Source organism: Andrena cerasifolii, chromosome 9 (assembly GCF_050908995.1).
Source record: "Andrena cerasifolii isolate SP2316 chromosome 9, iyAndCera1_principal, whole genome shotgun sequence".
NCBI lineage: Eukaryota > Metazoa > Arthropoda > Insecta > Hymenoptera > Andrenidae > Andrena > Andrena cerasifolii.
Genome location: NC_135126.1, coordinates 369,602 through 657,959, shown reverse-complemented (window position 1 = coordinate 657,959; position 288,358 = coordinate 369,602). Strand labels below are relative to the sequence as shown.

Genomic DNA, 288,358 nt, shown 5'->3' with positions numbered 1-288,358 from the left:
ATTCGAATTCCAAAGCCGTAGCCCGGCGTGAGAGGAACTGGGGGGTCCTCGCCATTGGCGAAAGGTGGCCGCGGGGGTGGAGGGTGATATACCCAGAGAATAGTAACCGTGGGGCGAGGGGGGAGGACTGGCAGGTCACCCCCACGCGGATATCACAGGCTTTCTACCCGTTCGGCATCCTGGAATTGTAATCGCAGCTCCATTGGAACCCGGACACGCGACCACCTGTCTCCATCCCCCTCCCTCTCTCCCTTCCTCCTTTTGTCACCCTCTGTACGCACGTAAGCCATTACGAAGGGAGAATTCTGTTTTAATTAATAATTCCCTCGCACCGCGTCCTCAAAAGGCGTGCCGATCGAGGCTGCTACTCATGGCAACACTTTATCGTTGTGCACGCGTCGACGATACTTCGTGTGCGGCTTTCTGGGCCTTTGAGGAGGTGAGTTTCTGAGTGGGGTGGTTGAGACTGGCATGATTACCAGGATGGACAGAAATATGTGAGAGAATTGCAAAGGGTTGGTGTTCAATGCGAGGGTGTTGATAGACGAGGTGTTCCGTTACTGTTGAGTAAACGACACGATGCGAGTAATGGTGACTGTGAGGATGTGTGTTGTATTAAGACAGCTGAAAATTGTGGAGATGGATGATTTAGAAGTCTATAATGCAGTGTTTCCCAAATTTTTTTGAGTCGCGACCAGGCCCGGATTAAGATTTTTGGGGCCCGGGACTATCAAACCTTCGAGGGGCCCCCGTGGTTGAACAGGGGGGGGGGGGGTAAAAAAAGATATTGTACAATTAACTTTTAGTTAAAATGTTTTTTTCTTATCTTTAATTTTGCAAATTCTTGTATCAAGTCTTCACAATCACTTTGCAACCCCCAGAGGATAAGGTGACCTCAAGTGAGACTACTCATGGTGGAAAATTGAGAGTGAGAGAAAATTGAACTTCTCGCATCTCGTTAGGAAGCGAAGTGTATGAGGGTAAAGCGAGATATAGGTTAGGGCGGAGCGGAAAATTTATATTTGAATTTTCAGTTGGCCTGGGTGCGGGATAGTTGTCTATTGATTAACCAACCACAACTGTAAACAAATTTTGGAAAAAAATTCATATCTGCAGGTTCCTTTTTTTTCCAAAAATGATTATATGATTATATAATTATTTAGGAGAAAAAGGAACAATAATTATATGATTATATGATTATTTAGGAGAAAAACGAACCTGCAGACATGAATATTTTCCAAAAAATTTTTACACTTGTGTTTGGTTAATCAGAAGACAACTATCCCGTACCCAGGTCAACTGAAAATTAAAATTTAAATTTTCACCTATATAGTATCGCTCCGCCCTTATATAGGTACTTTTAGCGTTTCCAGCTGACAAACAGCACCATGGATTCTGAGCGGAAAAATTGTAATTCTCGGGTCTATTTTTCTCCCGCGGTGTATAAAAAGCGTAAAAAGCCGGCCGATTGTACCTCCGTACTCGCAGGATCGTGCCACTCGCAGTTTAATAATCAATCAACAATACGTGTATCCCTCGTGGGTTGATAGAATCGAAAAACGAACTGCCTGTCCGACGGACACGTTCCCAGCCGGAAGAGATTCGTCGGTCCGCGAAACAGTCCACTTCATTTCCAGGGCAGGTGGGTAGCAAACATTTCCAGGAGTCTAGATGAAAATCCCGCGGAACTGTTACATCGAAATAGCCGTTATTTGTACACAGATCCCTGAATCGTGTTCGCGATCCAAGGGAACGAGGGAGTAGCCGTGATAACGCGAGCAGACCCGCGGGTAGTGTGCGATAATCACCATATAGGAAACAGCGAATCCTTCGTGCCTGCGGTTGACTGTACCTACTCGAACAAGCGCGGAGGGCATTTAATGCATATTTTACCATTTTGTCAGTAGAACATGAGTAGATCTCTTTGAATTTATTCGCGTGGTTTCGGTTTACAGAATGAAATAAATTAGACGTTTCGAAAGTTTAAGGTGTAGGTGTAAGATATAGGTATGAAAAATATTAGTGATGTTACTATGTAAAATGAATGATACATGTAGTGGTACATTGCATTCTAAATTCCAGTCACAACTGTACTACCAATTCTTAAGGGTAGGTGCCACCACAGACCAGGTATAGAATAGACCTTTCAACCTATTGTCTTCAGTGTCACTTGATTTTGGGGCTCTATAGCCCCATTACCATTTCCGTGTCGCATCCAACGTTAACGCCTAAGCATGAAATACGAGTGCAGCACTGCAAGCGGTAGAAATGAAAGTTATAATAATAATGGTGAGAATTTAGATGTATCTAAACCTAAACCTACCCTGTAGGGTGTCCCGATGCCAAATTATATAATACAGTTGCTCGTGTTCAAGAAGCAAATAATTGAAAAGTTCATATCGAAATAAAAATCTCTTCATTTGTTTTATCAATCAGCAACTCTACAGACCCATACAACGGAGAAGCATTGTACACCTTCGCTTACGATGTAACGAATCTCTGCTATCTTATAATTCCTTAATAAATTATTTGCGGACATGGGTTTATATTAACTTCTTTTCAACTATTTGACCACCTAAATACACTTTATCAAATTATATATGATACCCTGTATACCCGGGTTACTCTGCGTACAGAGATACACTTTCATTTATCATTTTGAACACTTCCTATAATAACTAATTAAAAAAGGATTAATAAATTATGGTAATCTTGTGATGTGTCTCGTACCAAGCAGCAGAGTAGTGGTGGGCCCATGCCTATACGTTAGGGTGTTTCATATTATAGGGTTACAATTCAAATTTTACATTTTTTTTACTTTGCTCGTGTCCTAATTCCTATTAATATAAAAAGAATATCTGACAAATTTTAGGAAGATTGAGTAATATTTTGAGTAATATTTAGAGTAATATTTGCACACTTTGCTCACTAAATGATAGGTAAGTACCTATTATTTGTAGTAGGCTAAGGAAACACGATTTCCAATGATAATTATTTTTATTCTCAAGTCCTTAAAAAAGAAACTAAACTTCAAAGAAGACTTAAACTTAGACAAATTTATATTTTATTATTATTGTTCAAGTCTATAAAAATTCTGTACCTTATTATTTTACCCACATTTTTAAAACCTGAAAAAGCGAAAATAAGTAGCGCAAACCGGGGACGGTAGTAACAGGGGGAGGGGGGGGGGGGCGAATGTAACACGCTAATATCTCAAAATATATAATGGATATTAACACGAATTTTAGATATATGATAAACAATGACATTTGGAATACACACATCCATGTCCTAGCAGTATAGATACGCAATGGATAGGGGTAGTGAACAAAATAACTTTTCGATACCCTAAAGTAACTTTTTCTTACTGACTTATAATTGCAATGTAAACATTCCCTTTGCAAGTATGTGCTTTTTTAAATCTGTAATTTGACCGTTTTTAATGTAATACTGATCGTAACTTAGCACTTTTAAGTGTCTCGTTAGCCACAATTTATAATTAAAGTTCAAAAGCATGGTCGGGGGCGATTGTAACATCGGCAGTCAGGGTCAGTTATACCGCAACAGAACCGAATAGTGTCAAAGAAGGTGAATAATACTGTCGTGTTTGCATAGAATTCATGCAGTGTTACAACCGACCCGGGGTCAGAGACGGTTGTAACACTTTACACTGTAACGTTAGGGATATAACACTCCGCTTCTCATTTTTTATTAATAACTCGGATATTACTTGATATACAGAGAAACTGTTGTGACTCAATGACGTCAGATAAGTAAGTAACATTTCCGTATAAAAGTTTTTGTTGTAAATGTAATAGTTCCTGCGTAATCGTATTCCAAAGTCAAAGTATTACTACCGCTCCAGGTCTATCCTAATGATAAAAATGTGCAACCCCTAAATATTATTAAATTTGTCTAAAATTTGGCATACAGATCACTTAGATGAATAGGACCAAGGGGGTGAACAAAATTACATGAAAATAGCAACTTTGGAACATTGAAACACCCTACTATACGTGTAACTACACAATCAAGTCGTTCCGAAATCTTTAACAATTTTTCCTGACCAAAGGGTTCCTTTGCGTCACATGGCTTCTTTCAAACATTTTTTCATCTCAACGCGCAGAATAAGTTGATGTAAAAGAAAATTAACATTAATTTTCAATGTTATAAACAATTTCGCGGAACCTTTTTTTACAAATGTCCACCGATTCAAAGGTGTAGATTCACCCCCTAAGAGCCAAGACCAATAATTTTTCTACACACTATACAATGAATGTGGAGAATGAACAGGTACTGTCTGAAAGAGTGACGTGTGACGTGATTTCGGTGTGACTGAATTTTGGGGTGTGTGATTGTGACAGAAGCCAGTTGTCAGGTATCGCGCAAAGAATGGTTGAGGGGGTCGCGGCAACAATAAGTAATCTGGGTAGACGGTCATCGGGTAAGGGGTCGTCCTTAAATTACGTAAAGCTTTTTCGGGGGGGGGGGGTCGTGAATTTCTTTCGTTTTCTTACAGAGGGGGAGGGGAGTCAGGTAGCGTCTTACGTAATATTTTTCAACCTAATTTTCAATAAATACAAATTCTATCATTAATGTTCCAGAAACGTAGATTTAGTTTAAATTTCATGAAACCGAGTTAAATGAATTATATAAACCTTTAACAGAATTTTAATAACTGAAAATATTAAATGTAACAAATATTACGTAAGGAGGGAGTTGCAATATCAAATCTTACGAATTCTTATACTGGGGGAGGGAGGGAGTACGAAATCGCTAAAATTACCCTTACGTAATTTAAGGACAGCCCCTAAGTGGTTGGGGAAAACCCAAGTGCTATAAACGATACTCCTGCAGGACAGGATACTAAATGTGATTTTCGCTTCTCATATTGGAACCATTTTTGCTTCCGACCTTTCTTCCTCCAGCCTGTCTTCTAGCATCTAGACATCGAGAAATGGTTTGGAACGGTTTCAAGAAAAAATAACTCATTGTCAGACAAAAGTTGCTTGTTTTCAAAAGTGGATTACAGAAATAACTGATTTCACCCCCGCTTTAAATACAAGGAGGGTTGATAATATAGGGGTGATATATACAGATTTAAAAGCCCTTGGGATGCATAGAACTCGAGACCAGACCGATTAAAATTGAACTTTTATGGAGTTTTCGATATATTAAATTAAGGTATTAAAACTTACGCGGGTTACCCTGCATAATTAGGTGAAACATAATCGAAATACAGATCATTAAACCTTGATCTTAAACCATAATTCGAACGTACTATATTATTGGAAAAGGGGTGCAGAAATTGACTATTTTTAGTACTTTTTTAGTTATTTTTAGGACTTAAAACAGTCTGATTAATATCGTATTTGGACTCATCTTCATTGGAGGAACCTCGTCAAGCAATTCGAATTATTTTCATTAAGGTAGGATGAGCAATGTGGAAAGTGAAATTTGAAACGCGCGGCTTTCGTTTCAAGTATGTATTATACCGAACCGCCAGCACTCAAAATGTTAAAGGACGGATAGCGTTTAGAGTAGTGCAGACCGACAGTTTGACTGTGACGTGGCATCGTGGAAGGAACTGCGGGAGTCGGGATCCTCGAGTCCCGACATACCTAAAGCCGGGTCCAGACTAGAGCTGATCAAGTACCCGGAAAAAGCAAGCCGAGCCTGGCTCGGCTTGAAAAACCGAGCCGAACCGGGTACCCGGAAGAACCGAGCGGCTCGGACAGAACCAAGTACTTGAATTTTTTTCAAGCGGCCCGAAAGAAACCGGGCGGATTGGATGGAACCGACCGGATTGAATTTTTCCAAGCGGCCCGAAAGAAACCGGGCGGATTGAATGGAACCGAGCGGATTGAATTTTTCCAAGCGGCCCGAGAGAAACCGAGCGGCTTGGAAAGTAAGCGGGCGGGCCCTAAGAAACCGGGTGGCTTGGAAAGAAACGAACGGTCCGAATGAAGGTCGAGCGGACCGCTTGTTTCTTTCCAAGCCACCCGGTTTCTTTTGGGCCGCTTGGAAGAATTCAATCCTCTTCGTTCTATCCAATCCGCCTGGTTTCTTTCGGGCCGCTTGGAAAACATCAAGTACTTGGTTCTATCCGAGCCGCTCGGTTTCATCCAATCTGCCCGGTTCTTTCGGACCGCTTGAAAAACATTCAAGTACTTGGTTCTATCCGAGTCGCTCGGTTCTTTCGGGTACCTGGCTCGACTTGGAAACCGAGTGCCGGATTGGTTCGGATTTCAAGCTACCCGAATATTCAAGTACTCGTACAGCTCTAGTCCAGACCTGAATGCGTATACGCTGAGCAGGCTGAGCGCGCACGAATGACGCATGCGGAGGGGTCGAAAATGCCATTGTATCTTTCTTTGCCAACTTCTGTGCTTAGCTTAGCCCACTCCGCAGTCGTAAAGATGGTGTGATTAGCTAAATAAACATACAGCTCAACCCTCCGAGTCATCCTGTTTACCAATACAGGGTGATTATCCAGCGACGCCTATCAAAGAGGTGCCGCCTAGTACCCCGTGGCGAGGACAACCCCCCGCAGTGCTTCACCGAATTTTATGGGTTTCGACACTCGAAACGGTTGGAATACCATTAAAAAGTCAGAAATGTCCAAGAGTTCCGCATTTCTCATCAGATCTTTGCGAAAACGACGTCAACGGATTTCCTTATGTTTCGCCGATGAAACTAACACCAGGAACAACGCAATTCGAACCATAATGAAGGAAATTTCATGAAAATTTTATTTATATCATTTCAAGCTGAATTCGTTAAAAATAGTCTCGTGTGACTTTTTAACACAACAGCGAGTCGGTCAGGCTGTATGAATTATGAACAATGCAGGGTGTAGTGAAGAAAAGAAAGACAAATTATTTAGTAAAATAGAGCTTTAAAGTCTATCATATGGTAATTGCAATATATTGTTGAAAATGTCATTTTAGATTTTTGATTAACTGTTTATGACAATATTAGCAATGGATTAATTTCATTCACATAGATCCATCCTTCATGATTAAAAACAAAAAGACGCAAGTCCGTACCTTCAATAATTTAGGTCGTTAAAATTAATTTCTGTAGGCGGGTTTCGTAAAAATCGCCGAAAGCAGGTAACTTTGAAGATTTGTATTTTTTAAACAATTTCGAATCTGCAAAAATGAGGACTTAACCCTCCCTAATTTCGTATGGACTACCATATATTTCAATATCGTGAAAATCCGAGACATCGCGGATTTTAGAAAAGTATCACATCTGCTTCTATCTTTTTCGCTGAACGCAATGCACTCCAAACTCCCTTTGATGTGCGGAAGAAAACCGACAACGGTCGGCTCAGGCCATGTGCCTTCACCGGCATTCGCGGGTCGGGTCGCATGCGCCGAGTCACCACGAATGACACGTCCACAGTAGCACATGCGTTCACGCTCACCCTTTCTGACGTAGAAGCATGCGGTCCTGGCTACCGTTTCACCCGTCCACATCAGAATATTCGTGCGCGCTCAGCCTGCTCAGCGTATACTCATTCGGGTCTGGACCCGGCTTAAGAAAATGTGCATATAGGCTGGCTGCGAAGGTCGGGCTAGTTGGATTCGATGTTGCACTTTAACCGTCCCATTAAAAGGATGGCGCCACTGTAGTGGCGCATCCCTATCACTTACACTACTATGACTTGCTATAGCTCTTCCCCTTGAGGGTGTCAAATAGTTAAAAGAGGCAAGACAGGTAGCTGGAAAACAAAGTCGCATCAAGTTCGACATAATATCGACGCGCGTTACGAAGAGTAGCACGTTTCATTCTTTTCTTACGGACAACTGCATGTAGAAGAAATGAAACGTGCTACTTTTCGTAACGCGCGTCGATATGTACTCGACGAATGCTTCAAATACTTGCAAATAATTGGTTGAACTGGTTGGAATATTCATTATATTCTGATGCGTGATAAATTGAATTATTTGTTTAATTTCTGTATCACGTTTTAATATTAATAAATATATCAATATGTTTGAATTTATATTAAGTATCGTACATTTGGTTTATTACACAAGTCTCACATGGCATGTTTATACTTTCAAGAGTAAAAAAACGCCCTTTCACGTCGGTATTAATTTTTTATTTTATTATTTCCGCATTCAACGGCCAGCTATCCGAAATGAGCTGAGTACAGCTTCGAATATGTTTCGTAATCAAAGTAATAGGATGGATAATGTTGAATATCTCAGAAACTTTAAGTTTTAGGCTTAATGCACTTTAGTATTTTCGTACTCAGAATTCGCTATTCTATTGAATTTGACGATAAAAAATTTGACAGTACATTTGAAAAAATAAAATTGACCTTCACATGCGCTCTATCCCACCACCTATAAAGAAACTATTTAGTTTCACCGTGTTTTGTGTGTCTTACAACCATACAATTTTTATAAATAATATTTTCGCTTATTACTTGAAATAATAGATATTTGAAGTGAACCGAGTTAGTGGAACACCCTGTATAACACAGCTTCCATACTTTTTTCGGCGATACCGGCAGCTTTACCTGTGTCAATGCTAGAACCACATTATATTCCCCGCATCCACCGCTCGAAAAACGGAGAGGGCGCTCGAAAACCAGTGGTTGTTTCAGAATATCGGTACTTCAGAACGGTGACACTGATGACAATAGGTTAAGAGGTCTATTCCATACCTGGTCTGTGGTGCCACCTTGGATGCATGGGAATCATAGGTTTATTTAGCAATTTTCTTCTTTTAACTAATGAACACAAGAGAAAATTTGATTAACGGCATTTATTATTAGGGTTTATACAAAAATCGACTTTTGAAAAAGCCAGTTTTCGAATTCCACTATTCCAAAAAAAAAACAGTTGAACCGGTTTTCGAATGTTCACAAAAAATATAATTAAAATAGAAAATAAATATTTGTACTTATTTTAAAAATTTTCAATTTTTTTCATGAAGATCAGTTTTATATTAAACTGTTACCTACTAAGTACAATACCTACATATGCGTGTGTCCGAGGCTATTTCAAGTAAGAATGTTAACGTTTTTTATTATTATTATTATTATTATTATTATTATTATTTAATTAAATAATTAATTCATTTCTACATATTAATTCCAGTATATAAAACCGGGTTTTTTTTTAAATTTAAAAAACGCTTTTCGAATGTTGCAAATTTATATAAAAACCCCGGTTTTTAAACCCGATTTTTAAAAACCGACAAACCCTATTTATTATAGATACATCTCTTGAGGATTAAAAAAAAAAGTTTAATCGCGTAGTGGCTCTAGCACCGCCATTTTGATGAAAAAAAAAATTTTTTTAATCTTCAAAAGATGTATAACAAATGTCATTAATCAGATTTTCTATTGAGTTCATTATTTAAAAGAAAAGTTTTGCTAAACAAAACCTGAAGATCTTAGTGTCACATAAAATACCTAAAAGCTCGTGTTCCTTTCCAGATATACGACTTTAACTCTCGGTTGTCACACTGGGTAAAATTGACCCGGAGTTCGACTTTACGATCAAATATCTGTGAGGCATTATTAAGAATGTTTAATACCCGTAGTTGATCATTCAGATCGTTCGGGTGTTGTTAGATATTGCACGTGATGTGCCGACTATAGGGCTTCACTCGAAGGACCCTCTTGTTGGATAAGGGAAAATAATTGTATACCAGTCTAACTCTGGTGAACGTGTTGCGTTCATTGGGACCTGACATGGGGGCGGGGCCTAACCAAGATGACACCGATATGGGTACAAGATACATGTGTTGTATATGCGGTATTGTAGTCATTTGCGAAAATGTTCCTTTCTCTGCAAAGTATATGTGATTGGGCAGATTCAAATCCTGCCCAGTGGAATTTTATGCAACGGCACGAGAACGGGCAGGGATTGATGTGTACCCAACCAGCGCTTCTACTTTCGCCACCAGATGTCATGGTGACGGATGTCAGATCCCAATAGTGAAAGCTAGTTTCTAACTGCCTGCAAGGCGTACATACTTTACCCAAGAAAACTACAAAGCCCAATCATTGGCTGTTAACGAAAACCGGGGTGAGAAAATCACGGTTGCTATTGGTCGCCTGAAAACAGTGGGTGAAGTAAGACCGTGGTGGGAAAACGTCGCCGTTGAAGACAAGTCGACTTTCCCCAAACGTGCACCTGGCAATACTCAAGGTCAAGTCCCATCTAATAGTTGACGAAAATTTGGGCCTAACCCTGAGATGTAAACATCTGCAACGCATACGACCAGGCTAGACCTCAATTACTACCTGCCGTAATAAATTTGATAGCCCTGTCCCTGTTAGGCCGCGTCCAGATCTGAACCGAACGTCACTTGAGACTCCCTAATGCCGCGTTCCTACGTGTGGAACGCATAGTTCTAGCGATTTTCGCCAGTTTAGACAGAGTCCCGTGGCTCGCGACAGCTAAAGATTGAAGGACAGAGAGCGTTTAGAGTAGTGTAAACCAAAGGTCTGTTTCTGTCTGTTTTTTTTTTTTATAAATGTAATTGTTACGTATGTGGAATTTTTCCATACGCCGCTCTCAACCGTTTTTCGAGCTCGCGTCTGCGAAGTGAAAACGCCCTAAAATCCTTTCGCTTATCACACACCACTAATGGGGGTCGTGATCTCGACCAGCTGGATGATTACCAAGGGAACGGGAGTGACACGACGACGACCCCGAAGGATTTCCTTATATGGAGATTTCTAACGAATCCCCACTCAGTTTTGGGACTATATAAACCCTTTAGTTTCTACCCACTTTGGTTCAAAGCTATGCAGTCACGCGTAGAGTCACGTCGTGTCACGCTCGTACAGAGTAGGTTAAATCTAGTAAGATCGGGCTCGAGTCCCCGTCAGAATCAATAATTAACCCTGTAGAATCCGCAAGTTTGGTTGATATTCTATTTAGCACATTGAAATAGCCACTCTTACGCCCCGCATCGCCAGTGCGTCAACACCGTGCAAACTATTGGTAACTCACACATTTTATTTAATTAATTAATCGCGACACTTACATTTGTACAATAACTGATTATTGAATATACGAATGGTGTTCACTTGTAAATCTAGTAGATTCGTTAAACGCATCTTTTACCCAGCGATCCTTATAATATTAGTAGCACATACCCACCGATACAACTTTACCGCTCGAGTTGTATCACTTTAATTAAGAGTTACGTGGCAATATTAACATTTCCCGCGACTCCCTGATTTCGCACCAGGTTCGTTCGCATCCAACACCAAAACAAAGGAATCTTCTCCAACCCAATGGCTCCCCGATTTCGCATCAGGTTCGTCCACGTTTAACCCTCCTGCGGCTCCCTGATTTCGCATCAGGTTCGTCTGTGAATAATCCAACCTCGTAACAGCTCCTCAACTACGCGTCGAGTTCGTCTGTGGACATCATCCCAGTGACTCCTCTATTTCGCATCGGGTTCGTTCACGACTAATCACCCTCCTACGGCTCCCTGATTATTAAAGTCAGGTTCGTCCGTGTTTGACTCCATTCCTAGAGGCTCCCAGATTTTGCATCAGGTTCGTCCTCCCTTCCGATAATCCTAGCGGCTCCCTGATTTCGCATCAGGTTCGTCCACGTTTAACCCTCCTGCGGCTCCCTGATTTCGCATCAGGTTCGTCCGTATCCAACAGCTCCCTGATTTCGCATCAGGTTCGTCTGTAAGACAACCACCTTCCGAGCAGCTCCCTGGTTACGCACCAGATTCGTCTGTGAATAATCCAACCTCCTAACAGCTCCTCCATTACGCGTCGAGTTCGTCTGTGGACATCATCCCAGTGACTCCTGTATTTCGCATCGGGTTCGTTCACGACTAATCACCCTCCTACGGCTCCCTGATTATTAAAGTCAGGTTCGTCCGGGTTTGACTCCATTCCTAGAGGCTCCCAGATTTCGCATCAGGTTCGTCCTCGCTTCCGATAATCCTAGCGGCTCCCTGATTTCGCATCAGGTTCGTCCGCTCTCTAACTAACAAACTCATAAACCGTATTCCTTGGGAAATACTCTTCTCGCCGGCCTCTCGCGTTGTCGCAGCCCCGGCTCGTAACATAATACATGCAGATATACGCAGCGGTTGCTTGATCTGCCGACATGGTGCTCGTGCGAACGGTGAAACTATTCGGAGAGACCCGTAGACATTTCGAACCGTAGGCGTAGGTACGCTTGGGAAGGTCTGTGGGACACTCTTCGTTTATCACCAACTTGTCTCGCTTCTTCAAACTACTTGACAGCCTCAATGGCAAGGACGACAAAAAGTCATGGTGGTGTGAGGAACCGGGATGCACCACTACAGTTGTTTACCCTATGTGGTGAGCCATTCCTTTGATGGTTCGGGACTTTACCGACATCGGCTGGGAACAGCCCGAACATCTCGGCAAGCCTGACTTTCCTTTGGTCGAGGGTCCCTTTCTCGGTGTCATACAGCAGGCAAACCTTTGGTCTGCACTACTCTACACACTCTCTGTCCTTCAATCTGTAGCTGTCGCGAGCCACGAGACTCTGTCTAAACTGGCGAAAATCGCTAGAACTATGCGTTCCACACGTAGGAACGCGGCATTAGGGAGTGGCGATCGGTTCGCCGTTCGGTTCAGATCTGGGCGCGGCCTTAAGGAGGTTCGATACCTCACTTGCGGGGCAGGCGGCGAGAGGGGTAAACCTATGCTTATGCATGGGAGCTCTGCAGTGATACCAATTTTAGATAAAAAAAAATTATGTAGACAAAAATGTTATTTACATGTCCATTCCTAATAAAATTATTACTACATATTTTGTTTTGGAATTCAATTAAACAAAAAGTATGTTTAATGCAGTTAGAAATATAATATTTTCATTAAAAATAACGTAAAATATGCGAGCGAAATGCGGCAACGTCGCTTTGCGTCCATCTTTTTTTCTCCTTCCACTTTACACAAATTACTAAATACATGTTTACAGCTTGGTAGTGTTTTTACAAATTTTTACTGTTTCCTTTGTACAAGTATACACTGTATAGATGACTACCTGGCGTACAGCGTTGCCACGTTTCAAACAGTTCCTTCAGGCAGTTTCAAAAATACGAGCAAATTGCTGTCTATTTATTCAATTATCTAATAAACCGTACGGTAAATGTCCATTTTTTTTTTAGAATTTCATAGGAATACTTAAGCTTTTCATTGCAACATTTTTTAGGACTTTCTCACTATTTTTAAGGACTCTGTGTAACATTTTATAGAAATTTTATCGCTTCTCCCATAACAGCCTGTGTATAAGAGCGCAACTTTGATTTCAATTTTTTCATAAACCGTGCTGTCAATCGACTTGAAATTTTAACACAATGCGGACTACACTTTGGACATTAGATCAAAACACTTTTCAAAGATTTCTCATGTAGGGCCTCGCCCTTTTAGGCAAGCGTCTTCGACGTCCCTGAGCGAGCGATCCGCCGAGAGCGCCCGATAGCGCCCGATAGCGTCCGAGCGGGTGAGCGAGCCCACACGAACAGCGCGATCCCGATCGCTTCAATTATCGTCCGTCGAACGTGTAACACGTGTTTATTCAATCATTAAAGGAAACCGTTATTAAGAACGCGAATTGTGTTACCAGTGGTTAGCCATCCACGCTCCCACAATCACGCTCTCTTTTCTGGGACTTTCTTGGAAATAATTTGAAACTCCTACACTCATTATTTTTGCTCCGGTATCGAACCTCCTTAAGCTGGGATTTCCAATCTCGGCTCAGGCGAGCCGCGCATTGGGAATCCCAGCTTTACAGGGTGTCCCGGCATAGAGTGACCAATTAACGCATCGACAAAGAATTATGCTACTGGCGCCATGTAGTATATAGTATTTTTATGTATCCTCTACAAGTAGAGATACTTCCCGACTGAGTGGAAGCGTCAGTGCGTGTTTGAAAGCCGTCGTTTGAGGTGAGGTCAAATTGAGCCATGTGTGACAATGGCGTCGTTTCTACTCCAAATCGGATACAGACATTTTTGTGTGTGAGAGCAATCAAAAAAGAAAAAATAGAAGTATTTTCATACCAATTGTTTTTTCTTTTACTGAAGCGACAATCAGGACACAGTTGTTATTATATTACGGGACACAAATGCAGTTTCCCAAATGCTTGCGCTCGATGTGCGACCGGCGCCGTACTTATTTATGCAATGACTGTGGCGATCTGCAATAGACTTGTTTTTAATTTAACATACTTTGTTATTGCTAAAATTAAATTTTGTATTCTTGGAATAATAATAAGTGTTTTTTTTTCCTATACAAATGCATGAGTTTTTCAACCCACATAATGTATGCATCCACCATTCAGTATGCAAAATAAATACCTTTTTTGAAAGCTGTTGTGCAGGGGTAACCAATACTCGAGGACTGGAATTTAATAAGACTGGGACCAAAGAGGAGATATAATAAGAGGCGTCACTCCGGGCGGAACCTTTGAAGTCCTTACTTGACCTTGGCATTTAATTGGTTGTCTATTCGAGCGGGATATTCAAATCGACTAAATGTACCTTACCGCAATTTTCTGATTATTGCCGAAGTTTACCGTGGTTTACCGATCATTGCCGAATGGGCATTTAAATCGGTTGTCTAGTGATTTCCCTAGTTTATGTCTGTCCTTGTCGAGTGACGCCTCTTATTATATCTCCTCTTTGCTGGAACGTCCCGGCCCCACCACATGGGTCACGCCGGTTAGTCTCCGCCGGCGCCGCTAGAGGTCTATTCTTCTTGCAAGTCCTAGTGATCCTCTAGGGAGTGATCGGTATAACCGCAGCCATCTTGGAGGAAAACCGGTAATAAACATATCTATTTCTTTATATCAGTTTCTCTCTCTCTCTTTCCGTCAGTATTTCTGTCTCTTTCTATCAGTATTTCTGTCTTTTTCCTTTTTACAGTTTCTTTCTCTGTACTTCCGCGTTTGCTCCAAAAACGCGGCAACCAATCAGCGACAACACACGTTGTTCCACTCTCGTTCGTATATATACCAGTTCCAAGCTTATTTCCTCTTAGTCCCCGTGTGTCTAGGGCAGGGCCCGTCAGCTATAGCCCTACTGATGAGTCTCGCTGACGGTCCCAAAGACGAAACACTCACATCTTCTTTTCCTCCTCGATCTTTAATGCCAATCCACCTGCCCCGCGCAATACTCCAAAAAGAAGCATGACCGGCCCGAGAGATTACGGTTACGCCGGATGCGACGGGGCAAGGTCCCTCTTTACGTTCCGGAATCAATCACCAATCACCATCTCGGTTTCGGACGTAACAAGACACTTAAATGCGATTCTTTATTCAGCACGTGGTGGCTTCTATGGCGATTACGCACAGACTGAGTTCCACTTGAAAAATCGCCAGCACCGCCTGACCCCTCCTTGCTCTATCAGTATTTACAATATTTACATTCATACACGTACATACTTGTCGGCGCGAGCTCGACTGCTTCGTATCCTCAACATAAGCTCTGATATAGGACTATTTTTTTTTTACCAAAGCAGCATATCTTAAGAGTATAACTATAAATTTTTAGCTAAAAATGTTAAGAATTAAAAAAGTTATGATTTTTTAAGCAAAAAAACTTTTTGTCGGCACTCTTATTCCTTCAAGAATTTTTTTAAGCACGATGATACTTTAAATGTTAACTTCCAACGATGGGCATATATTCTACAATGTTCAAACTTTATCTCAGAATTATTGCGATTTAATTTAACAAATAGTTTTTAAATACCAATTCATTGAAAATTGGCTGAATCAAATGGACCAAGTGGGACAGCTACGTTTGAAAAAGGAGGTGTGACAACCGAGGGTTAATAATCACCCTGTGCTCACATTTCACATACAAGAGATCAAACTAGACAAATCTATCTGGTTGATTGTTCCATTTTAGCGAATTATTCTTAAGATAAATCATCGGCAGAACAGAAAAAGGGTGTCTATTCAGCATTCTAATTCGGTTGCACAGTCTTCCCCCAGGAAAATTTCAATTCACCTTGCGCAACCGTCCTTCATTCCTTTTAATCCTGTATCCTGATTACTGTTATTGCTGGCCGCCGGAGGGCGGGAGGAAGAAAGGAGAGAGAAATAGTTCGTCGGGTTTAAATTCCGGGAATTGCATCTTCCGTAGGAAATCCCGTAGGCTGTGGACGTTGGGCAATTACTCGTGACCGAGCAAAGTAAACTGACGGACGCAGAAATAGATTTGCATTTTTACCCTAGGCACTCCGGAGAGTTGCGGCTTACGCGCACGTCGCGCTTCCCTACTTCTCGCTTCGTTAGATAAATTCCTACTGACTGGATGCTCTTCAAGGTTGATAGCTGGCTCTCGCATTATTTAACACCGTCTAATACGCATAACAATTCCACCTAGCCTAAACCATTGAAGCATGCACCCCTCATTCATTGTTCATTGTCCCCAAGAATCGTATTCGAAAATGTGTCTGGAATGGCTATTTCCAGACTAGTGTCATAATTTAGAACTGTTTCCTAAATTGAGCAGCAGATCTATCGTGTGAAAGATTCAACGAAAAATATTCGACGGTTATTAAAATTTTATGATTGAAAAGAGAAGTCGAGAAAGGAGATTCAAAAGTTGAAGATAGAATTGAGATAAAAGAATGAATGGTGGAATTATGGGATAAAAGAGGATACGAACATGGGTGTTAGGTGTAATTCGAGTAGCGAGGGGAAAATCGATGCAATTCGTGTCGCGTGAAAATAAAGCTCCGATTTTTACAGGGCCATAGGTGAGTTGATACACGCTCGAGTATAAATTTTATCGAGGGACAAAAAAAATTCATAACGGCCACGTGTCTGCACACGCTTTTACCGAATATCACTTGCCGTAATATCAGTGATTGCGTGGGAACATCGCAATATGGAAAATTCATGAAAATCGCGGCGACCGTTCCCGCCAGTGACATTTGCAAAAATTTCGCGCGAATACTTTCGAACGAACCATGGCTCGCGTATTATCTACGGGGCGGGCATTCTGCCGGCCGCATACGAGCGATTTCAATTAAATCAAATTCCAATTAAATTAAATTCCAATTAAATTATGGGCCACCCTGCCTGATGTCGACACACGGAACATGTGTATACGCTTGTGTATTTCAAATGTTCTTCCGATAGCAACAGAATTTCCAGGCTTTGAATATAATAACCATCTGCCAGCTGACTTCATCAATACTCGATTGCTCTATGATATTTATGTGTTAAATGCTAGGTGTCCCATTTTTGGAATATTTCTAGCAACGCATTTACCTATAAATGGATTGCTTAGAACGTTTTGAAAATATAGAAAGTGTGTTCCTATGTCACGTCCTAGGTGGCGGAGGTTAGGACAATGACAATGTGGGGTTGTATGGGAACATTAGGCACGAAGGCAAGCTTCGTAGCACAAGGGGTGATGGGAGTTTTAGGCACAAAAGCAAGCTTCGTAGCACAAGGGATGATGAGAGTTTTAGGCACAAAGGCAAGCTTCGTAGCACAAGGGGTGATGGGAGTTTCAGGCACAAAGGCAAGCTTCGTAGCACAAGGGATGATGAGAGTTTTAGGCACAAAGGCAAACTTCGTAGCACAAGGGGTGATGGGAGTTTTAGGCACAAAGGCAAGCTTCGTAGCACAAGGGATGATGAGAGTTTTAGGCACAAAGGCAAGCTTCGTAGCACAAGGGATGATGGGAGTTTCAGGCACAAAGGCAGGCTTCGTAGCACAAGGTGTGATGGGAAGTTTAGGCACAAAGGCAAACTTCGTAGCACAAGGGGTGATGGGAAGTTTAGGCACAAAGGCAAGCTTCGTACCACAAGGGGTGATGGGAGTTTTAGGCCCAAAGGCAAGCTTCGTAGCACAAGGCAACCATGGAAGGTTCATGCAATAATCGCGCACCAGGGTGACACCCGTTACAGCACAGGTGATTGTATTTAAATGCTTGGTAATTGGATTTACCGCTGCATTAATATAAGAAGCAGGCCGTAATATTTCTTTGAAATAAATGTAGCCGTATGGTCGTACAAGACCTATGCGAAAGTACGCCTTGTAAACACTATAAGAAATCCCGGCGTTCGCGAACCGAGATCAGTTGTTGCATTGGCTTGTTATGATTTGGAGTCTTCGTAACCGAAGGATCCTTACGATAATTTGAAACGTTATTTAACATAAGAGCGTTTATCTATTTGAACGCACAATAATATACCATGCACTGTTAATGCGATATCGGTAGTATTATAATAATGCGTGGGACGTTAAGCATTAGCACATAAATATGTACATTCTGTGAAAAAAGTACCGGGAATTGGTCAATGAAACACAAAATATGTATTATTCATCCAAGTTTATTGTATCGCCTTCAAAGTAGGCCCCTTTCGAAATAATACACTTATGCCAACGAAGAACCCAATCATCAAAACATTTTTTGGAATCAACTTCAGTACTCGCCGCGAATTCTCTTTTATGTCATCTACCGACTAAAAACGGGTGCCTCGAAGTGGTAATTTCAGTTTTGGAAAAAGAAAAAAGTCGGCCGGAGCCATATCAGGGGAATACGGTGGCTGCCCGATAAGATTTCTTGAGTTTTTGGCCAGAAATTCGTTCGCAATAATAGCCTTGTGAGATGGTGCGTTATCGTGGTGCAAAATCCATGAGTTTTCTTTCCACAAATCTGGTCTTTTTCGACGAATTTGCTCTCTCAAACGCCGCATAACGCTCAGATAATATTCTTTATTTACTGTCTTACCTTGTAACAAGAATTCCGAGTGCGCAGCACCGCGGTAATCGAAAAACACTGTCAACATCACCTTCACTTTTGATCGACTTTGACGTACTTTTTTCGGTTTCGGCTCAATTGGAAGGCGCCATTCTGAAGCTTGTTGCCTGGTTTGCATGTCAAACTCGTAAACCCATGTCTCATCACCAGTTACAATGCGTTTTATGAATGTGGGGTCGGAATTGACTCGTTCTAACATGTCTTCAGCGACCTTAACGCGATTGAGTTTTTGCAGAAAGTTCAGGTCTTTCGGCACTAATCGAGTGGCAACGCGTTTCATGCCCAAACAATCGTTTGAAATGGTACGAATTGATTCGCGAGACACAGAAATTTCGGTGGCTATCTCTCTCAGACTTAAACGACGATTTCCAGCCACCATTTCCTTTACTTTAACGATGCGAAGTTCAGTCGAAGACGTTGATGGCCGACCAGTGCGAGGCAAATCTTCCACCACATCTCGACCGCTTTTAAACGCACTGTACCACTCATACGCGCGTGTTTTTGACAAAGTCGATTCACCGTAAGCCTTATGTAACATTTTCAGCGCTTCGGCACACGAAATTCCATTTGCAATGCAAAATTTCAGACAGATTCTTTGCTCGATATTTTTATCCATTGTAAAAATCGCAAAACTCACTTGAGATGAACTGACGCAATGGCGCACTGTAAACAAACTAAATGACAAGTGACGCTCAAACTCCGCGTGAGTATAGAGGACAGTTGTGCCAACTTAGCGACAAAAAGAATTTCAACAATCCCTTTAAGCGAGCTTTTTAAATGATCGATTCCCGGTACTTTTTTGACAGAATGTATATAAACGATGATTAATAGTAATATATATGTATGAACATGAAATATGTGAATATTAGCAATAGACAAGAATATGAAAAGCGATAAGTATTAGCAATAGACAATAATATGAAATGCGATAAGCATTAGCAATGAAAATAATATAAAGCAATACGATAAGCAATAATATGAAATAGGAAAAGCGTAAGCAATAAAATATAATATAAATGACGATGATATACATATTGGAAATGGGTTATGAAATAAACTGTAAAACAGTATATTCTTTATAAACTCTAGTTTATTTTACTCAGCTCGGAAGGACGTCGTATCGTGCTAAAGGCAAGACTCGAAGTGAAGAGAAAACGCAAAGGCAATTCGAAAAGTCCGTTGTCCACTTGAAAAGGGACAGGCCTGCGTTCTGTCTCTTACCCTTGCAGTTAGAATAAGGATTCCCTAACAGACCCATGGGCCCGCTGGCCTCTGGTTTATTTCTTCTGTCAGCGGTTCTGATACGTAACCAAATTCATTTTTGTGTTACCAACAATCCAACAATACACTGGTACAGTTGATGTTAAAGAGATCAATAATTCCTTTGAGAGGATTGGCACTGATAAAATATACTTGTTGTTCACTGAAATTATTCTACAAGAGAGTTTCCGTAGAAGAGCGCTACGGCCTCTGGGGCCCTTGTATTTATACGGTATTTAAGTATGAGGGGTATGCGCGGTATGCACCGTGACTCGTGCACGAAATATGCGTCGCAATAGGATTTTCGGTGTTTTTATATGGAGCGTTCGAAAAGGGCATACTCAACTTTTGGGTGTTTTAATTGGAAAGGGGTGAGAGTGGCTTGTACTCGATGGGTCGTAGAGAGGGGATAAGACGTGGTCTCGATTTAAGAGGGTTTTTGGGACGAGGGACTTATTTAGATTTAAATGCGAGGGTGGAGATCGTGCCTCGTAGGGCGAAGAAGGGATGGGGATTTCGTACTTGACCATCGCGAGATGGGGACCGCTAAAGTACATCGTCTAGATGGTCCAGTAGTTGGGGAGAAGGGGTAAGAGTTAAGTTTTAGAGATTTTAGTGGAGATGCGGAGTGATTTATAGGGAAGACTCTACGTGGGACGTTACACCTAATTGTAAGTTTCATTGCGACAATCGCATGACATTTAAAGCCTTCCGGTCTAAAGTCCCCAAAAATAGGCGATCTTTAGGAATTAATTAAGGGAAAACTACTACATATAATTTAATGGGACTTATTGCACTGTATTAAGGCAGTCTTATATTATAGACATATATTTTTTGTTTTATAATTAATCATTGCAGACGGCACTGGGGAATCGTTAAATTCAAGGCGTCAAAAAATTGATCCAAATCGGTGGGATCTGTATCTCCAAAAGTTATTATCGGATTCGACTGAAACTTTTTTATTTTGAAGAATATACTTCTAACTAGGGGAGAAACCAGAAAAATTACAAAAATGATATTTTTTTTAGAAAATAACGACACGAAGTTTGAAATCACTTTTTCCCTATATTTTCGTCCTTCCAACGCCTTTAAAAATTATAAATTTTCAATTTTTTGTAATTTTCTGATTTCCCCCCTAGCCAGATGTATATTCTCCAAAATAAAAAAAAGATTCAATCGAATCGGATAATAACTTTTGGAGATACAGGTCCCACCGTTTTGAGAACACTGTTTCGAGAAAAACGAGTTTAAAGTTTTACGTGGGAGCCGAGTGGCCGGTTGTTGCCCATGCATTTACCGCTACTCAAATGCCTATAACTTCGTGTATTTTACAAATTTCAACAAATCCTTTTAAACACGTATTCCTAAAAGGTTGAACATTCGAAAAAAAGAAATAAAAAAAAATCGATTTTTAGACCGGAACCTCCCCTTAATTTAGGTAACAATATCTTAGTTTCGTTTCGTAACTTGGGAAGAGCAAGCAATTGAAGGCTATCGAGCCAGTCAGATCTGCAAGTCGAAATAGACTTGCGTGTTTATCCTAGACTTGGCGAGCTACGAACAGTAAATACAGTTTGTGTACACAGTGTTTTCGAGGAGGCTGAGCCTGCTTCAATTTACCATGGAACTTTGCCCTATGCCACTTGTATCTATTTCGAGTAGAAGTAAAAGAAAGTGAAGCGCAATTACTCGTGAATGTTTGACCCCCCCCCCCCCCATAAACATGATTCATGTATGAAAGAAGCTAATTCCCTTTAATTCACGAAAAAAGTTCTCACGCAAAGATTGTGAAATCATCTTTGCTAATTCCAATTGTACCTTTAATTCACGAAAAACATTAAAAACATTCTCAGGCAAAGATTGTGAAATCAACTTTGCTAATTCCAATTGTATTCTCGTTCTCCGTTCGAACACTGATTCCTCTGTCACTTTTTATACTTGACATTCCTTTATTGGCCACAAATCAATTCAGTGCTCAGATTTTCAGCTTCGGTTTTAAGGAATTAGCGGGCGTTGTATAAGAAAAAACTATCAAGTCGACTTAAAACAAAATGTTTCATATCACTAGTGCAGGCTGGCGAATGTGCTATTAATCTATTACCGACTTTCATTCGTTTAAATTAGTCTCTACCAAGTTTTTATTATTTTCCATCGTAAAACGATTTTCATATGACATTTTTAACAGAAGATGTCCCTCTTATAAAAGTTTTTGTGTCAACTACAGGCCTCGCCCGCTAATTCCTTAAAACCGAAGCTGAAAATCTGAGCACTGAATTGATTTGTGGCCAATAAAGGAATGTCAAGTATAAAAAGTGACAGAGGAATCAGTGTTCGAACGGAGAACGAGAATACAATTGGAATTAGCAAAGTTGATTTCACAATCTTTGCCTGAGAATGTTTTTAATGTTTTTCGTGAATTAAAGGTACAATTGGAATTAGCAAAGATGATTTCACAATCTTTGCGTGAGAACTTTTCGTGAATTAAAGGGAAATAGCTTCTTTCATACATGAATCATGTTTATGGGGGGGGGGGGGATTTCATCACTTTTTTCATATTAAATATTTTCTAAATAATCCTACCTTTAACCTTGATTAAATATCTTCTTTACCATCGTGACGTTTCAAAAATGTTAACAACTAGCAGGTTATTATGATTGAATGACAGCCAAGTGACATTTATAAATTATGCTTTCGAGGCGACACCTACTGGCGTCAAGTGGAGGAGGAAAACGTGACGTCATACCTCGTAATCGTAAAAGTATCATTTTTATAACTATTAATTCAGAATAAATCTTATATCTTTTAGACAAATAGCTTGATACATTAAGTAAAACGACATATAGGTTCGAAAAAAAAAATGATTCGCTTAATCATGTAAAAACACCCGGACTATGTCATAAAATAAGGTAATAAGGCTAAAATAGCTCCGACGACCTGTCAATTTCGCTATCTTTCGTGTATAGAGACATGGTCGCTCAGTGTGCCTATGGGTAGAGGGGAAGGGGGAATTAGCCTCCAGACGCGACCGCGTCTGTTGATGGACGCCAACTCTATTAACCCTAACGTTCTGTTTGTAAAAACGAAACAATCGCCACTTGGACAGAAACGTGACAGAAATCAGCCGGCAATGTGACATAAGCATACTGCGATAATTAAATAAAGAAATATGTTTCTTTGTCATATATAGTACGTTTATTTCTATTCTCCGTCCTGACAAATCTACAGGGTGTTCTACGTGACGAAATAAGACGAAAAGCAAGAGTAACGAAATTGCGACTGAGGTTTCGTTTCTGATTTATTAACGTTTGAACATTTGAGTCGCGAGCGCCTGAAAAACGCAACTCGGTGATCAGAGCTGCACGTTACGTACGATAAAGTCCACTCAAGTCTCGAAGTCAGCGTCTACCGAACGCGTGCCGCTGGTCGCCGGATTGCCATGCTTCAGGCGTTCCCGACTCGAATTTTCAAACATTAATAACTAAAAAACGAAGCCCCCGTCGCAATTCCATTCGCCTTGATTTTCCTCTTATTTTCTCACGTAGAATCACCCATTTCATTTTCTACTATCTGCCGCAGAACACCCCGTAGATGTAGGAATGCGATCTAATTTTGGAGCACTGCGTTGCAAGAAAGTCCTAAAATTCAGGGTATCAACTCGCTTTCTAAATTATTCGTTATATATTTATATTTATTCCGATGTTAAGGATCAGTAGAGTCGAGAAGGTCTTTCTCGAGTCCCAGTTTGTAATCGACTGACTTTCCGTCCCGTGGAAAATCCCCTCTTGTCCTTTTGGGAAACTCCTAAGGACCCCGATGCCAATTTATGGTGTTTATGGCGTCGCACTGGTCGGGCCCATCGTCGCTGTACGCGTCACGCTGGCGGCATCTGCTTAAGCTCAACCTTGCAGCCCCTTTTACAAGGTGGTGCTTCAATATTGCTAACACCATTTTATACTTTACGAGAAAAATCCAAGCTTGTGATACGATGCAGTGCTTTAGGTTTATAAATAATGCGGAAGGAAACGAGAGGAATTGAATCCTCTCTCCCAAACTGGCGACTGTTTCTTTCGCCTTGTAAGAATAAAGTGCACATATCTTGCGTGTGGATTCTTCGTTCTAAAGTAAAAGGCATCGTTTATTATTGTGGAAAAATTGTCTTGGTAATAAGAAAGGGCAACTCGAATTGATAACGTGCTTGACGCATCCGTATCAGGCTTTTATGCACGCTGCGACGGGGTGTATTTAGTGAAAATCTTTCAGAGCTCTCGAGCAAGACCTTATCCACTGTTCACAGTTCAGTGATAACACATAAACGCCACAAATAAGTATCTTAGAAAGATTGATGTCGTGACCTCCTCGTATACATTTCAGACATGCATCGATGCACCGTATTCAAAATTTAGAGCGTTTCGTCGCAGGAACTTCGTAGCAAAAATGATTTCCCTGGTAAGATTGATGTCGAGGTGTCTCGTACACTGTGGATCTCGTATATTAAACAGGTGCACGAGTGTGAGCAAAGTTACGAAAATTATTAATGAACGAATTCCTTGAGTTTTACGTCAATCTAAAGGTGAGAACAAGTCGTGAAAATCTTCTTCCTTCTGAATTCTATCTTGTTTTAATATTGCTGCTAATAATTTATTCTGTCAGAATGCATCAGAATAACATCTATACTTTAGTATTATCCATCAACTGATCGTTGCCCAAAAGCCCATTTGCATGTACCTGCTTTCATAAGCAGATTAATATTAAAGCTTTTCATTGTTTAGGATGGACAGTCGGCTTATACGTGGCAAAGACAATAGGGCAATATTTTCATTGCGAATACATTCCCAGAGCGCGAATATAATTACGTAGACAACTGCTTTGCGCTCCAATCGCAACCGACCGTCGAAAGCACAAATAAATTGTTGCAGTGCGTTGTACGTAGAGAGTGCTCCTTTAAAATTCAATTTGCGATTTCAACGTCACGGAATGGAAAGATATTTTTTGCCACTTAACTTTAAAGCTACAACGAAAAAATGTAGTTGCATTACGCGAAGACCATGCATACCTTAATTCGTGTAAACGCATTTGCATAAAATTTGCAACGCGAAAATGTATTTGAAAGTTAATTAACTTCTGCGGTATGCATACGAGTATCCTCCATTGTACAATAAAAATAGCGCGATAAGACGGTATTACGTCCAAGACGAAGAAACTTGTATTAAGTGCAAGAATTTTCTATTACGCTGCAGCGTGTCTTATCAGAGCTCTGATTAAACTATCGCTCTCATTAGAGACGAATTGCAGCGAATCTGTCAATTGCCTTTGAGCTCTTGAATCACCCCCTGCCAGGAAAAAATTTCTCAATTTACACTCACAAGGGAAGATCGCGAGCCCGGATAATCAAAAAATTCTGAAACTTTGTGAATATGTAGAGGATTTCCTCCTGATTGCAACGCAATTTTTGTTTGCTGACCAAATTCACTCGAAGGGGGTGAAATTAACCCCCAAAAATTCGGCCGATTTTGTGTTATAACTCGCGAAATGTAAGAGAGAGAAAAAAAGTTTCGAGACAAAAGTTACTTCTTGTAATTAGATCTATCATTTGGTAAATAAATTATTTTGCGGTTCACGAGTTATAACAGAAAATCGGACAATAACCGGATTTTCAGGTGTCAATTACACCCCCTTAGAGTAAATTTGGGCAGTAAATAAAAATTGCGTTGTAATCAGGGGGAAATTCCCTACATATTCATGAAGTTTCAGAATTTTTTTAATTTCCGGGTTCGGGTGTTCCCTTGTCAGCTGCACCCCAGTAACCTATCTGCCTTAGTTCATAATTCTTTTTCTAATTAACTCACAGAATACAGTTGTAACCGGACAAAGAAATTAAAATAAAAAGGCACGTCAGCTTTTAGGTTTGTGTAATTTGTTGGCTTAACAACCACGAAGCATACGTGTCAACTTTGAAAAGATACCACATTTTCTATATTACCTTTCACCTCTACCATCGCTATTTACGATATTTCATTTAATATACAAAATAATCAACATCAGAGATGCGACTGCTCGATTATCTAACCACCGATCATTCAAATATTAATCCAGACAAGCAAGTGAACTTCCCCGCAGTTCCTTCCCTGGGAAAAGTGAACGAGAGGGAATCGAAATAAGTTCCCCCAACAAACACGATTAACATCGCCCAGCGATGCCTTTCCTCAAAAAGATTTCGGCCCGGCACGCCGTCAGCCTCGTCTTGTTTATTAAAGATTATCTCTGGAAACGGCGTCCTTCAGGGCGAGGGCAGGGTGAAACGGAGAGGGGTCGTGCTTTCGGAAACCAGATGCCCATACGATCCGGAAAGTTAAGTTCGTTAAGTGTCCCCGCGGGTCGTGTCTTATCGTGTAGACGTGGCTCTGATCCTCTACCTACCGTGCCGTAGCATAACAATTACCCTATTATTTCGCACAGAGCCCCGCGTCAGTTGGCGAGCCTATGCGCCACGCGTATTCGTAGCGCGATATCCTTTCCAGCTTCCGCTATACCCTGCGCATTTTTACCCCCGTACGCTGCGCGTAATTAGCGGAAAAATGGCTAACTGCGCCCTCCAGGGCGCTATCTACTAATTGGCTACACCGTTCGGATTAAGTGCACGGCTCGGACCTTTCAGGGCGACTCGACACCACGGAATTGTCGCACTGTTTGCCACGACACATTTATCGGGCCCCGCGAAAGGGCCACGCGTCGCGATTCACGCGACGGGGCCATGCAATCGGGATCTATTTAAATTCTAACACACTGACCCCATCGTTCTCGCGCTTAGTGGATTCTCGCGTATCCTTGGGCATTTACGAGGCCCGCGAGCTTTTTACTGTTACAGTCACTCTTATCTTATTTTGTAAAGGCAGCCGACGGTTTTATGGCTTGCATTCGTGCGGTCAGTTCGCGAGGGGGTAGCTCAATTCGAGGGAATGTTGCTGGGGGTGTTCGGCAGCTGTGTAGATGCTTGGGTGCCGTGGATATTAAGCCTCGATTCGTAGAATTTCTAGTGTGAATGGTTTTTTTATAATTAGTGATCTAATATTAGCTTTTTGTTGTTAGTGCTCTAGTAATGCTTGCAAAAGTCTGGCACAGTACATATTTACTAGGGATGGGATTAAGTTCAATATGTGCTCACAAATTCCATTCAATTTCAATACAAAAGTTTCACTTCATGGGATTCGAATCCTACTCATGAGAGGTGACGTTTCTTTCTATGTACTTCCAATGTACTTGGGTTATACAAGCAGCTTTCGAACCTCAGAAAGTGTACCTGCAGGGTTCGAGAATGTACTTGTAAGTACTCTGACGTTTGAAAGAATCGAATCTCGTAAAAGTACAGTGGGTGGCCAAATTATTATACTCGAACAAAAGGGTTTGAGATTTTGTAAGTTTAAGGGGTTATACCTAGTCAGGCGGTCGAAAAGAGGCGAATGTTTGGGAATTTTTTTTTAAAAGGCGGAAGCATATATTCTTCCAGAATTTTTTGCGCTTAAAAGAGCAACATTTAAAGAACATTTGCTAATTTTTTCGTAGAAAAATATTTACGTTTATAGTACAGTAACAACCGACATCCAAGAAGCCTTTTTAAAAATTTACTTCTGCGGTGAGCACTACCATTCGGAATCACATTATCTAAAATCAAAATACGAAAAAGATTTCGTTCTTCGTATATTAATGTATCCTGAGATTGACGGAGGGAATTTTTCGAAATATTAATTTAAAACAACATGGCGGCTATTTAAAGTTGAAATCCTGATTTTTCGTGCAAAAAAAATCAGGATTTCAACATTAAATAGCCGTCATGTTGTTTTAAATTAATATTTCGAAAAATTCCCTCCGTCAATTTCAGGATATTGCACAGAATAGAAAACTTCTGGTTAAAATAGCCATAAAAGGATCAAATCTACTTGACCAGGGTTCAATTATACTTGAAAGTCCCACTAACGATTCTCAAAGTACTTATAGAGAGTTCGAACCTATCTCGTCAAGGTTCGAGTCTACTCACTTAAAAGTATTGCTTTTCTTTTTCGAAGTACTCGTGGACTATTCGAAAATCGAAACTATCCAGACAAAATTGAACCTACGTCCAATATGCTTCATCCCAGCCCTAATATTAACTATGTATTTTAATTTGGGAATTATTTGTGGAAGACTTAATTTTTATTATACGAAACGTCTATTTTACTATTCGCCATAAACCACAAATGATGGAACGCGATAGCTCGACTTTATGGTCTTCAATGGCAAATGTGGTTTCTATTTGCTCTAACCAAGGGGTCATATCTAGTTGGCAGGCGAAAAAGAACCTCATTTTCAGGAATTTTTTGTGAAAAATGTGATGTATGTTTCTTACAACTATTTTCTTAGTTTAGAAGTACATATATTCAGCAACTCTCAGTAATTTTGTTATAGGAAAATATCATCTGAAATCAGAAAGTGAAGAAGATTCTCTTAATATAAAAATGTACCTGCTGCGTGGACAAAGGATTTTTCAAAAAAATGATTTCAGACAAAATGGCGGCCGTTTAACGCAAAATCGTGATTTTTTTATGTCCGAACTGTTCGTTTTTCGATACTTTAAAAAAGAGTTTTCATAAAAAACAGAATCTTCTTCATTTTTCGATTTCAGATGATTCAGCTCGGAGAAATCGTGCTCACCGCTAAAGAAAGTAGCATCTGGAGGGTGGCTGCTATTAATTCTGTTTTAAGGGGTCATTCTGGTTAGAAGGTTTGAAAAAATCGATTTTTTTAAAACATTTTTCGAAAGTACGTATCCTCAAGAATGCACTGTTAAATTTTCATTGAAAAATTCCAATTATTTTAGCTTCTACATAAGGTGAATGTCCCAATTTCTGCTCAAGTCCCCATTTCTGCTCATTTCGTATTTTTCTTATTCTTATAAGCGTTACGTTTGTACTATAGTTGCAACAAAATAATTCTAAATTATTTGAAAATTTATGCGAGTGTTCACGAGGTTGGGGCTAATCAAAGTGCAGCATAAGCAACGAAAAACTTTTAAAATGAAAGACACATGATTTTTCGACCGTGTTTTAGCTGGTTCTGGTAAGAAACAGGATCACTATTGGTATTCGATAATTGGGCAGAAAATAGTTTTTACAGTAAAAGTTCTTATTTAATAATAAAAACAGATACCGTATTGTGCTCTGGATGTAGATTTTTGAACTATTTTTAATTTTTTTAAGCAGAAAACGCGATTAGGTTTAGTGTCAAGTGAATCACCGTCATGTCCGCATTTCTACTCACCAAAATTTTAGTAACATAACCTCACAATTCAATATATGCTGCAACCTCTATTTCTATTCGAAAGCATTTTATTTTTTGTTTATCATTATTTTATGCTTCACTGCTGTGTTATAAAACATTTCCATAAAAGGTGTAACTTATTTTACCCTGAAAAGGCAACATATTTTGTGAGCAGAAATTAGTACAAATGGTGAGTAGAAATACGTACATCGCTATTTCTCGCGAGCAAAAATACGGAAATTTAGAGCATTATATTTAATTATAAATTACTAGTAGTTAAACATCTTGAAATATCTTTCTTAAATAGTTTTTGACTGGTTGATTTATTATTAAAGAATTATTCAATTACTCTGCAAATTTTGATCGCAAACAAATTTTTTACACCTCCTTTCTGACGAGTAACCTCTTAAATGAGCAGAAATTGGGACATTCCTAAGAGGCTGCGCCTCTATAGATGAAAACTTTGAACACGTTTTTCTCGAAACGTCAATTTTTCACATGGCGCAGGTAAAATCTGAAAATCTATCGAACCGATCGCTTTATAAATTGAACTGCTTATTCTACACACCTATGCCTCTGGCCGGTACTACAACCAAGTATTTCTGTAGAGTCTAACCTACTTTTAAAATCGAAAATAGCACATAAAACACAGCCGAAATACATTGATTCTTGTATTTTGCCCGCCATTTGGTTAATTTTAAGGATAAATCATTTATTCTAGTTCGGGCGATAGCGACAGTCATACTGATCAAGAATCTGTTTGTATTTTTGGATTCCGATAAGTCCAACTGCTGAAATCACCTGCACGAGCGAAGCATGAATTTTTAAGCATGCTATCAAAATCGTCTGCAAAATTATTTTAAATCAATAATTTTATTACTTTTATATTTTTTATTTGTTGTAGAAATGTAGTTTAATAAATAGAAAAATAGTTTTATTCCATTACTATAATTCCTGTCTTCGCGATAAATTCCTGAAAATCGCTGAATTTATCGGCGCGCTAACCAGAATCACCCCTTAATATTTTTCTATAACAAAGTCACCGAGAGTTGTCGAATATATGCAGTTCTAAAATACGCAAAGAGTTGCAAAAAATATTCATTAGATTTTCCACAAAAAATTCCCGAAAATAACGTTCATCCTCGCCTGCTAACTGGGCATGACCCATTAAATCGTTACGAGTAATTTTATAACTGTTCCTCGTTCGTCAAGACTCACCTGTGCTGACAAACTTGTCGCGTGAGAATCGCTAGTGTGAAACTGTTCTTAGAAATGCGACCCCCAAAGGCGGGTTTAATTTGGCGGAATTAGGAGTGCGGAACCGGCTCTTCCCCGCAAGAGAAACTCCGGAAATTTCGAGAGTTCGTCTCGACGTCTTGAGGAAGCGAGACGAGGGGAAAAAAAGGGGTCGAACGGTTGGGGGGAGGGGGGTGGTGCAGGGAGTCGAAAGAAAAAGGAAAGAGAGCGAGACAAACGTCCAAGTTCTAAAGAATCGACGGAAGAGCGAGTCGTTCAGAGAATTGCTAAGGCCGACCGCCACGTTTGGGAATTCCAAGATACGGCGAGCTCGCATAATCCTTTCGCGGAGTACCTCGGGAATGATCGTAAGGCTGCAAGACAACCGAGACGATTGAAAAAAGTTCGTCCGCCGAATGAGATCGGCTCTAAATGAACTCGACTCTTCCCCTCTGGACTGAAATTTGGCAATGCGCATTTTCTTACGTGCTAAAACTTCGTTGCGCCATTTTTTGTGCCTTTTGTGACCTGGACAGTGGATCGATGGGTAATTATTATTTAATGCTGTATTACTCTTTACGGTGCGTGCAATTTGGTTTATTAATTTAAATACTTACGGAGCGACAGTAATTACATTTTATGAGGCAATCAAAATCTGTAATTGCATTTAGGTATTGACTATTTGTAATCGATGTTAAATTAGTATTTGTTAGAATATAATGTTTATTTATTTAAGAAAATAAAAGTTACACAGTCGCTCGTCAGTATAATAATAATAAGAACTGCGTAATACTTAAACTAAAAGTAATGGAAAGAATAGTCTTTAGCGCGATGCAAGTTAACCGTTTGGAGGGTTTTCTCGGACTGAGAAGCGCAGGGGTCGAGAAGACCGTTTTCCCCTCTTTTGGGTCTCCTGTAGCGACTGAAAGGAAAACTCACAAGTCACCGGGTCCCCAAAGTCCCTGACACTTCAACTCCAGGAACAGTCCATCGTTGTACACATTCCAACAGTATTAATTAGTGGGATCGCACTTGCTGCATTAACCCTCTAGTGCATACGCCTGCCTTAAGGTGGGCACCTGTTTAATCCAGGAGTTGGGCGCCTATAATTTTTTATCAGAATTCTCAGTTGCCAGCCTTAAAAGTATTGCCACTATCTAGTTTAATTTTTTTAATCTAGTTCGAAGAGCATTTTTGAGCTAAGCATGCTGCGAAAATTATTTGTGAAAGTAAAAAAATCGAATAAAATATTTCCCGACACCGTGCAGCTAAAAAAAAATATTGGTAAGTAGTTTGTGTAGTGATCTATCGAATGGAATAAAGATTTGAAAGCAAAAAATAATTTACACCTGTGAAGTGAGGCTTGGCCGGTAGCCGCCTTAAGGCGGTATCCTGTTAGTGGATCATCCTAAGTTAGTCAGGGTGTTAGTTTATCACCCTAATAATTGATGCTTGAAAATTTTACTTGTGCACCTTTTCGCTCTTTGTTCATGAAATTTGGCACCTATATACACACATATATCATATCATACTATTATAATAAAGCCACAGCCTTTATTTGTATGCTCACAAAAATCTCAAAAAGTACTGAAAAAAATTATTACGAAATATTAACTACTTTGTTAAATTTCACAATACACAATAAAATAATTCTCTATTATATCATAAATTTATATTTTTTTAAACATTTTTTCATAGTTTTTCATTAAAAATAAAGTATTTATTTTATAAAAAAAAAAACTACATTTTTTGTACTTGCTACATGATCCCGCCTTAAGGCGGTGACCCAGAAGGCTGCCCTGGGGCGCCCAGACGACCTCAAGATTGAAAACAGACACCGGATTCGGTCTTTTCATCCCCGAATTAGACTAGTCTAATTTTTCCAACTGAATTAAAAATTTATGCACTAGAGGGTTAAGTTCTTGCACGGGCCTCCGAGTGTACGTGGCTTTTTCACCAAGAACGTTCTGAATAACCGATGGCCCGTCGTATTGTTTCAAAGAAAGTAATTTCTCTCGTTTAAATACTAGGAAAAAGTTATCGCCGGTTCTTTCAGCCTGAATACCGTTTGCGTTTCTTCCTAGGCTGGGCCAAGTTTGTTTCAATCTTACGGTATCCAAAGGATTTTTGATTGTAGAAGGTAGGAAGTTTAGAAAGTGGAGGAAAGAAATAATAACACAGGCATCATTAACGTCGGTGTTAAGCGAATAATTAAAAGAAATAAAGGTGTTTCGTGTTCCTGATTGGATGTTCAATTACACTAGTTTACACTGAAAATGTACATTTGATGAGAGGTGCCTTCTCTTATGGATTTTCTCCCGCTGAATTCGAAAATCAAGGTTAAAATTTTTTCTATGGAACAGTTTTTAAGATATTGTGATTTTTTCAATTTTTTGACCTCTTTTCACTTTAAAAACCATATCTGGAGCTAGATGTGCCCGATTTGGTCGTGCTTGGTACCAAATGAAAGTCATTGAAATGATGAACAAATATGTATAATGGAATCTTTAATTGATTGAGCGGTTCAAAAGATATTAATGAAAATAGTCCACATTTAAAAGAAAATTAAATTTTTCAGCTTATTCTGTGGCCACGGAAAAATAGAAACCGATAAAAAAACGTCCGGCTTTTACGCAAAAAATAACACCAACCAGAAGTAAATCGACCGAAAAATGACAAAGTTATTAGCGATTGAGTGAATAAATCAAAATCCCACATTTTGACAAGTGGCCATGCCGGCAACGTTTTTTTTTTTGTTCTCACGTTGAACGCCACTGCTACAGCGAAAACTGAATTTCGTTTTGAATAAAACAACAGAATTTTGATTGTAAAAAAACATACGAAAGAACCGAACTTTATTCTTTAGATTATTTTATAAATAGTTTTGGCTCTTGCTCTTGCTACTGCCGCATAAACCCATTTGGTATTTCTACCAAAACCAGTCGAGTTGCTCAGGCAAAAGTAACAATCTATCGTATCGCAGAGCGGCTCTCTCCATATCATCGGTACACCGAATTTTATGTATCGTATAATTTGGAATAAAAATTCACGTTATTCATGACATGTTCATATGAAACCATCAACAATTGTATATTTAAACTTACTTTGAACCAGAACCCCACGCGGTAAGAGTTATATGACACGATAAACACACTTTATTTCGTGCCCACCTCTTATAAAAAGTTGCAGGTGCTATTCCAAAATATTGCAGATAATTTTATTGTAGACCACCGGCCGTAGCCGTGATGGAAAACACCGGTTCTCGTTAGATCACCGAAGTTTAAGCATCACGGGTGGTGTACTGGGGAAAGATGGGTGACCACCTTTTCCCGGTGCGCTGCTGCTGCTGGGACCCGAAGGAGAGAGGAGAGAGAGAAAAAAAAATGGGACTATAGTTCGTTGGGCAATATAAGCAAAAATGCTTGAAACGCCATCCTGTGTACAAACACAGGAAAAACAAAAATGCAAAATGCAATGTAATTTTGTTGTAATGAATCCGTGAAACCACGTCTATTTGCCCCGGGAACAAAATTACCACACACGTAACAGAAATTGTTCGGATCGTTTACGCACTGGAATTCTCGTATTCTTTTAGCCATTTCGGCGAAAGCAATGAAATAATTTCACTCAATGTTATAGAGATGTAGCAGTGGCGTTCAACGTGAGAACAAAAAAAAACGTTGCCGGCATGGCCACATGTCAAAATGTGGGATTTGGATTTATTCACTCAATCGCTAATAACTTTGTCATTTTTCGGTCGATTTACTTCTGGTTGGTGTTATTTTTTGCGTAAAAGTATCAGCTTTACGCGTATGAAGAGAAACCGGACGTTTTCTTTATTGGTTTCTATTTTTCCGTGGCCACAGAATAAGCTCAAAAATTTAATTTTTTTTTTAAATGTGGACTATTTTCATCAGTATCTTTTGAACCACTTAATCAATTAAAGATCCCATTATACATATTTGTTCATCATTTCAATGTCTTTCATTTGGTACCAAGAACGACCAAATCGGGCACATTTAACTCCGGATATGGTTTTTAAAGTGAAAAGAGGTAAAAAAAAATTGAAAAAATCACAATATTTTAAAAACTGTTCCATAGAAAAAATTTAACCTTGCTTTGCGAATTCAGCGACAAAAAATCCAAAAGAAAAATTACCTCTCATCAAATGTACATGAAATCTATTTCATTTTGTAAACTAGTGTTATTTTCCTAATGGAGTCATGAAGTTATTTCTGGAGTTGCTATTAAATATTATGGTTCGACATTGTCATAATGGAAAGTGAACCCCTTCCTATTTGTAGATTACAAACTTTCCAATTTTATAAATGTATAGAGAATTCAGAAGTCAATCAGTGTAAGTCCATTAGCATTAAAACCGAAATCTACGCTGTTTGTCCTCTGAATAATAAAATTTTGCCTAGAATTTCCGTGATCAATATAAGTACCGCCATTTATGGCTTACGCATGAATGTAGTGACTTAATTTATCAAGTTTTAACAATAAAGAGTTTTTTTAAACTGGCGTAACTTATTTTCAGGGAAAATTAAACTGATTAGCTTCTGAACCCTCCACATGTAAGTATTACTCAATTACTTCAATTGCTAACAATATCTGTTGGCATCAACAGTTATATCTTCCCTTCAAAGTTCTTATTCCTGTTTTGCAATACTCTGTTCCCATTGACATCTTATAACACCATCCACCTTTTCCTATAGCACACTTTGTTGCAGGAATGTCTCAGTTACGTTGCGGTGCAACATTTGAAACGTTGCACGGAATGTTCCCGAAACGTTACAAGTAAATTGCTATGTCCACCCCTGTGCAACATTGCAGGAGATATTTCTGCAACATTGTTTCGGAATTTTACAGCACTGGACACGCAACGTTTCGGAGATTTTACAGCAACGGTCCCGCAACGTTTGGGGCAGTAGGGCTAAAAATAAAAATAACTGTATATACCGGCTTTTTCTCATAGAAAATTCTTTTACCCCAGGGAGATTGAAACCTATGCGACCTGTAGCACCGTAGACGAACACTTTACCGCCGCAGCTACAACCGCTGATTAAGAAGATTGCTTACGTATTCGAACTTATACTCCTAACGTGCAAAACTTTAAACTCAAATTATTAAAAAACGATGGCTCGTTTTGACAAACAGCATTACGACGTGCGTTACGAAAAGTAGCACGTTTCAATTTTTTTACGAAGAACACCACGTTTGTCTTCGTTGTCGCGAGAACTATTACGCTTCGGTTTTCGCTGCGAAAACTAGCATGTTTGAGCGGTTTGCCACGAAAAGTAGCATGTTCCGTTTCTAGCGACGAAAAACAGCACATTTGGATGGATGGGTACGAAAAATAGCATGTTTGGTTTTTCACTACGAAAACTAACACGTTTGAGTCACCGACGGGATTTTTATTTAGTACTAGGTCGGTAATTTATTAAACATTAAAATACAGTACTTAAATTATGTAGATTAAAATTTTCATATGTATTGTCTTTTGGAGACTAGATGGAATTATTATTTATTAAACACTATTTTCAACAATTGAATTCTTTTAGGATAATCTTCCGAATGGCCCCAGTGGCCAATCGAGATGAGGTTTGGAGGAAGGAGTGGGGAGGGGGTGTGAACCCTAAATCTAAAATTGTAGCTTCGGGTATTTATTAGTTTCCAAAATATTAATAAAAAATTATTGTTATTTTTTTTTTTAAATTTGTTTTGATCGTAGGTGCAGGCACCCCTACCCGGCGACCCTCCCGTCCCCTCAAACTGTTTTACGATCTGCTAGACGCGTTTCGCTTACCTCAGCGTGCTCCTCAGGCGCCGGAAAGGCACGCGTATTTAGCTGAAATTTAAAATCAATTTTCTCGAAAACGAAGCGCGATATTAAAAAATTGTATTCTATATTTTCGTCTTATTTTGGCCTGTAGAATCACCCCCTAGAATATTGACTACCAGTGGAATAACAACCTTATATAGTAGGATGGGTCGCATGCGCAAGTTGCTGGTTCAAATCTCCAAACTCACATCGGTACGCTACTATGCTTTACGCGCCCGCAAGCGGGCGCGCACCCCCTGCACTGATTTAGCCCCAACCAATACTAATACCCGCGACAAGGTGGAAAGTGGAATGCGTTATGTCGGAATAAGTCGACAGATATACTAAAAGTTTTTTATTAATATCTCGGAAACTAATAAATTCCCGAAGCAACAATTTTAGATTTAGGGTTCATACACCCTCCCCACCCCTTCCCTCAAACCTCGTGTCGATCGGCTACTGGGGCCATTCGGAAGTATAGCCTTCTTTTAAACTGACCACGCGCTGAAACGCGATAGTTTCTGCAGTCTGCAATATAATCCAAAACGTGCTATTCTGCGTGGCCAAACTGGATAATGTGTTCATTTTTGCCACAAATTCTCAAATGTGCTATTCTTCGTGGCGAAGCAGTCAAATGTGTTAGTCTTCGCGGCGGAAGACCAAACGTACTAATATTCGTCAAAAACGATGGAATGTGCTTCTTTTCGTGGCAAACTGAAACGTGCTACTTTTCGTAACGCACGTCGATTACATCAAATTGATTCATATTTTGTTATGAAATATCCTGCGTAGTACAAGAAAAGATTTTTTTAGTTTTTAGTGCATTTTTAATGCAATCGTTTAACATAATTTTGTTTTATTTTCTAGTTGTTAGAGTTTGTGGATTTACATTTCACAGCTCGGACTTCTTTACAAATCTCTTTTATTGCTGTATACAGTTTAAGAGTTTGCTTAAACAATATAGTGCTAATTAGTGTTCCTGATTTCTCCATATTTTTTGTTTCTCGAGAAATCAGAAATCAGATCATATTTCTTGAGAATTCTCGAGAATTCTCGAGAAATTGAAAAAAAATATTGCAAAAATTATATTTTTGGCGTAATGTTGATAATATTTATCAAAAACACAAGAAAACTTTAACTAAACGATTATTCCTGTCTAATTTATGCAAAACTTGCGCAAATGAAAAAATAGATATTAAATGTAATTGGTAAATTTATTTAGTTAATACAAAATTTGTACAAAGCAAAACATTGTTGTTTGGTTTTAAAAATTATTTTTAAATAGCACAATGCGTCTAATGTAGCGTCAGCGAATCTGTTTCTTTTTTGTGGCATAATCTGTTACTGTTATATTTTCACGTTTTATGTATATTTATCTTGGCTGTTAAATGAAAAATATTATACGGGATACAATAGTCTTATCTCCTCTTTTCTATATTTCTTCTTTAATAGGCACAAGAAAATCATTAGGTACTTAATTCAGTATACAATTTTTCTAAATTGCTAAATAAGAATTTAAGAGCACCTTCAGCAGTTAATAATATCGAATCTTCTGTACTGCGATTTTCTAATGTTATTAATAAGATGTATTATAAATTTTAGTTGTGTTTATACGTTCGTGATTAACTAGTAATATATTCATTTACGAAAATAAATGAGATTTATAATATTATTATAAATAATAGTATTAATAATAGTATTTCTCGAGAAATAAGAAATAAGGAATTATAAAATTTCTCGAGAAATTCTCGAGAAAGCATTCTCGGGAAGGAACACTAGTGCTAATTCAGTAATTGTATTAATTACTTATATCACATATTGTCCATGTTCGCATATAATCCATCGGAGGTTGCCTGTGGAACTAAAGACTGTATTCTGTGTGTCGACATTTCAGGAACGCAAGCGTAGAATGCGAGTAAAAATATATAAGTCCGTATTCTGTGATCGTCGTTGCAGGAATGACCCGCATAGCTTGCGACTTGCAACTTTGCACCGTATTTTGTCGTGGTCGTTGCAGGAACGCTCCGCGTAGGCTGTACCGAAGTATCTGCGCAATATTCCACGGCAATGTGTGCGCAATATTCCCCAAACATTGCACAAACGTGGCCATTGCAGTATTGCACGGCAATGTGTGCGCAATATTCCAGGAACATTGCACAAACGTGGCCATTGCAGTATTGCACGGCAATGTATGCGCAATATTCCACAATGTTGCAGTAAAATTGCAATGCAACCTACAACATTGTAATGTACAGCAACGGTTCTGCAATGTTCCTGCAACAAAGTGTGCTGTAGGGGTTATTACATTATCCTTCATCTTTAATAATCTATCCAAAACAACCCAACTCCTAATAACCAGAGTAATCAATTGATGCATTGAGAGCAAAAACGGACTATCCCGCATTGAAAATTTTTTTTCTCTATTTTATATGATTAGTATTAACCGAATTTAGCAAACAATATGGGTTAGTCCGTTTTTGCTCTCAGTGCCTCAATTACAACCCTGCTGTCTGCCTAGCCTCGCCTCGCCTCGGCGCAACTTCTTTTCGCACTCATATCTGGGCTCGCGCGGCCTCGGAGTTTCCTTACCTGAAGATATCTGAGCTTGCGTCGACTCATGTATTTGGTCAGTTGCTCAGAGAACCTCTTCCTCTGCAGCCGTCAATTCAGTAGGCTCACACTGCGCCTCGACTCTCTTCCTCGAGAATCTTTTGAGGAAGAGAGGCGAGGCGAGCCGAGGCGAGGCGTGGTGTGAGCCTACTGAATTGACGGCTGCACAGGAAGAGGTTCTCTGAGCAACTGACCGAATACATGAGCCGACGCAAGCTCAGATAACTTCAGGTAAGGGAAACCCTAGTAAGGTAACACCTATTATATTTCCTCTTGCCACCGCGTTCTCCATATGAAGCCGATTAATGTAGTAGAACGTCGCAACCAGCGTCACCGTCGGAACACCGTAAATACATGGGGCCAGATGGCTGGCAGTAATTTCGGAAATGAACAGCGGAAAACGACAAGGATAATCGTGTTACAACGCGGACTGACGGTCAGTTAGCAAAGTGAAGCACGTTCCTCGCGGCGGTACATATACAAACGTCCCCAGAAATACACGCGAACGGAACTTCTCAGAAGAACATTAAACCCGGAAGAAAGGACGCGCTTAATTGGCTTAAAAATAATGGGTTGCCATTGTGTAACTGATTGCTACAAACTCGCAAGAGGACAAAAAAGCCCGCGAAGAGCGGTTGAATTTAAAGAAAGGAATGTTCGCGGTATAAAGAATGATGAAGCCTTGGCAATCCATTGCATCGGAAGGAATTGTGATAAACTAGCTCGGATAAAAAAGATCGTAGACTATAATGACATTCGATGTAGGAAGAAGAATTCCTCCTGCTTTGAATACTCAGTGAGCAATATTTGCGGAATCAGATCACGAATGACGGAAGCAGGAGGACATCTTCGAGGTTCCCCTCCGTTTAAATAAAATATTAATTAATTTAAACAAGTTCCCTGACGTTTCCCGGGACTGCATCACGTCCAGGCGGAAATTCGGACCGACTACAAGAGAATGTAAATGATAGGAGCCGCGAGTTCATTATAAGGCGTAGTGAGGCTGCAAAATTGTTCGCGGAACTTTCGGTGAATGACAGTTAATTATAATTAATTCCATATTGTCTGGCCGACAGCTCGTGCTGATTCTTCGCTCGAGGGATGGATCATTCAAAGCCTGCCCCTAAAGTTTCAGTCATAGCCGGAATTAATATGAATACGAAATCAGTATGTATATCATACCCCGAGGTAACTTTTCACGGTTACTTTTCGTCTCTCTTTTACTATTATTCCCTGTGAGCCGTGAGGTTCCAGTTTGACAGGAATCTATCCAATCCACTGCTGAACATAAATTTAACCATGTCGCGAATTAGGTGAGCAGCCTTGCACACGAAGGAGACATTAGTTTCTCTATTTTCGCCTGAACTGAGTAGAAATGCCACTCGGGATATTGTACATAAATGGATATCGATGCTAGGTACCTAGTCGGATAAAATAAAATCGAAGGAATACTTTGGATCGGTAAACTTGAGTGCCATTGATATTGTAGAAATTTAAGCGTGCCCGTGCATATTTGAAAGCGCACTTCCAACTTTAATACGTCAGAGAATGCGAGACAAGCCGCTCAGGAGCATATTATCAGTTCGTTCTGCGTTCATAGGAAACCGCAATTTCCACGGACTACACGGACGAAAACTGACTCCAGCGACTGTACACGGTCGACCACGGCTAGTGGAATTCATGGGTCGCGGGTTATGCCGCATTCAGTGGTATGTAGTAATTAGCAACATTGCTCCCAAAGGTGGTAGGAGGACGAGGCTGGTAGAATCGAGCTATCGCCAGCGGAGATTTCATTCGAAGGAATACAGCGCGCGACCGCGATGCTATCTTGCAAATTATTGCCACTGTGCGGCTTATCCACTGACCCATCGGCGATCAGCTATCGCCTTGGACAGGATCCTTCTTTCGAATCTGCGTAACGAGGGCACGGGAACAATGAATTCGCAGCGACGAAGTGTTGAATTAGAAGTAGAACCTAAAAGAGCTTCGTCACTTCTGCGAAATTACTAAATTCACATCATTTCCCGTTGAGAGGCAATGAATTTCAGAAGAAAAGTCTAACTCTGCGTGATACTCTGGAAGTAAAATTTGACTAAGTGAAATCTAGAGTATTTGCGAAGAGTAAACGCTCCAGTTACGAACTTAGGAAATAATAAAGGCTTCAAGGGAATTGGTAATGTTTTTGCAAAGTTACGAAGCCACTGGTGATGCACCCCGTACTTGAAATGCGAATGCGATTCTCTCAACGTCGCTTCTTGACATCGAATTTAATAAAGTCTGAAACACCTGTAGCTGAATTATCGCCTTAGTTTGTTTCCAAGGGAGGGGGGGCGGACAAAAACCGCGCCGAACACGAGAGGACGAAATAATTCGAGCCCCTTCGCCGGCGTCTTTTTAGGCACCAGATTCCTACCTGTCGACTGAACTTCGACAAAACTGCCGGCGCAACTGGCGCTAATGCAAGTTCGTAGGTTGTTACAGAAGAGCTTAAAATGCAGATCCACGTGTAACCGCTGTAAGAAGAAACATAGAGGAGCGACGAGGACAACGATGGGGATCCTAATGAAGATCTTTGTTAAACTCTTGAAGCTATACTTAGAGAATCATGGAACAATTTAAATTTCCATGGAAATATTATAATATAATCACACGAGAAGTAGTATTCTATCTACCTCTTGCTTCAAATTGGCATGTGTAAAAAGAAATATCTGTTTGAATAGTTACACAATGAAACAGTGTACCAGATAATGAAAGAATTTGTAAAGAACTAGTTTTTTAGCCTGTCTTCGCCAGGCACCACTATCCTATATGTATAATAAGACGCCTAAGGTAAGCACAATTTTTGTTGGAAACACCCCCTAAAAACAATTTTCCCTACGAAATACCGATTTTCTAACTTTCGGGTACTTTTCCGGTACATATGCCTCTCTCGTCTTGGGTGATGCCATGTTATTTGCAAAGAAAAGAAAAAAAACTTACCAATTTTAAGCAACGCTAAAACAGGCCGATTTTTGGGAATTTTTTCTCGAAAAATTATGAAGCAAATCATTTTGAACTTTTGTATGGCTTTATATTTAACTTCTGAAAATACGAAAATAAAAATTTTTATGTTAAAAATATGCATTGTAGATGTCGCTATCGACGCATCTTACTACAGTGTCGTCGCCGATGTTGCAAAACGGTGGGGGTAAATAGAGAAAACTATTCAACCATTCGACTTTCCCTTACAACGGTGTTCATATCACTTTAAATAATTCAATAGAATCGTGGGGCACGATATTTCATAACAGGATATGAATCACTTTAATACTTCAACTTCTCGTTGCACATGGTGCCCCACGATTTTATTAAAAGTGAATTATTTAAAGTGATACTAACACCATCAAAATTGTAGTACAAGAAAATAATTATTTTTTAGTTTTTCGTGCATTTTTAATAATATCGTTTAACATAAATTTTTTTTTATATATTTTTTATTTTCTAGTTTTTATTGTTTGTGGATTTACATTTCACAGCTCAGACTTTTTTAGAAATATATTTTATTGCTGTGTATAGTGAGTCACTAAAAAATAATTCTGTGTAATTTTTTCACCCCCTCGGGTTAATTTTTTTTTTAAATATTGTATTGTCATCCAAACTACGCACGCCTGCAAAGTTTCAGGACAATTGGATAGTTGGAAGTGGGTTAGGATTCATTTCAGTTGGGTCATTCCATGCCAAGCGGATCACTTTGAACACCAATGTCTGAGACAGATATGGGCATTATCTAGATAAAAAATTATTTAAATAACGTGTCGAATAAAAGATGTTTTATCTTTATTCGTTATTCGAATCTTCGAATAACACGGTTTATCTTTATTCGAAACACCACGGATAAATACATTTATTCGAAGTGAATTTATTCGACGGTGGAAGATAATTTTTTTATTCGAAAGCGAAAGATAATTTCTTTCTTCGCGGAACTTCTTATTCGAACCGTCGAATAAGGTTTTTATTTTTATGCGTAGTTTATTCGACTTTTATTCGAAGGCTTCGAATAACTTTCGACAGCGGGTTTATCCCAACCGGCGCGATCTCGCCGCGAGCTGAGAACTTGGGCTGTTCGGCGGCGGCTTCTGATCTGGGTTCGAGCCTCGGCTGGAGAGCCTTACATTGTTGCTTGCGGTGGATTATATTTATATTAATAGAATGTATGTAAAACTTCCACACTTTCTATCGTATCGGCACGATTTTACATTTACGATAATCCGCATACAGTTATCGTGGGTAATATGGGTATATTAAACTGAATAGAATTTGTTATGATAATAATTACAAGAATCACAAGAACAAATTTTGTTTCACAAAAGATTTGGTGATTTTGTGTTCCCGTTTATTTGCATTTTCTAGTAAACAAATGTAAGAAACATAAAATAAACAAAAATAAAGTAAAAAATAAAATATATTTAAATTTGTTTTCATTGAAGACAAATACATAATTCGCCAAGAAACAGGAAGAAATACAAAAATAGGGAAAAATATGAAAATAGGCACTCCCGCTCTATCGTCCATAACTTTCTTATTTGTGTATGGATTTTGCTCAGGTTGAGCTTGTTTTCTTCGTGAAGGTGCGCTCTCTGCGTACAAAAAAATAAGAAACTGGACGTCACATGATAATTTCTATATCTTCCAGGCTATGTAGTAAATTTTCGATTTCAATTTCGGCCCCAAAACATTACATTTTTCTTAAGTTTCGCTCGATTCCGCTTAAACTATTGGTGCGATTGGAAAATACTGTAGGAAAGAGTTGTATGCAATTTAATTACCTTTTATTTAAGAGTCGTCGCGATCAAATCAGTCAACTCTAAAGCGAGATATGGCAAAAAACGTCGGGTCTTCTTCTTAAAAAATTACCAAAATATTCATCGGATGATATCTCGAAAACGTCTCCATACGATTTCGTCTCATGTCGATTTTTGAGTTTAGGTGACCACCTTACATAAGAATTTCATAGTGGAGTCTCAATCAAAAATATTTTTTTGGATTTTATAAACTAGTGTTATAGATTTCTTTGTGGGGTGCTATCTGGAGATGGAAATATTTTTTTTAACGTAGAACTACATCTTTCCCCGCAATATAGGTATGTAACGGCTATGGGGGCCCAAATTAAGACTTGGATGTCACGAAATATGCAACCCCGTAGCACCGTTATTGCTGGCAAACGGGAAGAGGTTGAGAGATGATTTTTATAGCGTTAGATAGAGGAAAGAACACTGCATCTAAAACTATAAGAACTGTTACTATCAGTTGACTCTGAGCGAGCTGACATCGTCGCGAAAATTAACGAGATTTGGTGTGATTTCAGCTGGACGCAGTATTTCTCGTTCGACCGCGTGGTGTTTCATTTTCGACGGGTTTAGCCGGTCGCTCACGCGATGATTCACAGCTCATTTGAAAAATGAAATTCTTTATTTTCTTATGTTTTCCGATGAAAATCATACCAAATTTTATGTAAATCGGACTATTTTTAACGAAGTTAATTTTACATTATGCAAATCAATTTTTCACGTGATTTCCTTAATTATGTTCTGAATTATGTCGTTCTTGGGGTCAATTTCATCGGCAACACATAAGGAATCGACTGACGTCACTTTTGCAAAGATCTGATTAGAAATGCAAAATTCGAGATTCCTCGCTGCTTAGTGCGCAATAGGGCGGAGCGGAAAATTTAAATTTGAATTTTCAGTTGGCCTGGGTGCGGGATAGTCTTTTGATTAACCAACCACAACTGTAAAACAAAAATTGGAAAAATATTCATGTCTGCAGGTTCCTGTTTCTCCTAAAAATGATTATATGATTATATGATTACTTAGGAGAAAAAGGAAGCTGCAGACATGAATATTTTCCAAATTTTTTTTTACAGTTGTGTTTGGTTAATCAAAAGACAACCTCCATCCAGGCCAACTGAAAATTCAAATTTAAATTTTTGCCTATATAGTATCGCTCCGCCCTAGTGCGCAAAATTGTTTGGCCCCGCTGATTCGTGTATCGAAGACCACGGAACTCAGCGTGGCGCGTGATTGGGGGCGGCATGTTACCAACCCTACGGATTTTTCCGTAGATCTACGGATTTTTTACTTTATCTACGGATCTACAGATTGTAAACTGAAATCTACGGATTTTTTACCTTTTTTATGAGAGAATAACCTATGGGCTAGGTAAGCACCGCGGTGGGCGCCGCCTCGCGGTCACTTTTTTGAAAAGTGGGATGATTAATCGAATGTATGACATGGTTGAATATAGTAGGGAATGGAAAGAGGGTGAAATTAGCGGAGTTTTAAATGTTTGAAATTAGTTAAAGGATAAACTCCGTACGAAATTCACTGGACGGACACTCAACAAGGCGATGTCAATAACTTTATAAAATATTCGTAATAAAATCTTTCAATTTTAGGTATAACGTCCACTAAGAAGTCTTCATTTCTGTGTATCAGTATGTGCACATAGTCCTGACTGAAATAATAGGGTTTATTATAGCTAGTACATAATTAAACAATTGTACAGAAATTGGAAAACCCTATGTAATGTTTGCAGTGTACTTATTTATAATAGTTTTGAATTTTAAACAGTACGTAATTACCTCAACATTAACTTTATATATATTTACATTATACCCATAACCACGTACAACCCGTTAAACAACAATTTACAAAACGCATATTTCACGTTTGAATCTTAAACAGTTGCCGCCCATATACTCCCAAAATATTTAATAAAAAATCCGAGAGACAGCGCGAGCGCTCCGCACCGAAGATACTTACCTAGCCCATAATCAGCAAAAGAATCTCTTTGTTGTAACGACTAAGAGCGACATCTGTTACCATTGATTTTACGATCCAAACCGCCGATTTACTGCGGGTCGCTACATTCCACTCCACTACAAGAGCTTTTCATCACAGTTAATCGGTAGAATTCAAGCTATTATTTTCTAGTTCTACTACCCTGCATTTTGAACGAGTACAATAGGAATTAGCAAAGTGGATTTCACAACTTTTGCACGTGAACTTTTTTCGTAATTTGTGAATTTTTGTTGTGACAATAATTTTTTTGAGGATGTTAGGGGAGGGTCGGAATATAAGATTTCTAGAAAGGATTTGCGAAAGAACGGTTTTCATGAGCAAGGGACTTAGCTTCTTTCATACATGTAATAATTAACACTTATGAAGAAAATCCGTTGATCAACGGATTTTTCGAAGGGGGATCTACGGAATTCTACGGAATGTTGAACTTTTCTCTACGGATTTTCAAAAATCTGAGTTGGCAACACTGACTGGCGGTATCGCCTTTGACGACGCTTGCTACAGAATCACCCTGCATTTTGCATCGTGTATTTTTTTACATTTTGCAAATGATTGTACTCAAGAACTGTTATCAAGCCCTATAACAAAATTTGTATTTACTTACAACATATTTTGTATATCGTTTCCAAGCTATGTATACTGAAAAATAGGAACACACTCATTAACTTTTAGGGGGTGTTTTCACCCTGAAAACCCGAAAATGGGCACAAACAAAAAATTTCCTGATACCTCTATCGAGATCCTCTACAAATCTGCGCAGTTTAAAAAAAATCGGAATGTTCGGATAACCGGACTTCCCTTGTTAGATGGCGTCAGAGCCACAACCGTAGTAGTGACAAAGAGGAGATATAATAAGAGGCGTCACTCTGGGCGGAACCTTTGAAGTCCTTACTTGACCTTGGCATTTAAATTGGTTGTCAATTCAAGCGGGATATTCAAATCGACTAAATGTACCTTACCGCAAGTTGCTGATTATTGCCGAAGTTTACCGTGGTTTACCGATCATTGCCGAATGGGCATTTAAATTGGTTGTCTAGTGATTTCCCTAGTTTATGTCTGTCCTTATTGAGTGACGCCTCTTATTATATCTCCTCTTTGGTAGTGATCCTCTAGGGAGTGATCGGAACAACGTGTATCGTCGCTGATTGGTTGCCGCGATTTTGGAGCAACAGCGGAAGTAGACAGGGAAAGAAACTGTAAAAAAGAAAGAGACAGAAATACTGACGGAAAGAGAGAGAGAGAAATACTGATAGAAAGAGATAGATATGTTTATTTCCGGTTTTGCTCCAAGATGGCTGCGGTTATACCGATCACTCCCTAGAGGATCACTGAACCGTAGTTCTACGTGAAATATGCAGCAAGATACATTTATGCTTGAGACTTTTTTATTTCCAATATTAGACAACTTAGCCCCGTTTCGCACTTGCGACAAATTGCCGGGGACCAGGTCGTCGACGACCACGAGGTATACAGAAACATACAAGTTCGTACGCACTTGGTCGCGACGAACAACAAAGGTTTCTGGTCTCTTGGCGACTAAGTTGCCGGCGACTGGTCGCAAGTGCGTAACGGGCCTTACCCTAGGTCTTAGTATATAATAATAAAAGTTATATGGCATTGTCGACTGTGCATAAGAAACATAGAAATTACAACATAATTATTATTTACCCTGATAGCCAGATCTGGGCAGCAGAATCTGACGTCAGAACTGCAGCAGTCTGTGTCCGCATTTGGCTGCGTTCTGATGTGCAGAGCCTGAGGTGCAGTGCCTGATGTCAGATGGACAGCAGATCGACAGCAGATCGACAGCAGATTTCGCCGTCTGCTAGGCACAGCAACGGCGCCATCTGAGATACAGAATTACCAAGCAATTGCCTACAGATGGCGCTGTTGCTGTGCCTAGCAGACGGCGAAATCTGCTGTCGATCTGCTGTCCATCTGACATCAGGCACTGCACTTCAGGCTCTGCACATCAGAACGCAGCCAAATGCGGACACAGACTGCTGCAGTTCTGACGTCAGATTCTGCTGCCCATATCTGGCTATCAGGGATATACTTTAACAGTTTCAAATTTAAAATATTTTTTCAAATATAACTATAGTATATTCACATGAGATAAGGCTGATACCTGGAAATAAATTATAACTTAACACCAATTGGCACAGAAAATTTATAAGGACACTTGTTAAAAGCATAAATATAAGAGATTATGAGAAAATATATTTATTCCCTACAACACTCGTCTGAATCTTCAGCTAAGATTATATCATATCCAGGCAACGTTCTCGGATCAAATGTTCTTTGGAAACATTTCTGAAATACTAGACGTGCTCTTTTTTTGGCTGGTGGTGAATTTGGTACTGAATCATAATCGGGATTTTGTTGCCTATCTGTTTCATTATTATTAGACTTCCTTTTTGTTATTGAGGAAAATACAGAGTTCACTATCTTCTTTCTATTTGTAGATGTTTTACTAAGTTTTGGAGTTACATCACGACTAGATCAGGGATAATTAGGAAATTCCTCTCGCGTATCGCGTTCTACTGGCAGAACACTGACTTCATTTATATTGAGATCAACCCTTAGACTTCTGCTAGGTACATTTCGTAATGAATTAGCTTTTTTTAGAAGAATTTAGGTTTGTTTCTTTCATTTTTTCCGTTAAAGCTGGATGCGTATTTTCAGAAATTGTATTCCCCAATGTTTTATTAATCGTGGCTGACTTATTGTCTGTTTTACTTATAGATCTACTAGGTCTCTTTGAGATTCGCTTGCCTCCTACCCTCCTTTTTGTCGTCTTTTCGTTTGTTCCTATTAGCGTTGTTTCAGTCTGACTATCAGCATCAGAATTTAACGTAGACAGCACTAAATTTGCCTCAAAAGCTGGGTTTTTCAATGCAAATATAACTGGCCTGCAAAATATTAGTGAATAATTAGTCACGTATAAGCCCCGTTGCGCACTTGCGACCAGTCGCCGGCAACTTAGTCGCCGAGAGACCAAAATTCGGGCAACCAAACGAAGCGACCAGCAGACTGAGCAACTCGATACCTATCTGTTTCGTAGAGAGCGCCAACCAGAATGGACGTCAAGAAGATTGTTGTAATTATGATGTACATTGAAAAAAAAAAGAAAAAGATGAGGCGATATTGGGTGCATCCTATATTGTAAGAACGCCGTAAGAAAGGATATGTTTCCTGGCTTTCTCATTCTCAAATAAATGCACCATTTCTTCTTATTATTTTTTTAATGTCACGATTGGAGTATTCGTTATATGACAAGTCCCAAATTGCCTTTCGAGATTCAATTTGCAAAATAAATTTCTGCGTATCGAAATTCATTTCGTTGCTTGCAGGTGTCTGGTCGCCAACAAAGTCGCTCGTCGTGTGAACGCGTGCACTGGAATCAAGGCACCTCGTTGGTCGCCGCGACCAAGTGCGTACGAACTCATGTCCCCGTGCACCTCGTGGTCGTCGGCGACCTGGTCGCCGGCGACTGGTCACAAGTGCGCAACGGGGCTAAGTGAAAGAATATATGTATTTATATTAACTAACTCTTACTTTCCTGCTTCTTCGAAATATATACTAGCTGGTATTCTTACAGTTTCTGCAAAACTTAAAATAGCTTTGAATTCTTTCATACAAAATGTAATCGATACGTCGCTACTAATATCATATCTATCGAACTCCCCTCTGCCAAGTGCAACCTGCGTTCGTGTTGTATTTGATAAACCTGAGAAAGGTAAGTAGTTTCATTCAATGAGATAAACAAGCTATAATTATATTGCTTGAACTATATCATTTACCTGAAGTGTCATCGACATAATTCCTTAACAACAGCTTTTGCGATGAAACTTCTAATGTTATCTCGAATAAATGTTGATGGAAATTTTGCAACGCATCTCCTAATACTCGTGATTGAGATGAGAATTGATTTGACGCAAGATCTTTATTATATGCGATCTGCACAGTATGGATAGCAATAAAAAAAAGCAGAGGCTACACAGAGGCTATTGAGAATACGGATAACATACTTGTAACATTTCGCAGTCTAATATGGGCAATAAATGAGTCTTGGTAATACTGTTCTTATATTTTAAGATAAATAAAATTTCAGATGCGTTTGGTTCTAATCTTATGTGACAGGTTTCCACTTGTTTATCTATTAAATTGGCAGCTTTGAATACAGCCATCGCGCTCTGTAAAATATATTATATATGAAATCATTTGTAATATTATATGAAAATATAGTAATTCAGTATTACCCTCATTGAAATTTTACATTTCAATGCATCGTTTTCCTGTAGATCTCCATAAACATAATATGAGAAGTAGTTTTCAAAGAATGTGAAGTCAGCATACGCTGAACTGTTCATGTTGACGGTACGAAACAACATGGTACTCTTTTGTGGTTCTATGTACATTTCATCTCCAATTCTCGCCAATGCATGTATAGCTTTTGCTAAAACTAATACACGAATATTATATATAAATATTCATTTCCTGTAAGCGTACACACCCTTTGGCATGGAAGCCACTAAAATATAACCTAAATGAATTTCAACGTACTTTTTACACTTGCTCCTGGCACAGCGCATTTCATGTTGCCTTTATTTTCTTACGCTACTTATCATTGACTAACCATCAAGTATTATTTAATTTAGTAAGTAACTGGAAAAGGCGTTCAAAAGAATTCATAATATTGCGCGCGATTGAAAGCCAACGCACTAATGAATCAAGTGAATTCGTTACGCGCAGTTAACTATGAATTGAAAATGTATACGCACACATTTCGAACTTATACCTGAAAATGATTATTACAAATGAATAATAATTATAAATGTTAGTCGCAAGAATACGATCTGTGTTGCGAATAAATGCGAACTAAGTGTAAGAAGAAACGTAAACCTGTAATTCGTATTTTAGCGCATTGCAAGAAACAACTTATCGATAAAATCACGTATCTCGAAACTCGAAATTGTAGATGTCAATTTTCCAGGGTTGCCAAATTGGACGGTATTTCGCCATTTGGGCTACTTTTCAAGACCAACTGGCGCTCAAACATTGAAATCCAACGCTATTCTACGAAGTGTTCATCACCCACATATCACAGACGTCTTAAAAGACGTCAAATATACGTCCGTTATAGGTCTGGACATAGGAATATAGGGACGGAGGAATAGTTGCGACTATAGGGTAGATGTCCCAATTACCGTGCCCTGTCCCTATTACCGTGCCTTTATGCTTAAAAAAGCCGTGCAAAAAACTCGCATAAATAAATAAGGAAAGAAATTTGTTTAATTAAGTTAATCTATTAATGTATGTGTTACAAACGAGAAGGTTGCATTTTTAAACAATTTAAGCATAGTACAAAAATTTTCAAAAATGCATATGAAGATTTCGATGGATTTACCTAAACACGTACTTTACAGAAGTGAATAAATTGATAATTATCATGATTTGCACTTATGTAAAGTATTTATTATATTATAAAAGGTTCAAATTTTATGTAAAAATAGCAAAATGAGTACTTTTGAAAAGTTTTCGTATTTTTGAAGTGAATCCGGTAATTGGGACAGGAATTTAATGCTTGTCCCTATTACCGTGCCCCTCGAAGCCCACTGGCTCCCTCTGTAACTGCTAAACCTAACCTTACTTTCGTTTCTCAGAACGGGTGAACAGAAATTTGTATTTGCATATTTTGCGTTTGTAATGAAAAGGTCATATTAAAATTACATAAAAGCACCTCTCGTAGAGCAAAAAAATGTTTTGAACAGTTCAAAGTTCAAAGACAACCTAACCGCCGGAACGCTATTCAAAAAAGGGGACGGTAATTGGGGACACAGGAATAGGGACAACGCATTTTTCCGGGCACGGTAATTGGCACAAAAACATGTATTTTTATTTCAATTAAAAAAATATGAAAAATTAACATTTTCAACCCGAATAAATGCCGGAATAAAGAGAAAAGTTCAAAACACCGATATAAATTTTCACCAAGCAAAATTAAAGTAAGAGAAGTCAGTAATTAATTCCTTCGCGGGTAAGTCGGCGTCAAAGCACGGTAATTGGGACATCTACCCTAGTAAAGTGACTAGATATTTTCTGTTCCAATGCGGGACAAGCATAGAATAAATTCACCTCGAATAAAAAAATTATCTTTCACCGTCGAATAAATTCACTTCGAGTAAAAAAATTATCTTTCGCTGTCGAATAAATTCACTTCGAATAAATTTATTTATCCGTGGTGTTTCGAATAAAGATAAACCGTGTTATTCGAATTTTCGTAAAGAATAAACGTAAAATATCTTTTATTCGAGTTTATCTAGATATTATCTTTGCCCATCTCTGGTCTGAGATTTTGTTCAAATTGAAACACGTTATAGTGCATGTGAAAATAAGAGAGGTTCAAGTTGTCACATTTTGCCACGTTCCAAATTGTTTTATAAATACAGACCTTCAAAGTACACAAGTTTCATCAATTTTTTGAAAATTACATTTCGAATTTGGCAAAATGATTATTTAAATCCTCCTTATTTTCAGATGGACTCTACTTACTTCAATTTCAACAAAATCCCCAAGGACGACGGGGAGGAATTTTCAAAAATCCTTCCTTAGTGGTCGCCTACGTCATCAAAACAATGTACTTTTGAAATTTCACGTTCTTAGGTTAAAACGGTTTGAGCTTGGGCGTTGATGAATCATCCAGTCACTCACAAGGGAAGGACACCATGTGGTAGACACCGATTTTTATGAGCCATGGCACGATGGATCTATGTCGAAAATAAGTAAATAGGTGTCCGAGCGTTTCTGGCAATGGGGCTTAAGGGGGTAGACACGGGTAATGCAGCGCGCTGTATACCGACACAATCTGGCCCGAAACATGGGTCGGGATTTTTCGTTTTTCGTCCTTATATGAGCAGATTTGGGGTTGGGCGAGGTCTCATTCGAAAGAGGAAGGTTCAATGCGGAGCGCTCTGCTCATGGTTCAACGAGATTGTGTTGATATGTAATAATATCAGTGTCCAAAGTAAAGCAAAAGTCGACAAAATATACCCGCAGAATCCAAGCATTTTTAGGTCACTAAAAGAGTTTTGTGACTCAAACGGTGAGCAGAGCGCTCCGCATTGAATCTTCTTCTTTCGAATGAGACCTCTCCGAGGCCACAATCTGCTCATATAAGAACGAAAAACAAAAAATCGTGACTACATTCCCCAATCAGAGTTCCGCCACATTGGCGATAATACATAGCAAGTCACGTGACAAATTTAGTTGAGGTAGTAGATACGAGATGGCGCCTACTCGGGAGGACTGTGAGGTACTTTCCTACGGAGGCACTGGTGCCGGGGCAGGTCCACAAAAAATGAAATATTCGATGAGTAATAAAATGAACAATAAAAGTTTAATATATCAACTCAGGTACAGAGAGAAACCTCGTGGCAGCCTTGCACGTGGAAAAAGCTGACTGCCACGAGGAGAGATCCAATGCTTAAAACTAAAGTTCCGAGCGACACTAACACGGTGTCGCCGTTCCCGCCGCTGATTGACTTGTCAGCTTACAATCCCCTAGCGTGGCGAACACGCGTTCTTTCAGCGCGTTTGTGCTAAATGGCGCGCTTGCGGCGCCACAGGACTGCCAACGTGGATTCATAGCAAAACTGAAGCGATAGCTGGATATACGAGCCACAATAAAAGCATGATGGAGTCAATGTATGCATTTTCGGACGATTGTAGGTTAGGTTATATTCATTTTAGGCATACATTGACATAGGAACTGCTGGGAATTGTATACATTTACTAAATTAACGCTTTTATCGTTACATATACATCACTTGAAATCGCTGTCGTATTTATGCCACAGTAATTCAGGCAGTTAGAACAACAACGGACTAACCTACATTAAAAACAAATTTCCTATTGTACATCGATGGCTTACAATTAGTGCACACATATTGTATGTCCACTTTTAGCGTTTTTGAGAAAAACAGGTTCAAACATTCAATGGTACTTTATAATTACATAAATACTTTTTGCATTATTGTAATATAGGTATCACTGAAAGTATGTAATTAGTAGTATAAGTTAGAATCTGCAAAATTATAATAATAACTCGACAATAATGCTTGGAAGTTGGACATGCTATTGTAACCAAGAACAGAGGAGGACATACTATACTGAATGCTATTATATAAAAATGAATGAAAGGAATAATACTGGAAATAATCTCACTTCAATATTATATTTATTTTTAAAGTAACAGGAATAAAAAAGTAATTCGCGGTAGATATAGGAAGACTTTAAAATTTTTTTATTTATTGTCACATTTTTCCAAGACTATTTTCATCCTCTGGCATGGACACACAGCATTTGTGCACTCAGCATAATAAATTCAGGGACATACAATAAACAAAAATATAATTTTTGATGAATTTATAAAAAAGATAAAAATGTAATTTTTACGCAGCATAAACAGTCAAGCACTATTTCTTGCATATAAAAACTCAAATTTCATAAAAAGTAGACATACAATATGTGTGCACTAAGCCATCCCAATATTTTTGAGTACCTTTTTTATATTATTTGTTAATAGCCAACGGTTATATGGACAGGATCATTAAAGGAATTGAAGCATCATAAAATAGTAATAAACCCCGTAAACATTGTGTTTCATAATTATTCCAGTTCAGAATTCGTTCATGAAATCCGCTACTGAAAATGCGCAGGCTGGATGCGCGATATTATTATGTGGTCGGCTCCTCGAAGTGACAGAAAATATAACCTATATGCTATACCCGATTTCCTACAGATACTGTTGGAGCGTAATAATAATGTTTTGAAAGGATGCTAAAAAGTTCACAAATGTTTCGTAAAAGAACGAAATAGCCACTAAACATTTGTTGTCATATAGGATATATTTAGGTTATATTTTCTGTCACTTCGAGGAGCCGACCACATAATAATCACGCGCATCCAGTCTGCGCATTTTCACTAGCCCAATTCAAGATTCAATACAATTTTGTATATATAATGTTTGTTGATAACTGCTTTCTGCAGAGGACGTGTAATAAGTGTATTTCATGTTCTGTTTCGGTGCTTTGCTAGTAAAAAAATGTCTAACCTAACAAATTTCATTTTCTGGGGACATTTCCTCATCTACTTTCCCTTTTCACTTAGAATTCCTTACTGCTAACGTAGAATATTGTAGCATAAGCACATTTCAAGTAATTAAAATGTACAATGAATTTTCTACGTTTACAGTACCAGCCGACTTTCCGTTTAAATTTTTATAAGTATAACGAAACAGCTGAGAATTTCTTTCCTTATTCAGAATAGAATACAGAAATAGCAAACAACTCCCTCTCGGGTTCACCGGGTAATCGTCGATCTATCGGTATTACCATTTCTGTGCATAAAAAATGCTGTAATACCGACCTGCCGAATCGGCCTGGTCACGTGACGTGTCTACCCCCTTAAGCAAATGCTGAGAATACCGCCCTACATGGCGCGAATATACCACTAGCGCTGGTGACGGAGAATTCTTGAAGCCTCATTCTGTCATTTCTCGAGTCTGTCTCGGTACACGATTCATAAACTCATTATTATTTCAACGTACGATGCTTATTAGCGTTCAAACACACCAGACCACTATGCACAGATGTCTACTGGAGGCCACTATATCCGCAAAAATTCCCTTCTTGCCGATTCCAGGATGAAAGTTGTAATTTACGGTTTGTTTACTACAGGCCTTCCCAAGTAGGGGAAATGCACTCCTAAAACAGATGTTTCGGTTCTCCCTCCACCGGTGCGCCTTCAGCTAAGGTGGGACGACTCTTACAACCCTCTCTCCGAGGAGACAGTAACGTCGCTGGGAAGCATGTTGGGCGCTTTAGGGCGAAAGTACCAAATGTGTCAAATTTTTATAGGAAATTTCATAGTGACTTAAAAATAGTAGGAAAAATTAAAATTTAACAATGTATGTAATCAATTTTTTGTAATTCTTTTTACATCATTTTGAAATGCTAGTTTAAATTTTAATTTTTCCTACTATTTTTAAGTCATTATGAAATTTGTTATAAAAATTTGACACATTTGGTACTTTCACCCTAAAGCGCCCAACATGCTTCCCAGCGACGTTACTGTCTCCTTGGAGAGAGGGTTGTAGGAGTCGTCCCACCTTAGCTGAAGGCTTACCGGTGGAGGGAGAACCAAAACATCTGTTTTACGAGTGCATTTCCCCTACTTGGGAAGGCCTGGTTTACTACACACGTATACGTACATGCTTTTCGTAGCTTGGGAGCATATGCACACATTTAAGGCCCAGCGAGACGGCAGCCATACATATGTACATATAGGATTGCTCAAAGTGTGAGGTTTATTTGAAGACGAAGCAGCTGGACCGCGTATGTCTGACCACGCGTTGACCTACTCTACTTGCGTGTAATTTCAGTAACCATAACAGTAGCAGCTACGTACTTTCTGGAACTCAATGGATAAACCATGATATTAATGTGGTATATTTTCCATAATACTCACGTATCATATTACATCGATAATTTTTAATGTATGTACCAAGTCTCGACACCTTTCCAGAAAATCTCGATAATGCTCATTTGCATGAGCATCGCATTCATATCCTATCTTATCATTCTATACTTTTTCGCTTCACATCGAGAAATCTCCACGCTATTGGATGCTACTACGTGAAATACGTATATTCATGAATTTTAAAGTAGTAATTTATATTCCGCCGTTTTTCAATTCCCGCGCAAAGCTACATGCGCGTCAGGGAAATAAAATATCATTGAATCACTTACCTGTTCGATTGTTCATTACTGAAATTGTCTGCAACTAATTGAAATCGCCTTCGAAAATATGTAGTAAAGTTGTACAGTTCTAATTTGAGCTTTTACCGATAAGAAACTACAATTTATCGGTCCTTAATTTTAATTTTCAGCCAGAAACTATTCTTCTATCTTATAGCACTGGTAATATATCACGCTGATATATAGCCTGTGCTCTATTGATACTGATAGACAGTTTTACACACCTAGGTATATAGTTTACTATGCGGAAGTGTAGTAAGAATTTGTAAGGCTTGAATGACGTTGGAAAACAAAAATACTTACGCACGCGCGGCGCACGTGGTTGCCATCATATCGCTGACTTCACCGCTGAGTCTTGCTTCCGCGGAATATTCCCAAAAAAGCGATTCCAATATCAGAGATTAACATAGCACAGTAAATAACCAAAATTTACAATTCGTTACATAACCGAAAACCCGGACGTAATATGCGACATTATCATTGTCTAACCATTGCAGATTTCAAGCTACATGCACAGCTGACTGTGATCTACTGTAGTCTAGCTGTGGTAACGAGCATAGATACGAAGACCATGTTGATGCTCCAGAGATCGGGTTCGATAGACATACAAGGCTTGCAGGATATATGGACACCTTTTGGGGTACCTTTGGCGGGGGTCTACAAACGGTAAAACACTCATCATTTCTCTTTAACCTAGTAATCACAAAGCAGATCCATCGAAAAATACTACCGTATTCAGTAATCTGATAGCATTTGCAGCATGCTTCTAATAAAGTTTTTGCGTAATCCCATTATGGTTTTTATAGGAGCTTTGCTTATGTAACGATCAAGGATAGATTGCCAGTAATTTTAACCAAAATAGTTGATACTCTGAGCCGTAACAAGGATAATATCGCACAGCAATATGGGGAGGTAAAGTGTACACGTCCAGATGTGATCTCGTAATATGAAATAAGAATGAGAATACAATGTCCATAACTCCTTAGAATGCCTCTGAAGATATTAAGCAGATAGTAGGATTTATTAGTAAACTGAAAAATGAAATGGTTACAAATAAAACTTTAAAGCCTCTGAGATTACTGCCCAATGCAATAGACAATGATGCCGAAGAGTGGAACAAGTATCTAATGAAAAGGAGCCAAATAGAAGCCGGCACGCCAACATGGTTTAACACAGCCTGGCTGTACTGCGAATGTTACTTGTATCGGGCACTTGTACAGGAGTTTGTTCTCACGTATGTTTCAGAAGTCAGTGACGAAGCCGTAGCGTGTGAAAATGCACAGGGAATTATTCAAATGTTTTCATTTTCAGGAAATGTCTGCACGACTATGATCCTTTCGAGGAACAGAAGCGAAGCGCATTTACCAATTCACAGATCAGTATAAAAGCCCTTTGTACTTATACGACGAATCTCGCGCAAAGAGCAGAGGCTTTATCAGTGGCTGAGACTAAGGAAGAACTGTTTAAGTTTCTAAAACTAACTCTCTGGGGCAACAAGTATGCTTTATTGTTAATACCTTCTTGCATAATTCTATCACGAAATTTACCAGCTGATACTTTTACAGGTGTGATTTATCACTAAGTGCAGGAGCAGAAGTTAGTCAAAGTGGCAATCCTGTAGAAGTTTTGAAGTCATTAGACAAAGATATTCTTGTAAATAACTCGGAATTTGTTTGGAATCTACTAAGAACGAGAGACGCGAATAATACAGTTGTTGTAGATATAATACTCGACAATGCAGGTTACGAGCTTTTCACTGATCTATGTTTAGCAACGTTTCTAGTGGCTCAGAAACTTGCTGGGAAAGTCAGGTTTTACGTGAAACATTATCCGTGGTATGTCAGTGATACAATGACAAAGGACTTCCATTGGACTATAGACTATATGAACAATTCATCGAACAAAGACTTACAAGAATTAGGGAAACTAGCAAGGAATCACTTGAAGAACAATGTCTGGACTGTTGAGGTATAATGTATTCTATTTTTTATAATTGGAGTGAGATATTTGCGGCATAAATTTTACCCTCTGCGCTTGCTTTATTTAGGAAGAGTCCTATTGGACAGGACCTTACGATTTTGCAGGGATGAAAGAACATGATCCAGCATTGTATGCAAAGTTATCGGAAGCTAAACTAGCAATATTTAAGGGCGATTTAAATTATAGGAAATTAGTTGGTGATATAAACTGGGAATATACAACAGAATTTACTACAGCACTAAGAGGCTTCCAACCAACAAATGTTCTTAGCTTGAGGACAGTCAAATCAGATGTTTGTGCTGGTTTGCCATCTGGTGTAGCAGATGATTTATTTAGGGCAGACGAAAGTTGGATGTTTACTGGACAATACGGACTCATCCAAACAACTATGGCTGAAACTTGCCAGTGTCCTAATCGAACGTGTTAAAAATATCGGAAACTTGGAATTATTAAGAACATTGAAATCTAAAGAAACTTTAGCGTGCCATTGCTAGTGATGGGATTTGAAGCGCTTCGAATCTATACAGGTATATGACGAAAACTTCGAAGCTCTTCAAAAGTCTTGGTCGGCTTCGAGGTCTCGAAACTCTTGGTTCGAAACCGTGGTCGGTTTCGGACCCGTATGTATATACAGAACATCGTCTGGTACCCCGTGGCGAGGACAACACTCCCCAGTAAATCCTCAACAAATTTTATGGCTTTCGACCCTCGAAGGGGTTTGAATCCATTAAAAAGTGAGAAATGTCTAAGATTTTCGAATTTCTGATCAGATCTTTGCGAAAACGACGCCAATCGATTCCTTATGTTTCGCCGATGAAAATCATATCAAATTTCTTGTAAATTGGACTATTTTTAACGAAGGCAGCTTCAAATGATATCATTCGAATTTTCATGGAATTTCCTTCATAATGGTCCGAATTACGTCATTCTTGGTGTTAGTTTCATCGGCGAAACATAAGGAATCGATTGGCGTCGTTTTCGCAAAGATCTGATCATAAATTTCAAAATCTTAGACGTTTCTCACTTTTTAATGGATTCAAACCCCTTCGAGGGTCGAAAGCCATAAAATTTGGTGAGGTACTGGGGAGTGTTATCCTCGCCACGGAGTACCAGGCCGTCGAAACCTACCAACGTTTCAAACCAAGAGTTTCGAGACTTCTAAACCGGTCAAGCCAGCCGACCAAGACTTTTCAAGAGTTTTAAGCTTCGAAGTAGTCGCCTGACATTCAAGACCGATTCGAAGCGCTTGGAACCGCTTCGAAGTCCCATCACTAGCCATTGCATATACTTACTTTTCCGCTGTATTTCAGCCATCATGTTCAATGTACATAATTGACTGTATATATAGCTTGAACATCACTTTTAGAATCTGATCGTTACTATGGTTCGTGTGTTCCCATTTTTTAAGTACGCACAAAGTTTCACTTTTCGAATTATCTGCCAATGTAATTCAGGTTTTAAAAGCTAATATGAAAAGCTAGTCTTCAGATGTTTCTTACGAATTTCTAGGTACATATGTTTTCTATCTTTAAATAATAATATATGTGATACTACGTATTTACACGCGGAACTTTCATACTGTAAACTATTTCTCTGAAACGGGTCGTTCAATCGCAATATAGAGGTACATAATATAAAATTTTACGAATTCTAATCCAGAGATCTGAAACCCTTCCTACCTGAACTATAACTCAAACTATCGATAAGTAAAAATATCTTCTTGTTACTATTAATTTCTATCGTACATGATAGCAATAATAACAATACGTCTCGATAGTGTGCGAGTCTAACATTATCATGTTTATTAACTATTCGTCATATTACAAGAAAGTTAACAATAGTTTATACTTCTTAGACCCCTTGTAATAAATATATTACTTCAGATGCAATATAATAATATGTACTTCGATACGAATGTATTGATATAACAATATGATAAGTGTAATCTCATAATACTAAGGCAGCAGTAGTAAGGGAGTTCAGAATACCTATTTCTTTATCTCTCGTTTATTATTTTCAAGTTATATATATGTATATATATGGACAAAAATAAATTTACCGTTTTATAGTACACAATTATTTAAAACGAATTAATTCTATACAGTTTATGAACTTATATACGTATTCCCTCAACAGCATGAATAATACATTGATTAAAATATCTTCGTGTTATTGGACATTCTATTTAATAGATACAAAATGTCCAAAGAAATATTAATCACGTAAAGATATTTAATGTTAAATGTTATTGCAAATTAAGGACTATACTAACAGATTAATTAAATTAGAATGAAAATTCTAATCCTAACAATACAGAATTTTTAGCTAATACTATGCCAATAAGAGGTGCAAATATATATAGAGTTCTTCAATCTTTTCCAATTTAAGTGTTAAAGATGATGCTCGTATGTGTCTATGCATAACATATGGCTATAAAATTCATTGTTCAAAGAAAAAGTGACCATAGAAAATCTATATTCCAATCAATACGATCAGGAGGAATACTTTTTAAAAATAACAACGATAAACCTACCGCGTAGGTATATATATCTTTACAAATATAATTTGTGAGTTAAGAACTCAGAAATGCCACTATTAAATAAATACAACTAAGAGAATATTAAAAATATTTAATATTCACAATATACATGACTCTAAAATCAATTTTCAAGTTGTCGCGTAAATTTACTACGGATTTTATTATTTCAAAATATTCTTTCTAGTAATATGCGTAAAAACTTTTACAGCATAAAATTGAATTAACTGTTACACGAGAAATATACGTAGACATACAAGGTGGTTCGTAATTCGTGGCACCACCGAAAAGCATACAATTCTTCGTGTAAAATCAAACTGAAAATACGTCGTTCAAGATTTTCGATTTACTTTTACACGAAGACTCATCCCCCCTCAGCTCTACCAGACGTACGCGCCACCTTACGTGTACTTGAAAATAAGGACGATAAATTATTTGGTCGCGACTAAACGGATTAAGAAAGAAGATTAAATATTTCTTGATCATCCTATACATACTTGACAGATTTTCAAAACAATATCATATATATATTACTGACATTTACTTACATTTTTCCATTATATCAAAAGGGAAATAATAGCTATTCTTGAAAAGTCCAAGTACGTTTTAAATGGCGTCTGTCTTTTACCCTCACAAAATGATTCACTATTTATAACAGTCAAATCCCCAGTTGGCATATTTTCTACTTACATATCACATCACACACTGTCAATAATAGCAACATATACAGGATAAGTTAGTAACAGAACGCATCGAAAACGTATTTACACGTCGCGATTAATTAAAAAACCACATAGACTTTCGTTCGTAGCGCAATGTTCCCGCGGTACGCTTCATAATAAAGATTTAATTAGAAACTATGTTCATAAAGTAATTATATTTTTCCATATTCGAGTACTTCACTGCCACTTGGCGAAGCTCCGAGTTGTAACGTTCGTTTAAAAGGTAGTTTCGAAGTAAACCTAGTATAACCCGATTTGGTATAAAGATGGGCATCTAAAGTAATACTAAAAATTCGTCCTCCTTGTCGGAACTCTGCTGAAAGAATTACTTTCATCGGTTCAACATTCAGACAACCAGCAGACACGTGGCAGTTCATCCGACATTAAATGTTCACCACATAAATACCATGTCTATAAACATATTTGGAATCCATGTGCAGATATAACGGATACTGAGAAGATACGGGAGAATCGTCGGTGCTTTCTACCTTTCACGCCTGAACTGACATGGCACTACCCCACGCGCAAAGTTCTCATTCACACTTCGAATTTTGTTATTCCTTTTTCTTTTATAATATTTAAATACGAACATTCATAATTCCTGCTATCAAATGTATTAAATAACAATAATGGAAATTACTAATATTCTAAATCTGCTTTACACAGTCGGATTCAAGGTATTTGGTCTGAATTGTATGATCGTTAAAAATGATTGTAGTTACACGAACATAGCGATAACTGAAATTTTGGATGGTGTAGGACTAACGCATCCGTGGAACCGGAAGCAGGACATATTAAACGCTATTCAGACAGCATATTATAGAATGCCCACCACTGCAAGGACCAGGACCGACAATAATAAAATGCAAAATGGGAAGACTCTGTTGCGTTTTATTATTGATGGTCCTGGTTCTTCAGGTGGTGGGCATTCTATAATGCCCGGAGCTATTTCTATTTCGGATTGCAACTAAAATTCATGCAAAAATCGATAGTCCCGAGTATTCACTGGCTAGTACCCAGTGTTTGCGTGTTTTTATGTACTTGTAATTTGTAAGAGGACTGTTACTTAGTGAATGCAGCAAATACGGCCCAAAGAACCGGATTAGCGTTAGGTTTAGCGGCTTCTGCTTCGAAATCAAGATCCAGCAATGTCCGTACCCGTCGCATCGCTATTTCATAATCATCATCTGAAAGTGGTGCAAATGCATTTTCTAATACATCAGCTGCATGAGCTAAAATGACTAAAGCTAATGTTCGCCTGTCCATACGGCCAGCATCGTTAACCCAGCGGCTTAACACGGCTTCTTGAATCTGTAAGTTACAAAAGAAATAAGTTCTCGAAATTTTCCATTATATGTTTATGACTAGTATTCCATAACGAATGTACAAAGATGATAATGTCAGATCATAGCATTGATGACATAGGGTAAACGATACAGTTATTGACCAGGGTACAGTAGTTGACCACTTCAAATTTCTGCCGCCATAGTCTAATGAACATGCGCGCTTCCGCATCAATGATGCACTTTGATCAGAAAAGACAGTTCTACCTTTTGTTTTTAACCAAGAATCGACGATTTCAGTACAAGCATTCCGCTGTGAGATCGTCGGAAAGGAAAACGTGTAATTTCAACTCTCAAAGAAGGTAAAGGCTTAGCGGGCATCTTTAGAGCGGCAACTTGTTTAATGACTGTATAATCATTGTTCAATTTTGTTTGCCGTGAATGCTATTGATCACAATAAGTGACAAGGGCCCAATGTTAATATTCGTCTGTGTTTTGGAGGTGTTCAATAACTGGTTCGACGAATGCACAGGAATACAGTTATCGACCACTCGTAATTTTCATGCTGAAAAAGACCGCAATGAAAATTGATTTAGATCTTTGGAGGCACAGGGCAATGCGCCCTGTTTTTATACGATTTCGGGTATGACCTCCGATGATTTCTGATCTTTCATTGGTCCGGGGGTCGGTACGATAATTCGGAGGTCAAAGGCGCTTCACGAAAAAAAAAAGAAAAGCAAATGAAGAAAAAGAAAAATGCTAAGAGATGCAAAGAGAAGAAGAAGAAGAAAAGAAAGAGCAGGTGAGAGAGAAATCTAAGAATAAAAAAAAGCGAATGAGAAGCCAATGAGATCGCGGCAAAGTGCACGGCATACGTCGTGAAGGGTAGCACATGAAACTCATCCTGCCCCAAGAAAATATGTCTGTGATTTTGATATGGTGACAGATGGATTTAATCAAAATGATTTTACAGTAAAAAATATGCCATTTTCTTTTATATTCAGTAAGTGGTCAACAACTGTACCTAGACCGGTCAACAACTATGCCCCGACCGGTCAATAACTATACTTTTCAGTTATGTTTCTTTATAATAGCATAACATCGAAACTACTGATTTCTTCAAAGTTTCTTTGGTGTTATAATCATCTTCGATACTTTTCTTTTCGCCTGGTATAACAAAATTTCATTTATAAAATTCAAGTTACTTATTCCATAGCGTTTACCTAAATTGAAGCTCTTAGGTAGTCAACTACTTTATCGTTTACCCTAGTACAATAATAATGACAGTGTTAGGATCACACATACATCGCTAAGATAGTAAACAAGATTATTAAAACATAAAATTGTGCAGTACACGTGAAGCCTCAGAACCTCTGGAACTTAAGAGGACCTTCTGGTCTAGAGGCCCCAAAAATAGGCGATCTTTAGGAATTAATTAAAGGAAAACTACTACATATAATTTAATGCGACTTCTTGCATTGTATTAAGGATGTCTTAAATAATAGAAATATATTTTTTGTTTTATAATTAATCATTGGAGACAGCACTGGGGAGTCGTTAATGTCAAGGCGTCAAACAATTGATCCAAATTGGTGGGAACTGTATCTCCAAAAGTTATTATCCGATTCGACTGAAACATTTTTTATTTCGAGGAATATACTTCTGGCTGGGAGGGGGGGGGGGCAGAAAAAAATTTAAAAAATGATATTTTTTTAGAAAATAACGACACTGGAAGTTTGAAATCACTTTTTCCCTATATTTTTCGTCCTTTCACCGCCTTTAAAAATTATAAATTTTCATTTTTTTTGTAATTTTTTTATTTCCCCCCTAGCCATAAGTATATTCTCCAAAATAAAAAAAATTCAGTCGAATCGGATAATAACTTTTGGAGATACAGGTCTCACCGTTTTGAGAACACTGTTTCGAGAAAAACGCGTTTAAAGTTTTACGTGTGCGCCGAGTGTCCGGTTGTGTCCCATACAGTTGCCGCTACTTGAATGCCTATAACTTCGTGAATTTTACGAATTTCAACAAATCCTTTTAAACACGTATTCCTAAAAGGTCGAACATTCGAAAAATGAAATAAAAAAAGAATCGACTTTTAGACCGGAAGGCCCCTTAAACAATCTAATTGTCTCACATACATACACCCATAGCCACGTAAACAACGCAAGATAAGATACCATTTCCATGAATTAAAAGAGAACTAAATACGAAGTATAATATAACGATAAGCAAGTGATATACCTTCTTTACAACGCGGCTTTTGGCAAGGTTGTCAGTAAGAGGATGCGTTGTCATATCAAAGACTAAGAAATTCTGTTTTTCTGTCGTTAGAACTCCCTTTTCGACGAGATTCTTTGCTAATCTTTCTCTAACATTTTTCAACTGGTATCTCAATTTGAGCGGGTTCCATGTCTCCCCTGCACGAATATAAAGTAACATTGAAAATCTTCAGAAATGTACTAAACAACCGAGAACGTTCCCAAGTCGAGCAAGCGTCAACTAACCGCTGAGATACTCGATCCAACTAGGAACAGTTTCAGGCGGATCGGTTTCCTTTAAATGCTTGAGGGCTTCGTCTAACAATACATCTCCTGTCGGCGCATCATTCTTCAGTAACAGTTTCCTCACCAATAGACCCTTCTTACGCATGCCCGCCTTCTCTAATTCCACCCGACCACGGAATCCGAGTTCCGCCAAGATGCAACCACGTAACCCAGAACTTATGCAGTCGTTCCAAAACGAGGTGTATCCCTGGAAATGAATATTAAACAGAGTTAGATGTGACCTGAGGCCATCAGAAGACATACACCAATGGGGCAGAGGGCGATGATGTCAACAAACCTCCTTGTCCTTCAATCCGAGTAACAGAATTTCCTCCATGAGTGTCAACCGTGTCTCTTTGTCAGAGTCGTCGTCGATCGTGGAGTTTGAATTGAGATCCCTCTGCATGGAACGATCTGTGTCCGTCCCATGGCCCGACAGATTGTCGTTGTGGCCAGCATCGTTCGAGCCGTTCTGGCCTAGACTGCTGCTACTGCTGCTGTTAACCACACGTCGTCGTTGCACCAGCCCGTTAGTGCGATTCATTATTCGACGAGGAATGCAATCTTATTGCGATTACGTCCGCGTGTCAGATACGCCACCGTGTCGCCTTCACTTCCAGTCGATTAGGCGTGTAGTCAACTCGCAGTTAAAGCAAGCTGGCGGAATGTATCGAACAGTGCACACTATATTGTTGACGTTTCGCCCGATACGACATACCTTTCCAAGATGGCCAGTCCCTACGGACGTCGCTATTTTGTTCCGCCGACTTCTGTCCACCTATTTTATCCACCTGTTTTTATCCACTGTCTCGTCTCGCTACATGCGCTTGGCAAACGGTCCAGCGTACTACGTTTCGCGTAACACCTACACTGTACTCAACGTAGTTCGTTGTTTCGGCGATGCATTTACCTCGGCGCTAATGTTTTCGAGAAGAAATCTATCGCGGTTCAATCGAGGCCCTCTCGACAGCTCGCCGAGACAGGAACGCGATTTAGGCGCCGCGCATTGCGGTTCTTAAGAACGTTCACTCAGTCCACAGATGTCATCGTGCTCCGTCGACAATGTGGGGCGATTTTGTAGAATTTTACCATAGGATGGTTATAAACGGATTTGTGCTATAAGCACAGACGAGGTATAGAATAGACCTACCAAGCAATGTATTTTTGTGTCGCCGGTTTAGGGGGTCCTAGGACCCCCTTGCCATTTTAGTGTCGCATGCAACGTTACCGGTGAAGTCTTAAAACAGATTGTAACGCTACGCGTGGTAGGAACTAGAATTAAGCACGAGTAAAACTAGTTTATGTTTTGAGAGTCAATGCCCGCGATTTACAAATGTTTCTATTAGAGTAACAATTTAAAAATCGTCTTATGAACATATTTCGTTCAACGGAAAAGAACGGAGGAAGAAAATGAAACGATATCACATCGTCTTTTAACCTCGCTGTCCTATTCCGGTTTATTTAACGTAAAACAAATTTATTTAACATACAAATTTATATAAACAACAACATTATTTGTGGAAGACATGCTTTCATGATGTAACGTGGAATACCTCGCAAAGGAATTGTAACTTTGTATATTTCAATAAAATGCTGAAGCAGAGAGGACTTTAAAAATTGTGAAAAACTCAACAGTTATATTCCAACTTGCACTTATTCTTCCATCTTAACACTATATTCGTATTCTGGGGTTCGGTAGGAACAATCGAACAACATTTTAAGTTACATATTTTATTCTTACATTCTACCATAGTATTGCAAGTTAAAGAAATTCTTATATACGACTAGAATATTTGACAATCGCAGCCATCGGCTCGGTTCTCACCGATTACCAGGTCTCACCGCGAGGAGGTTGCTGCGCTTGGAGACCCGTAGAGAGATAGATGGAATCAAAGTTCCATCGATCTCCCTGTACATGAAGCCTACTAAACCAAAGAGATGGATGGAAACAAAGTTCCATCGATCCCTTCGGTGTAGATATAGAATCTAGGGAACTGCCAAGCAATCACTCGATTAAAAGAAATTCAGGAAAGAAGGAAAGGCGAAGGGTAAGCGTGAAACAAGTATTGGACGGCGCAGTTCCTACCACCCTGCTGTCCAAGTCGAAAGGGAAAAGCGCTCGGCGCCTCCCAGACGATTCCTGTTGCACCGATGCGACTCGTCAGGAGCAAACACTTGACCTGACTCAAGCCGTCTAACGCGGAGATTGGGTAATCGAACCCGGTGACTTACGCAGGCAGTGTACCAAAAGGTGCACCCCCTACGCCCGAAACTTTTCCCTTTGGACAAGAACACCAAGGGATGAAACTGATCCACCCATACCGATTCCATGCTCAGTCACTTGCTTCCGCAAACGGAAGCAGCGGTAACCTCCTCATCACAGATGAGGAGCCAATAAACGAACAACAAAGTTAATGATTTAGTGACTGCTTGGCAATTTTACATGGGACCTTAAATACTTCATACTATAATAAATTAGCCTAGGCTTCCTTAGGTGTCTTCTTTCACTGTCACTTTGCACGATCACTTTTCACTATCACTTTTCACTAGTTTCTTTTTAAATATATCGCGTTATTAACTCCATTCCCCGAGTAACGGTGAACCTGAAAAGCTGAAACAATCAACTACTATATGTTAGTAACGGTGTGGTCGGCCTGGAAAGAAATTAAGGAAAAGCTTATTGAGTTGGAGACGATTGAGATAATTTCGACCAACAGCAGAGCACGCACGAGCATGCAAAACCACCGCAGAGATAAGTACTTGAAGGAAAGAGCAGAGAATGTAGACCCATCGATGAGATGCATGACAGAGTGACAGAAGTCACAAAAAACCATCGAAGACATCGACGAGATGAAATGAATCAGAGAAAACCATCGAAGACATCGACGAGATGAAATAAATCAGGAAAAACCATCGAAGACATGAAATGAATCAGGGAAAACCATCGAAGACATCGACGAGATGAAATGAATCAGAGAAAACCATCGAAGAAATTCACGAAAATGAAATAAATCATTTAAACCCATCGAAGAAATGCATCAAATAAAATAAATCATGCAAACCTATCGAAGAAATACACAAAATAGAACGACTCGCGCAAAATTCTCGAAAGTATGCATGGAAATAGGACAGATGATGGAAAACGACCGAAGAAATCAGATTTGACATTCGCAAAACAATAAAACTTTAAATGACTTACCGAACCCCAAAATTTCATCAGCACCAAGCGAATAAACGAACCCAGGCCAGAGGGGCGAGAGGCTGGCGGAAGAACCAGGGTTGAAATCCTGACCAGGTCCCCAGCAAGTTCAGCAGCTCCGGGGGGAGGGGGAGGAAGAACCAGGTCCCCAGGAAGTCCAGTGGATCCAGGTGGCTCAGCAGCTCCGGGGGGAGGGGGAGGAAGAACCAGGTCCCCAGGAAGTCCAGTGGATCCACGTGGCTCGGCAGCTCCAGGGTTCCCGGAGGTCCTTCAAGTCCGGAGGACCGACGACGACTGAGTACATGAAGATCTGTGAGCTCCTTATGTAGACTTCGAGGAATGATGTCCCCCGATCAAAACAAGGCCGACGGTTAGTTACAATTGCGAAATCCAGCGAATTCTTCGGCAAAAATGGATTTTCGGCTAAAATATCCATTCCAGTGGCTATTGCTGTGACAAATAATGTTAACAACATTTACACTAACCGCCCAGTATAAATTATTATTAACTATAATCGATAGAACTCGAGATATCAAGCAATTTGTAACATTTGGCCTTGGATTTGCAAATGATTTTCTGCGCCGACTGAATTCTCTTTTATTCTCAATGTTTAATCGTTCGATACATTAATGTTAATGCTTATACATATCACGTAGTATTATTTATAATGTATAAATACGTTTTAGTTGAACTTAGTGTAAGTGAATAGTTGCAGGAATATTTGGAGAAATATGAGTGAGATACTTGTTTCTCCCCCTTAGTTACTAACATCGGCGAAGTATAGGCTAAAACGATAGACCTATCACCTTATGGGAATTCGCGTTCACATCACTAACACGTAGAGGCACGGTACTCTATGAAACACTTTTTGGCAGGCACAGGCACTGACTCTACAATCGCGTTGCACACGATTACAAAATCATTTTCTGTTTTTAAACATCCTTCAGTTTCTGAAAAAGTCTTCTAAGTAACGGGTATATCTGAATGGAATCCTGTTAAATTAAAAGGCCTCCCACATGGTCCAGTAATCGATGAAATTGATGCGCGAATTGAGAAATCACGAGATAATATGCACTATGCCATGCACACACTTCACTGAACCGATGAATTTCTCAGGGCTAGACAAACTTTTATTTCACAATGGGGGTTTCAAAAGTAACTCGATTTGCAGTTGCATCCATGCACCACAAGACACTCATGCATCATGCAACTTTCTGCGAGACTTTTAAATTAGATTTTACTGTAAATTTCAGTGTTGGCGGTAAACTAATATTAGGGGCAAACGGAATCCAATTATTATTACTTCACTGGAATGATTAAACAGTGCATTAGAAACTTGTGGGAATATCAGTAACAGCGTGAATTTTTAATACTTTTTTCGGCGCACGATACGTGAAAGGGTTCGCAAGGGTACGCAAAGTGCTAATAAACAATGTTATCTTGCAATTTATAGCTTGCACGGGCTTTGAAGAAATGCCATTTCTGAACGCCATAGTGTGTTGATCCACGAAATGGATTTTCGGAGAGAAATCCGCGTGAGTCGTTGACCAACCGAGCCAAAGCATACCGTAACAAAAGCCTACCTTCTTATGTCAAACTCTCTCTCTAAACAAGTCACACGTATACAAGTACGCACACCTTTCAGCATTTCAACACGTTTCAGAGTAGTTGCTGAGTTGGACGCTATTCATGAACAGAGGTCGCTAAATTCAGTCCTGAAATTATGGGTCGGTAACACAGATTGGGTGGCGACACGAAGTCCCATAAGGTGATGGGTCTATTCTATACCTCGTCTGTGCTATAAGCACAGTCATCGACGAAGTATAGGATAGACCATGATGTAAGGCATAGCCATAGGAATATAGGGACGGAAGAATAGTTGCGACTTTAGGCGCCGGGAGTAATATGCATTTGAGGGGGGAGAGCACCTACATCTGCCTGGATTTGATTGGTTGCATTCTACGCATGCTCCGTACCGCTAATTATGAAAAAGTGTTTGCTACAGATTAGTACTGTGCCCGGATGAAAAGAAGTCGGTTGAAATGTCACAGGAACAAGAGGGGTTCTTCGCTCGCATTGGCTCTCGCCGCCCGTGACCCGTTTGCTTACTTTGTATTCGTCGACGTTTTCGCACCGGCCAATAGGGATATACTATTCGGACCTGATATTCGAACCCTAGAGTTTCTCGACCGAATTCTTTCCATCCGGGCACAATACATACAGACATCTAATTGTAAGTATGTACTAACGGAGTGATTATTCACGAATATAAATTGTAAAAATAATGAAAATTGTAGAGAAATATGCATCTATAATTGAAGGGTCGGATGCAATAAGAGGACTAGCGCTCGAAAATGGGAAAAATTAATGTCCAACCGCTAAGAAAGATTGGAAAATTAAATGTTGTTAAACTGAATTTTAAAAAATATAATGTTGTAAAGCTCGTCACGACACATATTTTTTCTATTTGCAGTTTGTTTATCCAATCATTACTATTCGAGCTAAAAATTATAAACAAAAAATTTTTCATCGTCCAAAATCATTATTTCTTTAAACATGAATAGCGATAACTTGAGTAAATATTAACGGATCGTTATGAAACTTAAAACATAACTTCAGAAAACTCTAGCGAAGCCGTAAAATGTATGCACAAAACCCTTATGTTAACAAATATAATAATATTTATTTAAAAAGTAATACTGGACATAACCCATGTTTTTCAACGTTCACCGTTAAAAAGTATCGAGGTAATTTCGAGGTACATATAACTTGCAGCGAGAAAGTTTTTCCTTAATATACAAAGCAGATTTTCACCAATTTTCACACTGATTAATAAATAATTGTAGAAGACATGACGATATATATTAGTGATCCCCTAGGGAGTGATCGGTATAACCGCAGCCATTTTGGAGCAAAACCGGAAATAACATAACCTAAATGTTTATCTATCTCTTTCTATCATTATTTCTCTCTCTTTCTATTAGTATTTCTGTCTCTCTCTATCAGTATTTCTGTCTCTTTCTTTTTTTTATAGTTCCTTGCTCTCTCTACTTCCGGTTTAGACCCCAATTGCGTCAACTAATAGAAAACGCGGAACACATTTCCCGATTACTACCTAGAGGTTCACTAATATATATAAATCTCTCGCGCCACCAACAGTCAGCGGCCGCGTATAATGCGCTCCTTTGCCAAGCTTAGGCCGGTATTCATAGTCGCTACCAGTGAACGGCGAAAAATACAGGAATGATCAAACTATTTCGCGGAGGGGGAATAACCAATCAACGCCAAGGTGGGAAACGAACAGCGCCACCGTCGAGCCAAACCAAGCTAGCCAAGCGGGAAGCTGTTGTCGACGCTGGTTGTCTGCGGCCTCATTTCCCTTGGCTAGCTTGGTTTGGCTCGACGGTGGCGCTGTTCGTTTCCTACCTTGGCGTTGATTGGTTATTCCCCCTCCGTGAAATAGTTTGATCATTCCTGTATTATTCGCCGTTCACTGGTCGCTACTTATTCTTAAGCAAATGCTTAAGCATGCGGCGTCCTCTATTAACCTAGTAGCTAGTAAAGCATTTGCTTAAGAATAAGTAGCGACTATGAATACCGGCCTTACAATAGCACTAACGACTCAATTATAGGTTAGGTTAGGTTTATTTTTTCTTTGGTTTATTTCAAGAACCTTTCTTCTTATATTGCCCAACGAACTCTAGACCATCTGGGAAATATTAAATATATTATATATATATATATATATCAATATTATATATATCATTAATTGTAAACAAAGCGCTCGGAGAGATTATGTTTGCCTAAAAATTGTCAGATTATGTAAAACGTGTCATTCCGGGATATTCGCGAACAATATTCGAAGAATATTTTCGGTAGATAATAAGTATATAATTATACATTTGTATTAAAAAAACATGAGATGAAGTTTCTTCAAAATAATAACGTAGAAAAGTGGCAGTTGTAATCCTTAGAGAATTAATTGTTTTTATTACTTTTCATTAAATTGCATCAGCCGAATTTCTCTATTTCCAATAGAGAAATTCAAATAATCAAAGATTGTAGAAACAAATACGCATGCGCGCAGTGACTGCTTCACCTCTGAGGACGGTTTTCATAATCGTTTCTTACACTGATCTGCATATACTAGTATATAGAAATTAGTGGTTTCTTAGGATGGTATTCACAAACGTGTCAGTTTCTGCGATTGATGCACGCTCGATGCATCGGAAGTGAAAGGATTCTAGGGAATTCTATGCACCACCACTACGCGCAGTAACTAATAGCGAATTCGGTACCTCGCACTGACTCTGCACTGGTGCCAGAAAATGACTTTGATTGGTTCATTCTTATAGAGCTCTCTTAGTTTCTATCAGAAACAACCAATCCAAATCATTTTCTGGGACCAATGCAGTCAGTGCGAGGTACCTAATTCGCTATAAAACGGAACGGTTGTCTCTGCACTTCATGGGCAGTATGCGTGAATCGGAACGCAGCCATGCTGACGCGACTACGCGCCACCTTCATGCACAAGCGTACAATGCCGTTTCTGGCGCAACTCCTCACCATTCCGTTCCATTTTCTGGCACAATTACACACCGTGCAGTGTGGTGTCTGGCGCAACGAAAACCATCGAAATCCGTTCCGTTTCCTTACTGCGGTTCATGCGCTGTTGGAAACGGAACGCTATGAATGCACGCAGCGACTGCGCTGCGGTCTATGCAGTGCCAACGAAGCATATTGTAGCATAAGCACACTTTAAATAATTTAAATGTACAATGAATTTTCTTCGTTAGCACTATCAGCAGACTTTCCATTTAAATTTTTACAAGTACAACGCAACAGCTTAGGATTTCTTTCCACATTCAGATTAGAATATGGAAATAGCAAACAGGTCCCTCTCGTGTTCACCAGGCAGCCGCGTATCTATCGGTATTACCATATCTGTGCAGAAAAAACCTGCTATAATACCGACCTGACAAATCAAGTGACGTGTCTACCTCCTTAAGGGGAGGACTATATTTTAGACAATGCTAAAACAGGCCGGTTTTGGGGATTCTTTTCTGGAGAAATTATGATGCAAATCCTTTTGAACTTTTTATTGCTTTTATATTTAGCTTTTGAAAATACGAAAAAAAATTATGTTCAAAATATGCATGGTAGATGTCGCTATTGACGCTTTTTGCTAAAGCGTCGGGTTGCCGCCGAAGTTGTAAAACGGTGGGAGTAATTTAGAGAAAACTATTCAACCAATCGACTTGCCCTTACACCAGCGGTGACCAGCGGTGGGGCCCCTCACGCGCCTGCTTCCCCTTCCAATCTTTCTCTCGCACAGCGTGACTTCCGTTGTCAAGGAGACCGCGCGACGCTAAGAAGGCTACCATGACGGTCTAGCCGGGCTAGCGTCTTCACGGATAGCGTCGCTCGGTATCCCTGATAACGCGGACGAGAGTGGGAGAACCTCAATCTTCCGCGGGAGCGATCTTGAGCAGCGCTGCTTTATACATACAACTAGATAATTAAAAACTATTGTCGATGGATCTCTAATATTGTAAAAAAAATAATTTTAATACTTCACTGTTGCATAAATAGATTAAAAAAATTCCTGCAAAATCATACTTCTTTTCCTAAGCTCTACAATTTTGTCAATTTTCGACATTATTGGAGTTTTTGAGGTCCATCGACAATAGTTTGGAATTATCTAGTTGTATACGCAAGGGCAAGTCGATTGGTTGAATAGTTTTCTCTAAATTCCCCCCATCATTTTGCAACTTACAATGCATATTTTAACATAATTTTTTTTCATATCTTCAAAAATTAAATGTAATGCCATAAAAAAGTTCAAAATGACTTGCTTCATAATTTCTCCAGAAAAACGTTTTAGCGTTGCCTAAAGCCTAAAGTATAGTCCCCCCCATAAGCTCCCTTATCTACCAAATATCTCGACACCCGCAATACACATAAAATTCAGAGGATTGAAATTAAAATTCAATGGAGTACGATAATTGCTTGCTAATCCGTAAAGAAGTTTAGTGTCTGCTACATCTGTTCGTCTCGCGGATTAAAGATGTCGCCATATGCACGCTTATCTACTTATACATATCATATAAAGATATACGAATTATTCCAGCCATACGTAGGCACTTAATCCTCTTATAATCGGACTTTCGATATATTAACCAATCCACTACGATAAGAAAATACATACTCCTAAAAAAGCTCACTTTTTCAACGTGATAAAAAGCGCTGACTGTGTTTTCCACTCACAGCGATCGACCTCGTGAGTGACGGGAGGGATGTCTGGAAGGGGTAAAAGGAAGGGGAAATTATCTTTCCCCGTGGTGTGGGTAGTTAGATTCATCAGTTACGATCACTTAGCAGACCGGTCCAGAAATCACAGGCCTGTTGGGTGCACATTGCACAGCGAATCCACTGTTTAAATTTGCTGCTGCCGGAAGTCTTGCGCGAATTGTGTGTCATTCGTAGCCCTCTGGTGGCGAATTCGGGAGGCGACAGTGCAATAATTGGTCCTTCAGGTTTCACATAAACAGTATATACCGTGGACGTCGGTGTGTTCGAAGCAGTTCAATGCTCGAGTGCGCGCAAGTACGGGAGTAACCGACATAATAGTAAGATAATTTCTTCCAATCGCGGTTCAAAGTGACACGTTCGTTCGATTACGACAACTCGATTGGGAAGAAACAAACGTCGGGCACTGTGAACATGATTTAGAAGCCGTCCGTCCGTAAAATCCTTCACACAAGACAGCCCTGAGTGCGTTACCCGAGAAATGCACGTGCTCCGATAAATTCGCCATGCAATGAACAGAATCAAACCAGCGGGTCACGGAAAATGCTCAATGCAACGGAAGACCGTGCAAAGATAGATTGAACCCTGAAACAATCGGTATCGATGATCTTGAACGGAATATTTCGGGGCAACAGTTCGGAAAGCTCAAGCCAGGACGTCTATCCGCGGGGAGAAATGTCCGCTTCTCGTGTGCCTTAAATATGATAATGGCCTGTCGATGGTACGAATGTCGGTGTAATTCATGCTTCTTATCGAATGAAAGACGATCGTCAGCGTGCCATGGAGGACGGTGGTCAAGTACGCTCCAGCACTCTTCTGGAGGAAACGTTCTACGTGACGTCCAAGAAGAACACGTACTACAAGGTGAGGCTGACCGAGAAGGGTCTCAGCTTGGAGAAGGACAATAATGGTGCTACGAAGGTTGAAACGATCGCTTTGAGCGACATAATAGGATGCAGGTGTATGCGTTCGAAGCGGAAAAGCGCGGGAAGCTGCGTCTGTGGCCCTGGCACTTCGAAATCGCAAGTGAAGCTGGTCGAGTCCGCCGAGGCCTTCCAATGTTACGACGAGTTCGACACCTCGGCCTACCTCTACATTTATGCTTACACGTTGAAAAAGGCGCGCATGAAAGGGGCAAAGAGACGCGAGAGGACCACCATCACCCTACGCTTCCGCAGCTTCGACAAGTACGAGGATAATTTGCGGGAGGCTAGCAGGTGGCGATTGGCAATCAAATGCCTCATCGGTGGCGTGCCCGTGCCTAAAACTTTTATGAGCCCCACTCATGAGAATCTCGAGTCATTGATCAGCGGTAAGTTCAAGTCCTTGATGTTGCATTAGAGTCACGCGATAATTCGGTTACCTGCCGAAATGATCGCGAAAATATCTTCTGTGCTAGATGAACAGCGTAGATTAGTTGAGTAACTAGTGGTCGATGTTACGGATTAATTACGTTGCCCCGGAAGTTTCGTGCAAATTTTTTTTTCTACTCTCTTATGCCATTGAAATACTTAAAATCATATGGTAAAACGTAGTGTAATTTAAGTTTAAAATAGAGGGTCTTATTTAACGTTAAAAACCCTCATTAACGTGAAGTTCAGTTTTCTTTTTTAAGATAGATCAACTTTAATAGATAATTCAAATACTATCAGTTTATTGCTGAATGGTTGGGAAATATAGAATAGGAAGTTTAAAAAATGTTGTATTTACAGTATAAATGAGGATAGGGGCAGATTATATGGAATAGTAAGAATTTAATATTTACACAGTTTTATTTTCCTAATTAATAACCATTTCAATAAAACACGATGGATATATAGTCCCATAAATTTTCAATGAAATTTAAACATATGATTACATTGGTGGCTACTTTCAAACATAAATACAGAGCGAATGGAACTGCACACTAGAATGTGAAATACTTTCTATTAGATACCTCGCATATGCAGGCCAGGTGCCAACGTATCTTTGCTTGAGTAGATTTGAATGGGCGTATGTAATATATCTGTGTTTAATTCAACAACTGTTGTTTTAGAAGCTTCCCTTCTGCTTTTACCGAGGGAAGTAAATTTCCTTCGTTTCAGTTGCTTTATATTATTTCATGTTCGTTAGAGCCAAAATAGTTTGAGCAATATGCTTGAAAATTAATTGCACACAGTTTTTATTTTCTATAAATAATCGAATGGCAGGAAGTATCCATAGCGCATTCCAAATTATGTCAGTATTTTTAGTTACAGTATTCATTGCATAATGCTGGTGCAAAAAGTTGCAACAACCTAGCGGAATGTAACCATGCATGTAATTGATGGCAACGCAAAATATTTCCTCATCTGCACAGACAATTTTTACCTTCGCTTCCACAATTAAACTATTTACATATTTATGTGGAAGTTACATAAGTATTGCAGTCTTTATTGCAACACAGAAGATAGATATCGACAATTCTTTTTTGTTTCTACTGGTTATCCAACGTACCAAATATTCCGGAATATTTTTATAAATGAAGAGTCCAGTTTTCTTAATAATTTTTTTTTGTTCCTTGATTCAATAGTTATGACGATGTGTTTATTAAAACACTGAAACGATATAAATAATATATCGAAAGTTTCTAGTTCCGCAAAATTGCTGCAGAACATTTCTGCAGCATGCTTAGAGCATAGAAACATGGAGGAAGCATGCAATGGGCAAAAATGTAGATGGCGGTAGAAAGAGAAAAGCATACATGGGGACACCCTCTCTCTTTCTAGCACCAGGGGCGGCAACGTTTTTTTTTTTAAGTTAGAAAGAGAGAGGATGTCCCCAATGTATATGTCTCTCTTTCTACCGCCGTCTACATTTTCGCCGATTGCATGCTTCCTCCATGTTTATATGCCCTAAGGCTAGGAATGGAGTGCAAAATCACTAACAGTGATTTATCACAGTGATCGCAGAATCACGATCACGGTGCTTTTTTTAACTTGAGTGAATTGTTTACTGTAATCGTAATTCTTGATCTTGATCGAATTATTTTTTATAAAATACTTCAATATAGTTTATGTTACAGTCAAAGCGTGCTAATGCAGCGAATATATACTCAGTATGTACATTCATAAATAGTCAATGTGTGCACGCACTGATTTGATTGGCTAAAGTATTCACATGTACATTATACGTTTTAACTAAAGTGAATAAATATTCGTTAATTTAAATAAATCAAGAACGATTACATTGCTTCAAAATATACAACTGAGATTCTATAAGCACAGTGAGGACTTGTGAATGGTTCGAGAGAAATTAGAAATTGGGGTTATGTGGCGCGTGCAAAGAGCAGTTATGCTCTCCACCAATCAGATCACGAAAATCGCGCATCACTGTTCTGCCTGCACCAATCAGATCACAAAAATCGCGAATCACTATTCTGCCTGCACCAATCAGAAGCAATCACGAAAATCACCGATCACTGCTGAGAAATCACCGTGATTGGGAATGAACGTGATCGGATCTCTCGTGACTCACAAATCACGATTTTAGTCAACACTGTCTAAGGCAGCATGTGGTACTGTATGACGAATAATTCTCGGTTGTTGATATTGGCTTGAATTATTTCGCCAGCGGTATGTATTAAAATTAGACCCTGTTTGGTTGATGGAGAGTGCATGTATAGATTCTTCCGATTGGGTTCCTTTTCATTAGCGTAACCGCAGCGTAACATCCGCATTTGAGGAGCAGAAAAATCATTATTCACTGGTAGCAGAATTCCCTGTGAAATTTATTCGCGTTGCTTTTCTGTTTCCGGCATTTTAAACATTATTCCTGTTATTTACAACGCGAATAAGGTCTTCGTGAATTGATAAAATAGGAATAAGGTCGTCGGGATTTGGTAAAATGCAAATAGAGATGTTGGGAATTGATAATATAGGAGTAAGGTCGTTGGGAGTTGGTAAAATACGAACTAGAGTCCCTGAGCGCTGGTAAAATACGAATAAACTTCCAATCCTTCAGCTTTATCATAATTTTTTTACTTATGTATCACTGCTATTTAAGAATGAACGATGGTACAGCAGTAGTGATTGTGGACATGCAATAATTAAATATTCAAGGCAAACATACTGAAACGTCCTTCCTGTTAAGGTGCAAATTGGTATTGCGTAAGTTCTCGAAATTGAATCGGCAAGGAATTTGCCGCCAGGCAAAACTGCCATATTATTTAAACGTATCATTATACACGGAAAATATAATATACTAAATAATATAAAATCGCAGCAGTGAAATTGTATAGTTACCTTTTGCTGCTTCGCAATTTCTTAACCTTAAGTATTTGTAAACATCTCTTCCATTTGTTGTAATTTGTAATGTCTGATTCCTTTATATATTCAACACTTGAGCAGAGTTACGCGATGTTTGACCTGCTTTGTTCGGAATGTAAATCAGTCTCGGCTTTCTCAATGTCGCTCGCTTATAATTGTTAATTAAGAACGTAACGATTAAGAACCACTAAATATTGATATTTCGATAACTACTTTTATGACGATTTAACGAAACGTGTTTAGAAGAACGCAAAGAAGGAATAAACAATTTTTAATTGGAATTCAAATAAAAACAATCAAGTTCATAAGAAACCATTATAACATTAGCAAAAAAAAATTGCTTGCACAGGAAGAGGATAAAACGGAATCATGAAATTACGTCATTGTGTAATTTCATGTTTACCCTTCTTGCTTTAAATAATTGGAATGTAGGGGTAATTACACAAGTGCGTCTTACGCCTCATTATGGCGATAATTGTATTGTGGTCTGATGCGCGATCCACGTATTTTCAATTGCATAACACGACCGCAGGAGCCTAGCAGAGTCACGGCTATTGGAACGCAGTTCAATTTTAACGATGTTTTTTTTTAACAAAACGAACTGTAAAAGGGAAACTTGGACAATTTCGTAATCACAATTATTGCGCCCTTCTGTTCACAACGGTAATTAACTTTTGAGTTCACCAGTTCCGCGTCATACATTTTTCCAACAGTTCCGCGTTCTCTTTTCGTTATTCGATAATAAAACCAAAGATTCTAGTAATTTAATTTCGAATCCCACGGATTTTAATCGGCCAACTGGAGCAGACGAATTAATTCGTCATTTAGAAATCCTTCGTTAAAAATTCGCCCTAAATTGATTCTGCACGAAAATTTCAAAGCTGGATATATTCAAAAGGAATAAATAATGTGTTAGGTGAGTCGTCATAATTATCGTGGACAAATTTTGATTAATAAGTTCGCAACTATTTTTAAATGTATAATTTCAAACAGCCTGAGGCCGTTTCTGGCTCTGAAATGACCTAATTAATAAGTTAAACTTTATAATTGCTTCGTGTCGTGCATAACTTTAACTGGCTGTCGTACGTGCAGACCCTTAAATTTAAGAGCTGGATTTATCAACTCGCCGTAGGATCTTCATTACTCGGAATTTCGAAGGTAACCTATTCGAAGACTCCGCTGCACCGTTGCCAAACCTTTGTCTCTTTAATAACACCGACAACCTGTGGAATAGTGAGAATTATGTAGCTGATAAATCAGACAGCTTTTGTTATTGGAAGAGTCCGAGAATATATTTCTGATATTTATTAACACGTTCCGTGCCCACGTGGGCCACCGGTGGGAAAAAATAATTTTGATACCGGTTTTAATGACTGCCTTAGAAAAAGGCGTGGGGTATAAGTATTGAAAGTGCTTTTTATATAAATATTTATAAGGCTCTACGTATTTTGATACAAGAGTTCTCGCATTCAAGTCGATCAAATATGCGGAAGTGAATCATAATTAGCTTACAAGATTTCCCTAACAAACTAACTAACGAACTTACAAGTGAAGGTAAATAAAAGCTTGTAAGAAAGAAAAAGGTACATATTAGAAGAAAATAAACTGAATTTATGAAAAATGTAGCGCAACTAGTATTTTTCTTTGTACTTGAATATCGCAAACACAACTACTATGTTTCTACAAATAATAGAATATCACAATCTACTTTTTCCATCACTTTCTATAGTTTTACCAAAAATCTGATTTTCCAGCGTGGAAGGGAACGTGTTTACGGAATCTGATAAAGGCTTTGGCGATGAAATAATGCATAACATAATACGTTATATAGCAAAGTTATAAAAGCTTGTTAGAAAAAGAGAAAGAAAAATGTTACATACCTAACATTGTTAAATAAAATTTTTCGTGTTATACATATAGGAAGTTATATGTTATCCATCACGCATTGGTGAAGCTCAAAGAATGTTATAAAACATTGTTGTATGACACGTTGCCAGTCGGTCCAAAATCCAAACCAGTGTGTCACGGTTATAAAACATTTACCATCTACAATCTACATACTGTATGCAAGCGGTTCGTCACTTTCGTCACCTCGGTCTAGCTGTTACCTTTGACCGGAAAGCATTCATTTAGTGTTTGATATCGGTTTTTACAATTTGCTTTACGACAAGGGTCGAATGAAAGTGTTAACCTCCTAACTTTGAAATCATTTCCTTTCTGTTTTAAGTTAACTTTGTACATTAACATTTTCACTGTGTTGTAAGAGTTTAGTTTTTATAGTTACTTTATGTTCGATTAATAAAAGTTCTGGAGGATTATATACTTTTGAACAGATATTTAAGGGTAAGGTATAAAAGTTAGGATTTTATTTTTAATCTGTATTCTTTAAGGCAGGGTTGACTAAGTGGTGGCCCGCGAGCCACCGAGGGCACCTTCGCCCTTGTTGCCACGCTGAACGGCTCCCTCCGTACGTGCTGGATAGTGATCCCCTAGGGAGTGATCGGTATAACCGCAGCCATTTTGGAGCAAAACAGGAAATAACAGAACCGAAACGTCTCTCTCTCTCTCTCTCTCTCTCTCTCTCTCTCTCTCTCTCTCTCTATCTATCTCTATCTATCTCTATCTATCTCTCTCTATCTGTCAGTATTTCTGTCTCTTTCTTTTTTACAGTTTCTTTCTCTGTCTACTTCTGATCACTGCCTAGACTGCCTAGAGGATCACTACTACTACATTGCATTCCATATAAGAGCATACCGACGCCCCTACCGATTTGCGACCGATCTGCGCAGCTCCCACTATTACCCACGGTTTGAACCGCGCGCGATTGGTCGTGGTGGTTTCCAAGGAATAAGGGCCTATGCACACGGCGACTTCTTGCAGCGATACAGTGCGTGATACAAATGTGACGTAGTGTTCGGAACGATGGAGCTGCAGTGATGGAGGGGGAAACACCTCAAGAGCACATTACCACCGCTCCTGTAGGTGTTTCCCCCTCCATCGGAGCAGCCGAATCGGAGGACAGCAAGACGGAGGAGCCCCCGGTGACTCGCGGGCCTCCAGTTAGTCAACCCTGATTTAAGGGGTTGGAAGCAGGATAAATATAGAAGCGACAGCGCATCGTGATTTTTATATAATTATTTTCACCGAACGGTGTAAAGGTGTAAAGTTCGCCGCTTATACTAAACGGTGTTTCAACTTCAGATTTTACCCCACAACATTTTCAGGAAATCTGCTTGTCACAACTTTAACTTTTTCAGAGCAGAATAAATGCTGCTGTTTAACTAGAACTTTCTTCTACTTTCAAGAAAATAAAAGTTTCTTAGTTACACAAAAATGTATGGAATACAAGTTTCAGTTAATACATTGCATTTTATAACAATTTTTTTTTGAACTTGTCTTATAATTATTTGAAAATTTTAACAGTTCAATTCGACCCCTGCTTTATAAAGGTCTGTGACGTTGGCACCCCCGAATTCGAAATTTAAAAAAAAATATACGCCGTTCGTTTGTCCATCGTTTGTCCACGTTTGTCCAACAAAAATTTTCCTTTGTCCACCCTTCAAAAAAAAGTTATGAACAAAAAAAATATTCACCAGCACCCCCATGAAAACTTTTTTATAATTTGACGGTGGGAAATGTTTGTCCATCGTTTGTCCACGTTTTTCCACCCAAAAATTTCGTTTGTCCACCCTTAAAAAAAAAGTTATGAACAAATTAAGAAAATTTGTCATCAACACCATCCATGAACACTTTTCAACTTTTTGAATGGAATCGTTTAATTAGTAAAAAATCGAACTTATACGCGGTCGCTTCAACAGTATCCTTCATTTTTCGCGATTTTTATAAATAATTCGGTTCAGGAGGCTGGACAAACAAAATCTTGGGGTGGACAAACGATGCTAGATCGTGGACAATCGTATCCCTCTTTTAAAAAGTTGAAAAGTGTTCATGGATGGTGTTGATGACAAATTTTCTTAATTTGTTAAGAAAACTTAATTTTCTTAATTTGTTAAGAAAACTTAATTTTCTTAATTTGTTAAGAAAACTTAATTTTCTTAATTTGTTAAGAAAACTTAATTTTCTTAATTTGTTAAGAATAACTTTTTTTTTGAAGGGTGGACAAACGAAATTTTTGGGTGGACAAACGTGGACAAACGATGGACAATCATTTCCCACCGTCAAATTATAAAAAAGTTTTCATGGGGGTGCTAGTGAGAACATTTTTTTGTTCATAACTTTTTTTTGAAGGGTGGATAAACGAAAATTTTTGTTGGACAAACGTGGACAAACGAATGGCGTATAGTTTTTTTTAAATTTCGAATTCGGGGGTGCCAACTTCACAGACCTGCTTTATAACACTGTTTTGTTAGTGTAGACGCAGCTAGAAGCCGGAGATCCACCTGGAAACTGACAAAGCTGTGCTATGCTGTGCCTGGCTTTGCTATAAAACATAGCACAGCTTATCCTAGCTTTTGGTGGAAACCGCTCCATAAGGATGTATTCAAGCTAGTTTTTTAAAACTTAACATAGCATAGCTTAGCTTAGCTGTTAGGTGGGTTCCCGAGTTAATAAGTGGTACTATTAGCTACGTCCGCAGCGGGGGCAAGGGGGCAGTTGCCCCCCAACTTCAGAAAAAATCGCTTCTTTTTAAAAACCAATCTTTATTAAGTTTACGCTAACAAAGCGAATATTTTTAATTTAAAATTTTTCAATTGGCACTACAAAATGGGTTCAAACGAGCAACAGATCGTCGTTTGCCAACTTGACCATTTCTCAAAGTTGTCCCCTCTGGAAAAAAGTCTGCGGACGCCCTTGGCTGGCTGTGAGAGGCTTTCCATGATTGTAACTATTTCTGATGGCTTATAATGGCTATAAAAATAAATTATGAAATCACAGAAGATAAAGTTCTTCGAAAAATGGATGAGTAATATCTTCTACCTGCATCGACAGTGATTTCATGCGAATTTTAATCTGTGGTTTTAGAAGTAGGTATACTAGTTCCTTGGCAAAAGTGGAAACGATAAGGAGGATACTTATGAAGATAGTGATAAAGAAAACTGAAAGCAGCTGCTTTCTTGCAGATATATATCTAATGTAGATTGTATATCAATCCATGATCGATATAAGTAACTGTCGTTGCTGGCCAAAAATAGTATCCTCTCTGGTCAATGTGGACGTCATTTTTAACTTGTGCTAGTAGGAGGTTGATCAAATTTCTCCATGAATTTTTATATGATCAGACCGAAATATATTTGCTAGATGCAAGCTAGAATGGTTCTGTTATTTGGGGAAATGAAGTTACTTCTTTAACAAGTCCATATTTCAAATGCTCCATTACTCATTAAAGTAAACTCATTTTTTTTTGCTGCGAATTAACACAAAAGGACACGTGGGCGCTCGTATCATTTTCACTTAAGTACCTACTTGATAAAGCACTATTAATAGGTCCTAGGAAAAACTATAATAAAAGGAATTATTTTGCAAGGAAGAACTAACAATAAGTGATTCAGCTAAATGTAGGTGCATGCCGGTATTACCAATTTTACTTGCAAACTTGGCGGTTAATATAATCGTATTAACGCTGACAATTGTAGAAAATATAGCGCATTAATAAATTTACGACAGTTTTTTTTTGTTCGTCTGCGCACGCGCGTATACTTGGCGCACTTTTTTGTATAGGAAGTGCAGTATATTTGGAATACCAGTTTGTTTAAGACGAATAAAAAATTACAGCAGAGAATGGGAACAAATAAAACTGCATAATATCGTAGGAAAGCTAATAAACTTTTATATTTTAAACTCTCAGTAATAATAAAAAACAAAAAGTAACTGAAACTTTGATCTAAACGAAAAATGACAGGAAGTATCAATTTCGTTAAAGTGCAGGTAACTAGGAATACCGCTATTCCAATTTACGTTCACTTTATAAACTTAAAAAAAAATGTAGATGATAAAATTATTTTCCTTTATCATCTAATCAGGTTGAAAAATCACAATGTAGGAACAATCTCAGATAAATAAAATACATAAAAAGTAATATTTAAGTTAAACGATTTTATTTGAAAATCAGTAGAAACTAAAAAATCTAGTGTAGTTTAAATAAAATCGTTCAACTTAATTTTTTTAAATATATTTTTTTATTACCTACTTTTTAGTCGAAGTTTTATTTGTGTTTATAGGCTGATTTCAAGTCGTTTGGATTTGTGGTTATGGGTTATATTTATTGATGACTGGGTAATTTTTTAAACCACTTGGGGTTATTTTTCATAATTTTGTATTATCATCGTACTACGTACGCTTGCAAAGTTTCAAGTCTATTGGATAATTGAAAGTAGGTTAAAATCGAGTTTCTAGATTTGAACCAAACAAGCATACATATATACAAACAAACAGAGGATCGAAGCTGAATATAATCGTTTAATAAATGGCCAGCACTGGTCCAAACCGACGCGGCGGTAGCCGTTGCGCGTGAAAGAAAAGTACTTGTCGCTAAGCTTTGGAATATTCCAAATTACCTTCACCTTCGGTATTCCGAATTAGCAACATGGCATTGAAATCTAAAATTTCATGTCACACTTTGTATTCTGGAAATTATCGGAAAACTGACACGGAACCATAGAAGGAACATGCAGATGAGTAGATTAAGGGGGGAGCCTGGTGTAACTAAATGAAAATCGAGGCATTTTTCGGGAATTTTTTTTAAAGAAAGTATTTGATAGATCTTTCTGAAACTTTCAGGATATTGTATTAACAGGTTAAGGTATATAACAAAAAAATTTTATTAAAAAAGAGCGGCAAATAACAAAGTTATGCCCAGTCCGTTGGCGACGCAATTATTGCACTGCGGGCAACGTAGCGTCTTTTGGTTTCGTCTGAAACCAAAAATCGAACAATTTTCTTTTAGTTTATGAGTGCACGCACAGAATGAAGAAATTTGAAACTTAAAAGATGCAAAATGAACAAATGGCGGCCTCTTGAATAAAAAGTTCACTGTTTCCAACGAAATTTTGCCTTAAATGTCTAAAAAAAAGTTATTTATTTAAACAATATCATTATACTAATAACTTAGTACTATGAATAAAATGTTCACAAATATCCGTGCACAAGGCCAAGTCGATTGGTTGAGTATTTTTTTAGTTACATTGCCCGCAAAGTATAAAACTGTCGTTTCGAGAAAAACACATTTAAAGTTTTGTGGTAGCCTGGCGCTCCGTAGCAAAATCGGCTATATCCGCTTTAATTTTTCCAATTTCGTTTTGCTGCTTTGGGAGCATATTATCGTGATGTTTAACTATTGATTTATGCAAAAAAAAATCGATTTCTTCGACCCCCTACACTAGACTCCCCCCCTTAAATGTGTAAAAAAAGTTATGTATTTAAACAATATCATTATACCAATAACTTAGGTCTGTGAAGCATATGTTCACAAAAATCCGTGCACAAGGCCAAGTCGATTGGTTGAATATTTTTTGAGTTACATTGCCCGCAAAGTATAAAACTGTCGTTTCGAGAAAAGCACATTTCAAGTTTTGTGGTAGCCTGGCGCTCCGTAGCAAAACCGGCTATATCCGCTTTAATTTTTCGAATTTCGTTTTGCGGCTTTGGGAACATATTGTCGTGATGTTCAACTATTGATTTATGCAACAAAAAAAAAATCGATTTCTTCGATCCGCTACACCAGGCTCCCCCCTTAAGTGTTTAACTCTAAAGTTTCGACACATTCTAACCATGATTGGAACGATTGAATACTTGCTGAAAAAGTTTTGCAGATTCGCGTTTTCTTATTCTGCAGATTAAGTCGAAAATGTTAAAGTGGCGGTTCATCCACAAATGTAATTAGTTAACAGGTCGTTAGTCCCTATTATCTACGGTGTTACAAATTAGATAGCGTTAGTAGTTTATTAGATACTTCGGTATTCCAAATATGCTGCACTTCCTCTACCTTTTTTTAAAAAAAAAGGTAATTTTGTGGGGTTTGTAGATTACGTTAGACATCAAGTGGTCGAATTATACTATGTATAGAAAGTGACAAGTAAATAGTTCTCAACATAATAATAATGCAAAAAAAAAGAACTGCGCTTATTCTTCAGTTAACAGTACACCGCATAATATACTCGCAAAAATTTCGGCAGTTAGGTATTGGATTTTTAATGTAGGTACTAACAAGGGAACATTCCGCACACGGAAATTTAAAAAATTCCGAAACTTCATGAATATGTAGGGAATTTCCTCCTGATTACAACGCAACTTTTATTTGCTGCCCAAACTCACTCTAAGGGGGTGTAATTGACCCCTGAAAATCCGGTTATTTTCCGATTTTCTGTTATAACTCGTGAACTGTAAAATATATATTTTTATTAAATGATAGATCTAATTAAAAGAAGTAACTTTGGTCTCGAAACTTCTTTTCTATCTCTTACATTTCGCGAGTTATAACACAAAATCGGAAAATAGCCGAATTTTCGGGGGTTAATTTCACCCCCTCCGAGTGAATTTGGGCAGCAAAGAAAAATTGCGTTGTAATCAGGAGGAAATCCCCTACATATTCACAAAGTTTCAGAATTTTTTGAATTTTCGGCTTCGGGATCTTCCCTTGTAAGTGTTTCGTACGTGATGTCATCGTAAAGTTTTCAAATATCGCGACCTTTTAATCTGTTAATTAGGCAAGACCAGTTAACTCGCCACAAAATTTTAAAAATTACACTCGTCCAGAAAGAGTCGACATATCATATATTTTTTAATAAAATCGTTTTTTCATTTCCACTATGAAGATACTATATCTTCTCATGTTTTTTTTTACTTCATATAGGTAGATACCTATTTCGATTTTTTTGGTTCTTATTGCAATAACGAAGAACGTCTTTTTATTTTTGCTTTGTTCCCGTCATTTTCGCCATGCGAAGTAAAATAAAAATCTTTTTAATTATAATATTTTGCAAATAAATGACCATTTATTTATCTTTCTAATTAATATTCAAATAGTGTATTTCTTCTCTTCGTCTCGTTATCTAAATACCTACTAAACAGGCTTATTCTCTGGTTTCAATATGCAAGATTTAAAATGCAAAACCGATTCGAAATCCAAGAAATTTTTAATTCATCCCCGTCCTATTTACTCGAGATAAAACTTTTAATCGGGCTTTGGTATCTGGCGAGGCGTCGATAAACTCAAGTAAACATCCATAAATCTGGTATCTCAGAAAGATACATAAAAAAATGCGTTGTGTATTTGTACCAAATATGTAAAAAAATTCAAGCATTGTACGGACGAGTGGCACTTGAAATGTATTCAGTGCAAAAAGAAATATACACACTGCAGTATCTATGGACACGGTGCACGAGGATTATTGCGAAGTCCGAACTTTGTCTCGCTCTGATTCGCGATAATATCTTTCTCTCGCTGATAACTGCGCCGCATTTTTGGCAACCTTGAAACGACATCGTTGATAGAACTGTTCCATTCGATTCGAGTACAGCTCTTATTGCTAGAATTCAATGGCGAAATGGATTTCAAAAGCTATCCTCTTTGAAATATTGACTTCATACCTACCTTTTGTTACTGTGAATCAAAACTTTAATAAATTTTAGGTATCGCAGACTCAAGGTTTAATCAATTTCAACTATCGCAAGATTCAGATTTTGACAATTTCGATTATTGCGAACTCAAATTTTCGATGTATTAAAAGATGGGAAAGCGGCATAAAGCTGACTTTGTTCCTATGCGCCTATAGAATCCCTGCAAATCGTCGGTTGCAATCGATTATTTGTTTATTGCGGACATACTTGCCTGTATAAATTTCCATAGTTTTTGCGAGCCGTTTTTCTCGGTCGTAGGTGCTGGTGCATACGCCCAACTAGCTCCTAAAATAGTAAAGTTCAACTCTATGGTCGTGCGGCACAAGCTGTGACATGCTTACTGATACAAAGTTAGTAATGTATTAGATATTACACAGCCTTACGTAAAAGGAATATCGTGGAACGATTTAAATGTAATCAATAACATTATTTCTACTTATAGCATCATAAATGATGGAAGTGATTAAATACCCGAGTGAGATATTTAAGTAATCTTAAATTAATCATTTAAGAAGTCGATGGTAACGTTCACATCTCGCTAAAAAGACGAAACAGCAAAAAACTAAGTAATTCATTGTTTCCCGATGGATTAAAGTTTCCTGTAAAATATAAAAGAAAAAGTCTACCAATTATTTTAAAATGTCGACTTATTTAAATCACCCACCACAGTTTTCACGACAAATTAATATTTTCGCGCTTGCCGGTACAAAACTTTTCCTTTTTAAAGATTTTAAATTTAGTCCCTTTTAATGTGAACCAACCAAGGAAGTAATATCACATTTTTTTTCTTCCTTGTATACAAGAAAGTGTAACGAAAAATAAACTTTACTAAAAAATACCTTACAGAGGGATAAAAGCATATTAAACATCCAATATATTTCTATTATAAGTAAAAAGTAATAATGCTCTTCCGAGTAACTTTAACTCTCCATAACCATAATAATTCTTAGAACCCTAATAGACACAATTTAGCAGGAGCATTATAATGTCACCCACAAAAATTTGATTGTAAAATTCATTAACAGTAACTTTAACTCTCCATAACCATAAAATTCATTTTACAATAAAATTTTTGTGGAATGACATTATAATGCTCCTGCTAATTTGTGTCTATTAGGGTTCTAAGAATTATTATGGTGATGGAGAGTTAAAGTTACTCGGAAGAGCATTATTACTTTTACTTATAATAGAAATATATTGGATGTTTAATATGCTTTTACCATTCATGGTCGTGATTCCTGTATTACAATAGGGGAGACCGGGGCTAGTTGATACGATATTCTGTTTTCAATTTTTTCAATTTTTATTTGAATTAATTCCTTAACAACAAATATGCCAACATATACTTTGGCCCTTCCCTTTTAATATATAATAAGCGAAAACTTGAGAAAATACATACAAACTGAATGAAAAAATGTTACTTGGACGATCAATTTGGACGTATCAAAACTATTTACTGTTTCTCCATATAAACGAAAACAGTTAAAAAAATGATTGTTAACGTCAAGGTACATAGACGTACGCTGAATTGTACACTGCGTTCCACATTAGACCATACTCGTTTCGCGCTGGCATACACTGTTGATTGGTAGTAAACCCGCAGGGAAAGTGCTAAGACCAATCGCGTGTGTCAGATCCGTGGGAGCTGCGCAGAACCGTCGCAAATCGGTAGGGGCGTTGGTACACTCTTATATGGAACGCAGTGTAGTAAAGATTTGAACAACAAGCTTCACATATCTCGCTCAAATGGAGCTATATATATAAGATGTCGAGATAATTCGTCTGTATCAACCTGCCCTGGTCTCCCCTACTTGCATACAGAACTTTGGCAAATTAGCACGTGCAGTATAAAACACAAATAATCTGATGTGTCAAAGTCACACATTGTTATAGAGGGTTGAATTATTTTACCAACGTCAGATGCTTCACACTCTGCTAGCCAATGCTTCCTACCTCCACCCCAGAAAGCTCCAAAAGCGTCGAGACCCCTTTGGACACAGGCTGCAGCAGACGAACTGTGTAATTCGTGTGCCCACTCGATACGTGACCGTGGAAAGCGTGTGTGGGAGGACAATGGCAGCCTGATAGTAACTTAAACCTGACCGTCGTCGTTTCGACGATTGATCTAAACGCTGAAACTTTGACGCGAATCAGCTATCACGGGCACTCAAATCCTAAAGTGTCCCCATAACGTACGCTTTATAGCCGTACGTGTAGCAGCCACTGTATGTTCAATGAGTCACTGGAAAGCTTCCCGCTCGTGCTTTCCTACACGTATTTACACGATATTCCACCCAGGAGCTTCGAAAGTTTTATTTATGGCCTTATTAACGATACCGACGTGGATCGAATGTGCCAAACCGCGCGTAAGTCGCTAGACGGAGGAACAATTGGGTCGCGGGTGTCGTCGCGTCTCCCCGTCGCCAAAAGTGTCTCCACAGTTTTCTGAAACCACCACCACGGTGGACATCGGCCAGATTAATCCCATACGACCCACATAAAATTGCTGATTACATCTTCTTCCCTTTTGTTCGTACATATGTAAAGGGTGTCTCACGGTGTACGTTCGACAAACTTCTCCCACGTGTTCAGCAAGTCATGCACTACAGGCCTATTTTCTGTTATTTCATACTTATAAAAAAAATCATATGAACTTATTTTTAACAATTTTATTGCATTTGGTAGTTATATTATAAGATATTATATATTATAATTATAGTCGAATTAACGAAAGAAGGCACCTTGGGACCGGGGCCAGAATTTGCGACGTTGCCGCTACTCCAGGCTCGCGATTGGTGCTTCCCCTACGCGGCTCCCTACGCCTTGGCCAATGACTTTCGAGTACTTAGTTGTGGGCCTAGAGTAATCGTTGTCCTTGTCGGGTGTATATTGCTATCGTCTTCCAGAGGGCGCACCCAACGTCCTTCCCATGGAGATTTGCCAGAGTGTCGAATCTTATTGGCTATTGCGGCACGCGCCATGCAGAACGAATGGCGGACAAGTCGAGGAATACAGGCTCATAGGATTCTTATTCTATTTAGCGTCATTCCACCTCAAATCGATCACTTTTTACACTCGATGTCAGGGATTTTGTTCAAACTGAAATACTAGGTAGGGATTTCAGTCATCACTTTGCTGGTTTTGGATTTGTTCAATTTTTGCCTATTTTCACGAAACCGAGCTGTACTTGGGAATTTTTATCTCGGAAACTCTGTATCGCATTGACTTCATTCTTTTCTCATTTTAATTTAGAAAATGAGTGCTATTTTAATACGCTTTTTTTATATTGAAAAAATAATTTTATAATTTTGAAAATTATAACCAGAGTTTTATTTTGCAACATTCACGTACCAAATATTCTGTTTTCGAGCATGGAATTTTTAAAATTAACGTCAGCATGAGCTGTTATTAACCGATGCAGAGTTTCATTAACACACTTGACCCCGTTTCAGGTAAAAATATTTTTCTCTGTCGATATTGTTTGTAGACTTTATTGAAATAATATGGGACGCGAAATATAGGGTCAACTGCCCGCAATAACTGAGCAAGAGACGACTATATAACTGCGGCGTTAATGTTAATGGTGTTATCCTTGGGTAATATTTTTAAGCCATGTTTAAAGAAACGAATTACTTTTAAGCCATGTTTAAAGGAACGAATTCCTGTCGGGAATGAAATGAAAAATAGTTTTACAATTTCGAAACTTTATTCTGAAAGATTAATTCTTCTCGATTAAAATAAAAGAAAATTAACGCAATGCTGTTGGTAGTTTTCGAGATAGAAATTCGTAAGTACAGCATCTTTTCACGAACATAGGCAGAAATTGCACAATTCAAAATCCTACATTTTGTAACCAAGTTCAAAACCCGTTAAACAATGACTTAAACCTTTCCATAATTTCACGTGATTCACAAAATACATAATGCATTCTGACCAAAGTCTCTAAAAATGTGATTGATTTGGCGTGGAGTGACTTGTAGATGAAGGAATCTGTTTTATCGAGCGAGTGAGAGAGACACAGTTGCGCTTGAAGATAGAAAGAGACGTCCGATCTGCTGCACAACGTGGCAACGTCGCACGAAGTACGGAGCGGGCATTGGGTCTCTCATGAGCCACGCGCGCCGGCCTACGGGCCGCCCAGGCGCCTCCTTTCGTTAATTCGACTATATATGTATAATATATATTATAAAATATATACCCGAAAACCTTGAACAATATAAACTATATAAAAAAAATAGATTATACAAAATAAAAATCCGAAATCACAGAATGTATCTACTGTTCATATTCAGGCATAATTCAGGATGAAAATAAGCGGCAGGTTCAATTTAAATTTTTTAACATAAAGTATATCTCCAGAAAAACTTAAAAAAAGTAATAATAATTACGCGAAGTATATGAAAACGCCGAGAACGGAAAAGAATATTATCAAATAAATCACAAAAAATAGAAGATAATAATAATTACAAAATAAGAAAAAAGATGAGAAATCAAAATAAGCAAGTACATAAAGGTGCTTTCAGACAAATACTTGGCGTGGCCAAGTATTCTCGGATCTAGAGACGCGGTAGCGTCTCGACGCCCAGTACATGTTTCGACACCCTATATATGTCGACTGTCGCTGCCGTGTGCCAGCGGCGGTGGCCACGATGGAAACACCGGTTCTCGTTCGATTACCGAAGTTAAGCATCGTGGGGCGCGTACCGGGGAAAGATGGGTGACCGTTTTTCTCCTGGTGCGTCGCTTGCTGCTGGCAACTTTACGGGTAGGTTTCCCCGGTTGCGAACGTATATAATTCGTGACCATTACGGCCTGCCCAATAGCAAAATTTCCTTACGGTGATCCCATCGAGTCAAGTCGTGGTCTTTCAGACCTCACTCTGCTTTCCGTCTACCCTGTGGCCTGCACGGTGGTATCCTAGAAAGAGTTTAAATGCTCACTCCATCTTGCTTGGTTTCAATGCTGCTATAGAGGAAACTCTGAGGCGCAGCATGTCAGTCGGACCTTGAATAAACCGACACTATCTGTCGCTGCCGTGTATCTTTACTCGAAACCACGGGGTAATAGACAGGTGTTCCGACTCCTGTCCAGAATGTGTGACTTTTTCGTCCTAGTTCTTCTGGCGGCCGGCAGATTTCGTGGCTATTGTAAAGGAATTTACATATATATACAGGCCTGGTATGGAATTCCTACTCGTAGTGTAAGGGGAACACGCCACTCAAGCACGTGATGACCCCGCGACATCAAACCAATCGACGCCAAGGTAGGATTTTTCTGACAAACCCAGTAATACCATTAAAATCTCTACTACCACAATCTTATTAACACATATGTATATGCCTTCTAAGCCACGACGCCTCTCGCGGCGGCCAGGAGAACTAAACAGAAATCGGCACACAAAATCGATGGAGTAAAAGGTACAAAGTCGGAACACCTGTCTATTACACCGTGCTCCAAACACGGCTATTCCAACCTTACCTGAAACTTACTTCATTAATATCTCATCACGCTTGCAATATTTTCTAAATTTAAAGGCATTTTTCTTATGTAAACCGCATATAAGCTTTCGAATAAGACCAAATTCAATAAAATCGGTCCACGCATGACAGAGATATCGTAATATTGTCTCATGGATCAGTCGGAAACGGTAAGATTTTTCTTCTTCTCCGGTCAAAATTTTCGTCGACATATTACGTATACGCGTTATACACACACCTTCAGCCAAAGGAAACTAACACATGTTTCGTTCGTCAATCGCTATCTTCACTATGCAATATATTCCAAATATTGACAGCTTACCGTCAAGTTATAACCTGGGGAGTATCAAATAAGATACGTTATCAAAATTTGAGATGCCACGTGTTTTTATAAATATGTATCGTTGTACCATTGAATTGCAACCAAAATGCAGTCTCAAACACAATTTAAGTTGCCGAAATTTGAATTGCGACATGTTTGTGTATCATCAAATTGTTGTTTATTTGTAACTAAACTGAGGATTTTATGTATATGTAGATAATCGTAGCGTAAAATGATGCTGTCACCTGTGCCAGGCTATGTAACTATGTGCGCATCATTTTGCAGGAAGGATTTCGTATAGGGGAATTACGAACACCTAAGGGAAAAGTTAAATTGAAAGAAAAGTATTGACTCTAATCAGATTTACTTTATAGATAATTGAACTTTGGTTAATTATCTACAAAGGCAACACAACGAATTATACATAGATACTTTAATAAACAAATCATCTTCTGAAAGAAAAACAAAACTCTTTCTGTCCGCGATTACTCTTAGCTAGCGGGGTAAATGTGAACGGTTGCTTAAGGGGGGAGCCTGGTGTAGCGGATCGAAGAAATCGATTTTTTTTTGTTGCATAAATCAATAGTTGAACATCATGACAATATGTTCCCAAAGCCGCAAAACGGTTCCTTAAGGGGGGAGCCTGGTGTAACTAAATGAAAATCGAGGCATTTTTCGGGAATTTTTTTTAAAGAAAGTATTTGATAGACCTTTCTGAAACTTTCAGGATATTGTATTAACAGGTTAAGGTATATAACAAAAAAAAAATATTAAAAAAGAGCGGCAAATAACGAAGTTATGCCCAGTCCGTTGGCGACGCAATTATTGCACTGCGGGCAACGTAGCGTCTTTTGGTTTCATCTGAAACCAAAAATCGAACAATTTTCTTTCAGTTTATGAGTGTACGCACAGAATGAAGAAATTTGAAACTTAAAAGATGCAAAATGAACAAATGGCGGCCTCGTGAATAAAAAGTTCACTGTTTTCAACGAAATTTTGCCTTAAATGTCTAAAAAAAAGTTATTTATTTAAACAATATCATTATACTAATAACTTAGCTCTGTGAAGAAAATGTTCACAAATATCCGTGCACAAGGCCAAGTCGATTGGTTGAATATTTTTGGACTAATATTGCCCGCAAAGTGTGAAACTGTCGTTTCGAGAAAAACGCATTTAAAGTTTTGTGGTAGCCTGGCGCTCCGTATCAAAATCGGCTATATCCGCTTTAATTTTTCGAATTCCCTTTTGCTGCTTTGGGAACATATTGTCGTGATGTTCAACTATTGATTTATGCAAAAAGAAAAAAATCGATTTCTTCGATCCGCTACACCAGGCTCCCCCCTTAAAGTACTTTTGATCTTTACTGAACACTGGTTTTCTTCCATGCTGTGGGTCTGACACAGTCTTTCTTCTTGTTTGATCGAATTTTGGTTGCTCGTGGGATTGAATATTTATTTGCTGCCAGACCGATTGAAAGTCTTGTATCTTTAACCTCTTTCACGGGTATCTCAAGATCTTTCAACGAATATGTTCTACGTACAGGGCCGTTCCTGGCGGGGGTGCAGAAGGTGCTCCGCACCTGGGCGGGCAAACGTAGGGGCGGCCGCAGGCCGTTTATTATATGTAAAATTGTGATTAATAAGAATAATAATCGAAACTCTTTTGCATGATAACTATTTAAAATTATGAATGTATAGATATAAAAGAAAACACTGCATATTAAATTCTTAATTAAAGAATCTTTAATTAATAAGGGTGGCAATATTGTTTTTGCACCTGAGCGGCCAAAACCCAGGAACGGCCCTGTGTACGTATATTCGTCCTAATATAATTCCGGAGTACTGGATACATAAAAAGCTTCGAAGCGTTAAGAGAAAAGGGTAGATGACATCGTCCGTGATAACCCCAAACACGCTGTTCGCAATTACCCCAAATGGACAGAAGTTAAGAAATTTCAAATAAAACAAATACGAACATGTATATATACAAAGTGATCTCGTGATTTTATTTAGAATTAAGTAACTGAACTACGAAAAAATTATACTTTGTTGGGTAGTATAGTTTTAATGCACTATAGACTCAAAATACTCGAGCGTAAAATTATAAGAAAAGCTACGAAAAACATTTCGCGACCATTATCTCTGCAGTTGCGCGCAGCCTTCCGTCGTGACAGTTTCCTTAATTCTAAACATAGCTAATTACATCATGTAACGATATCGCGGGAGGACAGGACCGCGATGTTCGGGTTTACCCTGCGTCCGCAATTCCCCCACTCTCCCTTACATACTTATTCAGTTACTTTGATATATGGACCCTTTCGATAATGCATGAATTTAATCACTATTTCTTGAACTATTCATATAATACATATACTAGATCGACAATGCGGTGCGCATGGTTTGTTTTCGTAGTTGTTAAACTTGCGTAGAATTTCTCCTTAATTCTGACCCGTGATAAAACTCTTCATTGCTGTTGATGATGAACCTTTGTAATTTATAATACTAAAAATTATCTGACGTCATTCCCTATGCAAATTATCTTTCTAAAAAGAAGTGAGATCCCCATAAAAAAACTCCAAAAAAGTAAAAGAAATTACGCCAAGTACAGGAAAAAGTCGAGGACGGAAAAGAGTGTTATCAAATAAATCACAAAAAAATAAAAGATAATAATAATTACAATATAAAAAAAGATGTGAAATCAAAATAAGCTGGAAGTACATATAAAGGCGCTTTCCAGCAACGTACAAAGGCGACACTAAGAAGCGAGAAACGAACAGTCGGAATTAGGGCTCTGTTCACGATACGGGCTCAACGCCGGCCCCGACCAGCGAGCCGTTAACGAGGAAATACTGTATCACGCTATCTCTGTGATGCGTGAACCGATTTTATTGAATTTTGTCTTATTCGAAAGCTTATATGCGGTTTATATAAGAAAATGCCTTTAAATTTAGAAAATATTGCAGGCGCGATGAGATATTAATGAAATAAGTTTCAGGTAAGGTTGGATTAGCCGGTTTACGAGTGAAGATACACGGCAGCGACAGTCGACATATATACAGGGTGTCGAACATGTAGTTGGCGTCGAGACGCTACCGCGTCTCTAGATATCGAAAACAAAATAATAACGTTATTAACCGGAATTTTTATTTTGATTATATCGTTTTCACTCCCGCAATATCGATCCGTTTCGTTTCTACATAGAAATCGTTCTTTTCGTTTATCGTTTTCGTTCCGTTGCGAGTCCCTGGGTTTTAATGCTATAGCTTACATCGTAATGCCTATGCATCAGTTCTTGGCGTGTTTCTGGCTTATTTTATCGTTGCTGCAAATCTTTAATTTCATGTGTTTAAGTAGAAGTGAAGTTAAAGAAATTTCGACAGTCTTACCAGTATTTACCGGCTATATTTCATATTCTAGTTACTGGACCAGAGTGACCGTATTTCGAGTTATATAATTTTATATAATTTTGTTACGCCTTCTCCTCCTCTCACATTTCCGTACATTTCCCAGACGAACAGAGCGACCAAAAAATGAGGCCTTTTTTCGCCCCTTTTGGTCCCACGATTTTGGAACTGAATTCTATGCTAAACGATACCTTATGATGAGACATCAATCACACGAAAAGAAGTGAAAATTCGCTAGCGCGTCAGTCCACTCGCTTCGATGTACGGACTTTCATGGGAGTCCGATAATTTAAACAATTATTCCCAGGGGTTCTGCTGACTGTATCTCAGAAACTAATTGTCACCCCAACTTGAAAATTTCGTGTGATTGATGTCTCATCATAAGGTATCGTTCGGCATAAAATTCAGTTCCAAAATCGTGGGTCCAAAAAGAGGCGATGTCTTGGAACGACCTTACCTACTCCATTCGTTGTTCACAATCGTGTCATGTGCGTTTGATTGAAAAAAAGTATGAATACCGATAGAATTAATTAATTATCGACAGTCCACTGTAATTTTTATGGGTAAGGTGTTTGGGAAAGGTGGGACATTTTTTTGCAGAACAGGAATGTAGATATAGGCGAGATATTTAATCTCGGAGAACAGAACTGATATCTGTTGGCATTGACGATAACAGCTGCTTTTAATCTGTCGTGGCGGAAGAATGTTTCTTTTCGTCGCGCAGATGATAATGAAAGATATCGAAACGCGGAAGGTAAAGGATGATCGAACGTTTGAGTAAGATTTCTCTTGGTTACAGGGCCTCTCGTTGTCGGACACATTTTATCTGCACTTTCACTAGTTGCGCGTAACGATGCATAACCGCGGCGTTTACGTAAATACCACTGGAGCCAGTTCAAATTGTCCACCTGAAAATAGTTCGCTCGAAAGCGGCGTGTCGCCTTTTCCACGTCACATTCCGGTTACACAGTTTTCCTGGTTTTCTTCTGGACCTCTCAACAGGCATTGCACAGGATCAGGAGATTGGTCCTCCAGTGTTATAAATAAAAAGATATTTTTATAAATATTGTGGGATCAGGAACCCCCACAAGGGGGAGCCCCGAACTTACAATTAGTTTCTTAAGGGGGGATTCTCGTGTAACAGCCCCCGCAATTTATGTTTTTTTTTTTGAAAAAATATTGTTGATATTGCATTAAACTCTTTTGAGATATAAGGAGGCATCTTTAAACTCGTAAATTTTTTTTTTAATGACGATCCTTCTTATTATTTATTAATTATTGTGGAATCCTGTTAACCTCTTCGACGATGCTTGCGTCAGGTGTAGCACCTGTCACAGTCATCTGATTGCAAAAAGAAGAAAATGTTCTTAAAGTTAAAATAATTTACGCTGGAGCTGGACCTAAAATTTTAATTTTTATGTATAATACTTTCTTTCGTCGATATATAGAATAATATGAAAAATTTGTCTAAGGAAAAAACTTAATTTTTCTTTGAAACGCTATATGTACCTAACTCTTTCAATTTTTCATTTTTTCCCTTTAAAGTGCACCAATCCCAGCGTAAACTATCTAACTTTAAGAAACTTCTATTTTTAAACGATTTTATTCAGCTTTGATCCTCTGTTTGTTCGTTTGTTTAATGTATGTATGTAGCTATGGTTCAAATCTGGCAACTCAAATTTAACCCACTTCCAACTATCCAATTGTCTTGAAGCTTAGCAGGCGTGCGTAGTTTGGATGACAATATTTTTTTTTAAAAAATTAACCCGTGGGGATGAAAAAATTACCCACTCATCAATAAATATAACCCGTAACCACAAATCTAAACGACTTGAAATCAGCCACTCGCGTTCTTTACGAAAACGACAAAAAGCCGTTGCTGTTCGGGACGCCAGCCGCATCGCGATTACCGAAAATACACAATTTATCGAGAAATGATCCGTCACGTATGTACGAATAATGAAACTAAAACTTTGCAGGCTTGTAAAGAAGTCTGAGTTGTGAAAGGTGAGTCCACAAACACTGAAAACTAGAAAATAAAAAATATATAAAAAAATTATGTTAAACGATTTAATTAAAAATGCACTAAAAACTAAAAAATAATTCTTTTCTTGTACTACAACTTTGTAGATGTTAATATCACTTTAAATAAAATCGCGAGGCACGATATTTCATAACAGGATATGAATGAATTTTTATATTATATTTGAATTATTTAAACTGATATTAACACACAAGGATTATTTTTTAGTTTTTAGTGCATTTTTAATAAAATCATTTAACCCTCTATGAGTCCGTGTTACTTTCAAGTCACATGCTACTATTATACATTTTATTAAATAATTCAATTTCTTTTCTACCCTGTGGCGTATACATCTTGTTATATAATGTCTTCTTAGCAACCAATAACATTCTTGGCAACTGTTATCAGTTCTAACTTATAACTAACTAAATAAATAAATAAATAAATCTAATTCATTGTTAATCTGTATTTATAGGTTGGTATTTGTTGATTTTACATTACAAAAAATAATTCAGAGTCATGAAAAAAATTTGGCCCATAGAGGGTTAATATAAATTTTGTTTCTATATATTTTGCAGTCAGATGACTGTGATAGGTGCTAGACATCCCGCTAACAGGACATAAGAAAATATTTTCTTCAAATTTAATGATGCCTTCTTATATCCCAAAAGAGTTTAATCCAATATGACCAACAGTTTTAAAAAAAAATTCTTAAATAACAGTTATTTTGGGGGCTGTTTGACGAGAATCCCTCCTTAAGGGAGGTTCCGGTCTAAAAATCGACTTTTTTTATTTTATTTTTCAAATGTTCATCCTTTTAGGAATACGTGTTTAAAAGGATTTGTTGAAATTCATAACATTCCCGAAGTTATAGGCGTTTGAGTGGCGACAAATGTATGGGTAACAACAGGCCACTCGGCGCTCACGTAAAACTTTAAACGCGTTTTTCTTGAAACAGTGTTCTCAAAATCGGTGGGACTTGTATCTCCAACAGTTATTATCCGATTCGACTGATTTTTTTTTATTTTGGAGAATATACTTCTGGCTATGGGGGAAATCAGAAAAATTGAAAATTTATAATTTTTAAAAGCGTTGAAAGGACGAAAAATATTGGGAAAAAGTGATTTCAAACTTCGTGTCGTTATTTTCTAAAAAATGTAGTTTTTTATTTTTTTTCTGCCCCCCCCCCCGCCAGAAGTATATTCTTCAAAATAAAAAAAGTTTCAGTCGAATCGGATAATAACTTTTGGAGATACGGGTCCCACCGGTTTAGATGAATTTTTTGACGCCTCGACTTGAATGACTCCCCAGTGCCGTTTGCAATGATTAATTATAAAACGAAATAAATATTTTTATAATTTAAGACATGCTTAATATAATGCAAAAAGTTACGTTAAATTGTATATTGTAGTTTTCCTTTAATTAATTTCTAAAGATCACCTATTTTTATTGGCTCTAGACTGGAACATCCTCTTAAGGGTCCATTCTACTTGGCCGATCGAACAAGAGGCCTATGTTCATGATTTTTTTCCAGAAACTATTGTACGGATTTTAAAGTTTTCTTTCGTTAAATATTTATTATTCCTTGCAGGATAGAATTATATTTTTCATACACGAAAATCATTGAAATCGGTGAGGTAAACTCTCATCGGTATAATAACCAAGCATTTATATTAACGAACAGTTTTCATATTACAAAATAATTGCACATGTATGTAGAAATATGTACATAATATATATTTACTTAATTATAATAATTTTTAAACAATTTTGCTTATACACAATAATATGTTGTGATTTCATTTATCGTAAAATTCTGTACAATCGTTACAAGAATCGGTTCTATAACCGTTTTGGAACATATATAGAACCAAAAGAATAACGGTTATAGAACTGATATGGGAGCTGATATAGGAACCGTAACTTAAACATATACAGCCTGAGATTTAGGTTCTTTATAACAGTTATTCCGAATAAAGGTTCATCATAACTGTTATAAAGAACCTAAATCTCAGGCTGTTTATGTTTCAGTTACGGTTCCTATATCAGCTCCCATATCAGTTCTATAACGTTATTCTGTATAGAACCGATTCTTGTAACGATTGTACAGAATTTTACGATAAATGAAACCACAACATATTACTGTGTATAAGCAAAATTGTTAAAAAATTATTATAATTAAGTAAATATATATTGTACATATTTCTACATACATGTGCAATTATTTTGTAATATGAAAACTGTTCGTTAATATAAATGTTTGGTTATTATACCGATGAGAGTTTACCTCACCGATTTCAATGATTTTCGTATATGAAAAATATAATTCTATCCTGCAAGGAATAATAAATATTTAACGAAAGAAAACATTAAAATCCGTACAATAGTTTCAGAAAAAAAATCATGAACATAGGCCTCTTGTTCGACCGGCCAAGTAGAATGGACCCTTAAGAGGATTATAACAGTTATTCCGAATAAAGGTTCATCATAACTATTTCAAGAACCGAAATCGATATAATAACGGTTTCAAGCCCTGCTTGTGCCTGCTTTAAGGTGGCCTTAAAAAAGTTGGAAGGGCGATAAAGTTAAAAGCTCCAGGGACACATTACCGCACGAAACTTATTACACACGTCCATTTTTGTATGCATCGTATGCCCCATATACGATAAAATCCCCAGACTCGTTTAGGAGAAGCAAAGAAGAATTGCTCCAAATAAGCAGATGCGTCAGAGAGACAGACTGCAGCGAAAGCTCAGCGAAAGGGCTGCCGCAGCGCCCCTAGGGAAGATTAAACACGCGCGGTGCATTTCACGTCACGTAATCGTCGAGTGGCCCTCGAGTCGGGCGAATAACCATCCAGCGAAATCCACTTTTACACGTGTCCTTTTTCTTTAATACATAAAAGAAAACTGTGTTACAGCATGTCCCGGGGAGCAGCGAAAGCTTCTGGTGTTGCTTAATCCGAAGTCGGGGCCCGGGAGGGGCCGAGAAACGTTCCAGAAGAGAATCCATCCGATCCTGTCCGAAGCCGAGAGACCTTACGAGATTCACATCACCAAGTGTTCCAATTACGCTCGTGAGTTCGTGCGTACGAGGGATATTTATCAATGGAGCGGCCTGCTGATGGTTGGGGGAGACGGTATCGTGTTCGAGGTAGTGAATGGGCTTTTTCAAAGGCCCGATTGGGAAAAGGCGCTCAGGGAGCTGCCCCTTGGCGTGATACCGTGCGGCTCGGGCAACGGCTTGGCGAAATCCATCGCTTACGCTAAACAGTAAGTCCCATTCAGTTTGGTCCTTAGCTGCTAAACTATCGATGGTACTATCGATAGTTATCGATGGTCCTCAGTATCGGAAACTATCGATGGCTTATTTTCACTATCGATAGTTATCGGTATTGAAAATTGTGGGTTCATATCCGTGCAGTCCCACATAGCACAGACGTCTTAAAGACGTCAATTGTACGTCCGTTTTAGGTCTGGACGGCTTTAGGACGTCTTTAGAAGTCTGTGTGCTATCTGCGGTTCTGAGCGATTTGGTTAAGAACTGCTACTAAAGCTGATAAAGCATTAAACTGGAAAAAATCATTTTTATCCTAAAGAAATGATTTCTATTTAGCATAATAATAACCAAAGACATCTATAAACATTCGTTAGAAAAACATCGATGGTTTCGATGTAGATACTTACATATCGATCTTCAAATATCGATTATAAAAACATCAATGTATCGTTATCATCTCTGCTTCAAGTTTAAATTTTATTGTAAATTATTATTGGAACTCAAGGTTCGTAATACAGTTATTAAATTTTGCAAGATTAAAGAAAAGGATGTTAAATTCCATGTACATTCTTTTAAGTCAGTTAAAAAAAAGGAACAGCTCAAATTCAGAATCTAAAAATTAATTTATAATATTATTACTTGTATTAAAAATAAATTGTTTTACACATATTTGAAAAGTGGTAATATCACCGACCATATACATATATAGACGGAGCAGAAGCTGGGACTATATTATTACGTGTATTAAAAATAAATTGTTTTATACATATTTGAATTATACTCATTTGTGATAATAAATCATACAATCACTATCGATAACTATCGATGGTCGATGATCCAACTATCGGAAACTATCGATAGTCAGCACTATCGATAGTTCTCCACCACTTTAGCATGATGCTTGTTACCTGTATCTTTGCTTATAATTGGAAGAGCATATTCATTATTCGCACGTTCATACTGGACCATGGTGCCCCATCAGCATTATGGCTCGGGCTTACCCACCACCAGAGTTGGGCGAAATGTAATCTAATTACAAATTACGATTAAAATGTAATTGTGTAATTGATTACAAGTAGTTGACCATAATTTTGTCAACTACCTAAGTCCCAAATTAACGATTACAGAAAATAATGCGTAATCAATTACACAATTATATTTTAATCGTAATTTGTAATTAGATTACATTTTGTCCAACTTTGCCCACCGCGAAGAGTCAGGGAGGTAGAACTCGCGATGGGGATGTCTATCGTGTTGGGCATTAACTAAATGAAAAATTATTTAAATAAAGGATCGAATAAAAGTTACTTTAACTTCAGATTAGTCGACGAGTAAAGTTAACTTTATTCGACACATGACGAATAATTTTTTTAACTTTTATTCGTTATTGGAAATTTTTATTTAAATTAAAATGTTGGCCATCTCTGGACACCGCGCAGTTTATGAAGCACTACTGTATTTTCGCAGATACGGTTCCGAGGATGTCGTCAGTTTATTCTTCAGTCGCTCATACGCGAGTCTACATCACTGCTTGGAATTGATAGTGGCATAACTTAGAAAATGTAAATTTTACAGGAAAGACAGTTTAAAATTTGCATTTGACTCATAGCTGAATACTGATCACGTAATTTGTTTAAATTGACATTTCTTAAGTTATGCCAAACAGCGATATGCGGGTATTTCCCGTCGGCTCCTCGCGTAGATGATAGTGGTACAAGATAACTGCTGTGAATTGCATTGCTGTTTGATGGAATTATCGAAATATGGAATTGTTAACGTATCGTGGTTGGAGATGTAGAGGTTTGGACATGACAGTGATATATCCTTGTGTACTAGGATTCTCTATCAGTGCTCCCTATCATTTTTTGGAGGTGTGTATTCTTGTGAACCGTAGTACTGTTAGTTGGAATTACCAAATTGTGGAATTATTAAAATATTACAGCTAGGTATGTAGAAATTTCAAAAGCACTACGTCTTTTATAAATGTTTCCTTTCATTCTTTTGAGTTGTAGAGTTAACTATTCTGCACTACATTACTACTAGCTATCATTGCCAAAATGTGGAATTATTACAATATTTCAGTTATTATATAAATAATAGCGGCTTGAGATCTTGTAAGTACATTAGGATCCCCTATTAATATCCTCTTAAATTTTAATTAAATTCCGTTAGGTAAGAAGGTATCAACTCTTTCACTGTTTAGTCGATACGACGTGTGGACAAGTTTGGCTCTGAACTACGAAGGAAAAAGAAGGAAATAAGTACGAAACATAATCTCGAATTTGCATAGTAAATGAAGGTGATTCAGACTAGCGAAAAATGCAAACTTTTCTATCATACTTTGTCATTTTAATGAGCTGCGAAAGGGTTAAGTAGGCAACGTCAGGGGGGAGCCTGGTATAAGGTCGTAAAAATCGTTTTTTTTTTTTGCATAAAGGAATAGTTGAACATGACGTAAATTCGGTTTTTCTATGGAGCAGCAGGTGACTCATGTCTACCAGAAAACTTTAAACGAGTTTTTTCAAAACGGCAGCTTTACAATTAGCGGGGAATGTAACTAAACAAATATTCAACCGATCAATTTGGCCTTGTGCATAAATATTTATGAACATTTTCTTCGTAGATGCCAGCTTCTATTGACATAATGATATTGTTTAAATAAATATCTTTTTTGCACTTTTAAGGCAAATTTTCGTTCGTAAAAGTGGCTGCCATTTGTTTAATTTTGCATCTTTTAACTTAGAAATAGGTTCGTTTTGTGGGTGCACTCATTAACTATAGTTTGATTTACTAAAGAAGGCGCCTTGGGAGCGGGGCGAGAACTTGCGATGTTGCCGCTATTTGAGGCTTGTGATTGATGCTTCCCCTACGCCTTAGCCAATGACTTTCGACTACATACCTGTGGGCCTGGAGTAATCGTTGTCTTTGCCGGGTGTAGAGGGTCATCGTGTAATCTTGCAACCTGCGCTCGGGCGAACAGGTAATATGGCAACAGCGCCTCACGGACGTATTCCACTACAACCATGCACCAGCCTGGCATTCATGCCCGAGCTTCGAAAATTTTAGGATGGTCTCTTTCAAATTAACGTCGCAAGGAGCTACATTTTCGGAATTTTCCTCCCCGGGTTGCAGAATTTGGGGCCTTTTTCATATAACTTTTGAACTATAAAAGATATCGGAATGTAATTTGCGCCGAAAAATGAGGAAAAATTATTCCCTCTTAATGATGGGTAATTTAACACATTTTACGTTTACTTAATTTTTCTGTTATCACTTTTTTAACCATAATTGCTGTGAAAAACTTTTGCAAACTGTTTATTTGTTACTGTATTTAATGCTCTTTTTAAAATTCATGGTGTTGATAAACAATAGGCTAGCTGTTTCTGTACCATTACTTTGATAAATTGAGAAATTAAATTTCTATTCAATTATGTATCTATTAGTTCTGCAGACCTCAGAATTTATTGTTCTGGTCTTCTTTTTATGATCTTAACCTTAATGCAGTGCATGCACAGTTCGGACGTAAGGGGTAACTAATCGGACGTGTCTTTGATTGTAGTGGTGTTTGAATTTTTTTCTAGAATTTTTTAGCTTCTCCACGCCTATACCGGCTCCCGTTAATGCCTTGTAACGATGTGTCATTACTGTGGCTTTTACACGCAAGTGGCAAAAAATCTCTCCGTACAGGGGTATAGCACCGCGGTCAACATTGTCGTAGCTAAAATTTTTTAAATTGAGACGGGTACGAGACTAGTCGACATTGTTTTCAAACCTCGTTACAGTAATCTGGGGTGAGAGTGGTAAACCGATCATAAAAGCGGGTGGCTCGCTTATCTGAGCCGGGGAATTCCGAATAGCTCTTTGCGAAGTTAATTTGAAAGAGACCGTCCTAAAATTTTCGAAGCTCGGGCATCACTGCTGTCCAGCAGTCACTGGCAGCTCTCCGAACGCCAGGCCTGTGATGCCAGATCGGGGACGGGTTCCCTCGAGATTTTCCCCCACCTCGCGCACACTACGCCGGAGCTGCGTGTCCGTGAGCTCGGCGCTTCGGAGTCCAACTCACGGACACGCTGCTCCGGCGTAGTGTGCGCGAGGTGGGGGAAATTCTCGAGGGAACCCGTCCTCGATCTGGCATCACAGCGCCAGGCTGGTGCATGGTTGTAGTGGAATGCGTCCGTGAGGCGCTGTTGCCATATTACCTGTTCGCCCGAGCGCGGGTTGCAGGATAAAACGCTGACCCTGTATAGTCTAGTGAGACAGATATTTGTGTTCCTTGTCTGACCGTCCGCCATTGCTCTGTTCACACTCCAGTTAGGATAGAGCTGAATGGTTGCGCTTGAAGATAGAAAGAGACTTCCGATCTGCTACACAACGTGGCAACGTCGCACGAAGGACGGAGCGGGCATTGGGTCTCTCCCGAGCCACGCGTGCCGACCTACGGGCCGCTTAGGCGCCTTTTTTTTAGTAAATTCGACTATAAACAAAATTTTTTGATTTTTTGGATTCTGATGAATCACAACAAACACTAGGTACGTTGTCCACCGCGGAACAATTGCGTCGCCTACGGACTGGGCATAAGCCCTTATAACTCTGTTATTTGCCATTCTTTTTTAATATTTTTTTTATCTACCTCAATCTGACAATACAATATCCTGAAAGTTCCCGATTTTTTTTTTTGAAAATGCTTCGATTTTCAGCTGGCTACACAACGCCCCCTTAAATATTTTAGAGCAGTGATTCCCAACCGGTGGCTCGCAAAGTGTTTTCTGGGGGGTCGCCACGGTTTCTGTTTTTTTTAACCTTAAAAAAGAAAGAGGTTCTCAGTTCGATGTGTTTGTATGTACGTTAGTATGTATTATGTTTGTCCGCGAATTTCTCCGTAAGTACTGTACCGATTTTCGTGAAACTTCGTAGTGGTTTAGCTTCAATCAACTTAGGTCATGGAGAGAGAATTATCAAAATCGGTAAAGTAGTTTTGAAGTTACATCCAAAAATAAGAAATCTGATTCATTCACCAAATTCATTATTAATATTACGAGCAACTCTTTTTGTAGGCCTACCCATATTTTTTCAAAATAAATGTAGTTATATAATTTAAACAAATAAAAAATAAGAAATTTAAAAAACTTAAATCCGACTTCAAGAAAGTAAAAAAATGCACCAAAGTTACATCTTTCTAAGGCACATAGCATGCATAGATTTGTGTGATCGAAGAAGAACCAAATAAAATGAAAATGGTAAAATTGAACGATGGGAATAATCCTGTGACGATCTACAAAAGCAAATTGATTTTGTTCTGGCTACAATAAGATTCATAGGATTTGAAAGAGACCCTGGTTCCTGATTTATATTATCTTTCTATTATATTTTTTGTCTTGTTTTAAATAACGATGCAAATTGAATTTCAGTCGAATCATATTTTATATTTATACAGAGTGCAGCCGAAATAGTACCTACATTTCATCCGCAATTGTGTCACATTTACTGCTGCATTCTGCAAATTCTTGCCAGGTGCACGCGCACTCCAAAAAAAATTCAAACTCCATTTCCCCGACACCTGAGCCTGGCACGAAAAAATGTTAACCCGCACTTTTGACTTACTTTTGCACAAGGAAACACTTTCTCTTCGATGTCACCAGCATTTCGGACGCGCCCTGTATACAAAGCTGAGATAGGCAAAAGTTCTGTTTGAATAAAGATTTAGAGTGGCGATTAAAAGTTAAAACAATTATTCGAAATATATCGAATAAAGTTAGCACGGGTTAACGGGTGTATGACGAAACTTTCTCTTTTATTCGACATCGAAAATTTGTATTCAAATAAAATGTTTGCCGAATGAGGAAGAAATATTCATCGCCCTTTGTATTACAGCCTGAATAATATTATTCCGTCGCATTGAGCAGCATTGCAGTGCAGAAGGTTAATCATTCAAATGCAGGCGGCATAACATCGTTTAATAATCATCATTGTTGTCAATTCATCGTGCAGATTGGTACAAATTTCGTGATTGGCAATCTGTGGCGCTCGAACGCGTTATTTTGTTGCAAACGTGATGGCGCCGCTCGGTTCAATTTCACACGATGATTATCATCCCACGGATTTCGCAATACGCCAGGAGTTTCTATTATTTGCGAGACACTAAAGAAGAATAAAATGCACCGCGACGCGTGGAAACGGAATTATTATTTTCCGCGATTCATGGTAATAGCTTCGATTAGTAAGCTGCAAAAATTTCCATCCTCGGCGCTAGGAATGTCCAGGTTTACCTAAAGAATCATGCGGGTTTTCCGCGTAACTCGACTGGCAGCCGCTTGCTTCACCGAGTCCAACAAACAGTCGCAATTTCAAAAAGTTTAGCAGTAAAACTAACTAACGTATAAATATAACTGCTGCAAAAAATACGGTTCTTGTACTGAGACGCTGACACACATATAAGACGTATATCAGCATCGCGTTTATTTTCATGAAAGCATTGGAATTTAATAACAACGCGATTCAAATTATTGCTTCATATCAGCATATTATTCCTTAATAGATTTCTTAGTAAAATCTCAGATTAAAGCCGGGAATCCACCGTGAAACTATGCTATGCTATGCCGTGCTACGTTTTAAAAAGAATAGCTTCGATACATTCTTATAGAACCGTTTCCACCAAAAGCTACGTTAAAACATAGCATCGCATAAGCTCAGCTTAGCTTCCCGGTGGATCCCCGGTTTAATGGAGATGAAATAAGAGATGAGAAAGAGACTAATAAATTACTTTCATTGACCCGTACCACTGATAACAGAACACATTGCTTCGATGACTTACAATTGGCATCAAATAGCAGAACATGGGCAATGTAATGCAAAAGAAGATTGCGGTGGAAGAAATCTCTTAATTGAACACTCGTCAATCATTTTCAGAGTTAATGTCACTTATTATAGAATATCTTTCCGTTCTCTTAATTAAGTATATCAAACTGCAACAGGTCAGAAATAATGCGGGGAGGGGGGCGGATTGCTGTTTTCAATTGCTATCAAAGTAATTTGAAAACAATTCATTTCAGTGTCTCGATATCGACATATTTATCGCTCCCGGCGTGTTTGTCGCAAGATTAAGTATGATCGTGATGAGAAGATCAGATTCTTCACAGTCTCAAGTTGGTTATTACGACTTTAATGATACTTAAAGAAACGCGATAAAGTAGTTGTGAATGAAATGAGTCGTAATTAAGGTTACCAAATCCAAAAATGGAAAAGAAGGACAATCTAGTCTGAAATCGTTTGAAAAGGAGCACACTGTAAAATAAAGCCAAATTTTAGATATCAACTTTTATTATGTAAGAAAACATTAATGTTTACATTAGAAAATATTATATTTATAAAAATCCATGCAACTTGTCGAGCTTTTCTCAAAAATCGGCAGCTCTGAAAAGTATGCTTACATAACCATATACAGTGGCGGACGAAAGAAAGTTTACAACTTTTAAAATCGCATTACTTAGAATTGGACCAAACGATATGAAGTTTTTATGAGAAGCTAGAAGGATTAGTTTGCTAAGTGACGTGTTTCGTCGTTTTGAAAAAAAAATAGTAAAGGTCGTTTTTAAACTTTTTTTGATAGCCTGTAATGAAAATTCAAAAAACCCGTTTGTAGATTGAAGTAAGTTGTATACATGCCTAAAATTTCATCGAAATCGGTTAACGTTGCTCTGAGCTATAACCGATTAAAGATCGCAGAATAAGGCCGAAAATCGTTGATTTCGAAAATTTCGCGATTATTTCCTAATAAATGTTAGAAGAACATTGCTCGTCGCACAGCTTAAGGTACGTTACAATGGGATCCAAAAGTTATTTGATCGTCGAGTTCCGCAATACATCAAAAGTTGAAATTGTATGGAAAAAAGATGGATTATGCTGTTTCATAATTATGTAAACATCCAATTCAGATTTCACGTGAAAAACGAATTGTAGAAAACATTATTAATATTTTTGTTTATAACTTTTTTCTAATTGTTTAAACAATTGATAAAACTTTTACGCTTTGATATATCTAATTAAAAGAAGTATCTTTTGTCTTGAAACTTTTTTTCTATACCTCACAGATTGCGTGTTACAAAATAAAATAATAAAAAATAGCCCAATCTTTAGGGGTTAACCCTCTAGTGCATAAATTTTTAATTCAGTTGGAAAAATTAGACTAGTCTAATTCGGGGATGAATAGACCGAATCCGGTGTCTGTTTTCAATCTTGTGGTCGTCTGGGCTCTCCAGGGCAGCCTTCTGGGTCACCGCCTTAAGGCGGGATCATGTAGCAAGTACAAAAAATGTAGTGTTTTTTTTATAAAATAAATACTTTATTTTTAATGAAAAACTATGAAAAAATGTTTAAAAAAATATAAATTTATGATATAATAGAGAATTATTTTATTGTGTATTGTGAAATTTAACAAAGCACAGAAGAAGCGCGAGAAGCCATCGCGAGCCAGCCTAAGGTCGGTATCAGATATATTGGGCGGTGAGTTCATTTTAGCGAGCAACGATCGGGGAGAAATCAGCTACCACCATCTGACGACCGTGGATTTGTCAATTGGAGTTGCATGGTCCCCGAAGGGTATGGTGAAGTAACGGGAACGCTGCTCGGCTCCGCCTGAACGTAGCCGTATGGCTGTTATTTATTCTGAGCGTAATAGATGTGTGCCTTACGAAGCTATGCGTAAACCAATACGAGATGAAAATATCGAGAAAGAATCAATCTGCTGACCAATAAAACTCCTGAATTTTTTCGGAGCTAACGTACACCTATTCTGATGTGTGTATTTATACGCTAAGAACTCGGTTTGGCCTACACGCTGGAGCTTGGCGCTATCCCCACCACTTCTGATTCACTCTTGTTCTGCGAAGACGAGAGCGTGATGGAACGAGAGCGAGTGAGAAAAGGAGCACCGAGGCAGACAAACGGTGTGGTGGGAGAATACCCCTCACGAAACGCACCGGCCAATATATCTGATACCGACCTATAGTCATGACTTCTTTATGTACATACCATTTTTTATACAAATTAATTATATTTTACATCATAAAGCACAGCCTATATCCCTTCTTGTTGTTCAAGGATACTGTAGTTAAAATTTCGTAATAATTTTTTTCAGTACTTTTTGAGATTTTTGTGAGCATACAAACAAAAGCTGTGGCTTTATATTAATAGTATGATATGATATATGTGTGTATATAGGTGCCAAATTTCATGAACAAAGAGCGAAAAGGTGCACAAGTAAAATTTTCACGCATCAATTATTAGGGTGATAAACTAACACCCTGACTAACTTAGGATGATCCACTAACAGGATACCGCCTTAAGGCGGCTACCGGCCAAGCCTCACTTCACAGGTGTAAATTATTTTTTGCTTTCAAATCTTTATTCCATTCGATTGATCACTACACAAACTAGTTACCAATATTTTTTTTTTAGCTGCACGGTGTCGGGAAATATTTTATTCGATTTTTTTACTTTCACAAATAATTTTCGCAGCATGCTTAGCTAAAAAATGCACTTCAAACTAGATTTCTGTCAAATCGAAACGTCAGATTGGCATGTTTTTTAGGCTCATATGTGTAGCATGGCAATACTTTTAAGGCTGGCAACTGAGAATTCTGAAGAAAAAAAATTATAGGCGCCCAAGTCCTGGATTAAACAGGTGCCCGCTTTAAGACAGGCGTATGCACTAGAGGGTTAATTTCACCCCCTTGGAGTGAATTTGGCCAGCAAAGAAATTGCGTTGTAATGAGGAGGAAATCCGCTACATATCCACAATGTTTCAGAATTTTTTGAATTTTCAGGTTCGGGATCTTCCCTTGTGAGTAGGCCATGAGTCAGCCGTGAGTGTTGAGAGAGTCCGACCGCCGCACAGTGGGCCGGATTTGAAATTTGGCGCCTTTTGGATCTTTTCTTTTAGATATCGGAATAAAATTTGCACCAAAAAATAGGAAAAAATTATTCCTTTCTAACGATGTATAATTTCATATTTTTTACATTTATTTATTTTTCAATTTTTTTAAGTTACTTGTGATGGAAAATAATAATTCTGTTTATTTGGTACCTTATTTAATGCCCTTTTCAGTAATTTAAATGGAATGTTCGGGAAACTTTTCGTTTCCAAATTACAAGGAAAAGTCGAATAATAAATGAATGCAGCCAAATATCGTTTTGTTCAAATTAAAGACCAATTTTTTGCTCTATACATCATCTTCTATTAGTAAGTAATGTAAATGATGTGTTGAAAAATAATTCTGTATTAAATTCTGAATTTCCGATATTTTTTAAAATTGACAAGGAACATCTTTCAAGTCCCAACGAGTCCCAACTTCTAACCAATTGAGGGCTCGGATGCAATAAGGGGACTAGCGCTCGAAAATGGGAAAAATTATTGTCCAAACGTTAAGAAGTATTGGAAAATTAAATGTTGTTAAACCGAATTTTAAAAAATATAGTGTTGTAAAGCCCGCCACGACACACCATTTTTCTATTTACACCTTGTTTATCCAATCATTAGTATTCGAGATAAAAATTGTAAACAAAAAAAAATTCTTCGACCAAAATCATTATTTCTTTAAACATAAATTGCGATAACTTGAGTAAATATTAATGGATCGTTATGAGACTCGAAACATAAAACTCAGAAAACTCTAGCGAAGCCGTGAAATGTATGCACAAATCTCTTATGTTAAAAAATGTAATAATATTTAATTTAAAAGTAATACTGGACATAACCCATGTCTTTCAACGTTCCCCGTTAAAAAGTATCGAGGGAATTTTGAGGTACATGTAACTTGCAGCGACAAAGTTTTTTCTTAATGTACAAGGAAGTTTTTCACCAATTTTCACACTGATTAATAAATAATTATAGAAGATATGACGATATATATAAATCCCGCGCGGCACCAACAGTCAGTAACTGCGTACAATCGCGTCACACTGCAAAGACATGGCGTTCTCACTATTATATATTACAAAAAAATATTGCGATATTGTTTTCGAAATATTTAGTAACATTTTTGTTATAGTATTTACACGCAATACTTACAATATTTACACTGTTTTGTTTACAATATTCTGTTCTTTTATAAATTTTTCTTTTTCTCCTTTTTCCTATCTTTCCTTTATCATTTTCGTTTTGCTTATCTTTTCTTCTTTATACAATTTATTTTTGATTGACGTCGTACTTAAAAATTAAAAAGGAGAAAAAGAAAAATTTATAAAAGAACAGAATATTGTAAACAGAACAGTGTGTTTTTTAAAATTCAGTTTAACAACATTTAATTTTCCAATATTTCTTAACGTTTAGACAATAATTTTTCCCATTTTCGAGCGCTAGTCCCCTTATTGCATCCGAGCCCTCAATTGTAATATTTTCAGTACACCCTCCTTTACATGATTATGTAAAAACCACATCCTACTCCGTCCTACTTTACAAATTATCACTGTTTAAAGCGCGTCGTGCGACGCGCTCGCGTCCGATATCGGGACTCCGCGAGAAACTCAGAAACTCTTCTAAGGATCTGTTTACATTTCAGGCACATGAAAACAATACTCGAAAACATTCCAGAATTACCACAAATGAAGACGTACTTCATATATTGTTAATAACGTCCGACTCATACACATCGACCTTAAGAATAAAATCATTTAAAAAGAAAATTAAACCACTAGATCCTGAAGCTGCAGAGCTGATACTGAAATAAAATAAAGATACTCAACTATCAGCCTGTTACTTACAACACGAAATGGTAAGATTAGTCAAATTACTTTTTATATTTAATAGTACCTATTAAGAGCGAGAATACAATTTTAGTCGAAGGCTTATCTGCACCATAGCATAAACAATTTCATGTGCCAAAAATCTAAACAAATCCTTAGAAGCGTTTCGTTAGAAGTTGGGACTCGTTGGGACTTGAAACATACTCTTTGTCAATTTTAAAAAATATCGGAAATTTCCTCACTACATTGAGAACTATTTTTCAACACATCGTTTACATTAATTACTAATAGAAGGTGATGTTTAGCGCAAAAAAATGTTCTTTAATTTAAACAAAACGATATTTGGCTGCGTTCGTTTCTTATTCGACTTTTGCTTATAACTCGGAAACGAAAAGTTTCCCGAACATTCCATTTAAACTACTGAAAAGGGCATTAAATAAGGTACCAAATAAACAGAATTAATTTTTTTTCTATCACAAATAAGTTACAAAAATTGAAAAATAAATAAATAAATAAATGTAAAAAATATTAAATTATACATCGTTAGAAAGGAATAATTTTTTCCTATTTTTTGGCGCAAATTTTATTCCGATATCTTAGAAAATAAACCAAAAGGCGTCAAATTTTAAATCCGGCCCACTGTGCGCCGGCGTTCTTTTAATTTGAATAAAAAAACACATGATCGCACACGCTTGGATAACACGCTATCCTCTTGCTTTGTATGATATTCGTCCGTGTGCGATCGCATGTTCTTCGCGACGAATTAAAAGAACACCGACGGCCAGACCCTCTCGCACGCACGGCCTACTCAGTGGCCGCTTGGAGGCGAAGTTATAATGCGCGATCTGTAACCCTAGACGTAATGAACGGTGAAAGAATGGGAAAGCTTCTTTTCTTCGCGTTTAGTATCTAATAAAAGATTAGTCTCAATTTGTATGACAGCTTTGTCCCTTCTATAGTCAGAGCAGACTGTCTTAGTCTACAGTTGCCTTTTATTGCCAGTAATTAAGAACTCCAAAAGTGGCTGAAAACGATATCCAACGAGCCGTAGACGGATTTGCAGCAAGGCCAGACAGACTTTTTTGCTTAGCTCATGCGATCCCCATCTGGTGTCTTTTAAAACGGATGCAAGCTCTTTGATATGTTCTAAAATGAACGATTACGAAACCTGAAACCTGTTTGCAATCTCCATTAATGACAAACATGGATCTTCCACAAGGTCCATGTTCAAGGCTCAGCCTCCGTTCTTTCAGTCAGCAGATCACCTCTTAACTTATATTTGCGGTATCGAAAGCAGAAACATAAAACTTGCTGACAAAAGATACCTGATCAAATCTACCACTTTTTACATGCAAACTATATGTAACTTCTCTATGACAATTGAGGACCTTGCAGCAAGAGAGGTGCAGGTTCGTCTTCATCAACTTCGAGTAAATTAGGAAAACACTGTTTATAAAATTATTGCTTTGGCTTAGCATTAAGTAGAGAACACTAATTAAAAAATATATATTTTCACACGATACGTAGTAGTTACTGAGTTGATAAGTTTTCATTTCTATTGGGGGAAAAATATTCTATAATAAAAATATTAATATTTCTATTTTTATTTATTTGCAAAAAAGTCGCTCATTTGTTATCGGATTTGCATCAAACGTTTATTACACTTCATAACTGAAAGAGTGTCAAAAATGGAGCTGCACCCCTCTTGCTGTAAGGTCCTCGATAATTAACACTTTTTCCATGAATAATTAAAAAAAACAAGTGCGAATCTCTTCCATTCCTCTTGCAGTAGAGAAATATTCATAGGAATGGGTTAAATGGAGCTTAGAATTACTCAAACGAGGTTCATCAGCAAAGCTAACTACAAAGTTATCCTCATCGATGTAATTTAAGTTACTCGACAAGGAAAAGAAGGAAACTTTAAGCCAGGTCGTAGAGGGAGTTAAAACGTAGAGCCTTGCAATTGTACATGATTACACACGCCCACTAATACTGTTTCAGGGAGCCGTACGATTATAATCCGCTTCTGGTCAGCGCTCTGTCTGTGGTGAAGTTCAAAAGAACGCAGATGGACCTGGTGCGCGTGGAGACCAGGAGCCAGATCCTCTTCTCGTTCTTATCGATCGGCTGGGGCCTGCTAGCCGACATCGATATCGAGAGTGAACGCCTCCGAGCGATCGGAGGTCGGAGGTTCACCGTGTGGAGTGTCGCGCGCCTGATAGGATTAAGAACGTACAAAGGCAAAGTATCTTACTTGCCCTGCGACAAAGTACCGTCCGCCGAGAGTTTAAGCAACGGCAAGGCCTACAACGAATACGCGAAGGAGGCACAGATATCTCACTCCAGGAGCTACGGCGACGATTTGGATCGGTAAATCCACTGCATTCAGTAAAATCTTTAATTTCAAGGCACTAATAAAGAGCTCTATCTTTGCCAATCTGAATTCTCAAAGAGTCAAAGCCACGAATTTAGATTCTACATTCTTTCCTGAACGCGATATTCATTTGATACGAAGGAAAGGTGTTTACACCACACCCCGTTTCATAAATATTGAAGATGAAGACGAAGGATCGGAGTCCCGCTTCCGCTGCTGTTCGCGGTCGAGCATAATTGCCTCAGAGGCAAATGTAATTCGTCAGCGATATCTGTCTTCTCATTATATACATCATTTTCGCAAATATGACAGACTACGCGAGATAAGTGCTACTTCTTTCTATGCGAGAAAAAAAGGTTTCAAGTCTAGACGCAAAAACTTTATTGCGCAATACGCGGCCGGGGCTCCGATTCCTGGAATCTAAAGCCGCGATAATTCTAGTCGTTAACGTTGTAGCGTAGATTAATCGCCGGCTATTGAAATAAAAGCGCGGCGGCAAAAAGACGCGGCCTTTGACCTTGGAAAGCGTAACTGAAGCTGTGCATTTCGTTTAGGTGCAGCAAGATCAGCGAGTCGAAAAGCTTCCATGACGCTCTCGATGGAGACGCGGCTATTTTGGACGAATCTTTCGATGGGTACGACGATAGCGAGGTAATCAGCGAAAGCCTCACTCTCGAAACGGAGGCGGAGAAAAGGCACAGACTAGATAGCTTCTATTCCGCGACCTCCGCGAGGTCGACTTACTTCAGTACAGGCTCGATTTCTAGTTACCACAGCATCGACGAGCCCGACAACGGGGAGGTCGGTAAGTTTCTACCTGGCTTACGTAATCACGAGTTTTCACCTCGGCGAACTGGGTTTTTCCTTCTCCGTTGATTCAAGATCGTTGAATGCACGTTGCGCCTACTTCAGCTTATCTGCTCCACTGTGGCTGCTCGCGGTCGTCGTATGTAGGCACAGTTGATAAGCAACGATGTAGGGACACGAGCGAGAGCCATTGACCTTGTTTCTAATCGTCTGGAATCGGATATATTTGACACCCGCAATCCTGAAATCACACGCTTTAAACGGTCACGGAAATAGAGCAGATACTACATTCCTAGCTATTATAATTTAAATTCATTTCACTTAATACGCTCTGCCGTTTTTCATAGAGTTTCGTGATATATGATAAGTTATTCGGGTTAAAATCTCTGGGGAAATTTAAGAAAGACTTTGAAGTGAGCGGTATCGATACTGTCAATTGTAAAGTATAAATTACGAGATTAGTTTTTCTGTGGTAACGCGGAACTGCGCGTTACGTGTCTCACTGTGAATAATAAATTCGTATGTAATTAAGATGCTGAGAACAACGTTAACCAAGCTATGTATGGTCCATCATCGAGGCTGCCGGCTTTGACCACGGAATTGTCAAGCTCCTGGACGCAAATTCAGGGTAAGGAATTGAATGACTGGTTCGAAATAAGTAAATCGCCTATTCAAATGGGTGGCGCTCACTAAGATAGTCAATACCTTAATTGTACCATGGCTAACTGCAGTCAGATTTGATTCGCGTTTGGCCTAGCCTTCTAAACTACCCAGGGACGTGATCCCCTAACCGTCTCGAACATTATTGCATTCCTAGCATTACATTTTTTTTTTTTTAAGTTCCTTTGAAACAAGCTTAGATAGAACATAGTGCTTAACTTACGGGTACTGTAAATCACTTTGAGTCTACCGTCAGACAAGTGCTCGGTTTTATTGTTATCACTGACGCTACGACGGTTGTTAAATTTTCAATATGGAAAACGAAATCATAACTCCAAGGAAGCACGTTCTCGTTTATCGCTTATTGCTTTATACACATCTTGTACTTCCAAAGCTTGTTTCTCGCATTTATAATGGTAGATTAAGTAAAAGGGAAGTTACGATAAAGAATAATTCGCGAGGGTCAAGGATAATCTGAGAATTGTTTGTACTTTGGATTTTAGGAGAATTTGTGATGGTTCATGCGGCATATCAGTCACACTTAGGCCAGGATTATTTCTTCGCGCCTCGTGCCAAATTGGCGGATGGCATTATTTGGCTGATAATCGTTAAAGCCGGCATTACTCGAGCCAATTTACTCCAGGTAAATAGCCCAATTAAAAGCAATACTTCCGGGTCTTTAATTCACTGTCAACAGAACGTAACGTTTCCTCCAGAAGATGGAATTATTTGTTATTTGATATTGGTGAAGTGGTTATTTCATTATCGCATCCGCCTAAGATTCTAGTTATTATCAAATTGTTGTTCCAGTTGTAGTGTTTGAGTACTTGCAAGGAAAGTGGAATTACATTACAAACGTGCGGTTTATCTAGATTATGGGGGGGGAGGGTAACAAGGTAATTTCCCGAAAATTAAGGGGGGGGTGCGTCTTGTTGGGCCGAAAAAATAGATAATTTTTTGTGAATTTTTTCTACAAAAACGGTTCGACAAATTAATTTGAGGTTTGGCAGGCTGTTTTATTATATCTTGAACTATTATTCTGAATTTTTATGTGACAGTGAAAAAAGAACATGCCAGATAAAAAAAGAGCGTTGAAAAATAATCGGGTGGTCCTGGCGTTGACGAAAAGTACTATAAGATTTATCCGAAACACAAAAAAGAAAAGAGATTCTTAATCTATATGAATGTGGCTATTGGCGGTAGTAGATTTATTGCCGTATCTGTTACCGTTCCTTTTTTATTTAAAAAAGTTTTCCCAATTTTACGGCAAAACCTGTTTCAGACTGAAATCAGGACGCTTCGCCTTCTTCAAAAGGCTGCCATTTTAACATTTTTTTATATTTATTAATAAATCTACTACCATCGATAGCCATATTCATATAGATTGAGAATCTCTTTTCTTTTTTGTATTTCGGATAAACCTTACAGTACGTTTCGTCAACGCCAGGACCACCCGATTATTTTCCAACGCTCTTTTTGTATCTGCCATGTTTTTTTTTTAACTGTCACACAAAAATTCAGAACAATAGCTCAACATACAATAAAACAGCCTGCCAAAACTCAAATCAATTTGTCGAACCGTTTTTGTAGAAAAAATTCGCAAAGAATTACCTATTTTTCGACCCAACAAGGCGCAAACCCCCCATAAAGGTGTGTTTGGAAATTTATTAAAAGCAAACTACTTATCTGAATCTTTTTGAAACTTTTAGGACTTTCTATTAGATGTTTAAGTTATACGAATATCTTTTTTTCAATTTAGTTAAAGCAGATTTGCTAGCTGTACATGACCAGTAACGTAGCGCTGCCAAAAATCTGATTGTCAGTTTTCTGACGAAACGGCGCTCCTGAAACCAAAAGAAAAACCAAAATGTTTTAGAAACTATATGCGACTGACTGTGGCACAGCGGGAGGTTTTTTTGATTGGTCGTTTTCTTCTATATCTTTTTTAACGAGTGATGTTAATTTTCCAGAACAAAATTTCACAATTTTCTTCAGAAGTTCGCCATTTTTTAAAATTTCCAAAATCGAACCCGCCGTGGCATAGCCACCCACAAATAGTTTCTAAAACTGTTTGGTTTTTCGATTTCAGAAGAACCGTTTCTTGGGAAAACTGTCAACCATATCAGCGGAGATTTTCTGCAACGCTAAGTTACTGGTCCCGTAACTGTGCTTCAATCTGCATTAAATAAATTTCACTAAAGATATTCGTGTAACTTAAATATCCAGTAAAAAGTCGTGAAAGTTTTAAAACGATTCATTAAGTAGTTTGCATTTAATAAATTCCTAAAGATACCTTACACTTTGAGCCATTTCTCTGTTGCCCCCCCCCCCCCCCTTAAATTAGAAGCAAAAGTAAATTCAATGCAGTTACAAATGTTACAATTACACTATTTTAACGATTATTTATTGTGCCTTTCAGTTCCTGTTGGGTTTAAGTAATGGTACTCATTTATCACGCTCCGGCATCGACATGATACCGGTAAGGGCGTTCCGAATAGAACCAGAGGAAGGCGTAACCGGTCATATAACTGTGGACGGGGAAAGAGTAGACTATGGGCCCTTGCAGGCTGAGATATTTCCGTCTTTGGTATCGGTAATGTCCCCTTGATACATATAACAATCAACTTTGTGAAGAGTTAGCAATGGAATCAAATGGTACAATCTTAGAACTGTCTCAAGTTCAATTATGTGGTAGCATGGTCTAAGTGACAATACTGTATTAATACATTATAATGTACATTTGGGATTGGTACTTTAGTCCAGAGTTGTGATAGATGTATATTCTAGACTGTGAAATTACCAGAAATCATTCCATACTGTATATTCGAGTATATCTTTAATTTAACGAAACGAGCGCAACATAGTTTGTACAAACACAAACTGTTATTTTATATAGTTTTAATATTTATATATAGTTCAATAGTGCTCGTTAACTAGTGACTTTCAATTACATTTGCCAGCCGAAAGTGTATCTTTGCGGACTGCTTTCCTATATGACGCACAATAGTGTTACTCGCGATATTCCGCAGGCTTCGCGCTAGTTAGCAAGTACTATTGTTAGGCTTACAGAATAACAATCAGGTCGCACATTTCCCTTTCTATAATTTATAGAAAATACCACTGTAATCGACCCAAATCCTTTCCCTCTTATTTCAGATGTATCGTACCTCTGAAACACTAATATCACGTCAATATAATGTGGCTTCTAATGTTAGCACAGCACAAGAACTAAATAAATCAGAAGGATTAATTTTGTAAGAAATATATTCTGACTTTCTAGCTTAAACGCAGTTTTAGCAATCGGCAGGTTTTATTGTTATCTCGTCTAATGTCGACGTTGCAGTATTGATTGTACGGTACTAGTGCTCAAATTTTGTATAAGTAGAAAAGCGCATTTGCTATGGAAATGTTAGCATCTCGGAACAAGTTAGAGTTACTGTACTAGCTTTCTGTCCTACGCTCACATTTCAAGTATTTTCTTTCTTCGATATACCATTAGCTACTTTATCTACTGTAAGAACATATCAAGTTTATTAACGCGAGAAACATTAAAGATGTCCTACTCGATCATGTGCGCACGGTTATTAAAGTGAAGGAAACTTGTAAATACGATAGTTACTAAATGCAAGAGAACTATTTGATATTCTATTAGGAAAGATATCGAGATTTTATTACAGTAAGATAATCGCAAGGTTATCTTATGTCGTTATTGAAACGCGCTTTGATATTGAAAGGGGAGAGCTTTTTTCGGATGAATTCGCCAATGCACTTCAGTTTGTAAGCATTTGAAAAATCAGTAAATATTGCTTTAATGTGTGTACACGTGATGATTATTATTTGTATAAATTGTATTGTTTATAGTCACGGCGTTGTAAATCTGTGCCAAGAGATGTGTAAAAATTACTATGTATTACTAAGATGATTTTTAAACTTTTATTTCCTTCGTGCCAAATTCTGTGTTTATACCTGCGTTCTAACTAATAACGGTTATCATATACGCTCGTATATTTTTCGCATCCAAAGGATTAAACTGTTAAACTGTAAAATCGAAGAATTCAAGTGTGTATAATTTTTGCTTTAATTTTTATACTAGACAGTACAAATAAAATTGTATCTCATTATCATCAAAGAATTCCATTACTTTAATTCTCAAAAATTGCAAATGGAAATTAGTTGCTATTTGTTACCTTCCGACAATCACAGAAAGTACAATTCTTATTTAATACACATAAAAAAGAAGAAATCTGATTATTCGTAAATAATTTTCGTAAATTCAGTCTGTATACGAGTTTATGTGGTACATACATATTTAGTTTACGGCAATGTAAAAAAATCAGAATTATTTCGTTAAAAAAACGTTTAATAGCATAACTGTGAAAGAATAGTGTTTAATAATTATAAGAAAGTTCATTTGCTACTGATGCAAGTGCTTAATCCTTTCTGGTCGCGTAACGTTCCCCGACATTTTGTAGTTAACCATTTAAGCAATTTCTTTTTACCGTCAAGTGGGGTAACTTTGAGCACGAAAATAGACATTAAAACAAATTCCTGTAGCAGTTATTGTACAACGCAGTGCGGAGCAACCCGCGGGCCGCATTTGGCCTTCCGACACTGACCTGAGGCCCGCAATAGTTTCAATTGTAAATCTATATCAGACATAACAAGTTCACCCCCCAAAATTAAAATCCTTTGATTAGTATATTGAAGTATTTAATATTGCGGCCCGCGTAGAGTTAGGTTTCCGGTTTTAGTCACTACTGGCCAAAGGTGCTCGTCACTGGTACAACAGGTATCAATCTCAGACAAAGTGCTTTGGATAGCTATAATTTCCCACTTCAAGATCGCAGTTTATTTGAAAACTTCGGGTAAATTTAAGTCACACTCCATAAGTACCACGCTGTATGCTTATTGCATTTCTTCGCAAAAAATAGAAATTATTGAAGGCTTTTGTGTTTGTAGTGATCTTATAAAGGGGAATGTAATTCTTGCCAGGAGATTAATGTCGTACTGAAGACGAAAACTATACGAAAGTGTGATTAGAAAGGATTTGCATAACACGCTGTAAACAAAAAGTCTGAGTTTTTCACATATTTTTTTAAAAACCGTTACATTGCCGTTCAAAATAAAACTTATTCTTAAAATCTCTCTCTCTATATATATATATATGTATGTATAATATAAAGTTTTGTTATTTCACTCTTTTTGGGTGGAAAAGATCGTTCACGTTTTTGAAAATAATTCTCTCGTTAATGTTGACTTTAATAAAAGTTATTTAGAATAATAGTTAATCTAAACTCCTTTACGTAAAGAAATTATTATTCTGTAGGGTAGGCTGTTGAAAACTACATGAAAGTTATTTCTGTGCCTGGCAATCGCTCTGAGAATTCAGATATTGAATTATAGTTGGCATTGCGCATGATATTACACTGTATCAGTATAAAAACAAGACAAAATGACAACAAAATTCTCATGTTACTTGTAAGAATTGTTGTCACTGTAAAAAAATGGAAAGTTATTAAAAATTTGGCGTTGTATACCAGATATGCATCTAACACAATAATCAACCACAAACTAATTACATCTTATCATTAGGGATCATTTCCTTGATATACTACCTCAGCTTCAATCAGAAGATTCTTCTACGTGCTTTATAGCATCCAAATTATAGAACATAAAAATTTATGTTCATAATTATATTACAATTGCTATAGCCATAAAAGGATATCGCAGTTTCTCAAGCGCAATCCAGCAAACTTTGTTTTTGCATAGAAAGAGGGAAACGGTTTAAATTTTTATTTATTTATTATCGATATTTGAATCAAGAAAAGTTGCATAATTTCTCTTGATCTGAAACCCAAGTCACAATTTCCTTCGCCCTTTTTGTACTGATATTTCGGTAAAACTAAACTAAAGATAATTAAGAGAAATCAAAAGTTTGAGAATATCACAGCATGGAGAGAAATCAAAATTTTCTGCCGATACATTCGAATCATAGCTTACAAAGAGTACATACGTAAATACATGTACATATAGTATGTACGTAGTTTCATGAAACAGCGGACTTTATTTAAGGGTGTAGGTTATCCTCAAAATTTTCGAAAAATGTTTTTTCGGATGTTTGCATATTCCGCTAGCTACATCTTTTCTACATATTTTAAGCGCATTCAGGCTCCGAAATTCCAAAAATTGAAGGAATTACAGTAAAAAATGTACGAGCCTGCACATGAGATCGGATAACGATGTCCAACTTTAAACGCGATTTCCAAGAAACTACGTTTTCCAAAACGGTAAACATAAAATCTCGAAAACTGCTCCAACGATTTGAATGAAAATTTACAGGGAGCTACAGAAAACTATTGCCCTCCTATGCATTGGGACCACATTTTCAATATAAATTCTTAAAAAAAAAGATAAAAAATATTTTTCCTGCAAAAAAAAAGGATAAAATCAGAAACATCAACATAAAAATTGTATTAATTTGTTTATCAAAATTTTGCTTCCTGCACAAGATGGAGATTGTCTTACAAATTATAAAAATGCCTTTACTTTGTGTTTTAGGTAATTCACCTGTCCGGAATCGTGTTCATCACCAAACGGTGCATCGCGTACACGCTCTCATATTTATATTTATAACCTTTTTCCTATAAATATATTTAAAATTTTCTTTTTGCGCATTAAATTCAACGAAATGACGCTTAAAAATTAAAACAAAAGTTATCTCTATATTTATTTATTACTTCAGAATATGCGTTTAAAGAAGACCTTATAGCTACTGGTAACAAAATAATTATTTATGTACAGAACGTATAAGGAATTGGGTGTTATTTACACGTCTATATGTGTATATGAATAGATAGTACGAGCACAAATTAAAAGTACCGCGATTATAAATTGTACTTCTATGTGGCAAAATGTCCCTAGCATTCATAGAAATGTAGGTACTTCAAAAATCCTATGAATCAGAGTCACTACACAGTTGTAAATCATGCAAAAGTAGAAATTACTATGTCGTTCAAGTTGATTTCTATGTACTTCACTTACAAGGGAAGATCCCCAACCCGGAAATTCAACAAATTATGAGACTAGGGATATGTATTAAGCAATTTTTTTGCTGCCCAAATTCACTCTATGGAGGTGAAATTGGACCCTGAAAATCGGATATTTTCCAATTTTGTGTTATAACTCGCGAACTGTAAGTTACGAAATGATAGTCCTAAGTAAAAGAAGTATCTTTTGTCTGAAAACTTTTTTTCCTATCTCTTACAGTTCGCGAGTTATAACAGAATATTGAAAAATAGCCGGATTTTCAGGGGTTAATTTCACTCCCTTAAAGTGAATTTGCACAGTAAAAAAATTGCGTAATACATGTCTATATATTTTTTACATATCTCCAGCGTTTCATAATTTTTTGAATTTCCGGTTTGAGGATATTCTCTTGTTAGCTTCCTTGGCTGTACTACGGTATGACCCAACCACCGGAATGAACCGAAACTTTGAGGAGATTGACGGGAGGGGGAGAGAACCTCTAATATAAAATTTTAGCTGCGGGTATTTGTTAGTTTCTGAAATATTAATAAAAAAACTTTCGGCATAATACATTGAAATCTACCTATACAGACGTTACTAACACAACCATCGTATCGTCGCCGTCGATTGTTTCACAGCCGACGATACAATGTACTATATCGGCCTCAATGTATGTATAGGGACGGTAACAAAAACTGGACGCGAACGGTCTTCACCAAGTCAAGTGCGATTGTTGTTGAGAAACTCAGATATTATTACTGTTGACTTATTCCGACACAACGCATTCTACTTTCCAATTTCTCCTGGGTATAAACATTGGTTGGGGCTAGATTAGTGCTGGCGCGTAAAGCATGGTACCGAACCTATATATGTGAATTTCGGAATACTAAAAATGAGACTGCAGTTACAAGCATTGCGCGATGAGGTCAATATCGTACATACATTGTATCGTCGACGGCGACGAGAAAATGGTTGTGTTAGTAACGTCTGTATAGGTACTGTGCCCCGATGGAAAGAAGTGGATCGAGAAACTCTAGGGTCCGAATAGTATATCCCTATTGGCCGCCGCGACAACATCGACGAATACAAAGTAAGCAAACGGGACACGGGCGGCGGGAGCCAATGCGAGCGAAGAACCTCTTGTCCTGTGTCATTTTAACCGCCTTCTTTCCATCGGGCCACAGTAGATTTCAATGTATTATGCCAAAAGTCTTTTATTAATATCTCAGAAACTAACACGTACCCGCAGCTAAAATTTTATATTAGAGGTTCTTCCTCCTCCCGCCCAACCCCTTAAAATTTCGGTTCATTCCAGTGGTTGGGTCATACCGTAGTATATCCGCTTCCTTTAGAAAGAATTTCATAGGAAATTGAATAATCCCAATACTGAGTTGATATACAATTACATTCTTCATCTTAATTCGTAAAATAAATACTGCACGCACCAATTTTACACTTCAAAGGATTCATTAATTAGTCAAGAAAACATATGTATAGGTAATGCTCACAATTTATTCAACTGTTCAAAGTGTTCATACATTTATCTGGTACTTGTGTAATTCAATATTAAGGCTGCAAACAGAGTGAAGAGTATCGACACGATTGCAGTGTTTTAAAATGAGATCTCATGTTCGAATTGATATTATACAGCCTGTACGCTTGTTAGTTAGTAATACTTTCCTAAAATTATAGGAATACAATGTTTCTTAAAAACATTTTGAATTCAGGACGGAAAGTACAAAGTACATTTGATACTCTCTTACCTATTGATGAAATCACAAAAGTTACATCTCATCTGAATGTTTGAAAAAACAATTTGACACTATTAAGAGAACTTATAATTTTCACGGTAACACGTAAGTATGTATCACCGAAATAACAACAGATTAATTCGAATTTTCAAAATTTTTAAAAATCTATAAAAATAAATGTCTATCAATTCTCTGTTATAAATATCTCCAAATAGTTTCATTTGTATCAGTGGCACTCTATTTGCAGCTTGTTGAATTTAATAAACATTGCGTAAAAATCATTAACATTTTATCGACTTGTATAGAAGGCGATGCTACGAGAACTTAAACTAACTTTTTTTCAGAAACCCTAATATATATCATGGCATATTCTATAAACAAAACTCAAAATTGCAGTTTACAGCTTTTTGTTTTTACACACAGGTGTTTATATTAAGGGGCAATGAAATATTTAACTAAAATTTATAATGCGTCGTGCTGTTTTAAAGAGAAACACGAAGAACATGTTCAACTCTATACAGTTACGATATGCTATGATTAGATCGTCGTATCCAACAGAATTCGCATTTTCTTCTTTCATCAATATAAGAAGTTAAACGCAATGGCTGTTAAAACGATATTAACAAAAATTGTTTAGAGACCAAAGCGCGATTTTATGGGAACGTGTTTCATGGAGCATTCAAGTCTTGTTGTTACTCTAAGATAGAGCTGTTCCTTAATCCATAGGGATATTACTTTTAAATATCTTTCTAGTCATTTATGGAAAGCAATATTTCGTTAGCAAAGGAACAACATATTTCTCAAAAAGATCCAAATCTTTTGAATAATGAAGGATAGAATAAATGACAATTCTTGATCTAATAAAGCAGCCTTGCTCGATTCGCGATACATTAATCCTTAAAGTATCGATTGAATATCCAAGTAAGTGACTCGTCTACGATTCTAGCTCTTTGTACATTAAAACTTCAACGTTAGTTCACGCGTGTATATAAATTAGAGGAAAAGCGACCTTCCTCGCGACGCATTAAATATAAAAAAGAAACTTATTACGACATAGCAGAAGGTTTAATATATGTTGCTGATCTCTCCCTCGACTCCCTGTTATAATCCTCAATTTGTCAATAAAACTGACAATCTGTTAATACGTGATTAATTACCCCGTTAGATTAAGAGCATCTAAACTAGCCAGCAGATGTTTCACGTCATCCTGAACTTGATCGGACGTGTTAGACAAAGATAAACGCCGATAAAAATTGCTGAAGGTTTGCACTTTCTCGTGGGCATGTTCCTGCTTCTGAACATATACCAATAACATGTTAACTATATCGTGAAGCTCTTCCTTAACTTTCATCATATCTTCTCCCTTAGAGTTCTGAAACATTTTCAATTTCGCCTGTGCCAATTGCAACGGATTGTGGCCACGTTCATCCACGGACAGAATATCCGATCCCGCTTTTAACAGAAGCGTTACCACAGATATTCGATTTGTCAGAGTTGCCAAGTGCAGCGGAGTGTTGCCTTCGCAATCGCACTGATTAGGATCAGCACCATATTCTAGCAGTAACTGTATTATTTCTGTGTATCCCCTGTTAACAAACAAAATTATCCACGTCACGCCATACGGAGAAAGTATGATGAATTTCTCAATCACTTTATGGACACTCGAAAATATATTTAATAATATTTCTACATGCTTTATTGCCAATTGTATATTTCTATTTGTATCCGTTATTTTTAAAACAATTTACAACGCACACAATTTACCTAGCAGAATATTCTTCTCATATAGAAGACACATCTATAAGGTATTCTATAATTGATGCGGACACGGTCAGCCCTTAATGAATTAAGTTTCATCCTACTAATATAATAAATGCGAAAGTGTCTTTGGATGATTGGATATTTGTTACTCAATTAGGGTAAGGGTACCAGTAGTTGACCATGTATCAGTAGTTGCCAACTTTTCAGAAAAACGTGAAAAATAAGGTTTTTAGAAGTGGCAAACTGTGGGTATTAAGAGCCGCGGCGCGCTGTTGAAAAGAGATAGTTGCACTTCTAAAAACCTTATTTTTCACGTTTTTCTGAAAAGTTGTCAACTATTGATACATGGTCAACTACTGGTACCTTTTACCCTACGTTGCAACTACGCAACCGATCTTTTTGCAATTTGGTATATACGTAGTCTAGGACCAGGAATACGGCTGTACTTCCGAATGGCCACAGTGGCCGATCGACACGAGATTTGTGGGGATGGTGTTTGGACCCAAAATCTAAAATTGTTGCTTCGGGAATTTATTACTTTACGAGATATTAATAAAAAACTTTTAGTATTTCTGTTGACTTATTCCGACATTATGCATCCCACTTTCCAACTTGTTCTGGATATTAGTATTGGTTGGGGCTAGATTAGTGCGGGGAGCGCGTAAAGCGATGTAAGTTTGAAGATTTGAACCAGAAACTTGGAGATGTGATCCATCCTATTATACAGGGTGGATACCTATTACTTTATTGATAGGCAATATTCTATGGGGATGATTCTACAGGCCAAAATAAGACGAAAATATAGAATACAATTTTTTAATATCGCGCTTCGTTTTCGAGAAAATTGGCTTTGAACTTCAGCTAAATATGCATGCCATTTAGGCGCCTGAGGGGAACGCGGAGGTAAGGGGAACGCATCCAGCTGTCCGTAGGACAAATTGGAGGGAGGGCAGGATGAAATCCCGTTAGGACTACGTATATGCAGGTCAAAAAAATAATTTGCAAAAAAAAATTAACAATAATTTTTTTTTAATTGGGGCCATTCGGAAGTATATCCAGGAATACATATAGGATACTTTTTATCCCGTTTTTTTTTTAACCGATCTGGACCTAATTTTGCGTAATTACTCTCTAGAACTCTGCGGTAAATATAGGCTACCATGAAATCTGGACATCCCACTCCTTCCGCCTTATTTCACCCTATTGGCACTCCATGATAATCAAAGTTTTACTCGGGCAATGCCAGGTACTTTAAGCTAGGTAAGTGTACAGGAATGTTATTGAATTTTAAATACAGCAAGCTTACCAGCAAGAGGCAATGTGAAGAGGAGTCCGTCCTTTCTCATCATGGTTATTAGGTAATACTCCGTTACTTAAAAGTCTTCGTATCATATTGGTGTTATTTGTGGCCGCTGCGAGTCTCATTTTGCGTTCAACAAGAGAGCTTATTACACCAGCCTGATTGATAGAATGATGATCATTGTACGATTTCCAAACTGATTTCATTTTACCGTAAGTCGTATATTCTTAAGGGAATAAACAATAGGATTATTAATACAGGTACCCAATTACATTACGAACGTAATTATAGAATTTATCAAAGCTACTTACGGCTTAGTAATAATTTCCTACGTGGAATCTTACTACATGTGTACGTGAAGGGAAATTTAAACTTTAGTAGATTCTGCAACAAACCAAATGTAATAATACATCTCTTCTGTGAAATAGAAATTTCAATAATTAGCATGAGAAACAGATATTTGGAAGGCTAGATCATGGCCAAAGAAACGATGCCAGGTCATGACCAGAGTTATTAATAGGGCGTTGACCAGTTTATGCGTAAAACAGCAGGCTACACTGGCAAGTCGCAGCTCCAGTTACTCAGAGAACCAGCTCTCGCAGTTTCTCTCTCGCAGACCTTCCTTTGATATTTCAATGTTCTAGGGTTTGTCACACTCCACCTCGTGCATCGAGCATTAAATTTAGACTATCATTTTCTACTATTTACAAAAGCTCTATGTACAAATTACTTTGCATATTAGCGTAAGTATCTGCCACACTCGGAAATAGGATCGCACAGTGTGAATAAACATAAATATTGCCTGTTCCAATTTTATACGCTCTCGCTTTGGACCTTGCAAAAAACCACTTATCTTCTAAATACATTTAAAGCAATTTGCAGAAATTTTTTTTACAACAATCATTTAAAGAACCATTAGTCAGACGCCAGTAATCTTCAAGGATTTCCTCATACATGGATATACAGCCATACACTTTAAACTCAACCCTATCGCAAGAAAATAAGAGAAGAAAAAGAAAAAAGAAAATTTGGATCGTAAGTTATTTAATTAATCAACAAAGAAAATAGTAAGTTTTGAAAGAGGTATATGGTCCGTTAAAAATACAAGAATAAAAAGTATATTACGCACTTTGGGCTTAGGTATAGCGACTGCTCTCAAACTGCTCGTCAGCGGCAAACTCTGAATACCCCTATTATCATCGAACTTTTCCAGTATCGGGCCCAAACGCGAAATTGACGAGTGGAAGGTAGTTGGATCGATTTCGAAAGGGAAGGTGACTGGACCGTTCTCGCGCTCATTCTTCTCTTCGCTCGCTGTCGTTGCGACAGCGAAGCTGACACTACTGATTTGGTTCGACGACAGACTTTCGTACTGAACTATTGAACTGTCGTTGGACTCGTTGCCCGTTTCAACGCCGGAGTCAACGGACGTCATTTTGCATTTAAACGTTCGACACCGTTTTAGAAATACAACGCTCCACTTTCCGCATCCGACTCGAGTATACTGTGCGCGTACGCCGGAGTAGTGAGTATACACAACCAGGGTACGGGGACGGGGGGAAACATTTTCTTACTCGGCTACTTTCTGGAGGGGGAACACCTACAGGGAGTGGTGGTAATGTTCATGAACTGACGCCAGCGCCAAGCCAGCCAAGTGGCCCCAACGCGAAGCCAACCACGGCCAACCAGCGTCACCGGAAAATAGATTGTCGACGCTGGTTGGTCGTGGTTGGCTTCGCGTTGGGGCCACTTGGCGGACTTGGCGCTGGCGTCAATTCACGCATAGTGATTAGTGATGTGCGATATTGGTCCCAACTATCGATAATGCTTATCAATATATATTTTTTCGTTCAATATCGATACATGAAATATATTATTAAAAAATTATCGATATTGCTAATATCGATACGAAGATCGGATGAATTTACCAATTAAAAAATAAGCTACATATATTCAAGAGAATATTATTTTTGATTAAAAAGAATTTTCAAAGTTAACAATTTTTATGTAGCACCATTAAGAAATTACTTTACTTAAATTAAGATTCAAAAGTATTACAATGAAAACAAGTAATCTACTTTCCAAATCATATTTATAAAGGAAACTAGAATTTTTATTTTAATAAGAAATATCATAGGCACCAATCAATATAAAAGTATGAAAAGGAATTACTGAATTTTACTTAGACGCAGTAATTTGAAAATTACGACGAAAGAATGTGCAGTAACTATTATCGATATTTTGATCAAAGTTATCGATACCTGCAATTATTAGTGTTTGAAATATCGATAAAAAAATATCGAAATATCGACATGCAAATATCGATGTGTACAGTAATCGATAAATATCGCGCATCACTAATAGTGATCCTCTAGGGAGTGAGCGGAGCACCGTGTATCGTCGCTGATTGGTTGCCGCGATTTTGGAGCAAAAACGGAAGTAGACAGAGAAAGAGACAGAAGTACTGATAGGAAGGGACAGAAATACTGACGGAAAGAGAGAGAGAGAGAAATACTGATAGAAAGAGATAGATATGTTTATTTCCGGTTTTGCTCCAAGATGGCTGCGGTTATACCGATCACTCCCTAAGAGCGCTATTCTCTCAGTCGCTACTTATTCTTAAGCATATGCTTAAGAATGAGAATAGCGCCCCTAGAGGATCACTAGTGGTTGGCTTCGCGTTGGGGCCACATGGCTTGCTTGGCGCTGGCGCCCCAGATCACCCACCATTAGCAGTGTTTTCCATAGTTGGACCATCGACCATCGATAGTTATCGATAGTTGCACCATCGACCATCGATAGTTATCGATAGTTGTCGATAGTGATGGTATGATTTATTATCACAAATGAGGTATAAACGAATCCTATACCGTCGGTGATATTACCTCTTTTCAAATATGTATAAAACAATTTATTTTTAATACAAGTAATAATATTATAAATTCATTTTTAGATTTTAAATTTGAAGTTACTTTTTTTTAACTGACTTAAAAAAATGTACATGCAATTTAACATCCTTTTCTTTAATATTACAAAATTTAATAACTGTATTACGAACCTTGAATTTCAATAATTTACAATAAAATTTAAACTTGAAGTAGCGATGATAACGATACATTGATGTTTTTATAATCGATATTTGAAGATCGATATGTAAGTATCTACATCGAAACCATCGATGTTTTTCTAATGAATGTTTATAGATGTCTTTGGTTATTATTATGCTAAATAGAAATCATTTCTTTAGGATAAAAATGATTTTTTCCAGTTTAATGCTTTATCAGCTTTAGTAGCAGTTCTTAAGCAAAGCGATCAGAACCCCAGATAGCATACAGACTTCTAAAGACGTCCAAAAGACGTCCTAAAGCCGTCCAGACCTAAAACGGACGTACAATTGACGTCTTTAAGACGTCTGTGTTATGTGGGACTGCACGGATATGAACCCACAATTTTCAATACCGATAACTATCGATAGTATTGTATTGTATTCTTTATTTACCACGATTTTACATTTCGTTGGATGGCGTTAGACGAGCTCTGCTCCTATTTGTCCAAAGAACAATGGTCTGTTTAGACCATATCCCACACTCACACACATTCCGCACACCCAACCGTCTTCTCTCACACTATCGATAGTGTGTTGCGATTCGCGCAACCTCATATTGGTAACAATGCGTTTCCCACTATATGAAGAATTTGGGGCTACTGCTAGAAGGTTGTCTGCCATGATAAATATCCAAAGAGTTTAAATTCGTCCCTTTTCCTAATAGGAATATAAATTGTATATATGAAAGTAGGAAGACATTATAATTGTATTCATCTTATGTTTATTATGATGCGTTAGGTTATTATATTATTATTAATGGTACTTGTACGCGTCGTATATTTAATCGTAGCTAAGGCGTTAAACACTCGTTCAGCAACAACTAAACCAGCGACATGGCATGAATGGTAATCCACTCGATGTACAAACTTTGTTTATATCGTCGTAGGAACGCAAAATAACGACACCCGAGACCCTGATTCTGTTCTGGAACGTAGTAGGGACCACACGTTTAATTTTGAACTCCGTTACATTTCGTTTATCCTTTATAAGTTACTACAATAAACAGATAACAGTTAAACTTTCGAAGAACACAGTCTTTCGTCTTAATTCCACGGAATCCCTACTTCTACGAAGGCGCAACTCCGCGCAGAGCGGTTCTGCGCTCCACGGGCATCAACCGAGTCCCTAGGACCATCGCAGGATCACGCAATAAGTGAAAATAAGCCATCGATAGTTTTTGACAGTGAGGACCATCGATAACTATCGACAGTACTATCGAAAGTTCTCCACCACTAATTAGCACTGCTCCCGTAGGTGTTTTCCCTTCCATCACTGTGGCTTAAGCCTGTTAGTTCCTGCGGCTAACTGCGAATCTGCGATGCATTGCGATGGTTGATGCCTTTCACAGCTGCGCGCTGTTAGCATTTGTGTGTCCATAAACTGATAAAATGTTTAAAGCGCTTTTCAGAGCATTGAATTAGATTAGGTTAGGTTTTTATTTTCCCCTAGTTTACAGTTTCTTATAAACTAGCGAATGGCACTGCAGGAAACAGTCCTATTGGCATTTTCTTATTTCCGCTACGCAATCTGGTGGCGAAAATTAAAGCAGTTCTTGCGGTTTCCGCCAGTGTAAATATATGTAATTGCGTGAAGTTAGCTATAAGACGTAGGGATATCGAGGCTAGATGTAGAACGTAATTCAAAATCCTTTGTAGTGGAAAGATTTATACGCATGCAGGCTTGAAGCGAGCAGCGCATCTCGAAGGTTTTAAGCGAGACTAAAACGGAGGACGAGGAAGAGTTTATTGCCAGGACTTATAAACACGTAGAGCGCGTTGTGATTCTCGAGGGCTTTCCTTGCCAGTTTTTCGAACGTGCTCGTACAATATTAGTATCTGATACCTGAACTCGGAAGGCGTACGAGAGCCTGGGATTGCATTCAGTACTTTTCAAAACTACAGTTAGGCCAGACGAGGATAATAAATAGCTTAACTTTTCCTTCCACATCTGCGTGCCAAATTTCGTCGAACGGGCAGCGGCTCGTCTCGTAAAACCCCTTAAAATTCTATCTTCGCTTTCATAATTGTCGGTGTCCTGTAAGGCTGTGATGCCAGATCGGGGACGGGTTCCCTCGAGAATTTCCCCCACCTCGCGCACACTACGCCGGAACTGCGTATCCGTGAGTTGGACTCCGAAGCGCCGAGCTCACGGACACGCTGCTCCGGCGTAGTATTCGTGAGGTGGGGGAAATTCTCGAGGGAACCCGTCCCCGATCTGGCATCACAGCTGTAAGGGTAAAAACTGCGGTCGAGAAAGGCCGAAAGTCATAAAGTCATAAACTTTGTTCGGGCGACGTCTTCTTGACCCTGAGGGTTGCGCGCACCTACCTCTTAGATGTATATGTAATGTAAATAACTTATCTATGTAAACTATGTAAATGGAAAGCGTACCTCGACCTGCCTCGACCACCAGCCAAGAGTGGAGGGAAGCGCGAAGGAAGGGCCAAGGACGGAGAGATGGCAGAGGACAACTCCCTGACGAAGCTTGAGGGACGTTATCGTCTTGATTGGTCGAAGGGATTCAAAGAGGGAGTTGGAAGAACACGCCAAAATTGGAGGAGTAGGGCGCTCGCAGGTGACAAGCGAGGAGTTATTTTGTAAGAAGTCAGAGCTATCTTGTTAGCAGACCAACAAACAGTTTACTTGTTTAAATATACGTACAAATCAAAAGTTCTAGCTTGTTGAAATCTTTTAAAATTCCCGCACTACTTCGCGAGCTGAGTGCGTTAGCGCTCCCCGGGCACGAACCAACGACTGATTATAATACCGCCATAAGATGACTAAATGAATAGTTATCATTAATTCTTTTATATTTGGAAGAACTGTCTTTAAAAGTTTAAATAATTATTTTGAGTCTCCCTGGCATTCAATTGACTAACAACCTGCTAAGTAAAATATTAAAAATGTTATAATACCTGTCTAAATACATGGTTTTCCAACTTTTCTTTCTTCCATAAAATTTGGTAAGAAATCAGATCTTTCAAGTCGGTCTTATAAACGTGTCCTATATATTATTTACTCTTAAGACTTTCGGACTGTTTTGAAATCAATACTATTATATAAAATTACCTACTATGTCCGTATTAAATTATGCTTGAAACTTGCTTGATTTCTGCCGCCAATTTGCGGTCGGTTTGTGTCAGCAAGATCTGATCGAAATCTGATATCAATCTGTGGTCAGATCCTGATGTCAGGCTCTGACCGCAGAACTATAATGCGGGCATAGTAGGCCCCGAATCTGACGTCAGGATCTGCTCGAATCTGCTGCTAATCTGCTGGCATACTGCGATCAGGTTTACTGGGTAGAGATCTAGAAACAGTCCAATGCATTTAACCTAATTGCTTTCCAGATGGTTAAAATATCCTAGCTAAAACAATTAATTAATTGATACGTTAACTACTGGTACACCTATTACAAAAACTTGTATTAGGCTGTTATGAAATAATGACAACATGTTTTAATTTGAATGAAGAACGGCAGAAGGAAATGGTAAATCTTCAGTTTTCTCGGTTGTTTCAAAATGCTAGATAGGACATTCTAACAAAGGAGAGCAGTATTCTTTTAAAAGGTGCCCGCCGATTTGTGACTTCCGCTATAGACAAGATAGTGGACACATTTTCCGATCACTCCCTGGAGGATCACTATACGCAGTATGCGTGAATTGGAACACACCCAGCGTTACTTGTCGTGGTCTGTGGTGGTCTGTTGCGCGGCCCTCTGGGCAGCGTTGCCACCTCTACGGATTTTTCCATAGATCTAGGGATTTTTTATATTGCCTACGGATTTACGGATTCCAAATCGAAATCTACGGATTTCTAGTATTTTTTTCTTGTTCCCCCTTTTTCCTTTTTTGTTCGTAATATGACCAACGAATGACCCAATTTATTGTAGTGACATTTGTCACTACTAGTCTTCCGGTTCCGATCCAGTTTGCGGCACCGGCACGTGACACGTGTATTCATATATGTACAGCCATTATTAAAATAGAACAAAAATTTCAGCACTCTGCAGAAGGATTTTTAAACGGCATTTTAAAAACAAATCAGATGCAGATGACGAAATAAGTGATGAATAAGTTATAAACATGCATATTATATATAGGTACGGGAATATATACGAAGGTCTATAAAGACAAAGGCACCACTGATAACGACTTTATTTCCTGAAAGGTCCTCCTAGCTCACTCCTTCACTCTGGAGCCGCTCGGTGGCGCCACAAACGGGTCGTTGTGGGGTACTTTCCTACAGAGGCACTGGTGCCGAGGCAGGTCCACAAAAAATCAAGTATTCGATGAGTAATAAAATGAACAATAAAAGTTTTAATATATTAACTCAGGTACAGAAAACCTCGTGGTAGCCTTGCACGCGGGAAAAGCTGAATGCCACGAGGAGAGAGATCCAACACTTAAAACTAAAGTTCCGAGCGACAATAACGCGGTGTCGCCGTTCTCGCCGCTGATTGGCTTGTCAGCCTACAATCCCCTAGCGAGGCGAACACGCGTTCTTTTGAGCGCGTTTGTGCTAACGGCGCGCTTGCGGCGCCACATCGTCACTTTTGGGCTGTGTTCCGAATCACGCATACTGCGCATAGACTGCAGAGAAAACCGTTCCGTTTCAGTCTATGCGCGCATTGGTGTCGTTGGTGGCACATATGATTCCCTAGAAATCTCCCACTTCTAGCGCATGAAGCGTGCAGTTTATGCGCGCATGCGTATTTGTCTCTTTACGCCACTTTACGCACGCTTTGAAAAACATGCACCAAATTATGTGGTCCTCTCCTCAAAGTGACAGAAAATGTAACCTACATATATGCTAAATGACAATAAATGTTTATTAGATATTTCGTTTTTTTACGCTACATTTGTCAACTTTTTATAACTTAGCATCCTTCCAAAATATTATTGTTATGCCGCAAAACTTTATGAAATCGGGTATTAGATTAATGTCCGCATTTCTAATCATGTAAGAGTTCCGCTATCGTAAAAATACATTTTTATTATTTATTTGTGCATCATCCGACAAAAAACTTATTAGACGTAATATTTAACCTCCCCTTTACACATAAAACAAACAAGAAGTATTTTGAAAAACATTTTAACCTAATAATAGTCTATTTATTATCTAGTATAAAATGTCTATTTCTGCTCAGCGGAAATGCTCGCATTTCTGCTCACGATCGTGACTCATTCTTTGCTTACATATCCACGTGCTATAATTATATTTTGGATAACATAAATAAACAAAATTATTTAAAGGTTTCAATGCTAATTATTCACCATTCGGAGCTACATCAGCCAGTAAAAAAATCAAATGAACCAAAATTTTTAGAATTCTGGTGATGACATTGTATAATACTGATAATTTATCAGTAATCTTAATAAAATAAGTCATCTCAATAGTTTATAAATTGTTTTAATTGTTATTATGGCGTAATTTATTAAAATATTTAAAAATACATGATTTTTAGTCGTATTATATTAATTTTGCGATAAAATCAGTTATATAGTAAACTAAATCTAACAAGAAACAATTTTATCGTAACATTATGTACAATACGTGTAAAAATCATGTCTTCAATTATTCAGATTAATTAATAAATTATAAAAAATTAAAACAATTTATAAATTAAAATAAAAGTCTTTAACCGTTGGTACCGAATACACTCGAAATACATAAGCTCACGTAATGCGACAAATACGCATGCGCGTAATATGCGCATTGACGGTACATGCTTTTTTTCTGCATTTGCTGCACGCATTATGAGCTAGAAGTTGGAGGATTCTAGGGAATTCTACGAATCAAGTAATACCGTCTATGCATTCGCTGTATGGATCGCAACCAACGCAACGGAGTCAATTTCGAAGCGAACAACACATCCCTAGAAGGTTTACAGCAGGATCGAAACGGAAGATGAGAAAGGAAGCAAATACGTGGCGCGCATTGTTATTTCTTAAAGGCTTTTACTGCTAAGTTTTTCGAACGTGTTCTTATAATGCTAACTTTGCAGCTATACTCTAATCCAGAAGACGTATGAGAGCTTGTGATTGTATTCTATACCCTTCAAAACCTTCAATTTAACCCGGGCGCGGATAATAAATAAATTAATTTTTCATTTACACATCTGCTTACCAAATCTCGCTGGGTAAGCAGCAGTTCGTTCTGTAAAACTCATAAAATATGGTCTTCGCTTTCAATAATATGGAATCGCTGTTCAAGAAGAATAGAAAAACTCGGATTGAGAAAATCCAGGACCCAATAAAGCCATCAAATTTCGTTAAGAATCGGTCCCCGATCCTTAGGACGAAGTAACCGATGTAGTTAGGAAGCGTGCTTCGACCACCGTCCAAACGTCTCGAATTAAATTTATCGTAATCCATCCAACTGTATAGCTAATTGTAAGTAAGTTTGAACATTCCCGCGCAAGCTCACGAGCATCAAACGCATAGAAAACCGTTCCGCTTCGTTACTGCGGTTCATGCGCTGTTGGAAACGGAACGCTATGAATGCACGCAGCGACTGCGCTGCGGTCTATGCGCATAATGCGTGAATCGGAACACACCCTTCGGCTACGCTCACCGACTAGTGTGAAATACCCTAGGCGTCGCCGTGATGTCACCACACATATGTATATATATTTATATAATTATATATATATATAATTAATAATTAATTAATAATTAATAATATAATTAATCAGTAATTTTATCAAAATTATTGATTAATTATGAATTAAATTTTTTTATTTTAAAAACTTTTAAATAAATCAATAATTTGAATACCTCATTATAAGGATTAAATCAATAAAATATACCTAATACCTACTTAGTCGACGGCCTGTTTCAACGTGTTTGTTTCACCGATATAAACCGTACTGCTAACTTTAAGGCATTATTACTGCAAAATGAAGACTTTGATCTCTACCACCCCTCAAAATTTGACTCATTATACTATTTACACCCTGTATATATACACCTGTCTTGACATAATTTTATATATCTGTAAGAACAGTAATGAACAGTTTTCTGCCTTGTGATTCATAAAAACATCCGCAGATCTACAGATTTTCCACGAGAGCATCTACGGAATCCTACCGAATTTTCAGTTCTTCCCTACGGACTTTCAAAAATCTAGGATGGCAACACTGCGCCTGGGGAAACTTGTGCCTCGTGGGAATTTTCTGCGCGGTTTGATGCCCGTGAAGCCCTGAAGGGCTCTGCTCGCGAAACGCGTTAATTTAAATTAACTAATTATCTTGTGACAAATAATTCAAAACTCAATAAACTTAATAAACTGTAACTAAATTAAATTGTTAAATGATTCATAACTATTTAGGAACAAAACGAGGATATTTTACGGAGATCAAACCTGGTTTTATTAAAACACTTCAAGATTGTAACAATTGTTGACCTCAAGGTCAACGACGAAATGTGAGAACAAGAAACAGGCTTCTCGTATGTTCCTCTTTTTTATCAATACATTGTTTTTTAGCGTTTAATCAGCGGTATTCACAGTCGCTACTTATTCTTAAGATCATCTTAAGCATTTGGCATCCTTTACTAGTCTATTAGATTAGTAGAGGATGCCGCATGCTTAAAACGATCTTAATCTTAAGCGACGACTGTGAATACCGCCCTAAGAAGGTGGCGAAGACAAATATCTAATGTTGAAACGTTCACCCTTAACTCTTTTCTAATAAACGAAACCTGTTCAGTTCAAACTTCGCGCTTTAGGAGCTTACGCTAAATACCGCTAGGGCGAGGATCGCAAAGGGTCCTGTTGTGGTGCGTGGCCTTGGGGGACTAGTAGCCTTCTGGTGGGGAATTCAGGCGCGGGACCATGTCCGTGGAACGCTAAGGCGTTCTGCTCCCTGGACGCGGATTTTTAGAGATAAAAATAATAATGTAAGGAAACGATTTGAACACAAACAACTAATAAATTTAATGAACTCAACGAATTTAAACAATACAAATAAGAATTTCGCTAGATTTATAATTGCACGTCCGTTCACTTTCGCTCTCGGTGTTCAAGTGCCCTTTCAAACGCAAACGCTTTTACATCTTTTGTTCTTTACAAGATGTCCTTAAAATCTAAGAGCCAATAAAAAATTGACTAACTAAATTCTCATTGGTGAATCTATTTCCTTCACAGTTATTGATTTTTAGAATCAAGCGTTTAACAACATTGCTCTGGAATTACATCTAGGAGAAGGGATCAAAGTGCAGTTCATTTATTCAAACACCCGTTTCCAAGCGGGTATTGATTAATTTATAATCTTGAAGTTTTCTCATTAAAAGAATCTCTAACTATTTTCAAACCCCTCGGGCTTGTGCGAACTTCGCTTTGTTTCCCTTTCCTATTACACTCGTATGATCCGTTTCGAACTTCGCGCTTCTAAAGTTTGTGTTGAACGCCGCTAGAGCGAGAATCGCAACTCGCAACAGTTGCGAGTTGCGATTCTTGCTCTAGTGGCGTTTAGCGCAAGCTCTTGGAGCGTGAAGTTCGAACTTTAAAGAGTTAAGAATGAAGTTTGTTACATTTGAAATATGTCTTCGCCTTCTTCCTTATCGCTCGAAAACAATGTAAAAAAAGAAAAGAGGAACGAACGTACGAAGAACCTGTTTCTTCGCCTCGCAATTCTTCTCCGACGTTGTATAAACACGGACGTGTTGTAATAAAGTTCAACTTTTGGTCAATCTTTAAATATCTTTGTTCGTTTCTTAATAGTTCTGGTTAATATTTATTAATTTAATTTAGTTCAGTTCAATAATCTTTATTTCGTTCAAAGTTATTCGTTACAAATTGTCTTGTTCAAACAACTTCGCACGATTCGCGAGCAGAATCCTTTTGGGTCCCACGGACACCGGACCACATTGAAATTCCCTCAGTCAGAATTCCCAGCCGGCCCCGCAACAGTCCGCCCTGGTCCATAAATGAGGTTTTGCTGCTACATTCGTGGTGTTAATATTTTCACATCAACAAATGTTTTGATCATTCAAGCGCCGATTGAAGATTTCGTTAAAGCAAAATGTCATCAGCTGGGATAATGATTTTACGAGCTGGGCGTTGTTCAAGTTAGTGAAACGAAATTAATTGAATAAATAATAGTCCTAAGACATTCGTGTTTATTCGTAATGTGCATAACCTGTATTTCGAGACGAAGAACGCGAGAAAAATAACTGGGATTATAACAAATTTTTTACACAATTGTAAAAGGCTAATTAAATTTTACAATTCTGCAGATGTGACTATCAGTGTCAATGGATTTCATACATCCGCCGCGACTTACTTAAATCAGTATTGGAGGCAGAGGTAGGTTGCCATGTTATACAAGGCACACATCGAAACGAAAATTCAGATATTTTGAATTGATTACAGAAAAGGTTTAATAGCAAATCCTAACAAGTACGGTTCAATGGTCACATTACCCGACTATTCTTTCAAAGATAATAGACCTACTCCATATGGCTCGAGGCAATTGGGTCGCATGAAGAAACACCAAGAATATGCGGTACGTCCTTCACATAAAATGGTATACAAGTATATAAAGAATGACAGTAACATTAACCAATGTTTCATTAACAGAAAAGGGTCCTACAGTTAATTGGTGAAATAGACCACGCCGTTGACAGGCATGCCAGATTAATAAAAGAAGAAAAGGATAAAAAAGATCAGGTCTTGGCCAACAAATTAAAACCAAAGGGCCAACAGTTACTAACAAGCGAATGATGTTTCTTTTAGTCAGTTTCACATACATGCACATATTTGCAATTAAATATACTGTATAAACATACTTCGCTATTTATTTCCATTTGATAATTCATTCACTACTTATGTATTAGATGAAAAAATGCTCTGATAATATATCTATACTTTTCGTTTTATTTAAGCTCGTAATCCGTTGGATACTTTATAAGCCGTGGGAAGTTTTCTCTTTCCTCGAGCGGTATGTGATCTAATCTGACTGGGACAGGCTTTAATTGCCTGATTTGATTAGTCACATTTTCTAACATATCTTTGGGTACTTTATCATCGCTGAATATGTGTAGCCTCTGCATGGTGTACCTCCGTTGCAAATTTCCATGCATTGAACTGTAAACTGCTTTCTTCATGATCTGTGTGTGCGTAAGAGGAGCAGATGTAAAAATATTATCAAAATTTATTAGTGCAGCGCTGTCCAAGCCAGAGCACGCGTGCTCTTTGAGGTTCTCCCGCTCTCGTCTTGCTAAAGAAGCAACTATGACGCTACACGTTAGAGCTATAACTGTGGACCGGGTATCCGAGATACTTGGGAAGAGGAAAATTCCCGAGTAGGCGCTACCCGGGTAAACTACCCGAGATACTCGAGATATCCGAGAACTTACAGAGTACTCCGTGATTCTGGAGCGACGCCTGTCAGAGAGATGCCACCTGGCAACCGTTAATCGGGAGAATGCCAGGAATCCATTGGTGTCACTTTCATATCGATTCGATTAACAATAAAGAACTTCTTAATATACTGTAATGAATATTTTATACTCGACTGCGGAGCGCCGACCTCGATTCGCTGCGGTCGGCCAAGGATTCATGCCTATTTAAGAAAAAAATAATCTTTATCGTATCGATATGGAAGTGACACTGTTGGATTCCTCATGTTTTTCCGATAAAATCATACAAAATTTCATGTAAATCGGACTATTTCTAACGAAGTCAATTTGAAATTATGCAAATCATTTTTTCATGTAATTTCTTTCATTATGTCGAATTACGTCGTGCTTGGTGTTATTTTGATCGGAGAAACATAAGGAAACGATTGGCGTTGTTTTTGCAAAGATTTGATGAGAAATGCGGAACTGGAGATTTCACACTTCTTAATGGATATTCCTGTCTCACCGGGATCGAAGCCTTCGACCTGAAGACCATGACGCTCAGTGAGGCATCAATTATGGAAGGGTACTCTGTGACATCTCGGGTGTCTAGAGTATCTCGGGTAGTTTACCCGGGAAATTTTTCTCTTCCCGGGTATCTCCCGAGAATCTACAGCTCTACTACACATGACATGTGTATTAGTGACACGTCGTTGCAGTGAACCAATGGTACTGGTACATATTCTTCGTGATTACTGCGTGGAGATGAAGCTGTTGGTGGGGGAAGCAGGCGCGTGAGGGGCCCCACTGCACAGTGGCCTGGATACCCACTTTTAGCGGCCAAAATTTTAATTTTTTTCAAACTTGGTGATCAAGGGGTTTTGAGGTCCCTGATAACGAATCTGACACCAAAAATTCAAGATGGCAATTTTTTCCAATGCAAATTTCTTTTTCTACTATATAATTCAACTATTTATCGTAAATTATGGATATACTTCCGAATGGCCCCAGAGGCCGATCGACACGAGGCTTGAGGGGACGGATGGGGAGGGGGTGTGGACCCTAAATCTAAAATTGTAGCTTCGGGAATTTATTAGTTTCCGAAATATTAAAAAAAAATTATTGTTATTTTTTTTTACAAATTATTTTTTTGTATATACGTAGCCCTAACGGGGTTTCGTCCTGCCCTCCCCCCAATTTGTCCTACGCACAGCTGGACGCGTTCCCCTTACCTCCGCGTTCCCCTCAGGCGCCTAAATGGCATACATATTTAGCTGAAGTTCAAAGCCAATTTTCTCGAAAACGAAGCACGATATTAAAAAATTGTATACTATATTTTCGTCTTATTTTGGCCTGTAGAATCACCCCCTTAGAATACTGCCTATCAATAAAGTAATAGGTATCCACCCTGTGTAATAGGATGGAGCGCATCTCCAAGTTTCTGATTCACATCTGCAAACTTACATCGCTTTACGCGCCCCCCGCACTAATCTAGCTATAACCAATACTAATATCCAGAACAAGTTGGAAAGTGGAATGCGTAATGTCGGAATAAGTAAACAGAAATACTAAAAGTTTTTTATTAATATCTCGTAAAGTAATAAATTCCCGAAGCAACAATTTTAGATTTAGGGTCCATACACCATCCCCACCCCTCCCCACAAATCTCGTGTCGATCGGCCACTTGGGCCACTCGGAAGTACAGCCTAAATTATTAATAAAAACACTATTATAATTATCAAAAATAAAATCGTGGTGAAAATTAATTATCAATTTTTTCCGCACAAATTATTGTTTTATCACAGAATTCAATTAAATACTTATATTTTTTAAAAAGAATCAGTTCTAACATTATCTTTAACTAAATAAATATGTATAACTAAACAAATAAATAAGTATTATACATATACACGAAATAAAAACATCTGACAACGTCCGTGTCTTCCAAATCGCTACTTAAGCAGGTATACAGCTACACATGTCTAGGACGCCCAAATACCTCGAGCATCATTTCTAAAAGTCTGCATAAAATTGAAGACTGCAGGAGACTGCACTTGAAATTTGCGTGCTCTTGTTAGCAATTTTGTAAGCTTTCATGTAAGAAATGTCGGACGTTAATCACTCTTAATCATTTTTGTATAAGCCTTCTCAAAATTTAAATTGATATAAACATTGCACTCTTTGTACATCGGCTAAAAAATGCTTATGGCACATATGAATAAGTGAAATATACTTCTTTACCTATATAACTGTATAATACAAACACGTATTTTGATGTTCTACAATGAGTAATTAAAACAATTAGATTCACATAAAATTTCATGATTTTGACTTCGTAATATTATATCTAATCAAAGAATCATATGAAAAAGGAGAGGTATGCGGATTTAGAAGCTGTGGAGGGTTGTCAATTCATACAACAACAAAAAAATACATTGAAAATTTGAAGTTGAGAAATTGAATTTTGGCCACCCTCCAGACCACTGTGCACTGGTGGACAGCCCTGTATTAGTCTAATCATTATTATGCAAATTTAAAAAATACAAATTACCATCGTTGGATCTTTAGTATGCAATTCCCATGCGAGTGTCCAAGTCGCACCACCATGGTACCCAGTATGATGGAAGTATACACGCTTTTGCCACTCGTCTCCACGCATAGCAATGTCTTTGCTGTTTATTATTATTACATGGTCACCGCAATCATCTATGAAACAATTATTAATCACAGTGGTACTATATCAGCTTAAATCTACAATAAAAATTCTACAAAATATATTCTAGTCTAACGCAAACTTTTATTTTAACTTTAGTAATACTTGTGATAGTTGTATGCAGGGCGCACCCAGTGGGGAGCCATGAGGTACTGACAACCTCCAAAGAAAACAGAAAAAGAAGGTTGATGTAACCACGACGACTGAAATGATTCAAGAGCTTTGTAAACAGAAAAGAAAACTGGATTTTATTCTTTATAAATTTTTATAGTCTAATGAATTTTTTAAATTGAATTCACATTAATATTTTTATCCATTCAACCTTGGCTTTCCCTAAGATTAAATCCTGAGTGCGCTACTGGTTGTATAGACAATACATGTTACATATGTAATAATAGTAATAGCCGCAACTATAATTATGAGCATACATAAAGAATTATACCTACTTAATGGATGATATATGGGTTTATAAAGTCCTTTGAGATAAGTTTTTAGTAAAGACGCACTGTGAAATGGATCTTGCCAAGTTGCATCATAGATATGCCAAATACGAGCAAAAGTACCCCATTGCTAAGGAGACAATGAACAGGTACTGGTAATTAAATACAGAAACGTCTTGGAGATAGATTGAAACATGCTACCCCGATTAATGTAACAGACCAGCATAAATATTATTCTCAAACACAATGATTTGAAAAGAATTCTTTAAGTGTATCTCGAAAATTCGTTGAAGCAATGATTATGGAAGAAAATAAATCATAGAACGCATGGAAACATTTATTTTGTAATTGAAGAAAATTCATCTATTTGAAATAAATAAAAGGATGTTAACGAATAGAATTGTTTCAGTGACCTGATGACAGAAATACTTAAGATATGGAAATATTTAAAGAGCCACACCTGTCCCCTACGTAGAAGAGACATGACGAATTAAAACAATAAGTCTAAACGTGAAAATAAAAATGGGACAGTTTTTAAATGCAGTTATCCTCCGTATTATTAAGGTTATGTTCTGAAGCTATGTGCAATCATGGAACTAGCAGTTTGTAGTGTTGCGGTTTCCGCCGATGTAAATATGTGTGATTGCGTGAAGTTAGCTATAAGACATAGGGATATCGAGGTTAGATGTGAGAGCGTAATTCAAAATCCTTTGTAGCGGAAAGATTTATTGTAGGCACGCGGGTTCGAAGCGAGCAGCACATCTGGAAGGTTTTAAGCGAGATCGAAACGGAGGACGAGGAAGAGTTTATTTCCAGGACTCATAAACACGTGTAAAGCGCGTTGTACTTCTCGAGGATTTTTCCTTGCCAGTTTTTCGAACGTGCTCGTACTCTAGGCGCCAGAATCGGCTTCCCTTCGGAAATTTGGCAACGTTGCATGTCGGGTCCCTCTCCGTCGAAGAACCACTGAGGGTGTGTTCCGATTTACGCATTATGCGCACAGACCGCAGCGCAGTCGCTGCGTGCATTCATAGCGTTCCGTTTCCAACAGCGCATGAACCGCAATAACGAAGCGGAACGGTTTTCTATGCGTTTGATGCTCGTGAGCTTGCGCGGGAATGTTCAAACTTACTTACAATTAGCTATACAATTGGATGGATTACGATAAATTTAATTCGAGACGTTTGGACGGTGGTCGAAGCACGCTTCCTAACTACATCGGTTACTTCGTCCTAAGGATCGGGGACCGATTCTTAACGAAATTTGATGGCTTTATTGGGTCCTGGATTTTCTCAATCCGAGTTTTTCTATTCTTCTTGAACAGCGATTCCATATTATTGAAAGCGAAGACCATATTTTATGAGTTTTACAGAACGAACTGCTGCTTACCCAGCGAGATTTGGTAAGCAGATGTGTAAATGAAAAATTAATTTATTTATTATCCGCGCCCGGGTTAAATTGAAGGTTTTGAAGGCTATTGAATACAATCCCAAGCTCTCATACGTCTTCTGGATTAGAGTATAGCTGCAAAGTTAGCATTATAAGAACACGTTCGAAAAACTTAGCAGTAAAAGCCTTTAAGAAATAACAATGCGCGCCACGTATTTGCTTCCTTTCTCATCTTCCGTTTCGATCCTGCCGTAAACCTTTTAGGGATGTGTTGTTCGCTTCGAAATTGAGTCCGTTGCGTTGGTTGCGATTCATACAGCGAGTGCATAGACGGTATTACCTGATTCATAGAATTCCCTAGAATCCTCCAACTTCTAGCTCATAATGCGTGCAGCAAATGCAGAAAAAAAGCATGTACCGTCAATGCGCAATTACGCGCATGCGTATTTGTCGCATTATGTGTGCTTATGTATTTCGAATTCGAATACTGCAAACAGGGGAAAGCAGGGTAATTCCGGCGCTATAAGGAAGAAACGCTATAAAATTTGAGCAACTTACACATTTGCTAGTTTTTGTTATATGAATTGATAGTTTCAACTGTCTAGTTTTTATTAGTATGACCGAGAAAGCATAAATTTACGTTGTAACAAAGTTGAAAGGAATAACACAAAAATTACGGAATTACGGAATTAACGTGGGGTAATTCCGGCCATGATTTTTCTTTGTAAAAGAAGTGGGAAAACTGTTAAATTAATAAAAAAAGTATTATTTTTTAGTTTCGAAATTAATTACTACACGAATCACAAATGTATTCTTCAGGGGTATTCCATTCTGAACATTCCTCATATGCCCATGGACCACATGCAAAGATTCAAAATTTAGTTTATTCTCTCTTAGTTTCCTTTTATCTCCATTTTGTGTTTTTTATGTGGAAGCGTGTTAAGAAATATTCCTGACTTCATTCTGCCTTATTCGTAATTCTTTTATTATGTCAAGCCCGAAAAAAGTAATGAATTTTCATATCACCAAAAGCCACAAGTGAGTTTGAAAGTATGTACAAACACTTCTCCATTTAAGGGGGTAGACACGGGTAATGCAGCGCGCTGTATACGGACACAACCTGGCCCGAAACATGGGTTCGGGATTTTTCGTTTTTCGTCCTTATATGAGCAGATTTGGGGCTGGGCGAGGTCTCATTCGAAAGAGGAAGATTCAATGCGGAGCGCTCTGCTCATGGTTCAACGAGATTGTGTTGATATGTAATAATATCAGTGTCCAAAGTAAAGCAAAAGTCGACAAAATATACCCGCAGAATCCAAGCATTTTTAGGTCACTAAAAGAGTTTTGTGACTCAAACGGTGAGCAGAGCGCTCCGCATTGAATCTTCTTCTTTCGAATGAGACCTCTCCCAGGCCAAAATCTGCTCATATAAGAACGAAAAACGAAAAATCGTAACTACATTCCCAAATCAGAGTTCCGCCACATTGGCGATAAAACATAGCAAGTCACGTGACAAATTTAGTTGAGGTAGTAGATACGAGATGGCGCCAATGATACGATGATGGAGTCAATGTAAGCATTTTCGGACGATTGTAGGTTAGGTTATATTCATTTTAGGCATACATTGACATAGGAACTGCTGGGAATTGTATACATTTACTAAATTAACGCTTTTATCGTTACATATACATCACTTGAAATCGCTGTCGTATTTATGTCATAGTAATTTCCTATTGTACATCGATGGCTTACAATTAGTGCACACATATTGTATGTCCACTTTTAGCGTTTTTGAGAAAAACAGGTTCAAACATTCAATGGTACTTTATAATTACATAAATACTTTTTGCTTTATTGTAATATAGGTATCACTGAAAGTATGTAATTAGTAGTATAAGTTAGAATCTGCAAAATTATAATAATAACTCGACAATAATGCTTGGAAGTTGGACATGCTATTGTAACCAAGTACAGAGGAGGACATACTATACTGAATGATATTATATAAAAATGAATGAAAGGAATAATACTGGAAATAATCTCACTTCAATATTATATTTATTTTTAAAGTAACAGAAATAAAAAAGTAATTCGCGGTAAATATAGGAAGACTTTAAAATTTTTTTATTTATTGTCACATTTTTCCAAGACTATTTTCATCCTCTGGCATGGACACACAGCATTTGTGCACTCAGCATAATAAATTCAGGGACATACATGAAACAAAAATATAATTTTTGATGAATTTATAAAAAAGATAAAAATGTAATTTTTATGCAGCATAAACAGTCAAGCACTATTTCTTGCATATAAAAACTCAAATTTCATAAAAAGTAGACATACAATATGTGTGCACTAAGCCATCCCAATTTTTTTGAGTACCTTTTTTATATTATTTGTTAATAGCCAACGGTTATATGGACAGGAACATTAAAGGAATTGAAGCATCATAAAATAGTAATAAACCCCGTAAAGATTGTGTTTCATAATTATTCCAGTTCAGAATTCGTTCATGAAATCCGCTACTGAAAATGCGCAGGCTGGATGCGCGTGATTATTATGTGGTCGGCTCCTCGAAGTGACAGAAAATATAACCTAAGTATATGGTATATGACAACAAATGTTTAGTGGCCATTTCGTTCTTTTACGAAACATTTGTGAACTTTTTATCATCCTTTCAAAATATTATTATTACGTCACAACAGTATCTTTAGGAAATCGGGTATAGCAATTAGGTTATATTTTCGGTCACTTCGAGGAGCCGACCACATAATAATCACGCGCATCCAGTCTGCGCATTTTCACTAGCCCAATTCAACATTCAATACAATTTTGTATATATAATGTTTGTTGACAACTGCTTTCTGCAGAGGACGTGTAATAAGTGTATTTCATGTTCTGTTTCGGTGCTTTGCTAGTAAAAAAATGTCTAACCTAACAAATTTCATTTTCTGGGGACATTCCTTCATCTATTTTCCCCTCTCATTTAGAATTCCTTACTGCTAACGTAGAATATTGTAGCATAAGCACATTTCAAGTACTTAAAATGTACAATGAATTTTCTACGTTTACAGTACCAGCCGACTTTCCGTTTAAATTTTTATAAGTATAACGGAACAGCTAAGAATTTCTTTCCTTATTCAAAATAGAATACAGAAATAGCAAACAGCTCCCTCTCGCGTTCACCGGGTAATCGTCGATCTATCGGTATTACCATTTCTGTGCAGAAAAAAAGCTGTAATACTGACCTGCCGAATCGGCCAGGTCACGTGACGTGTCTACCCCCTTAAGTACCTGCTCTACACGGAACAGGGCTCATTTACAAGATTTTTAAAAACCTAAAATTTTCCTGTTTGTTGTTTTCATATAACCCTACGCTATGCGGCGAGCGCAGCACGGGACTGAGCGGCGAACGTCTTAATAATGATTTTGACTTTTTTCTGTTTCGAGCGAATTCGGGCAGTTCAAATTGACGTTAATATAAAGTTTAATGTTCCCTAAATTAATATACAAAAAATCACGGAGGTACTTTTTGGTACTTTTCTTAAAAGTCCCCTTGAAGTTGATTAACATTTAACATAAAAAAATCGTACAAATTGTTAGTATTGTAAGAAACTGACTTGGCAGTTTCGAAAGTATGGCAATATTAAACACAAATTATGAAAATCAAATGAAAAGCATAAACATTCCGCCTATGGCACGTGTTTGAAAAAATGCATCGAGATTTGGAATAAATTTCCAGTGTCATTTTTGACAACAAATAGGTAAAAGCAAAAGTTATGGGTAGCATTAAAACCTACGTTCCCTTCTTAACATTTTAAGAAACAAGAATTTGTGGATCGAACACTTCAGATTCTTGACTTTTGTACATTACATCGAACACTGTGCACGGACGCGAACCTGCCCCGAAGGCAAAAAGCTCCACCAGATCGCGCAACACAACCATATAATAATCACGCGCATCCAGCCTGCGCATTTTCCCTAGCCTGGGCGGTCGCATGAAAGAGGTACTTTCCCCACCCTACATTACTTAGTGGTAGTTGGAACGATATTTGTGAGCCTGGGTACGCGGAAAATTGACTTGTGGTCTCAAGCGGAAGAAAAGTTATTTCATTAAATTCTTTATATTTAGTGGGATTATTACTAGGGACTGTAGCCATAATCAATTCTTCTATATTTCGAAGAACTGTCTCTAAATGTTTAAATAATTACTTTAAGTCACCCTGACATTCAATTGACTAACCTGCTAAGAAAACTGTAGGGGCCATCGGCACGACCAAATATGAACAATTTGGCGTGCAAAAGGTCGGCATGGTTTATGACACGCGCGGCAGCAAAACTATTTTTGAGTAAGCCGCTTTCCGTTCCTTTCGTGACTGAATTTTGAACAAAGCATGTTTTCCTTCGAGACTTTCGTTTACAGCCTCAATAGTTATTGCGGGTATCATAATGGGTTTATACATACCGGGTTTATACCTCGAGTTTCCGAAGAGCCCACGATGCTTTTAATAAACAGATAAAGAGGGCATATTTCATATATAAAACAGTTCGTTTCTTTCACCACCATCTCATATGTACATACCTACATGCTCGAATGACGTCGTGTTTGATTTTTCTTTTATTAAAAAAATCTCAATAATTTGCTATAAATGCTCGAATAAAGACAAAACAGAGAATGTAAAAATTTCATCTTACAATTAGCTTAGCATGTATACATACATGTTTTCCGCTTTTAGCTACTGATTGCGGCTTTTGCAGAATTTATAGAAGAAAGTGAAATCTGCTTATTGAAATATACGGGCATTTGGGCATAGCTCGTCCGTGGGCCGACATCGACATGCGAAAAGCAGACGCACGGAGAACGCAAGAAGACAATGTAGGTATCATACTTTGTTGCCGCTGCCAGAATGATCGGTTGTCGCCAGGGGGCTACCACTCTCATTTGCGATTTTGGAACAGTGTTTCAAATGCCACCTAGGCAGTTCTAATTTTTTCGAACTAAAATTCAATATGGCCGCGATCACGTGTTCATGATTCATCTGTAAAGGCTGGAACAGACACATCAATCCTATCAACAATCCTATCGAAAAATAAGTTTTATAAAATCTGTTTGACAGTAACAGGTATGTATATAGTTGGATATATATTTTTAATGTAGTATATATCGTGACATAGCTCTATAAAAAAACATAATTTAAAAAGATATTCTACATATACTACATTGAAAATATATATTCAACTATATACATACCTGTTGCTGTCAAACTGATTTTATAAAAATTATTTTTCGATAGGATTGTTTGGGTTTCCTACGGTACTAAAGTCCATTTCATATATATTGGCCGGTGAGTTTCGTGAGCGGTATTCTCCCACCACACCGCTTCCCTGCCTCGGTGCTCCTTTCTCTATGTTCTCACTCTCTCTCGGGATAGGCCTGCTCGTCGCGCGGTGGAGATTCGGTCCCGTGAGATACGCACACATGCAGCGAATCATCCCCACCACTTTAACTACATAGACGGGACACGATTCCGAGTGGTCGTTTCTCGCTTCTTTCTTGCCGAAGGCGAGAGCAAGATGGAATGAAAGCGAGTCTAAACACGCTCATGTCTGGCGCCCACGCAAAGGACCGAGTATCAGGCGTACGAAAAACGGAGCGAGACAAAGTATGTATCAATGCGTCATCTGTCTCGTACCGTTCCTCGCTTGCTTTCAGTCCCTCTGACACGCTGTCCTTCCATCTCGCTCTCGCCTTCGCAGAACAAGAGCGAGTCAGAAGTGGTGGGGATAGTGCCAAGCTCCAGACGTGTAGGCCTAACCGAGTTCTTAGCGTAGAAATGCATACATCAAAATAGGTGTGGGTTAGGTCGGAAGAAATTCAGGAGTTTTGCACACAACTATTACGCTAAGAATAAACAACAGCCACACGGCTACGTTCAGGCGAAGTTGAGCAGCATTCCCGTTACCCCACCATACCCTTCTACTGCCAATCCACGCTCGTCAGGTGGTGGTGGCTGATTTCTCCTCGCGCGCTGCTCGTGAAACCGAACTCACCGGCCAATATATATGAAATAAACTTTAGCTCGCATCAATCAACCATTCACAAATGCCATGCAATGCATATCAATGGCGTACACAGTAAAGGCTGGAACAGACACGTCCAGTAATTTAGTCGAGTACAGTATTTCCTCGTTAGCGACTCGATTTTGTGTACACGATACCGACTCTTCGCTATCCCCACCACTTTTGTCTCACTCTTGCCCGGCGAAAGCTGGAGCGAGATGGAACGAGAGCAAGCAAGAGACCGACGACGCGTTGATGTTTTGTCTCGCTCCGTCTTTCGGACGCCTGACACTCTGTCCTTTGCGTGCGCGATGGTCGCAAGCGCGTATCGTGGGCTCGAAACCGCTTCGCAAAACCTTGACGCAGGCCCGGTTCAAGTCTTTTTTGCGCCCTAGGCGAACTTGGCAATTGTAATATTTTATTTTAAAGTATATTTTAAACAATACCAGCTATGAAAATACCATTATGCACCTCTTGTCGACTTTCCGCCGTAGGCATTGGCCTAATTTTGTTTATAGGGACAAGCTAAGCTTACAGGCAGAGATCATTATGTACATAGCCAAAGAAAGTACATATATAACGCGTCTTAGACTAAATAAATCATTTATACTTTTGAAAAATGAAATTCTAATATTTTCTATTTTATGTACATATTTGTAACAGCTATGCCAAATTTCCTAAATGAAAGGAAAGCCAATCTCGACGACCTTCATACAATTGTATATATCAGCAACCAAGCAACAATTCATGCGCAGTCGGAGCACATACATAATTGTACGAAGGACGTCGAAATTGGTCTTCCTTTCATTTAGGAAATTTGACCTAGTTATTACAAATATGTACATAAAATCGAAAATATTAGAATTTCATTTTTCAAAAGTATAAATGATTTATTTAGTCTAAGTCGCATTATATATGTACGTTCTTTGGCTATGTACATACTGATCTCTGCCTGTAAGCTTGGCTTGTCCCTATAAGCAAAATTAGGCCACTGCCTACGGCGGAAAGTCGACAAGAGGTGCATAATGGTATTTTCATTGCTGGTATTGTTGAAAATATACTTTAAAATAAAATATTATAAATTGCACTGCAACTGTTTTAAACTACGAATAAAAATTCTGAGTAAGGTCATCAATAAATTCAAATAAATGTATTATAATAAAGGGCGCAAAAAAGATTTGTGACGGGCCTGCGTCGAGATTTTGCGAAGCGGTTTTCGTGCCCACGGTAAGCGCTTGCGACCATCGCGCACGCTCGCCGCGCACGCAGTGTTCCATCTCGCTCCCCCCTCCGGCCAGAAAGAAGCGAGAAACGAACACTCGGAATTAGGGCTCTGTTCACGATACCGACTCAACGCCGGTCCCGACCAGCGAGTCGCTAACGAGACAATACTGTAGCGAGTAATTTAGTAATTTACCATTGTTTTATTAAACTACTCAACTAAATTTTAGTGTCCACACACGGTAAACTATTTGCTATTCTCAGTTCTATTTGCTAATTTTAGTTCGAAAAAGTTGGAACTGCCTAGGTGGCAGTTGAAACACTGTTCCAAAATCGCAAATGAGAGTGGCAGCTCCCTGGTTGTCGCGAAAAGGACCTCCGTGCAGTTTCCCTCCCATTTTATCTCATTCGCGAGTCGCGACGTCCGTAAAACAGAACCTTTTTTTTACTTGTGCTTTGAAAAATACCATAACTGTTTTCTCATATATACTCTAGGAATAATGAAAATAGACCTTAACTCAAGCAATATCGTAGATGTTTTTTTTTACAATTTTTAAATCCATACAATAGTTAATAAGGAAAAGGCCAATCCATTTGTAACGAAACGTAGAGTTTTAACTACTAATCAACCGTTCTCAAGTAATAAATAAACTATTGCAAAATGTCCTCGGGTCCCGAAAACTACGAATATAAATTTTACAAAAACGTTTGGATTCCTTGTTCTCAATAATTTATACGTGTCGTAGGATGGACACCGTCTATTTAGACATGCGTGGAGTGTAGAGATTTGCGGGAATGTCAGTAACAGCGTCAATTTTTAATATATTTCAACGTACGACACGCGAAAATATTAATTAAGTGTTCCATTACACGTAAAGTACTAACAATCAATGTCATCTTGCAATTTATAGCTTGTATAAGCTTTCAATAAAAGCCATATTTCGGCGCGATACAGTCTCCAGATCACCGAAATAGATTTTCGGAGAAAGATCCACGTGAGTCGCTGACAAACCGAGCCAAAGCGTAGCGTAACGAAAGCCTGTCCTCTATGTCAAACTCTCACTCTAAGTAGTCTAAACAAGTGACACGTATATCCAACGAGCCAACTAACGAGACAGTACTGTATTATCATTTGTTTTTATATCTATAATAGTACAGCGAGCATCTTTTTTCTCATATTTTAAAAAATACTTCAATTTTGAATTTTAGAAACTATCGAGTAAAATAGGTAAAGCATTTGATAGTTATAATGCAACAAGCTTTGAGAATTGTTGGATCCGTTTTATTAACACTGGCGGAATATAATGTATAAACGGTTGAGCCTACCCCTAGTAAAAATCTTAAGAGTAAGAAAGTTAAAGCTGTAGCAACAAATTAAATGTTCCAAGACCCTTGCCTCGTTATAGTTTTCCAGAGATTTCAGACACTCAGCGTTTCACAGCGGAGTTACATACACTAGGATCTGCTGGAGCAGGTGTACTTAAAAAAATGTTAAAAAAAATTACAGGGTAATTTACAATTTAATAAGTATTTTAATGCAATAATATAATTAATTAATTAATAATAATATCAACTAATAATGTTATTAAATATTTTATACATGTACATAGTAATATATTTATAATAATTCGTATTTTATCATTAGGGAATTATTAGTGTTTAAAGTAGCAAAGATTTTATGTAAACAGATAAGTCTTTTTTGCACGATCAGTCCTTCGTTACAGAGAGTAGTACATTTCTTAATTCCAACTGTGCTTCGTTTCTGTTTAAGCGTTAAACCAACAAAACTTGATCTGCTTTATCCGCATTAATTAAGCAGCGATACAATATTCCTTACAGTATTCTGTTTGTATGTATGATTGTAAATATTTGCTTCCATACAAATATTACTTTTGTAAGACTATCTTATATCGGCTATTGTTTTCTCTTATCTACGAGTAGTTGATAATTTTCGAGTTACCAGTCATGTTCAGGATACCATAAGCTGTATATAAATTTGTTTCCCTATTTATATATTTCTTTCTCCTCGGAAGAAGGAACTTGATTATTCGTTTAGGCAAGTCTAGCACCAAGATGCAAATATTTGTTTCTCAATGGAAATGCCGTTAAGTAGAAAGCATGCGACATACAGTAGGGCAAATGTGAACTCATCACTTGCAGAATAAACAGTATCTGCAGAATAAACATAATTCTTTTCTTCTTCTTAAAAAAAGAACCAATATATAAATCACTTACAAACGATGAAAATTTCTCATATTTAATCAATTTCCTAATCATTCATGATTCATGGTCTGATTCAAATATAAGTAGATATTAATTACACTTTGCAGCTCATTTATTAATCACAATTATCTAAATTTTCGATTCGAGCAGGTGTTTGAATATTATCGCAATTTTCTTGTTAAAAACGTAAAACAATGATCTTGGAATCATTAATTCTTCCGAAGTTAGATTCACCGAATTTGATGTAAGTCCTTCAGTTTTTTAAATCTGATGTTTCCTAAAGTTAGAAAGATTGGAAGAAGCAGGAGTCGAATGAAAATAATGTTTGAGAGATCAATAGCACTATTAACGATAATACACTGTACTAATGCATTGTACAAGAACAATGCGATGCAAGAGTACATTGCACAATATTAATACATTGTATTAATACTACAGAAATTTTCAACAATTTCATGATTTCCCATCTTTAAAAGGAATAGTAGGTTTCTGAAAGTAAAGGCGATTAAAACATTTGAGTGCACTTGCGGTATCCACTGTCACCAAATTGCAGTTAATTTAAACTACATCAATAAAAATATAGAAAATCGAAGTACGCTTAATATACTCGATGATTCTAGTACTAGGTTTTGAATTAATCTCATTTCAAAACTGGTTTAAGTTACGTTGGATCGATCATAATTACTGAAATAGCGTTGGTATAAATGATGAGAATAATACTTGAAGACAGCAATTCCTTTAATAACAAAAGCAACGAATGAGTTAAGCAAGGCAGACAATTAGAATTGCTCCTCGGTTCCTCAAACACATTTCTTGCCTCCCCGTTCCCCTTTACATCGCGGTGCAAACAGAACGTGAGACGTATTTTATAATATTAGACTTCGAAATAGAAAATATCACTACTAGAACGTTTTTCTTTTCTTTTCTTAGTTACTCCAATATACTTAGTTTGGAAGCCAATTGATATTTGCCACCTGTGAATTTAATATCCTGAACATTTGGTCGCTGTATACAAGTATGCAAGATGAACGCGTTGGTAGTGCATCGCGTAATAATACTGCGTCGAAAATTATTATTACTCTGCAGTGGTCGCTCGCTAAGCATATTTCCACAGAACGAACGTAGTACAGCTTAGAATTTATAGCATCTATATAATGTGCTCTGCATTCTTCCCTTCTTTATATCCGCTAAATGTCGACATACACTTGTTGATTATGTTCTCCGCATAAATGCAATTTATGTTTCACGATTATCGAACCGTTTATGGTAACAACACAGTTGGTTTCGGATATACGGCGTACCGTGGTAAATCACAAACATTATGTTTCATCGGGTGAACAACTAAACCGTTCTAAACGCATACAACCTCTGCGTGAATATTTCCTTCGTATAAAATGCGCTAGCAATTAAGTGTTCTCGAAGTAACTTGTTCGCAGAGAGTGGACCACGGATTCCTAAAAGCATCTCGAGGGAAATAATTTGGGTATACAAATTGATGTTATATATAAAACAATACGTTATAGAAATCGATGTCTTTCGAGACACGGTGTAACAACTTTTATACAATAATAGATATCGCCGGAGTAGTATAGCACTATAAATTCTCAAATAATGCATGCCGGAGGACTTTGTCTGCGAGAAGCGAAAAGATCCTCGTTCATGTTGCTAATTTAGAGGGGTATAGTGTTCTGTAGATTTAGCAACCTACTCGAGGAAACCTTATAACCCTCTAGACACGATTCCTGCCTATCATTTCAGAACGTGCATTGCTATACTATTCCCCATCTAAAATTCATGTATAGTTTCTAGTCATTGACGTAGTGTGACGCGCGAAATAGCTGCGCCACGTAAATCCAGTTACATAAAATCTTTGGCAAAGGCATGATTAATCATTGACCCATGATTCTGTAAATATGTATATAATATTATTGTATTCCATAAACAGCTACTCGCCATTTGTCACTTGTTTTTGTTCTTTACATAATTTTGATTTCATCCAGTATGAGCATTCGAAAACGTTCGTGCTCGTGAAATGCACCAGGTCGACATTGTTTCATATATTACGAGTTGGTGTCGTATCAACCGACACTGTCTCCCATTACTTCTGTTTCCGTTTCGTGTTCTGTGTGCTCTGCCTCGTCGTTCGTCTCGCATTCACCACGCGCGTCTACAAATTCCTGTTAACATAACGTTTAGCTTAAAATACGGGAATAAACTGAGAATATGTGGAATAGTAAAAGAGATTACAAACTAGAGTTCCACTAAAATTAGTAATAGCACAGTTCGTTAGTACTTAAACAATCAGAAAGCCAGACTAAACAGTTTCTTACGTCTCGAGTGGAATCGTCGACACTGCTTTCCTTGTTCAAAATGTCACCTATAAGAGAATAAACTGTTAACTTATTGCTACTTCCGTTAATCGCATGGTGTACATTAGGGTGGCTTTTATTTTCGACTTCCGAATTTTATTCGTGGCAGCTTGTGAGCTGTTAAATAATTATTTAAATGTTCAAGGGCCCAAGGGCACCTTTCCCCGTTATCCGATTGGGTTCAAACTTTACACAGATTTTTTTTTATTATTTGGAACTATTCTGGGGGGTGTCGCGAAGAAAATCTTGAGAAAAAAAATTCACCACGAGGAAATAAAAGCCACCCTAGTGTACATACACGGTACACAAGTACAATAAACCTTCGTTCCGAAAAATTGAAAGAAAAAATGAGGAACTAACCAGGTTCCGTTTGTGTTTGGTTCGAAGTGGTGCATGTTTCAGAAAATTCACGACGCTGTATGTCCACATCGAGAGCGTGAAGACGTTCTCTGCTTCTCCGCAGTTCCTTCCTCAACCTCTCCCGTTCCTCGTCTCTCTCTTTTATAATTTCCTGAAATTTACAGGGCATTATTTCTTTACAGACATTAACACAACCCGTGGAACATATATTACATTGGAGAATAAAATTTCTTTACGACAAAATCATTTCATTTTCTAAGTTTTAAGCAGACTTCTCATTGTAGTAGAGAAGCAGTTATCCGTAGAGGAGGAATCCTTACCAGTAACTGGGACAATTGAGAAGTTAGAGAGTGACAGATTGGTTGCAAGGTTGCAACCGGTACAGCCGGTTGTTGGGGGTGAAGATGCATTCGCGGCGATGGACAACCAGTCGCTTCGCAGTTTGGTGGCGTTGTCAGCACCGATGATCCACGCGATGCGAGAACTGTTTCCGTTTCGCTCACGTTCAACACGGAATTTAACATTCCTACCAATTGATTCGCTGAAAGTAAAGAATTAATTGCCACATGGAAATACGAGAAAGGCTTCTGAAAAATGAATGCAACGTGGAATATCATGTAATATATACATTATTGTTAGTAATGATTTAATATTGTTAGAAAAGTGTACCTTGACTAATAGCAGCGAGTATAAGTTCAGCAGGCTCCTTCTCTATGCTTGATGGCTCAGACGCCATGTCAGCTACATGCTCGAAATCTTCTTTTGGGATATTCAAGATATCTGCTACCAATAGTTGCTTCTCAATCAAAGCTTGCTTAATTATTTCATCCTTCCTCCTGAGACACTCTGAAAATTCACATGAAATAATCATTATCGTTTCATATCACACATTAAAACAGTGACAAATGTATATACCTATGGGTGTAAGCACTGGTTCAGCAACATGAACAGGTGGTACTTCTATGTGCACTTCAAGCGGATCTATTAATGACACTTGCGTACAGGTGACCATTCGCAGTGGTTCTCCTATACCTAAACAGAAAACACACCGTACAAAAAAACTTGAAGAATAATATACGCATAATTTGCAAATAACTTTTAGAAAAATGGTAAAAGACCCGCTGTAGAAGATTCAGGTGGATGTTGCTGTTGTTGCTGTTGTTGCTGTTGTTGCTGCTGTTGCTGCTGCGGCTGTTGTTGTTGTTGCTGCTGCTGTTGTGCTGGTGGTGATTGTTGCTGTTGCTTCGTTTGTTCAAGCATCGAAGAATCAGGCGTAGGAGTATTATTAGGTGTTTCCCCTTCCTGTTCCACGCTCGTATCTTGCGCGGGGTCTTTCGGTTCCAGCTCTAGCTCCTGTTCCTGTTCCGTCTTATCAGGAATATTGTCATGTTCCGTCGAGACGGGGTCCTCGATCGTAGGTCCAGGCTCCTCTGGCAGTGTAGTGGGTGGAGTGGGTCTTCTACCTTGTTTATCACGAGCCTTGTACGCTTCAGCCGCCTCTGATATATGCTTGCACCAGAGTTTACGCTCCGAGGGCGAGGCTGCCACCAGCTCGTATATCTGTGCCCCGTTCTGCGACGTGTTGACAAGATAAAGCGAATTCTTGTCCACGGCATTGTGTCTGACCAGAACGGTGGACACCTTCACGATAGGGCTGAGCACGGAGTTGGCTTGATTCGTGTTGATAAACTTCAGCAGGTACTTCTCGTCCTGTCGGTGCAGCAGGAATATCGTGTCGTCGAGTAGCACCACGTGCAGATCGACGGGCTTCGCTCGGTTCTGCTCGGTCCTGCGCCATTGCAACGGCCCCTCATAGATCAGTTTGCGCTTGGTGATGTCCAGGTTCTTGAACTCCTGAACGGTAGGGTGGTCGAACTTGTCGAAGGCGGACCTGTCGATGGTACGCTGGATCTCGGCCAGCCTCTGGTAGTCCTCCGCCTCACGGACCGCCTGATTCACACGGCTGAGAATCTCCTTGCTGCGATCCAAGTTCCGCAGAACCGCGGCCCTCTCTTTCTCGTTGCTCTCCGGCGTGTACTTGGCCAGGTTCTCGAACAGAAGGGGATACTTGGTCAGTCTGAGCATGCCCGTCACGATATGGTCCTTGAGCTGTAGCCTTCGACAGAGGGGATTCGCTTCGATCTCGTTCAGGAACGAGTTCAACTTCGGATCCCTGCGACGACGATCTCTCAGCGCGTCCAATGCCACCTGCTGTTTCGCGCAGTAGGTGGAGGCAGCCCTCTCGAACGCCTCCCCGCTCTCCCCGTCGAACATGTCCAGGAGCAGTTCGCCGACGTCGCCCACGCATGGGTTCTCCTTCTTCTTTCGCTTCATCGACTGATTGAACCGCGAGTGTATCGTCACCATCTCGTCCAGGTTGGAGAACAGTAATTGTATTTGGTCTAACGGAAGTACTTGTGATTCCAGGAGCGGCTTGTGGAAGACGTACGACAGAACTCTCAACGCCCGCACGTGGGATCGTTCTGTGTGGAACAGTTCTGAAAGAAGAGAGCAAGGCTTGTTACAATGCTTCCACAGAATTCATCAACAGAGAAGATAGGTAGAAGTCCCCATAATTGCATTTCATATTATAAATCGCCACTTTAGTAGAGATTATCAGCATTTAGTAGCAAGGAAAGAAACGCGAAGGCCGGTATGAATGAAGAACAAGGCAATTAAAGTTTAAATAACTCTTCTCTTAACCCTTGGACGATGGATGCAGTGTCTATTTTCATCCACAATTTCATTCATGCACACCTCGGAAAGAGCTTCTCTATTAATCTGATCCTGTCACGATCTAAAAGTGACCCACAGATTTAACCCTTGCTAGATGGACATCGGGGCCATGTTGTTCCACCCTGAATATTCCATCATACCTGTTAGTTACCATTAGTATTACTTTTTAAAGTGTCAAGGATTTTAAGTCGCACCAAGATCAGAGTCTAATGCAAATGTAAGAGCTTATCCCGAGGCGTGTATCAATGTAGTTATAAGTGAAAACGGACCCTGGATCCAATGTGCAGTCAAGCTATCCGCCGCCCAAGCGTTAGACACAGACTTGTGATTGGCGAGGTTGCAAATTGATCTCGAAGATGTTTTTTCTTATCATTAAAGAAAACTGTAACAGATAAGGTAAAAAGTCTTTTTGACATTAATTTATACATATTTTAAGATGATAAGAAAAATATTTTTTTCTCCGATATTATCCTTATATCTGACGGTGTTCATGATATTTCCAGATAGGCTTATCTGAAATCAAAAATCGAAAGTTTTTCTTAAAATATATGAGTATGGTCATCGTATTACCAATTGTTACTGCAGAATAATGACAATTCGATGATTGGTACATATTTTAGTAAAAGTGCCTTGAAGCCGGTAATTTTTTACACTGAATAAGATCAAGTTGAGTTGACCGAAATTTATGAAAGTTAGTAATACGATAGCGAGTTCATTTACGAAAAGAATCCCGAAAGAATTTTTGAAATCCGTCAATTATTTATTTCGTATTTATGTACATGTTATAGCTATTTATTTAAGACTGCACCGGAGAAAAACACAATAAAAAAAGCTATATTATCATCTTAAAATATATCTGAATCAATACCAAAAAGATTTTTCGCCCTATATGTTAGTTTTATTTTTTAAAAAATCCTAATTTTTTTAAGGGATTACACGAGAATGTGTCGTTAAAACAGTTTCATAGCAAGCGTGGTTCTTAATGCACGAACCATTGATGACTTCCTGCCGCTTTTTCTCAGCATCACTGAGGCGCGCGAGAACGTCCTCGGCGACGCCCTGGCTCCAGTCCGGGGGATCTGGCTCGACATCGACGTCGCTGTCCCACGAGGTCGATGTGTTCGCGGCCGAGGTAGCCGGGTGCACCTGCTCCAGGCTGGTACTCGGACTGTCCAGGCTTCTCGTCGACAAGCTGCTGTTCGACGAACTGCCCGCCGAGTTTCCGGGGAACGTCCCGGACGGCTCGCAGTCACTGAAACCAGCCCTATAGTCAATCGTTAGCGAATTATGCATCCTCTGCGTTCAAACACCGCCCGGCCGCGTTCGGCCACTCGAAACCTTCTCAATACTCATGCGTTCGACCCTTGATACGATTAATGCGCGTACTTGTGCCGCCGGCTACTACGCTACCTAACATTCTCCAACGGAATCGAAGCGCATCAGAGATCACACTCTGTTGGGCTATCAGATTCTGCTTCACGGGCATCTGATAAGGGAGCTGTCGAAATCATTAGGAGAACTGTTTCTTTGGAGGATTCAGGAGAACGACTCAGATTAGTTAAATGAAATATATAGGACACATCACACTCCCATCGATACAGTAATAATTGGACGTAGCTTGAATAAGATGGATTCTTAAATTTACATACTGCGGAGCCTCTGAAGGAGTCTTTCTTAAATTACGTAACGTTTGAGGGGAGAGCATGAATAATTTCTTACGTTTTCTTAAAAGGGATGAAAAAGGAGGCAGGTAGCGTTTTACGGTTCACGAAGCCGAGTTCAATGAATTACATAAACCTTTAAAAGGATTTTACTAAGTCGGAATATAAAATCTTAGGAATTCTTCTACTGGGGTGGGAGGGGGTAAGAAATCGCGAAAAATATTCCCACTTAATTTAAGAATGGCCCCAAAACTTTCGACCCCATTGGTTCCTTCATTCTGTGTATATAAAATGGGTATTATAAGCTCGAGACCGTCCGATATAGGTTTCTCGTAGATTATCAAGCCCCCCAGGTGATGTTGCACGTGGAAATAATGCGGATGGACGTGTACCTCTCGGATCTCGTGCGGCGTTCATTAACGCCGCGACTCTCGTGATTGGAGATGTCGTTGTGGACTTCCGGGAGCCGTTCCTCGACGTTCGAGCAGCCTGGCAAGACGTCGTCGGACTGATCGAGGGGTGAAGACGGTTCCGTGCAGGACACCGGACTAGTCGAGTTTTCGTTGCCGCGAGAATTGGGTCGAGGACGGACGCGTCGAGAGCCACGTTGTCTCATCTCTTATATCTCCTTAGCCCTAAAGGGCTTCCGCGATAGGGTAAAGCCGACAGGCATGTGCCCGCCTCTACCATTAAACGGGAATATCACGCGGATGTTTCGCCGCCAGTAAATCTCCAACCGCCAAATCACGGGCTGAGGAAACGTCTCGTCCGGTCAGGGACAATACCTGTACTGATTCCTCAATGTCTTTGCTGCAGATTTTTGGTTATTCAACGTTCAGCGCGAAACGCGATGAAACCTCACACGCGCATCCATCGATTGGCAGAATTGTCGGGGCACTAGGTGGCCACTTTGAATTCTGCGATAGAAACACGCGCGCAATGGGACGCAGACAGAGTTGGGTATTATTGTCAAGTTAAAAAAAATTATTTAAATAACAAATCGAATAAAACATACTTTATCTTTTATTATATCCGTTATTCGGAGTTCGAATAACGCCGAAGTATCTTATTCGACGCGCCACGGATGAATCGTTTATTCGATGGGAATTCATCCGACGAGGCAAAGATACTTTTCTTATTCGAAGGCCTTTAGCTCTGAGCTTCGAATAACTTTTTTCTACTTTAGCTGTATCTTTATTCGAAGACTTGGAATAATTTCGGCGCTCCGCTACGTGTCACAAATTTTACAGAAATGAAAGTTCTTTATTTTTCGTCGTATCGATCTGAAAGGAACATCAATGGATTCCTGGCATTCTTTCGATTAAAAGGACAAAATATCATACAAATCGGACAATTTTTAATGAAGTAGGCTTTAAAATCAGCAAACCAATTTTTCGTGTAACTTCGTTAATTATAGCCCGAATTATGTCGGGTTTAGTACCATTTTCATGGGAAACACACTAAAAGACAAGGAGTCGATTCGCGATACTTTCGTAAAGATCCGTTGAGAAATGCGCAAATCCACTTGTTAATGGTATTCCAAACCCCTTCGAGGGTCGAAAGTCATAAAATTCGTCAGGTAAATTCTGACAGGCGTCGCTGGAGAATCACCCTGTACAGCTAAAGTAGAAAAAGTTATTCGAAGCTCAAAGCGAAAGGCCTTCGAGTAAGAAAAGTATCTTTGCCTCGACGCGTCAGATGAATTCCCGTCGAATAAACTGGAGCTTCGAATAAAGATACTTTGGGGTTACCTTTATTCGACGAAGAACGAATAATTCGCATAATTTTATGCCCATCTCTGGACGCAGGATATTGAATTTTAGAGATTTATGGAGAAGGGTGGTCCTGGAGCAGTATAGATTTCTTAAGGAGACTAGGTAGTCAGAAACTGGATTTTTTGTTGCATTCTTCGAAAGTACCACCCTTCCTCAGTAAAATACCGTTTGGTTTACGTTAAAATTTGCAAAATTAAGAATTTTACAGCCGAAAAGGTCGAGCGCGCCATAGACCCTTTCTGCGCGCACGCAGGTAGACTAGATTCCCCTTTCGAAACTTTGAACGCGTTTTTCTCGGAATCATATTTCCTCTTCGTTTTGCAGTGATTGTGAAAAAAACGGAGGTACCAATCGATTTGAAACCGCACACAAACCGTAGCTGTTTGGCGCGAATACTCGGATATTAAAGAAGTAAGTTTGATATTAATATTCAAGGATAATTTGGATAAACTTCCGAATGGCCCCAGTGGCCGATCGACGCGAGGTTTGAGGGGTGGGGTGGGAGGGGGCTGTGGACCCTAAATCTAAAATTGTAGCTTCGGGTATTTATTAGTTTTAGTTTCCGAAATATTAATAAAAAAATATTGCTAATTTTTTTTAACTGCGTACACGTAGTCCTAACGGGGATCCATCCTGCCCCCCAATTTGTTCTACGGACCCCCTTACCTCCGCGTGCTCCTCAGGCGCCTAAAAGGCACGCGTATTTAGCTGAAATTCAAAGCCAATTTCATTGAAAACGAAGCGCGATATTAAAAAATTGTATTGTATAAATATACAAAATTCGTCTTATTTTGGCCCATAGAATCACCCGCCTAGAGTATTGACTATCAATAGAGTAATAGGTATCCACCCTGTATAATAGAGTGGATCACATACGTAAGTTTCTGGTTCAACTCTCCAAACTCACATCGGTTCGCTACCACGATTTAAGGGCCCCCCGCGCTAATCTAACCCCAAACAGTACTAATATCCAGTACCAGTTGAAAAGTGGAATGCGTTATGTCGAAATAAGTCAAGAGACATACTAAAAGTTTTTTTTATTAATATCTCGGAAACTAATAATTTCCCGAAGCAACAATTTTAGATTTAGGCTCCACATACCCTCCTCACCCTTCCCCTCAAACCTCATGTCGATCGGCCACTGGAAGTATAGCCGATAATTTTATTGATTCTAGGCCTGTTATAGCTAAACTATGAAGCGAATAGCATGCAAGATACATCTAGATTTCTAGCGAATGTAAGATCAATGCTAGTTTTAATCCCGTGATGTCAATGACGAAGCCGAAGTGGATCGCACAGATGAATGTTATTGATTACACAGAAACTAAACAATTTTTCCGGCGAAAACGCATCCACCGTAACCACGGCCTTTCTCGCTTTTTTCTTGCCGAAAGCGAGAGCAAGTCAGAGTGCGGGAGCGGTGCAGGGCGAACGCAGTTGATGCTTTTTCTCGCTCTGTCTTTCGGGTGCGGGATATTCCGTCCTTTGCGTGCGCGACGGAGTATCTGGCATCCAAGGGACGGATCGAGAGGGGGTGTCAGCGCGTCGTCTGTTTCGTGCCGTTCCTTGTTCGCGTTCGGCCAAATCTAGTTTTTTAACCCTTAACTGGTATACTGTTTTTGGCAAACGTGGCTGGTATACCGGGGTCGTGGCAGACCCCAAATAAAAAAGGACACAGAAATTTGTAAAGTCGACCCTGAATCGACCTCTATGAATATTTTGTTCTTAGGTAATGTGTAAAATAATAGAAACCTAGAAAGTTAAACTGTTATTATAAAATTAATTAGCAAAACAGTTTACAAACTTAGACAACCAAAAATTTTGCAGCGAACTTTGCGTGCCTGGGTCATGAGCGACCCCAAGATACCAGTTAAGGGTTAAAAATAAGGGTCAAAAAAAGGAGGTTATAGATTCGACCCGTACATATTTTTTTTTGTGTTTGTCACCGCATAGCTCCTCATCATATGGACCGATTTTGATGATCTTTTTTTTTTATTCGAAAGAGGGCGGTGGTCCCATGCTAGACTGCATCAATATTGGCCCAATATTTTGCCAGTTCTGGATAATAATAAAGACTATTGTCACCTAATTATTATTATGTTACGTACGTACACGCATATCTCCTAAGCATGTTGTGTCAATATATATGAAACTAAAAAGACAAAAAATAAAAAATTAAAAGAATAATTATAACTGACTTAAAAAAAATAAAAATGCAATAAAATGTGAAAAATAATTTAATCCCTTATTTAAACTACGATTCTTATATTTTTTAAGTCGGCGTCTCATCATTTGCACTGAGTAAATCTGGCGCAGACTTAAAAAATATGAGAGTCGTAGATTAAATAAGGGATTAAATTATTTTTTTATTTTTTAGTGCATTTTTATTTACTTGAAGTCAGCTTTAATTTTATTAACGTTTAAGTTCTGTACTTTTGCGGACCCCCTAACCATCTGAAGGTAATCTCAGGTACGGACATCCATTGTCTACTCGACGCTACATTTATTGTTTGGATGGTGCTTTTAGTTTTGAAGTTATAAGACGAAACATCACCCATTTTCTTCACCCTTTTCGTAACGCTCGACTTTTTGTGCATGCCCCCCAGTACTGTACCGATTTTAAAGACGTATTCACGTAAAAAAATGAAAATAGCAACTTATCTCAGTGGTAATACAATAACACAAGTTTTGAAGAGTTGTTTCATTAGAAAATAGTAATTATCTTTCTTTCATATTTTAATAATAAACTAAACAAATTGGCAACTTAAACATAAATTATAATGTATTTATAACATAGAGAAATTTAAACAAAAAATAAAAACCGCTTTCTGAATAACAAAATAACAATTTAAACGTTATTAATGTTATTAGTCAACCAACCCCGGCCGATCATTTTGACTTCAATAATCTATATAACCTTCAATTATTTATGTATAAACAAAAATACTATGTCAATAGATCGTCTACTAAACAAACTTTAAAACAGTCCATTAACGTTTATTCTTTTCTAACGATATAGAGCGTGAGACCATAAAATTTTTAAGAAAAAATATTTACTTACGTAGTCAATTTTTCGACAAACGTTGATAATTGTTAAAAAACGTGCGATTGCGGGGTCGGACATAAATGCATGGCATAGCAGAAGTGACTTCTTTATACAGTAAATCGTTCCGTAGTAGAGTGTATGTCGGTGCAAAGTTATTAACATTAGACAACCAGTCTCGGTCTCCCCTAATCGTTTCTTATAGATTTTTGTGCGCTGAATACGAATCCACAAACCGTTTCTCGACATCACCCTCAGCTTTCGAGACATTTGATTTCGAAAAAAAAGAAAAATTTTAACTCCCGAACAAATGACATAAGCTATTAATGCATTATGAGCATTTAAATCTATAAGAAACGACGACTGGATGTTTTACAAGTTACAAGTCCGAAAAAAGTTCAATTTATCGGACAGTGATAATTAGATACCACCATATACTAATAACTGCTTCATTTCAGTCAAAAGACAATGGAAAGCTGTGCCAGAGCGAAATACTGCGTCCATCCCCTGCACGCTTTCAGGTTTCCCTAATCTCCCCATTTCATACTATGTATTTCTTTTAAAATACGCGTAAGTTTATGGCGGCAGTACACTTTATCAGGGAAATGCCCAGTTTCAAACTTCGTGGGGTAAAAAAATAAGAACATACGTGTCTCTCAGATTTTCGTGCTTAACAACACATTTCAAGGAGAAAAAAATCAGCGCCGGATATGCCAATAGTGTCCGTTTTTAGTAATTCGTATTGAAATTGTCGTACAAGTTCGATTATCAATGGATTATGTAGAATTTAAGGGGGGGGGGGGTAGTTTATACCGCTAGGCAACACTAATAGGTAAATAGAAAGTGTTATTAAAATTATTTAGAATTTAAGGGGGGGGGGCAGTTTATACCGCTAGGCAACACTAACAGGTAAATAGAAAGTGTTATTAAAATTATTTAGAATTGATAAATATAGACGTATGATAATTACAGAGAACTGATAACAGTAAAAATAGATGCTCTAACTAAAGTGTAGATTAACGAATCAGAGCTACTCCTCTGCTTTTTCTCTGGCTTCCTGTTCTATTTAATTTCTCTTTTCATCTGCCAACGGCTGTGCCACGCAGAATTCACCAATTTTTGTTAGATCACCGAATTTAAACTGCGTTGGGCATGGTCAGTGCTTGGATGACGGAGTCGTCTAAGAACTACCACGTAGTGTTCCTGGTTTCTCCATATTTTTTGTTCCTCGAGAAATCAGAATTGAGATCTGATTTCTTGAAAATTCTCGAGAAATTGAAAGAAATATTGCAAAAATTATATTTTTGGAATAATGTTGATAATATTTATCAAAAACACAAGAAAACTTTAACTAAATGATTGTTCCTGTCTGATTTATACAAAACTTGTGTAAATGAAAAAATAGATATTAAATATAATTGGTAAATTTATTTATTTAATACAAAATTTGTATAAAGCGAAACATTACTTTTAGGTTTTCAAAATTTATTTTTAAATAGCACAATGCGTCTAATGTATCGTCAGCGAATCTATTTTTTTTTGTGGCAAAATCTGTTACTGTTATATTTTCACGTTTTATAACTATATATATAATAAGACGCATTTTTTTCATTTTTTAATTTAATGCGTCTTTTGACCCTTTTAGAAGAAATCCTGATTCATACAAAAATTTTATACGGGATACAATAGTCTTATCTCCTCTTTTCTATATTTCTTCTTTAATAGTCACAAGAAACTCATTAGGTACTTAATGCAGTATTTTTTAAATTTAAATTTTAAATTTTTAAATAAGAATATAAGAGCATCTTCAGCAGTTAATAATATCGAATCTTCTGTACTGTGATTTTCTATTGGAATTCATATAGGTTCTAATGTTATTAATAAGATTTATTATAAATTGTAAATGTGTGTATACGTTCGCGATTAACTAGTAATACATTCATTTACGAAAATAAATGAGATTTATAATATTTTTCCTAGACTTAAGTTTCTCGAGAAATTATAGTATTTCTCGAGAAATAAGAGATAAGCAATTATAAAATTTCTCGAGAAATTCTCGAGAAGGAACACTACAGTACCACGTGCTGTTGGCAAATTTCTGGTCAAATACTAATTTCAAAGTCTTTCACTTGTTCTCCAAAATATGCAGATGTCTTTTCCATTCTGTTTTAGATGTGTAGCGTACTTGTGCGAGATTTTTAGTTGCCACTTTGTCGCGGAAGGAAAATTTTACCGGTAATGAAATTTCGTCGGCAGACCTTCGAGACAAAACTTACGAATTAAGAATTTTCAAGTTTCCGCCTGTTTAAAGGTTACGCGCTCTCTCCGCGTTAAAAGTCGGCTAGCAGTGCATTGGCATTTTGGCTGGCCTGTCGCAGTTATTACACCATTATTCGACACCCCATCGCAGCGGTGTAATACATAAAGGGCAAGCGTATATTACGTACTTCTGTAATTTATATTTTCGCCAGGGGATCGCGATCGATAACTAGAAGACCACAAATTATGAAAATGATAGAAACTTAACGGGTTGGATTACTGTGAACGCCCGAAAAAGTAGGTAATCTTCTGATGGAAATTATAGGGAAACTAATCATCCGATTAAATCGCGGTCTGGCACTTAGTGTTAGCATACTGTAAATCAGTGAAGTCTATTACTTATAAAATTCATTCAGCGAATTTTCAATGTAATGCTTAGGCATTACATTATACTTAATAAACAAATTTCGTTTTTCTGTTTCAGATAATCCAAAATTAAGTTAGGTGGTACACCAGTTATCCTTCGTAAAAAAAGACCGTCAGTTCGGAGCCACCTCGTGACATATCTATATATTTTTTTTCTTAGCTTTTTTAATTATTTTTAATGATTTACAGTATGCTAAAATTAAGTGCCAAACCGTACTTTAAGTTGCATGACTAAGGGACCCTTGCAAAAGCTTCAATGAAATTCTTGGTGTAAATTCGAAGGAACAGAGTTAGGGCATTTAGGATTCAGATTCAAGAATTTACAGAAGGAAATAGGATGTGTGGAACTGTAGTAATATAAAATGAAGTGAAGAACAAAGTATGATGTACAGAAACTTATGCTACAATAGATTCTTCATGTAAAATGATATGCAAAGCCATATAAAATATGTATATATTATATATAAAAAATATAAGTATAGCGCAGTCATATATACCTATTTTATATTACTTTCTGTATTACTTTATATAAACAATATATTGTGGCGCAGGTTTCTGTATATCGTATTTGGTTTTTCGCTTTCCTACCGTCACAGTTTAACTAATCGGCGCTATTTCTCTCTTAACCGGTTATTATTATTCACTGCACAAACTGCTTTTCAAGTCGTTAATCTATATGCATACACATCGAAGAACTTTTCACGATCCTGACAATGCAAAGCGTCCGTTCATTCACAAGTCTCACCTTGAAAAAGATCGACGCGCAAAAATCAGGCAGAGGCTACAATTTCGTCAGAATTTCTCAACTCTGCAAACACCATTCATGAAAACATTGCTCAGCTTTCCTCGAACTTTTAAAAAACGTAAAAACTTAAGCGTCATTCTATTTAAGTTGGGAACCCGAATCGACGAGGGGAAAGTCATACGAGAAATTTGTCAGTGCCTTCTCGGAAACTAAACAGAGGATCTGTTTCCAAATTTGAGCGTATTTTTGTATACTTATGAACAAAAGAAACAAGTATTAGTTAGAAAGAAAATATTAATTCAAAGACAATTATACAATTGTCAGCCTCACTAATGTTTTTTTTCTTGCTTTTTTCTTTTGCTCACAATTTGAAATTGATCCTCTGCTTAGTTTCCGAAAAAAATACAAATTTTCATATGAATTTCCGCTCGTCGATTGGGGTTATCCCCTCGACGATTAAGGAGTCGAGAGGGATGGCACCCCCCTTCCCTGCATTGTCATTTAAAGGACGACTCTTAATACGTATAAAACAAATTTGCTTCCTATTCATAACAAATTTCACAGAAAATCACGCTTTGTAACACGTGATTCGTCCTCTGTTTTAAATTTCCGTAATTTAAAAAAACAAAAGAAAATTATTTTCGTTTGCGTTAACATTGCTCGAGTTTGAACTGTCCCCCTTTACCTCCTTTTTTTATAATAATCGTGGAAAGGCGAACTGGATTTCCAGGTTTATCCATAGTCATCGAATAACGGCGGGCGAGGTGTACCGAGTATAAACGAGAACTTAATCGACGTCGATCAAGCTAAGCCTTATCGAAGCCGCTCCTTCATCACTTTAATCAACCCCCTAGATATATGTAGAAGCGACGTGGAGCGCGGGTGATACGAGACGGTGCCTTGTGCACACAGTCGTACGCAGGCATCAATGTTACCTGTATTCCGCACGAGAAGAGTGAGAAAAATCGACGCGGTTCTCTGTCTCGTGCACTGACACCCCCCTTAGCACACGTCTGCTCAATGAATTTTCCTAGTGAGTTAATCCTGCTGTTAATCCCACCGTTAAATTTTAAATCGTTATTTGAAGTCTGACGAATCCAATCACCGTGGATGCTTAAAATAATTCAATTTAATTTCTCTTAAGGGGGGAGCCTGGTGTAGCGGATCGAAGAAATCGATTTTTTTTTGTTGCATAAATCAATAGTTGAACATCACGACAATATGTTCCCAAAGCCGCAAAACGAAATTCGAAAAATTAAAGCGGATATAGCCGGTTTTGCTACGGAGCGCCAGGCTACCACAAAACTTTAAATGCGTTTTTCTCGAAACGACAGTTTTATACTTTGCGGGCAATGTAACTAAAAAAATATTCAACCAATCGACTTGGACTTGTGCACGGATATTTGTGAACATTGTCTTCACAGAGCTAAGTTATTGGTATAATGATATTGTTTAAATAAATAACTTTTTTTTAGACATTTAAGACAAAATTTCGTTGGAAACAGTGAACTTTTTATTCAAGAGGCCGCCATTTGTTCATTTTGCATCTTTTAAGTTTCAAATTTCTTCTTTCTGTGCGTACTCTCATAAACTAAAAGAAAATTGTTCGATTTTTGGTTTCAGATGAAACCAAAAGACGCTACGTTGCCCGCAGTGCAATAATTGCGTCGCCAACGGACTGGGCATAACTTTGTTATTTGCCGCTCTTTTTTAATAATTTTTTTTTGTTATATACCTTAACCTGTTAATACAATATCCTGAAAGTTTCAGAAAGATCTATCAAATACTTTCTTTAAAAAAAATTCCCGAAAAATGCCTCGATTTTCATTTAGTTACACTAGGCTCCCCCCTTAAGGCATAATTGCCCAAAGGAATATTTTCGAAATGCCAAATTAAGCCTTTTTAACAAACGATTTCATGTAGAATATCTGAGGTATGTCGCCAAGTTTGTTCTTGTATGAATTATTGCATTTTTCGTGACGATAGATTTTGTAAAATAAGGGATTGCATAATTGAAGATACTTTTCACTCACTATTTGCCTTCAATGAATTGAAAGAGTTGAGGACTAGTGCCGAGCATTTTTATACTATAAATAATTCTTAATCCTGAGTGTTTCCTTTGGATCATCACAAAAGAAAGATTTAAACAGAATCGTGTATTCTATTTTTGTTTACCAAATAAAATTCCTTGAATTTATCGATTCGATCTACAGTACTGTGTACTTAACATCTAAATATTAGTATCACTACTATTATCGTACTGACCCTAATTTCCAGAGATTAACGGGTGCAGTAAAATTTCCCAGTATAATCTCCGTGTTACCATTTCTCAACGAATGACTGAGAACGAAATTAACCCTGCTCCCAGGCGATGGTGGGTCACTTTTGACCCATATTTACGGTTAAATAAATGCACCGAAGAGAAGACAACTTATATTTGTCCGTACTGCCCACCCTTACCGATATAACGTAATCGTCCCTTCTTCCATATGTCATAAGCATCGTTAGATGATATTCGCTATATAAAAACTAGGTCCAAAGTACGTAGAAAAAAAATTCCGATATCGGTCAAAAGTGACCCGGCTGCTCGAAGGTTAAATATTCGTTTAAAAGCTGCCTTTCGCCAATATATTTCGAAGTGTGCCACCAGGGGATGAGTGCTGGGCAACGAAGTCACAGAATGTTAGACACGCGTGTGGAAAATTGCTCCGCGATAAGGAGCCCGGCAAGAAGCTGAGCCTACGGCCGATAGTATTGATTCGAAAGTATCGATTGCTTCAAAAATAAAGGCCAAGACATCTATCTCTAGCCTGGATATCACTTTGGCCACCCGTTTACAGCCGTGCACACGTACCACGGCTACAGATCGATAGAAAACGGATCGCTTTCCTTTTCCTCCCCATTTATGCGCATCGATCTTCTTTAAAGCCGCCCCATGCATTAGCCGGCTAATCCATGCGAATCGTACTAATAGCCGTCGGATATTAACGAAACTCCGCTAAAAACGCCGCCGTTGATAAAAAATAAATTCACTGCCCCAACAGTTGGAGAACAAAACTCTTCTAGAGAGAAATACAATTTTTTATTCCCTTTCAAAAAGTTGAACGAAAGCTCGAAATTATTCATGATATTTTGAGAGCCGTTTTAGCTTCGGTCTATCAAGATTCGTACTGCAAAGTGACATTTCCAATAAATTGTATATAAAGGCAAAATCATGTGCCCGAGGGTGGTAATATTTTCAAATTTTTTAGAGAACAATGCGGAGGAAAAGTTCGTAATAATTTGCCCGTTTAAGATATTTTAGGTTTAGTGGTTCTGTAAATATTTTGATAAAATTGTCACCGGTGAAACATTTTCTAATCGCTTCGAATTGATTTTAATTGCGGGCAGAGGTGACCCGTATATCGTGTCGCGCTTCGTAGAAGCCTATCCTTCCATTATACGAAACGCGTTCCTTTCGAGTTAATAATTTTCAATGAACTAATTGTCCCCGAAACGATCCCGTGCGTCACCAAGGTATCTGATTCGCGGAACTCTCGTGTCGAACTCTTCTTTTAGCCTTTTGCGCCGCGAGTGTCTCTACCAGGTCCATCGAAGTTTAAAGTTTAAAGTAAAGTTGCACCCTGCGATTCTGTTAAACATTGCGGGAGAACTCGTGATTCGTTAGATGAATTATTGGGATTGAAATTACTCTACACGGTTGTTCCACTTTTTACATTCACTCACAGAAATTTCATTGCGTGCCGTCAAAAGTAAGAATATTTCACGGCTCAACTTAATATTCTACATCATTTCTAATGACAATTATATTGTTCAGAATTTTGCAAATCTGAGGATGTATTTATCATCGATATTCCATGGAAAAGTGGTGACTTGGAAGGCGGAGTCACGTGCCTTCTATAGCAGTCAATGTGTTGATAAGTGCAACGATAAGCAAAAATAATTATAAAATGTTTAGAGCACAGAGGGCTAAGAACACTGTGGGTTTCCCACAAATTATTCAATTGTTATAATTTCAATATTAATGTAACTCTGCAAACCTAGTTTTATAATCGCTGATAGGATCATAAAATACGAAGTTAATAATTACAGATGAATCGAAGCTTATGATGCATTTAAATGCATCTTTTCTAATAATAAGATACTTGATGATTGCATAGTTGTCTGCTAACGTTTAATCGATGTAATCAAACGTTCCAATACGATGGAAAAAAGAAGAAAAAAGCAGCACTGTGCGGGGACAAAGAAAAACGAGAGGTGTCATACCACTGTTGACGGAAGAGAGAGCCATAAAAATGTAATTAACCATAATGTACCCCGCTCGAATTAGTCTCTGGTTTGTTCCTCTCCACGTTATATCCAACAACCATAAAACCTTGCTGTTTGAACAGCATACATATCATTTTTCATACCACACCATCGTATAAAAAATAATAACTCACGAGGCTAGATTAAACCTTTCACTAAACTATTTATATAAAAAAACACTCGGTATATCTAAGCCACATATCCTTTTAACAAAACTCTATTCGTATTTAATCTATTTATATAAATAAAAACAAAAATAAGAGAATGATTTTAAAGCTACCCTCAAGTAGTTTAATCGTGGACAGAAGTCAGACGAAGTAGAAAAAGTCGGTTATAGGCAGACATTAAAAATGCCGATGCCTCAACTGATTAGAAATTCAACATTGCGAGATAGACAATTCAGTCTGTAAAAGGAGAATCTATTGAAATACTTATTTTACGCTGGAAGAAAAATATCGAGATTATTCTATCGCCCACGCGTTGGCTACAAATCTTCTGTGTTTGTAAAAAAACCGACTGGTTTAAGTAGTTCGATGCGAGTGATATCGAGAATTACTGGGGTTTCGGTTTATCCAGAAATAAACGCACGACAATGACGAAGGTACCGCCGTTGGTTATATTCTATCGGGACCCGACTCAAAGGCACGATGTAGTTTCATGCTCCATCGAGTAAAAGTGAACTTCGTGGTTGCTCGTCGATGCCAACGAACCCGTGTAACTTTTCAGTGAAAAAACAGTCAGAACACACTAATGATTTTAAATCACTTGGGAAGGTCGCCGACCTCTAAGCGCATTATTCAATTCTAAAATCACCGTACCTACTTTTATTCTGCGGCGAAAAAAATGATGCGCGTGCATTAGACGTCTTGACGCGCGCACGTGTTCGGAAAATTATAATTCTTGTGCCACGAACGATTTAACTCGCTTGGATATCTCCTCTGGGGACATTGCAAAACGAAGTTATTAAAGTTGTGTTACAGTAACTTCTAATTTTATAATTTAATTAAACTTTTAATTTGGAAATTTTTTAATTTTAATATAGCTGCACTTTTGGGGTGCAGAACGAAAGAAGTGCACTGCAATTTATAGATTACGTAGAAAGTTTCTTCCCGCCGGGGATAAAAATAAAGTCGTTCTTTTCGCGACAATGCATTCCTTTGGAGATATAGGTACGAGTGCAGTCTACACCTTCTACTTTTTAATTAAACGATTTTATTCAGCTTCGATCCTCTGTTTGGTTGTATGTATGGTTCAAATTTGGCAACTCAAATTTAACCCACTTCCAATTATCTAATTGTCTTGAGACTTTGCAGGCATGCGTAGTTTGGATGACACTACAATATTTAAAAAAAAAAATTAACCCCGAGCGGGTGAAAAAATTACCCAGTCGTCAATAGATATAACCCATAACCACAAATCCAAACGACTCGAAAACAGCCACTCGCATTCTTTACGAAAACGACAAAATACCGCTGCGTTCGTAGACGCTAGTCGCATCGCAATTACCGAAAATACACAATTTATCGAGAAATGATCCGTCACGTATGTACGAATAGTAAAACTAAAGCTGTGCAGGCGTTCGTAGTATATCACCATCGAAATTGTAGTACGAGAAAAGAATTATTTTTTTAGTGACTGTGGAACCACAAACACTAAAAACTAGAAAGTAAAAAATATATAAAAAAAAATTTATGTTAAACGATTTTATTAAAAATGTAGTAAAAGCTAAATTAAAATGCACTAAAAAATAATTCTTTTCTTATATTTCAATTTTGATGGTGTTTGATCACTTTAAATAAAATCGTGGGGCACCATGTGCAACCAGAAGGTGAAGTATTAAAGTGATTCATATCCTGTTTTGAAAAATCGTGCCCCACAATTTTATTTAAAGTGATATTAACACCATCAAAATTGAAGTACAAGAAAAGAATTATTTTTTAGTGACTGTAGCACTACAACGTTTAAGCCAACTGTTAAACTGTATACAGCAATAAAAGATATTTGTAAAGAAATGTGAGCTGTGAAACGTAAATCCACAAACATTAAGAACCAGATAATAAAAAAAAATATAAAAATTTATGTTAAACGATTTTATTAAAAATGTAGTAAAAACTAAATTAAAGTGCACTAAAAACTAAAAAAGTAATTATTTTCTTCTACTTCAATTTTGATGGTGTTAATATCACTTTAAATATAAATCGTGGGGCATGATATTTCAAAACAGGATATGAATCACTTTAATACTTCAACTTCTGATTGCACATGGTGCCCCACGATTTTATTTAAAGTGATATTAACACCATCAAAATTGAAGTACAAAAAAACAATTATATTTTAGTGCATTTTAATTTAGTTTTTACTACATTTTTAATAGAATTGTTTAACATATTTTTTTTTATATTTTTTTTCTCTGCTATATTGGGTTGCATCAATTAATAAATATAGTAATCTGAATTCTGATTTCTCATTTTGTTCATTGCATCAAACTTATATGTGGTTATGCGTTCAAACGTTAATCAGCAATGAGAAGCATGCTGTCACCTACATTAGCGTGGCTTTAATTCACGAATATAAAAAAAGGATCCACACTTTGCGTCTCGTGTTACCAAACGTTTCAGGGAGGAATCGTTTAAATTGCTTTAGCAATTTAAAACATGACGAGGTGGACGTTATCGTGCAATCTAGTTGGTTTTGTTCGGTTGAAACGTGTGGTATCCGGATGCCTGGTTTGAATGTCTTTCCAAGTGTCCATAAACCATCGCGAACCTTCGTTTTCGACTACTGATCCATCATTCGTGATTATCTGATCATGGCCAAGTTCCTGCGTCGCAGATCTTAATACCGTGCATTTACATCACTTTAAATGTTTTAACAGAATATCCACAGTGGAGATGTTTTTTTTTTAAATTCCTTCGTCGAACTAGTCACTCTGCCTTCTTCTCTGAACTCCGCATCTAAAAAATGACCTCGTGCCTTCGGTGCTAAAATGCAGAGGCATTAAAGTCACTACCCCTTAGACGATGCGAACCAGCACAACAACCCAATACTTCACCTACCACAGCGTCAGACGCATCCCCAGTAATAAAACCCCTATTTCCACCCCCATCGTCAATTAGCTCAGATTCCTGTCGAAACATCCTGCCATTTAAAATTTACTCGCGGTCAGCGATCAAGCTCAATCGCTGCGTCGAAATTACCCCAAACCGAATCCCACCCCCTCTCAACCCCCACCCGCTAAAGCATAAATGCCCCAACAATGATCATTTAAAATCGTTCAAATATCCCAACTAATAAGCTGTTATAATATACAGACTGCGACTGATAATGCCCAATGGTATCACGAGGGAATTACATAATTCTCGTAAACGGTGCTCCGATCGAAAGGTCCTGCATAGAAGATATCACGTCTCGCGGCGAATGAACGGGGGGATGGATCGATTGATATCGCAGAACTCGCAGAGCCGAAACCCTGGACACGGGGGGCCAAGCTGTAAGCGATCCAGAAACGGAGAGCGCCGATTGGGAATGGAGGTTTTCGGGTAAACGGAACGGGCGAACGCGCGTGGGCGGCTTGTACTGTCGAACCGACGCAATAGCCATCCGCGGAATTGAACGTTTAACGTCAGACTGAAGGCCTTCTGGCTGGCAAACACACCTTCGCCAGAGGAAGAGAACGCGAGTCGAGTCTGCGCCGTTTGCACGTGGACGGGGATCTAGAGCGTCAAGAAGCGAAAAGACGCCGGCGAAGGAACCGGCGGTCTCTGCCAAAAATCTATACACGGTGTGTCGGAAAAATTCCAGGGCCGTGTATATGACGGGAATAGACGTCGTTCCGCATGATTTTCCACAGGCCACGCGGACCGCGCGGGACAGACTCAACGAGCATTGACACCGTGTACGAATTCGTTCTTAACTTCGGCAAATACACGGTATGTCTGAAAAATTATTAAATTCGTTTTATTCAAAGTATGCCCCTTTGGGCATTATTACAAAGCTTGGGTACGGTCAATCAATGTACGGATAGATCTCTGCAGATCTGCTTTCGGGATTGCCTCGAGTATCCTTGCCACGGATGCTTCTATGGTTGAAAGTAGCGCGGCTACTCATTGCGCCGCGACCATACGTGAACTTCTGGCTAAAGAGCAAATAGCAGTGCTTAACCATCCGCTGTATTCGCCTGATTTTAGCTCCCTGTGATTACTTCTTACTGCCAAAACTGAAAATTCTAATGAAAGGGACTCGAGGCGATTCCGAAAATAGGTGTCCAGGAATCTATTAACGGCGAAGATACGTACTTCGAATAAAATGAAGGATTTTCGCAAACATGATCAGTGTTTGAATTAATATAACTCTGGTGAGCGGAAAAAGGAGTATAAGCCAGAATTATTAGATTCATAGCAGCGCCGTTCAGGAATTGCCCGTACGGGCAACAGATCAGACTGCCCAGGGCAAACAGTTGTCGGTGGCGAGCAAGTCACTCCTCCCCGGGCAATACGGTACAGATGTCAGGATGAAGAAGGACCGTCGCGTCGACTCAACAGTATTAGAATGAACCTATTAACGCATGCCTGCCTACGCATCTACGAGCCTGTACAACCGTTCCTTCCCACTCCGCTGTAACGATAGCTGACGTCACTGCCCGGAGCTTTGCCCACAGCGTTTGCCCCGGGCTGTAGCGGGCGCCCTTGCCCGCCAAACGGTAGCCTGAACGGCGCTGATTTATAGGAAGACACTAAGGATAGTTAAAGTGCTATGCAACAGCAGGTGTTAGATTTGGGACGTGAAAGTCGATGACGTATATGTTAAAAGAAACTTTTAGTTGTAACTTCGGTTCATAAAAAAAGAAACTGTTTAAAGCTTGAGGTTAAATTTTATTTATATGCACTCGTTTGCCCGCTCACCGGAGATATTGTCACGCCTGTTATTTTTCGGACACACTGTGTAAGCGCACCATAAAAATGTAGAGTAACAAGTTCATCTGCACCATGAAAATGATCTTTCGTTTGGTTTCTATTATTCTTTTAAATACCAACGGACTTTCCCTCAAATTTCTTTGTTACAACTCTCTCCCTCCCTTAATCCGTTTTTTATCTTTGTCGAAATGCTTTAAACTCGCGGCTTCTCCTTGTATTTACGGCAATGCTCGATAATTGGTAATTGTTTTTGGTTCTGATAATGCGTTACTTTTCATTCGCTATAGTGATTTAATTTCGACTCCATTTTGGACTCGTTCTAAATATCAAATTACATAGATATGTTGCTTGTCATTAGTATTATTTTCTAAAAAGTCTTTTGTAAATTGAAGTCTAGTAGGAAAGCTTACGGGTCAAAGCTTGTGGGTCGAACAGGACCCAGCGTCCGATGCACGTTACACTATTCGCCTTCCAAGGGTTAATAATCGTGTTGAATTTTATTGGTCCTTTTTAATAACCACATATTATTGTTATCCGTTTTTAGTAGATATACCCGAAATAAAATAAGTACAGTGCAAAAGGCAAGGTGCAGCCAAGAAAATCAAGAAACTGTAACATAATTAAATTAAATTGTGGTAGCGAATGAAAAAGAACTCTGAACCAAAAATAATTAGCATTACATTATTATTATTGTTATTATTATAAGACACCGCAGGATGCTGAAGAATATAGATGTAGAACATAGATTCTGGTCTTTTTCCGTGTGGGAACTGATAATCAGAAAACTGGGAACTACAGTGCTTCGACGAAGGAACTTCGAAGCGAAGGAAGTGAATGACAGTTGGCTTGGCGCCCGATTGAAATAGATGAAAGGTGTCGCAACTCCTAGATATCAACTATTTTATTCTAATAAAAAATTTGTTCTCCGGTGGTTTAATTAATGGAAAACGATCTTGGAAACTATGACGTTGAAACTATAATTGATGCTAAAGACACGTGTATTTAAGTATTCTTCTACTTTCCTTTGGAAAAGGAAAAAGTAATTACTTCGGGAAATAATTTTTGGAATTATATTTTTCCATGAACGAAGTATTTGAATAATTAACGCGCGTCACTACTTTTACGTTTTGTTCCCATTTAAAAAGTACCCCTTTGGCAATGTTTTTACACAATTCCCACATTCGTAGAATGTTCCAATGTTTAGTGCATACAGAAGACCAAAGCGTTAAGCATTTTTCATACGTATTATTTCGTTCAAAAAGTTGTCCCGTGATTGCTTTTTAACATTTAGATTGATATTGCCCCTCGCTTGCAATTAAAAGTGAATATTCTTCGTGCGCTGGGATAATGAAGTTTAACAGCAATTCGCCTGTGTTAGCCCGTATATTAACATCTCTCGTTGCTGTAGAACTTTTTCGGACACAGTTTATACTTATTCGCTGCAGGCGGCGCGTAAAAAGCGAAACGCCAAATGATGATGCTCCAAGGTTATCAGTGCATGCACCAAGAAGATCGGTACACTCTCTGCATATGCAATAATTCCATCGGTGTAATGTGTTTACAGCGAATTCGTGTAAACTAATGCACGGTCAGTTTTATTTCGAGGTAAATCCCTTTAAATTGATTTAATCCTTCTAAAAGACAAACCAAGGCTCCGCAAGTACTGGTCTTATAGATCTTTCAAAATTAGTTTTGTCGTTTTTCAAGCCCTGAATTAAAAATTGTAGAGAATCGAGTTTACTTTAAGATGAAATTTCGAAAGTCAATTCGTTACGGTTATTGCGAAATAACGCGGGCGGCGGGGGGGTGGAAGCGTGTACGAGGAACTCGTGATCTTCGGGGAAGAATTTACCACATAGACATCAATCAGTTTGCAGTAGCGCCGATTCTCGTAACGTTTCTATTCCGGCAATTATACGATTGTGCAATAATGTTGCCAGTGACAATTTGACGGAGCGGTTTAGATACTTTGCGACGTGGTTCGGTGCTTCGTATCGATATGAGAGCGTGAGTGCTTTGCTAAGAAAGAATTACGCGATACTGTGGATTACACACTGAGCTTTCAAAGAAAGTATAAGTATCGATATAGTACACGAGTAGTATAAATTATCATTATCGCAAGCCTAATATTAATAAATTTTTAATAATGCTTAAAGCTCGAGTAAATCGCCGTTTACATTCACCTTTGATATTTTGTTGATATCCTAAATGAATTGAAACTTTGCTAAATTCTTGTTAAAAACCAACAATGAAATCATCAATAATTAAGTTCGAAAGACTTTTCTTGAACTGGAGAAGTTTATGGAAATTCGTGAGATTTTCATAAATCTGCAATTATAAAAGAGACTTTTCATTTTCCAAGCCGAGCTTGTGCGAATGTAAAAACTGTTCCTTAATTAGAACATCAGGAATAAGTGAAATAGTTTGAAATATATTCATCGGGCTATTCCAAGTACTTGCATACTTGCAGTGTGAAAAGTGTCGTCACCGTGCAATCACGAGGAAATGAAAATACTACTCACTTTGTTTTGGAAAGATTTGGATCGCTGGTCTTCCTCTTCTCTCGTAACTGTCGCTGCAATGAAAACAGTTAAAATTATACTTGGAAGCAGGTATCAGTCGCGAAATCTAAATTAAGTCAGCCGAATGGAAATTCAATCGTCATCGAAATGATTTGTCAAAACAACTCTTCGGAGAACTGGAATTGTAATCTTTCTCTGACAAATTTCAGGCTGCTCTATCGAATAAATTACTTTCGCGCGTTGCAAGATTTTAACGGAAATAGTTGTGGATACGATGCCTCAGATTCTTACCTTGTGATGTATACGCTCCTTGTAACTTTCAGACCTGTTTATGTTTGACGTCTTTGGCTTACTGGAAATATGTTGCTGCACCCTAAGTAATCGTAATCAATAAAACGCAAATTAATATCTATAACATAAACGAGCTGAGCGACTGCGAGGAAAGAAAGAAAAAGAGAAAGATGCTGCCTAAAATATCCTTATATAAGCACGTTATATTACTAACGTTTCAATTAAAGTAACGCAAATTTTATATTTCAATGAAACTTACAATTAGTTAAGTTACTTGGATGAGATTTGATGTAACTACTCAACTGCTTTATAAAATTGCAATGATTAGGTTTAAATTGAAAAAAAGAGTGAAGACTAAATTAAAATAAGAGTGAAGACGTACAAGTATTGATATAATGTTTGCGAGAATCTTTCCTTCTTTCTTTCAATAAAGAAAACGGAAAAATGAGACTGAAGTGTTTAAAAGAAAAATGAATATTATTTCCCGTGATATCTTGCAATGATGAACATACATTTCAGAAATATCTTCTCGCGAGGAAGGATTGTCCATATTATCGGCGTGATCGGAGGCTCCGCTGTAAGCGGAAATGCGTCCTCTTTCGCTACTACTACGCGCGTTTCCGGCTACGCCGCCCCCGCGGACTTCTCCTGAAAACATGAAACGAACGAACGCATTCATTAATTGTTTCAGTACACGCGCCACTCCGACGCTCATTTATGTAATTGCTACAACGGAGTTGGCTACTGTTCGATTGCATTTTTACACAGATCACTGTATTCGAATTAATTTCTTGTACATTACATTTACACGTGGAAGGAAACATCTAACGAAATAATTAAGATAATGAATCGAAGAGTCTTTGTAGAAAACACTAAGTGCCAAACATCAAATTCTGTACTATAGTATTGCCATTGGCATGTAGAACATTTTCTGATTTTTTTTTTTTAAATTTTGGTACTTACAGTGTCTTTTACGAGTACTCTTCAATTATGGAAAATTGACGAGCCTTTGTCACGAAAGAAAATAGACTTTTGCAATACGGTTATCGCTGATCTAAGTGCCATTTTTTAAACAATATATGGGGTGTTCTAAGAAGTTAAGATCGATTGTATTAGCAAAATCACTGAAGATACAGTAGTGTTCAAAAGAAAGTTTAAACTATGAATGGTGACAGAAATAAGATAGCTCCAATCGAGAAAATTATATTCTAAAATTTATATCCCATAGATTGGGAGGGGGTTGTAAAATTGGCCAATGGCACCAACATTATTATGTAAAGCGTAGTATTAAGTTTGTTGTGCAAACGTGTAAAAATGTAAGATTTAAACTTTCTTTTGACCACATTATTTTATAGTTGTTATAATTATGTTTTTCGTATCTTCGTTAGCTTCACCGCAAAGCTCTATTATAACTCTTAAAATTAAAAAAATTATAGGTATTTGGACGATTTGGCGACGCGCGTCGCGACGGGTGGTACAGAAAACTTTACATGCGTTTGTCTCTAAACCATGTTTTCTATATAGTTACCATAATATCTCAAGATCTACTTGACGGATTGATTTCAGATTTGTTGTGCACCTTCACTGCACGCGTCCTTATCGTACGTACCAAAATTAATTCATAATAATGTTTTTTCTTCGGTTTTTCAATCCACGAAAGGTACGAAAAACGACAAAGTCGATAGTCAAACATCAAAATGCCGCAAGTTTCTTAATGCTCAATATTTTTCTTTTGGTTTGGTACCGACTATTGTCAAACTCGTCCTAAGTAAGGATCACTTTATTTTTTTTTATTTCAAATAAACAGTATAGTCGAAATTACGGCAACCATGGGAAGGCTGTTTTTTTAACGAATGCTTTTACTTCTCGTATGAATCGAAGTTTAACGAAAACAATTGTATAGGCGCTCTATAAAAAAGAAAGATAAAAACTTCTGTATAAAAAGCGGGTTTTAAACTAGAACACCTAATGTAGAATACTTAATGTACTTCCTAGTGTTTTACCAAAATTGATCTGCACGTGTGTACGGAATGTCTCTTGGACCGTGCATCGTTGTACATCTCCCCTTTTCGCCAGGGGACAAAAGAATCCTGACAGGAGAAAAAATAATAGCGCGACAGAATCAGTGACACGGGTCAGTTAAATGATTTTGACTCGCACTGATGCACCACAAAGAGGCTATCGCAGGTACGTTTCTAAGGGACCCATCGATTTTCAATATCACGTTACTGTACGTTCACGTCGTCTTTCTATAGACGGAATATTTCTTTCTGAATGCGCGCACTTCGTGAATAATATGCTGAATCGACTGGAAATCATTTGCCAACCGAGAAACGCAATGGACGGACGAGTGACGTAGGCGCTGCTGATACAATTCGAAAATAGAGACGAAGGGTGTTCTTGGCGATACTAGCTTCAATAATTGCGGACAAATATTTTCGAAGACAATCGGGGAAGGGGGATATTTTTCCATGTGAAAAAGCGACTTCGAACGATTCATGATACGAAAATGGGCAAGCTTAGCTACAATTGTTGCTGGTAGTATCTTATTCAAAGTGAATTGTTATTACTTTCATTTCGGGGTTCTTGTTAGACTTTTAAGAGGAATACTTCCCATTGCATCGATTAGTAATTATTGTGGAAGGTATTGCAACTCAATCAGCTGATCGGGTAGATGTCCCTATTATTACCATTTTATTTATTTTACTTAATAAAAATGTGACGTGTAACAAATAGTGTACAATATTAATAAGAAGAAGAACAGTCCCAATTTAATAATAATTTCCCTGCACACTATTCTTTCTGCGTTACGTTTTTATTAAGTAAAATAACTAAAGTGATAGTGACACGGACACTGCCAGTAATTAAGACATCCACTTTATGTGCTTAAAATTGAAATTCGCGAAGAATACTCCTTAACAATTTAAAATGTATAATATAAATTACAGGTACCATAGAATTTTCTCCTACGAATATGAATAAAAATGCGCAGCTTATCGTGCCTTTCAAAATAACGAAAATCAAACGTTTCAATTTAACTTGTCTATGTAATGCATACACATGTCGACTTAACATGGAGCACGATGTCTGGCATTTCTCCAAGTATCCAGTCTTATGTGAAGTCTTATCAGGCAAGGAATGCGGCACAGGATAAAAGCAGAGCGCAAGAGTGTCTGCGGATAGGGTTGCTACATTAATCTCCCGTTAGACAAACATTCAGATCGAACTCGATTTATTACGTCACTATCCCTTTCTCTACCTATAAAGAGCGTCCGTGTTCCCACGTGTCTAAATGAAGTCACTGAAGTCGCTACATCTCTTCTAAATCCGCGTTTTAGCATACAATCGACGCGACGTAGGTAGGGTAAACGCACCAATAAATGAACACTTAAGGCTAATGAATGAACACTATTATAAAATTATGTTTGCAGCGCGATTGACTCCACGTGCTGCAAAAATGGTTTGGATCTGAAGCAAGAAATTACAAGAAGTCTCTAATTAATTAGTTGCTTCTTTTAATAACTTATTTTACTCATTTTAATAAAAAATGTCCATTCACTGGTACGTGTTCATTTACTGGTACATCCACCCTACCTGTGTATGTACATTAACCCTACACTGCGCATCGTAGACGATCTGATGCACCACCTTTAAGTTCGAAATAAAAGAGAACCAGAGGCATTTTTTTTCATTCACTCCATTAAGGGGTTAGACCCCAGTAAAAATTTCAAAAATACATAATTTTTTTTTTTTTGTTTAAATAATAATTTGAAGCCTTAAAAGCATAATGCAAAAGGTCTCATCGTGCGAACGACATTATTTCTTGGGGTACGGAAACGAAATTGAAATCGTATACTTGCGTGCCTCGAGGCGCCTCGATGCGACGCAGCATTTTGTTTTTCATTCTCAGATACGAGAAACGCAGACTTGAAAAATCAGCCAGAGAAGAAGCAGTACGTGAAACAGAAGGCTCAATGTATGAAGCAGGAATGGCTGATTAGATGTAAGTTCACGATACCATAAAAAAATTAGGTTCTTATACTTTAAACGCCTTTTTCTCAAAACCATGTTTTGCGAAATGGTGTGCACGATTGCGCGAGATCTACTCACTCAACTACTTTGCACTTTCGCATATATCTTCACTATAATATTTATTCGGCATTGAAGCTGAAAAATTCGCAATTTTTTTATTTATTTCCACAAATATAAGCAAAAAACCAACAAATTTTTCCTCGAAATTCAACCTTGAAAATTCAAATGTCCGCCTTTTTGTTGCTTTTCACAAATTTTGAAATGTGCGATCGTCGATGCTTTAACAATGTATTATAGTTTATCAGATTTCATGGATTTTTGTGTCAGTGAACTCGTTTTAGCGTAATCACGCACACCGAGTGAGCATGCAACAAAGGAAGTAAAGTGAAACCATGATTTTTTAAATGTTATGGTCGATTTGTATAGTCCATATGAGCATTTAATATAAATCAAAACTTCATATTAATCCAGTGATTACTTATTTTTTTATGGACTTCTGAAAATCATCTATATTCTCGGTCCGTCACTGTAGTCTAACCCCTTAAACGTATTACTAAATAGTTCGCTGTGTATATTGTGGATAGTTGTTAAAGCAATGTAAATACAAGAAGGGCAAAATATATATTTATATTGCAAAAATAATAAAAATTAGCGAACTTTTGTCTGAACAAAAAAAAATAATTCTTTTGTAAAATTTCATAATCAATAAAGCATTTGCATTAAACGTACTCCCACACTGCTCGATGTTGCAGATATGATACATGTACATTAATTTCAATAAAACCATACACACGCAACCCAGAATTTTTTTCATTATTTTTCCTGGATTCGCAGACAAAATCTAAGTTAGAAACTATTTTTATTGCACAAAAGAAATGCGCAGCGTAGGATTAACTAAGTATACTTTTAATCCGAAAGGCAAAAAAGAAAGGACTAATAGTGGCAAAAGTTCGCATGATTATCAAATGTGTCCCTAATCAAGAATCGTCCACTACCGCCCCCAAGTTGGCCCAAAAGCTTGATAAGTTTCCACCCAGCACCCACGTTCACCTATGCAAAAGAAGGCTCATCAAAATGGCGGATCGGTAGACCGGTCCATGATCCGGCTGGCTGAGCAAGGTGTCAGCGCTTTCCTCGGACTGGGAAATTTGAAATGGCTGAATAAATACCCAATGAGGCTGCCTACCACCTAAAAATACCGCCGTTAAAAAGCTCGATGCTCTTGAACACCGTAAGCAGACAGATAGTTATAGATCGGCAGGGGTAGGTATGCCGAGGGGGTGCATGCGAAGGAAAAGCTCGCGTCTCGGGTATTTTTAGATGGGGCGATGTAGGCGCGTGTCGCAGAGGCCGGAAACCGTTTTGTGGGGCCCCTCCTTCCCGTTTCTCGTTTTCGTTGTTGTCGTTGCCGTCTGCGCTCGTGCCGCGCGAGATCTCTCTTATTTTCCTTCGTCCCGTCCCGGCGCATACTTGGCGTGTAGTTTCGCCGAACAGCGGGGACCATTCGTCAGCGGTGCCCGACAAATGGAAATGCAAGCGGATCGATCGCGCGCCGTTGGAAAACTGTGAAAATATGGTCGTTCGAAGGGAAGACACTGAACGCGGAGGGATGCAAATCTCAATCATGCCCTCGTGGGACTTTACAGCCCATCCTTCGCATTGTGCGCACAGGACTGCAAGATTTAGTTCCGCGTTATAGTCTACGGGGGATCATGGAAACCATATTTTTTTAAACGAAAGATTCGACGATGGCAAACATATAGACTGGGAATTTAAAGTGCTTCTCTTATCTTAAAGTTAATATCTCCCATTGACTGCATGGATGTTAGCTCGCTATTTTTACGGAAGGGTAGAACGGGGGCGATTGTAACGCGTTACATATCTCAAAACATGTGATAGATATTAACACAAAATTTGGATATGTGATGAAGAATGACATTTCGAATACACACATCCGTATCTTAGCAGAATAGATACACAATAGGTATGCATAGTGAAGAATATAACTTTTCGATACCCTAAAGTAACTTTTCCTTATTGATTTAAAATTGTAATATAAATACTCCCTTTGCAGGTATGCGTTTTTCGTATTTTTTTATATTTAATCTGGCCATTTTTTAAGTAGGTAATACTGATCGTTACTTATCACTTTTAAGTGTCTCGTTAATACAAATTTATAATTTAAGTTCATAAGCCTGGTCGGGGGCGGTTGCGCCGCGATAGAACCGAATAGTGACAAAGAAGATTAATAATATTTTCTTGTTTGCATGGAATCCTATAGCACAGCACAAGCAAACCAAATAAAAAATGGTGCAATGTACTGAATGTAACGATTCATCGCGTGAAGAATGCGCCAGCCAAAACGTTTTCTATTTCTGCCACAATGCACCCGCATAATTGGTTATAAATTTTACTCTTTTTCATTTATTATTATAATTAAAGTCAATAAATATTTTCATTTTGTAAAGTTAAATTTGTGCTACTAAGATCGACTCCATGCAGTGTTACAACCTACCCGGGGTCGGGGACAGTAGTAACACTTTCTCCGCTTCTCATTTTTTATTAATAACCGGAATATTACTTGGCATACAGCGAAACTGTTGTGGCTGAAATAATGTCAGATAAGTGTGTAACATTTTCGTTAAAAAACTGTTGTTGTAACTGTAATAGTTCATGCGTAATCGTATTCCAAAGTCAAAGTGTTACTACCGCCCCGGTCTACCCTACATAAGTATCGTCTGCATTTTTTCAAAACTAAATTAAATACGATTTTAAGTTTGTAACATTTCTTTCCCTTTCGGAGTTGATTTTTTAATGGAAGGGTGCGCCAAAGGTGCTTGATCGCGAGGATTACTTCAGTATTGTATTGAATATAGTAGCGAGGGGCTTATATTTGTCTGGAAGAAGCAACCGAGAAGAATTATGTAGATATACTCCTCAATAAGACCCACAATTCGGCCACGCAGGCCACGTCCGATTTCCAGCGAATTCTGATCTAATTCTGTCTAGACAGACAGCGTTTGCCTAGTCGCGAGGTTCTGCTCCTATGAAATATGGAATTAACGTGGAAGACGCAGCGAGCCGCGTCTATAAACTTCGCGAAGAGATGTTATGCACCTCGCCTGGCGTTTATAGGTGCGAGAGAATTTATGGACGCGTCTGGTAACGCGCAGCAAGAAATATCCATCGAGTGGCTTGTTAAAACTTCGCGGCTCCCGTTCTTAACTTCTGCGAAGCGGAAACTTTTCCCCGTACAGGAAAAGTGTTCGTTTCAGGAAGCCTCGAACTTTGAAATTACAGATAAGAAACTCGACCAGCCGGAGAGAACTAGAACAATCGGAATTTACGACTGCCAGGCGCTAATGTAACTTTCGAACACGAGCCGCGTAATGCCACCTCCAAGTAACGAGTAATTGAAACTCTTGTACAATTTTCTGAGGGATTTATTTTACGTTTAATTCACGCTATCGTTGACCACGAGACGCGAAACGAGTGGTGTTGGAACAAACCTGTCAGTTTCTCTACGCCAACGATCTCATTTGCGCCAGCGTCGTCGAACTTGTCCAAAGAATCGGTTTCATCATAGAACGCACTGTCGTTGAAATGCTCACAACACGACGGCACATTCAGACGGTCCAGGCCGACGATCAGAGCTGTCTCGATGATATCGCTCGGTTCGCGGGTTTTCCTCACCGCGGCGAACGTTTCCCATACTTTCCCGGCGATCGAGCCTTTCCTCGTATGAGGCACCACGCTCCTCTGCTTGATCGCCTTCAGCTTCGATTTCTTCGCGACTTTGTCTTTCCTCACTTTCTCGAGCACCACCGTCGAACCTAGTCCGATCGATACATCTTTCTATCTTTCCGTTGCACAACCGTTCGGGGCCCACTTGGAACTCGAAGAATCTCCGTTCGTGTTATCCAGGGATTACAAGCTTTAACGATATCCGAGCCAAATCAATCTCCTTAACATTGCGAGAAACAACGTGGAGGGCGCAAATGGCACCTTGTATCCTTCCCCTTATATCCTTCCAGCTTCACTAGTTTCTAGTTGACCGCGAATTTTAAGGAACGTTTAAAAAGAACACTGAATATCTTTGCAAAAAAAAATGAGAATTCGACCGCGATACTAAGTATGTAATTACCCTGATAGTTAATCGTTAAGCTACGAAGGCGGAAGATTTAGCGGAGCCTCTTGATTCCAAGTGGGCTATCGGTTATCCACGCAATCTTTACCGTCACCCTTCAGCTTCCGATTGAATCTGTTCCTGCATCTCTCCGACGAAAGTCTGAAGCTAGCGAGGCCAGCGATCAGGGGCGAGGGGTTGGGGGTCGTCGGGTAAGGGTTGCAGTCTGCTTCCCCTTCCAGAGGGTCGCGCAACTGTTGCACCTCGACCATGTGCATACCTCGGTGTTCCTCCGCCGCTGGGGGGGAAGTAATCGGGGCGGTTTCTCAGCTTCTCGCGACGGCAACCGGCCTGACACTAATTTCCCTCGGAGCTGCTCCCGCTTCTTTTCCGCGGAGACTGCCGTTGGTTTCCGGTCGGACCCCACCAGATCTCTCTCCCCCGCTCGTTTCACAACACACGCGTGTGGTGCCTAGCCTCTGTCCGTGCACGGTGTCTACTGGGTGTGTGCGTGATACCGATCTTTCAAACCCTCCGCGAGTAACCCCCTTGGGGAACATCGGGGAGGCGATCTTCGCTTCGGAGATATTGATGTATTTAAACAGTCCATCTCTCCTGCTTCCAAGTCGCCTCTGGCTTCCCCGCCACGATAACACTACTACTCGTCAGGCTTCGATTTTCAGCTGCTTACCCACAGATAAGCTTTAATGGGCGTGGAGACACTGATAAATAACGCCGACTTACTGCACCGTTCTTTTCGTTCCTCGGCTCGCTGTGCTTCTTGGTAAAGGCTCTTTCGTGTAAAAATGAAATTGTATGGAAACTGTTCGGTTAATTGCAAAAGGGAGTAATATCGCTGGCGATTTTCTTTAGTGTATTGGTGCTTGATCGTCATTCGCTAAACACTAATAGACATAAGCTTAAAAGTGTTCCGTAAACAAGGCTTTTAATTAGAAGGGTAGACCGGGGGAAGGTAGTAACACTTGACTTTGGAATACGATCACGCAGGAACTGTTACATTTACAACAAAAACTCTTCTACGAAAATGTTACTTACTTATTAAACATCGTTGAGTCACAACAGTTTCGCTATATGCCAAGTAATATCCAAGTTAGTAATAAAAAACGAGATGCGTGTAAAGTGTTACAACCGTCCCTGACCCCGGGTCGGTTGTAACAGTGCATGGAGTCGATCTTAGTAGCACAAATTTAACTTTACAAAATTAAAATATTTATTGACTTGGATTATAATAATAAATGAAAAAAGTAAAACCTATAACCAATTATCTGGTATCGCAATTGTGGCAGAAATAAGACACGCTTTGTCTAGTGCATTCTTCATCTGCTCAATCCTTACATTCAGTATATTGCACCTATTTTTCTTTCATTTATTTATTTATTTATTTATTTATTTAATAAACGGGAATTTATTTATTTATTTAATAAACTTTTGGTTTGCTTGTGCTAACAAGACAATACTACTATTCTTCTTTGTCACTATTCGGTTCTATTGTGGTACAACCGACCCCGATTGCCGATTTTACAATCGCCCCTGACCATGCTTTTGAACTTTAATTATAAATTTTGACTAACGAGACACATAAAAGTGCTAAGTAACGATCGATACTACTTTTAAAAAGGTCCACTTACAGACTAAAATATCGATAAAGCACATACTTGCAAAGGCGGTGTTTATATTACAATCTTAAGTCGGTAATAAAAAGTTACATTAGGGTATCGAAAAGTTATTTTGTTCACTATCAATGTCCATTGCGTGTCTGCACTCCAAGGACATGGATGCGTGTATTCCAAATGTCATTGTTTATCATATATCCAAAATTGGTGTTAATATCTATTATATGTTTTGAGATATGTAACGCGTTACAAGATATTTAGCGAGTTACATTCGCCTCTCTGTTACTACCGCCCCCAGTCTACCCTATTCCCTTTGAAAATTATACAGTGTTCTTTAATAATCCATAAGCTTTGCTTGAGAGCATTTATTTCGTAACAACTGATTAATACACCCTGTATATAAATGTAAATCTGAGTCAGTGAGGTTCCTAGCCTCTTTTCGCGGTTTCCTCTCCGCCGTCCTTCTCCTCCTTCTGTTCCCTCGTCTAAATGCAATAGGACAGAACGTTGGCCACAACTAACACATCATTTGCGAAACCTCCTTATCGGGTAGCGTGATTATTATAACAGCACTGCACGATAAAGGCCACCTACACACTCTGCTCTTGGTCCGAGCACGAATAATCGATCTGCGCGTCTCAATATTCTGCATCATTTTTAAGAGACATTCCAAAGACCATAGAACTCGAGGGAAAATATTGTTAAAAATAAATACACTATTTTAGAAATTACTCGGTTTTTAGCAGGACTATTATTGTCCCCGCGAATATGTATATTTTCTTTTACATCTTTCAAAGGAAAAGCTTTGTCGAGGCAGCGTATTATCGGTTTGAGAAGAACAAAAACGAGAATGACGATAAAGAACCATTCAGCACCGTGACAAATAGTTCCTCCATTGAATGCTCCGAACGGAAACTTTGCGCAACCTTGAACAACTCTTCCACCACTGACACCCACGTAAATGTGCCTTTTCGCGCGGAAAGAAATTTCACCAACGGCTTGCAGCGAATATGAGTGCCTTTCAGACCAGACAGAGACTTGTAAACAATGGCTGGCGTGACCTACGTTCATCGAGGAGTACCTCGCTCCAAATGAAGACAGTAAACTTCGCGATAACCGATATCGCGAATGAAAAAGGAGGAAATAACATGTGCAAGCAGTATTTACGTAGAGAAATCAGCTCGTGCACGCGTGAACGTCCCCAACGATACAATGCATAATGGAACATTGCGAATTAACGATAATAATATCGTAATTAAAAAGCGCCCCTGGCGAGAGGCTCGGATTTACGAAATTTCTTTGAAGGCTGAAGTATGCTAGCTTCGTTAATGAGTTCTTTAATGAGTCTTTAAAATCTGTTTAACGTTCAAATATATTCTTCTTAGCACTTTCAGTGGTAACAAAGGAAGATCCTCAAACCGGAAATTCAAAAAAATTATGAAACTTTGGAGATATGTGAAAGATATATTTTTTTTGCTGCGCAAATTCACTCTGAGGGGGTGAAATTGACCTCTGTAAATTTGGCTATTTTATAGGAGAACTGTTAGAACTGGAAGTTACCAAATGGTCGCCCTTATTAAAAGAAGTAATCTTTGTTTGAAAACTATTTTTCTATCTCTTACAGTTCGCGAGTTATAATACAAAGTCGAAAAATAGCTGGATTTTCACCAGTTAATTTCACCCCCTACGGTAAATTTAGGCAGCAAAAATAATTGCACTGTATATCCTCTACGTATCCCCAAAGTTTCATGATTTTTTTAATTTCCGGGTGTGGGATCTTCCTTTGCAAGTAATTTATAGCCAACAGTCGAAAGTTTTATTGTACCTGGGATGGTCTCGTAGCTTTTTAAAAGTTTCTTTCAAGTTGCCAGTAACATGGAAATAATCGCAAATAAATAAGGCGAATGTGTCCTAAGTAACCACGCGAAGTGTAGATTTTATTCTTAGAATCGTGTTAAAATTAATGGCATTTGACGAGTTATCGCGTCATACGAGCAGTGAACTGATTAACGTGGATGGGACGTATTATCTGAAATATAAAATTTAAAAAAAACGAGAGAAAGATGTTTGTTACTTTCTCTCCGTGCGAACCAATGAATTGGCACGGCTACCGCGAATTTTAGAAATAAGACGGTTCCAGGACTGTCATAGTAAAACGCACGTTCAACAAACAGAAAGTGTTATTTCGTGAGTAAAACGTCAAGGTTTACCGCTGTCTGCAAGGGAATGATAAATGTTGGAAAGCAGAACGTAATAGCTACATAAACTTTGTCGATAAACCTCTGAAATTTAGAAAAATCAGTTTCAAGAAGAACAAGCACTTTCCCTCACTTACACGAGAGAATATAAATCTTCACATTCACACTAAAATGGACGTAAGAAATATATCATCCAAATATGCCTGTTTACATTGTAAAAAATTAATATTTTTTACTTCAAATATTGTCTTTGGTTTACTCAGATTTAATAATACAAAGCAGATAGTAGACTTACCATTTTCACCATCTGTCAGCGCACCACCATCTTCTTCGCTCTTCTTCACTTTATCAACTGTAACAGAGAAAGACACAAATGGTTTAAATGGCGTAAAAACAAGAATAAAAGTAATTTTGAACGAATTCCCCTTTATCCCCGACATATGAATATCATTATACATTCACAGAAAACGTAAGAAAATTTCCAATATCCGGTTATATCGTTTAATATGCATATTACATACTCACCATGCAGCATATGATTTTGAGAATGATGATGGTGATGCGATGATGGAGGTTTCCTCTCAGGCCTGATACGTTCCATCAATTTACTTATACGATCGTTGCCTCTCTCCTTCCTGACCAGTGGTCCTGGGCAATTCTCTTCTACCACGCGAACACATTGACGATGTACACTTAAAGAACAATCTGTAACGCATAATATATCGCGCTGCTGATGAATGACAGTTTTTAATATCAAGCACAATAGGTATCATAATTTCTTCATATTAGCCAAGAATTTTGTGATAATTACAAGCGATCACAGGTTTACATACCACTACATAAATATCCTTGAGGTCCAATTCCGCCAATAATGAGCTGACAGTGATTACAGTACGTGATAGTAAAGTACTGATGAGCCACAAAATGATGACCCCTGATTGTCATTTTCCTTGTCTTTCCCGTAAGCAATCGCGCTTTAAGATTCGACTTATCTTTCGCGACAAAAGTCGGTACTCGATCTAACGATACTGGCCGAACTTGGAAGATTTTTGTCAGTATAGTTGCTAGACCAGCTGCCGTTGTGAACTGCCGCAAATCCACGTGCTCTTTCTCTATGTCATCTCTGAAACATTTCGTAAATAAATGGTAATATAACATCGATTATCAACAAGGCATAATAGAAGCTACCGTTCTGCGGATATAGATTGATAATCTTACAGATAAGGCTCCATCTTGGGTAAGAGGTATGTTTCAATGATTTTCGTTTCGCGCGTCTTGTCCGATATACTTTCATCCAAATGAGTATCGCTTGGGCCGAATAGCGTACCCAATCCGGCAGTTCTCTTTTGCTGAAAGTCAGCAAGTTGCTCATTCAGTTCCTCTTTCGCGCGTATGCGCGCTTTCCAGAAGATCTGTCGAAGAGCGTGACGTTTCATAGCAGCATATTAAATGAACAACTACTGTATAAATAAAAATAAAAGATGCGTACCTTTCGTAAAATCTCCTCCTTATCAGATTCTTTTAAAAGAACATCGTCTATTTCATGTGCTACATTTTCGTCTACATTGTGCAGACGGAGAGGCTGAATAAAGAGGTTCATAATTAGATGCGCTGCTTACGTCTAAAAAACAGAAGTATGATTTGTTTCGAAGTACTTACTGCACCAGGTACTAAAAAACTAGAATGAATTTCATACGCCCACTTCCTCATTTCTTTCGCATTGCCTTCTTTGTACAGATCCGTTACTAAATAGAACAACTGCAAAACGATATGCACACTTTTAGATGATTAAGCCCAAAAGCATGCTACAGAATTATCTGCGTCTACTCGGAGTACTCACCAGGCTGGAGGGATCACTGTTCGATAAAACATAGTTAATAAATACAGCAAGGTGCGCGTGGTGCTCCCATAATCGAGACAAAGACTTGAATGGACCGTGGTCTTCCAACTGCCCCTAGAATAGTAATTAATCGTAATTAAATAATGCCAGAAGCTATTTCGGTTAAGGGAGAAATTTAATCCGCAAAGCTTACAACTTCTTGGTCACTCATATCATCGTCTTCCATTGACATGATTGGCTGCTGCAGCGTTGGCAATCCAGGAATGCTTTCATTCAAAAGTGTCTGAAAAGGAATGGGGGTTTAGTAACTTAACTATCGCGCACGATTTGAGAAATTAGACTTTGGAGGAAGACTTACATCATTTATGGTAGAATTGGAGGTATCGTTCCCTGGACTAGCAACTGGATATGGTGGAGGTGGAGTTCCTGGCGGAGTAATATGAGGTATTTCATCTATATCAATGTCGCTATGCCGCACATGCCTCGGCGGCGAAAGATCGTTCATTGATTCTGATGCTATTAAACGTCTACTAGCTTCTGACGGAGAAATTGTCGTGGTTCCCAGCTGTTCTGGACTGGACTTTGTTCGCTGGTGCTTATTCAGTGAATTCGAGGAACCCAAGTTCGCACCCTGTGAAAACTGTAAGTTGAGCATAATAAATGGAAGACGATCGATCGTAACAGAGTAATATAGATGTAAATTAAAAGCACTGTGCAATTTGTTATGCAATATCATAGTAGACATATAGTAGGACCGTGTAAAAGTGTGCTATATATGACTGTTAAACATGGCATGCACAAATATAACTCAAGTTAGAGAAACATATTTATAAAACAAGTTTCCAAAACAATACAGAAACCATACTTGAATGCACTTCGCAAGCATACTTGAAAAGACATTACTTGATAAAAGTTTCGTATTATCCAAGCGACAAAATATCAATGAACAATAAACGTAGTTTTTGTGTTACGGTAAAGTTCAGCGCAGCTGTATACAAACTTCATTAGAAAAACAGAGACACTTGTTGATGAAACATAAAGAGGCATTAACGTAACTCTGATATTCGATTATTTCTTCAAGCGGCGAGTTAATTTTCATGAAACTGTTCTCTTATTTTAAAAATATGAAACTATGTAATTGTTCAATAGATAATGTATAAGTTAATCATGAAAGTATACACACTATTGTGCGACACATCCCTTTCTTTTACCATGCATTTATATAAATTACGTATGTAATGACTTAGTGATTAGACTACTTACAGAGTTAGGTATGCCATGACTGGTGGTTGAGGGCGTTAAATGAGTCAACAGATGACGCTCCAGCTCCAACTGGGCTACGTTGTGTGTATTTGTAGTAGGAGGAGGTCTAGGAGGCAATGGTGGCGGAGACAGGCTTTGCATGGACAAGGATTTACGAGATGGTAGAGGCGGTGGTATATCACCGCTGCTACTACTCAAAGGTGGATAATAGCCCGGGGAACACGAGGTGTTTGTTACCAACGAGCAAAGCTGTAAGACATAACAAAAGCTGGTTAGATAAAGTTAGCGGAAGCTTAAATACATCCCTATATCACTGAATCTCGAAATTTCAATTGCGATGCAAGCATACCTTGTATAATAATTACACTTCTATAGCTCGAAAGGGTACACGCACAGAAGCGCAACATGGGTCTCATCATTTATCGTTCTTTACCGTCATACACTATAAGCTATTAATATACACATCAGAAATTAACGAACTACCGTAACATCAACGATAAGAAACTGTAATAATACTTTGAGAAATAAATGAAAACTGAACACCTTAATAACATCATGCCGAGCAACTATTTAGTACAATAAACAGCATCAGCTTGAACTGTCACACATCGACATAAAAGCAAGGCAAGAGAAAATATAAGAGTACAATAAATGTTAATGAATTAAGCGTTAAAACGATTTTGTATTTGATGAATAAAACTATGAATAATAATGTGATATTTATGGTGTAATATATGTGTGAATGACTACTTTACTGGTATAAAATTTATGCACATTAGTGGTAAAAACAGAAATCTTCAGCAACGTTTAAACGTTGCATTAAGGGGGCATTCTGGTCTAGGAATTTCAACAAATCGATTTTTACGTTTTCATTTTGTGAAGCAAATGATAAGTTATAGAGGTTTGAAGGAAATGGTGCGCGGATTAGCGCGCTAGCCGAAGAGCGTATGTGACAAACTACGAACATTTATCTACACCAAAGCACCTCTGAATGCCGCAGTTTTAGAAATTAATAAACCTATTTACGAAGATTTATTCCATCGACGTTTCAGGTCTTAGGTACGCAATAATAATGAAAGTTTGAATTCCATAATATGGACCATCGCAGCGAAACATCTTCAATGTCGAAAGAATACAGTGGAAATTACAACGCTTTCGGCTGTCTGTATTTTTAATGAAGATTGTGAGTCTATCCTACAAATAATCAGTGTACTTGGGCAGCAAGCAAAAATTTGCGCAGATAAAAGAGACGATCGTGTTGAGCGGTCTGAGATACGAGCGTTCGCCGCATCAAAGGGTAGAATTAGTCTTAAAGAGCAACAGAATGCTCAAAAAGCATTTTATGAGTCTGAATAGGGCCCACTTTATGACTCTGAAATAGCAGAGTAAGGTAAGTGCCATAATGAAATTACTGCGTACCTTTCAACATTATACAAAACACTTAAAACGCGTTTTTCTCGAAACGATATTTTATAAACTGGCGACACTAATATCTCAAGAACCGTACAACCGATTGACTTGTGCTTTTACATAAATACTCGAAACACATCCAGCTATCGTCCCTGCCTGTTTGAAGTTAATATTGCAAACACTTTTTCCTTTATAGCACTTGGAAGTTTTGAAAGTTCCGAATATCACCATTTTGGCAAAGGTCCGATTTTGTCAGATATTTTTGTATGTTGTTTCCTTTGGCCGGGACGATAACCACATTCATTGCGATTAAAACGAACTATGAATTTTTTAATTCAAGCGACCAAAAGAGACCCAATCAGTGCTGCTATTGAGACCAAATTTCTGAAATACGAAATACGCGAATGTTAATAACTTTTAACATGTCGTCAACAGCGCATTAAAAGAATTTATCTAGATAGTTAAAATGTTAATAAACATGTGTACAAAACGCCAATGTTGTAGCATTATCCGTTTCTTCAAAATAAATTGCCACAAATGACCTTACAGCTATCTGTCTAGACCAGAATACCCCCTTAAAGCACACCGTGATGAAGAAAAATCAGACCTGTTCATTGGTAGTGATCGCAGTTAGCTGCTCCTGCAGGGTGCGCACCCTCCTTTCAGCACCCGCCAATTCTGCTTGCAGTGTTACAATGTTGACATTACCGCTGCCAGTGCCAGCTTTTGCTAGTTCACTGCGAAGCTTGTCGACGTAGCTTTGTTCCTTCTCCAACATAAGCTGGAATGTATGAACGCGCTGTGTTTCCAGCTGCCGTTTCTTCTCGTGCTAAAACGCATAGAAATGAGAATAAGACTTAAAATCCTAAAGCAGTACTACATATTGCGCAGGTGAAACATTCCTTCCAAGTTTAAACACACGAAAAAAAGAACTAAAACTCAATATGAAATTTCACAGAGCGGTACCACTGTGCATGGAAAGTAGCTAAAAGTTACTACAACAAATTATCCTACTATGACGTATGATTCCTTCCTAATAGTGAAGATTTCTCCTTTAATTGCTCAGAGTATGAATTATCCTTTCGCAAAGGAAGGCTACACAAGGATATACATACACTGTCGTTCATAAATCACTGGACAATTCATTATAATATGAATATAAGTTTCTGAAGTGGCTCTAATATTTTGTTTCTTTACAATTTATATTTACTTCAAAGCTCAATATGAACCGCTCAAAAGAATTAGAAAACAATAATAAAGTACAAATCATATGGCAACCACAGTCGCTCGACCTTAACCCAATCGAGAAATTATGGAATAAACTATTAAATACAAAAATAAAAACAAACATGCCCGAAATTAAAGGAGCTGTTGGAAATCAATTAGTTTAGAAATATTAAAAAAAAATTTAGCCGGGCACATTAATAAGAAGACAATATATTATCACTCGCTAGCTTTTTGGTAAAATTTTTAACACACAATTTTAAGTACCTACCATCAAATGGAGTACCTTTGACCACAAACCTAGATGTTGAAACAAATCCCTCTAGCATCTACGGTATAAAACGTATAATTCTCAGACAAAATGCATCTCGAAATAGAGAATTACATAAGGCTATCCAAGACTCTTTGTCCGACAATAACACTTGTTCTACAATAGATGCTAGAGGAATTTCTTTTAAAATCAAGTTTTGTGGTGAAAGTTACTCCATTTGACGGTACATATTCCCTACAATAAATACATCTTAACTTTATATCATAACATAGGTCATTCCATCCTGTAAAACCGGCATCCAACCAATTTTACTAACAAGTGCAAGTATCCGGCGACTTATACTCTTCATTTTTTAACTAATTTCAACTTACATCCACAGGCTGGGGTCCCGTGATACGTGCATTACACTGCGCGCCGGCTGGCGCAGTGGAGGCCCTGTGCAGGAAGGTTGCTGGCTGCGAGGGTGATACCATCGTCGTACTGGCGGATAGACTGACTGGCCGCTGATGCTGTCCACCCGCCAGACCGACCTGTAGCCCCGTGGCCGTCGTCGCCACACTGCTCGTCGCAACTGGCTTCTGCTGCACCGTCAGTACCACCTGCGTCGAAGCTGCAACAAGAGTTCAAGGACGATGATTAGTCACCTTTCGCATACCTCTGCCGGTCCTTCCCCCGCCTTTGACCCAACCATCTTTCTTTTCAGAACTACATGCTCACGATCGCCACATATGCTTCCATTTCAGTTCCAGGAATTACTCACGCTTTCCACAAGCAATCAATCACTTATCGATCAGGGAAATTGAAGGTCTTCGTGTATCGATCGGCCAACAGTTTATTGGGAAATCTTGGAGTAATAAGACGATTGAGTAATTTCAGTATCGCGCTTGAAGCAACCTCGAGCAGGTTTATTATTGAGATGCATACTCTTGAATGAAGACGTGCAGAATTAAAACATTGGAATTTGCCAACAACGAATCTGGCATTATCGGGGCAATCCTCGTGTAAGAACGCTGAAAACGAGGTAGTTCTTGCAATTTTTTTCAATGAGATGATAAAAATCTAACTTGTGGAGACTTTTATTTTAATATTTTGTAGATGAACCTATTTATTGAGTATGCGTAGAAAATTGAAAAAATATCACGACTTAGAACACAAAATTTTCGATTTTACGGAAAAACTTTTCTTCTAGCAATGAGTCCTGTTATTTTTTTTTCAATTCTGCATTTTTTACTGAACAAATAGGTTTATCGACGACAAAGTCTTATAATAAAAGTAGGAAAATGCTGCATTTCGTTCGTTTCAGTGAAAAATTATAGGCGCAATACTACACGCCAATTGCGAAGTCCGGTGCCGAGGCCTTTCAAATTCAGCTTTGTTGCTACATGTAAATTAAGTACACTCCTCACATTGATTAAAGGATCACCTCTAGGAACCCGAAAATAGGGGCAAGTTCACATGGTCATAACTCCGGCAAAAATAGTCGTATCGATATTTTGAAAATATGGTTTTAAAAAGTGGAATCTCTACTTTCAGCTGTTTTTCTTCTTCAGATTTTAGCTGTATTGCTTTTCGACAAAGTTCTAACGATATAAAGAGCACTTGGTCAATTTAAAAAAAATTTCTTCAACTTGCGAAAGTCCCACGGGGAGTATGAATTTTTTACACAAATTCCATTTACACCAATCGAAAGCGGCTACTTTTCTATGTAAGAAGAGAGTAATAAATTTCTTTTGCGATTTTTTTTTACCGAATTATTCAACTTCGAAGCAAAAACCGTTTTTTTTTTTACTTTAGTTGCTTCTGGCAAGCGAAGGAATCATCATAGAACGTTCATGAAAAGCGCAATAGAAACATCAGTCTTTTCTTTTTAAGAAGCATCACTTTTTCGATTCGATTAAAATTTCGGTCTATGATGTCCTTTCGAATATAAGCTTAAAAATTGCACAAATTCCATTTTTTTCTCCAACTCGCTGTATCTCCGCGAGGGATGACCGGAATATCAATGTCTTAAGCTCATTTTAAAGCGGAGAGTCTCCCGATTCTTTTGAATTCCACCGGAACCCGCTGCGATATTTTTTTACCTGTAGCCTTTAAGTTTGACGTTACCGTTTGGAAAAAAGTTCGGCTGTAGCTTCAGCGGCCGCGTGACTGCCGCACAGTGGTACATAATGACATTTTTTGTTCAAATCGCCCTACAGGTCGTAATTTTTCAGAAAACTTGACGATTCTTTTTTTAAATTCTTGGCAATTAAATTCTCTATCGATCTGTCCGGCCGAAATTTTGAATTTCGTTGCTGATTTTTTTATATTTAGCGAATTATACAGCACTTTTCGAAGATCAGTATCTGTGGGCTTTTTTGGCCGCCTGTTCCGAATTTAAGGTCAGATTTTCGAAATTGAAGGTGCTGAATCCATTTGCCGAATACAGTTGACTTTTCTCACTCAATATTGATGAGCAGGATTTTTAATGTTTGATATTTTTAAACACATACATAAACAAAAAGTCAGTGATTTGCTTCCAAAAGCACAAATCGTGCTCTTCAAACGAGATTGCACATAATAAAATCGGATTTCTAAAGGCAACTGGGATAAAACGGTAAGTGACTCGGGCCTTCTAAAAATGTCAAACATTAAAAATCTTGCTCATCAATATTGAATCCGAAAAGTCAACTATGAGAACGCGTACGAACACAGACGAGTAGGCTTAAATATGCAAAATCACGTGCATATTTATGAGATGCGTAAAAATTTGTCAAAATACGAATGCCCATCCGCAATTTAAATTTTACAATTAGATCTACAGTATTAGATTTGTGGTACAAATAAAAAATTTGATCTTTATAATAATTACCTCATATTCGTAATCAGCGTCCCCGAAAATGTAGACGCACTATCTTTCTTCCGAATAAGCTCATTTTCTGAAATTTTGCTTCAACATATTGGATTCACCACCTTCAATTTCGAGAATCTGACTCTAAATTCGGAACCGGCGGCCAAAAAAGACCACAGATACTGATCTTCGAAAAGTGCTGTATAATTCGCTAAATATAAAAAAATCAGCAACGAAATTCAAAATTTCAGCCGGGCAAATCGATAGAGAATTTAATTGCAAAGAATTTAAAAAAAAAATCGTGAAGTTTTCTGAAAAATTACAACCTGTAGCGTGATTTGAACAAAAAATGTCATTATGCACAACTGTGTGCCGTACCGTCGGCATTGGCACCACCGATGACATATCGCGTGGAAGTATGCGTCATACATATGTGTGTGCGCACACAGAACATTCGGTAGCGTCCAGTGGTGGGTTTACTACGTTACATCGAATTTACTACGTGACACGCGTGAAAAATGTAAATCTATACTATTATATAAAATTGAAGTTGCTTACTTTGAAATGCGGTTTCTCGGTAAATATGAACTGTAGCCACAAGTGTGTTAAATTACTTTGTTCGTCTTGCCGAGATGAAGGCTCTAACGTTTTTATTTTTTTTAACTAATGATTTTTAGATAACAGTATTTCGCGACGCGGCCGCCAGGCGGCGACCGGGCGAGAGTTTCTCGCTTGCGAAATAGCACCGCGGCGGGAATAAGGGCGGTATTCACAGTCGCTACTTATTCTTAAGTAGGGGATTCTTTAGTAGTATCCCGCTAAAGAAGGATTTTTGGAAATCCCATCCCCAAGGGGGTGAAAAGGAGTAAAATGTATTTTCTCGGACTTCCTTGTTCCCTAATATCTCTTAGGCCCGATTTAACTATCAAATTGGTTCTTACTCGCAAGGACTACCCACATAAATCCCAAAACACCAAATTCAGGATTTTGCCTTAATCAACCCGCACAAAGGGCGGTGGTGTGTTTTCATGGAGTCCCTCAATATCTCTTAGACCCGAAGCGAAGCGCCGGGGGTATTTTCCTAGTAGTTGTAGAAAATGTATTCAATGTCAAAAATTCAAATGCAAACTAATTGCATTGAATTTCACTGCACTAAATAAATTACCTTTTAAAAAAAGATTGAAATGTAATTATAAAAATTATAAATAATTTGAAAATTTTTAGTAAATTTCATATCTATGGTGTGCACGAGATACTCGAATTTTTACATATACAACATGGATTCTGAAGAAATTGATAAAGCTTTAGCAGATTATTTCTTTGGATATGTAACATTCCATTTAGTATTATTGAATCTGAGCACTTTAGCAACTTTGTTCATAAATTGAATCCAATTTCGAACTCGAAAGACATTGTCAAATAATTTACTTAGCGCAAAATTTCAAGACTACCAAAAATCAATGATCAGTGTGGAATCCAAAGATGCAGTTCTACTTTTAGATAGTTGGAATATTCATCATCCAACAATAAGTATGTTGTTGCAATTCTGAATTTAATGAATACGATATGTCCATGCAGCTTATGGCATTCCACAGTCTGCAACGGTTTTTTCAAACAATATGATTTTATACAGTAAAATACATGAACGTAATAAAGTTAAGCTATTTACTACGTCTTATTCTACACGTAGAGAATTCGCTTTTCTGCGTTAGGTAAAATACGGATCCTCCACTGGTAGCGTTGGCGTAACTCGGCTCGCTTTCGGCTGCTATCGTCATTTATATCGGCGGGTGGGGATACGAACAAGAGTGCTCGCTTCCGCGGAAACGACCGACAGTGCGACACATTTTGTAGCTTTATTTTTCCGAAATAAAGGTAAAAAATTATCGCAGCGCGTTTCGGTGGAACTCCAAAGAATCGGGAGGGTCTCCACTTTAAAATGAGCTTAAGATATTGATGTTCCGGACATCCCTCGCGGTGAAACAGCGTGTTGAAGAAAAAATGGAATTTGTGCAATTTTTAAGCATATTTTCGAGAGGACATAATAGACCGAAAATTTAATCGAATCAAAAAAGTCAAAGATGCGTCTTAAAGAGGAAAGGCTGATGTTTTTATTGTTTTTTTCATGAACGTTCTACGATGATTCCTTCGCTGGTTAGAAGCAACTAAAGTAAAAACGGAGTTTGCTTCAAAGTTGAATAACTCGGCCAAAAAAAATCGCACATGAACCTTATTACTCTCTTTTTACACAGAAAAGTAGCCGCTTTCGACTGGTGTAAATGGAATTTGTGTCAAAAATTCATACTCCCCGTGGGACTTTCGCAAGTTGCAGAAATTTTTTTAAAATTGACCAAGTGCTCTTTATATCGTTAGAACTTTGTCGAAAAGCAATACAGCTAAAATCTGAAGAAGAAAAACAGCTGAAAGTAGAGATTCCACTTTTTGAAACCATATTTTCAAAATATCGATACGACTATTTTTGCCGGAGTTATGACCATGTGAACTTGCCCCTATTTTCGGGTTCCTAGAGGTGATCCTTTAATCAATGTCAGGAGTGTATTTGGCAATAAATAAATTTTTTTACACGCACAAATGTTGCTAAACATATAATAAAAGTTTCAAGAAGTTTCATTCTATGGTCTCCTTAAAAAAAAAATTCCCAAAATCACCTCGTTCTCAGCGCTCTTACACAAGGATCTCCCTGAAGTCTTTGTGCGCGCGTTCACGCCTTCGATTCAGTATCGCTTGGGAACGAAGCTAGATACAGCTGTGCGTTTCAGAAATGTAGTTGGAAAGTTCGCAAGGAATCTGCGGGACGTAAATTTGTTCCGAAACGTGCGGTCGGCGGAGTGTTAGAAATCGTAAAATACATTTTTAGATATACCACATAGCACGTTCAACTGAGAATTTTCGATCACGCGAAAAGGTATTGTGAAATGCGCCTGAATTTCAGAGGCTTGTGAAAACGAACAGAGGTAAAGAACCCTGGGATTAGTGTAATTATTTACTGCTCGAAGTAATCCACTTCGTGTAATATTAACTCGGCGGGAGACGCTATTGGGTAAAATTTACCACAGAGGCGCTAGTTGCGAAAATATGAAGACTGAGTTTTTGTTACAATTTTTTAAATAACTTTAATAAAGATTTTAAGATATTTCATAAATTTTCATTGATTCTTAAAACACTGTACTTTAACATAAAAATTACAAAGTTAAAAAAAAAATATTCTCAAACCGTGGTTTTTTAAGTTTCAATTTTTGGTATTTTTCACCCGGTAGCGACAACCTGTGTTACGATATGGGGTGCGCCTACCGCCGGGTTAAATACCTGAATCCCAAGAAAACACCATTCCACGACAGAAATGCTCGCTACACCATGGAATGCTGCAACGCAACGACTCCAAAGAAACAAAAACACATCGGAGTGCGTGTGACGGTACCTCTTCCCTAAACTTCTTACCCAACTGCGCACTCTGGGACAATGCAAAGATGTCACGTGCAAACCATTTGCATTTTTAAGAAGTCGATGCATACAAACATCATTCGAGCAGCGTTTAAACCCACTTTTGCTGCAAGCCTCGAAGGCGTCCGAGCGAAAAAGTCACTTAAGCCGAACTCGCTGGTTTAAAGGGAACGATCGTGAAGCGGGGGACGAGAAATTGAATGGAACAGTGCTCGAGCAGCGAAATTATATAATTGCGATTCCAAAGGTTCTATGATAGAAGCGGCTGAAAATACCGGAGCACGGTCGCGCACGAGCTTTCTTCCAAGCTTGCCTCAGGTCGTACGTGGTCGGGGTCTTCATATAGACGGGGATTAAATTAAACGTTGTTCGAAATGGATCGGATGGTCCCGTGTGCGAGAAATCACGGACTGATACGCGTTCATCGAGATCCGTGCCGTTCACGAAACTGCGTAAAAAGGCCACGCGATGAGCGCGGCGATCCCGCGAGTAGCGAGCAAGAAGACATTCGTACCGAGAAACTTGGCCCCAGGTGTGTGTATTAATATGAATGACGAGATTCTTATGTTTACACGCGCGTACGACTAATCTTCGATATATGACCAGGCCTCGTCGTTTCGCCACGCTGCAACGCCTTGGCAAAAGCCGTTCCTCTAATATTATCATCCGCCATTGGAGCACACAATGAGAGTCGAAAGTGGCAATATTCTTTCTCCCCGGCGTGTGGGAAACCTCCTGTTCACTTCGCTCCCCCTTCCTCGGAATAATTCTTCTGCTAGTCGCTAGAAAAGTCGGGTTAACGTTATTTTGGCTTCTGCTAGCGGGATTGGACTTTTGCACGGGTCACTGGTGACCCACAATAGTTACAATGTGCGAGGCTTTGCGAATCGCGTAGATTTTACGCAATTATGGCGGAGATGTGGTATGATTAATTAATTAATTTAATGAACAATTTAATCCTTATATGGATTTTGCAAATTTATGCGGATTAGTAAGTTTGGGTTAAACTGACCCGATATCATATATTTTTAAGAAACGAGCGTACACAAATAAAACTCAGTTCATTTAATTATTACGGTTTAATATTTTAAGAACTTGTTAAATTTCGACAATAAAGAAATTGTGAAAATTATTATTATTATTATTATTATTACGTATTATTGACAGCTGTTAGTTATTTAATGGTATGCAGGAGTTTCGGTTCAATAGATTAGTAAAGGAGGATTGAGAATTTGTGACTCGTTTTTGGGTCAAAATGGGCCAATTTCCGTACAAGGGTTAAGGAAATCTTATACTATAAAGCAGAAAGTGTATCGTATGTTTGTGTGTTTGTCTGTCGCCTAAAAACTTTCAAACGGTAAACTCTGAGGTCACGAAATATACTTCAGCTCATTATGCCTGATTAATCCAGACAAATGTGACCATTTTCACTAAAAAAAAACTTTTAAAAAAATGTTTTTTTCTTTTATAAAATCAGAATTTAAATTTCGGGCGAGCCGAGTTGTAAAGCTAGTTATTGATAGAAACTCGAAGCATCGCTAGCATTTACTTGGGTTCTAAGATAAAAACAACTAGATACCCGGCTTCGCGGAAAACCCCGATTGAACGATTGTTCAGAACTCGCGTTCCTATAGTCGCATTTCCTCGCAAAACTATATTTATTTTATCGAGACTGCGGTTTTAACACGATTAATCCCTATTACCACGCGCACATATGTTTATTTCTAATTTCTTTACGTATTATTCTTTACGACACGTTCCAAATTCTTTTGCAGTAAAATTTTATTCCGACTAGTGACAACGGAGTAATTTAAGAAGAGTAATTATTTTCTTGATAGAAATCTATCCTGAGACGTAGCAAGTCACGATTTACCGCATAAACAGCAAGTTGTTATTCATTAAAAAATCAACAGTGTTGCGATATCGATTTTAAGCATTCATGAGCCAAGCGAAATCCGGATGCGTACGAGAGCCTATCGCCTTATAAAACGATTAAGTAGGGCAGTTACCATGCTTCGGATAGTTATTAAATTTGCGACGCGGAAACACATCTCTTCGGAGGCATCAGAACTCGTGAAACGCGTATAAGAAAACTCAATGTAAAATCCTATGAACAACACATTTCTGCATAGGAAATAGCTAAAAGTTAGCAATTGAAGACTTGCTACAAGAGGGGTGCACCCCCATTTTTTACAGTTTTGGAGTTATGACGTGAAAAAAATTCTACATCGTTTGGTGCACGTTTGATGCAAATCCGATAACAAATGTGCGATTTATAACAAATAAATGAAAATAGAAATATTAATATTAATATTAGAATTAATATTAATAACAGAAATATTAATATTAATATTAGAATTAATATTAAAAACAGAAATAATAATATTAATATTTTTATTATAGAATATTTTATTGCTAAAACTAGAAAAAAAAAATTATCGACTCAATAACTACAACTTATTGTGCGAAAATATATATTTTTCAATTATTGTTCTCTCTTTAATGTTAACTCCAAGTAATAATGTTACAAACAGTTTTTCTAATTTACTCGAAGTTGGTAAAGATGGAGCTGCACCCCTTTGCTGCAAGGTCCTCAATTTCACAACTATAAACAAATCACTAAAACAGTATCCCTTTCTTCCCAAAAGTAAATATTCCTTATTTCATCACAGAACGCCGAGTCGTCGGTCGTGATATCAATATAAAAAAAAAAACAGAAAAAAGGGCTAAAACAATTAAAATCATCGATCCGGGCGTTATCATTCAAAGCTATTGAATAGCTGCGAATGTTACACAACTTTGCGGAATGATGGCAGCCAGAGGAACGCGGAGGACCAAGTCCACGTTCATTGGGTCGTACCGAAGCTGTTAGAAGGAGGAAGACGGATTCTATGAACGGTCACCGCTATAAACTCGCATGCTTACATCACTGGAAACACCGCCGCAGAAACTTTGTTCCTGTCGGTGTGTCCAACAACATAATGCCTCACCGACAGTCGCTTGCAACCTTTCCGAGTGCTCCTTTTTCCGCGGATGCGACTAGCAATCCTCCACCTTCCCGTCTCGCGCAAGCATGGCGCACGAACGTGAACGTCACACGCTGCGTCCACGCCATTTGCCAAAAAACATTTAGAGAGAACAGGATGCAAGAATAATGCGCGATCAAAGTCTCGTTCGCTCAGGCGCTTCTTAGTCCCGATTACTCGTGGGATGCACCGCGCTATGCAAACCATCGGCGTTTCCTATTTTCGCGTAATTGTTTCGCGGTACCGGCAAATTGAATTGCACTGTCTGCTTGAATTGATGCGGCACACTTAAGGGTTTAATTTCGCTGAAAGCTAGCCAGACGCTGGATGCGCCTGGACAGCTTTCGCTGGAACGTAAAGAGAAAGAAATATGAGCCGATTACAGTTTCTTGGGTCTCGTTTCGTAAGAGAAGGAAAGAGTTGCTTCTTTTTGAAATAATAGATGACGTTTGCGGACATCGATTACAAGTGGGCGAGGACGATATACGCTGCATGAAACGTCACACCGACGAGTAAACTCTTTGCGACATTGGATTTCAACTTTGAAGAGAACTATGGAGATGTTTAGTCGAAATCGATGGTGCTTGCTTCGGTATAATCTCCGGTTCGCGAAAAAGAGGTCATTTCAAATGATGTCTGAGAAGTGGAAAATTTTTTACTATGTTTCACATATGAAGGGTAGGAGGGAAAAACAAGGAATGTCACAAAACAGCGTTATCGAGAAAATGAATTGTATGTTTTAATACTTTAGTTCATCAGTTAAAAAAAAAAAACAAGGTTTAATGAATTTAATTTTCGTATATAATTTTCTTCTTAAACAATTTCTTGTTTTACCTTGCCGGCAGAAGCTTATGCTTAGGCAAAGAGTGGAGACACTCCGTATTTTTAAACGATTTTACTTAGATTCAATCCTCTGCATGTTTGGTTCAAACTTTACTTTGGTCTTGAAACTTTACAGGCGTGCGTAATTTGAATGACAATACAATATTTAAAAAGAAATAAAAAATAAAAAAGATGTATAAAACATCCACAAACACTGGAAAATAGAAATATATATATATATATATATATATTTCTATAAAATTGTTGGTTAAACGATTTTAAAATGCACTAAAGACTAAAAGATAATTATTTTCTTGTACTAAAATCACGATGGTGATATGTCACCTTAAATAAAATCGTGGGACCAGATATTTCATAACAGGATACGATTCAATTTAATACAGAATCAAGTCTCGAAATGAGCGATGAATGAAAAACAATGTAATCTTGCCCTAGGATTTTCTTTAAACTGACATATCAGCATCGTAATTGTACCACGCGAAAAGAATTATTTTTTAGTTTTTAGCGCATTTTAAAATCGTTTAACTTAAACATTTTTTATATATATATTTTTGTTCAAGTGCAGAGTGGACATTTCCTGTTTTTAACGTTATCATACGGCGGTATTTAAACCTTACAACCCTTTTTGATTCGACAGTTCTGTAGTCCCAGTTGCCACCAACAAAATATGCCATAAATCGCTAAAATCACGAAAAACGGACATTCCCGGTTTTACTCCTTACCCTTCATATGTAGAATGTTTTCTCCAGACACAATGTTTCCCATTGTTTTGAACAGTAAATACTGGCATACCTTCTTATTTTTAAATTGCGACTTAAATAAATAATTTTCGCAATATCTTTATAATAAAAGCTTCTGCCTCTACTTATGCACGGGGAGCGGGTTAACGCCCTGCCGTACGCTACATTAGAGTGCACGCATCCCCTGCGATTAACAATCAATGAGACATAAGAATAACTTGCAAAGTACCAGTCACCCCACGGTGAACTCCCAAGCTTTCTAGCCGGAATACATAAAACTACGCAATCGACGGGAAAATCCTCTCGCGAAGGGGAAGCCCGTTCACCCCTTGTACTCTTTTTACGAGCACGCAGAAAGTAAAATGGCGTCGGGAGAAAAAGAAGGAGAACTCTGGCAGAATAATTTGAACGTACACTAATCATAAGCATCTAGTAGCCAAGGATATTTATATCAATGTTAGTCAGCCGAGCAAAGATAAACATTAACATTCGCCGATTTCGTAATCCAATCTCATTTTGTAACGTTTTACGGCATCTCATTCTGCGCAATCTCCGTACACAGCAATATTTATACTCACTGCCAAACAACGCACCTAAGTCCTTGGGAATAGCGCAGAAAAGAGGGGGGAAAAGAGGTCGTAGAAAAGAAAGAAAGTTTGCAAACTTACACTTTATGAGCTGTACAACATCCGTATGCGTGGACTGCATCACATTCACGCCGTTAACCTGGAAATACCGATCACAACTATGAATAGCGCAAGTAAATTATCACCAATAACTGTGTAAACGATTTCGGGCAATTCGAAATTTATTGTTACGAAAATTGCTATGCGTTGGCAACTTCAACTTACTAAAACGCTACGGATGTTAAAATTCGCGTGTTCGAAGAATTCTTTTTTTTTTCACTAGTATTTTGCAACGATATCAAGTCGAAATAAGCTCACCTTGATTATTTTGTCGCCCGCGTGAAGGCCAGCTCTCGCGGCTGCACCGCCTACAATGCATCATTATTCTCGTTAACATGTTCTTTCCACCAGACATTAAGCTTTTAAAAACCAGTGTGTTTGATATTTCAGTGGGACTAATAAGCTCTTTCAGAAGTTGCTGTGGGAATTGTTTTTCTCTAATCTAGATCTTGTAGTTTGTTTTTTTTTTTTTAAATGTATTATATGTAGAAATAGCACAATATGCATCCAGTCCTCGCTGCTTTCTTAAATTATATATGTATCTCTCAAGAGTTAAGGAAATGTTGAATTATGTAGCGTGGTTAACAAAAACAAAACACCTAATTAATAATGATGATGAACGGGAATAATGTATTCTACGACGCAATTTTCTTCCAAGTAATTAAGGTCATGAATATCTTCTCAAACGAAAGCATATATGTTCCTCCACATCTGTAATTAGAGACTTTTTAAAAGAAAATTCTACGGCCTGTGGTACGTGTGCATTCCATTGTTAAATTTAATCGATTTCATCGTACTCTGTGATAAGTATTTAATGGCGACTTGTTTTACAACGACTTAATCGATAAGCAGAGAAAAATATATGTTTCTCTTTGAAAGAACTTTAACAATAACTTTTGGAAGAAAAATGATCGTCGCAACTCATCTGGCGTGCGAAAGTATTTAAGTCTTATCTCTGGCGACAAAGGAAGTGATAACGTGTACGATTTCTAGCGGATATGAAAAATCTGCTGACTGATTTGCGATATTCTAGTAGCGTCTGAATCGCGAGAAATCTCGCGAAATCGAGGGCTCGATGGAAATACTTTTTCATTCATTTAAAGAAATCATGTGAACCATAAAAAAATATGGATTTCATAGATGATAGATAATTCAGGCCATAGTATACCGCAGCACAAGCTTTGTTTTCTAAATATAATAACACATAAACCATAAAGACACGATTTTTAAAATAAACTACATAGCGACGGAGGTGTTAAGTGTTAAAGTATGACACAAAGAACTGTCAATATTCCGATCAGTCCAAAATATTGTTATTCATAACGACCGTAGTATTAATAGTACCAATAACACGTAGCCCTATAACACTATGCAAAAATTAGTCGTAATAAAAATCAATACCACTACATAATCGCATTACGCAAAAAGTCAACTGTTCCAAAGTTTCCACACAGCAATGTAAACATTCCGCACAACTACCATATAAATAACAATACAATCAATACCACATAAATTCAACAAACTTCCTTCCCCCTCGGGGTAATCAGAAGACCACGTTTCTGGACAACTTAAGGAAATTAAGCCGCCATAAAAATAAACGAAATACCATGTGCTCCACGTAAATGATTATTTATATGAAGCGTCTAACTGGTTGTCACGGCACGTCGGTGGTTTTAAGTCGAATTTAATACCCCACCGATGGTGAAGATGCTCTACCCGCCTTCGACAGTGCATCCTCCGCAACGTAGCCAGTCAAACCGCACCACAAAACTGATTCTTCTAAGGTTTCTAGCTCACGTACATACCTTCTTTCACAGATTGAACATAGACGGGGTTATCGCCGGAGACTTTCATCCCGTATCCGGCATCGTCCTTGTAGACGACGAGAGTGGCGACGGGTGCTGGTTCGACGGTTCCACCCCCGGCGGCGCCCCCGACGCCACCGACGCTGCGTCGCAACGCCGCCGTTCCATTCATCCCTTCTTCGATCTCCGCCTGGCCTCCCCTCACATCTGCCCCGGCTGCAGCGCGACTGTATGACCTGCAACCAAAATCAAATCGACATCCACATTACTGACGTTAATACTCCAAGTGACGCAGGCTTCTGAAAAAAATCACCCTTAAAGGCGGATTCGCGTGTATCAGTTCCGTGACAGTTCAGTGCCGTCAGTGTCGTTGGTCCCTCTGCGTCGGTGCTAGTAACTGGCACGGACAGGCGTGGAACTGCTCCGTTCCAAAACAGGAAAACGATATTTTTTGCCACAGACACTAACGGCACTGAACCGTCGCGGATCCGACGCGTGAATCCGCCTTAATTCGGGCAGGCCTTTTCGAACGACCGCTTCTCCCAGGAAAATTTTCAACAAAGCGAACCCGCTTCGCGTGTTTACTTTTTTCCGCGGAAATTTTATCACGAAATTATCGCGTCTCTTTAACCCTTCGTGGTCACGCGGAGTGTAATCGCACCCCCATGCCATTTTCTTTGTGAATTTTTAGACCCCGATATTAAAATTGAAAAATTTGGTGAATTTTAACAAAAACACTTTGACTTTGGAATACGCCTACGCAGAAACTATTAAAGTTACAACAACAGTTTTTTTTTTACGAAAATGTTGCTTACTTATCTGACATTATTTGAGCCACAACAGTTTCGCTGTATGTCAAGTAATATTCCGGTTATTAATAATAAATGAGAAGCGGAGAAAGCGTTACAACCGTCCCTGACCCCGGGTCGGTTGTAACACTACACGGAGTCGATAGTAGCACAAATTTAACTTTGCAAAATTAAAATATGTATTGATTTTAATTATAATAATAAATGATAAAGTAAAATTTCTAACCAATTATTCGGTGTCGCCATTCTGGCAGAATTAGAAAACGTTTTGGCTGGTGCATTCTTCATTGCACCCATTTTTTATTTGGTTTGCTTGTGCTGTGCTATAGGATTCCATGCAAACAAGACAATATTATTAATCTTCTTTGTCACTATTCGGTTCTATCGCGGCGCAACCGACCCCGTCTGCCGATGTTACAATCGCCCCCGACCAGGCTTTTGAACATAAATTATACACTTTTATTAACGAGACACTTAAAAGTGATAAGTAACGATCAGTATTACCTAAAAAATGGCCAGATTAAATATAAAAAAATACGAAAAACGCATACCTGCAAAGGGAGTATTTATATTACAATTTTAAATCAATAAGGAAGTTACTTTAGGGTATCGAAAAGTTAATTTTTTCACCATGCATGTCTATTGTGTATCTATACTGCTAGGATATGGATGTGTGCATTCGAAATGTCATTCTTCGTCACATATCCAAATTTTGTGTTAATATCTATCATATGTTTTGAGATATTTAACGTGTTACAATCGCCCCCTGTCTACCCTACATATTTCATCGTATCAGAATTTACATTTCTAGAGAAAGTCTATTAGAGTACGATTGTATGAGTAGGGTAGGGTGGGGCTAAATGTCCCGTTTTTCTTATAAACCTATGTAAAATTTGGGACTAACAATCTAGAGATATCTGGCGTTATTTTGTATGAACTATAACTATTATGCTTTATGTTCACGGAGTTTGTTTGTTGATACTATTATTTTCTGTTGAGTTATACCACAAAAAGTCCCTAATGTCTTTTCGTGTAATATTAAACTAAATAAGTAAAAAAAACTCTTTTCAAATTAACAAATATTTATCAAACCAATTGTTTTTGGAATACAATATCGAAAGGAAAGCACGACTTCTTTAACAAAAAATAAAAATATAAGTCAGAGGCTCGCTTTCAACTAAAAAGTAAAAAAAAAGTCGGTCAACTAAAACAAAAGCACTACATGTTTAAAAACTTTTAGCATCATTTCTTTATACTTTGGCCATCTTATTATGAAAACTAGTAATAAAATATATATTTTCAGTCTGGGGGACTTTTCGCCCCAATGGTACCTCTATAGCTTCTGCAATATATACGTTAGAAAATATTATCATTCAGCAATAAACCATATCATGCACGCATTACTAAAGGAACATGCAATCTTAACATACTTGGCTGATAAGCTTTTAAACTGTGGTTTACTTCGTATAAAACAATAAAGACGATGTATTTCTTTTAGCTTCCGATACATAAAATAACGAAATCGTCGTGTAATTCGCACGAATGTCCAGGAGCGACTGGCGACTCAGTAGTCACCTCCGTTTCTTCTCGCCTTTTACATAGTACACTGCGAAACTCAATACATTCTTTAGGAATAGAGATTTTGAATACGGAACTTTTTACCCGCCTGACTTTTAGCCCCACCCTACCCTATTACGAATGTACAATTATCACTCGAAAGTTAAAAGATTCAAAAATACGGAAGTGGTGACTCAAAAATGACGCTGGGATGCAGTGAACTCCATATGACCAATTTGTGATTATAAGATGGTGTGACCACAAAGAGTTAAATATGATTTTGTAACGGTGTGAGACAGAACAAAACTTTAAATATAAGAATTCTTCAATTTTCTATGCTCTAGCACTAACAAAAGGAAAATAACGTTACAGTAAATCCCCGTTATGAGCCCGACGAACGGGGCTGGCGGCGGGCTCATAGTGGGTTGCGGACATGATTCCGCGCGGCCAGTGGCTGTGTCGACTCTTTCGTTTCCTCTCTCTCGTTGTCGGGTTCTCTCACCTTCGTCCGCAGGCTTCCAAGAAATGGTGGAGATAGTCGCCGGGCTGTCAACGGGAGGTGAAAATGGGCTCATAACGGGGATTTACTGTATATTTAAAAAAAAAAAACGGAACTACTTTCAGGGCTGATTTCACGTATTCAGAGTGAATTTCCGCAGAAAAAAATTGTTCCTTGCGCATGAAGGTTCATTAAAATCAGAATTTTCATGGGCTTTGCCAAAAGAGAGAATACACATACATGTAGCTTACCGCGGACATCGATTTAATAAGAACTTTAAGGATTATTTTGCGAAATCTCGCGATGTTTAACCGTTCGGTGGGTGCGCGCTTCAGACTTGCATGAGTGGGCGCGTTTTACCCCTAAATTTAGACAATTTTAGGTCTCGCAGAAGAAAATCGAAATTACATTAGTTGCTTAATAATAGTTTATTCGATGAACATAGAAAAGGAAATTAGTCCACATCCATCTGCTGCTCGTTTTTACAGTAAATATACGAAACATAAAATTTGCGGCTAACTGCCGCGGGCATGCCCACCGAAAGGTTAAGAAAACGCTACCAAGAAATTACAGTTGCCCATTCAATATGTGATGCGTTAAAAAACTTTACGACGTGCGCGTTTTCAAATTCTCCAGTTCCCAAAAAACGGATACCTTGAAACAGAAATCTAGACTGCGCTTTAATTACATAAATTGCATACATTTCGGACCAAAATTAAAATCTTTAAATAGGTACTGCCAAATTAGTGCATTACACTTAAGGGGGGAGCCTGGTGTAACTAAATGAAAATCGAGGCATTTTTCGGGATTTTTTTTTAAAGAAAGTATTTGATAGATCTTTCTGAAACTTTCAGGATATTGTATTAACAAGTTAAGGTATGTAACAAAAAAAAATTATTAAAAAAGAGCGGCAAATAACAAAGTTATGCCCAGTCCGTTGGCGACGCAATTATTGCACCGCGGGCAACGTAGCGTCTTTTGGTTTCATCTGAAACCAAAAATCGAACAATTTTCTTTTAATTTATGAGTGTACGCACAGAATGAAGAAATTTGAAACTTAAAAGATGCAAAATGAACAAATGGCGGCCTCTTGAATAAAAAGTTCACTGTTTCCAACGAAATTTTGCCTTAAATGTCTAAAAAAAAGTTATTTATTTAAACAATATCATTATACTAATAACTTAGTACTATGAAGAAAATGTTCACAAATATCCGTGCACAAGGCCAAGTCGATTGGTTGAATATTTTTTTAGTTACATTGCCCGCAAAGTATAAAACTGTCGTTTCGAGAAAAACGCATTTAAAGTTTTGTGGTAGCCTGGCGCTCCGTAGCAAAACCGGCTATATCCGCTTTAATTTTTCGAATTCCGTTTTGCGGCTTTGGGAACATATTGTCGTGATGTTCAACTATTGATTTATGCAACAAAAAAAAAATCGATTTCTTCGATCCGCTACACCAGGCTCCCCCCTTAAGTGTCTATCCAATTGTCAGTCTTTGCAAGTCGCACGTTTTAGCATTATACAGAACTCGATATCATTTGCAATACACTGATCAAAAAGGGAGAGTAAATATTAGGGTGTTGAATAAGTTCTCGCTGTTTTGCAACAGATAACGTTACCAGAACTGCGTGCGCGTAGTTTAAGACGGTAGCGCATCTATAAAGAAGTACTATAAGCAAGGTTCAAATTCAGCGTATGTCATTTCCGCCGAAGTGTAAACAACTTTTTTTTCAATACTGTCAAATATGTCGAATTTTGTGCCAAAATAGAGTATTTGCGGGGGGTTTTACTGCGCTACTTTATTAAAAAGAAATCTGCAGCTGGAGCACACAGAATTCTTGTTGACACTTACGGCGACCATGCTCTGTCGCAAACAACGCGCAGAGATTGGTTTAGACGCTTTAAAAATAATGATTTTGATCTTCAAGATAAAGAACGTTCTGGCGCACCGCAAAAGTTTGAAGACGAAGAATTGGATGCACTACTTGATGAAGACCCATGTCAGACACTAGCCGAAGTTGCAGAATCATTAGGAGTTGATCACGCAACAGTTTCAAAACGTTTCAAAGCATTAGGAATGATTCAGAAGGAAGGACATTGGGCGCCGTACGAGTTGAAGCCGAGAGACGTCGAACGGCGTCTTTTCACGTGCGAACAGCTGCTTCAACGACAGAAAGGGAAAGGATTTTTGCATCGTATCGTGACTGGCGATGAAAAGTGGATACGCTACGGTAACCGTAAGCGTAAAAAATCGTGGGGTAAGTCCGGCCATGCATCAACATCGTCGGCAAAGCCATAGCCATGGTTCCAAGCATCTACTCTGCGTTTGGTGGGATCAGCTAGGTGTACTTTATTACGAGCTACTCAAACCGAAGGAAACCATCACGGGAGATCGCTATCGACTACAATTGATGCGTTTGAGCCGAGCATTGAAGGAAAAACGGCCGCTGTGCGAGCACAGACACGACGAAGTGATTTTGCAGCATGACAACGCTCGGCCACGTGTTGCAAAACCGGTGAAAACCTAGTTGCAAACGCTTAAACGGGAAGTTCTACCCCACCCGCCGTATTCACTAGACATGGCCCCTTCGGATTATTCTTTGTTCCGATCGATGGCACATGGCCTGGCTGAGCAGCACTTCCATTCTTACGAAGATGCCAAAAAATGGATCGACTCTTGGATAGCCTCAAAAGACGTATCGTTTTTCCGACGTGGAATTCAAATGCTGCCAGAAAGATGGGAAAAAGTAGTGGCTAGCGACGGACAATATTTTCAATGACATGTTTTTTTTATTAATTTTTCAGAATAAAGCATTAATTTAATAATAAAAAAAAACAGCGAGAACTTATTCAACATCCTAATATTTAAAAGTTATTTGAACGAATTATTGGCAAATCATTAAGAAACGAACTTGATCGAGGAAAGTGCCCAGAATGCGTTAACTTTGAGCCTGGTTTTTTAATAAAAGCTCAAGCAGCTGAGCGAGTTGCATCGCCCACAAATTGTTAGTCGAGCTTAAAACTAGAGGAAGTGGTGGAAATATTGACTAGTTAAAGTATTAGGTCATAGCGGGTGCTTCACTCTATCGGCAAAGATGTAAAAATACGACCGAGAAAGAAAAGAAGCTGTGGGCAACAGAGAATGGCTTCCATTTGTTTAGCGAACGTGCTGTGTTGCGGAACGTCTTAACAGAACGAACGAACGAATCTTAAAAGATTTTGAAGGTATATTTGTTTTATTTTTTTAACAATGATCTGTTGAACTAAGAGCTAATTTGTTAAGAATACTATATTGCTGACATTGTAAGCTTGTTTCAGCATAATTTGTTATAACGAATAGCATCGCGTAGTAATGACTTTCACCGCTCTAAGAGTCCATGAGCAAATACGGGCTGCAAAGCGGGGTCTAAATATGGGCTAGCCAATATTAAGGCCACTTTTTGGTATTTATATTTCAGGATGCCCAGAATTAATCCAAGTACATTTAGAATAAAGGGAAGTATTGGCAAGAAGAGGATATGGAAAAAGCCATTATATTCGTTACGGGAAAAAATGGGGACTTTAAAAGCAGCAAAGAGTTTTAATGTACCTCGTTCGACACTTCAAACTTTGAGTAAAAAGCTTGACCTTGCACCAGCTCAAGCAGCTGGTAATAAACTAGGGAGAAAACCCTATTTGGGTGAGGAAATCGAACAAGCGCTGGTCAAATACTTGGTCGTTATGGAACAAAAGTTCTTTGGGTGTAAGTAGTCGTAGAGATTTTCGAGATACGACGTATCAGCTTTCAGTTCGGAATGGTTTAAAAATACCTTTTAAATCATGCGAAGCTGGTAGAGCTTGAGTAGAGCTTTTTTTTAATCGACACAAGAGTTGCTTATCTCTTTGCAAACCATGTGGAACATCTTTTGCAAGAGCATTGGGATTTAATAAAGAAAATGTTCAAAGCTTTTTTAAACTTTTGGAAGAAGCGTACACCGAATATAAATTCTCCGCCGAAAGAATACATAATGCAGACGAGACAGGAATTTCGGTTGTCCAAAGTCCCTCGTGTCATAGGAAGAAAAGGTAAAACAGCAAATAGCAGCGTTAACTTCTGGAGAAAGAGGTTCAACGATAACCGTAATTGCCTGTATGAGTGCCTCTGGACATTTCGTTCCTTCTGTAATCATTTTTCCACGAAAGAACAAGACCGAAGTGTCGATGAAAGGATCTGCTCCAGGTTCGATTGGCAAAGCCCATCCATTTGGATGGATTCAAAGTCACCTTTTTACCGAGTGGTTTGCTCGCTTCATTGAAAAGGTCTGGCCAAAAGAAGAGTCACCAGTTTCACTAATTTCAGATGGACACTATAGTCATGTTCGCAATTGATGTAATCGACATGGCTAAAAAAAACTATGCGACGATAATTTCCCTTCCTCCTTATTGCTCGCATAAGCTATAGCCGCTTGATAAGACCTTTATGGGAGTGTTAAAAGCTTTCTATAGCGAGGAAATAAGACAATGGCCCAAACATTCAAACCGTCCTGTTAGACCATGTGACATAATGCAGCTGTTCGGAAAAGCCTACCTCCGAGTCCAGACTGAAGAGATTGCAGTAAACGGATTTAAGGCAACTAGAATATTTCCACTCCATAAGCATATTTTCTCTGACGCTGATTTCTTAGCTTCTCAGATTGAAGCAGAGAAGACATGCAACGCGATACCACAGACCCCAGATCTCGCTCTGACAGAATCTTCGACATTATTTCATGTACCACCACCTCAGGCTTGTTCGTCACTCACTCAGCAGGCTCTTCCTGGAACATCAAGTTAAGTGAGTCCTTCTGAGATTACACCAGTACCTACTATTAATAAAATGCTACAAATCCAGACCGCTAGCCTGCAAATTCGTTTATTATTACTGAAACGCCGTATAGAGAAACGTCTTTGTCTTTGGAAAAAGATTGTACCCAACAACAGCAAGAAAATATTAAAAACAAAGATAGCAAGAAGCAAAAGATCTTCGAAACGGAAGCTACAGTCACGAGATTCAGAAAATAACGATGCAAATCAGGATCCTGATGTGGAAGGCGATTTCAGCGACGTTGAAATTAATCATGGGCTGCATCCAGACGACGAGGATGCGAGTTGCATATTTTGCGAAAGACTTTTCTCTCAAGACACAGAGAGAGAACTTTGGGTGAAGTGTCTTGAGTGTTACATGTGGGCACACAATCAATGTACAGGTGTTGAAAACGACATATATGTATGTGATTACTGTAACTAAGCCATCGCCATTTAAGGGGGGAGCCTGGTGTAGGGGATCGAAGAAATCGATTTTTTTTTTTGCATAAATCAATAGTTGAACATCACGACAATATGTTCCCAAAGCCGCAAAACGAAATTCGAAAAATTAAAGCGGATATAGCCGGTTTTGCTACGGAGCGCCAGGCTACCACAAAACTTTAAATGCGTTTTTCTCGAAACGACAGTTTTATACTTTGCGGGCAATGTAACTAAAAAAATATTCAACCAATCGACTTGGCCTTGTGCACGGATATTTGTGAACATTTTCTTCATAGTACTAAGTTATTGGTATAATGATATTGTTTAAATAAATAACTTTTTTTTAGACATTTAAGGCAAAATTTCGTTGGAAACAGTGAACTTTTTATTCAAGAGGCCGCCATTTGTTCATTTTGCATCTTTTAAGTTTCAAATTTCTTCATTCTGTGCGTACACTCATAAACTAAAAGAAAATTGTTCGATTTTTGGTTTCAGATGAAAGCAAAAGACGCTACGTTGCCCGCAGTGCAATAATTGCGTCGCCAACGGACTGGGCATAACTTTGTTATTTGCCACTCTTTTTTAATAAAATTTTTTTGTTATATACTTTAACCTGTTAATACAATATCCTGAAAGTTTCAGAAAGATCTATCAAATACTTTCTTTAAAAAAAATTCCCGAAAAATGCCTCGATTTTCATTTAGTTACACAAGGTCCCCCCTTAAGGGGTTACACACTAGGCAGTCCCGAAAAAAATGAAAATGATTGTTGCGTTAGGCCTTAGTACACGAAAGTTGTGTCTTGGGATCAATAACCACTATGCGAAATTTCAGCCTTGTGAGTTAATATCTTCTGTTCCGGCAAGAGCTTTGAACCGAATTCGACTCACGATGAATCATTCGAAAGCTTATTAAAAAAGAAACATTTGTGACAATTTTCAACTTCGTATCTCCACCCGGAGGGTAGTAAAGGGCAAAAATAGGAAATCAGGTTTTTGTCGAATTTCTCCTATACTAGGGGATGAAAATTTTTCAAAAAAATCAGAGGCATTTCTGTTATCGGGGCACATGTTAGAGAATTGTTTCAAATTTTTAAATTGAAAAACCAAGCTGTGAAAAATAAAAATCGCCAAAAAATGCTGAAAAATGCCGATTGTGTATCGAAGCAGTCTTGGCACTATAATTATATTTTTACTGTAAGTACGTATCATTGTTACTATTGCCCTGAATTTTTTTCAGATTTTTCAATTTGGTGCGCCGCAGTTAAAAAAATTAAAAACCGATTTTTTCGGCGTTTTTTCCGTGTCAGAGTAACTTATACGTCGAATTGCTTCATGAAATAAGTGTTTTATGCGATCTTCAATGTTTATACGTACAGCAAAACATCATAGGAATTAAAGAAACTGAAAAAACCGAATCATTTGAAACTATGTTATGCGCCTTACATTGTAAAGTATCTACCGTATTTTCCAACAGCGTCGGGTGGCGCAGCGAACTGTGTCGAGCTGCTGTACCGCTGCGAACTTTTTAAACGTAGGTTCGAGCCTCGAACTTCCAAGTCCCTTAGGCTAAGTTTTTTATCGTTAATTACATATATTTCCTAACTTTACGACACAACGATCAATATTTATTTTCAAATGTTTTAAGAATATTTGAAAAACATATTAACCTGAAATATACGTAAATATGAGTTTGGACTGCTTGTTATGCCGCCGTTTATCCTGTCAATTACGGCATTATTTAACAATTTCTACATTATATTAATATGTGAAATTGGTTTTCAAATCTCTTACCTTTAACAATTATGGATGGATGGCAACAAAAATCGTGTCCGATGTATTCAATCGTCATCGCTGTCTTCATTAATTACCGGTGTCACTTGTTCACTGGTGAATATTTTACTAAGAATTTCTGCAGGTCTTGCAATTTTTTAAAGGTACCGAGCATCGGATAAGTAATAAATTATTGCAGCTATGTGTGAACAGCACCCGACGGTGCGGTTACCATTTGCACATTCACAACAATAGCGCTTTATTCCGGAATAGCCTATTGAGTTTGGTGCATAATCAATATAACATCTGTAGGTTTTGCTGTTAATATGTCGTGATCTTACTTCGAATTTAATAACATTCTTCCTCTCTTTAACACAACGAAGATTAATATTATTCTCTTCATCCATCAATTCTGCTAAATATGAGATTGCTTGAGACAATTGATGGGAGCCAGTAAACAGAATTTTGAGATCTTTCTCTGTCATTTCCGGAAAATCAAGAAGCTCGGTAGATGATAGCTGATTAAATGGAATCTTTCGTCTATTCCAATGTTGATTTTCCACTTCCACTGACAAAGAATTCTCAGTGCTTTTTTTAAATGACATTCTTTCTACTATTTCATCACAGAGATCTACGTCCGAATTTAAGCGTTTCCCGTATGTATTATTTAAAAAAACACGCTATTCTACAATATAAACTGACTTTTGGAAGTAACTTAATATATACCGGCATAACAAGCAGTCCAAACTCATATTTACGTATATTTCAGGTTAATATGTTTTTCAAATATTCTTAAAATATTTGAAAATAAATATTGATCGTTGTGTCGTAAAGTTAGGAAATATATGTAATTAACGAAAAAAAAAAACTTAGCCTAAGGGACTTGGAAGTTCGAGGCTCGAACCTACGTTTAAAAAGTTAAACGTAGATACTACGGGTAGATACTTTACAATGTAAGGCGCATAACATAGTTTCAAATGATTCGGTTTTTTCAGTTTCTTTAATTCCTATGATGTTTTGCTGTACGTATAAACATTGAAGATCGCATAAAACACTTATTTCATGAAACACTTCGACGTATAAGTTACTCTGACACGGAAAAAACGACGAAAAAATCGGTTTTTAACTTTTTTAACTGCGGCGCACCAAATTGAAAAATCTGAAAAAAATTCAGGGCAATAGTAACAATGATACGTACTTACAGTAAAAATATAATTATAGTGCCAAGACTGCTTCGATACACAATCGGCATTTTTCAGCATTTTTTGGCGTTTTTTATTTTTCACAGGTTGGTTTTTCAATTTAAAAATCTGAAACAATTCTCTAATAGGTGCCCCGATAACAGAAATGCCTCTGATTTTTTTCAAAATTTTTCATCCCCTAGTATAGGAGAAATTCGGCAAAAACCTGATTTCCTATTTTTGCCCTTTACTACCCTCCGAGTGGAGATACGAAGTTGAAAATTGCCACAAATGTTTCTTTTTTAATAAGCTTTCGAATGATTCATCGTGAGTCGAATTCGGTTCAACGTGCACATTTGACCATCTTAACCGGCTATACTTTTTCGAAATTTGAGTAAAAATTATAAAAAGGATCTTGACGCCCTCCTCCCACCCATCCTCCCTATCCCATCCCAACCACCCTACCTTATGGATTAGAAGGCGAAATTCGATAAATATGTCCTAATCGCGAAAGGATACTCGAAGTCGGGTTTATAGACTCGATGAAGTGGAAACATGAGATTTGTACTCAAAAGCTGGCATATGACTGCGCGACTCAAGGGTGACCCGAATGAAGCCATCCCTTGCGTCGTCTCCAATTATTTTGCTGGGTGCCTCTGTTACGAGCTTTAGGAGCTTGCTGCCAGCACTCTGCGCACATTATGTTCTCTGATGTCTGTCATCGACAGTTGTCTCTGGCATCAGTTACCATAGCCAAAAGGACGTTTTCTGATAAGGCGAAGTATGCGTTATTTGAAATTATCTTATCAATGATTTACCTGTATTTCTTGGCTAAGTAACGTGAGGATTGTATAATATAACATAATGTTGCACCGGGGTGTTTCCTCGCTGGCCAGCCTGGCGCAAAAGAGAGAATAATACACGGACGTATACGCAGCATAACTATATTTCAGTAGTAGCTATAGGTTTACAATGGTACAAGCTAAACCCCTACGTCCGCAGGCTATGGCGTTCGGTACAAAACAGTCCCTCTGGTTGATATGCCGATCGTCCTTCCGGGGAGCCAACCTTCTTCTCTCCTGAACTGCGAGCACCAGCAGGCCATGCACGGGCCTATACCCGGTGCTCGCAACAATATAATATAATATAATATGTTTGGCTATGTTAACTGATGACGGAGACAACATCAGAGAACTTGCTGTGCGTATCGTGCTGGCAGCACATGGGAACTAAAGTCGGTAGAAATCCGAAAATGTTCTCCACCTTCGTTGAATGTTGATGCTACCGATTATACTGACTTGACCAATTGGGACGTATGTCCAATAACTTCACCACGTATATTGGACTCGGTTGAAACTATCTCCCTGAAAAAATTGCTGGAGGATGAAGGGATCCCCAAATCCTGGGACTTCGAGACACACCCTTGGCACACTCAGGCTGTGGAGCGTATGGAGCTCGTAACAGAGGCATCCAGCAAAGTGATTGGAGTCGACGCAGGGTATGGCTTCATTCGAGCCACTCTTGAGTCGTTCAGTCATATGCTCGCCTTTGAGTACAAGTCTCACGTTTCCACTTCATCGAGTCTATAAATCCGACTTCGAGTCTCCTTTCGCGGTTAGGACATTTTTATCAAATTTCGCCTTCTAATCCACAAGGTAGGGTGGTTAGGGTGGGCTAGGGAGAAACTGCACGTGTAGTCACCGTCACGCGGTGAGTTCTGACTCACTCTGTTGCCAGATGGGTGGATCATTTTCATTTTTTTCGGGAAGGCCTATTACACACTCTTGACAAGTCTGAAACAAAGGTCATTTTTATGATTTTGTTCATATAAAGAAACGCCACATTTAAAAATCAACACATAGACCTTGTTGTGTATAAATTAAGCTATATTCTGTTCAAAAAGAATTTTGATATCTTATGAAATGGTGCCATAGCAGCCCCTTCTCCCAAGGCCACTTCATAGTTAGATACAATATTTGCAGTACCAAAAATAACTCAGAGATTATTGGACCGATTTGAATAAAATTTTACAGGAATATTCTTAAGACTATAATGTAGGACTTGTCGGCGCCGATTTTGAAAAAATTTATTTTTTAGTCTTAAGGGGGTATAGGACTATTGAACGACTGAAATCGACGGTTTCTTGTCGGTTAGATTGCTTAGATACCAAATAATCACCATACCGGCATTTTCACAGTTTTTTATGTACGCTTTTACAAGTAATGTAAAATAAAAAAAATTGTCAAAATGTTGAAAATTATTCAAGTTATTTTTAATTGGTGTACATAGTCCCAGGTGAACCAATCATCTAAAAGCAAAATGCTTTGGGCTGAGTAATTTCTACACTAATAGTTATCGCGTGAAATTTTGCTGGGTGAATTTAAAGAAAAATTTTAAAAATTACACACGGATCAATTTTTCCCCACATTTTTATGGGGAAAGAATCTTGTTTAATCAGTTATGAAATGTTTTACAAACATCTAATGTTGGTGCGGAAATTCCACACGATAGAGAAAGGAAGTCTACAGCTTCGGTTAAAATTTTAAGTGAAAATATTCATTCGTTTAACAGTTATGATGTACACCGTGTTTGAAAATGTAGTTTCGAGATAAACGGCTTCAAAGTGTAGTCTCCTACGCCAATACCGATCTGCGAGGCCGTTACTCGACGGTACACTCAATTACGTTCAGCGCTATAATTTCCGTAATTTTTCGAATTTCTTCACGAAACATTGTTGTAAATGTTCACAAAGCATGGCACTTTCAGAATTAATAATAATTTAAAAAATCGGTTATTCAAGATTTCAATAGTCCTATACCCCCCCCCTCCCCCCCCAGAATATTCCTGTAAAATTTTATTCAAATCGATCCAGTAATCTCTGAGACATATTTGGTACCACAAATGCTGTAGGGTTACGGTACCTAAGATCGCCTAGCAAAAATTCGTTTCAAAGTAAAGAGAAATTAATCATTTTTCATGTAGCATAAGTTAAAATCGTTGAAACCTATCAATTTTTAATTAGGAATTAAAAAAGGTAAGACATGCAAAAATCCGATCCTGAAAAAAGTGTACCTAATATCGCCTACTCAAAAAATATTGATTAATTCATGTATATATGAGTTTTTAAAGTCATTTTCACGTGTGCTTTTATTATTTCTTGCTCTATAAATGTTTTTTACCCATCTTCGATTTTATTTTTATTACAAAAATATAGAAATAGGATTTTTCAAATATTTTATTTTTTACATTCGGATGTACATATTGGGCAAATAATAGTACATTGCGTGACAAGGGAGAAAAGAAAGCGATTTCGACGAGTTTGCTGCCCGAGCGCAGCGAGTCTCTCCCTTGTCACGCACGATACTTTTTTCAACACCTGCGTGAAAGGTGTGTTTTTGATATCCTGCTGAGCGATTCGCAAAAAAATACAAATGATCGATAACGATTAGTTGAACAAATGCATCTTCATACCATAGGGTAACACCAAACCACGGTGTAATTGACAGGTTTCCGACTCTGTATCTTTTACTCCAGCGATTTTGTGTGCCGATTTCTATTTAGATCCCCTGGCCGCCGCGAGAGGCGTCGTGACTTAGAAGGCATATACATTTGTGTTAACGAGCTTGTGGTAGTAGAGATTTTAATGGTATTACTGGGCTTGCCAGAAAAATCCTACGCGTAATGGAGGGGGAACATGCCACGCATGCGCGTGCTGACGCATTTGACTGAACCTTGACGTCGATTGGTTATTGTTTTCACGTCACGGGGTCAACACGCGCATGCGTGGCGTGTTCCTCTTCCACTACGAGTAGGAATTCCATACCAGGCCTGTATATAGCTATATGTTCCATACAGGGCCGTTCCTGGCGGGGGTATAGAAGGTGCCCCCGCACCTGGGCGGCCAAACGTAAGGGCGGCCGCAGGCCGTTTATTATATGTAAAGTTTTGACTAATAAGACTAATAACCGAGATATATATATATATATATATATATATATATATATATATATATAATTTTAAACAGTTATCGTGCTAAAGAGTATAAAAGTAAACACTGCATATCAAATTCTTAATTAAAAAAATATTAAATTAATAAGGGCGGCAATATTGTTTTTGCATCTGGGCGGCCAAAACCCAGGAACGGCCCTGCGTGTATATATATGTAAATACCTTTACAACAGCCACGAAATCTGCCGGCCACCAGAAGAACTAGGACGAAAAAGTCACACATTCTGGACAGGAGTCGGAACACCTGTCTATTACACCGTGCGCCGAACTCCAGTTTCCTTGGGAGCAAAGTAAAAAATTGCGAGTACGCATGCGCGTAAAGTGTTTTTCCCTTGGGAGAAAAGTAGAACACGCGAATACGTCTGAAATTGGTCATTTTGCTCCCGCCCAGCAGGCGTAAAAAAACACCCATTTTCATGCAGATGTTGAAAAAAGTTTATTTCGGTTGCTCCGCACATTTCATGACCCCACCTGCAACAAACATTGCATCGAAACCATTGTTCTCCGGTAGGCGGTATTGAGAACACGCATACTGCTAAAAGGAAAACGCTATTTTCATTGCGAAAATTATTTGAATCGATTTCTACTAGTAGATATTCTTGCATGAATTATTAGACTTACCTTCTCCGAATGTGATGTAAAATTGTGGAACTCCAATAAATTTTTACACAATTAAGATTCTCTAAAATAACTTCCCTTTCTCTAATTGTTGATCACATGACGCTTCAATTACAGTATGTCTTTCGACATAGGTTTAGGTATTAATTCAGTGCATAACCGATTAATTGTAGTGCTTACTTTGCGAGATATAGTGATTGGCGATATTAGGTACGGTCACCTTAACTGTGAGGAGGCCTTGGGAGAAGGGGCTGCTATTTCACCATTTCTTAAGATATCAAATTTCTTTTTGAAAAAGGTGTATATCTTGATTTTTAAATATAACGGTCTGTTTTATGAAAAAAATCATAAATATAAACCTACTTTCCGGCCTGTAAAGGGTATGTAACGCCTTAAATTTATTTTAATTAGCATTTTGGACATGTTTTAATAAAATGAAAACTGATAATATGCAGTTTTCACTGTTCTTTTAGATTATTTTAACAGTAGCCCATATTTAGACCTCATTTTCAAAACCGAAGATTCGTACTGTTATTTTAAATATAGAATTTGAAACAATTGTTACTTTTTTCACCTTATTTCACTTCCGCATAAAAAACTGAATATATTGAACATACAGATTCAAGTGTCGGATTATAAAACTCTTCAACAGGTGTGGCAAAAATCTTGAAATAAAAGTGGTAGCCCATATTTGGACCACTTGCTCTAAAATAAATCTTATAACGTGAGTTTATTGATAGTCACCCCAAACTAGTAACTCGCGCGATATTAAGTTTGCGTGTGATGGGAAGAGGCGAAAGCAGCTTTCCAATATACAACACGACTGCGATCTTCGAGATACTTATTGAACTAGAGTTTAGTGGAAATCGAAGAAAGTTTCAGCTAACTATGAAAATTGGGAAGGAAGTTTATGACCGACTATTGAAATTAAGTACAGAAAGTTGGAAACATTAGTGGCGAATACACAGTCCCAGATAATTTGATTAAAGAATCGTGCATTCAAACAGCTGTTCAATCGATTCTTATATCTAATGTATAATCGATTGTTGCTCTAAAAAAATTAAGGCTGTTTCGCCACAAATTAACTTGCACGTGAAATATACCATGTAATTTAATATTATATTTACACGTCGATTTATATTTAACTTGATCAGTGCTGAATTAACCAATAAGCAAAATAAGCACATGCTTAGGGCATCGAGAGAAAGGAGAGCAGGCTCCATAGAAATTTTCTGAATTTTAAAATCTTTTGTTAGAAAGACTTTTTAGTCAAATTTTTAGTCGAATCCTACATTGCGTTGAAGTGATCATCCTATATCAGGAGGCCTCAAAATCTTTTAAGTGCTTAGGACCTTTAGAGGTCTTAATCCGGCCCTAAATTTGACTGAGAGGCGTAAAATAATAAGAAAAGTGGTAGTACAGGTAACAAATAAAATGGAAGAAAAATTGCCTGGATTTCTGATGCAATTCTGAGAGATAGCAAAAATACTAGCTCAGCTTCCGAGTTACAATTGAAAGGTTTACTTCAATTAGAATCATTGTTATGCTTTCAAGAATAATCTTGATGAACACAGGATGTTTGTCCATTCACCGCGCACGAAATTAATAAATAATGATGTCCTCTTGTCTGTCGCCGCTGTTTACTTTCATAAGCTCTTAATCGCGTGTAATTCTCATTCATGCTTAATTATTATTTACCATAGAGAGCTGTATGTCGTTTGATTTCCGAGCGCCTAGCCACGAAAACGAAAAGCATCTTTGAGATTCTCAGTGAACGAAACAGTATTTCTCTTCTTATAGGTGCAAAGAAATTTTTTTCAGAGAAAAGAAACATTCACATTAATACCACTGTCCAACAAAATTGAACCTTTTTTCTGTTCTGTAACATTCAATAGCCGTCTCTCATAGGTTTTCGTGCGCTGAAAACGAATTCACAAACCGTTTGTCACCATCACCCTCAGTTTTTAAGAAATTCGATATTAAAAAAAAAACTGCAAATTTTCAACATTGAACATCTTTTCTGTCGACACGGTAATAGTTTACTCGGTCGGTTGTTCCGTCAAATTATTCTATGAACCCTCCCGAATACAACGATATAAGTTATTATTGAATTATAAGCATTTAAAAATAAGTTTAAACGATCAAAGGGAACAGGACACCCGAAATGCACCAATTTTTGCGGATATCTTGCTATATATTTTAAAAACTAAGGGTCTAGGAGAAAATTTGGCTACTCCACGCGATGCAGCGGACATTTTTCCTTCGGAAAGCCTCAACAAAAGTGGTAAGACATATTTTGTTTTCGATACAGAAGCGAAATAGTTTGGCAAAACGTGTAGCGTTGACAGCGGTAGTCAACGGCGGCGCGCGATACACTGCCTCTCAGCGTCGCACAATCGCTTAACGCGCGTGACTACCACTGTCGGGCGCCGCACGTTTTGCCAAACTATTTCGCTTCTGTATCGAAAACAAAATGAGTCTTACCACTTCTGTTGATGCTTTCCGAAGGAAAAATGCCCGCTGCATCGCGTGGAATGGTCAGATTTTCTCCTAGACCCTTAGTTTTGGAAATAAATTGAAAGATATCTTCAAGAATGAGTGCATTTCGGGTGTACTTTTCCTTTTGATCGTTGTTTAAACATATTTAAATGTTCATAATCCAATAACTTATATAGTTGTATTGGAGAGGGTTCATAGAATAAATTGACGCAACGAGCAACCGAATAACTATTACCGTTTCGACACAAAAGATGTTCAAAGTTGAAAATTTGCAGTTTTTTTTCAAAATCGAATTTCTCAAAAACTGAGGCTGGTGGCGAAAAACGGTTTGCGGATTCGTGTTCAGGGTGAAAAACTCTACGAGAATCACCCAGTGAATATTGCGGAACAAAAATCGTGTTGGACAGTGTACTTAAATGCCAACATTAGCTTCTTACAACAGCGATGGGTACAATTCATAGATCTTTGCAAAAAATCATTCTTTCTTCTTTCCCATTCCTCATCGTCCATGTTTTCTATCTGAACTCTGAATGCCACAACTTGAACGTGGCGAACGTTTCTTTAAAAGTATGCAATCTTTTAGCATAATGCACCAAACTGGCTATCGAATATTGATTTTACGTAAGACGGTTCACCAGAAATAGCAAAAGCTTTGTTTTGTTTGCAGTGAAAGATATAATTAAAAATTATAAACAAAAGTCGAAGGATTTTGTACGCTGAACATGTTATGATAGAAATCTTTTCCAAAAGTCATTAACTAGGATTTTATATGAAATTATTATCGTGCCTCCATAATTCTACGAAAATGTTCGCCATTACTTCGGACACCTTCTCGTACTTTTCACGGAAAAGATGATAAAGTACTTTGCTTGCGGTGGACCATTCCAAGTAACAATACCAGTGTCCAATATTCAATACACCCGGTGCATTCTAACTAGTTGGAGTAAATAGTTAAAACGTTCCAAGAAGTTAGATCTCGTTAACTAAAAGCTGATTGGAACGCAAGCGAGATGTGATTAGGAGGAGTTAACAGTTCGCACTCTGCACGCCATAATTCTTCGGGCATAATCGTTTGCATGTATCGAGGCAATTATCTCGAATTATTAAAAAACGGAAGGTTAAAATATGATTGTTTTTTTATGGATTGAAGACATCTGGTTTCTGTGTGAAAAATGGCTGATCGTATCAGGACATATCGAACAATGTACTACTTAGTTATTCTAGGAATAGCGCAAGACCGGGCTACTCGATGCAAATGTAACCCTTAACCGGCTGAATTGTTTTAAGAACACATCCGGCTGAAATCTGTCCACCGACTGCGAGCAAAATGTAACCGCATTCGATATAGAAAATGATTAAATACAGAATTTACTACTATATACGATAAAATTAAAGTTCAAATATTTATGGTTAATTGTAACAGATAGCAAATAAAGGAGGATTATATTTTAAGAAAAATATATATATAGAAAACGTTTCGTTTCCCTGACAAGAAACCTGCACGATTAACAGTTTGACGAACGGGGATATAAATTAGTGTTCTGACATAGCGTCACGGAATTCATCCGTTATCTCAAAGCTAAAGCAGTTTTTGCCCCTTTTGTATAAAGATTATTCGTAGGAATTGCAGCATTGCCTTTAAAAGAAAATGAAAGAGACCTAAATGGTTGTGGTCCTCGAGATGTTAATTAATAAAATGATTCTAAAATGAAACTATTATAAGAGCAACACGAAACTAACTTTTAATTGTTTCAGTTAATAGGATAAATACAACTAGCATTTTATAGACCACTGATTGCTAATTGTAATTAAGTAACTGATGCTCAAAATGAATCCTTGCCACTATTATATTGTTTAATGGTATCGCCTGAAATGCTACGATTATTTCAAATACATAAAAATGGATTTCAACGATATTTGTTTAAGGATTGTTTTTAATCATAAATAAACCGAAAGTCCAAATACAATTCCAATGGCAATGTAGATAACTATTTATATATTTGGTTATCGTTTTAATGGGCCGCAATAATCGATTATTCTGGTTTCAGTGGCATAACATTTATATAAATCGCGTTAACTGATACTGTTATCGTATCGGAGTAAATTATGTCTTTCAATATTTGGTATTTTCAATTTTTCTTGCTTGCGATTCAGAAGTATGCTTTTATTTCAATACGAAGTATCGTTTATAGATTGGTAAAGCTTATTATATCCGTGTATTCGACGGCATGATTTTCAACCTCTGAAATTCACGCTGGTCACTTTTCATACGACCGTTCATGTTGGGTGGGTTAAAGGATACCTACACGGCGCGAAAATTTCTTTACGCTCAGCCTGAGAACGGTGGAACGTTATTTAAAATTAAATGATAAGTAATTCCGTGTAAATGGTACACCGTAATATCGCGGCGCGCTCGAGATGAGTTAATGCACTCGATATAAAATTCACTCTGTCGCCCAATTTTCATCAGACTAGCAATACCAGATACAATTAAATCCTTTTTACCCGGGCAATATTTTAAACGTCCTTCGTGATTTTACACTGTATCGACAAAGTACAAGATAAATCATTGGTTTTACATTTAAAATAAAATATAACTTAACACTATTCCTACCGACACTTCACGTATACCTATTCCTACCGTGCTCTGTCAAATGACCGGTCTCTAGCACAACATATATTTTTTAATATAGAATGAAGATAATAGTCAATTTGACAGTATAAAAATATAGTTTCTTTTATTCAGAAGTATATCATGTACATACGTATATTTGAGGAAAAGTCGTGAAGTTTAAAAGCGATTCAATTACGTTGTATATAGGAAATTCTAATCGAAATTTTAAAAACGATCGTTTCACCGGTCGTGGTAGGAATAGTGTTAAACCCCGACTTACTAATTCAATTTAACAAAAAAAATTAAAAGTCACAGTAATTACATATTTTAATCTCGACTCGAAGAAAAGTGTTTTCTATGTTATCATAACTATTAATTGTGAATTATTTACGTATTTGTAGAGAGAGATTATGTCATGTTTGCCAAGCCTACTCCATACGCATGCAATTATTATGGAAAGATTGAAGGGTAACGAGTAAATTGTCAGAAAATTGAACATCAAGCCACAATGAAGGATTTCGAATGATCAACGTCGACGAAAAAGCGGAACTAGGAATGAAACTCCCTACAGCGCGTTTACCTTCCGCAATGCGTCAAAAAGAGTTTTCAGGTTTCATGAGGGGGGTGCAATATACGTGAAACGTGGGAAGCTTACTTATTTTAAAACAGTGCAAAGGAATCAATGCGCGATATAATTAATTATAATTAACTAGCTCAAAGTACCCGGCGTTGCCCGGGTAAAACTTTGATTGCCCCAGAGTGCCAAGGGGGCGAAATAAGGGGGAAGGGGATGGATCTCCACATTTCATGATAGCCTATATATTCCACAGGGTTTAGAGAGTAATTACGCAAGATTTGGCCCAGATCGGTTTAAAAAATCTGGATAAAAAGTATCCTATATGTTATTCCACGTGTATACAAAATTTCAGAAAGATCCGTTGCGTAGTTTTGGCGTGATTGACAAGGGAACATCCCGAACCCGGAAATTCGAAAAAGATCTGAAACTTTGTGAATATGTAGAGAATTTCCTCCTGATTACAACGCAATTTTTGTTTGCTGCCCAAATTCACTCTAAGGGGGTGTAATTGACCGCTGAAAATCCGGTTATTTAGCGATTTTCTGTTATAACTCGTGGACTGTAAAATATTTTTTTCACCAAATGGTAGATCTAATTAAAAGAAGTAACTTTTGTCTTTAAACTTTTTTTTCTATCTCTTACAGTTCGCGAGTTGTAACGCAAAATCGGAATAAATAGCCGAATTTTCAAGGATTAATTTCACCCCCTTCGAGTGAATTTGGGCAGCAAAGAAAAATTGCGTTGTAATCAGGAGGAAATCCCCTACATATTCACGAACTTTCAGAATTTTTTTAATTTTCGGCTTCGGGATCTTCCCTTGTGAGTAACAAGCATACGAACGTCCGAACAGTTTCGCATTTATTATATCAGTAGAATTGCATTGAATAAGAATAATGTAAATGAAAAAATGTCTGTGTCGTTTGAAGCAAAGCTAAGAGATATGGGCTAGGTAAATATCTTCGGCGCTAGTGATCCTCTAGGGAGTGATCGGAACAACGTGTATCGTCGCTGATTGGTTGCCGCGATTTTGGAGCAAAAACGGAAGTAGACAGAGAAAGAAACTGTTAAAAAAGAGAGAGGGGGAGACAGAGAGGGGGGAGGGAGAGAAAGGGAGGGAGGGAGAGAGAGAGGGAGGGGGAGGGAGGGAGAGATGGAGATAGAGAAATTCTGATAGAATGAGATAGATGTGTTTATTTCCGGTTTTGCTCCAAGATGGCTGCGGTTATACCGATCACTCCCTAGAGGATCACTATTCGCCGCGGAGTGCTCGCGCCGTATCGCGGATTTTTTTTTAAATATTGGGAGTATGCGGGCGGCAACTGTTTAAGATTCAAACGTGATATATGCGTTTTGTAATTTCTTGTTTAACGGGTTGTACGTGGTTACGGGTATAATGTAAATACATATAAAGTGAAAGTTGAGGTAATTAGGGGCAAATTCCACTTACGCCCAAATCGCCCGTAACTTTCGTTAAGCTAGGTTCTCCTGTACGCGACTAGACCCAACGTCGAGAATTTCGAAGTCGATTTTCTCGAAAATGAAGCGCGATATGAAAAGAAGTTGCTCTTTCTTTTTACTTAAAACAAGTAAATAAGTCGAGAAAAAGGAATACAATTTTTTGATACTGCGCTCGAGTCATCTTCGAGAAAATCGACTTTGAAATTCTTGACGATGCGTCTAAGGAATAAGTCGTGTATAAGGAAACCTACTCTAATGAAATTCACGGGCGATTTGGGCGTAAGTGGAATTCGCCCTACGCATTGTTTAAAACTCAAAACTATTATAAGTAAGTACACTGTAAACATTACATAGGGTTTTCCAATTTCTGTACAATTGTTTTATTATGTACTAGCTATAATAAACCCTATTATTTCAGTCAGGACTATGTGCACATACTGATACATAGAAATGAAGAGTTCTTAGTGGACGTTATACCTAAAATTGAAAGACTTTATTACGAATATTTTATAAAATTATTGCCATCGCCTTGTTGCGTGGCCGTCCAGTGAATTTTGTACGGAGTTTACCCTTTAAGGGGTCTTTCCACTATGACGCCCTGATAAAGTACCGCTGTTTGGAACTTTTTTTGTCACAAAAAGAATGTGTTTACTAAATTGAAGTTTTTTCTACATATTAATACGCGCTTTGAGAATACAAAATTATTTTTTTCATATTATTTTAATGCTTGCTTGCGTCGAAATAAGTGGGTGTAATATGCGCTGTAAAATAAAAGACGCCTCGACTGCACGGTCGATTTTGGAGGAACCGTGTGTCGGAAACCAAGAAACCAAAAAAATTTGTAATCAGCATAGCCGTCGCTATGGCAGGGACTAAGATTAATTACAATGATGAGAAATTAACAAAATGGGGGACCTCAAAGTTGAACTATCGAAATTAGCTAAATTTTTTAATCATTCTGCGACACAAAAGATGACAAAAAAGCAACGAAAATGTGTGACTCTAGTTCGGGCCATAGCAACAGTTATACTGATTACAAACCTCCCTGGTACCACCGCTCCAGATACATAGTTCCTTCAAAATTGACCACGCAGTCGAGGCGTCATTTTTTTCACCGCGGATATTACACCCTCCTATTTTGAGGCAAGTATGCATTAAAAAATTATGAAAAAAAAAAATTGTTGTATTCTCAACAACACATATTAATGATTAGAAAAAACTTCAATTCAGTAAACACATTCTTTTTGTGACAAATAAAGTTCCAAACAGCGGTACTTTATCAAGGCGTCACAGTGGAAAGACCCCTTAACTAAATTCAAACATTTAAAACTTCCGCTAATTTCACCCTCATTCCTCTCCCTACTATATTCAATAGGGCGGAGCGGAAAATTTAAATTTGAAACCGAACACAACTGTAAAAAATTTTTGGAAAATATTCATGTCTGCAGGTTTCTTTTTCCCCTAAAAGTGATTATATAATCAGCTAGTATATAATCATTTTTTGGAGAAAAAGGAACTTGCAGACACGAATATTTTTCAAATTTTTTTTTACAGTTGTGTTTGGTTAATCAAAAGACAACTATCCCGCACTCGGGTCAACTGAAAATTCAAATTTAAATTTTCGCCTATATAGTATCGCTCCGCCCTAATATTCAACCATGTCATACATTCGATTAATCGTCCCACTTTTCAAAAAAGTGACCGCAAGGTGGCGCCCTCCACAGTACTTACCTAGCCCATTGGCAGTTTGATGTAAGCCCAGCTTAATGTTTCGATTGTAGCTTGAATATCACACTGGTGATTTACATGCTTCTCACGGGGAATTTTGAACGAATTCCGGGCACTAACAAGGCCCAGATCAATTCCCTTGCTTGTTATTGCAGTAAAAATGATATGGGAATTATTGATTTATCGCGCTACTCCTTTGCAACGAGCCTAGTGGTGATTAACAAACAGGAACCGTGGACAATAAATTTTTACCTCTTAAATTACAAAAGAGCGAAGCCACGCAAATAAATAACTAGGTACCGATAAATACAACATAATACAGCATCTCCATATTTATGTTAAGACCATCCTTGATGCAACACAAAGCATATCGTTAACAACTGTTAGAATGTGTGATCGACGTAGGCTTACGGAAGAGATTCCCCAATCTCTATATGTATGTGTGTGTGTGTGTAGAGCGCCCAGAACTTTCGGCGTTCCTTTTCATTATAACAGTTAGTCTTAGTCTTTGTGTTGATATATACGCAACAGGAATGTTGCTGTCGCGTGCCTAAATCAGTTCTTTATATATATATATTCGTGTATCCGCTTATTGCGCTCATAGTAATAACTTTATTGATCTATACACTTCTGGACACTAATATCAACAACTCTACCCCTCCAGAAATCATAAGTTACCTCCAAACATGTGGAAAGTCAAATTCGAGGCTGCCAGTGGCGGATAAGCAGTTGCCACCTGGGCCCCTGCCCAAAAGTCCCTCCAGGGCCAATCTCCAAAAAAAATTATGATTAGATATAGGTAGCCAAACACTTCATTTTTTTTCAAACTACTATACTTGGCCCGTTTTTAGTAGACTCCCTCTTTATTTTCGCGGAAAAATGGGCCCCTCAGAATGTTTGCCACCTGGGCCTTTTTTCTTAAATCCGCCACTGGGGGTTGCAGAATTAAATCTGAGTTGAGTATTGCTTGAATATTGAACGTACCAGCTTCTTCCGAATCAATACTACCATAACTTGCTCTCGCGTTGATTCGTTCCGAGAAATACCTTTGCAAGCGAGTACTGTTCCCAGGACAAGCCAGATATAAGATGGAACGTGTTTCGTCTAATAGCGAATTACGATTGAAAATTCATTACCAATGTTACCGCCATGTTTTGGAGTATGCTGGCTCTCGTTTCTGAATCAAGCAACTCTTTTCTCATGCGTGAAATATTGTAAACAACCGAGTTGTCGTTCGAGGGAGAGCAGCTTTTAAGACGACGTTCGCGGAAATCCTTCGGATTGCTGGCCGTGTCCCATCGACGGCTAACGCGCGGTGCAACGGTGTGCGATTAGAAATTACCCGAAGGAAATGCAAAGCAGTATGTGACAGCGGCGAATAACCGAGGAATATGTCAAAGTGAAACTACGAAACCGTGCGTGACATCACGTTAATCGATATAACAGGTTAATAGGTCAGTCGGTTCTCGCGTATTCGAATTCATTGGTAAGAAGGTAGGCAAACGAGGAAGAATAAGCGATCAAAGGGAACGAAATTGCACGGGCACCAGTAACTCAGAGAGTTTCGGGAATGACTTCGCGGATAGGCGTACCGAAGAGGAACACAGAATAAATACGCACCTTTCATTTAATTTATTTCGTAGTGAAACGAATCTTCCGTGGAACACCAACGACGGGGTACGGGCGCAACAAAGCGAGATATCACTTCACCTTGGCACTATATTCCACAAGAATTATATCACGATTGTCATAACAAAAGAACACATATGAATATGGCTGGTGACGGGTAATTATTCTGCCTATAGCACTTTCACGGCACATTTTGCTGTCCCCTGATGATACATGATAAGGGGGGGCCTATTTTGTAAAAATGGGAGACCCCTTCTGTACTTAGGGAAACGTGCGTGCACCGTACGCGGATACGAAGGCACTAATTTTTTTTAGAAAAATGCACATTCGATCGAACGAAAATACACCACTAACAAGTGTCAGCCATCTTGTATTGGAGCCAAGCACAACCCAATGTCCCATAGTGCATCACGACCCGTTGCAAGAGTTTATGCTGGCAGAACTTTAGAGGAGAGACGTGAGCCACGCCATTGGCGGAACGGTTCGAACGGCTGCTTCCCATTGGCTCAGACCCTGCTGGTGATTTTCCATCATGTCACGGTGATTCTTTTCAAATAGATTCGATGCAAACCTGGCTAAGATTTGAAATACCTACCGTATTTTCGAATATAGTATTAATGTAAATGCAAGGGAAATAGTATTTCGAACATAACATGGAAAATGAAATAGTATTTTTCGAGTATTAGGCGAACTACTTAATGCCTTTCTGCAATTTAAAATTAATATCACCTTCATTTATTATGGTATAATAATGTGGGACGCGTACATTAGATACTTTTTTAATTAATTAAAATGAAAAAAATATACAAAGTTGAAAATGCTAGACTAAACATAACATCGGAATTTTTACGAGCAATGTAGAGTGGGATATAAAATGTCATGCTAGCTTTGTTTGAACATATTTATTTTAAGCACACACTGTATTACTGAAATATTAGTATAAAACATTATCAAACTTCTATTGCTATGTAGAAACATAAGATCCTTGTCTTTGTGTTGCTGGTATATTAGTACACATTTCTGAACACTTGCTTTGTGCTGGTATAAGAGCACGTGAGATCAATAATAGGAACTGTGCAAAATTACAGCGATTACTACACTACATATTAAAAATATACTGGACTGAATGCATTTTGAGCTGCTCAGGAAAGGGTAAAAGAAATCGTACGGCAAGGTGAGGTCCAAATTAGGACCTCCTACAAAATAATATCTGGACGGTCTAGATATATCGTGGAACGTAACATAACTAACAATATCTACTTTGAGTAGGTTTGTACAGTTTTCAGTCGAACACATTAACCACGACACATCAGACTCGTTAGAAAAGTTAATACCTATTCCTTGAATATTATAATTAGTCAAAGTCTCGGGCTTTGCTAAGGTGGAATACAAAATATTTAAATGTACAGAAGTTATTAATCCCGAGCACTGTATACGATCATCGACTACCTGCCCTGTTACACTATCCCGAGGAACCCTGTCAAGTAAGATTTGTGCCCAGTCAGCAGTATCGGTGCTGGTAAAATTGCCTGACTTTGAAACATACGTACTATATTGATCAGTTTCAGTAACGTTGCGTAAAGAATCCATCATCAGAAAACGCATAGTGCGATTCTGTAACTCTGCGCAAGACGATGCTTTAAAGTCGCTTAAATGTAACGATACGGAGCATCTTAATTTAACATCTTCTCCAAAGGCAACAGTATACCTATCCATTCGATTACATTCGCCGGTTTCTGTAGCTACAGGCAATGTTAAATACCTATCAGTTTTATTAAAGCTGATGTGCCTAGTAATCACGTTGTTAGTCTTATTTGCTTTTAAAGTACCAATGACTAGTGGCTTTCCAAAAATATAGCCAGGATTACCGCTGAGAGGGAAACTTCTTTCCTTATCCAGTCCGGCCCATTCGTAAACTATTTCGAATTGTTGATAAAATCGCCGAGAAACGTTGCCTATATTAAAATATACGCCAATGCTGTCAATTCCCATAGAACCATTGTGAACAATCGAATATCTTACACCCGTTACAATATTTTCACAAGTTCCATTGCGACAGGATCCTGATATCGTGGTATTGCTGCACGATCTCCAACGGTCTTTACAATAATAATTGGTCAGTGGGAGGCATACGTTCCTGGGACAAACCTATAAGTGGGAAATTGAATTGTTATTTTGTTCGAAACGGAGGAGCTTTTGAAAAATATTCTGCGGGTACCTGATCCGATGTTGTAACGTAGGTTTCGTTAAATACACGAGGGGAAGTAATAATAGTAAAATTATTGAACTTCGCCGGGAAAAGGAACTCGTTTGTATTATTTAATTCAGTTTGCAAGCACTGGCCTTTCCATTCGCGAAGATATTCCAAGATTTTCTTGAATGTACACAAATCAGTAAATCCAGATTGTAGCACTTCTACATTGTCGTAATAAATATTTGTTTAAAAAGAAAGTTGATATCGATATTAATCTTGTCATACGCGTAATGATATAAATATACCGAAAGGTTTAATATAATTATTATGTAATTTCCATATGACGTCACCATCTTGATATGAACTAGAAGTATTATATTCAGGTACACGTATTTGGTCAATCCATTGCCATGTCAGTCTATTTGGGTTCATCGTTTCCCTTATATCTCTTTCCGTTTTTATATCCTTCATAAAACGAAAGATTCAGTAAAACGTACATTACGAAGATTTTCCAGCGCGTATGGTTTACTTCCTATCCTATTAACGCCTTACCAAATCATTGTTAACGCTGTACGTAGGCGGAAGGTTGTCATACAGGATGCAGAAAAGGTTGTTCGCCAGTTTCTCAAGTACAAATGGTGTATTATTCCGTTGTATAAAATTTCTATTATAACAATAACGCTTATCAAATAGTTCTGCCTGACGGTTTTCGCAATGCGAGAAAGCTGTTAAATGGAAGTCATTGCAGTCTTTATCACAACAGCAATTGATGTTACAAGACGATGTCTGTTGTGTGAATAAAAAATGCAAAATTTATTTATAACAGTTATTATATGAAACACTTTCTATTAAAAATACTCACTGTTAAATCACATTCGCATACATCGGATTCTATTTTATACACGATACGATTTCTTTCTTCATTACTGTACTTAATTTTCTGTGATGTCTGCATAGTTGGTACTGCTTCGAGCTTCGTAGTTTGCGTGGAATACGCAGTACTACTAGTGCCAATGCTGGTTGAATTATAGACACTCTCAACTGTGGTACTAGGCGATTTGTCCAATTTGTCATCTCTTTCCATGACTTCGTCGCAATCCGTTTCGTTTGTACACGTAAATATCTCCTCAATTTTCTTTGCACATATGAAATTGTTGCACATAAAATAAAATAACATCGCTAGAAATTTATTTGCGATCATTTTGACAATTCTATACAGATCTCATTCTTCTAAGTACATTTAGCTGGCAAGTATCTCTTGTTTGGTACTGTTTAGTAACAAAATACATTATCATCATACTTATTTACAAATAACATCCATACTTTTCAAAATTTCGTGCGAGTATGTGCAATTGAATTTTAACGGTACCCATACTCTCCGTAAGTAACTCGAATCTGTCCAAAGAGTTAACTAAAACGCTTGGTGACTTCAGTTGTAAAGTTATTCCCAAGAATTGATCTCTGAGTCTATCTTTCCAATTACCTATACACATAGGCATGTTAAAAATGTACAGAAAATAAGAGAATATTGTAACATCTTCTTGCAAAATAATTAGCATACCAATTGGTTTCCACGTGTGGCATTTTATTGAATGCAACCCAGGAGATAGAGGAATATTACAAACACCGTAGGACTTAAATAATATTCTTTCGTGCGTGTCCCTGTAGAAGATCTGCAGTAAAAGCTTTGGCGAATTTTGGAGACTCTGTGTCGTATAATGCAAATCTATGGGATGGTCCCAGATTGGTTCGTTAGTGTATAAATCACAGCTTTCTTGTGTTTGTCCTTCCTCGTAACCATTTAAAACATTCCATCCATTGCCTATACCAGACACAAAACTCATTGGTCCGATAATAAAAGAGCGATGTACCGTTTGCATAATAATAATAAACAATTACGTTACCAGCATGAAAGCTCCACTTGCATAAAAGCCGTGACTCTTTAAAGTCTTTTGCAGATGAAATCTGACCGATTATATGCAATTCAGCCATTCCATAAAATCATATTGTCTTATTCTTTTATCGAAGTCGTACACGAAGTGCGGAACCTAACACATTTACACAGATCTCTTTGATGTGTCAGAGGATCAACTTATGACACTGATCACGAAGCTGCTGTTATTGTACCACAAAACACACAGATTTATTTATCATTTTCTAACTGTTGCAATGCGATCGCTGCGAATTATGAATTATTCTTACTGAATTAAACATTAGCCGGTATAAACATAGTCCAAAGGGTTCGTTAAGTATGACCGTAAATTTCAGTTGCAGTTACAGTTGCAGTTCTAAAAAGGACGGATACAAACAAATGTTACAGTCTCGGATACACAAGTGCACACAAGTGCATTAGATGCGTTTACAGTGGGTCCAGGCCACGGTGTAATAGACAGGTGTTCCGACTACTGTCCAGAATGTGTGACTTTTTCGTCCTAGTTCTTCTGGCGGCCGGCAGATTTCGTGGCTGTGTTGCGTGACCACGCGAACGTAGTCACAGAAATGTATATAATCGATAGGTAAATCAGGAGCGAAATTTGAAAGCCGATGTTTGCGTATGATTGAGAACGTAATATTAAGGATGCGCGATGCGGGTGGCATACGTGGGAAAGATCTTGGGCAGAGTTCGAAAACGGGAAGAGGACACCAATTAATAGACCCCGAAACGAATTGCGAGTTTCTTCTAAGTCACGTAATCTCTTAAGAAGGCCTTGTCCTTTGTTAGTCTTTAGGAGTGTCGATCGACTCCAGAAGTGTTGGCGACGCTAAGGAAGTCATATATTTCCTTCAAGGGTTGTTCTCTCGATCCTCTGAGCAGAGCCCACTTTCTCTTCCCACGTGGGCACCCCGTCGTGTAACGGAAAAGCGCGCTTCCACAGAGTTTCCACCACCACCCGGAATTAGAAGGAAAGATGGACGTCGATTCGCGGGGGCGGACGGACAACCGCGGGACAACCTACCGCTTGAATTTAGCGCATCCTTCGTCCTGATTGGCCGGAGGACTGGGAGGACGTTCAAGGATGGAAGGGGCACCACGTTCGAGGAGGGAAGGTTCAACAAGGGAGGACTTCGGAACGGCAGAACGATCCTGACTCTTAATCGAAAAAGTCCAAAATTGTTCTCACAATTGAAGTATATCCTTAAAACTATTAAGAAATATATTGAAGTTTTGCCAGTTAATAATTCTATTTTATTTAAAACTCCCGCACACTCCGCGAGCAGAGTGCTTTAGCACTCCACGGGCACCAACCCGCGTTCTGTTCTTAAAATCACCGCTAAAATACGCAACACTGGCATTCATAGTCGCTACTTATTCTTAAGCAGCCATTCGGCATCCTTTACTAGCTACTAGGTTAGTAGAGGATGCCGCATGCTTAAGCATTTGCTTAAAAATAAGTAGCGACTATGAATACCGGCCTATTTCCCGGCGACGCTCGTCAGTTAGCGCACACATTATCACCGCTCCCGTAGGTATTTCCCCCGCCATCACTTAGGCACCATCTGCATGTAGCACAGATTTGAGATGGAGTGCAAAATCACTAACAGTGATTTATCACCGTGATCGTGATTTTTTTGCCTCGAGTGAATTTACTCACTGTGAATACTGTGATCGTAAATCTTACTCATGATTAAATTATTTTTTATAAAATACTTCAATATAGCTTGCACAACAATATCTGCATATAATGTAAATTTAATATTAGGTTACGTTTTCTGTATATTGTTGCGTACCGCGCAACCTCATATTGGTAATAATGCGTTTTTCACTAAATAAGGATTTAGGGTTGCTGCTAGAAAGTTGTCTGCCATGATAAATGGCCGGAGTTCAAACTCGACTCTTTTCTTAGAGAAATTATAAATTGAACTTGTGAAAGTAAAAGGAAAGACATTGTAATTGCGTTCATTTTATATTTATTATAATGTGTTAGATTTATTATATTGTCATTAAGAATATTTGTACGCGTCGTATGTTTAATTATTTAAATCATGGCCGGGGCGTTGTATGCTCGTTCAACGACAGCGAAACCAATAACATGATTTGACTTTCGATTTTTTGCCCCGCTTGAATGTAGCCCACTCGTTAAAAACCTTTTATTTTATTTCGCCGTAGAAACAGAAATAACGACGCCGGTCATTCCGTTCTGGAACGTAGAATAGTTTACACGTTTATTTTGAGCTTGTTACATTTTCATTTCATTTCATCATTTATAAGTTGTACAAATAAATATGTTAACAGTTAAATTACAAGAACACAGTTTTTCCTTTATAATTGAACTGAATTGCTACTACGAAGACGCAATTCCGAGCAAAGCGGTTCTGCGCTTCACGGGCATCAACCCAGCACCAAGCACCATCGCCGGACCGCAGGACCACGCAACAATATAACGTAAATTTGCTTTATTTAATGTTAGAAATAAAAAATAATTCAATTTTCTTTTTCTTATCTTATATTAGTATTTTAAAGAGTAAAATATTAACTCTTCCTCTCAATTTCAAAATCGCAATAGGTATTCATGTAAATATGTATAAGTATAAATAAAGTGGTGACAATTTCATTTATGTTTATGCGTGTACATAATATATGTTATATTCGTTCAAAATATATGTAGACAACTGGAAGGAACCCTTGAGAATGTTTTGAGAGAAATTGAGGATCAATGGTCCACTTTGTATATATATAGTGTCGTGAACCCAGGGAGGATGCAAGTACTAAAACTTGTATAAAAATAACACGTCTTTATTAAACAGCGTATTGGATGGGACTTCGCTGTACAAAGTGCCAGAGCTTTCTGTCTCTCGTTTACGAGATTCGAAAAGAACGTCGACAACCTGAAGAATCCTTGAGGGTTGCTATTGCGAGGGTGAGAAAATAGAAACTGGGATTGGTTATTGGCGAGTATGGAAGTGGCATTACTAGAGAAAGTTACTTTCTACGTTGGAAGTGATTTCGGTTGGAAGAAGGAACTTGAGGCCCACGGTTTAATTCGCTTGTTTATAGCTAAGACATGAACGCCTGAAAAGGTCTAAGCGTCCAAGTGGGTGACGATGACCAGACATAGTATAAGGGAAAGTCGCGCGGAAAGTGGCTAATGGTCAAAATGAATGACATTGTCCAGATATACTCGTTGCAAAGGCTCGGGGTATCTAACAATAGGCCTAGACTTTCTATGTATTGGTATATATACTGCGCTAAATGTAACATATCGATTAGAATAAATGATAATAATAGAATCTATAAATTCATGGTTTTGTAAATGTTTCTTTATTATATCCCCAACATTTATAATTATATTAATTATTAATAAGTAATACCATTCATATGTATTTAGTAATGCAAAAAGTATATGTTTATATACCACGGATTATGAAAGTGACTTACGTCAAATATTTTTCATGCAAAAATTCTTGCATATTATTGGAATATAGATTGATGTAACATAAAATAAATTAAAAATTCGACATCTTTAAGTTTTAATCTTACACTACTTTCATAATCATCAGCATATGTAAAAATATAATATGATTAACATATTTATAAATATAGCATAATTCAAATATTATATATAGACTTACATAAAATAGGATGCGAGTAATCTTTGAAACGTATAACCGAAAATCGAAACAGTATCAATGGGATGTATCTTTGTAAGCAGTCTAAAGCAGAGGGAGTCAATGCCACTTCAGATAATGTAAACAAGGGGTGATGCGTTTTCGACTCCACTCGCGAAATGCGACACTGTTAAGGCTTGGAGACCTTTCCCTCGTGGTCAGATTCCTTTTCCGCGTCTTAGAGACAAGAGCTAAATTAAGATGTCTGTCCAAATCAGAGCATTGGGAGGAAGTGACGTGTGGAATTTCTTTACACAAGTCGGCACCACGGGATATGTTACTTGCAATCTCTGTAAAAAAAGTTATCATATAAGACAACTACCTCTAATTTAAGAAAGCACCTAAGTACAGTTCATCCAACTATTTCACACGCATGGAGACAACGAACACATCAGGTAAGCTATAATTATAATTGTCTATTAATATGTCAATATATAAATAGATAATTATAATTTATTTTATATTAATACATGCAAATTTAAATGAACTAAAAAAATGTAAAAAAATATAACAAAAATATTTTAACTATATTAACTCTACAGACATTCTCCTGCATGCTTTTTCATGTATCTATTGATTGTAGTATATATTCTTCCATGTTTCCATTTCTTTTAGTCGCAGTTATCAGATCAGCCACAATCATCACATCAGTTGCAGTCATTACAGTTTTTACACAATCCTGATGATCCGGAAATCTGTCAACCTGGTCCAAGCAATATTTTACGATCACCACCATCAATATCTCAAGCTCGGTCAGGATATTCTGGAAACATAACAACAATATCAACACAGCAGCAAATTACATTATTTCTACCCAGGAAAATAACGGCATCACACCGTAAGAATATTGATGACAAGTTACTATCATTATTTATAAAAGATTTACAACCATTCAGCATAGTGGAGGACATAGGATTTAAAGAAATTGTGAAATCTTTAAATCCAAACTATACATTCCCCGATCGAAAATTTATTTCACACGCATTGATACCAACGCTTTTTCAACAGTGTAAGAATAATTGTCAGCAGAAATTAAAAAATGCTGTTAAAGTTTCTATAACAACCGACACATGGACATCAAAGAATTTAGAATTAACAAGCTTCATAGCTATTACTGCGCACTTTTTAATTAATTGCCGACTCGAATCCGTACTTTTAAGTTGCGAGCAAATCACTGGATCACATACGAGTCAAAACATTTCAAATATATTAAAAACAACGTGTGAAGAATGGGAAGTGTTTAATAAAGTAAACTTTGCAATAACTGATAATGCTGCAAACATGAAAAGCGCGATAGTAACATATTTGATATGGAAACACATTCCACGTTTTGCCCACAATTTAAATTTAATCGTAAAATCAAGTTTAAATAGTGATATTATAGATTCATTGATTGATAAAGTAAGAACAATAGTTAAATATTTAAAAAAAAAGCACTACAGCTGCAGAAAAATTAAAGGCATACCAGATAACTTTAGGCAATAATCCCCCAAAAATAATCCTAGATGTGCCAACCAGATGGAACTCTACCTATTACATGATAGATAGATTTATATTATTAGAAGATCAATTTAAAGCGACAATAGCCATAATCAATTATAGAAGGGTTGAAGAAAAGAGTTCGTTGTGTAAAGTAGAAACAGTATATGAATAAATTTTATTGGTGGCTCATGCACGTCTGCCCCGTGCGAGCGTCTCTCTGGGACTCCTGTTACCGTCCGCCGATCGTCGTGTTCTTTTGTCGATCGTCGCAGACTCGGGTTCGCGATTTCGGCTACGTTCAACAATGCCTTTTTGCCGAAGGTCACTCGTCTGGGCCGCACACACACATGCATCTTGCACGCCACGGCCATCGCTCGGCTTACAACTCGACCATCCTGACGATTAATCGTCCCGATTCATCGAGCATCCGACACACACGCTTGACTTAATTAGCATTAAACAAAGATAAATTTGAACATGGGTAAAACTTACACCTAAACGAATATAAAATATAAAAAATAATACGATTAATTATAGAATACGGCTATATATAGAACGGATACATAACGGGTTATTGATAATTGTTCTGTTTAAAGACTAGGATGACGGACGCCACGGTCGCATGTTCGCGGCTTCCCAGGTTCCACGGTAGGGCGTTTTGTGTTAATTGGAACCCTTCTACGTCTTTGATCACGTAGCGATCGTTTCTCAGCTCGCGGTCGATCTCGTACGGACCTTTAAAACGCGGGATCATCTTCGGTGAGGCGCCTGGGGTAGAGTCGTAGGTCCTAATTAATACTTTGTCCCCCACTTTGTACTTGTTCGGGGCTTTGTGCTTCTTATCGTAGATGCGTTTTTGCGCGTCCTGACCCCTGCGAATTCGTTCGCTGGCCTCCTCCCGGACCGTTTTTAAATCGCGCGGAAGGCTAATTTTCCCGCTAGCCTCCAATGAGTCTCGCAATCCGTCTACGACGTCGCCACGCTGTCGAACTCCGAACAGCAACATACTCGGGCTACTGTTTGTCGACCTACAGACCGTATTGTTGCACGCGAATTCTACCTCTTTTAGCACGTTATACCAATTCGTGTCGCGTTCGCTCGCCAACTTCGCTATCATCGGTAAAATCGTGCGGTTGAATCTCTATACGTGCCCATTCGCCTGGGGTGAGGCGGTTGCTACCTTAATATGTTGTACGTTACACTCTCGCGTGAAGTCCTCAAACTCGCGAGATGTGAAGCAACTTCCCCGATCTGAGACAACGCGCAACGGTCGACTGTAATGTTCGAAATACAACCTCGGACACCTTACGACCTCCGTCGTATTAGTAGTTTTGGCGGCGTATAGCTTTACGTATTTACTAAACGCGTCGACCACGACGAATATGTAGTGGTATTTGGACTTGTGCGACCTTGACACGGGGGCTACGTGGTCTACATGTAGCGTAACGAAAGGTTTGTTTCCCTTTGGTATGTTATGCAGGGTACCTTCCGACTTTCCCGAATTCGGCGTGTACGCGATACATTTCAAGCAACCCCGAATGTGCTTTTCGATTTTGGATTTCATGTCGGGGAACCAATAGCTATCCACGATATTCCGCACCGTTTTATCGACTCCGACATGGCCCATCTCGTTATGGTATTTGTTGGAATATTAGGTTTTTGGACAAAAACGTGTTCGCCTCGTGTTCGGTAAAACAAAGAGATATCACCTTTTGCAGATAATAAAGATATATATATATTTGCGCACAACAATAAATCAGCAGTGATCCTACTGGTATAAATACAAGTGTATTGACTGCTTGATCACTGAGGTATTTTAGGATTATAAACTTTAACATTTGCTCACAATGTTTCTTACTTTTACTTTGTACACTCATTCAGATTACAAACGGAAGTGAGAACACGCTCGTGTTTTCGCCGGGCCGGTGCCCTTGTTCTGGAACATTCCCGCGACTCGCAGCGCACTCTGTTTTTAACGCGCGAAGTATGAAATTGTTCAGCGATGCTGTCGCTTCCAACAGTATTTATGCGCAATGCCTGATTCTAACACGCTCGGCACATAAAACAAAACTCGACCCTGATGCTTTCGGTACACGAGGCCGTCCCTTAATTCATATAATTTACTTTCAGCGTTTTCCAACTCCTTACGAATCTTCTCGATATCTGTGTCGTCGCCTTGACATAACGCAAGATTTCGGTCGAACGAGTTATCCTCTACCACGAAAAGCTGGTGGCTTAATGAAGCTACATGGAGCATGCGCGAGCCTGACCTGTGCTCCAGTACGTAATCATAATCCTGCATCTCTAGCACCCACCGTGCAATTCGGGGGTTCGTTTCCTTCTTATTCAGGGTTAGGCTGAGGGGCTGGCAGTCTGTAATTATCTTAAATTTTACGCCTAACAGGTATGTTCGGAAACGGCAGAGGGCATAAATTATAGTTAGCGTCTCCAGTTCAAAGCTATGGTAACGTGATTCAATTTCGGTCGTCCATTTCGAGAAATAAAACACTGGTGTAGCTTCTTGTCCGCCTTTTTTTGCAACAAGATCGCTCCGAACCCTACTGCACTAGCATCGCAATGGAGCTCCGTCTCGTCTCGCGGAGAGTAGATGCTTAATATCGGTGCGTCTAACAAGCGATCCCTAAGCGCGTCGAACGCCAGCTTTTCTATCTTGCCTAAGTGAAAACTCGCGTCCTTCTTCGTCAGGTCGTACAAAGGCTTGGCGATTATGGAAAAACCCTCCACGAACTTGCGGGAATACGAACACAGACCTAAAAATCCTTGCACCTCCCGAACGTTTCGTGGAACCGGAAACCTTTTTACTGCCTGCAGGCCCTGTTCCGTCGGCTTAATTCTCTCGCTAGTAACGGTATAACCTAAATGATCCACCTTCGTTTCGAGGAACCTGCACTTATCTAGCCGCAGTTCTAGATGATTAGCCGCGAGTAGCTTGAATACCTTCCCCAATATCTCGAGATGGTGCTCTACTGTCTCCGTCGCGATCAGGAAATCATCCAGATAAACTGGTATCTCACCGGCCTTAATCTACTCGTTGAAGATCTGAGTAACGTACCGCTGGAATTTGAGGGGGGCCCCCTTCAACCCGAAAGGCATTCGCGTGTACTCGTACTGCCCAAAAGGCGTAACGAAGGTGGTGAACTGCATCGACCTTTCGTCCATCTTAATGTGGAAAAACGCGTCCTTCAAATCAAGGGTCGTGAAATACTTTTTTCCGCCTAACAGATCCAACAAGTCTTCGATTAACGGGAGCGGGAAATTGTCGCGTGCCGTTATCTCTTGTTTAACGCCCGAAAATCTATGCCTGATTTCGCCGTTCTTTTTCCTCTCTGCTTAATGACAATTTGGCTACTTTAATGAAATCGCGCCCCAGAACTAGCGCGTTTTGCATCGTCTTATCCGGTACAATTCGTAACGTGATCTGGTATTCCCTTTCGTCGTACGTGACCGTTGCTTGCGCCTGTCCTAACACGTTCAAATCGCTTCCGTTTATTCCGCGAAATTTATCCGATTCGCGGTCGGTCGTGATGCATGCTCTCGGAACGTAACTTTCTTTGAGGAAACAAATCGGACTTCCCGAATCGATGAGCGCGTTTACCTTAACATTTAGACTACCGCTCTCGCTACTTATCTGTAATTCTACCGCTCGCCGAAAGTCGTCGTCTTCTCTCTGCTCGCGGGTGACGTCCTCCACGGCTGGTTGGGAGTCGCATCGGCTCGCCCGATGACCCATCTTTCCGCATTTGTGACAGGGACCCCTCTCCCTTCTCGGCTTCGAGCACTCGGCTGCGATGTGCCCCGTCTGGTTGCAGTTGAAGCATTTCCACCCCGCATGCTTCGTTCCCTGTTCGTCCTTCGGTGGCGGCTTTCCCGTTCTGACGGCTGATGGGGCCGTTGTTCGACCGTACGGATGCTGCTTCCGGGGTGCGTCCGACGGCGGCGGGGTCTTCTTCTCCGACGGTAGCTCAACGTCCGTAAAGGCCGCCAGCATCGCGTCCACGGACTCGTAACGCTGGACTTTGGCCTGCATCCGGAGCTCCCAACTTGGGATGCCACCGACGACGCAGCTGACTAACTCTTTCTCTCCGACCGGCACCCCGTTCGCGAGTAGAAGTTTATCGTGGACGTAATCGGCGAAAGTTTTTCCTGCGCTCCACTTCCTCGCTTCGAACACCTGTCTCAAGGCCAACGGGTCCAGTTGCTGACCGTACATCTTCTTCAACCCCCGTAGTAGGTCCTCGTAACCTAACTCGACACAGTCGACCCTTGAGTGGTACCATTTCAGCGCTCGGCCGGTCAACCTGCTGCACACAAACGCCTTTTGCTTGGTGGCTGTTCAGCTCGTACGACGATAGAAGTTTCCTCACTTGTCTTTCCCATCTATCGAAATCCAGGCTGCTTCCACCATACTCGCCGACCATATCTTTCAGCTACTGCCACTTTTTCACCGTCGTTCGTTCGGGTGCGCGTGCCTCCAACTCGGGATTTGTCTCCGACCTCGGGCTTGCCTCCGATATGGGGCTTGCCTCCGACCTGGGGCTTGCCTCCGACCTGGGGGTCGCTCGTAGCAAGGCCAGTTCCCTTCTGAGTAGCTCGGCTTCCTGCGTAGCCACGTCTCGTTCCCTTCTCAGCACGTCCAGCTCTCGGGAGACCATTTCTTCCGTCGGCGTTCTCGTACCTGGCTGACCCTGAGTCTCCACGTTCCGACCCTCCTGCGCTTCTCTCGCCGCGTCCTCCGTCATACGTAGATCTTCGGGCGCGACACCGACACTTAGCAGGCGTTTCACTAACTCACACTTCGTACCGGTCGATTGCAAGTCCATCGACTTCATCTTCTCTTTAAGCTCAACCACCGTTAGCGGGCAACTCATATTTCCTCGCACTTCGCGTAAGCAAACTTCGCGTAAACGTAACCGCGCGATCCTCGCCAATGACTATCAACGTTGGCTAGATCCCATTTCTGACTTATAGAAGGGTTGAAGAAAAGAGTTCGTTGTGTAAAGTAGAAACAGTATATGAATAAATTTTATTGGTGGCTCATGCACGTCTACCCCGTGCGAGCGACTCTCTGGGACTCCTGTTCCCGTCCGCCGATCGTCACGTTCTTTTGTCGATCGTCGCAGATTCGGCGTCGCGATTTCGGCTACGTTCAACAATGCCTTTTTGCCGAAGGTCACTCGTCTGGGCCGCACACACACATGCATCTTGCACGCCACGGCCGTCGCTCGGCTTACACAATAAAAAATTACCAAATATTTCAGATGAAGAGTGGGAAATATTGCACGAATTAGTAGTCATATTAAAACCTATAGAATCTGCTATAAAAATCATTAGTGGGGTACAATATCCTACAGCATCTATCATGATACCCTTAATTTCAGGCTTAAGGGGGTAGACACGTCACGTGACCTGGCCGATTCGGCAGGTCGGTATTACAGCATTTTTTTCTGCACAGAAATGGTAATACCGATAGATCGACGATTACCCGGTGAACGCGAGAGGGAGCTGTTTGCTATTTCTGTATTCTATCACAGACGAGGTATACAGGGTGTCCCAAAAATGTCGGAGTTCCTTGAAAGGGGTGACTCAGGGGGTGATTTGAAACAACTTTTTCCTTAGCGAAAATATTGTCCGAAGCTTCGTTAACGAGATATTAACAAAAACCCCCGACCAATCAGAGAGCGCGCCTTTCGCCCGAGCTCCCGTTGTAGCGTTGGCTACGCGGCAGGCGGCTGCGCTTGTACTACGAAGGTATGAACAAGCAAGTCGGCATGCACCGAAGGAAATCGCGTTACACAGTTTTATTTTAAAGCGGAATCTTAAATAATAATTGTTTGAAGTGAGAGGACAAGAAATACGCAAATTTCGTTTTCAAATAAGGCATAAACGAAAAGGTAATGTAACAAAAAATGTGTGATACGTGATCATAATTCGTTATTGAAGTAAAAATCCATAGTTTAATCACGGCCAACATAACTAAATTTAAAAAATAATATTAGGTGTATGAATAAATTCTTTCAGACTGGATTTACATAATCGGTATAAAGCAACCGAATTTCTATCGCAGTGATATTCGTAAGCTACCAGAAAAATGGCAAAAGATAATTAACAATAATGGAAATTATTTCGATGATTGAGTTGTTTTCATATTTTTTTAAATCAAACTTATTGAACTCTAAAATCGAACAGAATTTATTTCTACACCTAATAATCACTAATAAATTAAATAACACTCACCCCTACGGGCATTCCTTTCCTTCCTTTCCTTCCTTTTCGGAAACCTGTGTCACTAAGTAGGTCACTGTGCCGATCCTGGTCATCGGTGGACGAAAAGATTTATGGTAGGGTTGCGCCGAGTGCACAGCTGATCGCTGGTATACGACACCACCCGAAGGTAAGGATTACAACGTCAAGTGCGTCCGGGTTAATGTACCGAATATTCACTTCACTGCACGGCCACTAACACTGATCACTTAATTTACTTTTCATGGAACCTGTTGTTCCTACGTTATAAAATGGGGCCGATTACTGTTAGTTGAGCAGTTGCTCGATGTGACCACCCTCAGCGTCTATGCACGCCTTGCAGCATCATTGACTCCGTTGAGAATAATTTTGACGCCAAACGCCGAATCGTATCCTCGCTGGGGGTTTGGATGTGCGAGTATTCCCGTGCAAACGTTCGCACAGTAGAACTTGCGTCCCCGTTGATCCCAGCGTACACCCAGCGTAACATGGCGTAAAATTCTTCAGCGGAGAACATTTCTGGGACGAGATTGCTAGCTGACTGACAGGATTTTTTCCAAGCAACTTCCTCTACCTCCAAGTAGTTTCTCTCGTTCCATTATGAGTTAACTCCCACCAGAACAAGAGGCTTTAGGTAAAAAGAAGCCAGCACATTTTCGAAACACACGTTCTTTGCAGATGTGCAACGAACGACCCATCCTACACTTTCACATAAGTCCGCGTTCCGTCCTTTTACTGCCAATGTACCCGTTGCTTCGAGATAGACAGCAGACACCACGTGTTTCGGTTCGAAAGGGCCCGAAGACAAGAGAAACAGAAAGTCTTCGACTTGCTAGAAAGAAGAAAAGGCATACCATTCCTGTTTCCGTTTTCGAATACCCTGAGCTCACGTCAGCTACGAGGCGGAACCAGCTAAGCCATAAATTACCCAAAACAAATCGTTCTCTACCGCCGACTCGCAGGACAATACGGTCATAAACCGCGACCCTGGCGAAATGCTACGGCCGACCAGCCTGATTAATTTTTGGGAACTAGCAATTAAAAAGTAATATCCAACATCAATACGCCTCGCGGAGAGATACGGGAAGAAAGGGGGTAACTCGTTTACTGCGCGTAGTCCCGCCTGCTTCGTGTTTCCTTCAAATTAAAGACAGATCCCTTATCTCTCGAGTATAAGCACGCGCTAGAATTACCAAACAAAAGCACGCGTTAACGTATTCCGTGCGAGAAAAGGTGGGCATGAATTCCGATTGGTTCTAACCTAACCAATCTGCCCTGCATATCTCCCAAACGGCCACTGTTTTGAAGAGGCCTTCTTCTCAGCCATGTTTCCTCCCCAAGACCTACCAGTATAAACACGCGCTTGAATTTCAAAACAAAAGCACGCGTCGACGTATTCCGTGCGAGAGAAGGTGGGCTTCGGGGAGGAGATATTGCTGTGAAGAGGGCCTCTTCAAGACAGTGGCCGCTTCAGAAGGATGCAGGGCAGATTGGTTAGATTAGGACCAATCGGACGCGTGCTTTTGTTTTGAAATTCGAGTGCGTATTTATACTGGTGGGCCTTGTGGAGGAGACATGGCTGTGAAGAAGGCCTCTTCAAAACAGTGGCCGTTTGGGAGGGATGCAGGGCAGATTTATTTAGGCTACGACCAATCGGACTTCATGCCCACCTTTTCTCGCACGAAATACGTCAACGCGTGCTTTTGTTTTGAAATTCGAGCGCGTCCTTATACTCGAGAGATAAGGGACCTGCCTTTAATTGGAAGGAAGGACGAAGCAGGTGGGACTACGCGCAGTCACCGAGTTACCCCCTTTCTTCCTGAGTCTTTCCGCGAGACGTATTTAAAATTAATCAGGCTGGTCGGCCAAAGCATTTCGCCAGGGTCGCGGTTTATGACCGTATTGTCCTGCGAGTCGGCGGTAGAGAACTTTTTGTTTTGGGTAATTTATGGCTTAGCTGGTTCCGCCTCGTAGCTGACGTGAGCTCAGGGTATTCGAAAACGGAAACAGGAATGGTATGCCTTTTCTTCTTTCTAGCAAGTCGAAGACTTTCTGTTTCTCTTGTCTTCGGGCCCTTTCGAACCGAAACACGTGGTGTCTGCTGTCTATCTCGAAGCAACGGGTACATTGGCAGTAAAAGGACGGAACGCGGACTTATGTGAAAGTGTAGGATGGGTCGTTCGTTGCACATCTGCAAAGAACGTGTGTTTCGAAAATGTGCTGGCTTCTTTTTACCTAAAGCCTCTTGTTCTGGTGGGAGTTAACTCATAATGGAACGAGAGAAACTACTTGGAGGTAGAGGAAGTTGCTTGGAAAAAATCCTGTCAGTCAGCTAGCAATCTCGTCCCAGAAATGTTCTCCGCTGAAGAATTTTACGCCATGTTACGCTGGGTGTACGCTGGGATCAACGGGGACGCAAGTTCTACTGTGCGAACGTTTGCACGGGAATACTCGCACATCCAAACCCCCAGCGAGGATACGATTCGGCGTTTGGCGTCAAAATTATTCTCAACGGAGTCAATGATGCTGCAAGGCGTGCATAGACGCTGAGGGTGGTCACATCGAGCAACTGCTCAACTAACAGTAATCGGCCCCATTTTATAACGTAGGAACAACAGGTTCCATGAAAAGTAAATTAAGTGATCAGTGTTAGTGGCCGTGCAGTGAAGTGAATATTCGGTACATTAACCCGGACGCACTTGACGTTGTAATCCTTACCTTCGGGTGGTGTCGTATACCAGCGATCAGCTGTGCACTCGGCGCAACCCTACCATAAATCTTTTCGTCCACCGATGACCAGGATCGGCACAGTGACCTACTTAGTGACACAGGTTTCCGAAAAGGAAGGAAAGGAAGGAAAGGAATGCCCGTAGGGGTGAGTGTTATTTAATTTATTAGTGATTATTAGGTGTAGAAATAAATTCTGTTCGATTTTAGAGTTCAATAAGTTTGATTTAAAAAAATATGAAAACAACTCAATCATCGAAATAATTTCCATTATTGTTAATTATCTTTTGCCATTTTTCTGGTAGCTTACGAATATCACTGCGATAGAAATTCGGTTGCTTTATACCGATTATGTAAATCCAGTCTGAAAGAATTTATTCATACACCTAATATTATTTTTTAAATTTAGTTATGTTGGCCGTGATTAAACTATGGATTTTTACTTCAATAACGAATTATGATCACGTATCACACATTTTTTGTTACATTACCTTTTCGTTTATGCCTTATTTGAAAACGAAATTTGCGTATTTCTTGTCCTCTCACTTCAAACAATTATTATTTAAGATTCCGCTTTAAAATAAAACTGTGTAACGCGATTTCCTTCGGTGCATGCCGACTTGCTTGTTCATACCTTCGTAGTACAAGCGCAGCCGCCTGCCGCGTAGCCAACGCTACAACGGGAGCTCGGGCGAAAGGCGCGCGCTCTGATTGGTCGGGGTTTTTTGTTAATATCTCGTTAACGAAGCTTCGGACAATATTTTCGCTAAGGAAAAAGTTGTTGCAAATCACCCCCTGAGTCACCCCTTTCAAGGAACTCCGACATTTTTGGGACACCCTGTATACTTAGGTTATATTTTCTGTCACTTCGAGGAGCCGACCACATAATAATCACGCGCATCCAGCCTGCGCATTTTCAGTAGCGGATTTCATGAACGAATTCTGAACTGGAATAATTATGAAACACAATGTTTACGGGGATTATTACTATTTTATGATGCTTCAATTCCTTTAATGTTCCTGTCCATATAACCGTTGCCTATTAACAATTAATATAAAAAAGGTACTCAAAAATATTGGGATGGCTTAGTGCACACATATTGTATGTCTACTTTTTATGAAATTTGAGTTTTTATATGCAAGAAATAGTGCTTGACTGTTTATGCTGCATAAAAATTACATTTTTATCTTTTTTATAAATTCATCAAAAATTATATTTTTGTTTATTGTATGTCCCTGAATTTATTATGCTGAGTGCACAAATGCTGTGTGTCCATGCCAGAGGATGAAAATAGTCTTGGAAAAATGTGACAATAAATAAAAAAATTTTAAAGTCTTCCCATATCTACCGCGAATTACTTTTTTATTTCTGTTACTTTAAAAATAAATATAATATTGAAGTGAGATTATTTCCAGTATTATTCCTTTCATTCATTTTTATATAATATCATTCAGTATAGTATGTCCTCCTCTGTACTTGGTTACAATAGCATGTCCAACTTCCAAGCATTATTGTCGAGTTATTATTATAATTTTGCAGATTCTAACTTATACTACTAATTACATACTTTCAGTGATACCTATATTACAATAATGCAAAAAGCATTTATGTAATTATAAAGTACCATTGAATATTTGAACCTGTTTTTCTCAAAAACGCTAAAAGTGGACATACAATATGTGTGCACTAATTGTAAGCCATCGATGTACAATAGGAATTTTTTTTTAATGTAGGTTAGTCCGTTGTTGTTCTAACTGCCTGAATTACTATGACATAAATACGACAGCGATTTCAAGTGATGTATATGTAACGATAAAAGCGTTAATTTAGTAAATGTATACAATTCCCAGCAGTTCCTATGTCAATGTATGCCTAAAATGAATATAACCTAACCTACAATCGTCCGAAAATGCATACATTGACTCCATCATGCTTTTATTGTGGCTCGTATATCCAGCTATCGCTTCAGTTTTGCTATGAATCCACGTTGGCAGTCCTGTGGCGCCGCAAGCGCGCCATTTAGCACAAACGCGCTGAAAGAACGCGTGTTCGCCACGCTAGGGGATTGTAAGCTGACAAGTCAATCAGCGGCGAGAACGGCGACACCGTGTTAGTGTCGCTCAGAACTTTAGTTTTAAGCATTGCATCTCTCCTCGTGGCAGTCAGCTTTTTCCACGTGCAAGGCTGCCACGAGGTTTCTCTCTGTACCTGAGTTGATATATTAAACTTTTATTGTTCATTTTATTACTCATCGAAGGTTAAGGTTAAGGTATTTATTCTCTTTCAGGCTACATAGTTCCCTACTAGATGGCACTTCAAGTTCTCTACTTATATAGCCCAACGAACAATAATCTCATCATTCAAACATCCCATTCTACATCCATTACTTATTCTAAACATCACATTGTTTTTAGTGTGCTTATCCTATTTAGCTTATACTACATTACATGTCATTTTCTCTTATATTATTGCATATTACATTCAATTTACGTGTACTTATGTTTCTATATCTATAACTTAATATAATATAATCTAATATAGTAATCAGTCTTTTGCTCCTTAAGAGCCCCTGTTTCGTCCTTTACCCGTGTTATGTTTCATTTACCTTAACGTATCTATCAATCACTAGGCACATTTTTTGTACTTATCCAGTTCCTATATTGCGTTATATGTCTTTTTTTATTTTATTTAAAAAACCTACCACTAATCTAGCTATACTAGGTTCAGTCTCATTTATTCTCTCCATAATTTCATCTCCCTCTTTGACGCCTTTTGGCGTCATTTTGTCTATCAGTTCCCCTCTCATTTCCTCATATTTATTGCACTTCCATAGTACATGGTTAATATCTTCGATTCCCTCCCCGCATTTACACTCTGGAGATTCTATTATCCCTTTCCTGTGCAGGGAGTCCGCCAGGTTGTAGTGGTTTGCTCTCAGCCTATTAAGTGTGGTTATAGTTTTTCTTTCTATATTCTCTATCTTCCTAAACCAAGGTTTCCTTTTTCCAGTATTATTTATCCTTAAATTAAAATATTTGACTCCTTTCTCCTTTCCTTCTTCCCTCATATCCTTGGTTGACTTATCCCATGCCTTCTCCATTAGTGCTGTTCTAATGTCCTCCATCGGTATTTTCCACTGGTGTTCTGCATTTCCAGCCGTTTGCTCTTTTGCTTTGTTATCCGCTCTTTCGTTTCCCTCTATACCTGTATGCGCAGGGACCCATGCTATTCTGATTTTCCCAATGTACCATTCCGTACCGTTTCTTTCTCTCTTGTGTTGTCTCTCTCTCTCCAGCAGAAGTTTCCTTATTCTTCCAGTCCTATTATCTTGTTTTTCCCTGTTTCTGTGTATCTCGTAGTTACTAACTCCCTTGATCACGCTCATTGAGTCCGTTAATATCAGAACGTCTTTTTCCCTCCATTCTTCATTCGCATATTCAATAGCTTTTTCGATGGCTATTGCTTCCGTCGTATATATTGTCACATTCTTATTGATTCCAAAGCCTCTGTCCTGCCATATTATATTTCCGTCATTTCTTTCCGCAATTACTATTCCCACTCCATTAGAATTTGCATTCTTCATTTTCGATCCGTCTGTATAGATTTCAACCTCTGTGCCCATATTGATGCCCATTTTCTCTTTGATCTCTTGGATCAATACGTTACCATCTTGTCTCGTTACTTCATCCCTCAGACCTCCCGCGTCCCATTCGATGAGGTCATCGATGTCGATATCCTCTTCCCCTTCCGATTCATCTTCTCGTAGTGTATCTATATTGTCCTCTTCCCTTTCCATTATTTCCTCCAGAAAGAGAGTGTCTTTCCACGCTTGTAATATATTGATCTGTGTGTCGTTGTCTCTCTCGTTCATGGTTTCTGCTAGGTGTTTAATAGCTCCTAGTGGTTCACTTTCCCTCTTATACCTTTGGTTGGTTATATATCTTTGAGTTATAAGCTTGCTTCTGTTCATTATGTCCATTACACCCGCTTCCACTGTCATCACATTGGTCGGAGTGGACATCCTATAGCCCATAGCCGTTCTAATTCCGGCATTATGTATTTTTTTCACTATATCTTCTATCTTGTTGTTCCTATTGGTATTATTGAAATAAATAGGCATCCCATTTTCTATCACTGATCTAACCAGTGACTTGTACAATAGTATCATCGTTTCAGGATCGGCACCCTTTTTTACATGACTTATATATCTTAACATGGCTAGTCTCCTTTTGGCTTTCAGAGCCATTAGTTCTGTGTGTGTTTCAAAATTCAGTTTTCGGTCCAACGTGATTCCCAGGAATTTAATATTCTCCTCTTCTTTAATTTCCCGTCCCTTCACCACAATCCTAGCTTTTTCTCTCCTAGATGATTTATTCTTTTTAGAAAAGTTAATTAGGTTGGTCTTATCTTCAGCAATATCTAGTTTAATATTGTTTAAATTTTTGATTATTATCCCCATTGCGTCTTCAAGTACGCTTCTGTTTAGATCTCTCGCGTTGCTCGTGGTGTATACCACGATGTCATCCGCATATTGTAACATATTAACCTGCTGTAGGTTTATATTGTTTGCGATGTCTGCCATATATATATTATACAAGATCGGGCTTAGTATTGCCCCCTGTGGCAATCCTTTCTTTTGTATTCCCTTCACTGGCTCTGAGTAACCTCTAATGCATTTTATCTCTCTGTCTGTAATCCAATTTTCTACAAAGTTGATAATTTTTTCTGGGCAGTGCTTCTGTATCAGTTTTTGGATAAGTGTGTCATGATCGACGTTGTCGTATGCCGACTTGACATCTATACAAGCGGCTAGCGTATCTCGCATGTACTCAAACCCTCTTCTCACATCACTGGTCAAAATTGTCAGGTTATCTATAGTAGATCGTTTCCTTCTGAAGCCGTTTTGTTTCTTGTCCATGATGTTGTTCTGTTCAGCCCAATTGGTCAGCCTGTTATTTATAACTCTCTCTAAGATTTTGCCCATACATGCCGTGAGAGAGATGGGCCTTAGAGCTTTTTTATTCGGTTTATCCAGAAAAATCACTACCGCACCTTTCCATTTCTTGGGAATAATTTGATGTTTCCAGATTTCTTCATACAGTTCCCTCATAATTTCTACGTAATCTGGAGTAAGGTTCTTTAATGCATTATAATCTATTCCATCCTCCCCTGGTGCTGACTTGTTATTGGCGTTTTCTATAGCGCATTCTACCTCTCTTGTTGTGATACTTCGGTTCCATTTGTTATTTCCTGTGTCCTCACCGTTGTTCACAGGTGTCCGTATAAATATACTCCTGCAATGGTTCTCTTGGAGTAGTTTCTTAATTTCCTTTTCCTCCAGCTCTTCTCTTTCCTTTATCGATATGTTTTTATTTATACTATTTTTGTCGAAACCTTTCTGTAAGTTTCGTATTTTCCTCCATATTTCTGTACCATGTGATCGATAATTAATTGTCGATGCCATCTCCTCCCATACCTTGTTTTTCTTTTTTTTAATAGTTTCTTTTACTTCTTTTTCCGTTTCTTTGTAAGTACCCCAGTTATCCTCATTGGGATTTTTGGCAAATTTTATTGCTGCCTTTTGGCTTTCCTTTTTCTTGTTCCTACACTCTTCATCCCACCACGGGTATTTTTTTGGACCGAGTGTCCGTATATTTGTGTTTCCATTTTTCTTTTTATTCCTGTCTCCTTCCTCATCTAGTCTTTGCTCTTCCCGTTTTTCTTTGCTTGCAGCTGACAAGGCCTTCTCAATGTTTTCTGTAAACCTATTGCATTTCTCCTCTGTTCCATAGCATCTACTGATCTCTTCTAGTAGCGAGTCCTTGTTTCTTATCTGAATCATTTGAAACATTTTCCAGTCAATATTATCCTTCGCAAATTTTCTCGTTGTAAATGATTTTTTATTATTTCTTGTGATATTTTTTGTGACGTGTAGTCCTATAATTTGATGGTCTGAACCTAGGGTTTCTCCTTCCTCGATGACATCAGAGTTCTGAAATATATTGAACGTGGATATTATAAGATCTATGTTTGATGGTCTGTACTTGCCCGATCCTATTCTTGATGTCGTATTTTCATTTGTTATAAACATGTCTTGCTCCTCAATGGTTTCCCCTAGTATGGCGCCATCTCTGTCATTGGCCGTGCAATTCCATAATTTGTTCTTTGCATTAAAATCTCCCATAATTATTGTTTCTGTGTTGTATCTTTTGTTTGTAAAAAGTTTTCTCCATTCTTCCTTGTTTAGCGTGTAATTTAGGTCTCTGTAAACAACTATAATGTCTGTTTCCTTGTTATCCATATTAATTGTCACGGCTAATGTTTCTGTTTTATTTTCTACCCATTTTACATCTTCCCTGACCTTAATGTTTATATTACTTTTGCTAGCTATCACTATTCCTCCACCTCTTCTATTTCTACTCCTATCCTTTCTCAATATATTATACCCATCGATATTAAGGTCGTCTTTGGTTGTTAGCCATGTTTCAGTAATTCCGATTAGATCATATGCCTTGATTTTTTCCTTCAATTCTATTATTTTCCCTTTAATACTTCTAGCATTCCATGTCGCAAATACGCTTGATTCGTTTTTATCCCCCATCCCCGATTTTGGTCTTGACTGTTTTATCTCCTATGTCTAAATAACGCTATATAAAGCTATAAACTTATGAGTATAAAAATATATAAAAATTCTATGTAGATTTAGGAACCTTGTATAGTATATGAGCTAAATTTGATACAGTTACTGTACTAAATACTAGTGTGTTATATGGTCTGTGATCCAGAACCTTTTTTTTTTTAAAAAGTATGATATATCCTACTTACGTCTACTAGTTTTTTGTTTTTATAAACTACTTATTTATTTGAATTTGGTATTCAATCTTCCGTATTATTTATCTGAGTTGTCTCACCACTGTTTTTCTCTTCCTTGTTCGGTTTGTTTACTACTTTTATTCTTATCTCTTCTCCTACTGAGTATGTTGTTCCTTTGGTTTCGTCCTTCTTTTTCTCTTTTTCTAGAGTCTCGTATCCATCTGAATGTTCATCCCCCGTTTTCTCCTCTTCCAGCCATTCTACCGTTCCTATACTCGCAAACTCCACGTCTGTGTTGTCCGTGTCTTCTTCTCCTCCGTTGTCCTCGTTCATCTTCCATTCTGTTCTCATTTCCTCATTGGTGTATGGTGACATGTCCATTCCTTCTTCTCCTCTTCCATTTGACTCGTTTGGACATGCGTGTTCTCCATAAATGCTTACATCTCTGTTGGACTTTTCCTTTTCCTTGTAGGTCTTTATCACCTCTTCTTGTATTTTAGTGATTCTTTCTTTGTTCGTTTTATTGTATTGTCTGGGCTCCTTTTCTTCTTCAATGCTTGTTTCTCTATTGTTATCTCTATTTTCTTCTTCTTCTAACTTGGAGTTCAGCTTCTGCATCAAATTTTTCTCCCTTATGATCTTGACTAATTCTTCTAGAAGTTCTTCCTCCGTTTGGTTTCTCCTCTTGTCTGTTCTTTCCCTGCTTTCTTTCCTGGTCTTTTTTCCTTCATGCTCTCTCCCTCCATCTTCCCTTTCATTTGTCGGATACCAGTAATTTCTAGAAGCAACTTCCTTATACGACTTAGTTTCCTCCTCATTGTCCAGCTTCTGGGATCTCGGGATGAAATGGAGCCTTTTCATTTCTTCATTTCCGCTTTCGTAGGTCTGTCTGTTGGTTTTTTTATCCGTGTGATTTTTGTTATTATTGTTATTGTTGTTATTATCGCTACCTCCTCCTCTCATCCTTATTGTGTACTCTTGATCGAGGGTTCTGCTTTTTTCTTTAAACTCTTCATTATTTATTATAGTCCGACTTCCATGTCCCCAATTGTATTTGTCCTGTTTGGGGTTTATTCTTTCTTTTCTTCTGTTGTCTCCACCAGTTTCTTCCCTCCTGACGAAGTTACGTTGTTCATTGTTTCTTTCCCACGCCCTTTTTAGTTTTTCCATTTCTTTTTCCATCGGATACTCTAGGTTCTCCCAGTATTCCACTTTCTTTATACGTTTTAGAGTTGGGAAATCGCAGTTTCTTAAATCCTCTTCGTCTTCATCTTCTATCCATCCTCTGTTTTGCCCATATCTGTCAAATGTTTCTTGTTTTCTAATTATGTCCGCTGCCGCTTTGTATGACGTATTTTTATAAGCCATTATTTTTTTAAAATTTGCCTCTTTCTGATATACTGGACAATCCTTTGCTACGCTGAGGTGGTTACGTTTACAGTTGTTGCAAGTAGGGCTTTCCATACATTTCCCGTGGTAGGGTTTTGTGCACACGAAACACTTTTTGTCTATTGTTCTGCATACGTTTTGAACGTGCCCAAATTTAAAACAATTGAAACACTGTTTCACCGATTCCACAAAAGGTTTCACATTTATCCAAACATGTCCGAAACCCACTAGCAATCTAGTGGGGAGGGATTCCCCCTGCATTTTGATTAGGATGGTCTTTCCATCTTCCCACGTTACCTTTCCGTCCTTCACGCACCTTTTCTTCAATCTTTCTAATGTGAAAGTCCCCTGTCCTTTCTTAAGTTGGTCCTTCAATTCTTCTATTGAGTCGTGCCATTCGTATATTATCCCCTTTCTATGTTTCCATCTGTTAGGGATGTACGCACTATATTGTTCAGGTCTTAGCCTGTTCTGTTCCAATATGTTGTTTGCTTCTTCTTTGCTTTTGTAGGCCACTTCAGCTCTGTTAAGACCGACCATCTTCAAACCCTGGAATTTTATCCCAGAATCCATTAGGATCTTATATATTTTTAGTAAATTAGTTTTCTTGTTGGTGGTTGTTTTATCTTTGTTCAGGGTGATTGTAACTAGGTATTCCCCCCTATTAGAGTCCCAGGCATAAGAGTCGCACATATTTACATTTTTTTCCTTCGGATCTAAGGTTTGCGGGTCTTTTCTTACCCCTATTATATTTCCATCTGTGTCTGTCTCCTCTTGACTATTTATTCTTATATTCACTGTACTGTCTTTCACTTTTTTGCCGTCCCGATTTTCGCTTTCCATATTCTTCGATTTCCTTTTTTTATTATTGACTGCTATCTTGAACTCACTGTCTTGTGTTCTGCTTTCTTTGTTCATCTTGATCTCTTCACTATTCATTAGGCTGTTTTCTTTATTTCCTTCATTTGTTAATTTTGTGTTTTTTCCCAATGGTCCTCTCACATTCCTTATCACTTTCTCCTTTAGTGTTCCATCTTCCAGGCCGCCCAAGGGGCGGACGTTTCCGTCCAGTTTAACCTCTCAGTGGCCACTCACCTTGAAATTCCAGTGTTTTTAAAATTTCGATTATTTTCCCTAAAACCTATTATCTATTTTTCTTTACTGCTCCTTCCGTCTACCTTCTACTAAAATCTCGCCCTCTTTCTCACATCAGACTCAAGGAATGTCCCGTTGCTTAAGAATCATTTTACTCATCGAATATTTCATTTTTTGTGGACCTGCCCCGGCACCAGTGCCTCCGTAGGAAAGTACCCCACAGTCCTTCCGAGTAGGCGCCATCTCGTATCTACTACCTCAACTAAATTTGTCACGTGACTTGCTATGTTTTATCGCCAATGTGGCGGAACTCTGATTTGGGAATGTAGTTACGATTTTTCGTTTTTCGTTCTTATATGAGCAGATTTTGGCCTGGGAGAGGTCTCATTCGAAAGAAGAAGATTCAATGCGGAGCGCTCTGCTCACCGTTTGAGTCACAAAACTCTTTTAGTGACCTAAAAATGCTTGGATTCTGCGGTTATATTTTGTCGACTTTTGCTTTACTTTGGACACTGATATTATTACATATCAACACAATCTCGTTGAACCATGAGCAGAGCGCTCCGCATTGAACCTTCCTCTTTCGAATGAGACCTCGCCCAACCCCAAATCTGCTCATATAAGGACGAAAAACGAAAAATCCCGAACCCATGTTTCGGGCCAGATTGTATCGGTATACAGCGCGCTGCATTACCCGTGTCTACCCCCTTAACATAGAGGGCGAGCTTTCGCTAAGCTATGCTTTGGCTCGGTTTGTCAACGACTCACGCCGGATTTCTTTCTGAAAACCTATTTCGGAGATCAGGAGCCTATATGGCGCTGAAATATGGCACTTTTTGAGAGCTTATACAAGCTATAAATTGCAAGATAAAATTGATTGTTAGTATTTTTCGTGAAGTGGAACATTTAATTAATATTTTCACATGTCGTACACGGAAAAATATTAAAAATTGACGCTGCTACTGACATTCCCGCCAATTTCTGCACTTCGCGCGTGTCTAAATAGACGGTGCCCATCCTACGACACGTAAGAGTCATTGAAAATTACGAATTTAAACGTTTTTGTAAAATTTATATTCGTAGTCTTTTGGACCCGAGGCCCCTAAATCCCTACGTGTCGTTACAAATTGATTGGCTCTGTCCTTATTAACTACTGAAAATTAACATCTACGGTGTAAATACACGAGCGTAGGTAGCGCTTACGTTAAGATCTGGGTACACATATCAGTTTCGTGTCAGTCATGGGCGTCCGGAGCGGGGTGCAAAAGGGGCAGTTGTCCCCCCTGACTTTTGAGAAAAAAATCGCCTATTTTTAAGAACTTGTCTCTATTAAGTTTATACTAAAAAAGTGAATAATTCGAAATTTAGAATTCTAAAATTCTGGAAGTGAATAATACTAAATCCGACAATTTCGGATTTAAATTTTTAATTAAATTGGCAATACAAAATGAGTTGAAAAGAGCAAGCGGGCTACTCGTTTTTTCATTACTATAATTTTCACCACCGTCACTTCAAAGTTACCCCACCCTGTGGAAAAAAGTCTACAGGCGCCCGTGGTGTCAGTTCACGTAGAATTCAAGTACTCTTCATTACTTTCCTCAATTACTTTACTCCAAGTACTTTCTATTACAGTCATTAAAAATAATCAGAATTATATCATGTTTGGTGTTATATTTATCAGAAAAACATTAGTAATCCATTAGTGATACGTCTATGATAGAAATTGGCATAGTCATTACTGAATGGCCTATTGCTGACTTTGTCCTTATGCCACTAGTCTAGCGTTTATGACCTCCGAGCCGCGTCGTTCGAAAGCTTTTACCTAAGAACCCATCAGGGTCGTAAAAAAAGGTTCGCGTTACCGTTCAACCGATTTCAAGAGAATCCAATTTTAACTTTCTGAATATGAATACAGATCCTACACTGAAGGAATCCGATCGCGTCCGAGTTTTGCCGAGGCGATCTGAAATCAAATTGGCCGCTCATGGCGGCTATGCTTGCAGCCCGAAACGAGTCTCGGGATCCCGAAAACTTCGGGTTCTCGAGCAATACGAAAGTAACGGGATCCCGCCCGATCTCGCCCGAAAGTTTCCGGCCTGTCCCGAGCCCGAAACGTCGGGTACCCGCACACCCCTGGCTGTCAGCGACCGCTGGACAGCGGTGAGCCCCGAGGTTCGAAAATTTTGGGATGGTCTCTTTCAAATGAACGTGGCAAAGAGCTAGTGGGAATTTCCCGTCCCATGTAAGCGAGCCGCGCGCTCCGCTTTTATGATCGGTTTACTACTCACACCCCAGATCACTGTAACGAGGTTTGCAAACAATGTCGACTAGTCTCGTACCCGTCTCAATTTCAAAATTTTTAGCTAAGACAGAGTTGACCGCGGCGCTATACCCTTGTACGGAGAGATTTTTCGCCACCAGCGTGTAAAAGTCACAATACTGGCGCATCGTTCCAAAAAATGGAAAATCATAATTAAAGCCGACTTCAAAAAAATATGAAATGCGCTAAAAAATAAAAAGTAATTTTGTTCCTTATTTAATCTACGACACTTAATTTTTTTATATCGGCGCCTCATCATTTGCACTGTGTAAATCTGGCGCCGACTTAAAAAAATTGAGTGTCATAGATTAAATTTTGATTTCTAATAATTTTTTGTCCATCCTGGTAATTTTGAGGTACATATAACTTGCAGCGACAAAGTTTTTCCTTAATATACAAGGAAGATTTTCACCAATTTTCACACTGATTAATAAATAATTGTAGATGATATGACGATATATATAAATCTCTTCGCGCCGCCAACAGTCAACAGTCGCGTATAATGCACTATTTAGCAGTTTTATCACTCGCGTTGACAGTTGGCGCCGTGCGAGAAATATATATATCGTCATATCTTCTACAATTATTTATTCATCAGTTGGAAAATTGGTGAAAATCTTCCTTGTATATTAAGGAAAAACTTTGTCGCTGCAAGTTATATGTACCTCAAAATTGCCTCGATACTTTTTAACGGCGAACGTTGAAAAACATGGGTTATGTCCAGTATTACTTTTTAATTAAATATTATTACATTTTTTAACATAAGGGTTTTGTGCATACATTTTACGGCTCCGCTAGAGTTTTCTGAGTTTTATGTTTGAAGTCTCATAACGATCCGTTAATATTTACTCAAGTTATCGCAATTTATGTTTAAAGAAATAATGATTTTAGTCGAAGAAATTTTGTTTGTTTATAATTTTTTTCTCGAATACTAATAATTCGATAAAAATACTGTAAATAGAAAAAATGTGTGCCGTGACGAGCTTTATAACACTATATTTCTTAAAATCCAGTTTAACAAAATTTAATTTTCCAATCTTTCTTAGCGTTTGGACAATAATTTTTCCCAATTTCGAGCGCTAGTCCCCTTATTGTATCCGAGCCCTCAATTGTTCTAATAGCTATGGAGGAGAATGAATTCCTTTTTAAAAAAAATGCATGGAATATTTTTGGCTACTCTACAGACTTGCAAAATTGCAGCAAAATCGGTGTGTATGGGTTCGATATGTTCCTTTTAAATAATATAGTACAGTAGAAGGATATTATTATTATTATTTTTATTATTATATGTCTGTATTATATCGTATAGACCATCATTAATGTATGCGGAAACACATGATACATAGGTGGGGTTCAGCAACAGGTGCTCTTAAAAAACATTAAAGTCTTGTTTTTACAAATTACGTTATTGCAAGGGAATGAAATTTGTTTTGTGTTAAATAAACCGGAATAGGACAGCAAGGTTAAAAGACGAATGTGATATCGTTTTATTTTCTTTCTCCGTTCTCTTCCGTTGAACGGAATATGTTCATAAGACGATTTTTAAATTGTTACTCTAACAGAAACATTTGTAAATCGCGGGCTTTGACTCTCAAAACATAACCTAGTTTTACTCGTGCTTAAGGGGGTAGACACGGGTAATGCAGCGCGCTGTATACCGATACAATCTGGCCCGAAACATGGGTTCGGGATTTTTCGTTTTTCGTCCTTATATGAGCAGATTTGGGGTTGGGCGAGGTCTCATTCGAAAGAGGAAGGTTCAATGCAGAGCGCTCTGCTCTTGGTTCAACGAGATTGTGTTGATATGTAATAATATCAGTGTCCAAAGTAAAGCAAAAGTCGACAAAATATACCCGCAGAATCCAAGCATTTTTAGGTCACTAAAAGAGTTTTGTGACTCAAACGGTGAGCAGAGCGCTCCGCATTGAATCTTCTTCTTTCGAATGAGACCTCTCCCAGGCCAAAATCTGCTCATATAAGAATGAAAAACGAAAAATCGTAACTACATTCCCAAATCAGAGTTCCGCCACATTGGCGATAAAACATAGCAAGTCACGTGACAAATTTAGTTGAGGTAGTAGATACGAGATGGCGCCTACTCGGGAGGACTGTGGGGTACTTTCCTACGGAGGCACTGTGCCGGGGCAGGTCCACAAAAAATGAAATATTCGATGAGTAATAAAATGAACAATAAAAGTTTAATATATCAACTCAGGTACAGAGAGAAACCTCGTGGCAGCCTTGCACGTGGAAAAAGCTGACTGCCACGAGGAGAGATCCAATGCTTAAAACTAAAGTTCCGAACGACACTAACACGGTGTCGCCGTTCCCGCCGCTGATTGACTTGTCAGCTTACAATCCCCTAGCGTGGCGAACACGCGTTCTTTCAGCGCGTTTGTGCTAAATGGCGCGCTTGCGGCGCCACAGGACTGCCAACGTGGATTCATAACAAAACTGAAGCGATAGCTGGATATACGAGCCACAATAAAAGCATGATGGAGTCAATGTATGCATTTTCGGACGATTGTAGGTTAGGTTATATTCATTTTAGGCATACATTGACATAGGAACTGCTGGGAATTGTATACATTTACTAAATTAACGTTTTTATCGTTACATATACATCACTTGAAATCGATGTCGTATTTATGTCATAGTAATTCAGGCAGTTAGAACAACAACGGACTAACCTACATTAAAAAAAAAATTCCTATTGTACATCGATGGCTTACAATTAGTGCACACATATTGTATGTCCACTTTTAGCGTTTTTGAGAAAAACAGGTTCAAATATTCAATGGTACTTTATAATTACATAAATGCTTTTTGCATTATTGTAATATAGGTATCACTGAAAGTATGTAATTAGTAGTATAAGATAGAATCTGCAAAATTATAATAATAACTCGACAATAATGCTTGGAAGTTGGACATGCTATTGTAACCAAGTACAGAGGAGGACATACTATACTGAATGATATTATATAAAAATGAATGAAAGGAATAATACTGGAAATAATCTCACTTCAATATTATATTTATTTTTAAAGTAACAGAAATAAAAAAGTAATTCGCGGTAGATATAGGAAGACTTTAAAATTTTTTTATTTATTGTCACATTTTTCCAAGACTATTTTCATCCTCTGGCATGGACACACAGCATTTGTGCACTCAGCATAATAAATTCAGGGACATACAATAAACAAAAATATAATTTTTGATGAATTTATAAAAAAGATAAAAATGTAATTTTTATGCAGCATAAACAGTCAAGCACTATTTCTTGCATATAAAAACTCAAATTTCATAAAAAGTAGACATACAATATGTGTGCACTAAGTCATCCCAATATTTTTGAGTACCTTTTTTATATTATTTGTTGAATTGAAGCATCATAAAATAGTAATAAACCCCGTAAACATTGTGTTTCATAATTATTCCAGTTCCGAATTCGTTCATGAAATCCGCTACTGAAAATGCGCAGACTGGATGCGCGTGATTATTATGTGGCCGGCTCCTCGAAGTGACAGAAAATATAACCTATATGCTATACCCGATTTCCTACAGATACTGTTGGAGCGTAATAATAATGTTTTGAAAGGATGCTAAAAAGTTCACAAATGTTTCGTAAAAGAACGAAATAGCCACTAAACATTTGTTGTCATATAGCATATATTTAGGTTATATTTTCTGTCACTTCGAGGAGCCGACCACATAATAATCACGCGCATCCAGCCTGCGCATTTTCAGTAGCGGATTTCATGAACGAATTCTGAACTGGAATAATTATGAAACACAATGTTTACGGGGATTATTACTATTTTATGATGCTTCAATTCCTTTAATGTTCCTGTCCATATAACCGTTGCCTATTAACAATTAATATAAAAAAGGTACTCAAAAATATTGGGATGGCTTAGTGCACACATATTGTATGTCTACTTTTTATGAAATTTGAGTTTTTATATGCAAGAAATAGTGCTTGACTGTTTATGCTGCATAAAAATTACATTTTTATCTTTTTTATAAATTCATCAAAAATTATATTTTTGTTTATTGTATGTCCCTGAATTTATTATGCTGTGTGCACAAATGTTGTGTCCATGCCAGAGGATGAAAATAGTCTTGGAAAAATGTGACAATAAATAAAAAAAATTTAAAGTCTCCCTATATCTACCGCGAATTACTTTTTTTTCCTGTTACTTTAAAAATAAATGTAATATTGAAGTGAGATTATTTCCAGTATTATTCCTTTCATTCATTTTTATATAATATCATTCAGTATAGTATGTCCTCCTCTGTACTTGGTTACAATAGCATGTCCAACTTCCAAGCATTATTGTCGAGTTATTATCATAATTTTGCAGATTCTAACTTATACTACTACCCTGATAGCCAGATCTGGGCAGCAGATCGACAGCAGATCGACAGCAGATTTCGCCGTCTGCTAGGCAATTGCTTGGTAATTCTGGACCTCAAATGGCGCTGTTGCTGTGCCTATGTAGGATAAGTTACTTTGTCAACTTATATATCCTTGCACTATGTGCAAGGATAGCAGTCCCACTCTGCTGATTATCAATTTAATGCCACACGGGTAAATAACTTCAGTCCAGTTGAGCAATAATAATTATAATTATCTTTTTGGCTTGTACAAAGTGTCCACACGTGGCGTAAGACCTGACACACCACAGGCAATGCCTTTTTGAACGCCTCACTCCTCGCCACTCCTGCCCGCCGCTTCAATCCCTTCATGGCGAGAGCTCGAGCTCCGCCGTCGCTCCTCGTGCGTCATCGGCGGGCTTCGGACACCCCAAGAGTGAGAGGGAACATACTCCCTACATACTCCCCCCCGAGTGTCAACGATATCTTAAACGTTATTACATATACTTATACTTAAAACAGAGAAATATTTATTTACATATATACGTATGTTCTTAACCTACTATATACATGGACTTAGATCGGTAACTCTTTGGTAATGTTATCCCGTTTTACGACTAAAGCTACGGCGCAACAAAAGTAACATTTTTGCGCGCGTACGTCCTGAGCGCGGGACGTTGAACAGACGTTCCGTTGCTAGTACCAGGATCATCACTTGCCTCTTCCGTTACGGAATACGCTGGTTTTAGGCGTTCCGTTGACACACTGCGTGTCGTACCGTTAACTTCCATCTGGTAAACCCGCTCAGACTCGCGACTAATTACTTTGTGCGGGCCGGTATACGGACGCTCAAGGGGTTCCTTGACCGCACCGGTTTGCAAAAACACATGCGTACATGACGCCAGATCCTTATAAAAGAATGCACGCTTTTTATATTTATGCGCAACAGGAATCGGGCGGACCTGTCTAATGAACTCGCGGAATTCCTGTAGAAACGGTTGTGATTCTGCTTCGCAGGTGTCCGGAAGGAAAAATTCCCCCGGAATTCTTAACGTAGCGCCATACACGTAGTCGGACGGAGATGCGTTCGTGTCGAGACGCACCTGGGTACGCAGACCCAGCAACACAGTGGAAAGAATTTTTGTCCATTCACCTCGGTCAGTGTGGCACCTAATCGCTGCCTTAACCGACCTGTGCCAACACTCGACCAACCCATTGGAGGCTGGGTGATAGGCTGTTGTTCGAATTCTGCGGCAACCGATGAGAAATAAGAGCGCATTGAACAACTGACTCTCAAATTGTGAACCTTGGTCAGTAGTTACTATTTTTGGTGCTCCAAACCGAGCTATCCAAGTGTCATACATGACCCTAGCTACTGTTCTGGCTTCGATATCTCTCATAGGTACAGCCTCTGGCCAACGAGAAAATCGGTCAATCATCGTTAAAATATATCGGAACCCGTTGTCCTCATGCAGTGGACCGACAATGTCCACGTGGACATGTTCGAAACGATTGTCCAGAGCAACAATTTGAGCCGGAAGGTGCTTGACGTGACGAGACACCTTCGACTGTTGACAATGGGTGCAACCCCTGCACCAAGCGCTAATATCTTTGTGCATACTAGGCCAGATGTACCGCTGGCGAATCAACCGGTCGGTCACTTTGGAACCAGGATGAGCAGTGTTATGAAAAAGATCAAAAACTCGCCGACGGAGTGCAAGAGGAATATACGGGCGAATGACCTCTTCCGAAATATGGCATACCAAAGTCGTGTGTGTAGGTCCCCACTGGAGTTGTTTCCAGGAAGTGGAAAACTCAGCGGACGTGCGTAATTTTTTTAATTCATCGTCCTTATCTTGCAAGCTAGCGAGCTCATTAAGCTCTATCTTACCCGGTAGACGTATTGCTTCAATTCGAGACAGTGGATCTGCCACTACGTTGTCTATACGCGGAATATACTCGATGCGCGTCGTAAATTGTGCAATAAACGAGAGCTGACGAGACTGGCGCGGTGACGATTTATCAGCGCGTTGCAAGAACGCATAAATTAAAGGCTTGTGGTCGGTCGCGACCACAAACTCACGAGCCTCTAAAAAATATTTGAAATACTTTATGGCTTCGAATATTGCGGTAAGCTCTCTGTCGTACGCGCTGTATTTTAACTGGGCGGGAGTGAATTTTCTCGAAAAAAAAATGACAACGGTCTCCATGACCCTTCGACCATCTGCTCGAGGACAGCCCCCATAGCAAAATCTGATGCGTCCGTCACGACGCGTGTTTTCGCCCCGCTGCAAGGATGAGCCAACAATGTGGCACGCGCTATCTCTTCTTTGATGGAATCAAAAGCCTTATTAGCTTCTGCAGACCATACAATTTCGCGCTTGTCATTCTTTTTCGAGTCACGCGTATACTCATTTAACGGAGCTTGAGCTTCGGCCGCATGTGGAATGCTTCTTCGATAAAAGTTGACGGTACCCAAAAAACGACGCAATTCCGCCACAGTTCGTGGTTTAGGAAAGTTGCGAATAGCCTCGACTTTCTCTGGCGTGGGTCTAATTCCGTCGCGGCTAACGACGTGACCCAAGAATTGAATCTCTGGAAGTCCGAATTTACATTTATCCACGTTCAAGCGCAGGTGAAACTGTCTCAACCGCTCGAAGACAACACGGAGATGTCTGTCATGCTCCTCAGGAGACGAGGATGCTAGGAGTATATCATCTAAAAACGCAAATACGAAGTCGAGATCGGCAAGAGCCCGATGAATATAACGCTGAAATGTCTGACCGGCGTTTCTCAAACCGAATGTCATTACTAGAAATTCGTAAAGACCAAAAGGAGTAATTACCGCGGTTTTCTCGACGTCTTCAGCCGCGACAGGAATTTGGTGGAAAGCTCTATGCAAATCTAGGGCTGAAAACACAGTTTTTCCGTGTAAATTCGCGGTAAAATCATATAAATGCGGAACTGGATATTTGTCCGGTATCGTCACAGCATTTAAATGGCGATAATCGCCTACTATTCTCCAGGTCCCGTCAGGTTTTGCTACCAAATGAATCGGGCTTGCCCAAGGACTACTGGAAGGGCGACAGATGCCGGCCCTACACATTGCCCTAAATTCTTTTTTCGCCGCAGACAACTTATCTGGCGCAAAGCGCCTTGGACGTTGTGCCACAGGAGGGCCCCCCGTGGATATGTAATGTCTCACGTCACATGAATCCCAGGGAGCTAACTGCGGCAACGTTGTAATCTCCGGGAATTCCCCCATTATCTGAAGAAATCGACTATCTCCCGGATTCTTTATCGTACTGATCGCAGGAACAGCAGAAGGCTTTGATATGCCCAAGGTGTGAACCTTAGTAAGAGTATCAATTAATCGACGTCGTTTTAAATCAACCACAAGGCCATAATGGGCAAGAATATCCGCTCCTATAATCGGATATGGAACTGCAGCAATACAGAAATTCCAGAAAATCTCGCGGCGAAGCCCCAGATTCAGGACACAGAGCCTCTGGCCATAAGTTTCGACTAAAGTATCGTTAGCCGCGTACAATTTGAAATCGGTGGATTTTTGTCTATTCCTATCGTCCACGGGCAGAAGCGAAATGTCCGCACCTAAATCAATAAGAAAGTGACGACCCGAACATCGGTCTAATACTTGTAGACGGTTGCCCATTGCTCGACCTTCGACGCCCGTCGCTGCGATCGAAGGCCTAATCAGTTTCCCTTTTTATCAAACGTGCATGACGCCTCGTCAGCACAACGATGTGCTTTTTCCCCGAACTTACGGTGCACCCAGAACAACGTTGATTCACGCTTGGCACTAGTGGAAAGATCGCGTTTGTTTTTTGATTTAAAATTCTGTCGCAAGGTCAGTTTACCTATTCTCGTAGATAATTTATCCACTTTAAGATTGAGCGCGGTCAAATCCGCAGCGACTTTTTCCAATGTAATCGCATCAGGAGATTCCTTGCCCAGTTTATTAACCGCAAACGCGGCGCGACCCGACGAAGACCCGGTGGCCTCAAGTACTTGATCGGCCAGTTCGGCCAACTTTTGCAAATCCGTCACATTGGCCGCTGCCAGAATTCCCCTGCACTCTATAGGCAGCTGGTCGAGGAAGATCGATTTGATCACTGCGTCATCGCACGCACTATCATTCAGGTTTCTTAAACGGCACAAGATTTGTGACGGCTTCCCGTCCGTCAATACTTCCCCTTTGAGAAGTTGCCTTAGCCTACTCTCCGCGGAGCTAGCGTATGTTGATATTATACGGTCCTTAATTCGCGCAAATTTATCGACCAGTTCGGAATTAGATATAATATCTTTTATGCACGCGATGACTTCAAAGTCTAATGCTGCTATTACGACGTCCGCCTTAGTGTTATCTTTGGAAATGCCCGCGTTGCGGCACGACGCTTCCACTTGAAGGAACCAAAGTGCAGGATCGCTTTTAAAGAAATTCGGTATTTTAGGGATACGGTATGAATCCGCCCGCGCTACATGCGAACTCACAGGCCCCAAGTCAGGGCACGCTCCCGAACCCTCCTGTAATTGCTCTATGATCGCGCGCATATTATCCAATTCAGCACGCATTTCATCGGCCATTTTGCTGAACTACACGACGGCGCGTTACTCCGACAATAAAAATACGCAAGGATACACGGAATGATTTACAGTCGAGAAGACGCAGTCCGATCCCCACCGTACCGGTACTACGATAATATATATAAAGTATACAAGTAAAATTAGAAGAATTTACACAGGTAAAACAATGTGTACGAACAATGGCGGCGCTAAGAATTCGCAGTGTGGTGAATCTTCACGCATGCGTCGTACTAAAAACGTGCGCGCTTACTGTTCAACAATGGCCGCTCGACCGTTACCTTAGCACGCTGTCGCCACGTGGTTGCCTACGAACTCGATGACTACGCAATTGTTGCGGCTCGCTGTCGACTTGCGTAGACCTTGTCCAACGATGCTCACAATTGAAGATGGCCCAGCCACTCAATAAATCCCGCCTGATGATGATGTGTATTGCGGGGCGAGGGATAGCGTACTCGCTGACCCTCGACTCCCCACGACGTAAATGGCCAGTAATCAGACGTCTGTAGCAAAACTTTTGCCTCGAGCCAAGCAAGGCCGATAATACCAGAACTCGTACATGGAAGAAGATTTGTACCACTTCCCACGACGTAGCTTCCTTCCGTGCGACGCAAAAATCACGTCGGGGTCACCAATGTAGGATAAGTTACTTTCTCAACTTATATATCCTTGCACTATGTGCAAGGATAGCAGTCCCACTCTGCTGATTATCAATTTAATGCCACACGGGTAAATAACTTCAGTCCAGTTGAGCAACAATAATTATAATTATCTTTTTGGCTTGTACAAAGTGTCCACACGTGGCGTAAGACTTGACACACCACAGGCAATGCCTTTTTGAACGCCTCACTCCTCGCCACTCCTGCCCGCCGCTTCAATCCCTTCATGGCGAGAGCTCGAGCTCCGCCGTCGCTCCTCGTGCGTCATCGGCGGGCTTCGGACACCCCAAGAGGGAGAGGGAACATACTCCCTACACCTAGCAGACGGCGAAATCTGCTGTCGATCTGCTGTCCATCTGACATCAGGCACTGCACCTCAGGCTCTGCACATCAGAACGCAGCCAAATGCGGACACAGACTGCTGCAGTTCTGACGTCAGATTCTGCTGTCCAGATCTGGCTATCAGGGTATTTACATACTTTCAGTGATACCTATATTACAATAATGCAAAAAATATTTATGTAATTATAAAGTACCATTGAATGTTTGAACCTGCTTTTCTTAAAAACGCTAAAAGTGGACATACAATATGTGCGCACTAATTGTAAGCCATCGATGTACAATAGGAAATTTTTTTTTAATGTAGGTTAGTCCATTGTTGTTCTAACTGCCTGAATTACTATGACATAAATACGACAGCGATTTCAAGTGATGTATATGTAACGATAAAAGCGTTAATTTAGTAAATGTATACAATTCCCAGCAGTTCCTATGTCAATGTATGCCTAAAATGAATATAAACTAACCTACAATCGTCCGAAAATGCATACATTGACACCATCACGCTTTTATTGTGGCTCGTATATCCAGCTAGCGCTTCAGTTTTGCTATGAATCCACGTTGACAGTCCTCCCGAGTAGGCGCCATCTCGTATTATGAAAATTTTTGCCAGATTTTGGCCAATATATCAGGAGAACATGAAGTGGAAAGAGGTATACTAAATTTCAACTTCAAAGGCATCGCCTTAAAGTTGCAAATAAGAGGCGCAGGCCGTTCAAGAGGCGTTCGAAAATTCTGCGTCTCTTCGTTAAACTGTCACTGTCTCGAAACATCTGCGCCATTTCTCGCTCTTTGATTTGCTCTCCGGAGACGTTACTTTGTGCCATCTCTTTCGACGGCATGTTCTCCTGTTACAAAGCCCAATTTTGTGCATTCTGAACATTTTCGCCAGATTTTGGCCAATATATCAGGAGAACATGAAGTGGATAGAGGTATACTAAATTTCAGCTACAATGGCATCGCCTTAATGTTGCGAATAAGAGGCGTAGGCCTTTCAATAGACGTTCGAAAATTCTGCTTCTGTTCGTTAAACAGTCACTTTCTCGAAACATCTGCGCCACTTCTCGCTCTTTCATTCGCTCTCCGGAGACGTTACTTTGTGCCATCTCTTTCGACGGCATGTTCTCCTGTTACAAAGCCCAATTTTGTGCATTCTGAACATTTTCGCCAGATTTTGGCCAATATAGCAGGAGAACACGAAGTGGAAAGAGGTATACTAAATTTCGGCTTCAAAGGCATCGCCTTAAAGTTGCAAATAAGAGGCGGTCCAAAATTCTGCTTCTCTTCGTTAAACAGTCACTGTCTCGAAACATCTGCGCCACTTCTCGCTCTTTGATTTGCTCTCCGGAGACGTTACTTTGTGCCATCTCTTTCGACGGCATGTTCTCCTGTTACAAAGCCCAATTTTGTGCATTCTGAAAATTTTCGCCAGATTTTGACCAATATATCAGGAGAACATGAAGTGGAAAGAGGTATACTAAATTTCAGCTTCAAAGGCATCGCCTTAAAGTTGCAAATAAGAGGCGCAGGCCTTTCAATAGGCGTTCGAAAATTCTGCGTCTCTTCGTTAAACAGTCACTGTCTCGAAACATCTGCGCCACTTCTCGCTCTTTGATTTGCTCTCCGGCGACGTTACTTTGTGCCATCTCTTTCGACGGCATGTTCTCCTGTTACAAAGCCCAATTTTGTGCATTCTGAACATTTTCGCCAGATTTTGGCCAATATATCAGGAGAACATGAAGTGGATAGAGGTATACTAAATTTCAGCTACAATGGCATCGCCTTAAAGTTGCGAATAAGAGGCGTAGGCCTTTCAATAGACGTTCGAAAATTCTGCTTCTGTTCGTTAAACAGTCACTTTCTCGAAACATCTGCGCCACTTCTCGCTCTTTCATTCGCTCTCCGGAGACGTTACTTTGTGCCATCTCTTTCGACGGCATGTTCTCCTGTTACAAAGCCCAATTTTGTGCATTCTGAACATTTTCGCCAGATTTTGGCCAATATAGCAGGAGAACACGAAGTGGAAAGAGGTATACTAAATTTCAGCTTCAAAGGCATCGCCTTAAAGTTGCAAATAAGAGGCGGTCCAAAATTCTGCTTCTCTTCGTTAAACAGTCACTGTCTCGAAACATCTGCGCCACTTCTCGCTCTTTGATTTGCTCTCCGGAGACGTTACTTTGTGCCATCTCTTTCGACGGCATGTTCTCCTGTTACAAAGCCCAATTTTGTGCATTCTGAAAATTTTCGCCAGATTTTGACCAATATATCAGGAGAACATGAAGTGGAAAGAGGTATACTAAATTTCAGCTTCAAAGGCATCGCCTTAAAGTTGCAAATAAGAGGCGCTCCAAAATTCTGCTTCTCTTCGTTAAACAGTCACTGTCTCGAAACATCTGCGCCACTTCTCGCTCTTTGATTTGCTCTCCGGAGACGTTACTTTTTGCCATCTCTTTCGACGGCATGTTCTCCTGTTACAAAGCCCAATTTTGTGCATTCTGAACATTTTCGCCAGATTTTGGCCAATATATCAGGAGAACACGAAGTGGAAAGAGGTATACTAAATTTCAGCTTCAAAGGCATCGCCTTAAAGTTGCAAATAAGAGGCGGTCCAAAATTCTGCTTCTCTTCGTTAAACAGTCACTGTCTCGAAACATCTGCGCCACTTCTCGCTCTTTGATTTGCTCTCCGGAGACGTTACTTTGTGCCATCTCTTTCGACGGCATGTTCTCCTGTTACAAAGCCCAATTTTGTGCATTCTGAAAATTTTCGCCAGATTTTGACCAATATATCAGGAGAACATGAAGTGGAAAGAGGTATACTAAATTTCAGCTTCAAAGGCATCGCCTTAAAGTTGCAAATAAGAGGCGCAGGCCTTTCAATAGGCGTTCGAAAATTCTGCGTCTCTTCGTTAAACAGTCACTGTCTCGAAACATCTGCGCCACTTCTCGCTCTTTGATTTGCTCTCCGGCGACGTTACTTTGTGCCATCTCTTTCGACGGCATGTTCTCCTGTTACAAAGCCCAATTTTGTGCATTCTGAACATTTTCGCCAGATTTTGGCCAATATATCAGGAGAACATGAAGTGGATAGAGGTATACTAAATTTCAGCTACAATGGCATCGCCTTAAAGTTGCGAATAAGAGGCGTAGGCCTTTCAATAGACGTTCGAAAATTCTGCTTCTGTTCGTTAAACAGTCACTTTCTCGAAACATCTGCGCCACTTCTCGCTCTTTCATTCGCTCTCCGGAGACGTTACTTTGTGCCATCTCTTTCGACGGCATGTTCTCCTGTTACAAAGCCCAATTTTGTGCATTCTGAACATTTTCGCCAGATTTTGGCCAATATAGCAGGAGAACACGAAGTGGAAAGAGGTATACTAAATTTCAGCTTCAAAGGCATCGCCTTAAAGTTGCAAATAAGAGGCGGTCCAAAATTCTGCTTCTCTTCGTTAAACAGTCACTGTCTCGAAACATCTGCGCCACTTCTCGCTCTTTGATTTGCTCTCCGGAGACGTTACTTTGTGCCATCTCTTTCGACGGCATGTTCTCCTGTTACAAAGCCCAATTTTGTGCATTCTGAAAATTTTCGCCAGATTTTGACCAATATATCAGCAGAACATGAAGTGGAAAGAGGTATACTAAATTTCAGCTTCAAAGGCATCGCCTTAAAGTTGCAAATAAGAGGCGCAGGCCTTTCAATAGGCGTTCGAAAATTCTGCGTCTCTTCGTTAAACAGTCACTGTCTCGAAACATCTGCGCCACTTCTCGCTCTTTGATTTGCTCTCCGGCGACGTTACTTTGTGCCATCTCTTTCGACGGCATGTTCTCCTGTTACAAAGCCCAATTTTGTGCATTCTGAAAATTTTCGCCAGATTTTGGCCAATATATCAGGAGAACATGAAGTGGATAGAGGTATACTAAATTTCAGCTTCAAAGGCATCGCCTTAACGTTGCAAATAAGAGGCGCTCCAAAATTCTACGTCTCTTCGTTAAACAGTCACTGTCTCGAAACATCTGCGCCACTTCTCGCTCTTTGATTTGCTCTCCGGAGACGTTACTTTGTGCCATCTCTTTCGACGGCATGTTCTCCTGTTACAAAGCCCAATTTTGTGCATTCTGAAAATTTTCGCCAGATTTTGACCAATATATCAGGAGAACACGAAGTGGAAAGAGGTATACTAAATTTCAGCTTCAAAGGCATCGCCTTAAAGTTGCAAATAAGAGGCGCTCCAAAATTCTGCTTCTCTTCGTTAAACAGTCACTGTCTCGAAACATCTGCGCCACTTCTCGCTCTTTGATTTGCTCTCCGGAGACGTTACTTTTTGCCATCTCTTTCGACGGCATGTTCTCCTGTTACAAAGCCCAATTTTGTGCATTCTGAACATTTTCGCCAGATTTTGGCCAATATATCAGGAGAACACGAAGTGGAAAGAGGTATACTAAATTTCAGCTTCAAAGGCATCGCCTTAAAGTTGCAAATAAGAGGCGGTCCAAAATTCTGCTTCTCTTCGTTAAACAGTCACTGTCTCGAAACATCTGCGCCACTTCTCGCTCTTTGATTTGCTCTCCGGAGACGTTACTTTGTGCCATCTCTTTCGACGGCATGTTCTCCTGTTACAAAGCCCAATTTTGTGCATTCTGAAAATTTTCGCCAGATTTTGACCAATATATCAGGAGAACATGAAGTGGAAAGAGGTATACTAAATTTCAGCTTCAAAGGCATCGCCTTAAAGTTGCAAATAAGAGGCGCAGGCCTTTCAATAGGCGTTCGAAAATTCTGCGTCTCTTCGTTAAACAGTCACTGTCTCGAAACATCTGCGCCACTTCTCGCTCTTTGATTTGCTCTCCGGCGACGTTACTTTGTGCCATCTCTTTCGACGGCATGTTCTCCTGTTACAAAGCCCAATTTTGTGCATTCTGAACATTTTCGCCAGATTTTGGCCAATATATCAGGAGAACATGAAGTGGATAGAGGTATACT

The 288,358-nt window shown here is 38.6% G+C and overlaps 9 protein-coding genes and 1 long non-coding RNA gene across 18 annotated transcripts; 3 read left to right on the top strand and 7 right to left on the bottom strand.

The window, feature by feature from the left end:
• Positions 1-48,029: 48,029 nt before the first annotated feature.
• On the bottom strand, positions 48,030-50,711 carry LOC143373003 (cell cycle checkpoint control protein RAD9A-like). The gene is given in 7 exon segments (XM_076819751.1): positions 48,030-48,441; positions 48,443-48,734; positions 49,381-49,552; positions 49,626-49,782; positions 49,854-50,018; positions 50,085-50,287; positions 50,389-50,711. Coding segments are annotated over 7 exon segments (1,419 nt in total). The 5' UTR covers positions 50,423-50,711; the 3' UTR covers positions 48,030-48,045.
• A 6,326-nt stretch (positions 50,712-57,037) lies between these two features.
• LOC143373564 (damage-control phosphatase ARMT1) lies at positions 57,038-62,242 on the top strand. Of its 2 annotated transcripts, XM_076820959.1 has the most exons (7): positions 57,038-57,056; positions 57,140-57,308; positions 57,449-57,554; positions 57,629-57,876; positions 57,954-58,139; positions 58,208-58,610; positions 58,690-62,242. In XM_076820959.1, exons 2-7 carry the CDS (start codon positions 57,214-57,216, stop codon positions 59,047-59,049), a joined length of 1,398 nt encoding a protein of 465 aa, XP_076677074.1. In that variant the 5' UTR covers positions 57,038-57,056; positions 57,140-57,213; the 3' UTR covers positions 59,050-62,242. The 2 variants fall into 2 exon arrangements, with proteins under 2 accessions (XP_076677074.1, XP_076677073.1); XM_076820958.1 differs by lacking the exon at positions 57,038-57,056 and having other exon boundaries at positions 57,094-57,308.
• A 199-nt stretch (positions 62,243-62,441) lies between these two features.
• Sau (Golgi phosphoprotein 3 homolog sauron) lies at positions 62,442-66,685 on the bottom strand. Of its 2 annotated transcripts, XM_076820961.1 has the most exons (5): positions 66,431-66,685; positions 66,011-66,369; positions 65,674-65,920; positions 65,411-65,586; positions 62,442-63,191 (listed from the first exon to the last, which is right to left on the bottom strand). In XM_076820961.1, the coding sequence occupies exons 2-5, from the start codon at positions 66,254-66,256 to the stop codon at positions 62,943-62,945; spliced, it is 918 nt and encodes a 305-aa protein (XP_076677076.1). In that variant the 5' UTR covers positions 66,257-66,369; positions 66,431-66,685; the 3' UTR covers positions 62,442-62,942. The 2 variants fall into 2 exon arrangements, with proteins under 2 accessions (XP_076677076.1, XP_076677075.1); XM_076820960.1 differs by having other exon boundaries at positions 66,011-66,684.
• Positions 66,686-75,280: 8,595 nt separating this feature from the next.
• On the top strand, positions 75,281-123,102 carry Sk2 (Sphingosine kinase 2). Its single transcript, XM_076819346.1, has 7 exons — positions 75,281-76,532; positions 103,228-103,579; positions 117,327-117,695; positions 118,254-118,504; positions 119,039-119,134; positions 119,670-119,809; positions 121,586-123,102. The coding sequence occupies exons 1-7, from the start codon at positions 75,977-75,979 to the stop codon at positions 121,772-121,774; spliced, it is 1,953 nt and encodes a 650-aa protein (XP_076675461.1). The 5' UTR covers positions 75,281-75,976; the 3' UTR covers positions 121,775-123,102.
• Positions 123,103-127,684: 4,582 nt separating this feature from the next.
• On the bottom strand, positions 127,685-132,526 carry LOC143372799 (uncharacterized). 2 transcript variants are annotated; one of them, XM_076819356.1, is made up of 4 exons: positions 132,134-132,526; positions 131,316-131,421; positions 131,011-131,230; positions 127,685-129,529 (listed from the first exon to the last, which is right to left on the bottom strand). In XM_076819356.1, exons 1-4 carry the CDS (start codon positions 132,437-132,439, stop codon positions 129,097-129,099), a joined length of 1,065 nt encoding a protein of 354 aa, XP_076675471.1. In that variant the 5' UTR covers positions 132,440-132,526; the 3' UTR covers positions 127,685-129,096. The 2 variants fall into 2 exon arrangements, with proteins under 2 accessions (XP_076675471.1, XP_076675472.1); XM_076819357.1 differs by having other exon boundaries at positions 131,316-131,388.
• Positions 132,527-143,019: 10,493 nt separating this feature from the next.
• Positions 143,020-143,899, top strand: Mrpl52 (mitochondrial ribosomal protein L52). The gene is made up of 4 exons (XM_076819361.1): positions 143,020-143,180; positions 143,349-143,418; positions 143,485-143,617; positions 143,692-143,899. Exons 1-4 carry the CDS (start codon positions 143,135-143,137, stop codon positions 143,833-143,835), a joined length of 393 nt encoding a protein of 130 aa, XP_076675476.1. The 5' UTR covers positions 143,020-143,134; the 3' UTR covers positions 143,836-143,899.
• Positions 143,813-148,215, bottom strand: Mrpl13 (mitochondrial ribosomal protein L13). Its single transcript, XM_076819360.1, has 4 exons — positions 148,066-148,215; positions 147,612-147,735; positions 147,004-147,158; positions 143,813-144,221 (listed from the first exon to the last, which is right to left on the bottom strand). The coding sequence occupies exons 1-4, from the start codon at positions 148,087-148,089 to the stop codon at positions 143,988-143,990; spliced, it is 537 nt and encodes a 178-aa protein (XP_076675475.1). The 5' UTR covers positions 148,090-148,215; the 3' UTR covers positions 143,813-143,987.
• Positions 148,216-157,776: 9,561 nt separating this feature from the next.
• Positions 157,777-243,941, bottom strand: Rhogef2 (Rho guanine nucleotide exchange factor 2). 6 transcript variants are annotated; one of them, XM_076819335.1, is made up of 27 exons: positions 243,501-243,941; positions 217,297-217,532; positions 215,750-215,799; positions 215,474-215,531; positions 204,276-204,514; positions 203,017-203,238; positions 201,000-201,248; positions 200,095-200,376; positions 199,930-200,019; positions 199,737-199,850; positions 199,556-199,654; positions 199,386-199,478; positions 199,115-199,308; positions 198,730-199,019; positions 198,422-198,601; positions 198,192-198,248; positions 186,419-186,554; positions 185,907-185,988; positions 185,616-185,668; positions 164,956-165,227; positions 162,346-163,725; positions 162,143-162,259; positions 161,897-162,073; positions 161,548-161,768; positions 161,228-161,378; positions 160,829-160,875; positions 157,777-160,675 (listed from the first exon to the last, which is right to left on the bottom strand). In XM_076819335.1, exons 2-27 carry the CDS (start codon positions 217,466-217,468, stop codon positions 160,577-160,579), a joined length of 5,124 nt encoding a protein of 1,707 aa, XP_076675450.1. In that variant the 5' UTR covers positions 217,469-217,532; positions 243,501-243,941; the 3' UTR covers positions 157,777-160,576. The 6 variants fall into 6 exon arrangements, with proteins under 6 accessions (XP_076675450.1, XP_076675453.1, XP_076675448.1 ...); XM_076819338.1 differs by lacking the exon at positions 201,000-201,248 and having other exon boundaries at positions 243,501-243,940; XM_076819333.1 differs by lacking the exons at positions 215,474-215,531; positions 215,750-215,799; positions 217,297-217,532; positions 243,501-243,941 and adding an exon at positions 210,472-210,672.
• A 455-nt stretch (positions 243,942-244,396) lies between these two features.
• LOC143373182 (tectonic-3) lies at positions 244,397-248,041 on the bottom strand. The gene is made up of 8 exons (XM_076820170.1): positions 247,608-248,041; positions 247,265-247,525; positions 247,012-247,186; positions 246,566-246,926; positions 246,256-246,489; positions 246,009-246,168; positions 245,728-245,924; positions 244,397-245,657 (listed from the first exon to the last, which is right to left on the bottom strand). The coding sequence occupies exons 1-8, from the start codon at positions 247,693-247,695 to the stop codon at positions 244,569-244,571; spliced, it is 2,565 nt and encodes an 854-aa protein (XP_076676285.1). The 5' UTR covers positions 247,696-248,041; the 3' UTR covers positions 244,397-244,568.
• Positions 248,042-251,461: 3,420 nt separating this feature from the next.
• On the bottom strand, positions 251,462-258,197 carry LOC143372807 (uncharacterized). Its single transcript, XR_013086364.1, has 4 exons — positions 258,060-258,197; positions 252,776-252,840; positions 251,823-252,073; positions 251,462-251,598 (listed from the first exon to the last, which is right to left on the bottom strand). It is a non-coding gene; the product is annotated as an uncharacterized LOC143372807 (long non-coding RNA).
• Between the last annotated feature and the right edge of the window lie 30,161 nt (positions 258,198-288,358).

What these genes read in the sequence shown, in the direction of transcription:
- LOC143373564 (XM_076820958.1), top strand. Translation starts at nt 57,109, where the DNA reads ATGCGACATTATCATTGTCTAACCATTGCAGATTTCAAGCTACATGCA. An exon ending in CTAACTCTCTGGGGCAACAA is followed by an intron (nt 58,140 to 58,207) that starts GTATGCTTTATT and finishes ATACTTTTACAG; the next exon opens with GTGTGATTTATCACTAAGTG. An exon ending in ACAATGTCTGGACTGTTGAG is followed by an intron (nt 58,611 to 58,689) that starts GTATAATGTATT and finishes TGCTTTATTTAG; the next exon opens with GAAGAGTCCTATTGGACAGG.
- Sau (XM_076820961.1), bottom strand. Translation starts at nt 66,256, where the DNA reads ATGAATCGCACTAACGGGCTGGTGCAACGACGACGTGTGGTTAACAGC. An exon ending in TCGGATTGAAGGACAAGGAG is followed by an intron (nt 65,921 to 66,010) that starts GTTTGTTGACAT and finishes ATTCATTTCCAG; the next exon opens with GGATACACCTCGTTTTGGAA. An exon ending in AAAGCCGCGTTGTAAAGAAG is followed by an intron (nt 63,192 to 65,410) that starts GTATATCACTTG and finishes TGTAACTTACAG; the next exon opens with ATTCAAGAAGCCGTGTTAAG.
- Sk2 (XM_076819346.1), top strand. Translation starts at nt 75,977, where the DNA reads ATGAAAGACGATCGTCAGCGTGCCATGGAGGACGGTGGTCAAGTACGC. An exon ending in TCTCGAGTCATTGATCAGCG is followed by an intron (nt 76,533 to 103,227) that starts GTAAGTTCAAGT and finishes ACTGTGTTACAG; the next exon opens with CATGTCCCGGGGAGCAGCGA. An exon ending in TACGGCGACGATTTGGATCG is followed by an intron (nt 117,696 to 118,253) that starts GTAAATCCACTG and finishes CATTTCGTTTAG; the next exon opens with GTGCAGCAAGATCAGCGAGT.
- LOC143372799 (XM_076819356.1), bottom strand. Translation starts at nt 132,439, where the DNA reads ATGACGTCCGTTGACTCCGGCGTTGAAACGGGCAACGAGTCCAACGAC. An exon ending in TCGCTATACCTAAGCCCAAA is followed by an intron (nt 131,422 to 132,133) that starts GTGCGTAATATA and finishes TCTATTTCACAG; the next exon opens with AAGAGATGTATTATTACATT. An exon ending in TAGGAAATTATTACTAAGCC is followed by an intron (nt 131,231 to 131,315) that starts GTAAGTAGCTTT and finishes TATTCCCTTAAG; the next exon opens with AATATACGACTTACGGTAAA.
- Mrpl52 (XM_076819361.1), top strand. Translation starts at nt 143,135, where the DNA reads ATGTCATCAGCTGGGATAATGATTTTACGAGCTGGGCGTTGTTCAA. An exon ending in ACGAGCTGGGCGTTGTTCAA is followed by an intron (nt 143,181 to 143,348) that starts GTTAGTGAAACG and finishes ACAATTCTGCAG; the next exon opens with ATGTGACTATCAGTGTCAAT. An exon ending in AATCAGTATTGGAGGCAGAG is followed by an intron (nt 143,419 to 143,484) that starts GTAGGTTGCCAT and finishes AATTGATTACAG; the next exon opens with AAAAGGTTTAATAGCAAATC.
- Mrpl13 (XM_076819360.1), bottom strand. Translation starts at nt 148,089, where the DNA reads ATGTCTCTTCTACGTAGGGGACAG. An exon ending in CTCTTCTACGTAGGGGACAG is followed by an intron (nt 147,736 to 148,065) that starts GTGTGGCTCTTT and finishes TTGTCTCCTTAG; the next exon opens with CAATGGGGTACTTTTGCTCG. An exon ending in ACCCATATATCATCCATTAA is followed by an intron (nt 147,159 to 147,611) that starts GTAGGTATAATT and finishes ATTGTTTCATAG; the next exon opens with ATGATTGCGGTGACCATGTA.
- Rhogef2 (XM_076819335.1), bottom strand. Translation starts at nt 217,468, where the DNA reads ATGAATGGAACGGCGGCGTTGCGACGCAGCGTCGGTGGCGTCGGGGGC. An exon ending in TGTTCAATCTGTGAAAGAAG is followed by an intron (nt 215,800 to 217,296) that starts GTATGTACGTGA and finishes GATGCATTGTAG; the next exon opens with GCGGTGCAGCCGCGAGAGCT. An exon ending in CGGGCGACAAAATAATCAAG is followed by an intron (nt 215,532 to 215,749) that starts GTGAGCTTATTT and finishes CGGTATTTCCAG; the next exon opens with GTTAACGGCGTGAATGTGAT.
- LOC143373182 (XM_076820170.1), bottom strand. Translation starts at nt 247,695, where the DNA reads ATGGCTGAATTGCATATAATCGGTCAGATTTCATCTGCAAAAGACTTT. An exon ending in CCACACGTGGAAACCAATTG is followed by an intron (nt 247,187 to 247,264) that starts GTATGCTAATTA and finishes CTATGTGTATAG; the next exon opens with GTAATTGGAAAGATAGACTC. An exon ending in ACGTTACAACATCGGATCAG is followed by an intron (nt 245,658 to 245,727) that starts GTACCCGCAGAA and finishes TCCCACTTATAG; the next exon opens with GTTTGTCCCAGGAACGTATG.